Here is a 248,051-nt window from a genome sequence, read left to right as displayed (position 1 = left end):
TAGTTTAGTTGAATTGTACTTTTTTAAAAAGGTGATGACGGCCCGACACTCGTGATTCTAGATTTAAATTTTTAAATCAAGGCCAGTTCTAACGGGCTAAGCAGATAGCTCTTATATAAATTCATTTCCCTGTTAGGGTGGTCCAAAAAAAAAACGATTTTTTTTTTTATTTTTTTAAAGCATGGCATTTTTTTTTAAATCAAAACTTTTCAACCATTGAACCGATTTGAATGATCAAAAATCAAATGAAAAAAAATATATTTTTTATTATGAAAATTGGAGTTTTGTATAGATGAACTTTGATTGTTTTTGTTTTATTTTTTTATGGTTTTCATGGTTTGTAGACAATGGGCGTAACACGTTTTTATATAATTTTTTTTATGAAAATTTAGGCTTTTCTGAACAACATATCAAAAAATCAGCAATGTATTTTTCTTCGTTTTTAAGAAACGATTTTTTGAAATTATCATGTTTAGAAATTTCGCTCATTACTCCAATACGACTAGATTACCCTGCGTCTCCATTGATACATATCGAATGTAACATGGTTACATTACTTACTTATTTCAATTTCTGATCCTAGACTACCATGACATTCATAGAAAGTTGAATCAAATTTATTGATTGCTTTTGCGTTATGTGTAAATAATAATAACTACAGTGATTCATAGCATAGGAATTCAAATAGAATATTTTTATATTAAATTTGGGAAGCATATCTTTCACGAACTGTTTGGAACTGCATATCTAGTCCATATTTGGACTATAATCAATGCTTTGATAAGACAATCTTATGGTTTCCAACTATGCACATGGCTGGTTTAAAAAAAATCATATTTTATTTTTTTATTTTTTTTTTATTTGTAGACATAAAACATACTTAAAGATACCCAAGCAACACACATATTCTATAACAGTTTATATAACCTTTGTATGATTGTATTTGGTTCTATAGTAGTTTAATCAAAATAAAACCCTAATTTTGTGTTACTTGGGTACTTTTAAAGTTTCACAGTATGTTCTTCTTCTGAGAACGAGAATCGTTTCACAATAATATAATTTTCATTTTCTGGCCTAAACGGGTTTTAAGTTTTCTTTCCATCGCTTTATGATCTGCGTCTGAAAAAATGCCATAGTGCATTTTTGAATCGAATTTAGAAATCGCCCATGTATAAAGCTCTTTAGCAGTTGTAATGAGATGCCCGTGCAAACTTGCTTTAGCAGCATTTCGTCTCAAGACTCCTCCCAAAGCATCACATGGACCTTTACCGTGGCATGTGGCGAAAAAGTTCCACTCCGCATCTATACCAAAATCCTTGCCACATGAACAAATTAAAAGCTGTCATCTTATTTTTGTACTGACTGCCTGATCCATATGAGAAAAAGTGAATTTTCGTTAGGCTGGGTATCTTACTCTTGATGAAATTTATACAATTAACTACGAATAATCGAACTGAAACATGGTTGTGCTTGGTAAACTCCGCGATTGCAGTGAAACTAGAAAACATTTAATCTTTGATATGATAATCTCTATAATAAATATCAAATGGATGTATAGTGCACTGTGCGTTTGCCCAATGAAATCCTTGTACAGCGTCGTGTACAACAAATGAAAAGTTTTCAGAAAAATCACATATTATTATACATTCCTTTACTTTCAAGTTACTTTTGACATATTTCAAGTATTTACCTTGTTGTTCAGCTATGAAATTATGTGGTAATAAATCGGATAACTTTTTCAAAAACATGTATATAAACTCTTGAGTTTCCAACGTCACTAAATCCATGATACAACGGTCAGCTTGACGCCATTGTTTAAATTTTAAGTATTCCACATTTCCATCGGTCAGGATAGTAACCATTTCTGAAGTCAAATTGTGTATACCTGGGCAATGTTCACTTATTTTTAACCTACACTGTTCTGTGGGGTTGGTGCAAAGAATTTTAAAAAACAAGCCAATGTATGATTTCACATCAGCTGGAAGTGACTTTCTATCTTGAAGAGTTTTAAAAATTAATTTAATATTTTGGTGGTAAACAAACACACACAAACAGTATGCATGCCACTCGTTCCTGCCAGAATGCAATGCTTAGGGCGGTTACTTGCAAACATTGAAATCCCTATTTTAGTTGCGGGATATTGATCCTTGAAAATGTCATAAACTTCTTGCAAATTACACAATACTAATCTTCGTTGCATATAAACCTTACTATCAACATTTTTTGTAATAAAATAGTCGCGTTTTCCTGGACAGGCTCGGCTTATTTCGTCACTGGTTTAGAAATCACGCACGAGTGATAATGTTTCTTCTGATAAAGACACCCTGCTCAGCTTTCTTCCTGGTGTCGTTATTATCCCCTTGTCCTCGTGTAGCGATCCGCCATACAATGAGAAACACCGAATTCCTTCGTTATTTTATATGATGACCAGCTTCTAAGTAAAGTCGTGAGAATGCGATACTTCTCATTATTATCATGAGTTTCTAGAAACTTTTCCTTGAGTTTCTGAATGATTTCATCATCGTTTGTAGTAGGCACACTGTCAGTACTTCTGATCGATTGTAAACTGGGTGTTTCTAGTGACTCTGAAAATGAAGTTAAAAAGACATATTTGACATTACTGCAAACACTGATACTGACGAGCCTGACGTTACAAAGTTTTCAGAATGCTGTAATGTGACGTCATGCTCGTTTGACTCATGGCTACCAATGTAAATACATTTTGTAAATACAAAATTCACCTTGGCTGTTGACAGCAGGAACTCCGGATACGGGTTTATACAGTTTGAGGTAGCAATTTCTGCATATGAAGGAACTGCCATCTACTTTCACTTTTTTCTTCACCGCATGAACTTGAAGAGCTTGGGTAAGATTCCTCTTTAAAGCATTTGAAGCCCACAAACAACAACAAGAACACTTAAAATTCATCGTTTATAAAACACTGGCTGTACAGAATATCTTTGCATTAACAGAGCTTTTGTTTCCTTACTGATTATTTCATTTCTAAGTTCATCCTTAAATATACCACCATGCATTGTACCTACGAACGAACACCTTACCTACCAAGTTTTCCGTATGATTTTAGCATGTGCTCTGTCTTGGTAGCTATATACTTGGTGAAGTATTCAATTTGAATAAACAACCCTGTTTGGCATCATGTTGAGTATGGATTAAAAAAAAAAATTCGTTCTCTCATAAAACATTATTTTTTTTCCTTGATTTGTTTTCTGTCGATCTTGTTTTCCGTGCTGAGCACCAATGCTACCGTCGCCAGGAAAGCAGCTCCCACACCTGGACCCTACCTATCGACCCATCAACTCATGAACCGGGGACCAACGGCTTTACTTCCAATCCGAAGGATTTGAGGCGTGATCAGAGATGTTATGCCTCAGAACATCCCGGCGGTGCCGACCATCCCAGGCCTGCTGGGATGAGAGGCAATCACGCTTACCACTACACCACCGGTGCTGCTGTCATAAAACATTATTTATTGAGACTCTCAATTTGAGAGGTAAAACGGCGAAGGAAATAAATACTATGCTCCGTCAGATTACTCCGTCAAATATTGGTTTTGAGAGTTTTGTGGTGGCCGCCAGTGCTGTAAATTTTCATATCATTCGATTGAAGATGAACCAATACAACCATGCAATCAATTCTGTGTAAACGAATTCTCACATGACCAATATTTGAAGAGCCCCTTTCTCATTCGAAGCTCATTGTCACTGTCAATTGAGTCACTCAGTATCATTTGATATACGACAGTGGAGTATGGAAGAAATCCAGCAAAATGGTCTCGAAGAGACAAGTTGACCCGATGTCGGATCAATGTAAGGCTAATTTAAGATCGATATCCCCGTAATGTGGGTAGATCACCTTTTCGTGGTACGTTACGGGATGTAAGATCTGCCACCGATTCCGAGTCCTGACTACTTCAAACTAGAGGAACAGGATTTTTCAGTAATCCAAGGAACACATCTTAGTCCTTGTTACTTTTTATGCCTTGTTGATAGTGACAAGACTCGGCTTTGTCTACCGAGGATGATCTTGAAAGAAGGAAAAAAATGAGTTAGTTGTCTTCATCTATGTGATTCCTAATCTTCTATTCGTTGTTCCCTAGTTTGAAGTGGTTAAGACTAGGGTTCTGATGCATGGTCATTATCGGTGTCATACCTTATTTTTTTTTGCTAAGGAATCCAATTTTGATTGACAAAGGGGCGTGCCTTTGGAGGGTATTTCAACACCCCGAAGGGTATAAATAGCGGGACCTTTCAATTAGAGTCGGATCCTTGCGATAAATGCAAGAGTTACAACTGTAAAAAAATCGAATACTTCATCATTTCTCAATAATGATGGAGCAATACGACATGCACTAAACTAAGGACACGGGATATACTACAATAGATCAATTTACTGATCGCAGTAGTGTTAGGTCCCGAACAGAGAAAAAAAAAGGTCGATATCGACCCAATGTCGTGTTGTTGTCGGATCAATTTTGGATTTATGTCGGGTCAATGTCGGGTCAACATCGGGTTGGGGTTTGATAGAAGTCGGGTTGGCTTTGCTTTTTCGCCGGAATGTCGACCAGAGCTCCGTTTGTGTGTAGGTTACACTCAATTGAATGATATATAGCGTTTCTCAAATGAGAATGATCCATGCCTTCGTCAAATGACTAAGCAACTGATATCACCCATTCGGAGGAGGTCCCCTTTGATAGCGAATAGCTGCTTTTCTCATTTTCATCAAAAATGTTTAAATGATTTTGAGAATTTACAGCACTGGTAGCCGCCACTCCACTACCGATCAAGTCCGCAGTGGTTACAGAGGACAATGTCAAAAAAATACATGAAATGGTGTTGGCTGACCGGGAAGTGAAGGTGCGCGAGGTAGCAGATACCGCAAAGATTAATACTGAGCGCACACACCATATTTTGGGCGAGATTCTGCATATGAAAAAGTTATCCTGCCGCTGGGTGCCGCGCAAGCTCACTCCTGACCAAAAACACGAACGCGAGAGCACTTCGAAAGAGTGTTTGGACTCGATGCGGAATTGGGCGGACTTTTGGCGTCGATTGGTAACTGTTGATGATACCTGGATCCACTTTTACACCCGAGAACAGAATGAGTGCCCGGCAATGGACTGAAGGGAGGCTAGATGGGTCGGAAAGGTTATGGCGTCAGTTTTTTGGGATTGTCATGGCATACTCTTCGTGAACTTCCTCGAAAATGGAAAAATCATCAACAGCGAGTATAACGGTGCATTTTTGGAGCGATTGAAGGCCGAAATTGCTGCAAAACGGACTCACATGAAGCGAAAACCACGGCTAAAATCAATTACTTACGGCTCCAATTGCTTCCGCATCCACCATATTGGCACGATTTGGCTTCCTCAGACTACTATATCTTCCCAAATCTCAAAAGATGGCTCATCAATACAAAATTCAGCTCACGTGAGGAAATCATCGACGCCAGATGAGTATTCTGCAGAACTTCTGGAAAATTACTTTTCGAACGGGATCATGAAGTTGGAAAATCGCTGGAATAAGTGTATCGAGATAAAAAGGGATTATATTGAATAAAATAAAATAAACATAAAAAAATTAAAAAAAAATAATACCTAAGAATGTTACTTTTCACCCCACCTAGTTTACCTGAATAACTTTGCCGAAGACACCAAAACTCTATCACTTTAGTGTTAGGAGTATTGAGGTTTTGTCCGATAAGATGCTTCTACAAAAGATAGGACTGTTCTTAATCAAAATTTGGTTATTTTTTTGTAATTACTTTATTTGTACAGGCTTAATCGAATAAACTTTACAGAGCCGAGTTATCTTTTGCGTTATACATTATTACTGTCTTATATTTAAAGTTAAAGGAACTGGACCGAGTACTCGCGGTCGTCTCGAGGTTAGTGGAGATTTACAATTTTTTGGATGGGAAAAGGGAAGAAGGAGGTTTTAAATGTGGTTTACGATAAAACTATTTAATTAATCCTAAAGCATGAAATTATTTCTATTCATCTTGAAAACAAACATTGAAAAAAAAACCCCAGACGTACAAAATACAAACTAAACACAAGGTTAATCAAACTTACAATCTAAGGTTAATATCCTTAAAGTAAACATATATGAGTTTCATAAACTCCAGATCGCGTCTAGCCAAAATATCCCGAACTGGAACATTAGGTTGTCTACCTCGAGCCCGAAGGGAATCATATAAATGTGATCTGACTCCACGATACTCCGCACAAGACCAAAGGATGTGATCAGCGTCCTGGTAACCTTTTCCACATTCACAGAGATTGCTGTTTCCCAACCCCACACGGAACAAGTGAGCGTTTAAACAATAGTGATTGGACATGAGACGAGACATCACGCGTATGAAGTCTCGACCCAAGTCCAACCCTTTGAACCATGCAAACTTCGACACCTTAGGGATAATTGAATGCAGCCATCGTTCAAGAGAAAATACGAGAAGTGCTTTACCGGCCTAATGGAACGGATAGCCTCGACAGAACTGAGACTATCCGTAAAAATAAAGTAGTGGGCTGGAAGAAGTGAAGCAATAGTTTCCAAAGTGTAGTGAATTGCTGCCAGTTCAGCCACATACACAGAACAAGGAGCTTCAAGTTTTCGAGAGGCGCTATGAAATTCATTAAATACACCAAAACCAGCGGACTCCTCTATTAGAGATCCATCTGTGAAAAACGTTCTTGCAGAATCAACATGGCCAAACTTTGCAGCGTATAATGACGGAGCAATCATAGGACGATGATGCTCTGGAATTCCGCGGATTTCCTGCGTCATAGATAAATTAAAATTCACTGAATTGCCAAAATCGGAGAAGGCTACACGATTGGGAATATTTCTTGAAGGGCTGACATCCTGTGTTAAATATAGGTAGTAAAAAGTCATAAAACATGTTTGACGATTTAGCTCCAGAAGCTTCTCAAAGTTTTCGATCACCAGTGGGTTCATTACTTCGCAACGGATGAGGAGCCTCAGAGATAACTCTGAAAAACGGACGGATAGTGGCAACATGCCCGCCAGCACTTCGAGACTCATAGTATGAGTCGAGTGCATGCATCCTAATGCGATACGAAGACAACGATACTGGATCCGTTCCAGCTTGATGATGTGCGTTTTAGCTGCCGACTGGAAACAAAAACTACCATATTCTAGAACCGATAAAATCGTTGTCCGGTACAACGTCAGAAGATCTTGTGGATGGGCTCCCCACCACGTTCCGGTAATTGATCGAAGGAAATTGATCCTTAGTTGGCATTTTCGTCTCAGATACTCAATGTGGGATCTCCAGGTGCATTTGGAATCGAACCAGACCCCGAGATATTTAAAAGACATGGAATGAGTGATCGGTTAACCAAAAGTTGAAGCTTCGGTTGTGCTGGGCTATGCTTCCTAGAAAAAACGACCAACTCAGTTTTCTCCGTGGAGAATTCGATACCTAGCTGAATAGCCCAAGTAGACAAATTGTCCAAGGTATCCTGTAAGGGTCCTTGCAGGTCAACCTCTTTTGGCCCTGTGATAGACACTACGCCATCATCTGCAAGTTGTCTCAACGTGCAATTGTCACTAAGACAATTGTCAATTTATCTGACGTAGAAATTGTACAAAAGGGGGCTTAAACATGAGCCTTGGGGGAGACCCATGTAGCTAAATCGAAAAGCTGTAGAGTTTTCATGAGAAAAGCTCATATGTTTTTCTGACAGCAAATTGTACAAACAATTATTCATTAATGGAGACAATCCACAAGCGTGGAGTTTCTCTGAAAGAACTTCAACGGATACTGAATCAAAAGCCCCCTTGATATCCAAGAACACAGAAGCCATTTGCTCTTTCTTAGCAAAAGCCAACTGAATTTCCGAGGAAAGCAACGCGGAAACCAAATTGAGTATCTGAAAGAAGGTGGTTCGTCTCAACCCATTTGTCGAGGCGAAAAAGGATCATTTTCTCCATCAATTTAAATTAAGGATTAAATTTAGGAAATTATAAAAATTTAGTTATGTACATTAGTGTTTATCATGTCGAAATATAGATCAAATCAATTCGAATAACTTTGTCCAATATTTCCAAGATTACAAGATATCCAAAATTCCAAGATATCCAAGATTCGATATAATACTTATATAATAAAAAAATAACTGATCTAGATCAAAACCAGTGATACAAAATGATGGTGGTTGAAGCTAGAATCTGAAGAAATTAAACAGACAATGCCCCTCCACTATACTGATGCAAAATTTGAAATTTTCGCTCCACAGTGCTCAAACGGCTTCAAATCAGGTCCTGATTAGCCTCCCAAAATTTTAACTCATTTGGAAAGAAACTGACTTGGCACAAATCATTCGAAGTTTATAGAGAAATTACTGTGGGAAAACTAAACTTTTTGTTCATTGTCTTCTACCCATTTTCCATATTGCTTTTTCGAAAATTTCTATAACTATTCTTACGGAAAATTTTCTAAGCTACAACTTTGCCAAATATCGTTTTGCAGCTAAATGTCAAACTAAATAGTTATTAATTGTTTAAGATATTGATAATCTTATGGCATGATCAAGCAGCTGTTCTATTAGCAACACTTTATTCTGCAGTGTAACATAGTAGCCATGACATTTGATTGAAAAGTAGTTTTCAACAAAGTTGTAGCTGAGAAAATTTGCTACAATCACTGTTTTCATTTTTAAAAACACAGTGATGTGGTGAATTGTTAGATAAATATAAACAAAAACATAATTTTTCCCATAGTAATTCCTATATAAACTTGAAATGGTTTGTGCCAAGTCAGTTTCTTACTAAAGTAGTTCAAATTTTGGGAGGCTACGCAGGACCCAATTTGGAACCGTTTGAGCACTGTGGAGCGAAAATTTCAAATTTTGCATCAGTCTTCCCTCCACTGAGGAAATACTGGCCATATGTAGAAAGATTGCTGGGTCAAGAAATCCAATGGTAGACGCTAACGCTGTTGTGGGAAGTTAAAAGGTTACCTTCATGGTCATTCGAACCGAACAAACCGTGAACCACGAATGCGCAATTTTAGTCGTCGTTTGATGGTTTGGAACTTCTCTAGAGATCAAAAAATCTTCATTGAACAATTTTAAGATCCCGTAGTTTTAGTGAAGTTCTCGGAAGTTTCTCGAACTTCATTTAACATCTGAAAAGATCTCCAAGCTGTAGTGAATTCTTTTGAACTTTTCGATACTCTCTAAACTTCCCGGAGATTCTTTGAACTTTCCAAAAAAATATAGGACTTTTCAGAAGTTCCCTGAACTTTCCTGAAGCTCTAAGATTTTTTCTAAAAATTTCTTCAACTCCCTGACGTTAATGGAACTGTCTTGAAGGTTTTAGATTTTTCTGTGTTTAAATGATGGTCTCTTTGGTCCCCCTTTTGCATAACACTAGTTTACAGCATTTTTGAACTCGGTAAGGTGATGATTATTTCCAATGCAAAATCCTACGCTGAATTCAATGCCGTGGTCAGAAAAAATTAAAGTAGAGCCATTTTTGAGATATACAAAAATTTTGATTTTTGGAATTTTGGACAAAAGTACGATTACTAAAATATCTATATCTTTGGAACTAGTGCACCAATTTTAAATCTTTTTTTTATGAAAATGAAGCTAAATAAATTTGCTATCGTTCACTTGAATATTATGTCTTAATTAAAAATTTAGTTTTGAAGTCATTTAAAAATTTACAGCATTTTTTTTTTATTTTTCCTGCGAATTTTCCATAAAAATCTTGTTTTAATCAACATTTTTAATGGGATAAAAAGATTCAAAAAATCATTCCATATTTTATTCTAAAAGTCCATTCAAAACCGGAGAAAATGAGCCTTTAATGGATGAAATCGGTTGGAAATTGTCGAAGTTATGAGCATTTTTGTAAAACACTTAAAAATGTTGCTGAAATACAACAGCTTTAGAGTTCCTTTTCTAGGTGTCGTTGTAAGCATCCAAATCGCATGTAAAGTTTTCATGGGAGATTCTTTTCTCTACATATCAATTTGATTAAGGCATATCAGGATTTAAAACCGAGTTGATACAAAAGAAATTTATTTAGGTTTTATTAAAAATGATTGAGAATCGAATGACTTTGTCTTCGGTGTTTTGAACTTGTTTCTCGAATCAGAAACCAACAATAGTCACCCATCATTGCTTCATCCCAAAACCCTTGGTAACGACGTTCCATCATCTTCATTTGTTGGTGAAAACGTTCGCCGTGCTCATCACTCTCGTCACCAAGATTTTCCGGGAAAAAATCCATGTGAGAATGTAGGAAATGTATCTTCAAAGACATATTCACACCTGTGTTCAGTGAAATAAAAGGATTTGAAATTAATTATATGTAACAAACACAATATTTTTGATTTATACCTATTTTCTCATAATTTTTGAGCAATTCATCGACGGCTTCCTCATAATCTGCATTGTGTTAACAGTTTTGGGTTTCTTTCCAATTCCACCTCGAAATCTTCCTGCATTCCTCCTTGAATTCCTCCTCACTTTTTGTAACGGTCGATTCAACAGAGGGCGCTCGTTTCCGCTTTGGATAAACAGGATACGGGACCGAACTTGAATGTGGAACAGGTTTTGTCATAGAAGCCACTTGTGGATACTCAACTGTTTTGTGACGTTCTTGTTGCTTAACCTTTGTCAAGCAGAAATAACAATCCGTTGCATGACAAAACGGTCGACGCCATATGGTGGGCATGTCAAAGGACAAATAGCGACTGACAGATAACAAATAAGTGAGTTAGTAAGTAAGACATTAACACTTATCAACAATAGATGAAGTAAGATAATGTCGATCAGGAAAGAACAAAGCACTACCATGCTGTACATAAATTGTTTATATGAAAGTTATTCAAAAAATCAATTTACCTTGCGCCTGACATCCACCTAGCCAAGCACGTTTTGCACGAGCTACATAATACTTTTGGAATCCACGGTTCGTCAAAGTCTCCAGGATCAATTTTAAAATAAAGCCTGTATGCAGTTTGCCACGAAGCAGTGAAATTGACCGATTTTGTAAATATATAGTTGCCACACGCGTAACAAAACTTTTGAGGATCATTTTTACACTTGAATTCACGTTTTGTCGTTAAGCAATGTTAAAGAAAAAAAAGCTGTCAAATTGAGTTGGTTGCGTTAGGTTCTCGCCAAGCGGTCTCACAAACACTAGCGTAAATTATATTGTTGAAAATATCCCATTTAATTTTGCGTGACAGCTGGTAGTGTTAGTGAAATGCACCGTATGCGTACACGTCCGCAGAAAGGCTTACTGGAAGTGGTGCATGAACCTAGGAGCGGGACAACGGCCAATCTTGGAACATTCAATTTCCATGATTTTACAAAAAATTTCATAACTTCGACAATTTCCAACCGATTTCATCCATTAAAGGCTCATTTTCTCCAGTTTTTAATGGACTTTAAGAATAAATTATGGAATGATTTTTTGAATCTTTTTATCCCATTAAAAATGTTGATTAAAACAAGATTTTTATGGAAAATTCGCAGGAAAAATAAAAAAAAATGCTGTAAATTTTTAAATGACTTCAAAATTAAATTTTTAATTAAGACATAATATTCAAGTGAACGATAGCAAATTTATTCAGCTTCACTTTCATGAAAAAAGATTTAAAATTGGTGCACTAGTTTCAAAGATATTGACATTTTAGTAATCGTACTTTTGTCCAAAATTCAAAAAATCAAAATTTTTGTATATCTCAAAAATGGCTCTACTTTAATTTCAAAAATTAAATAGCAGTATTTTGATTTTGTCGAGACTGAACAGCCATTCACAACACTTATTTAAGTTGAACATTTTTCATATGTTTTTTTTTTTCATTTGTCATCCTTTTGCATAATTAGAGGTGAAAATTTTCCATAATTAATTAATCCCTTTTGTCCCCCCTTATCATATAATTGTTTCCTTTTGAAGTTTTCTGAAGTTTTCTTAACTTCTTTGGAGCTCTGTGGACTTCTTTGAATTTACCAGGGCTTCTCTAAGATTAGTTTTCTTAGTTTGAAGCCAGTAAAAAGTTTCACTGAATTTATAGGAATTTTATAAGTGGCGCCGGTGGTGTAGTGGTAAGCGTGATTACCTCTCAAACCTAGCAGGCCAGTCGGCGCCGCCGGGATGTTCTGAGGCATAAAATCTCTGATCACGCCTTCCTTCGGAAGAGAAGTAAAGCCGTTGGTCGCCGGTTCATAAGTTGATGGATCGATAGGTAGGGTTCAGGTGTTGGAGCTGCCTCCCTGACGTCGGTAGCATTGGTGCTCAGCACGGAAAAAAATCAAAACGTTATTGAATTTCGTGGTACTGCCCTGAATGTATCGTAACAAATTTTTCAAGAGCTTAAAACTACCCTGAAAGCCAAGTTTTTTTTTTTATTTATTTTCGAGCTTGCCTAAAGCTGTTGTAAGCGCCGTAAAAATCTAAAAAAAAAAAATCTAGGCCTATAGAGCTTGCATCGGAATGGCGAGAACGTCGAGTGCAAGCGGGCCAAGCACACCGATATCAATCAACATTTCGTTCCGTGTTCATTTCCGTAGTTTCATTTTAATATCCTTAAAAAATGATCACAAATTATCAGTCGCAGCTACCTCTTCTCACCTGTTGCGAATCTTGGTTGTTTCCCTGAGATGTCTGCAAGGTGCCTCAACTTCAATTAGCTTTTCTAAACATCCCAAACGCGACTTCACAATCAATTAGCCCTATTCCTCTTCCGCTCAACTTTAACCGAAACTTCCGTTCGGACTTGGGCGGCTACAGCAGCACCAATAGCATTGACCCCAACCTTACCGGTCTGTCAACTTGCACATTCACACAATTGGGCGCTTCTCATGCCCATGCAGCAACCCAGTGCATAGCGAAGTTCAAACGTGGCAGCGCAGTGCAGGCTTGTTAGCAATTGCTCTGTAAAACTACACTTGATTTTGAAAGCCCACTACCCGCTCGAAGTCATTCACATGACCCGCTAACCGTGACCTAAGACCGTACGTAGGTGCAGGCCTCGTGTACCCACCACACTACATCATACTTGCTACACATGCTCACCCAAGCGGGCGAATCAACCCTTCGGGTGTGGTGATTTTTATTATCACTAACTTGACACCATCTCCCACGCTTGCCCTGCCCGGGCTGTTGCGAGCTCAACTTTTGGCCACGTGAGAGTGTCGGCGCTTGGCCAAGTCACGCAACTCGCTTTGGCAAAGACCTCAATTAGGCAGCTTTCACGTGTGTGAGGTGTTTCTAAACGCTGATGAGCATCTGCATTCTTAACGTGGAAGATGCGTGTGACTAATTTGATCTTGATGGTGGGTGACAGATGTGAAATGGTCATGCAATTAGAGACAAGGTTCCGGCAGCACTTTCGGTTTTCGCACCCAATTACGCTCGATTGGGGCTATGCGAACAGGTGTTCTTGACGATTGACACGATCGTGCGTTGTTTGGATTTCGCTGATCTAACCACACCGTAATTATATGCGCGAATGCAACAAATTGAGCTACTCACCAAAGACCGGCATCGAACGAGAGCTGCCCGGGTGATGCATTTAGTAGGCAAACTTATGAACGTATATTTTCAAGTGCGACTGGTGGTGCGTGAAAGCCGTCCAAGTCCAAGTCGCCAGTAAGAGAGCGATCGGTATCTTGCCGCGGGATTGGTAATAATATTTTCGATTCATAAAAAAGCTGCCCATAAGTGTTGTTAACAGCAGAGTAGCGTGGCAATGTCGTTTCACTCGAGAGAACATTTGGAGGACTTTGGTTCAGCAAGTGGTGCCGAACACTGGCCACCGTGCGCCGGTAATTTATTACGCTGGACAGTTTATTGCACCCTCTAAGAGGGTGCAATTGGTCATTGGGAAATGCTGCTTTGAGAATGAGAGGGCTCTTTTAGGATCCACTTGGAGAAGGAATGTGTAGGGTGCAGCGCTACTTAGTCGTAATCGCCTATTTGCGTTTGGAGTAGAAAACATCAACAATATAATTGATTTCACCATGCATAGATCAATAATACGTTTGGTTCGATACTACGAAACAAAGCCTATAGAGCGATTTGTTCTCAAAAACCAATGAAGCACTTCAAGCGAATCATTTTTTTGCTGCCTTCATCCGTATGACGAAGAAAATCCAATGATGCTTCATTGCAATTGGACGGATTTGATACACATCGGACGAATATGGAACTACGCAACAGTGTTCTATTTTCAATAAAATATAAACAAATTCATCCATGGAAAAAGATATTTATTTAGAAGTCGTCTTTAGCAGAAACGTTTCGTGGATTTGTTGAATAGACGCAAATCGTGGGTTGTACATAGTGGGACAAAAATTTGATCCAAAAACCTCATGTCTTATATTTCTCGGTGATTTAGAACTAAGATGATTCGTTAAGTTCACAGTATTTCGTAGCATCTAAGAATGGAATATAAAAAATCGAAATATACTAATGGAACTACTCTGCTGTTGGCCTTAAAGCTGATGCTAAGGACTGATCAGTTTATAAAAAAGCGAAATTGAATCTATGTCAAAAGGTCGAAAGACAAACGTACGATAGGACATAAGGTTGAAAGGATAAATAGTCGAATGGGAAAATAAAGGTCAAGAGGACAAACTCGAAATAACAAAAGGTTTAAGGTTGTATGACCAGACCTGTCATGGTGGTTACTAATGGTTGCTCCATATATTACTAGCTCCAAAAGCCCATTTGTTTTTTTTTTCTTTAATCAAAACTATCGACATCGATCAACATGTGCTTCATTTTTAAAAGCTGTGCAGCGAAATGATTCAGCGATTTTTGGACGCTCTTCTATTAGCGATTTTTGGACGCCCTTCTATTTAGGAACGATGGGTTAGACGACCACCCTAAGCTTGAAGTAAAATTAAACCAAAACTGTATAGCATTTCCGCGATAAATTTAGCCGTTTTCCTCCTTGGATAAGTCGAAGTCCTTGTCAGGAGTCCGAGGCAAGAATTACCACACCGTTTTGCAGTGTCCGTGATCGAACATTTTGGTCCTACACGCGGGGAGTGGAGGTTGTTTAAAACCTAAAATCGATCTACGTAGAATATGCACAGCCCTTAGAGCATCTCCACTGATAGTTCTAATTTCGGTCGTTAAATGACGCCCCGAATGGGTCTCTATTTAGTTGAGAAATCCGAAAAAATAACTCGATTTCCCACCGCTGGGTTGGTTAATTATAGAAACTCAAACTTCCACGGGTTGCCAAATAACATCTGCGTCTTGGTTTTGATTTGTTTACTTTTTCTCTAGATTTTATTCTGTTGCTGTTGCTGCTGTTCGTCAGAGGCAAAATAATAACAGTCGAAAGGAAAGGCTGTTATTGGTGAGTAAATGTGAGTTAATTGTTTTTTAATTACTTGTTTTTTTGACGTAGGACTACGTCTGTGATTTCTATATGGGGGTACACTTTGTGAAAACCGAAAATAGAACATGTAACAAAATTTAAAAGATTTTGAACGTTAATAACTCAGCTGCCCCTGGACCAATTTCAATATTTTTTTTCACAAATCGATCAGAAATATGTCTACGCATCTGTTAAATTTAATACTATTGAAAATTGCAAAAAATTTCAACTGTTGGTATGATAATTAAAATTATCATCGATTGCCTGCGAAAAGCGATTTTCCTAACACAGATTTCAAAGCTGAATTCCATCCGGTCTCACCAAACGGTTTCTATTCAAATCACCACGTGGTGAGTGGTGGTGTTCTCCAGTACACAACGAAAGGCTGCCTGTAAGCTCACGTGAGCATCCATATAAGGAGGAAGAAGCCGCAGCGCTATTGATCGAAATCAGTAGCTCTTCGTGAGTCGCTGTAGGCCATCTACGTCAAGTGTGTCATGCTAAAGAGTATAAACAGAGAGAACCTCGCTCAAATTCCTATTCCTACACAAAACAGGAGCTCCTGCTGCAGTTAACCAATAAGATTTATTGTATAAGACCACGTAGTCCTACGTCACCATTGCGTACAATCCCATAGGGCTGTCCCTTGTAGTTTTTTTTAGTAAAGTGAACGAGTCCGAAGCTGGATCCCGGCAGAGATTCCGAAACAGGATCCTGGCAGGAAGTTTGCACACTTAGAATTTTAACAGAAATCTGTAAAATTTTACCGAAATCAAAACAGCAGAACGTTCGGCAAACAGTTTTGCAGATTTCTTGTAATTTTTCACAAATATCTGTGAATTTTGCGCAGATGTCTGTAAATAATTTCAGGAAAACTGTAATTTTTTTTACCGAACGTTCAACTGTTGAGATTTTGGTAAAATTTTTACAGAAATCTGTAAAATAATCTTAGTGTGTGAAGCCGGATCTCTTTGAAGGTGAGTGAATGCATTTAATAAAAGTTAAGAGGATTGGAAGTGGACCCCAATGGAAATCCGATGACGGATTTCGTAGACGGATCCCGATGACGGGTTCCGTAAACGGATCCCAATGGGGATTCCGTAGACGAATCCCGATGGAAAATTCAAGTACGGATCCCGATGGGGAATCCAAGTACGGATCCCAATGGGGAAACCGAATACGATTCCCCATCAGGATCCGAATTCGGTTTCCCCATCGGGATCCGTACTCGGTTTCCCCATCGAGATTCGCTTTTGGTTTCCCCATTGGGATAAGTCTACGGAATCTCCATTGGGATCCGTATTCGCTTTTCCCATCGGGATCCTATTCGGTTTCCCCATCGGGATCAGTATTCGGTTTCCCCACCAGAATCTGTCTACGGAATCCCCTTCAGGACCCGTATTCGGTTTCCCCATCGGGATCCAAATACGGAATCCCCATCGAGATACGTCTATGAAATCTGTCATCGGGATCCGTCTACGGAACCCGTCTACGAAACCCGTCTACGCAACCCGTCTATGGAACCCGTCTACGGAATCCGCCGACCGGTTTCCCCATCGAGATTCGCTTTTGGTTTCCCCATTGGGATAAGTCTACGGAATCTCCATTGGGATCCGTATTCGCTTTTCCCATCGGGATCCTATTCGGTTTCCCCATCGGGATCAGTATTCGGTTTCCCCACCAGAATCTGTCTACGGAATCCCCTTCAGGACCCGTATTCGGTTTCCCCATCGGGATCCAAATACGGAATCCCCATCGAGATACGTCTATGAAATCTGTCATCGGGATCCGTCTACGGAACCCGTCTACGAAACCCGTCTACGCAACCCGTCTATGGAACCCGTCTACGGAATCCGCCGACCGGTTTCCCCATCGAGATTCGCTTTTGGTTTCCCCATTGGGATAAGTCTACGGAATCTCCATTGGGATCCGTATTCGCTTTTCCCATCGGGATCCTATTCGGTTTCCCCATCGGGATCAGTATTCGGTTTCCCCACCAGAATCTGTCTACGGAATCCCCTTCAGGACCCGTATTCGGTTTCCCCATCGGGATCCAAATACGGAATCCCCATCGAGATACGTCTATGAAATCTGTCATCGGGATCCGTCTACGGAACCCGTCTACGGAACCCGTCTACGGAACCCGTCTACGGAGCCCGTCTACGGAACCCGTCTACGGAACCCGTCTACGGAACCCGTCTACGGAACCCGTCTACGGAACCCGTCTACGGAACCCGTCTACGGAGCCCGTCTACGGAACCCGTCTACGGAACCCGTCTACGGAACCCGTCTACGGAACCCGTCTACGGAACCCGTCTACGGAACCCGTCTACGGAACCCGTCTACGGAACCCGTCTACGGAACCCGTCTACGGAACCCGTCTACGGAACCCGTCTACGGAACCCGTCTACGGAACCCGTCTACGGAACCCGTCTACGGAACCCGTCTACGGAGCCCGTCTACGGAACCCGTCTACGGAACCCGTCTACGGAACCCGTCTACGGAACCCGTCTACGGAACCCGTCTACGGAACCCGTCTACGGAACCCGTCTACGGAACCCGTCTACGGAACCCGTCTACGGAACCCGTCTACGGAACCCGTCTACGGAACCCGTCTACGGAACCCGTCTATGGAACCCGTCTACGGAACCCGTCTACGGAACCCGTCATCGGGATCCGTCATTGGATTTCCATCGGGGTCCACTTCCACATTATTTAAGCTTTTAGTAAACACATTCACTAACCAGCAAAGAGATCCAGCTTCAAACTCCCTGCCGAGATCCGGCTTCGGACTGGTGCACTTTCCTAAAAAACATAATTACATTACATTCCATTAATTCACATTTAATTACCTGTAAAACAGCCTTCCTTTTCCTGGAAGCGAATGTTATTATTTTCCCTCCTCCGACCATTTCACAACAAAAACAAAACAAAACACATCGCGTGTGCAAAACAAAACTGGTGGAACGTGTTCGTTCCTGTCCGTTCCTGGCCGAGATGGGAAATGACAGGTGGGCAGGAACTCACGGTCTCCCAGTATTGGTGAGTTCTTTGCCGTTAATGTTCACGAAAAGTTCACTATTTTGCCATACAGAAATTCAAAACAAAAATTTTTATCTGCGGAGTTAGACAGTTTTTGACAAATGCCGTGCCAAACTGATTTCCTACGCAATTAATCAATCTTTGATATGAATTTCGCTTATAAACACGAGGAGCATTTCTTATAGCAAACTTGCCATAACAAAATGGGCATGATTCATTTAAGTAAACAAACTAACGCTTCTTCCGACTGTGTCACCTCTCTTACTCGCCTAGGTTCCTGCCTACCGTCACATGCTGTGCTTGCTGCCAATTGAACACACACCTGTGAAGAACGAAAAGGAGAAGATGGCTGAAGTGAAGACTCTTGTTCACCTGCGTGGGCAAGCGAAGGCCAAAGTGACAAGGATCCGGAAGGCCATCGAACAAGCATTTGGAGCCGGAGCAAGGCAATTAAGCAAGGCAAACGAACATCATATTTGAAGACCAATACAACGAGGCTTGCATGTTGGTCGAAACATTAATCCAGTCGATGACCGAAACCTCGTCCTCGAAACCTCGTCCGAAGCCATCGTCCCAGCGAGAAGGGATGTTGCTCGACGTCTTGAGAACATCCACCGTTTCCGACGCCATCAAACTTAACCACCTTGATAAAGCGTTGATTGGTAATGCCGCTGGAATCATCGACGTCTGCACCTTGAACGAGAATAATCATGCCGGAGCATGGAAGCTGCTTGAAAATAAAAGGCTAATCGAGAACACACACACATCCTGGGGCGGCTTAGCCTGAAGATTTTGGAATGTTATTCTCTACACCTCAAATTGGCCAAAGAGTATCCAATTTAATTCCAGGAGTTTCTGTCTAGGACCAAGGTAGCAGAGGAGTGCGAATCGGATAGGAAACGAAAGCTGCACGCTACGAAGCTAAACAGACTACGACACGAGTTTCAAAAGAGACGGACGACACATTGAACGGATGGGCAGATCCCATCCACCATCACCACGACGCCGAGGGTTCAAAATCGACCGCGTTACGAAAAGTAGTCAGGTTTTGACCACTTATAACTTTGTCAATAGCGGATGGATTTTAATTCTAAACAGGCCCATCGATCGGAAATTTTCCTACAAAGCTGAGCATTGTATCTATTCTCAATAGGTCACTATTGAAAACTACACAAATATCCAACTATTGCAATGATGATTAAAAATTATCACCGATTGCCTGCGAAAAGTGCTTTCCCTAACACAGATTTCAAAATCGAATTCCATCCAGTCTCAATCCGGTAGTGCTGTCGGGTCATCATCAGCAGCAACAGTGGTTTTGGCGCGTGGCGTTGTACATTTTACTCCAGTACACGGAGGAAGAAGCCGCACCACTACTGCTCGTCTTGAGCCACTGTGGGTCATCTATCAAGCGCGTCATCCTTGTTCCAAACAACATACAACTCGCCTGAACACCCTTCTAGCATACAGGTAACTCTAAGACTAGTAGGTCCCAAAGAAACGTGCTCAACTTTTTGGATCAGCTCTGGTACCATCTTCGGTCCCAAGGTAATTGATGCACCCCTCAAAACAAAGAAAAATCCACAAACCCCTCATTTTATCTGTCAAACTTTCATAGCGATTCAAAACAAACATAGTGTAGTACTGGAATTTCGACTAGAATGGGGTACGCTTATAGATGTACTTGGGACCAATAGGCTAGTAGGGAGCCAATTTAAAACCGTTAGTTTCCACCGGTTGCTAATCGCTCAGCATTACTAAACCATCAGGATAAAACGGTCCTTTTCAGGACCACCATCTGTTATTATTATCATTGAACGTTCGCTCGCCTTGCTACCAGCCACTTATGAATAAACTAAAAATTCCATGCATTCTGTTCACAAAAATGCGTAATTTTATCATCACAAAACTAGGCGTTTCCGTGATGGGAAAAAGTGTTTTCCGTAACACAGTCGACGAATATTGATACCAAGCACGTAATCCTACGTCAAATCTACGGTCGTGTCTTGGATACAACCAACAATCAATACGAAACTAACGATTTTAAATTGGCTCACTGCTTGAATAGTCTATTGGTCCCAAGTAAACGATTAACGTGCCCCATTCTAGTCGAAATTCTACTACTACACAATGTTTGTTTTGATTCGCTATGAAAGTTTGACAGATACAATGAGGGGTTCGTGGATTTTCCTATGATTCGAGTGGTGAATCGAGGTTTCCTATGTCTAATCCTAATCCTATGTTTCGAGGGGTGAAGCTTGGGACCGAAGAGAGTACCAGAGTTGAGCCAAATAGTTGAGCACGTTATTTCGGGACCTTCTAGTCTTAGAGTTACCTCTATGATACAACCTCTTACTTTTTTCACCTTCTAGCAGCCCTTGAACTCCTGATCAACTTTGCCAAAGACATCACCCTTCTAAATAATCATGAGCTGGAAATACAGCAGAAGCTACAGAATATATGCATACTCACTAGCGCCACCTAGTGGCAGAATTTCGAATTGATCTGTCCACGACCAAACAGCCCTTGACCACCTGATCGATTTTGCTGAAGACATCACCCTTCTATATATTCAGGATCTGAAAGAGTAGCAGTAATTTTGCTGATAAGCTTTGCCGAAAACATCACCCGTCTAAATAATCTGGAGATTGAGATACAATAGTACATTATATGTGAATATGGGATGCTCACTAGCGCCACCTACTGGGAGAATTTTCAACAGCCTTTGACCTCCTGACCAACTTTGCCCAAGACATCGTTCTTCCAAATAATCAGGATCTGGAGATAAATCACACCAGAAGATTTGCATGGCGTGGGGTACATACGCACTCCAGGTTTTCAACTAAGTAAAGTCCGACTTTAAGACCCAAAATAACTTAAAGTATGCCATGAATTGAATTCCAATTCAGCTTAAACAGCTTATTTTAATGTTTTTACATTCACTGCGGCTTTCGGATGAAGAACGCGTGTACCTTGTTAGGTGTCAAAAATACAATTGATTTATTTTAAGTCATAATTCCTGCTCGAAGATACTTGGACATATTTTAAGTATATAAAGAACGCCAATCAGCGTGAAGTGATGAATGAGAAAATAGAGAGAGAGAGTGTATGGAGAAGGCATATTGAGCATATCGTTAGCACCCGTATTTCAAGGTTGATTGGGTCGCATCGGATATTGCCCTTTGCGCTGTGTAAGCAATTTGGATGTGGGAATTTATATTTTCCCAGGTGATTGAAAATGCACTCGCAGTGAATGTGCAGTAACTTAATATTTTCTGATTAATTGAAAGTAGCTGATAGGTATAATTTGGTATGCTACATTATCTTTATCCAATTTGATGGTACTGTGACAGTGGAACCGATATGTTATTTCCAATGCTTATGACATTGCTTCAAAGTGGCCTGTGCACTCCAAGTTGCAATGACAGGGTTAAGGGTCGTTCAATGAAGTTCAGAAAAAATGCAGGAACTTAACAAATTTTCCAAGAACAAAGTCCAGAAAACATTCACGAAGTTGAGAGTCCCATGTCACATCGATCAGGATTTTCCATGAAGTTCCGAGACGTTGATCAACCGCTCGTAACATGGAGAACAGACACCGTTTTGAGCCGCACCTCCATGGTGAACAGACGCTCGAAGACTGCACTCTTCGGATAGAGGAGTCCCCCCCCCCCCCTTTCCTGTCAGCATACGACCAAGGTTCCACCGGGGTTGGTTACCCGATCTTCCCTATGGTTGCTCGTACCCCAGCCGGCACCGCGGGGAGGTAGGGATAGGAGTTACTAGACAAGAGGTTAAGGACCACTAGTGGGTTCTATTTTAAACCTGCAGATACGCGAAGTATCAATGGTATGCATTGTCCAGCCGTTTACCAGCCTCTCGGTATAACCTACTTTAACTCGATTTCAACTCGGGAGAAGCCATCAGGAAACTTGTACTTGACTTCAGTTCTTAGTATGCCAAACTCTGCAATTGCAAGAATCACATCACATCGCTCGTTTTCCCACAAGAGTTTCTATGGAGCAACTTACATTGCCTTTTAATTGTGGCGGCCTTAATCTTCATCTTCCCATGCAGTAAAGCAAATCACTTCTGGTGAACAGATTCTGCTGTAGTCTTGAGCACACACCGTTCGCCCGAGATCTATCAGTACACATAGCGAATTCACCAAACATTGCGGCCATACCAGCACTATAAAATATATAGGAAAACTAGTGCCCCATATACCGGGACAGATTATAAGAAACCCGTCATCAGAGGGACTGTACAATTTCTTCCGCGACAAGTTGAAGCGTCCAAAAATTGTTGAAGAAGACCCAAGAATCGCTTGAAGGAAAGTATGGAGTTATATAAACAACAAACATCTCACTTCGGCTGAACGACCAACATTCTTTCTTTTGATAAACCGTTTACTGCACCGCACTAATCGACAAGACAGTTCTGAGTGCGAATTAGAACATAAAGGGTGTCCCACATCAAATTGAATCACGGAACGCTGTAGAAAATTATGTAGTTCTTCTTTCCTTTATTTAACGTCGATCTCTGTTCCGCAATCTAGTGCCAATCACCGACGGACATCGATTGCCATCCATTGACGGCAATCGAATGTGCAGTGAAACAGCTTCCACACCTGCGTAGGATATCGCACCCATTCAACACACACACATGGGCCGGGACCAACGGCTTTACTTCCCTCGCGAAGGAAGACGTGACCAGAGATTTTTATGCCTCAGAAAAATCCCACCGACCTCGGCTGGGATTGAACCCAGACCCATTGGGGTGAGAAATCAGTCACGCTTACCACTACACCACCGGCGCCGGCAAAATTACCTAGTTAACCGATCCTTTTCAAGCTTTCACACAGTAAAATATAACCCATAAGTAAGTTTTTAGCATATTTATTCCAATCAACTTCAATACCATAACCGTACGCTCACACTTTACGCTCAACTTCACGCATTAGCTTCTGTACAACATCTGAGTGCAGCTTCTTCTGTACGGAAACCCACTTTTTCTTCATTTCTTCCTCAGATTTGACCTCCTTGGGATGCTTCCGTAGTGTTTGCTTCATAATAGTCAAGTATTTTTCGATGGGCCTTAGTTCCGGCGCGTTACGGGGGAGGGGGGGGTCATGTCCATGGGTACGCAAGTGACCCCGTTGGCTTCGTACCACTCCAGGACAACATTTGAATAGCGGCACACTAGGGCAGGACTTTTGAAAAACTGACAGCGATAAAAATACAGTGTAAACAATACACTCTAAACTGCAACTACCGAAGTTTTCAAGGGAAAATACTCAATGTGTAATTTTCTACAGTGTTATTTTTTCCGTGGTGCAATGTGGGACACCCTTTACATTTTCTAGATGTGCTCGTGTTCGAAATTTATGGATCTATCTTCGTCTGAAATTGGCGAAAATTTTAGATAAAAGAGTAGGCTTTAGGGACTTTTTGTTTCCTGAATTAATAAATGTCAGAAGAAGTAGTAGAAGAAATTCTATAAAAAAAAAATAAATATAAACGGAAATGTAAGTTGTTAATCATTTTTACCACTATCAAACATATAATTTTTCAATAGAACAGTTGATATCATCTTTTAACCACCGAAATATATGAAAAATTAGAAATCATAACCCAAGGGTTTGAAATATTATAATTTCTAACCAGAGCAAAATAAGGTTTTACGAACGTTTCAGAATATTTATTATCAATTACCTATTTGTCCCAAACACGTTCTTTGTATCGCTGCTGAAAGTTGACATTAATCACAATATTGTTTTTTGCAATAATTTATTTAAAAAAAATTCAGCAAATTCAGTGCCAGCAGGATTTTTAACGTACACGGTAAGTTGTACACATTTTCAAAAAAAATGCATGATTTGACTCATTTTGTATTCTTAGGTGCAAACGAAACGTTCCAAAGTGTTTGCCTTGAAAGGCCGACGACAGGTAGGAGCTGTGACATCGGCGGAAAGAGGGCTACTTTCCACTGCAAGCATTTACATGTCAGCAATGGGACAAATACTGCCACCTATGATGATATTCTCTAAGGCCCGTTTGACTACCAGTCTTATGGAAGGTGCTCCACCAGACACGGTATTTGTCTGCAACTCTTGCGGTTGGATGACTGTGAAAAAATTCAACACCTGGTTCGAGCATTTTCTAAAGCACACGCGTCCAACAGCTGATAACCCGGTTCTTTTGATTTTGAACGGTCATTCTTCGCATACGAAGAACCTTGGCTTTATTGAAAGAGCGCGTGAGTGCCATGTGACAGTCGTGTGCTTGCCCCCCCCCCCCCCCCATTGCAACCACAAACTACAGCCTCTCGACATAAGCTACATGGGGCCGCTCAAGACGGCTTTCTCGAAGGAAGTGGAGAGTTTCCTCAAATGCAATCCTGGTAGGGTTGTTACCCTGAACGAAATCAGCCGGCTTTTCGGTTCGGCTTTCATGAAGACTTCTAACGCGGCTCTTGGTGTCAACGGATTCCGTAAGGCAGGAATTTTTCCGCTGAACCGGTTTATCTTCAACGATAATGATTTTGCGCCGGCTGACGTAACGGACGTTCTTTCAGCAGACCCAGAAACCGATCGTTCAAACAATGAACTTGGTGACGAAGCTCTTGAATCCAATGCAGCCGATACTGAAACAGGACCTTCGCGAATGCACAATGAGGTAGGAGATATCAACGATTCACTGTCAAACGAAAAGGAAAATATCGCTCCAAAAGGGATTGTAAAAGTGGATGCTAACAACATGCTGACTCCGAAAGCTACTTTGGCGCCGTTGGATTCGAATGTTCCAGCCGGATTGTCTGTCCGAAGCATCTTCAAAGTGTCTCCTGCGGAAATCCTACCGCTACCGAAAACAGTTACCAGAAAAGTTGACGGTGGACGAAAGAGGGAGGAAGCTCGAAACATAACGTCAAGCCCCAGCCAAAATGAGTTGAAGTCATCGCAGGCATTGAAGGATATTGATCAGCTAAAAAAGGTGATCAAAGCTGAAACAAGACACATTTCTAACAGTGATGCCGAAACACCCAAACCCAAACGAGGACGTCCGAAAGGAAAGAGCAATCAAACTAAAACGGTGCTTGCTCAAGATACGCTCTGCGAAGTATGTGGCTGTTGTTTCAGTAGTGTGGGACTCTTAACCACTAAAACCTTACTCGCCTCTAGCCACTATCCCCCCGGAACTCCCCTAGAGTATTTCGTCGGGGGGGGCCTGTGCTCAAGCACTTCTCTTTAGCTCAGCTAGCCGGCGTTGCTAACTCGCTGATCATCTCTCCATTTTCGCTGCAGCTCCGACAAAATTTGCGTCACTGCTCTGCTGACGACGCTCCACGTCATCTCATCCCGGCACATTTCACTGACGACATTTCTCGCGCTAAGGGCCGGCATCTCCACTCGCACTGCCTAAAATCTTGGGCAGTAGAAAACCACGTGCTCCGGCGTTTCGACTACGTTGCCACACTCCGGACAGAGGGGTGACGTTGTGTGTCCAAAGCGATGCAGGTACTTCCTGAGGCAGCCATGACCAGACAGGAACTGCGTCAAGTGGAAGTTGACTTCTCCATGCTTCCTGTTCACCCAGGTCGAAAGAATCGGTATTAGCCTGTGTGTCCATCTACCGTTTTCCGCTGCGTCCCACTCCTGTTGCCACTTAACCATCGACTCCGTTCTCACCATTTTTCGTACTCCTCTGGTATCTCTTCGCATATAGCATTCGGTGTCCTCCGCCAAGGTGATGACGATGGGTATCATACCGGCGATAACGCATACTGCTTCCGTTGAAATTGTTCTGTACGCACTCACGACTCGCATGGCCATGAGGCGGAACGTACTGTTCAATTTTCTTTGGTTCTTCTTCATTTTCAGCGCTGCATCCCAGGCTGGACCTCCATACCTCAGTATCGACGACGATACACTAGCCAGAAGACGCCTCTTGCTGCTGCTTGGTCCAGAATTTTTAGGCATGATTCTGGCTATCGCATTGATAGCCTTCGCCGCCTTCTCACATGCGTAGTCGACGTGGCTATTGAAGTTTAGCCGGTCATCGATCATCACTCCAAGATACTTCAGCACGCGCTTTGATGCTATGGCGTTCTCGCCGACGGTAATTTCTGCTCGCTGAACAGCTTTGCAGTTACTGACAAATAGCACTTCCGTTTTGTGGTGGGGAGATCGAAGTGTGCCTTGGCCGCGATTAGACGTGTTTGTTTTCTACTGTCGGGATTTTTTGCGATAATCTTCTGTCAGCGTTTTGGCTGGTGGCGCTACGCCATCCGGAAGAATTTTCGTTTGAATTATTTCCAAATGTATAGTCTAGTTCAGTTTTTACGTATTCAGTAACCGTGTTGTGCCAGTGTTAGTGATTCAGACCGTGAAATCAGTATGAAAAGAAAAGATTCCCATTGGTTAAACCCTGTTAAGCCGTGCCGTTCTTTTCTGGATACTAATTTGGTGAGCTCGTTCCTTAATTTTTGTGGTAATTCTATCGTAAATATTTTTTTTAAATCATTAAATCACGTCAATCAAATTTTGCACTACTGTTTTATAGAAAGTTTTAGTACATTATCAGCATCGATACTGTACCGGAGCGGGGCTTATTGTAAGCAAAATCTTCGGAAGCATGCAATCTTGAAATGGGCTAATGGGTATACGGTAAAGCTATCACCTTCGAACTCCAGAGTTCAAACTTTTTGCAGTCATAAAAAAATGGTTACAGGTAGATTTTATACATAATACCACTGCCAGACAACTGCCAGACAGGAGTGTGATTGTAGATACATACAGTACATACAATAAATGAACGAATGAAAAATTGCATCAGTCAAATGTGTCAAAATAAGTCTGTTTTTTTTTTATGAAATCTTTATTCTGCCTTCCTAACATATAAACATGTCTTACAAGCTAAGCTATTCTAAACTAATTACAGGCATTTATTTCTAAGAAGAATTTGAAGCTAGGCAAGGAGATCATATGTCGTTCTGTTTCCAAAATATATTGACTAAACTGAACAAATTTTCTTAGAATCATAATTTTGTCATCCCTGCTAAACTCTTCTAAGGTTGGAGCTATCAAACTGGAAAAGGTTAAGAAGCGCATTAAACGAGGATCAAGTCTGTTTAGTAAATGTCTAATAAAATAGTTCCATGACTGATTGACCGAAAAACGTTTACAAAATATATGCTCAAGATCTTCGAGGAATCCGCATGATAAGCAATTAGGGTTGTCAGCAATACCTATGCGATACAAATGAGCTCTGTGATCAATTTTCCTATTATAAAGTAAATAAAGAATAGATTTTTCATTTGAGTTCAGGTTCTTTAAGTTAATATTATTCCAGACACGTGGCCAATTGTTTTGTTCTTTAGTTTCAATAGTTGGTCTAGGCAATGATCCAATTTCATCAGAATATAGTTTTGTCATAGAAAAAGGTTGTGTTAGATCATGTTCGTAAAACAAATTCATGAAAGAAGGATACATATGTGGTAATATAGTAACAGGTTTCCTAATGACTACTGACTACTGATATTAGGCAGAATATAATTTTTCAACAAACACGTGTCGGTCGAATTAGGATTTATCCCAGGCTACTATTGTAGAAAAACGTAATTGATAGATATTGGGCGGAACGCGTCGGAATGTTTAGAAAAATAGGGCGCACGCTTGATCCGGTTTAAGATACATTGTTGACTGCTTTCGGGAACGTGATTTCATTTTAATAACTTGTTTACTTGTTTAAGCATTGAACGTCGCGTGAAAGTGGAACTTAATGAAGGCATCAGTGCTTTTTCGTAACTTTTAGTTTTCGGATTAGAAAAATCATCGGTTGCAAGACAGTGTAACCGATTTATATTGGATAATCCAAAGCTATGTTTATCATTATAACATTAAATTTTGAATAACAAATGATAAGACAATCTTATTCAAATGTCGTAATAATACCTCTGACCAAGGAAAAATGATTTATATAGTTTTCATAAAAGTTGACGATACAAATACTAATGAGGAAAGGAATTCCGCATTTCCTTTTCCCAAGTCCTTTTCCTCTCCTTCCCTTCCCTTCTTCTCTTTTCAGAAAGCGAGTAATGGCGCTATAACCATATGCCATATAGGGCTAGGACAAGAGTTAGTGCTCAGGTCCCAACCGCTAGAAAAAATGATAGCGAGCAAGGGCGCTATAACCTAGGCGAATACAGCATTCTCTCCGTATAGGTTACGTCCGCACACCGCTCTCTGTTGTCCTTCGACTGAGGTCGGCTGGATCGATTGAGGGATGGCAGTGGGTTGGCGGTGCCGTCCACGCTTGTACGGAGGGAGGACTGTACGCTCGAACACAAGGGGTAAATACCTGTGTTCCATCCCAGGAGATCGGACAACCAAGGAGTGTACATTAACTTTCTTAGCTCTGTCACTCCCAACGATTTATATAGCCTATTTTCAAATCCTGCCTACGGAGCGGTTGGTACGGTATGTCCCCGCTCTTTGATTACCTGTGGATTAAATGTTAACCACTGTCTATACTTATTAAGTAGACATGGTAAACATTCACTTCCACAAAAATTAACTAAACGCTACACAGTAGGCCTGGCCGCTTTATTGTTTGTTTCACATCCTTGATGTGCAGCAGGCATTAATAATGACAAGAAAAATGATAGATGTATCATTTTCCAGGATTCTTTCAAGAACTGGCTGTGTATGTGTAGACTAGACTAGACTAGAATAGCACTTCCGTTTTGTGGTGGGCTATCTGCAGCTTTGCTCCTTGCATCCAGTTGGAAACCGTGTCGATCGCCTCGGTTGCCAGCATTTCTACCTCTTCCAACGTCTCGCCTACTACCGCCAACACGACGTCGTCCGCAAATCCTACGATCTCAACTCCTTTGGGCAACTTCAGCGTTAGCACGCCGTTGTACATCACGTTCCAGAGCGTTGGGCCGAGGATGAAGCCTTGTGGCACACCCGCCGTGATCCGGATTGATTTATCTCCCATGTCCGTTTCGTAGACTAGAACCCGGTTCTGGAAGTAACTCCTTATAATGCTACACAGGTAATCAGGAACCCTCATTCCATGCAGTGCTTCGGCGATGGCCTCCCAGCTGGCGCTGTTGAATGCGTTCTTCACGTCGATTGTTATCACGGCACAATATCGATCTCCTCTCCGCTTCTGTTTAGACGCTTTCTCGGCACTCACGACCACTGTCTGAATTGCATCCACCGTTGATCTCCCTTTCCGGAATCCGCACTGCCTCACCGACAATCCATGCTCACTCTCCGTGAATTTCGTTAGCCTGTTGAGGATGATCTTCTCCAATAGCTTTCCGACTGTATCCAGCAAGCATATAGGCCTATACGATGCTGGATCCCCCGGCGGTTTTCCGGGTTTCGGCAGCAGCACTAGCTTCTGTATCTTCCATCGGTCCGGGAAGTGACCTTCATCCAGACACTTCTGCAGCACTATCCTGAACATGTCCGTATGTATGTATGTGTGTGTATGTATGTGTGTGTATGTGTGTGTGTGAGGGTTGTATGTATGTGGGAGGGATGGGGACATGTTCGCGTAAGTATGTACATATGTTATAGAGTCAATTTCTGAGTCTAATCCAGTTTTTAGCAAGGTGTCCATTATGCCCCATAAGGGTGTTCATTTCGCCCCGTACCCCATCCACCAACCCGGTTTACAAAGAAGTTTTCAAATTGTTTTTACGATTGGAGTGTATAGTATATGGATATTATTTGATGTTTGACTTTTTATCTCCGACAATTACGGGTATTTTACACTCATAAAATGTATTTTTCCTTAACGTGTTCATTATGCCCCTAATTCCCCTATATGTTATTTAAATTTTGTGACTAAGACCAACAATGTTTTGGACTTCGTTTTATATTTTGAAAATTTTCAAATTTTGAAAAGAAATATGTTAAATGAAATCGGTTATGATCAACGTACATGCTTGAAAATGACTTTCTGATTGAACTTACCAGTGATTTGAATATAAATTAATGTTTTTTGAATAATTCAATTAAATCGAAGCCAGATCAAATTATAAGATATCTTTCAGAAAATAATCCAGGACATCATTGGAACACGTTTTGATAGTTGAAATACGTTAAGTTTGTCCCGCTGGAGAGATTGACGTCAAAGTGCGAGTGGTCGCAAACGTCTTTTTAAACTGCTCCAATGGTATGCTCCATTCTCAGTTGTAAAACACCTTGGGCGTTCATGGGTAGAAAACAGTCAATTTTAATGTGTTGAATGCTATGTATGATACTTATCTACTACTGAAATAAAGCAATCATCTTAGGAAATCATATTTACACCCTAATAAGCAATCGACTGAAGAACACATCAACAAATCACGATAATTGATCGATAAATACCAATAATCGCTGGATTTATTCACTCAATCCTCCTCGACCGATTCGAATAGGTCTGATAGCTCCATTCGAAAGCTCCAGCTACCAAATACAATTCCAAGCAATATTATGAAAAATGAGCCTCAGAAGATACCTGTCACACCGCACCGCACCGACCAATCTCAGCCATAGTTCACCCTTCAGCCGACTAGGTGCAATATGGCTAATTCAAATCCCCACACATCCATCTGTGTAAATGTACACGCAAGCCTACCTCCTAAGCCAGCACCGTCGGCGGCAATAAATCCACCTCAATTAACCTCGTTTCGTGATTTGTGACGACGATGAAGGTGGTATCTTGGAGCCTAGGCGACCACCGGAGGCTGACCTTTCTCTTGATCCCCCTTCGCTTTACTCATCCTAACTAGGAGGATATTTTCAGGTTGTTTTCTCGCGATAATCATCGGGAAGATTAGATGGGACTTGCATAATCTTGCCCCATCCGTCCGTCGGCAGATGTGTTCTCGAGGTGTGACTAAAGTTCGACAGCTGTTATGCAATGGGCTCATAACAATGCAAGCGAAACCACGTGCCCGGTTGGGATTTTCCCCGCCAAGTTGTTGTTGTTCAGATTTGTTTCAGTCATAATTTAATGATCGGCTTCCGGCATATTAAGAGCACCCGGTAATTTACAGGCGTTAACGAGGAGTACTCATCAAACACTCTTCAGAGGTTGTTTGCTCTATTTTCAGCATAAGAAGTTTCACGATGCTAATGTAACTGATGTCCGACTCGCAGCAATGACCGAAGCCGTGTTGTATAAGTACCGACCTTCAGCGCTTAGTTTTTATCCAAAACACGAATATCTGCTGATACACCGTCCGACCATATAAAAGATTACACCATCTTTAAGAGGATGATCTTCTCCGGTGCAAATTGTTCGCATTCACATCGAAACAGCAACACATCATCGTCTGTCAACGGGGAGCAATTAAATCCTACAATTACCGCAGGCCAGTAAAACCCGCCGCCATAAAGTGTGCGAGTAGAGCACTTGGTTGATGATCGTAATATTTTTGTGTTTTATATCAGAAAAATATCATTTGAGACGGTTTTTTTTTTTTTTTTGGTTTCGCTAGTTGTAGGCAAACGGGCGTGTGAGTCACATTCGGTTGTTGCCTTTGATTGAGGTTAGAAACGACGCACACTGCTGCATCGGTGCCAAATGTCAAGGGTTGGTTGGAAGAGGGTGCTCTGGGCAGTTTACGTTGAAGCCCCGGACGGGTTTTTATCTGTTAGGCAGGACGATTGCAGTTGGAATGTCGATGACGGCCTTGACGCTCGACCGACCGGTTTGTAATTAGCATCTAATAACTATGGATCACGAGTTGTAACGGGTTGGAATGATCTTGTAGATATCTATGCAGGAAATCAGAGCCGAGCAAAATATAGAATTCTATTTTTCTGAAGACGATGGCAAACTCGAATTTCGGAAATATTTATTCAAGATATTTCTCATTCCAGCTCAAGTACAAACAAAGTTGTAGTCAATCATAATTTTCCATAATGCTAATTTTGATATTCGACTTTCTGAATTTACTTTAGCAAAACGATATAGTGGTTCTCAGAATTTCATGAAAATTGGTAGTTTTGTTCCTTATCGTATTTTTGACGTAGGACTACGTCTGTGATTTATATATGGGGGCAAACTTTGTGAAAACCAAAAATGGATCACGTAACTAAATTATGAAAGATTTTGAACGTTAATAACTCAGCTACCCCTTGACCAATTTCAATTATTTTATCACCAATCAATCAGAAATATTTCTACGGATCGATTCGCATCCGACTGTTGATTTTCAACAAGAAACTATTGAAAAAATGGTGAATGTCAATCATTATCCAAAAGCGTCGAAATAACTAACAAATCCACCAATTACGTACATGCATATGCTGCTTCCCCAACACTATCATAAGATTATTGTTAATAGACGAAATAAGTCGAATTGGTATTCACCTCCGATCTTTGCGAATAGGGAGGATGTAATTGCGTAACATTTTGCACACTCATCGACATATTGAAAACCACACGCCCCCAACGACCACACAAAATGCTCTCCAGAGTTGTAATCTTGTAACCAAACTAGGAAGTAAGAGTACAAGTGATTTTGATCAATTCTCTTCATCGACTTTCTGTTTCGTTAATAACTCGACGGCAAACACATTCATTGATACGTTTATTGTTCTGGATGATAGAAGAGCATAGCAGAAATAGGTTAGTGAAGCCATGGTCATCAAAAGCGGACATCGATGAAGAGAATTGACTTTCACCCCTCTACTTCTAAGCCTCTTAATTCAGTCGTCGTCATAGTCATAGTCATTGGGTTACAATTGCTGGTTGCAATTCTGCTGTTCGACATTTTCGAAGGACCACCAAAAAAAGTAGAAGGGTCACTAGGGGCACGAACGGAAGCTTGACGTAGGACCGCTAGTGGACGGAATGAATGTGAAGAGCATTTAGTTCTTTTAATTGATCAATTATCTATTATCTCAACTCGTTCCGTTTTTGAATTGTAGGTGTACCAAATTTGTATTAATTTTTTTCAAAGAGAAAGTTGATTAAGAGATTCAATCAAAATCACTTGCACCCCTGCTTCCAATTTTGGTTACAAGATTACAACTCTGGAGAGCATTTTGTGTGGTCGTTGGGGGCTTGTGGTTTTGAATATGGACAAACAAGCACAGATAAATTTTATTCCAACTGTTCGCGACAGTCCTCACCTTGCAAGCACACACCTTGCACCGTCGATCCGTAACGTTAGGCATTGAATACGGATAACGGATAGCTTTGACGTTGATGTAAACCTTCAATCCGGACAAAGAGTACCAGCGGACAATGACTGTTTACAAGTGAACAAAGACACAAAGTAGACGAATTAAAATGTGCGTTGACAAAACTTTATCCTAAATTGTATTATTAAAATTCTAGTTTACGAAGTTAAAATTACTTATATTAATTGAATTGGAGGTAAACTTATATTATATTTGATTAATTAAACTTATAATCTAATGTACAATACGATAAAATTTAGACACCAACAGCAAACACAAACAATCAGCTACGACGTGAATTCTTAAATATTAATGGACTAAAATCTGTAAGTTTCATGCAATTTATTATTATAATCTAGCTAATAAAAATCACAATTTGTAGCTTAAAGCTTACTCTACGGAAAAACCAGAGTTTTATAGCATATATAGAGGTCCGAAAAACCAAGTGGAATTCACACCAGTGGCAACAAATCTTTAAGAGATTTTAACGCATTTGAGGTTATCCGGACGCTATCAATCACAGCTGTGATTATTCACTCGAACTTTGTTCAACTTCGTCACATTATTGTTGTGAACTATGCCGGATGAAACTAGCCGCGCCTGTTGTTCAGTGCGAATCATTGCATCGGAAGACTCGGCATTGCAAACCGAATGTCCCGCTTGCGACCGATCAGGTGTGACGGACCGTTTGATGGTCAAGTGTGACTCGTGTGAAATCTGGTATCACTCTATCTGCGTCGGGGTTGATGAGTCCGTGATGGATCGAAGCTTCTGTTGTACCCAGTGTCTACATCGTCATTCGCCTGTCTCCTCGCAAGTCGGGAAATCATCGACCACTAGTGCCATTCAAGCAAGGGTCGAACTTCAAATGCAACGTATAGAGGAAGAGAAGCGGTCCAGGAGAGGCTAATGTGGGAAATTAAGGAGCAGGAGAAGGCTTTACGAGAAAAATCGATGCAGCAAGAGCTTGAAAGCAAGCGGAAAGCGAATCAGCAACGGTGGGAATTGGAGAGGCAATTCATCGGCAGGAAGTACAACCTTCTGCAGTCCGTGAATGAAGGTGACGACAATGAGAGTGTGAGGAGCCTACGTAGTAATCGTAGCTCTAAAAGCACGGTTCATCGGTGGTTGGAAGACCAGAGAGAAACGATCATGGCAGCTTGTGCTGGGAACGTTGAAGTCCCAGTAGTTACCACATCGTATACTGGAACGATCCCGAAACGGACCACTGCAAGGAGCATAATTACCAGTAGGAACCCAACCACACCAGTCATAACAAGCATTTCATCGAGACAAGCACAGGTCAGGTATACGGATGAAAACTCGCTGTACGACATTGCAGTAGGTGGAGTACCAGCCCCTGTCAGTGGCCAATTTTTCGAGGCGGTCGGCGCATCAGTTCCAGTATCAAACGTCGATACATTTCCGGCTCCCGTTCGTAATCCAATACCTGCATTCAGCGATTTGATCTCTCCACCAACTTCAAAACAAGAGGAACTTGCGAAGACTTTCTCCGAAATCTCGTCGAACGCAGTGATGGCCCAGAGGAAACTGGAGCAACAGATACTCGATTTGCAGCAACAGATGGACGATCTTCAACGGCAGTCAGCGAATCAACTTCGGTCCCAGCAGGATCGAGATATTCTGATGACTCAAATTCCAGCTGTAACTGATTCAAGTTAACACGGTAGGGTACCGGGGGAAGGTAGGTCAAGCCAGCTGTTAGATTCTTTTTCGGCAAATCAAGTGCCCACTCCACGATTCAGGGAACCATTGTTGAATTCGACCCCTGAAACAACTCCCACGTTAGAATAAGTAGTGCTTTGGATACCGTTCTCTCATCAGCACCTTCCAGTGTGCCTCTACCACACCCCATAGTGACGACTATTCCTAGTTACCCTAATCCAATTCCATCTCCATGGGTTCCGCCAAGGATGCCAGTAGTTCCACCAAGGATGCCAGTAGTTCCACCAAACGTTCCGATATGTGGTCCGAATGCCCAGCAACTTGCTGCCCGGCATGTCGTGCCAAAGGAACTTCCTCACTTCGATGGTAATCCATTGGATTGGCCTTTGTTCTTCAGTAGCTACACAAACTCAACCCAAATGTGTGGCTACACTGATGCAGAGAATCTGATGCGATTACAGCGTTGCTTGAAGGGCAATGCTCTTAGTGCGGTGAGCTATCAACTTCTGCATCCATCTTCCGTCCCGCAAGTAATGAAAACTTTGCGAACATTGTACGGTCGGCCGGAGTTGGTCGTGAACAGTCTTCTCACTAAAGTTCGATCCACTCCCGCACCAAGGGCTGACAAATTGGAGAGTATTATCAGCTTCGGTCTCGTAGTGCAGAATCTTTGTGGTCATCTGCGCTCGTTGGGTATGGAGAACCATCTGTCAAACCCGACTCTGTTGCAAGAGCTGGTGAATAAGCTTCCGGCGGGAGTCAAACTTGATTGGGCTCTTCACCAACATCGAATTCCTGTTGTAGATCTGCGTGCTTTCGGGGAGTTCATGTCGACAATTGTCTCTGCTGCCAGCAACGTCACGTTTCAAAGTGACTTCGAAACGATACGCTCATCAGCAGCTTCGAAGTCGGAGAAACCGAAAGGGAAAGAAAAGGGTTTCCTGAACACTCATGCGGATGATGGTGATAGAGTAAAGGTGCAAGGTGAATAGAAGCGCAACGTCAACACTGTGGAAAAAGGTCCAGTTCAGCCGAAACCATGTCCAGTGTGTCAGAAGAATGGCCATAAGCTGAAAGAGTGCTACAAGTTTCAGAAGAGCAACATCGATGAGCGTTGGAAATTGGTCCAGCAGCTACATCTGTGTCGACGCTGTTTGGCATCCCATGGAAAATGGCCCTGCAAGGCACCGTTATGTGGACAGAATGGCTGCGAATTAAAGCACCATAGTCTGTTGCATTCAGAAAAGGCGGAGACTCCAGTAACCAAAGACATCTCTTCTCAATCAACTGCGAAGGTGAATGTGCACCGTCAAGGCTCGCGGTCTACTCTTTTCCGGATTGTGCCAGTGCGGTTGTACGGTAAGGACTCATCAATCGACATATTAGCTTTTTTGGATGACGGGTCGTCGTTTACGTTGATGGAGCAAGAAGTTGCGGATCAGCTCGGAATCGACGGTGTGATTGAACCCCTTTGCCTTCAGTGGACAAACAATGTTACACGCACGGAATCGGAATCCAAGGTAGTACAGTTGGGAATCTCCAGTATTGGCGGTGACAAGCGATATATGTTAGAGCGAGTAAGAACGGTTGAAAGTCTCGGGCTACCTCCACAATCTCTTCGCTTCGAACAAATGGAACAACAATTTCCATATCTTCGGGGGCTACCAGTGAACAGCTACAGCGGAGCAGTTCCACATATCCTGATTGGCTTAGACAATACCGACTTGATGGTGACACTGAAGAAGCGGATCGGCAAACCTCTGGAGCCAGTTGCGACGAAAACGAAGCTAGGATGGACAGTCTATGGGAACGTGGAAGGCCTTGATGATCCACCAGAACATCGCCTTCTGCACGTTTGCTCGGGATCAACCGATCGTGAACTACATGATCTCGTCGAGGAGTTCTTCACCGTTGAAAGTACTGGTGTGAAGGTCGCACCGATAGTCGAAACAGATGATGATCGTTGGGCACGGGAAATCATGGAGAAAACCACGATTCGTACACCATCTGGGAGATTTGAAACGGGTTTGTTATGGCGTTATGACTGTATCGAGTTTCCCGAAAGCCGCCCGATGGCAGAGCGGCGGCTTAAGTGTCTCGAGCGTAAACTGACTGCAGATGCGGAACTTTACAACAAAGTGAAGTTACACATCGCTGACCTGGAGGCCAAAGGATACATCCATAAAGCGACACCGGAGGAACTGGCGAACTTTGATCCGCGGAGTACCTGGTTCCTTCCGTTGGGATTGGTTATCAACCCAAACAAACCAGGAAAGATCCGTATGGTGTGGGATGCGGCAGCGAAGGTGGAAGGCGTGTCATTAAACTCCATGCTTCTGAAAGGAAGATCCCTCAAGTCAGTTCTACACCGTTTCCGACAGCGGCAGGTAGCTGTGGTAGGGGATGTTAGGGAAATGTTTTTCCAACTTCTCATTCGCGCCTGGGATCGTCAATCGCAATGCTTCGTATAGCATGATGATTCATCACTACCAGTCGAAGTCTACGTGATCGATGTTGCCACTTTCGGTTCAACGTGCTCACCATGCTTGGCGCAGTACGTAAAGAACCGGAATGCTGAGGAGAACAGAACAGAATTTCCAGAAGCCGTCGAAGCAATAGTCAACAACCACTACGTCGATGACTACCTCGACAGTAGGGACACCGAAGAAGAGGCAATCCGAATAGCGTCAGAGGTTAAGCAAGTTCATGCAAAGGCTGGGTTCGAGCTCCGTAACTGGTTGTCGAATTCGGAAGAAGTTGTTCGACGGGTCGGGGAAAGCTCTGCAAGCGAATGCAAAAGCTTCGCGACGGACAAGTCTACAGGGATCGAAAGAGTCCTCGGCATGCGATGGCAGCCCATCAACGACGAATTCACATTCAGACTTTGCTTGCGGGAAGACGTCGCGCAGTTGTTGAATGGCGATATGATTCCGACCAAGCGAGAAGTTCTTCGAGTCGTCATGAGCGTCTTTGATCCACTGGGACTAGTAGGAGCATACGTTGTTCACGGGAAGTGTTTGGTGCAAGACATATGGAGAAGCAAGATAGGATGGGATCAGCGAATTCCAGAGGAAATCTGCAGTCGATGGCGTCAGTGGGTGCAAGCACTTAAAGGACTGGATCGAGAAACAGTGCCGCGATGCTACTTCCCAGGATACAGCAGTGCCGGCTTAGACAACATAGAATTACATGTCTTCGTGGATGCAAGTCTGGTGGCATTTTCTTACGTGGCATACCTTCGCATCATCGATGAAGGACAAGTACGCTGCGCATTGGTGGCAACAAAGTCCTAGGTAGCCCCGTTGAAACCACTGTCCATTCCACGGCTGGAACTGCAAGCGGCAGTTCTTGGAAGTCGCCTAATGAAGTCTGTTCAAGAGAGCCACACCTTACCTATACGACATCGAATGATCTGGAGCGATTCAAGCACGGTATTATCTTGGATCCAGTCGGACCAACGTAGATATCGACAGTTCGTTGCAGTGAGAGTCGGTGAAATCCTGAGCAAAACCTGTGTGGGCGAATGGCGGAAAGTTCCTGGAAAGCTGAACGTGGCTGACGAGGCGACAAAATCGGGAGAAGGTCCATGCTTCAAAAACGGTTCTCGGTGGTTTACGGGTCCAGAGTTCCTCTACAAGGCTGAATCGGAATGGCCAGGCAACGAGCTGCCAGAACCGAACATACCAGAGGAATTTTGAACCGTCCACGCACATCATCGTGAAATCACCGAACCATTGATCGACTACAGACGTTTCTCCAAGTGGGAAAGACTCCAGCGAGCAACCGCGTACATGCTCCGCTTCTGTGCTAACTGTTTCGGAAAGGTGCGTGGAGATCCAACAGAAGTCGGTGAATATTTGTCTCAGGAAGAGCTGCAGTCCACGGAGGAAACACTCTTTCGCTGGATACAAATGGAAACGTACCCCGACGAAATGATCGCAGTCGAAGAACAACATCAACGATTTCCGGAACAAGCCCCCAGACTCGAGAGAACCAGTCCACTTTGCAAGTTGTCTCCGATGTTGGACGAGGCAGGAATGCTGCGGATGGATGGGCGTATTGGTGCCGCTCATTATGCACCGTACGCCACTAGATTTCCGGTTATTCTGCCGAAAAACCACTACGTCGCCGGCCTTATCTTGAACTGGTATCATCGACAATACGGTCACGGCAACTCTGAGACTGTGGTGAACGAGGTGAGACAGAGGTTCCATGTCTCCAGTTTGCGGAATGCGGTCCGGAAAGTAGCAAAGACGTACAAATGGTGCGTCGTTCGAAAGGCAACTCCTCAACCTCCTCGTATGGCATCGCTTCCAGAATGCAGGCTAGCAGCGTACATTCGACCGTTCACCTTCGTGGGTGTAGATTATTGTGGACCGTTCCTTATCCGGATTGGCAGAGCAAGTGCCAAGAGATGGGTGGCTCTGTTTGTTTGCCAGACGGTACGAGCCATCCACCTTGAAGTAGCGAACTCATTGTCTACAGAATCCTGCAAAATGGCGGTGAGGCGGTTTATTGCTCGCAGAGGTGCTCCGCAAGAGATCTATAGTGATCAGGGCACGAACTTTCAAGGTTCAAGCAACGATTTGAAGCGGGAGATAGCACAAATCAACATTTCATTGGCCAATACCTTCACCAATCGGAATACGTCGTGGCGGTTCAATCCACCGTCAGCCCCACACATGGGTGGATCGTGGGAACGCTTAGTTCGGTCCGTCAAGGTTGGTCTAGGCACTCTCTCTACCTCCAGGAACCCGGACGAGGAATCCTTTTGCACTATATTGGTCGAAGTAGAAGCGATGGTCAACTCCAGGTCATTGACGTACGTTCCCGTGAGCGCAGAACATGAGGAAGCTCTGACTCCCAACCATTTTCTGATGTTGAGTTCCAGTGGTGTCGTACAACCAGCAAAGCAGCCTGTGGACGTTGCAACTACACTCCGAACCAACTGGGGATACGTTCAGGCTTGTTTGGACAGGTTTTGGACAAGGTGGATTAGGGAATACCTCCCTACCCTCAGTCGCCGCACAAAGTGGTTCATCGAAGTCAAACCAGTGCAAGCGGGAGATTTGGTGATCGTCATGGATGAAGCTATACGGAACAGCTGGATTCGTGGCAGGGTCCTCAAGACACATCCAGGGAAAGATGGAAGGATTTGAAGCGTTGATGTGAAGACAGGCAGTGGCGTGTTCCGGCGACCAGTAACAAAGCTGGCAGTGTTGGACGTGATGGATGGAGGTATAGCTGATGGAAGTCTGCAGCAATACGGGTCGGGGGATGTTCGCGACAGTCCTCACCTTGCAAGCACACACCTTGCACCGTCGATCCGTAACGTTAGGCATTGAATACGGATAACGGATAGCTTTGACTTTGATGTAAACCTTCAATCCGGACAAAGAGTACAAGCGGACAATGACTGTTTACAAGTGAACAAAGACACAAAGTAGACGAATTAAAATGTGCGTTGACAAAACTTTATCCTAAATTGTATTATTAAAATTCTAGTTTACGAAGTTAAAATTACTTATATTAATTGAATTGGAGGTAAACTTATATTATATTTGATTAATTAAACTTATAATCTAATGTACAATACGATAAAATTTAGACACCAACAGCAAACACAAACAATCAGCTACGACGTGAATTCTTAAATATTAATGGACTAAAATCTGTAAGTTTTATGCAATTTATTATTATAATCTAGCTAATAAAAATCACAATTTGTAGCTTAAAGCTTACTCTACGGAAAAACCAGAGTTTGCTATAAAGAGGTCCGAAAAACCAAGTGGAATTCACACCAGTGGCAACACCAACTCTTTACTGATGTAACATCTTTGGAGGACATCTTTGGCCACTTATGCTTGGCGTGTTTAGTGTAGGTGACAGCATCACGGACCTCATTTTCCAGGAACACCTTCAGCACACCTCGTAGATCACACCGGAGATACGAGCCAGACGACCGATGGCGGTTATCTCGAAGAACTTTGCGATGAGGCTTGGCGCCTCCTTTACCAGACCTTTTCCTCCTTTGCCACGACCAGTCAATTGTTGCTTGTTAGGTGTGAAGGAGTGGACTAGCCACCACCTTTCTACTGCTGCCATTGCTGTTCACCACGCCGTCCGAAGCGAAAATGAGCTAACGCCATACAGCAGCGCTCTTTTATATCTTTTCAGGTTAAAGCAGAATGATGTGCTACCAAGTGGTATAAAAGACTCTTCCCATTATGAGTAGTTTGCTATCAAGTAGCGACACTGGCTCTTTTCCTTTTGCGTACAAGGCGAATGAGAACGACTCAAATTTGAGTTTAGTTCACTCATAATCGCCAAAAGTGCAGGAACTCAGCGATGAGTAAATTTGTCTCATGGTTTCCTATGGAAAACTCCCTAGTTATCTCGAAGAATTTGCGTTTGGTTCTGACTATGGCGATGAGTATGCAAAATATTACGCAATTCCATCCTCCCTATTCGCACGCGCCCGGATCGGAGGCGAATGCCACTTTGACTTGTTTCGGCTACTTACTACTCTCTGATGACTGTGCTGGGGAAGTAGCATATGCATGTAATTTGTTAGTTAATTCGACGCTTTTGGACAATGCTGGACATTTACCAGTTTTTCAACATTTGCAAGCATTGTGATCGATGCGTAGCCATATTTCGGATCGATTGGTGATAAAATTATTGAAATTGGACTAGGCGCAGCTGAGTTATTAACGTTAAAAATCTTTCTTAATTTGTTACATGTTCCATTTTCGGTTTTCACAAAGTGTACCCCCATATAGAAATCGAAGACGTAGTTCTTTGTCAAAACATGAAATAACACAATTTTCTAGAGATGCCTAAAAGTTCAATTATTCGATTAACGATTAATTGTAAAGATTTTTCTAGCCGACATCCTTTCTTAATTTACCGCAGTAGAGAAAATAAATCAAATTACAAATTTATCTGAACAGGCATAAAGAAGAACCATGACGTGAAACTGGATCATACATTAGCCGAAAAAAGTGTTAAGCGTCTTTCTGATTTACCAACTTGTTGATAGAAGGAGCTTAACGAGAAAAACTTAAAAGGGAAGGAGCTTTAGCTGGTTGGACACTGATATTCTACGGCCTTCTAACCTGTCGCGGACACCAGTTCAACCACTGTCCAGCAGCAAACGGGCCGAGACTCAATCATTGAACCGAAGAATATGGGATTGTCCGGTCCGATTTGCTGATCCAGCTGCCTACACGTCATCATCAATTTCCAGGCGCTTTAAGCTTGTACTATCATCAGCCCTTTTCAGGTCCACCAAGATTTTCCAAAAGAGTTAAATTTCTGAACATGTTCCAACAAAAATTCATATCAAAAGATTCTTTTCATGGCAATCATAGTCATATTAAAGAGTATAAACAGAGAGAACCCCACTCAAATTCCTATTTCTACACAAAACACAAGCTCCTGCATCAGTTAACAAATAACCTTTATTATATAAGACCACGTAGTCCTACGACACCATTGCGTGCAACCCCATAGGGCTGTACCTGGTAGTTTTTTTTTTATTTTGTCATAAGGGTAACGGTTTCCATGTTAGGGTGATTCAAAAAATATTTACATTCATTTGATCTGTTACTTATTCGTTTTATTTCAAAATTCTATGTTAACAACAGCCATCAACTCGTACAGTGCGAATGTTGTAGATCTCAAATCTAGGTTGCGATGCTGCGTTTGTGATCATGCCAATCTCATAATTATAGTAATGCTATCGACTTGTGGACTGTTTTCTAAATAAATTTTATCGACTTTCAGTCTTTTAGCGAGTAAAACGATGTTTTTCCTCTACTCCCAACGTTTCAATGGTATATTCCATCTTTTTCAAGGGATCTACAAAGAATTTACATAGTTGAAGATGCTAATTTCAAATAACAGACTGTAGTGGTAATTTTTATACGATAGATGGAGTAGATAGTTCCGTTAGAGTACGGCAGTGTGAAGATTGCATATAGATATTAGAATAGCGAGCTAGGACAACTTTTGAGGAAGGTACAAATCGGTTTTTTCATCTCTCTTTACCAAACTCCCCTCACCATCCCTCTCCAAAGGGGTTGCTGGTATTCCTTGAAGCGGGACAGTTTAAGCAGATCGTTGGCGTGTTCGATGAAGTTGCAACAGTTAGTGCTATTGCTTTGGATAAGCAGTTCTCTACGGGAGGTAAGACGACATAGTGGCTGAAGAAAACTATCAACAATCAACTCCGGGTGTATTGGGCAATCGGAAAACCATATGAAAACTGCTGCGTAGAATTTTCGTGATGCCTTTCGATGATGTACATGCTCGACTATGGGTTGTTTCACATAATTTTGCTGAGTTTTAATGAAGGCGGTAGATTTGAGTGGATTCCTGGCCCCTGTGAACCAGTACCGTTGGCGAAGAACGGTGACGAGAACTTGAAGAGCTGCATGCAAGAGCTTTTCGTCGTGCGAGCGCAAGAATGCCGATGAAAAAGTGTAAGAAGCAGGGAGAATGAACTGGTGCTTCCTATCGTATGTCTGTAGCGGAGAGAAGCTGATGAAACCAGCGTAAGCGGGACTTCGATGATACTGGTCGAGATGGTGCAATCTGCTTCCACTTTTCTGCGAACGTTTGCTGTTGGATTGGCTGGTCGATGATTAGTTCCGCTGTATTCTTCTTGTGCGCGACGTACATTGTTGTGACGTTGGTTACTGGTGATAGCTGTATTCGATAGTTGGAGAACCCGTTCATGTATAGATCGACAAATGATGGTTCTGCGGATGCCAGACTGGAGGTTGTCGGTCGCTTTTTTGCTTCTTCGAGTGCTTCACTTCTATCGCACTCCTTCAATGGCAGGCAAATGGTGTGTTGTTCTTCCAAGTTGCTCTTAACTGTGCGTTGATAGTTTTTGTTGCGCATGGCCTTTTAAACGGAGGAGGAAGGAGTATCATCTTCCCCAATGAACTCGATGAACCAATGTCGGTCAGCAACCAAAGCGACGTTGGAAATTACAGGTTCCTAGGAGTCCCGTGTGAAACCTTGCCTGAAATTATCCAACCGAGAACCGAGTTGACCAAGGTCGGAAGGGAATCACCAAGTGGGATACGCCCTGGAGCTTTAAAGAGCTCAAAAAAGATTTCAGCGCCGATGACGATATCGATCTGCCTCGCTTCATGATAAGACGGATCAGCTAAGTGTATGCCAGGAGGAATTTGCCACGAAGAAGCGTCGAAAGAGGCAGTCGGTAGATCGATGGTAACTTTGGGCATGACCAGAAATTCGGCCGAGGTGGAGTAATTGTTGATTCTCGAACGAATGGTGCAGACAATCTTGTGTCGTGCATGCAACGACGACTGTCCGATCCCCGAAATCGGAAGAAAGATGTTCTTGCGCTTTGCCTTGACGAGCTGCGAGAAAGACTCGTTTATGAAGCAGCATTCACTACCGGAGTCGAGAAGTGCCCTTGCGAGGTGTGTAGTTCCGTTGTCGTCGACCAGTTTGACGATTGCTGTGGCCAGAAGTACGTTGTTCTGTGCCTGTCCTGAGCTCGCGTAGCTGACAGGTTCACAGATGTTAGCTGATACGGAAGCCTTTGGTTGTTCACCGGACGTAGAAGGGATTGGTGCCTCAGATTGGGAAGATTCGGTAGTTCTGGAGTTCTCAGCGACTAAATTTTCCCCGGAGCAGAGCTGTGTATGATGTCGGTCTCGACACTTGCGGCAGGAGCTAGATGACGAACAGTCCCGAGCGTGATGACCTTTTCGTAGGCAGTTTCGACAGAGCTGATGCCGGTGAACTTCCCTCTCTTTCTCCTCCAAGTCGAGTTTGGCGAACGACGAGCATAAATAGAGCGGATGTTGGTTGGAACAGAAGATGCATTTCCGACCGAAGTTGAATTGGCTAGCCCCATGGTGACTAGCAACCGGACGTTGAGTGGGCTTCTTGAACTGCTGAGTGGACACTAGAGCTTCTACGGGTTTCCCTTGGATCGTTTGGAGAACAGTTACCCTCCGCTGAAGAAACGACGTAAGGTCTTTGAAGGCCACGGAATCCTTCGCCAACGAATGCTCCTCCCAGTCTCGTCGAGTGGTAGGATCCAAGCGGATACTCAGCATTCGGATGAGAATGATGTCCCAGCCTACTCGGTCTTCTCTCCAAGCTGCTTTAGGACCTTGACATTGGCTTCAAATTTCTCCACTAGCGAATGAAGGTCAGCTGCAGACTCGCGTTTGGATGAAGGGAACTCGAAAAGAGCGTCGAGATAGGACTGCTTTAAGCGAGCAGTATTCTGGAAGTGGTCCACTAGCAAATTCCAAGCGACGGGGTAATTATTGGCGCTAATCGGAATGGTTCGTACCAGTTTTAGAGCGTCGCCTGCCAAAGGTTGGAAAATCTCTGAATGTTGGACAACTCGAGCGAAGAATGAACCAGCGAAACGAAGAGGTCGTGGAAATTGAACCAGTCGTCAAGATTTCCACTGAACACGGGAAGCTTCACATCAGGCAAGCGCACGTGGAACGAAGAAGAAGCAGGGAATTGTGAGTTCCAATTAGAAGTGTTCGTGCGGGGTGACGAAGATATTAGGAAGCCCTTCACCCGATAATATGCTGTCTCGAAGTCAGTCCGCTGCCTTAACTGCTGATCAATGGTGGCTTCGTCGAGCGTTTCGAGTTCCAACTGAACCTGTTTGAAGTCAGTCCACAAGGCGTCGAGATTCTCCAGACGTACTGGGATCTCACATGCACCGGTTTCCTCGTCGTATGCATCGACAAAGGCCTTGATGAGGCCGAACGAGGTAAGGAGGCTCCTTTGCTTCGTCCTGAGGCCTTTGATGCGTCGGTCGGTGGACATGGTGAGTATTGAGCAGGGTCTGTAATACGGAAGACCGCGTAGCTCACAAGGGAAAGTGAAATGAAATGGAAAGGCAATTAAAGCCGTGTATAATAAATTAGAGCAGGAACAGTGATGGTAGAATCCAGTACACCGCCGTGGATCTTATAAAGGCAAATTGTGTGCCTTGTATTCAAATTACTGCAGCAGGTGCGATGGCGGAATTCTACGATCCAACGTGATCTCCTGGATGGCTACGATGTCGGATTCTTTGTATTTCGTGTTCAAAGTGCAATGGCGGTTTGCTTCACCACCGGAGGGTTTTAGAACGGACGGAGAGTCGACGGCCGATCCGGTTCGAAGGACCAAATGTTAACTCAGCTGGTGGTGAAAAGCGTTTCGGTGCTAAATTTTGGTTCCAGGGCACTAGTTCTTTCATAATTTATTATATTCTTTTAAGGCACTTTTCTGACACTTGTAGATCACACTTAACTGGTTCAACAATTTTAAATTAATTTTATTTTTATAATTCCAACTTCACAAATTTATTATTAAACATCTAAACTACAATTATTTAAATTACAAAGAAAAATAAAATCACTTTCACTTTCTTCGTTTGTTTTGTTCTGCTAATTCACTGATGACGATGATGGTCGATGACGTCGTTGAGTTGTCCACACGAAAAGAGAACGAGCACGATGACAAGTTGGCCTTTTATAGAGGGTTCCTCCATTTTGGCAAGGTAGACCGGATAGAGCGAGATCGACAATGCTCTTTTCCGCCGGGTAGACTGGTGCTAACGGTCGATGAAGATCCACACACAAGGGGAGCGTCAATGCACTTTTCGTGCGATGCACGAACATTAACGGATAACGAAAGTTAAAGCATAGAATATTTAAAAATTGAGTCAGATTTTCTCGAAGAGCTGTAGATTAATTAAGCGTTAAATTTAATAAAAGTGGATGAGACAGTATCAAAGTATATTAGAATAGATTGTAATAAGTCGATTTATTACACCAAGCTTAAATATACATTCTGTGTAGATTGATGTGAAGCACAACATATTAATTAAATTGTTCTTTGTAGAATCAGATCCAATGTGACAAAATATATGACAATCCTAATCCATAACTGTAACACATTATTACGAAATTGAAACATGAAAATCGTTAATATTGTCAACGTATTCTTCGTATTGTTTCGTATTGTTCTGTAACAGTTCAATATAAAGGGTGTCCACGATGAAATTTCCACACTATGAAATTGCTCTAACTTTTTAACCGTTGGGTAGAATTTAATGAAAATTTGGGTGGATTTAGTTCATAGTGCATTATTTACATCCTGCAAGTTTTAAAGTCCTATGATCAAAACTCGCGGAAATGGAGTCGAAAGAACAGCTCGTGCGTGATAAAATCTTGCGCATTCATCACGAGAACAAGGATCTCTCGCATCGTTCCATCGCTAAAACGTTGGGAATCGCGAATTCCACGGTGTCGCGAGTGATTAAGCGGTTCGAGGAACGGTTGACCACCGATCGGAAGCCCAGAAGTGAAGGAAAAAGTATTCCGTACAACACCAAAAATCACAACCGCGTAGTTGGGGCCTTCAACCGAAATCCGAACACCTCCGTTAGGGATGTGGCTAAGAAGCTGCACCTAAGCCGAAGTTTTGTCCAGAAGGCCAAAACTAAGGCTGGGCTTCGAACGTTCAAGATACAAAAGGCCCCTAATCACGACGAGAAGCAGTACAAGTCCGCCAAAACCCGTGCCAGGAAGTTGTACCTCAACATGCTGACGAAAGTTGAATGCTGCATCATGGACGACGAAACATATGTGAAGGCCGACTTCAAACAGATCCCCGGCAACCTGTTTTTCACGGCCAAGGATAAGTTCAGCGTTCCGGAGCATGTCCGCACTCAGAAGATGTCCAAATTTGCGAAGAAATTCCTGGTTTGGCAAGCCATCTGCACGTGCGGGAAGCGGAGTGCACCTTTCGTGACCCAGGACACGATGAACGGACAGGTGTACATAAAAGAGTGCCTCCAGAAGCGGCTGCTTCCTCTCCTGAAGGCCCACAACGTCCCAACAATCTTCTGGCCGGATTTGGCCTCATGCCACTACTCCAAGGACGTGCTGAAGTGGTATGCGGACAATAAGGTCAATTTCGTGCCGAAAATGTTCAACCCTCCCAACACTCCGGAGCTCCGCCCCATCGAGAAGTACTGGGCGATTATGAAGCAGCACCTTCTTAAACGACCTAAGGTAGTGAAGACAGTCGAGGAACTGAAGAAAGTATGGGTTTACATGCAAAAAACGGTTGATTCACAGGTTGTGCAGAATCTTATGGCCGGGGTTAAGGCCAAGGTGCGGGCATTTGCGTATGGACTGTAAATAAAATACGAGTAAAATTGTAAAATGAAGTTTAATAGTTATTTCTCAATCCCTGAAAATTTGATGGCAATCGGATGAAAACTCGAATTTTGCGAATCAATTTTGTGTATGGCAATTTCATCGTGGACACCCTTTACCATAAATAGTAACAGCAGAATGTAATGTTTTAATAACGTTTATTACATTTCATGAACTATAATAAAACCATTTTAAATAAGGTTAACGTAGCTAGTAAGGTGCAAGTAAAGTTTGAACTGTTCTGGAAATGGTTTTTATTTATGCGGGTTGTCCTTCTGAACAACTTTGCCGAAGACAGTAACTTTCTATCTGGTCAGGATCTCGAGATTTTCTATGTTGTAACCAATTAAGTCAAATCCCACGTAGTACGGACACCGTTTACGCGGTTTCCATTCACATTTTCTCTATTATCCGCATTTTTTGGGTGTTAATTGTACAAAGTACAACGCGCGAGTACTCGTGTTACAAAAGTTGGTGCGAGTAACGGAGAGTTAAGAATAAAATATTGCGGACATGGAGAAATTTTCATGATTTTGGAATATGATCCAATACTAGCAAAAACATGTGATATTCTGAAATGGGTTTAAGATTGCAATTAATTTTGTGCTTCTGGCATTTTGAAAATTTTGCGTTTATAAATGACCTATCGACCCATCAACTCATGAACCGGGGACTAGACCTGTGCGCCGATCAAAATATTTACTATATGATATGTTGTTTTCTACCAGCGGCGGCGGCGTGGCGGCGTTGCTCGGCGTGAGTTTATTTGTAATGATTTAGAAAAAAAGATACTTTCCAAACCAATCGCACATGGACACAAAATTCTACCCACATTTGAGTTCAGATTACTCAAAATCGCTAAAACGTAGGTCACTTATAGTATGAGTAAATTTTCCGACACTTTCCCGGGAAAACTTCTCGACTATGGGGAAAATTCAAGAAAATTATACACAGTTTAGAAGTGTACTAGTAAACAGACAAAAACCACAATCAGTTTGCCTCGTATTCCAGAAGTATTCCTCTGAATAGCTTCGAAAAAATTACTCATTCTATGAGTGACCTACGTTTTCGCGAATTTGAGTAACCTGAATTCAAATATGATTAAGTCTTACTCAATTTTGAGCATTTTCATTGGCCGTGTATGCGGAATTTGTTTAGAAAAGTATGTCAAGTGCTTGTTAAAATTACAGGGGGTGGAGTCATATGGCAAAGTGTTACATTAAGTATAAGAAAAGTACGTATGTAGGGGTGGATAGTATATAAAAGCAATCTGTTGCATTACGTAATAGCCACTGCTTACTGCAAAACTCAATTTTTGCAGATGCTGCTATTTTCATTAAATGAAGATTGTTTTATCCACATTTTAGGGTGGATACTTCGTGCAGATACGGTCAGTCCAGCTATGTTGAAAACTCATTCACTAGGCGTGCTGGTGGCGGGCACACACAATACCTTGATGCGAACCAAGGGTACCAACCAAGGATACTTACTTACACCACCGGAGGTGCAAAGGGCCAACGTGGAAGACTTCCATCCTGGGCGGCTGCTCGCTTTTGTCTTGACCTGGGCCCAGGTCAGATTCCTATCGACTTGCTTTATTTCCTTGTTGAGGCTCCGCCGCCATGAGCCCTGGGTCTGCCTCTGCTGCGATGTCCTGGTGGATTCCAATCCAGCGCTTGCTTTCAGATTTCGTGTCCGCCCCGTCGAAGTGTGTGGCCGACCCACCTCCAATTTCGGTCTCGAATTTCTGTTGCTATCGGCTTCAGATGACATCGAGGATGGAGCTCGCTACCGTGAAGTTGGAAGGGTTGCCCGTGTTGACATCCAACGATTTAGTCTTGTTGACGTTGATGGTGAGACCTGCCGCAGAGGAGCGTTCGCCTAGGTCATTGAGCTTACTCTGCATATCAAAGCGCTATTGTGATAGTTAAGCAACATCATCAGCCAAATCGAAGTCGTTGAGATGCTCCATGATGATAGGCTGCCAAAGCAGCCCTCGGTTCGATACACGGTCAATTGCACCCACTCGTCGATTACTATGAGGAACAGTAGCGGTGATAGTATAACAAGTAACATTTAACGTTTTATGAAATACTACAAGGCTACTATAAAACAACATTCATAAAACCCTGGTCAAGACAGCTTTGCCTTTATTTCATCCACCAAAACCTCATTAAGCCTATAATTTAGTTGGCCCACCCCGTAAAAGGTTTTGAAGGGCATATTTTCGAGGCACTTCAAGATTGATTTGCTGCAAAAAGGTTATACTGCGGAAGCATTGAAAACCATTTTAAATCCTTATTAAAACTACAATAAAAGCCATTTGGCATCAATATTTGTGTCATTGCCTTTGACGCTTGCTAACCGCACTGAAAATAAAGCATTAATGAAGATAAAAAGGGATGCATAAATATCATCAGATCTTGCCAAATTCATTGTTCAAAAATGAATCTTTCAAAAATCTTCTTGAATACCAAAATAATCAAAGTAGTTCTCATTTTGTGGTCTATTTTTGGGAGATAGATTAAATCTAATGTGAAATATGCTTCGAAAGATCGAAAAAATAGGTCCGCCTTTGGAAATCGTTGATTTTACTTATTATTTTTAATTTAGGACACAACGTTTAGTTAATTTTTATATGAATCATTACGTCCAGCCGAGATATAAAATGATTTCCGGAATCTCTATTACTGATCAATGATGCATTTATGAGATTAAAGTTATTTTCATGGAAAAAAACATCATGAAAAACGAAGATAGTAAAAAGATAATAGCAATATGGCGGTGGTATAAAAATTGTTTTTCCATAGGCTAATTGCGAAAAAGCTATTTTGCTTTCATGAAATCGCTAACAAATACAAAACGTTTTAATTTGGCTTTAATGAAGATAATTTTCAGACTGAATTGTATTTATCTAAGGTCAGTTTGCTTGATCCTATTCCGTTTAGTTTTATGACGGCATCAATGGTGCCTGGAAAAAGTTAAACGTCAAAATTTGTTTATATTTCGATAGTTCTGTTGCGCGACCATTGCACCGAGCTTCTACTCCTGCGTTGGATCAACAAGTTTCGTGGCATCCTCGATAAGGGCGATTATCATCCATTGGAAGCAGTTAATCAGAAAGTGTGTTTGCATAATTTGGAACAGGTGGAAGCTCAATCGTTGCCAAAAAGTTTCTCTTCTCCCGGATGATGCGAGAAAGTTAATGTGCACTTGCTTGGATTTTTTGGAACAGTTGACCCTTTCGCCGAATGAAACCGCTGCTATTGTTCGGAAGGCAGTCAGTTTCCAGCTGACTGACAGCTTCTGAAGTTACCTGTCGGCAGTCCCAGTTTGGCACTGATGCATCTTATTCGAATCATCATCGAAATGCAATTTCTGGAGAAGGTTGGTCTGTGTTTATTCAGATCGCGATGCAAACGCCATTGACAATATTTTGGGTATTTCCATCAATTTTAAGCGTCTAATTTGACGGCTTCCAGTGCTTCGTAAACCACATTCACTCACTCTTCTCAGTCGGCTGTTCTGTCATTGTTGATCGGTTCAGGCCATTTTGCAGAATTGTGCACATGAAAGCCTGATACAATATAGGTAACTCAAAGACCAGAAGGTCCCGAAGAAACGAGCTCAACTTTTTGGCTCATCTCTGGTACTATCTTCGGTCTTAAGCTAATCGATGCACCCCTCGAAACATGAGAAAATCCACGAACCCCTCATTTTATCTGTCAAACTTTCATAGTGAATCAAAACAAACATAGTGTAGTACTAGACTTTCTACTAGAATGGGGTATGTTAATATATTTGCTTGGGACCAATAGGCTAGTCAAGGAGTGAACCAATTTAAAATCGTTAGTTTCGTATTAAGTGTTGCTGATACTGCGCTTCGATGAGGTTGACGATTTTATCCGGGACTCCCTTGCGTCTCAGGGCGCCCCACAGATTCTCGAGATTGAGTCGGTCGAAAGCTTTTCCGTAGTCAATGAATACCAAATAAAGAGACTCTTGGAATTCATTGACCTGCTCCAGGATGATGTGGAGCGTGACAATATGGTCCACACAAGATCTTCCGGCACAGAATCCTGCCTGCTGCCACCAGTGTTGCGTCGATCTTCTCCTGTATCCGATTCAGGATAACTCTCCTGTATCCGATTCAGGATTATCCCCCTTCTTTGGGACCTTCACTAAGACGCCCTGCATCCAGTCGGCCGGAAAAGTCGCGGTGTCCCAGATATTACAGAATAGTTGATGCAACATTTGAGCGGATAGCATGGAGACAGCTTTGAGCATATCTGCTGCTATTTTGGATTTATGGGAATGAGTAGAACTCATCAACAAAAACCTAGCCTTTGTTAAATACTAAAAAGTCAAAATTCGGTGCTGGCTATGTTACTCAATTTAGAGTAGATCTGGTTTCAATTAAATTGAGTGGAATTTCACTCAATTTTTAGTAGCCACGAACGAGCGTCCACAAAAATTCTAATTTTAACGCGTTCAAGATGCATTTTACCGATAAAAATTTCATCGGCGTGACATAGATTTATTCGGCGGCGTGAACCATTTTACTGCGGTGGCGCGCCGGCTCAATTTCATCGGCGGCGGCGGCGTATGGAAATCATCGGCGGTGGCGGCGTGGCGCGGCGGCGCACAGGTCTACCGGGGACCAACGGCTTTACTTCTCTTCCAAAGGAAGGCGTGATCAGAGAGGTTATGCCTCAGAACATCCCGGCGGCGCCATTTTCCAGAATCGGAAATAATTTCAAAAGATTTAGTGTCTATTCAAAAAACATGCTGTTCTACGTAATCTCCAAAGTAATTTTTTTTGGGTTTATGACGGTTCTGTAGACCATGATAGTAGAACGCTTTAAAAACTGAATAAGATATAAACTGCTACTTGCGCTATGCTCGAAACATTCAAGGCCTGTTACCTTCAACAAGCTTACCATACAATCTGGATTCCTCTCTGTTGCTGCTGCATTTATTGCAGTTGATTTTCTCTGCCAAAACCCGCCACATCATCACGACTCAATCAGAGAACTGATCATGTACCTACACAAACTGCTGCAATATTTCCAAAATGGTTGATGATCACGCTGCAACAGTACCGAAAAATTGCCAATCAAGCCAATCACATTACATGATCTGCAAAATTTGCATCGCAAACTTTGAAGCATTCAAGCCAAACCACAAACTGCAGCGTGAAATTCAGCGGAACCGATTGAAGTCTTTCGGATGAATCCAAGCGATGAACGTCTTCTCAGGCCAACGCTGCTGCAACGATTGGAGATGCTCATTGGAAGTGATTTTCTGTGGTTTTACAACCGAATCAAAACGATGACAATCATACAAAAAAAAAATGGCAAACAATAAACGACCGTAAATCGTTGCATTCACCATCCATTTCAGAGGCATAAGACATTAAACATCTGTCAAATCTGTCATGAGCAAAGCAATAGACGAAGTACAATGTTGTCTCGACGTATAACAAGCCACGACCAACTGCAGGCGGGTTGCAATTGTCGCTATTAATGGCCCACATTATCCGCGACACTTGTTCTCACTTGAGATTTGCGTGAAAGTCTAGTCGGCGTCAGCGTGGTAACGCAACGTAATAAGGCCTACATTACGGCATTATTGCTTTCGATCAGATGTAGTCACACACGGTCAGTCATTTCCTGGGATTACCCAACGGATCGAAAGTTTGGAAAACTCTCCACCCGAGCGGGAAGGTTTCCATCTCAAAACAGAGCCATGAGTCAGAGTCCGCTACCAACCTACCCCTGGGTCTGGCAGACAAGAGACGGATTGAGTTGTTGCCAAACTGGTTTCAGCTCAAGCGTGTTCAGAACTTTTACTTTCGATGCAATATGCGCAACCGAAGGCGGGTCTTGGTCAGTGTGGAGCCCTCGCGGTGATCTGGATTGAGGTCTTACACAATTATAATCCCACTTCCACTTGAACTTAATAGCCGGCAGTTACATTGTTGCAGATCCAGCAAAATATGACCCCAGCAGATCAATATTAGCTTTTCATGAAAAACGCAATCAGCTGACCACCACGGTCTACGGGTCGGATCTAAAGAGAACTAATGATCGCTGCTAATCATTATTGTTCCGCACGAGCTCATTAACCTTTTGCGGGCCCTGGGCTATGTATATCTACGCACACAAATTGGTTCATTACCGGCATGCAATAACACGCTGAACAGAAGCGATCGCTCCGACTGACTGACCTACTGGAGCACAGCTGCGTTGGTGGCCCAATTCTTCTGAAAGCACGAGAAAAAAAAAATAATACAAGGTACGAAAGTTGATTGATTCATCAACCAGCAAGAACACAATCGAGAACGGTTATGTAAGATCGGAAACGATCTCGGGAGGGATGATAAGCAAAAACTTCGTAATCACTCAATCAAACTACACGGTTAGTCGTTATCTTGCGTATTTATCGACGACGATCAATGGGGTCTATTCTGTGAAGTGAATGAATGAGCTCGATTATCGTAAATTGCTGACGGTTTCTTATTGTTCGGGTGATTAACTGGCATAGTAGCAAATCATTGATTCGAATCCGTTTTTGTTTTCCTCTGTTCGGGACATAAATCCACTGCGACCAGATGATCTATTGTGGTATATGCCGTGTCCTTAGTTTAGTGCATGTTGTATTACTTCATCACTGTTGTGAAATGAAGAAGTAATCGGTTTTGATACAGTTTGTCATTCTTGCGTTTATCGCAAGGATCCGACTCTAATTGAAAGGTCCCGCTCTTTATACCCTTCGGAGTGTTGAAAAACGCCTTTGCCATTCAAAAGCGGATTTCTTTCACACCAAAATCAAGCGCAATCACCGATAATGATAATGCATAACAATACTAGTCTTAACAACATCAAACTAGAGAACACCGAATAAAAGATTAGGAATCACGTAGATGAAAAATAACTACCTAACTAATTTTGTTTCCTTGTTTCAAGATCATCCTCGGTGGACAAAGCCGAGTCTTGTCACTATCAACAAAGCATAGCAAGTAAAAAGGACTAATATGTGTTCCTTTAATTCCATAAACAATCCTGTTCCCCTAGTTTGAAGTAGTTCGGACTAAGCTTCGGTGATTTCCTTGAAACTAATGGAACAGAAATTCTTGAAAAGATGACCCAGCCTATGGCTGAAAGTCTCGTTTATAATAACCTAACCTAAACTAACCAGAAATTCCAAAATCTAAGGTTGGAGCTGTCTGAACTGCTACGTACTCCCTTAAAGATCTTTTAGCCCAACTTAATATTTGGCAACTACTGTTAAGTTTCTGTAATTTTCCTGAATCTAATGGGACTGTCCTGAAGCTCTTCGATCTCTATTGAATTTCTTGAAATTTTCCCTTAATCTGATGCTATCGGAACTTTTCAGAAAGATCCTAAAACTTGTCCGAAGTTTTAGAAGTTCTTGAGGACGAGAACAGTTTTGCCGGGAAGCTGACCAGACTGATCAGGGCTACGATGGATGGTGTACAGTGCTGCGTGAAGATATCGGGTGCGTTATCGGACTCGTTTGAAACTCGCAAAGGACTTCGACAAGGCTAGAAGGTGTTATGAAACGTGCGGACTTTAACATGCGGGGCACGATCTTCAATAAGTCCATCCAGTTCATCTGCTTCACTAACGACGTGGACATTGTCGGAAAAACGTTTCAGGCCGTGACGGAGCAGTACACCACGGTGAAGTAGAAAAGGTTGGACTAAAGGTGAATACGTCGAAGACAAAGTATCTGTTAGCTGGAGGAACCGAGCGGGATAGGGCTCGCATAGGCAGAAGCGTGATAATCGACGGGGACGAGTTAGAGGTGGTGGATGAATTTGCGCGCCTCTTCTTCTTGTTCCTGTTGGGTCGCATTCTTTAACCATTTTCGCTGGGGCGCCGTGCGGCATTCTTACGACGTGCCCAGCCCACTGTAGTCACCCATTTCTTGCAATGTGGCCGATGGATGGTTCTCCCAGAAGCTGGTGCAATTCGTGGTTCATTCGCCTCCTCCACGTTCCGTCATCCATCTGCACTCCACCGTAGATGGTACGCAACACCTTCCGTTCGATAACACCAAGGGCGCGTTGGTCCTCCACGAGCATAGTCCAGGTCTCGTGACCGTAGAGGACCACCGGTCTAATCATCGTCTTGTAGATAGTCAACTTCGTGCGGTGGCGAATTTTATTCGACCGGAGCGTCCTCCGGAGTCCAAAGTAGGCATGATTCCCTGTCATAATTTCTCTGCTGGTATCATTTTCGGCGGTCACCAGTGAGCCCAAATACACGAACTCATCGAGACCACCTCGATTTCGTCCCCGTCAATCTGAACTCGGGGTGGAAGGCTAACATTGTCTTCCCTAGAACCTCTTCCTTTCATGTATTTTGTCTTTGATGCGTTGATTGCAAGTCAAATCCGCCTAGCTTCAGCCTTCAGTCTGATGTACGTTTCCGCCATCATCTCAAAGTTCCGTGCCATGATGTCAATGTCATCGGCGAAGCCACTCGTGTCTATCCGTGCCACTCGTGTCTATCTCAGCTCTTCTGATCACACCTTCTAACGAGATGGTGAATAGCAGACACGAAAACACACCTTGCTGTAACCCCCTTCGAGATTCAAAGGGACACAACGCACATCACTCGATCCATCGTCGCCTTGACCAATCGCGTCAGTTTATCCGGAAGTCCGTACTCGTGCATAATCTGCCATAGCTGATCTCGATCGATTGTGTCGTATGCGGATTTGAAATCGATGAACAAATGATGTGTGGGCACGTTGTATTCGCGGCATTTCTGCAGAACCTGCCGAATCGTGAAAATTTGGTCCGTGGTAGCGCGGGCACCCATGAATCCCGCCTGGTATTGCCCCACGAACTCTCTTGCATACATATGGAGACAGACGGCGGCATAGAATTTGGGAGAGTACCTTGTAGGCGGCGCTCAGCAGTGTGATCGCGCGGTAGTTGCAGCAATCCAACTTGTCGCCCCTTTTGTAGATTGGGCATACGACACCTTCCATCCACTCCTCCGGTAATATCTCCTCTTCCCAAATCTTGGCAATTACCCAGCCAGTGCTTCACCAGCGTATTTTAATAGCTCACTTGGTAGTTGATCTACACCAGTTGCTTTGTTGTTCTTCAGCCGACTGGTCTCCTCCTCAACTTCTTGAAGATAAGGGGCCTGTAGTCTGTCGTCTTCTGCGCGTGCTCCAAGGCTCCAAGGCACGGCAACAATGCCACCTTCGTTTTCTACTGCTTCATCGTTGAGGTGCTCGTCATAGTACTGCTTCCACCTCTCAATCACCTCACACTCGTTCGTGAGAAGGTTACCGTCCAAGTCCTTGCACATATCTGTAGATACTGAAGAAGATCCAGTTTCGGAATATTTGTTCAAAACCACTCGATTAGATTTTCACACCAACCAATATTTATTCTTCACCTCGTCAATCTCTTCTCACGTCCCTTCGTCCGATAGTTTTCACTCGTCCTCTCTTCGCCAAGACCTTTTCGGCCAAGGTGTTCCTAACTTATAACACTGTCAATATATTTTACTCAAAAGTAATAAACGCAAACCCTACATCCCCCTCTTCCTTTAAACGAATTATTCAGTAGCTTACGTAATCTCTGAAATGTTTAGGTTCTACTCTAGTTCTTCTTAATGTATTTGCCGTCTGTATTTTGTTTGATGTCGATGTAGTATCATTATCCTCCTTTTCACGGTGGCTGCTCTTGCGCACCAAACGAGGCTCCGACGAAGTTGTATCCTCTGGTGGATCAGTCTTGTTAGGCTCTGCACGGGGAAGTGCTTTCAGATGTGCTGAACTTCTTCTGAATTCCTTTCCCGTTTTAGTTGATCGAATGGTGACATCAGCTCCACTTCTATGGATAACGTCAAACGTTTCAGGTGCAAAGTCAGCACACAGCTTATTTTCCTTCCTGTTACGCTTCGCTAGCACGCGATCTCCTGCTTGTAAGTCACTTTCCGTGGCTCCACGTTTCTTGTCAGCATACAATCTCCCTTTCTCTTTCTCAATAGCGTCTCGTTCTCTCACGACCTCGTATTCCTGTGATGCGGTTAAAATGCACGGTAATTTAGTACGTATACGACGTCCAAACATGAGCTCCGATGGAGGATTTCCTGTAGTCGTGTGACTTGCTGCGTGGTACATCAGCATATATTGCCTCAACTCTTTTCGCCAGTCTTTCCCCAATTCCTGCGCTATCCGTAAACGCTTCAAAATGGAGCGGTTCTGGCACTCCACTTCCCCATTCATTTGAGGCCAATAAGGAATCGAGTGTACTAATCGGATACCATACTCCTCACAGAAGGTTCGAAAATCTTCAGAGGTAAATTGTGGACCGTTATCAGCTTTAAGACTCTCCGGTATTCCAAATCGGGAAAAAATAATCATCAACTCAACAATAGGGGCAGACGTTGAAATATCACCCATCTCCACGACCTCTACGAATTTGCTAAAATAGTCTACGCATACTAGAAGATTCTCTCCGTCCGGAAGTGGTTTTTGGAAGTCAATCGTGATCTGCTTCCATGCACGTGTTGGCAATTGCTTCCTTACCATTGGTTCTGGAGGATTTGGGGAAGATACTAATGAACAACCACGGCATGCTTTGACATATCTTTCTACATGCTGGTCCATCTTTGGCCACCAAACATTCGCACGAAGATTCCCTTTCATAATTCGAGCTCCAGGATGTCCCTCGTGTGCTAGTTGAAGAACTTGTTTTTATAATTTTAGGGGCACTATGATACGGTCAATTCTTAATAACACATCATTCAGCCTACATAGCTCAGGAAATATCATTCTGTATTCTAAAGGCACCTCGTCAGCAATTCCAGAATCCAGAGCTTGAAAAATTTGTTGGATTTGAGTGTCTTCACGACTGGCCTTCTCTAAATCGTCCCATTTTAGAGCAATTGCACTTACGGCTGATTCAACTACTTCAGCTTCGTCGAATGGTTTGGGCGAGATTGTAATAAGTCTAGAAAGCACGTCTGCTATATTGAGCGTCCCAGAAATGTTTAAGATTTTATATTGAAAACCTTGTAGACGTAACACCCAGCGCTCAATTCGAGCACACGGTCGCGATGTAGGTGAAAAAAGAAATGTTAGTGCCTTGCAGTCCGTTAGGAGATTAAACTCTCTGCCTATTAAATAATTCTGGAACCGCTCGACACTCCAAACCAACACAAGTGCCTCTTTCTCGGTCTGAAAGTATCGCCGTTCGGTATCTGTCAGAGATTTTGACGCAAAACATACGATTCGTGATTCCTCCATATCATTAGTTTGAATTAAAACTGCCCCCAACGCATGAGGACTCGCGTCTGCCATAACCGATGTTTCATCTTCTGTTTTGAAAAACCCTAAGCAACTTGCATTTGAAATGCTGGCTTTTATTTCATCGAAAACCTCTTCCTCCTTTTCCCCCCAGTGAAACTTTGACCCCTTTCGCATAAGATTTCGTAAAGGCTCGTCTATGGTAACCAAATTTGGTACAAATTTACCCATATAATGTGCAAGCCCAAGAAAACTTCGCACTTCACTACTGTTACTTGGTCGTCGGAATGTGGCCACTGCATTTTGCTTTGTCACTGAGGGAAGGATGCCTTTTGCATTTATACGGTACTCCAAAAACTCGAACTCAGCTATCCGGAACTTACATTTTTCTCGATTCAATACCACACCACTTGCATTTAATCTGTCCAATACCTAAAACCAAACAATGATAAAATAAAAATAAAAAAATAAAACAACATTAGTGTTACAACAGTGTATTTATCATTTATTATTAATCCAACGAAATTAGCTATTATACCTTCATGAGCCGATCGTCATGTTCCTCGAGAGAGCTTCCCTCTACTCCAACGTCATCTAAGTACCAATAAGTACCCTCGCATCCCGCCAAGATTTCGTCCATAGTACGCTGGAATATCTCCGGTGCCGAGACCAATCCGAATGGGCGACGTTTAAACTGATACAGTCCTCGATGCGTGACACTTCTCGATTCTTCGTCCAGCTCTAGCAAAAAAAAACGCGTCCTTGATATCTAGTGTGCTCCATATATTTCCTCTACCTATCTTCGCCAGAACATCCTCGATGATTGGCATTGGATGGCGTTCTCTGATAACGGCCTGATTTACACGCCGTAAGTCCACACACAACCGGATATCACCATTAGATTTCCTCGCCACTACTAAAGGGGAAACCCATGTTGCTGGACCTTTCTTTGCCTCTATGATATCCCTTGCTAGAAGTTCATCAAGCTTCTTGTTAACAGAGCCCTCCAACGGGATCGGAATTCGTCTAAGCGGCTGGAAAACAGGGACGACAGTTGGATCCATCTGAATATGAACCTGTACCCCTTTAATCTTTTCGAAATGTAGGTGTTGGCTCTTTATTCTGTACTTGATTAACATCAGTTCCTATCTTCAACGCGCCGAGTTGTTTGGAAGTTGCATCGCCGATTATGTTACGTTGTCCTTTTTCGATGACGAAAAACTCCGTACGGACAGATCGCTTCATCAATTCAACCACTGCTACAAATGATCCCAATATGACTAACGGTAAATCGCTGCCATACGCTTTTAGAATCTTATCACTGCCTTTGGTGCACTTCTGCACAATAATGCATTTTTCTTTCATCATTTCCCATGTTCCAACAGCTTGCGTCCGATCCCGAGTCAACTAGCATTTCGGTAGGAATTCCTCCAACTTCACATTTAATCAAATTCATCAGATTTCCGGTGTGAAACGTATAATATACTTTCTGCTCAACACCGTCGACAAAAGGCTCTTTTTCAGCGGCAGTGGTTGACGATTCGTCATTTACTGCTCGGACCTTCTTTGTAGTAGAATGTTCCGGAAACTTCGGTGGGCGCTTGCGACATGTCTTCTCGAAATGGCCTATATTCCGACACCTACGGCACCTTTGCCCTTTCGCAGGGCACGCAGCATCTTTGGAAATATGCCCGTTCTGACCACACGAATAGCATACAACTCTCTGATCCCTGTCAGCTCTATCTGAAGTGGTTCTACCTATGAACCGTTTTACAATCCGTTCCTGCTTGCGCCAGTCCCTGCTCACTACGAATTTATCAACTTTTCTAACTTCAAATTCCCCGGCTTCACCACGCGGATGCTTGTTGCTCATCTCCAGCTCCTGTGCCCTGACACTTACCAATGATTCGTCCAATGCTTCAATACAGGAAAGAGATTGATCTTTCTCTAATATCTTACGACGGAGTTCCTGAGAAGAGCAACCTTCTACGATCACATCAATCAGCATCATTTCTTCTACGCTGCATCTGACGTCTTGTGGATACTTCTCGAGTCCACAGTCCTGGAGCTGCTGTCGCAACCGTAGAATGAAATGAGAAAATCGTTCATTTGTACCTTGCTTCATGTTCCGCAGTTTATATCGTTCAAGCACGTCTTGTCTACGTGGCTTGAAATAGGCCTCCAGCCGCTCTACAGCAACGTCAAACCACGGCTTTTCAAGTAACACCATTGAAATTGTTCAGTCCCCTCCAAACTCCTGAAAACCTTCTGAAGCTGTGGACCTCCCAAATGAAGCATCTTGGATCGCTTTAGCTTTTGATCAGTAATCTGGTACGACTCAAAATAACATTCGAGGGCACCCTTCCACTAATGCCATTCTATGGCCAATTTGCCGCTTTCAATCTGTTCGCATCTGAACTTGGGCAACAGACGACTCTGATCCATCTGAAACAAATCAGACCAACACAAAAATGTTTGTTGAATTCAATTCGTAATTATCTCCTTTTTTTCACGTGCAATTTATTGATCAGAAAAATAACATGACCATTCGGATTAACACCTTCTTCTCTTCCAAAATATGAAGCGAAAAAAAAATATATACAACGAATAATTGTTCAACAACAAACTTTGTGTTCTACACTCATCAGTCTACTTTCAATCCTTGATCAATACTTTGATGCAAACCCTTAATTCATTCAATGTCATTCCCAGCCCCCTAGCCGCAGAAAATTTCAAATTATTGTCTCTATTCCATTTAACGTCTAGCCTCCAGCCCCCTAGCTGCAGAAACTTTTAAAAGAATAGCCCCCTAGCCATTCAATTTCAGGTTTCCAGCCCCCTAGCTGCAGAAACTTTTAAACCAATGGCCCCCTAGCCAGTCACTTGTTTCCAGCCACCTAGCTGCAGAAACTTTTAAAACAGTGGCCCCCTAGCCAGTCACTTGTTTCCAGCCCCCTAGCTGCAGAAACGTTCAAAATAATTAGCTATTCAATCCATTACTTCCACTGGTAACAACTTTCATAATTTGATTCTTGCGGTACTATGCCCCTCCTGGACACAGCATCGTCAACTAATTTTTTTTTTCATCACAGTGGCCCCAACCGAGGCTCCAACTAATCGATAGCCTGGATTGAACGGTCTCTCAATCCCGGATCTATTTTCAATTAATATCTCCGACAACACAAATGCATGAATCTTTCCGCATGCCAAAACAACATCAATAAATCGTCTTCATCGCCCCTGGGTATACCTTATAGAGAAAAAATCGGAATTGCAATCATCAGAAGCAGCCATTTTGTTTTTCAGGTTTCCTTCAATCACAGAACAAATTTAATAACACTGCATTTTATTCGTAATTACCTTTGATTCTTTGTAATCCTCGTCGCCAGATGTAGATACTGAAGAAGATCCAGTTTCGGAATATTTGTTCAAAACCACTCGATTAGATTTTCACACCAACCAATATTTATTCTTCACCTCGTCAATCTCTTCTCACGCCCCTTCGTCCGATAGTTTTCACTCGTCCTCTCTTCGCCAAGACCTTTTCGGCCAAGGTGTTCCTAACTGTCAATATATTTTACTCAAAAGTAATAAACCCCAACCCTACAATATCGGCTTTCGGCACGTAACCTTTGCGCGAACTATTTAGCTTCTCATAGAACTTCCGTGTGTCGTTTACGCGGAACAGATTTTCCATCGTCTCGCGATCTCGGACTTCCTGCTGACGCTTCTTCCTTCGGAAAACCGAGTTTTGTCTGTTCCGCGCTTGTCTGTATCACTCCACACTCAATTGCGGTGCACGAGCATTCTCGCCCGTGCTGCTTTCTACTCCTCTACTAACAGTTTGCAATCACCGTCAAATCAGTCATTTATTCGGTCCAGGATCGCAGTACCTAGTGCCGCTGTAGCAGTACTGCCTATGGCTGAACGGATGTCACTCCAGCCATCTTCAAGATCTTCCATGGGTAGTGCAACTTCCAGCTGCTGCGCGTAGTCCTGGGCAACTCCGGCGTCCCGTAGTTGCTCAATGTTGGGTCGCGGCGTTCGACTTCGACGGGTGTTATGAACCGTCGAGAGTTTTGGTAGTGGTCCGAATCTATGTTCGCACTGCGGTACGTGCGGACGTTGATATTTTCGGAATGTGATCGATTTGGTTTTCTGTGTGTTGGTCAGGTGATCTCCTGGTGGCTTGGTGGATATCCTTGCGGGGGAAAAAGGTACTTCGAACTACCATACCTCGAGAGGCTGCAAAGTTCACGCATCGTTGGCCGTTGTCGTTCGATACGGCACGGCCGATTGCCGGTCTATACATTGCCTCCCGTCCTACCTAAGCGTTCATGTCACCGATGACGATTTTGACGTCCCGTTGCGAACAGCCGTCGTAAACCTGCTCCAGCTGCGCATAGAACGCTTCTCTCTCGTCGTCGGGTCTCCCTTCGTGTGGGCAGTGCACGTTGATGATACTGTAGTTGAAGAAACGGCCCTTAATCCTCAACTTGCACATCCTCGCGTTAGCGCATCTTACCCAGCACTACAAAGCCGGTTCCCAGCTCGTTGGTAATGCCACAGCTCTGGTAGAAAGTAGCCGCTCGATGCGCGCTTTTCCATACCGTCCAGCAAAGTTCCTTCAGTGCTACGACTTCGAAACTACGTGGTCTTCGTCACACGCGGGCACTAGGTCGGTGATTAGCCGCTCCTAACATGGTGAACAAAAGCCGTTTTGAGCCGCACCTCCATGGTGAACAGACGCTCGGGTTTGGTGAAGCATTTCCTCTATCACCGTACACCGTTACCGCGCCAGTGTTCGCGTCGCACCTCTTCACTTTGCTATTGCCGGGCTGGCAACATTGCCCAGGCTACGCCACCCAGCTGTGCCCATGTTTCAGCTGGTAGTCTTTTGCTATCATATGACGCGGGGAGGCGTGAAACAGGGACTTGTGAGGACCAGAGCTAGGTATTCCACTCCTTCCAGGTCGCCAGCTCATCATTTTGTAGCCATTTTGTAAGCGATACTGGCACGCTTGAAATCACGCTTCGTATCAACTGTTCTGTGACGACGTAGTTTTTCTCTGGACTGCGTTACGCTCACGCTTCAGCACTCTAAGCTGAGGAGTACTCCAAGCTGGGGAAATTGATCGTCTTTTGAGAGAATCATTTGATACCAACCAATGTTGAATAATGCTACAGAAACGCACAGTCATCTTATCAACATCAACGCATTCAAACACATCGGCCCAGTCTTGATCAAAAAGATGCTGCAGTAATGCTCTACTACTACAATTTTACAGATTCCAGGATTGCTAAACATATTCATCTTGGATTGCCAGCATTACTAAATCGATAAATTTAAAATATTCAATACCTAATTACTATGTTTTTCCATTTAATTCTACTGTTGTATTTAATTTTAATACTGTTGTATCACTTTTCCATTCACTAATTCACTGTTCACTTCCACTATTTACTTTCACTACTGACTTTCACGATCACTTAAAAAAAAATAAAACAGATACGTCTTTCGTTTACTATTTGCAAACTTCTTCAGTGTCTAGTCATAAACTTTTTCTAAGTGATAGTAAATAGTGAATTAGTGAAAGGAAAAGTGATTCAATAGCATTACAATTGAAAAGAACAACAACGTAATAAGCTATTCAATTATTCTACTAACATATGTAACATTAGTCCTGGGAATACTTTCAGGTGTTTGTTTGACGGCATGAACAAACACACATATGTCAACCAATGCACTTGTCACGCTTATCTATACTACTACTGAACTGTCAAACTCAAATTGCGCAGTAGTTTCCATTTAAAATGTCGTACAAGCTGGATTTATGTGTACAAGTCGCCAACCTTTTTGGACGGCTCAGTACAAGTGAAATTCTAAACGTGTTCAAAGACAAGCCAATATCAAAATCAACTATTTATCGTGTTTTGAAGGATTGTCGTGATGGCAAAGAACCGGAAAATAAAAAGAAATGCGGTCGCCCAACAAAATTGAGTGCCAGAACAAGTGCTGAAAACAAATTTGGTCAATCAACACGCAAATTAGCACGAAAATTTCATGTTTCAAACATGACAATCCATCGGAGTAAAAAAAAATACAACGTAATCTATCGGAAACGTCATCGTGCTCTAAAATATACACTGCAACAACTCGAAAAATACCAAAATGTTGCCGTGCACTTCGTCGCGAACCACCCCTCGGTGCCCGAGCCAACCAGTCGAATTAACGAGTGCTTCGGGCACGCAGGGCACCGGCAGTGCGGACGTCATAACCCCACCGGAACTGCCGGATCACCTCTGCGGCCCACGGACGAAGAAACCAAAGAAGAGCCCAGTGATAGCCCCCAGTAGTTGGGGCCCCGTCGGTGCGGACGCCATTTCCACACCGGAACTGACGATAACCCCCCTTCGCCGGGGGATGTCTGGAAGAGGGACGCACAAGGGCGGAAACGCTCATCCCCCTATGGACGAAGAGGGAGTCAAGTCTGCTTCAAGTATCGGGACGGACAAGGGCTCATCGATCCATTCCCCGAAGGACTTCGAGGGACTCGAACACGCTGCTATAACAACGACCGAAGCTGCCAAACCCAGTACGCCACCATGTAATACCTCTTCTCTCTCTGTTGGGTCATCCCTGCGGCCAGGTTTGTGGAACTTCTACACCTGCCCTTGGTGGGGCCCTGTCTCATTCAGCATACAACATCAATCTGTCAGCTGGGTCCGACCATCACGATGGATCGGACACCTACGATATAGATCTACCCGTCGACCAGAGTGGCAGTCACCGTCGCGATGACACTAGCTCCACAATCACAGCGCGCTCGTAGCCCACTCCTGCCTTGCCCAAGCCAGTAAACTTCATCCCGCAGTGGAACATTAACGGGTTCCTGAACCACATTGGTGATCTATTGCTCCTTTGCCGAGAAGATCCCCCCCTGGGTCATCGCGCTCCAGGAAACTAACGAAGCGACAACAGACCAAATGAACCGCTCTCTAGGCGGTAAGTATACGTAGACAGCAAAACGGGGAAACAACTTCCGGCACTCCGAGGCCATCGGGGTTTTGAAGACGATACCATTCCAGGTTGTCGATATGGACTCCGAGCTTCCCATACTTGGTGTCCAGCTGGCGGCACCGGCGAACATCTCCGTCGCATGTGCATACCTGCCATGCGGACGGCTGCCAAACCTGCACGATCAACTCAGCGAAGCCATAGCTAAACTACCGGAACCGCGCATCCTGGTTGGGGATCTGAACGGGCACCACCCAAGCTGGGGCTGCCCCCGCTCCGACCCTCGAGGTGTTACCCTGGTCGATATTTTCGAGAAGGAAGACATGGTGATTCTGAATGACGGTGTGCCCACGTACTTTAACGGGCGGCATACTTCTGCCATCGACGTCTCTGCTGTCAGCCGCTGCTTTGCCGGAAAAACTCAGTGGAGCGCGAACACTGATCTCTATGGTAGTGACCACTACCCCATCAAAGTTCAAATTTCGACGGCCATCTTCCCGATGACAGCATTTCAGTCCTTGTTACTACAGCGTAATCCGAACAGCATTGAAGACTTTTCAGAAGTGCTATACGAAGCAGCAACAGCAACCATCCCAAAGACCAGCAGCGTTCCGGGGCGAAAAGCGCTACGCTGGTGGAATGAAGATACGAGGAAAGCCGTTAAAGCCCGGCGTAAAGCACTTCGCCGTGTAAAGCGCCTTCCTATCGGACATCTCGATCGCGAGGACGCTCTCCGTCACTACCATGAGTCGCACAATCAATGCCGGCAAGAAATCCGTGTCACCAAACGCACCAGCTGGATGGACTTTCTGGAAGGAATGAATTCGTCACAGTCTTCGGCCGACTTATGGAGGCAAGTCAACGCCCTCAGTGGGAAACAGCGCATGACACCGCTTCACGTACAGATTAACGGTGAAGTTGTTTCTGACCCTGCAATTGTAGCGGACGAACTCGGCTTGTACTTTGCCGATCTCGCAGCCATCGAGGAGTACGAAGACGAATTCAAGCGGAAAGCTGGAAACTCGGACATCAACCAGGCATTCTCCTGGCAGGAATTGCAGCAACGGAAAGTCGGCGGGTCCCGACGAAATCGGGTACCCTCTACTCAAGAGGTTACCAACGCCAGGCCAGCTACGGATGCTGGAGCTTTTCAACAAGCTCTGGCTCACCAACTCGTATCCAGCGTCGTGGAAAGATAGCTTAGTCATTCCCATCCCAAAAGCCAATGAAACAACCCGTGAAGCTAGCAAGTTCCGACCGATAGCCTTGACATGCTGTATGGCCAAGTTCCTGGAGCGAATGGTCAACAGGAGGCTAAAGCATTTCCTTGAAGCCGAAAACCTGCTAGACCATCGACAGCACGCTTTCCGTCAAGGGTACGGAACGTCAACTTATTTTGCAACATTAGCGGAGGTCCTCAAGAGTGCCAACGATAGCGGTCTCCACACCGAGATCGTCTCGCTGGATATATCGAAGGCCTTCAACAGGACGTGGACGCCCCTCGTCTTAGAGCAGCTTGTCAACTGGGGGCTGTGTGGACCCATGGTCCACTTCATCAAAAATTTCCTGACCGATCGCTCTTTCAGAGTCGCAGTTGGCAACACGAGGTCCCAGCTTTTCAGAGAAGAGACGGGCGTCCCACAAGGTTCAGTTATCGACGTTACTCTCTTCCTTGTGGCCATGAACTGAGTTTTCGGAGGACTGCCGAAAAATGTTTACATTTTCGTGTATGCAGACGATGTACTTATCGTAACTACCGGCCCAACAGCAGCACGTAACAGGATCAAGGCCCAGACAGCAGTCTCCGCTGTAGCCAGGTGGGCCAGCGCGGTAGGTTTCCAGCTTTCGGCCACCAAAAGCGTCAGGTGCCACGTGTGTCCATCCCGGCACCGTGTCAGCGGGCCACCTATTAAAGTTCAAAGCCAGCCCATACCACTGAAGAAGGCGGTCCGTATTCTGGGGATACTTGTTGACCGGTCCCTCAACTTCGAGCAGCACTTTAAAGCGATCAAGAACGACTGCCGCAGTAGGATCAACATGATCCGCACTATCTCTCGCCCCCACCGGTCTAACAATCGTGACACTCGTTTCCGGGTTGCAAGAGCCGTCATCGATAGTCACCTATTGTACGGTCTTGAGATGACGTGCATCGCCACCAAAAAGCTCGTGCAGATACTAGCGCGATACTGTCTAGATACTGTCTCCGATCTTCTTCCGTCAACGCCCGCCGATGCCGCATGCATCGAAGCGGGTATTCTGCCCTTCCGCCATCGTATAACCGCAGCAATTGCAACGAAAGCCGCTGCCTTTACCGCAATGACCTCCGGAAATGACAGGATCTTTCTCCTCGATGAGGGGAACAGACTCCTCCTCATGACTTCCGAAGCGGAGCTCCCCCCCCAGTGGCCAAGGTCCACTGATACGGAGACAAAAGTTGGCGCATACCTCCACCAAAAATCGAGAATCGGATAAAAAGCAGGTTCAAGGCTGGAGATAACTCTGCAGCGCTGAAGAGAACAATAGCCGAACTGCTAGGCTCGGACTACCCAACCCATGCCCACCCACATATACACAGACGGATCGCTTTCCCGAGCCGGGGTCGGAATTGGAGTAGCCGGAATTTCAGCACCGATGAGTAGCAGTGTTAAGTACGCGACGACATAATTAGCTAGTTAAACAGATATATAGGAATAAAGGAGCAAAGAGCATAAACAGAAAATTTATGACCACCACAGTCCATAGAAAGCGAAAACGATAGTTCATTCACACTAAGAACGATCCCACGCTGTGAGGATCTCAAAAGGACCGAACCTAAAGACAAGAATCAAAACAGAATAGAAATGATCACTGACGGTCCTAGGCTACGCATATGCGTGATAAGGTCAATGCGCTAAGCAAGAATAAAGAAAAGCGACGAAGGCTTGGTAAAAAAGGTTTATGGTCGTAAACTCTAAACGCATTGTCTATGCATACGAAAGGCATACACTGACGGTCGTAAAACAGTTTTCGATTCGAGAACCTAATCGGTAATCAAGAGGAAGCGTATTTGTCAGGGCATACAATCAGTTTCAATGTAACCAAATACTTCGGAAGCAATAGATAATTAGAAAAAGAACAAAGAATGCATTTTTGGTGCACGGAAGACACGACCATTCGTAATCAATGTAAGGGTCCACGAACAGAATAGAAAAGGGTAATAAAATACCAAGTTTAATTAGGATGCATTAAAGATAGGTGGAATGCATAGTTGATTATAATACTTTCGTCTCTTTCATACATTAGAAGTAATCGATAATTGTAAATCAAGAAAACCGTATATAAAGGAAATTTTTGGAAATAAACTTCACTTACTTTTCAAACCAATTCTGAGCAACTTCGTTCTCATTATTGAAGAACCCTTGGTTAGGCCAAGCCGCTAATCTCCCTTCGATTGTAGACTACGCATTTAGGTGTTGTGTCATTTCGACGGATATTAGTGGAATTGGAGAAGTTCGTTTATTCTGACTTCCACCGCTAGGTACTAGGTTTACTAGCCTGTCAGTCTGAAGTCTTGATTAAATTGTTCTGCTCTAAAAGGTCTCCGTAAGCAGTTCTAATTGAATAAGTGTTTCGTTCCCTTCAATTGTAGACTACACACTTAGGTGTCGTGTCATTTTGATGGAACGAGAGCTTATTCTACAAGACACATTCGATTACCCTTCCTTTCCACCGTCAGGTACTAGGTATACTAGCCTGCCAGTCTGAAAGGTTAAGAGTAAGACGACTGAGTCTTAAGAATCGCAACCATCTAGGGAAGAATTCTTTTGGTGAAAAGAGTATGTCCGTAACCGCGAAGTCGCGGACTAATTCAAAACGTATAACCCGCGCGCGGCAAGTACGTAGTTCGCGACCACCGAGTTACATTTATGTTTTTTTTTCAGGTTTAATTCCTGAGCAATGTCTGTTTCTAATAATGACAACGACGAGCCAGGATCTAGAAATGCGTAGGTGTGAATGCATTTATCCTTATTTCTCAAAGTAACTGGCAATATTTGATAATATGTTGTTGACGGTGTTCCTTTAGCATGATGGTTATTGACGACCTGACGTGTTTCCAATTGATTATCCGTAATCTCAGGAGTAGGGTGAAGCATCTTATGATGTTTCTTAATTCATCCATTTATTCCGCAAGGCCTACTTTTTGGACATTTAAACATATTATGCGTGTTAGATACTAAGCAGGTGAAGCATAAACGTTCCTTCTGTGCTATATTTATTCTTTCCATAATGCTTAGCCTTTTGAAATTGAAGCAATCTGTGATTTTGTGTGAATGCTCTTTCTTACAAACAAGACATACCGTTCCGATTCAAATTTCGGACGATTCAAATTTCGGACACTTTCATTTTTAATTAAATATTACATCCAGTTAGAAACAAAGTAATAATGTTAGATGATCGTGGAGGGCACTAGTCAAAAAAAATTAAAATTTACAAGACATGTGGATCATATTCGACCGAGATAATCAACTTTTAAAAGTGTCCGAAATTCGAGTTTAAGTGTCCGAAATTTGAATCGGCACGGTATTCCTTTAGGTTTTTCTTTTATTGGCTTCTGTTCATGATGATTTATAGTAGTTCTTTGAATTGAAGATAAGCCTGCCATCATGGCTTGCGATGTTTTTGCGAATGGTTTCAACCATTCATTTAAGTCGAGCAAATTTTGAACTGCTAATTGATTGGTAGCATTCAAAATATATTCAGTTCTCTTGAGTTGAATATTATAAGGAAGCTTCTTTACTAAATCCTCCACGAGTCTGTAATCTGCCAGGTACTCTGGTCGTCCCATTAGATTTACATTGTTTACTAAATTTTCCAGTGCGTTTGTCATTTCCAGTACGACGATCCTTGATTCTTTTCTGATTTTCAAGAGATCATTAAGTAGTTCTTTGTACACAAGTTCCGGTCTTCCGAAGTTTTCTTGTAAACGTTGAATAATTCCTGGAACGTTTTCCGAGTCCATCATTAATTGCTGAACACTTCTTAATGCTGCTCCGTACAACACCTGTTGCAGTCTATTGAGATTTTCCAAATTATTAAATGCACCTTCTTCCGTTGTATCGTCAAAGGTCTTCTTGAAGTTTGGCCATTCCTTCGCTGTGCTCCCAAATTTCGGCAAACGAATTAATGCCTGCCTTTTTAAGTATACTGTCCAATCTGTTTCAGTTCCTTCTTTCTTGATACTAACCGCTACTAGGGTCTTAACCACTTCTTCTATCTGCTTCTGTTGTCCATTGAGAACCCTTTCCATAAAGGCTTCACTCGGATTGTTTGCAGTTGCCTTTGCTTAATGTTTAAGGCGACTTAGCTCTTTACTTATTCCTTGACATTTGATACAAAGGAATATTTCATCTGGTGTTGGCTTTCGCACCAACTTTGCGCAGGATGGATGGAACCATCTGTCGCATTCCGAGCATGCGACCATGTATTCCTCTTTATCGTCCTTGTCTTGACACAGACGACAACTGCCGTTTTCGTTGTCAACAAATTGGTTAGCCATTTTAATTAGCTAATAACTTCTCTGTCATTAGCTCGTACACTCAGGATTTTGAATGCGATCCTGTTTACTGGTAGGTTCAGTTCTGATATCTTACAAGTATGCCCTCGCAAGGCAGTGCCTGGTGACCTTATTTCTGGTCTTGCTTTAAAATCCTTCCCAAAGAATTTTCTGTGATTCACTTAATCACCTGTTGTTGTCTCTTTTCGACAATCAATTTGTACGTCTTCTCAAAGTATCGTACCTTGTTCTCCTCTTAAGGATTCTTTGTGATCCAACCGATCACTTATTGTTGCCTCTTTTTAGGCTAGCGATTTTACGTTCCCTCTAGGGATTGTACTGTGTCCTTCTCTTAAGGACTGTTTAAAATCCACTTGATCACTGTCTGCTGCCTTTCTTTAGGCTAGCAATTTTCTTTCTTTTTTGAAACAATCAGGTTGATTGACTTACCGACCTTTAGATCGTCAGACTGCAGTGCCACCTTTGATTTCTTCTAACCTGAATTATTACTGAAGTGTTCACGGCTTTCTAATGTCACTTATAGCCTTTTTATTGATTCACATTTCACAGTTCTTCAGTTGAGTGTCTTTTAGATTTAAATTATCTGGCACTATCAAAACTGTCGGGAATAGTCAATCACTTGAATATCTTCAATGTTTCACTTGAAAGTCTGCAACCACTTTAACTTGGTCTGTTAGTTCAGCATTTGAGAATCAGTTGCTCTGGAACCTATTTCTTGACACCACAATGACGCGTAAACTTACTAATGTGTTGTTGAAATACGCGTTCCTTGGCGGTTCCACGCCACAGAGTAATTTCAAACACTTAGGTTTCACAGTATTCTCCTCTCAAGAGTGGCTTTCGTAGCCAGTTTTTGTACTCTGCACTGTTTTTCACTACTTTTAATTGAGCGTCGATCTCTTGAAAGTATGCGACAAGCTCATTAATTTCGCCGATTAAGTCACTCATGACTTTCTTTGTACAAACTACCGAGACTGTTCTTAAAGGCGACAGTATGCCATGTGAATTCTGATCGTTAGAAGCTACAATATCCTCGCGCGAGAGATGTGCAGCTTCCTCTCTGGAGCCACCATAAATGTAACTCGGTGGTCGCGAACTACGTACTTACCGCGCGCGGGTTATACGTTTTGAATTAGTCCGCGACTTCGCGGTTACGGACATACTCTTTTCACCAAAAGAATTCTTCCCTAGATGGTTGCGATTCTTAAGACTCAGTCGTCTTAATCTTAACCTTTCAGACTGGCAGGCTAGTATACCTAGTACCTGACGGTGGAAAGGAAGGGTACGACAATGGCTGGGAAGCTCAAATTGAGCAACAATTGGTTGATCGAATCAAGCAAAATTTAAAGGAAATCCTCAAAGGCACCGTCCAAACCCTGATTCAACAATTTCGCTGCACACTGCGAAAAATCGAATATAATGGTCCATTGAGTGTACTGTAAATGCATTTTTCAACAGTTTATAAATAGAATAAAATACCCTGAAGAAGATTTTAAAATTAAATTGTTTGATTTCAAATGGCATGATTTTTCCCAGGACTTATGTTACATATGTTAAAACGCTCATCAATCAACTTAGATTAAAATATTCTATCGGTGGAAATTTGAAATATTTAATTTTATCATGATTAACATTTTAGGGAACAGCAAATAATTCCCCGCATAAAACAACGTTTTCCCCAGATAGAATACTTTAAAATCAACCAATTTCAGAATGTAAACACCCAATCTTACTTCTGGTAAAGAATGACCCAGATTGGAATAGAGATTGGACTCAACCGTATCAAATTTACTTTCTACATTAATCGAATAGGACCAAGGCGTTTCATCTTTAAAAAACAACAATCGAAAATGGCGGTGAAACCGGTAATTGGTTCCAAAAACCCGACTAACAAAATTTTCCATTCACCTCTGTTTGAACCCTTTCGCATGTGCAATCCGATCAAGGCCTGTGACTGTGCACGCGTTTTAAATTAAATTAAAATTTTACCGAATTTTCTTTCGCAACTTGCTGCGCTTTTAAATTAAAATTTGACGACGAACTTTCACGGATTTCGCTTTGGCAAGGTCGCGGGTTTACTTGCAGCCAGGTGAAACCACGACGCTCAGTTCACGCTTGACACCCGAGGTCATCGCCCCAGCCAGCACGTGGACGACGTCGGATAACGTCGAATTGCAATTCGATCCGAATTTTGTGCATCGTTTTAGGCAAATGAGGTTAGGATTGATCGTACCAATTGAGGCGTGTTGTTTACGGTTGGGCAATTTGGCAATCCAATCCTCAACCACCGTGCGGCGAACGGCAGCGCTCAATGAAAGAAAAATGTTTTCTTTAATTTTTCGTAATTATGACATTTTTCTGTTGTTTGCATTGGTTACTGCTTATTCAGCGAAGCGATTGAGGGGGGGGGGGGGGGGGTGGCAGGAGGGAGTTGATCAAGTGGTGAATATCTTCGGGTGTGAGATCAACCCCCACCCTTGCAGGGTGAAAGACGATTTTCTGTGTGCGAGAGAGAGCGAGAGACCGACTTGTGGGGGTGAGAAATGGAGGAGCTTTCTGCGTGAGGGAAAAGCTCCGATCGTGAAAGCTCCCGACCACCCCTAGCCCAGGTGGAGATAGAACGAAGCCGACCACTGCCCGATCGCAAAACTAGTGGCAATATATAGCATATTGTTGCTTGTTTACAAACGATTATTATTCGCGCCGTCCGTTCGCCGTTTAGTTGCTCTACTAGCTGAGGTTTTAAGATCTAGCAGAGACTGTGTGGTGTTGAGTTCAAATATCGCATTGCCGTCGTCGTTGTCGAAAAGCCGAAGCCCCGTGTGTGCGCCCGGGTGGTGAAGTTTTCAAGTGTGTGGAGCCGAGATCGATCGACGCTGCCGCTGACTGGATTACTCTTGAAGTGTCTCTCTAGCGAGCAAGTTGCCTTTTCCCGAGCCGCCCTCTCGGTTGGAGAAGAAACGGAAATCAATGTAAGTTTGGTTTGGTCACAGGCAGCGGGTCAAAGTTCGCGGGGTTTTCCTCTGGGGGAGGATCCTGGTGTTCCGTGGTGTACGGTTATTCTGAAGTTTTTTTTTTGGAATTTCGTTGAAGAAGACAGTTGAAGGTTCGAAAAGTGACTTGAGTTTGGAATCGATTTGGACGATCTGAGTGATTTTTTTTTTTTTTTTTTGAAAAAAGTCCAAGGAGCAAGCAGCCTTGGAGTCCGTGAGTGAGTGAGAGCGAGAGGGACTAAGTGAGAAGATCAAGTGAGCCGAGGTAGAGCGAGAGAGAGATAGAGAGAGAGCCCGTGCCAATCACCAAGGAGAGAGTGAGATGGAGGAGGACGGCGTGTGCCACCCAACCAACCGCCGTCGTTGATTTCGAAACCCTTGCGAGGGTTGTTCGAGAGGATACCCAACCAACCAACCGACCAACCAACCGCCCGAACAACGCCACAGCGCGCACTCATATGATGTGAATGGATTTGCTAATAGCGATTTCAGAGTATTATACAACTTTCAATTTCGTTACCGCAATTGGGTACAACACGTTTTGGTTCGCTTTGCTGACTTTCTGCTGTCTGTGCGGTCCTTTCGTGCATGTGCTAAACTTCCAGTTCGAAATTAGTCCGCCTTCGTCTTCCTCCCCGGTAGCGTCAACCTGAAGTCCGTAAGTACGTACGTAACACAACCGGGAGGGATGCCCTGATTTCGTCAAGGTCGTACCAGTTACGGACCCATGTGAAACAGTCTCGCAGCCGTGTATGAGAAGACATTTCCGCACGCGTCCACCCTAACAGCACTGGCACCCGAGACTGGCGTAATCGAATGCCAGTTTTCCTATGTGCGGAATGAGGGAGACCAGTTCCTCACAACCTCCACTCTCGTCCGGCGGGTCCACCGAGACTTCCTTCTTTCAGCGCACGCTGCGTTGCCATGCTGAGTGACATTCGTGTGTTCACTTTCGGATTGCATGCATTCGCAGCTGGTGTGGACCGAAAAGTTTTCGCACTCACAAGGTCACCGAGAGTGAGTTGGGAAAGGGGTTGATCCTAGTCGATCAGTGAGTGGAATATTTTGGGAGCGTTCTTCTTTTTCTTGTTTTGGCTTTATTACGTCCCCAGTGGGACGTTTACGCCGGCTTCCACGTAGAGAGCTTTCTACACGCTATTTGACAACTACCCAAATTTGAGTAGAACCTATCTAGGTTGGTCAAAACTGAACCTACCAAAAAATGAGTAAACTAAGTTGAGTGTGACAAGATGACAGTCGGATTTTGGTCGATGTTGTTTATTTGTCAACCTGTCACTCCCAAAACTTAGTTAACCCATGTTTAGGTAGGTTCAGTTTTGACCGCTCTTGGTGAAGTCTACTCAAATTTGGGTTGCCTGCACCATTTTTGCATTAGTAGAATTGTGTGGCAGGTACAATCATACTCAAGTCCTAGGGAAGTCGAGAAAGTTGTCAACCCGAAAAATTCCTAGACCGGATCGGGAATTGAACCCAGCTGCATTCAGCATGGGGCTGTCCATTAGCTACGTAGACCGTTTTTGAGATGGCTCCTTACTGCGCCAATACAATCGCCCATACACATTTAAGCTTGTTATTACCAGTGACATTTGCCAAATACCCCCCCCCCCCCCATCTCGTTACCCCTAAAGTGTCTACGTGGTTTATGAACAGACCCTTAAGGAAGTCTAGTTTTTGATGATTGAATCGGAGAATTACTCGTTCTATGAGAAGTTCAACTTTCAGGATTTTTTTTATAATTACTTTATTTGTACAGGCTCAATCGAATAAACTTTACAGAGCCGCGTTATGATTTCCGTTATTACTGTCTTATATTTAAAGTTAAAAGAACTGGACCGAGTACTCGCGGTTGTCTCGAGGTTAGTGGAGATTTACAATTTTTTGAATGGGAAAAAGGAAGAAAGAGGTTTGAAATGTGGTTAACGATACAAATATTTAAGAAAAACTAGTCACAAATCGAAATTTTTAAATAATGTGAAGCATTTCTCATTGATGATATTTTTTTCTCAGCAGTCAGAAAAATTTCTCATGTAGGGAAAACGTCTTTAATGGCTTTAATTTAAAATATATCGGCTAAATATCCTGCTATTTAATGTTTCGTTGAACAATGCGTAATCTGCACAATAAAAACTGATATTTCAAGAGTAACATTTGAAATGGGCCTATGTCCAAAACGTAAACAAACCAGAAAATGAATGTTAAATTTTTCCGCCACTATTCAATTCATATTTAAGAAAAATTTAAGTATTCAAGGCATTAATATTGTTCACAATAACAATAGTAACTGTACCTCAGTATCTAAAATATGTGAAAAGCTTTCAAAAATATATGAAAATCGATAACAATTTAATTTCATAAATTAATAAGCCTTTTTTTTGAGAATCTTTCAATGGAAAGGCCCTTTTTGTTAAGCCAATCCCAACAAACAATTTGTGCTGATTAAGGGCTGAATAAGCTATTTCTTAGCTGAAGAAGCATATTTTTGCCTGAATAAGCTCTTATTCCGCTTTCAATGTTTGTTGGGATGTGCTTGTCATCAGAAATGGTACGCCCTTTGCTAAGCCTTTTCGCAACGTCAAATAAATTCAAAACAAATCATCGGCCCTGTCTCAAGCAGTAAGGCCTAGCTTTGGTTTGAACATTTTCAACCATCGACCCTTCTACGTCACTACCCAAGTAACATTGCAAGTTTTATCGAGGTTTTAAAGCATGCTACAAGTCTAATTCATGGTCTCCAAAACCCTTATAAAACCCAAAATTGTTGCTTGGATAGGCTTATCAATGAAATGAAATAAATGAATGGTTGGCCGTTTTAGCGTGTAATCAAAATATTTCGTTGATCGACCGTTTCGAAAATCAAGCTATTTTTGATTATTTTTCTCAATTTCTAAAAAACACCTCTTCCACTTCAATTACTATGTCATTTATGGATGTTCCCTTATTTGTTGGAGAAATTTCTCGTTTGTAAAAAAAATGCCTCTGCTTATTGTGGAAAAAAACAACCCAACGAGCCATTTTGTAGCTTAAGAAACATGTTTTTGCCCAAACAAGCTCCTATTCTGCATCCGATGTTTGTTGGGAAACTCTCTCTCTCAGTTTCAGCATTTTTCATGAGTTAGAAAATTCTGGCTTATTTTTTTTATTTTTATAACCATTTAAAAAACTCATTCCTCATTTGTGACTTATCCGGGGATGAGATTTGAACTCGTGACTTTGGCGTGAACGCCGGAACCGTCCACTTTCATGTACATACAAAGGCGATAAATGTGTAAGTGAGGTGATTTTGACTACTTGTTGGTAATGATCAGAGCAATGATGTCATAGTTAACTGGATACAGTGAGATGTAAGATTTACACTCCCGATCATAAGTTTAAGGACACCCCAAAAAAAACATGATAAATTTGTTATGTTCATATTTCAAATTTTCGATCTCTTTAGATCATTTGAAAGGTATTGAATGGAACTTTCCTCGTAGGCAAATCGTTCAATATAATTTTAAAATTTTGTGTTACCATATTTTTCAAAATTTACTCTGAAGAATCGTGACTGATTTTCTCGGAATTGGGTTGGCCAAATTTTGAAATAAAATTAGTAGTAGAACACTTATGCTATACCATTAATACCATTCAAATAACCTTTGGAGATCGAAAATTGAACGTAAAATGAGAGATCATTGAACAAAACATATTTGCACGGTTTTTTGGGGGTGTCCTTATACTTATGATCGGTAGTGTAAGGATGATTGTGACATTACTCCTGTCAAGGCAACTCCATCATTCAGGATCTTGATGATAATTTCATGACTGCAATGGTCATTAATACAAAAGGATCAGCTTACGATGGTGATTTAATTCATGGAATTCATAATATTTCGCATATCTGGCAAGAATTTGTGATCACCGGGCGCCACATTTCCGAAGCTCTAAAATAAACTTGAGTTTTATTCATCTCACACATCGTGTTTAACGCATCATTCCTTTAATGCCTAGCTAGACTATCAGCACGAAACGAAAACGAAAAAGAATGTGAATTTTTTCGTCGTTGCTTTTCTCATCACTTTCAATGAAAGTAACGGTGATTATCGAGTTGAAACGAAAACTCTTTATGGCGTTCAATCCCATGCTCCGACACTCTGTCACTGCTCTTTCAATTTGTTTATGGTTCGTTATGTACCGTTTTAGTAAATTTTTTGACGTGGGATTACGTCTTTCGGCAACATATTGGGGATGCCATTCCAAAAAACCAAAATCGACCACGCCACGAAATGTGGTCAGGTTTTGACCACTTATAACTCTGTCAATAGTGGATGGATTTTAATTTTATACGAGCCAATCGATTGGAAATTTTCCTACGAAACTGCTAAAATGAGCACCAGGGTGTTTCGTTCTGGAAAAAGATTGATTTTTGATGGGCCGCCCCCTAATTCAGTTCATAACACAAAAACAAACAGCTGTGGAAAGAATCAGCTAAATTGGTCAGCGTTCAGAGGTCGCGACAACGATTTCAATTTTGTTCGGGATTTTCATCAAATTAGTATGGGACAAAATGATGACCAACTTAAATCATTCTAACTTTTTTCTTAATTAACCGATTAGCATGAAATTAAAATATGTTATACTTAAAACTATAATAAACAACTTTGTTGAAGGCTGCAAGTCAATTTGATGCTTCAGAAAACAGAAATTGGCTTTCGGAACTCAGATTGCAGATAAACCTTGCTTTGAGCAGGAAAGCAGGTATGCTGATAGGACATATATCATAGTATGCTTTGCCAGATTTTTTTTTACCTCAATGCAGTTGCCATGGAGTTGAGAAGTGATACGGAAAAGTGGTTGATCGGTCAGCCCATTACCAGATTCGCCGGTAATTCCGAGTAACCGAGAAGTACTGCAGCTCTTCTTTTTTCATCACGCACAATATCGCTCCACGATACGACAATGCTGCTGGAAGGTGGTTCAATCGGCAGAAAAAGTTTGGTCAGAGCTCGCATCCCAATGAGAAAACCAGCCACTATCAATTTTCAATAGGTCACCATTGAAAATTGCACAAATGTTCAGCTGTTGGAATTGCGTTCTTAATCACCGATTGCGTGCAAACATGTGATTTCCCTGACACAGTCGCCAAATATTGATACCGAGCACGTAATTCTACGTCAAATCAACGGTCGTTTCTTGGTCGTCTTGGGGATAAATTTGGAAAGGAAGATAAATTCAACCTGTTACGTATAATTTTCAACTGTTTTCACGTGAGAAATGCTTTAAATATATACTTTCATTTTCCGTCATAAACATCATGCAGCTTCGGTTTATGTGTTTCATGAAGGACGAAACTATCACAGTCGAGCGCTCTTTCACTCGTCCGCTTCACCGAAGCTTGATAGAAAGACGAATGAAGCGACGCGACAAAGAGATGCAAATGATTGAAAATGTGTTTGTAGACGCCGACTGAGGAGCTACACTGTACCAAAACATCATCCTCTGTTCGAACGAAACCTTAAATCAATCAAATCAAAACTTCGACGGTTGTTTTGAAATCAGATGATGCTCCTCTCCAATGCAGGATGAACATTGATACGAGGGGGCCCCCTTAGATCAGTCGGTAAGCTACAAAGCAAGACCATGCTGGAGGTGGCTGGGTTCAATTCCCGGCTCGGTCTAGGCATTTTTCGGATTGGAAAATTTCTCGACTTCCCTGGGCATTTTTTTTCCTCTGTTCGGGACCTAACACTACTGCGACCAGTAAATTGATCTATTGTAGTATATCCCGTGTCCTTAGTTTAGTGCATGTCGTATTACTCCATCACTATTGAGAAATGATGAAGTATTCGATTTTTTTACAGTTGTCACTCTTGCATTTATCGCAAGGATCCGACTCTAATTGAAAGGTCCCGCTATTTATACCCTTCGGAGTGTTGAAACACCCTCCAAAGGCGCGCCCCTTTGTCAATCAAAATTGGATTCCTTAGCAACAAAATTAAGGTATGACACCGATAATGACCATGCATCAGAACCCTAGTCTTAACCACTTCAAACTAGGGAACAACGAATAGAAGATTAGGAATCACATAGATGAAGACAACTAACTCATTTTTTTCCTTGTTTAAAGATCATCCTCGGTAGACAAAGCCGAGTCTTGTCACTATCAACAAGGCATAAAAAGTAACAAGGACTAAGATGTGTTCCTTGGATTCCCTGGGCATAGAAGTATGATTGGATTTGTCACACAATTATACCAATGCAAAAATGGTACAGGCATCGAAAGCTCTCAATTAATAGCTGTGGAAGTGCATCTAGAACACTAAGTTGAGAGCACGCAATAAGCTAATATGCGATATGCAATAAGCTTGAAATGCGAAGAAGAAGAAGAAGAAGAAGAAGAAGAAGATTTATACGAGAAGCGAAAGGATTTCAATTGAAATTCTTAATGCTCTGCGTAGAATGATTGTCATCCCATATTGAAATTTATATGGTATCCAGCATTTTACGAGCGTTCATGGCCGCCACAATCTGGTTGAGTTTCTGGTGGGAACATATGATTTGAAGTTTGGCTTGTGTCGTTTGACCTGTAAACGGTTAAATTTGATCGTTTATACGTCAAACGACATAACCCAAACATCAAATCGAATGTTCCCTACCAGAAACTCAGCTAGATTGTGGCGGCCATCACCGCTCGTAAAATGCTGGATTGGGGCCTCATAGCCTAGTTAGTAAAGGCACGGTATTACCATAGAGGTAACTCTAAGACTAGATGGTCCCGAAATAACGTGCTCAACTTTTTGGCTCAGCTCTGGTACTCTCTTCGGTCCCAAGCTAATCGATTCACCCCTCGAAACATAGGAAATTCCACTAACCCATCATTTTATCTGTCAAACTTTCATAGCGAATCAAAACAAACATTGCGTAGTACTAGAATTTCGACTAGAATGGGGTACGTTAATCGTTTGCTTGGGACCAATAGGCTAGTCAAGTAGTGAGCCAATTTAAAATCGTTAGTTTCGTATCGATTGTTGGTATTACCAACCGGTGGAAACTAATGATTTTAAATTGGCTCACTACTTGACTAGCCTATAGGTCCCAAGCAAATCGATTAAAGTACCCCATTCTAGTCGAAATTCAAGTACAACACTATGTTGGTTTTGGTTTGTTATGAAAGTTTGACAGATAAAATGAGTACCGGAGCTGAGTCAAAAAGTTGAGCACGTTTCTTCGGAACCTTCTAGCCTTAGAGTTACCTCTATGGCATTACCAAGCCGGAGGCGGCAAATTCGATTCCCGGTCCGGTCGAGGAAATCTTTCGGGTTGAAATTTTCTCGACTTCCCTTGGCTTAGAGTATCATCAACAAACAATACGAAACTAACGATTTTAAATTGGCTCACTACTTGACTAGCCTTTTGGTCCCAAGCAAACAATTAACGTACAACATTTTAGTCGAAATTCTAGTACTACACAATGTTTGTTTTGATTCGCTATGAAAGTTTAACAGATAAAATGGGGGGTTAGTGGATTTTCCTATGTTTCGATGGGTGAATCGATTAGCTTGGGACCGAAGATAGTACCAGAGCTGAGCCAAAAAGTTGAGCACGTTTCTTCGGGACCTACTAGTCTTAGAGTTACCTCTATGGTATCATTGTGCTTGCCACACAATATACAAATTCATGCATTGGTATTGGCATCGAAAGCTCTCAATTAATAACTGTGGAAGTGCATTTAGAACACTAAGTTGAGACCACGCAATAAGCTAATATGCGCTAAGCAATAAGCTGCGAATAAGAAGAAGAAGATGGTATTGGTTCAGCCGCATAGCGCAAATCATCCAAAACGATGATGTTAATAATTCTGTCGAACGTCATTTGCTGATCTGAGCTGACAAACGAGGTTAAAGCATAGCCATCGCTATTAAAGCTGGTACGAACATGGGTAAAGCGTGAAAAGCGAAGGTTGTCTATTTCGTGATGGTGGAAGTTTCCTCTACCAAAGACAATTTTTTTTAATCCGTTATGGAATGACTGATCATGACTATTCAGCCTAGAAATGTAAACAATCGAATAATGCATGTCGTACTATTCTTAAATTGTTGTCCTCTGAGTGCTGTAAAGGGTGTCCCACATCAAATTGCATCACGGAAAAAACGGTGTAGAAAATTCCCTAGTTGACCGATCCTTTTCAAACTTTCAGACAATACAATATAACCCATTAGTAAGCTTTTGGCATACTTATTTCATTCAACTTCAATACCATAAGCGTACTCTTGCACCTTTAGCTTAACTCCACTCATTAGGTTCCGTACAACATCTGGCTGCAGCTTCTTCTGTACGGAAACCCACTTTTTGTTCATGTCATCCTCAGATTTGACCTCCTTGGGATGCTTCCGTAGTACCCGCTTCATAATAGCCCAGTATTTTTCGATGGGCCTTAGTTCCGGTGCGTTGGGGTGACCCCGTTGGCTTCGTACCGCTCCAGGACAACATTTGAATAGTGGCACCAAGCTAGATCCGGCCAGAAGATCGTAGGGCCCTCGCATTGCTTCAACGGAGGAAGCAGACGCTTCTGTAGACACTCCTTGAGGTAGATCTCCCCGTTTACAGTCCCGGTAGTCACGAACGGCGCACTCCGTTTGCCACATGAGCAGATCGCTTGCCAAATTATGTATTTCTTGGCAAACTTTGAAAGTTTCTGCTTCCTTACTTCCTTAGAAGCATCAAACTTGTGCTGGGCGGTGAAGAACAGTAGCCCCGGAAGCTGCCGGAAGTCCGCCTTGACGTAAGTCTCATCATCCATGGTGAGAAAATGAGGCTTCGTCAGCATCTGGGTGTACAGTTTCCGGGTCCATTGACTTTCCCACCGTATTTTGCCGTTCGTCGCGATTTTGAGCCTTCTGCACTTTGTACGTATGCAGTCCCTTCTAGTCCTTGGCTCTCTGAAGGAAAGACTTGGACAGATTCAACTTGTTGGCCACATCGCTTTCACGACACGCTTGTGATCCTGATCACTAATAAAACATCCATTCTGACCGCATTTCAGCTTCCGTTCGATGCTCAGAGTTTCGTAGTAACGTTTAATCACAGGACTCACCGTTGACTGCACGATTTGGAATTTTTTTTCCGATGTCCCGATGGAGGATTTTCCAGGTGCTTGCGCAAAATCAATTCGCGACGTTGCTTTTCGGCTGACGCCATTATTTTCAACTTTCGAAAAACTGACAGCGATGAAAGTACAGTCCAAGCAACACACTCTAAAATACCTCTACCCAAATTTTCAAGAAAAAATACCCAATGGGTATTTCAAATAAATATCATCCTTTGTTTGGAAGACATTGATATGGATGTTCATCGACTGATGACGAATTCAACCATAAGGCAATCATTTGAAATACGAAAGCATATTGTTAAATGGCTCGAGCAATGTAATATTCATTCGATGCAATGCGGATGTTTTCGTTCAGTGTAGAATGCTGCGAAGCTGCTCGTCTTGAACAGAAAACGAAAGCTTGCAGTCACTTTGTCGCATCGATTTTTTCAAGGGCATACAATCTCGAACAAGCGAGAGCAAATTCTGTTCTTTGAAAACAAACTACTCATGAGTGAGCAAGATTTTTTACTTAAGTTAAAGTTAAAATAATTAAATATGGGAAATGGCTTAAATGTTGGCCAATGGATCTTCTGTTTTTCAATTATTCTTAGCAAAATGCGATATCTGAAAAACCAAATTGGCACGTTGTTTCATTTTGTTTGGCTATATACAGCTGAGCAACGGTCTATGAGATGAACTAGCCGACTGGCTAAGAATTTCAATAACAATGAAAATAATAAAGCGATATGGTCCCAAATCCGTATTTAGAAAGATATAAATGTGTGCGCATAGTTCGTTTATTTTAGGTACGGTATCTTCGGGACAGTTTTAAAATTGTTGGAATTTTCTTTAGGGGATACTCTAAGGAAGCCTTAGCGTGAAACTTTAAAGGCACAAATGTCAGCTTCCACAAAACATACAAATTTGAAATTACTACTCTTTGCTTGCTGTGCTACTACAAACCGAGAGTAGCAATTTCAAATTTGTATGTTTTGTGGAAGCTGACATTTGTGCCTTTAAAGTTTCACGCTAAGGCTTCCTTAGAGTATCACCTTAAGTGACATTAGACTGGCCCCTATGGTTAAGGTCCAAGCGCAATGACAGCAGAAGTGGAACGGCAGGGGCAGTTGGCAAGTTAGAACCAAATAGACTTCAGTGAGGCTTCTTAATGTGGTTTGTGACAACTATCAAACTTTCCGTTTCCATTCCGCTTCTATCCACATTACGTTTGGGTTTTAGCCAGTTCAAAATATTAACTTTTTACTGATTTGAGATGCACCAGCGCAATATTCTACAAAGTTGTAAAACAATTCATTTGAAGCAATTTTGCCCCAGATAAGAAAAAAATCTTTCTCTAATGGTTCTCGCAGTGTGCTATCAATAGTTCTAAAAATGTCTAAAGCAACTCATTTGCGAGTAACTAATGTATAACAAGCTAAAGCTTGCTTCAGATAGAATTGGAATAAAAACAATTGCCTGTATTTCAGTTATTTATCATTGAATTCAAGATCTTTTTTTATACAAATGTAGCGTTTTTTTCATACTTTTAAGAAAAAATACGGATAAAATTATTCGTCACGGTTTCGAAGGAATTCTCGAATTTTTCCTGTAACACGGCTCATTAGGCGGCGCACACCTTCTTCGTCCATCGTTTTAGCTATCTTATTCCACCAGGTCTTCATCTGATTGATGTCTTTGACAACCTTTCCCTTTGCCTTGAGTCTCCTCTTCATTATTGCCCAGTATTTCTCAATAGGGCGGAACTGGGGGCAGTTGGGTGGGTTAAGGTTTTTCGGAACAAACTGGACCCCTTTCTCTGCATACCATTCTTGAACGACTTTGCTGTAATGACAGCTTGCCAAATCTGGCCAAAACATTACGGGATGGTCGTGGGATCGAATGAACGGCAAAATTCGTTTTTGGAGACACTCTTTTTGGTATAGTTCCGACGTCATTGTCTTATTTGTAACGAAAACTTTCGTTTTTTTGCCACAGCTGCAAATGCCCTGCCAAATCATAAATTTTCGTGCAAATTTGTCGGCAAAAACAAATTTAAATTTGGCTGGAACATCCCCCCGAGCCGTTGCCACGTAAAATTTTTGAGCTGGGATTTGCCCGAAGTCAGCCTTGACATAGGTTTCATCGTCCATCAGAAGACACCCGTCGAACTTGGTCAGCACCTGGTCGTATAGCTTCCGCGCACGGATTTTGGCCACACTATTCTGTTTTATGGTCCGATTTGGCTGTTTGCTAGCTCGATACGACTTGATTCCTTCCCGGAGTCGAGTTCTCCTCACGGTACTATGGGCAGCACCGAAATTTCTGGCCAAATCATGGTCCGACAGATTGGGATTCCTCTTAATAGTCTTCAAAATCTTACCACGCAGTTTCCGGTCGACAGTTCCACTCCGACGATTAGCTTGAGGCTTCCGAATCGTCGTCAATGTTTCCTTATACCGTTTGATAACGCGCCATACGGTATTTCTGGGCAATTTCAGCTGTTTAGCTAGCCTAGATGCAGACCACAATGGATTTTCCAAATAACTGGGCACAATTTTTTCCCTTCTTTCGGCTTCCATGTTGATTGTTTACAAAGTACAGTCGATTTGCGGAATGTCAAAAATACATACGTGAAGCTGACAAAATTCCCGACACGTGGGCGCCAAGAATTTCCAAATCCGTCCACAAGGAGCACCACAATATGAGCAAAAGTTTGTTCGAATTCTAAATGAAGCAAGCTTTAATTGATGAAATCAAATTTTTCAGGAGTCACCCTGTGTTACTAATAAAATTCAGTATAAAACGCGGATTGTTAGAGATATAATATTTACAGGGCTGGTAGCGAGTCACTTTTTAAGGTCAAATCACTAAAGTCACGTTTTCTTTTAATCAGTCACTATTTTAAACTATTTTTTAACGTGAATTTATTTCAATATTGATCATTCTTCTTGCAGTGTGTAGGATAGTCCTACATTTTGTCGAAGACATCATATCAAGAAGACTGGCAACTTTGTCAGAATCCAAGTGACAGATACAGTAGCGCTGCACTTGAGCGAAGGTGGAAACAACGCATAGCAAAATGAGCAATTACACAAACCTTTCTTCTGAGGATGTAATCTTTGCTATCAAATTCGTTCGAAGGTAAATGCCTTTGAGCTGCAGATGACGCAATTGTGCCTGCCTCATAGCGGTCGTATGATAAAATGGAACAGTGGATCACATCATTCGAGCAGTTTAAAATGACGTTTCCTACCACTTGAACTTTAACGTGGAACAATATTTTAATATTTTTTCTTCTACAACCTCGAAAAAATAGGGTCTTATTTGTAAAATGCTTGAAAAATCTGAAATTGATTGTTTCATTTCCGTAAAATCGCTGGTAGAAGGTCGTCCCAAAACTGCTCGACAGTATGATTAGTTGCCAGTCTTCTTGATTTGTTTTCTTCGATTTTGTTCTAATTTTTGCACAATTCGAAGTTGACGACCTTGTATAGAGTTTTGACATTTAATCGTCTCTCTCTATCCACAGGGTGTCTACTCAGTTGACTAAATGAAGTTTCCTGAGTTTTCCAAGCTGTTCCATAACCAGGTTTATAATAAAAATAATAGAAAGGCATTTATGAAATGCGTTAAAAATATGAGTTTTGTACTAGCAAAATTGTGGAAACTTTTAAGAAGTTCTATTTATCTCAGAAAAACTCGATCTAGAGAATTCCGGAGACCATAAGCGGAAATCCCCGAAATTTTAGCCCAGACTATTGAATTGGTTTGAAAATCTATAAGCGTAGACAAAACCAAGATAATTCCAAAATGTGCTGAATTAAATCGAGAACCCTAAATATGTTCCTAAAGATTTATTACAGAGACATTCAGAAAATTTATGAAAACTTCAAAAAAATTTCAGGAACTTAACAGAAATTCCAGTGATGGTGTTCACGAGAATTCCATTTATTTTAAAGCAGAACCGAGATCTTCATTATAATTTAGAGTTTTAGCAAAGACAATAAATCAAGAAGACTGGCAACTCTACCATTTTCTCATACGAACGCTATGAGACAGGTACAATCGCGTCATCTGCCGCTCAAAGGTAAATGCTTCGAACGAATTTGATAGCAAAGATTACATCCTCAGAAGAAAGGTTTGTGTATTTACTCATTTTTCTATGCGTTGCTTCCACCTTCACTCAAGCGCAGCGCTATTGTATATTGCTTGGATTCTGGCAAAGTTGCCAGTCTTCTCGGTATGATGTCTTTGGTTTTAGGGAAGCTTCGAGAACATCAAGACAGTTAAAAAAATTTAAGAAAATTTCAGACACCTTAAAGAAGTTTCAAGAAAATTTCCCGGCATTTCCGAAAACTTCGTTTTGCTCAGAGAAAATTTCTAGAACGCAATAAAAATTATTTGAACATCCGGAAAATGTAAAAGTATTTCAAGTGTGCCATATCATGGAAATTAATTAATTTAGCTTTATTTAGGAGGCTTTCAGCCTTAGGCTGGTTCGCCTCCAGAACATATATCATGGAAATACCAAGATCTTAAAAAAATCGAAAATCTAGCTAAGTTGATTAGAGAACATCAACGAAGTTCCATAATTTAAAAAAGAAATGCGAGAACTTTTAGCAAGCACCGATATTTTCAAGAAATTCCAGAAAACTTCTAATAAATTTAGATATTTTCAGATTGTTGCGTTATATTCTTTGAAGTTCCGATTACTTCGAGGATAGATAGATAGCATCACAAAAATCCCATTGACTTAAGGAAATTTGCAGCGACTTACAAGGAGATCGAGAATTTTTTGATTGATCTGAAAACTATCAGAAAATTAACCGGATCATTTGATCAATCTAGAGAAAATAAGGTTAACATAGAAAACTGGACTGGGCTGGACTTTCCAGGGAAAATAAATGATTTAAGGCAAAGTTACGTGAGTGTTCATAAACTTTATAAAACTTAAGGAAAATTGCAACACTTAAAGGCAGTTCAATCAATTCCAGTAAAATTTTGGGTTCTTTTAAAAAAATGCTAAGATATTCAGGGCAGTCTAGAGAATTTTACGGGCATTGAGAAACATTTTGGGAAGTTTTAAACACATCAGTGAACTCTGTATTGAAGAAGCAATTAATTAGTTTCGAAAATCGACAAATCTTGAGAATTGCAGTGAAAATCGTAGAACTTTATTAATTATTTTGTTGCGGGGTACAATTTCAGAAAAACTTCGACTTTTTTTTTAGAGAAAAACAGTGATCTTCAGAAACATTTCGAGAACTTCAAACAAGTCTATGGAAATTAAGGCAAGATTCGAGATCATTTCGGGAGCATTTCAAATAAGTTTAGTAAAGCTCCAAAAACAAGGCGAACTTAAGGAAAGTTCAGTTCCATTAGTTTCACTAAATTAGCGGAAAATTTCAAGAAGCTCCCAGATTTTCAGAGAACTTTAGAGATGTTAAGGAAATTTTGGAAGTTTTCTCATAAAAACAAAAGTTCACGGTAGCAGTTCAATTAAATTCAGGATAGTACAACGAGCTTCATGAGAAATAATTCAAAATGGAATAAGGGCATAACAGCTTTTGTAAACAATGACTTCTCTCGATGGTTTCTAGGAATTCAAGGCAAGAACACGCAAATCAACATTACCGTCAGGTATGGAAAGTCTTACCCTATCTGATGGTGAATTGAATGCCTAGAAATCATCGAGAGAAGTCATTGTTTACAAAAGCTGTTATGCCCTAATTCCAGCTCTATCTTGATATGGGAACTGACATCCGATTGATAACCTTGACAAATGTCAAAACAAAAAAACTCTTGGTGGACCTGAAATGGACTGTTGTATCGTGATGGTTGAGTAATGCTGAGCAATGAGAGTGTCAAACACATATGAAGCTGGTGAGCTGTATGTTGTTTGGAATGAGGGTGACGCGCTTGGCATAGATGGCCCACAGCGACTCACGAAGAGCTACTGATTCCGATCAATAGCGGTACGGCTTCTTCCTCCTTCTATGGATGCTCATGTAGGCTGCAGCTTGCTGCTTGTAGGCAATCTTTCGTTGTGTACTGGAGAACAATGTTCAACACCACGCGCCGAAAGCACTGCTGCTGCTATCGCCGACGATCGGACACCACCACACACGGTGATTGGAACTGAATCCGATCAGCGGTTGAGGGCAGCCTTAGCTGCTAGCTAGCTGCTTGCGGGGAGCCTTTCGTTGTATACTGGAGAACACCACCACTCACCACGCGGGGATTGAATAAACACCGTTTGGTGAGACCGGATGGAATTCAACTTTGAAATCTGTGTTAGGGAAATCGCTTTTCGCAGGCAATTGGTGATCATTTTAATTATCATAGCAACAGTTTCACATTCGTGCAATGCGTAGAAATATTTCCGATCAATTGGTGATAAATTTTTTGAAATTGGTTCCGGGGCAGCTGAGTTATTAACGTTCAAAATCTTTCATAATTTCGTTACATGTTCCATTTTCGGTATTCACAAAGTGTACCCCCATATAGAAATCACAGACGTAGTCCTACGTCAAAAAATTTACTCAGAGGCGTACGAGCATGGATTTTCCAAACCATAACCACCATCTCTTTGAATCTTAAAGAATCCCAATCTGGAAGTCAAGGCATTAATAAATCTTATCATGTTACTTCAAATAGTAAAAAAAATCAATAATTTTACATATTCTTGATCTTAAATATTAATTGATCAGTCAATTCTCTGTGCTTGCTAGGCTCTGAATCACACAAGAAAGACAAGAAGCTCAATTTTCAATTCAAATCAATCAACAACAATCTGAATTTCCAATTCAAATCCGTATTTAAAAGTCATCTGAATGTGCTATTGATTTTGAGTTAATTAACAAAAAACCTTTTAAAACTTAAAACACGAATATTTTATGAATATTTTTCATTATAAATCCTATAGAAAATTCAATCTTCAGAGAAATTTTCAAGCTGGGCACTTCGGATTAACAAAAATCGTAAAACAACAACTTTTGAACAAATTTTGGAACTTTTTGCTCAACAAACTTTTGGGAAATTTTCCACAGAAAACCAAAAATATTGAAGTGGGAATGTTTCTAAAATTAAGTTGTTAGCACTGTTTTTGATTTTTAACTCAAACTTACTAGACATTTTTAACCGATCATATTTTATTTTTTTCTAAAAATTTCTGTCAAACGCCATTTTGATTGAAAGTTGCGTTTCCAAATTAAGATTTGTTGAAAAAAATCGAATACGCCCTTTTTGATTTTTTTTAACAATATTCAAAATGGCCGAATTTTCACTCCAATGAGAAAAATTTACCATAACAAACAATTATGCAAAATGTCATGCAAATGGGAGAAAGTCAAGCCTGCTAATATTTTGTTTTTTGTTTGCTTTTTGGCTTGGAACGACTCTAAAATACGAAAGTTTTTCAAGAAAGTTGATCATTTCCATACAAAAAATGGTTTCATTTTCAACATCAATTGGCTACAAATGTTGATTTGATAATTGCAATTGATAATGAATCCAGCACAGCTATCTATCAAAATGATTAAAACCTTTCAGTTTAAATGATCTCATTTGAAAGCAGTGTTAGCAAAATCATCAATCAAATTATATTTTCTCGTTCCCGTTCCCCATCATTTTCTTACAGCGAATTCGATTATTTTCGAGGTGTCAGTGCGAACCTCAACCTGAGCTAGGTTTTGAAAACCAAACGAGCAAACTGACGTTTGTCAGAAAACAAGCAGATCCAATCTTGATACCCGATCCAGGTTGAAACTGAATAATAAACGAATTCGCTATTAGAAAGAGAAAGTATAGTTTGCTATCTCTCTTTACTTTTTACTGATGGCAGACACGAAGCTACTGCTGCCAGCAGTGACAGTAGCTTCGGTTCGCTTTCGGATGTAAAGCGAAAATAATGAAACTCAAACTCACCACGCTTTGGTTAGAATTGTAGCTGGTGAGTTTTGATAGCTTGATATTCGTAGCTAAGTTGTCATGGCTTGCAATATCTTCCGCTGTTGCTTTCTTGTTGATTTTGACGTAAGACTGCGTCTGTGATTTCTATATGGGGGTACATTTTGTGAAAACCGAAAATGGAACATGTAACAAAATTGTGAAAGATTTTGAACGGTAATAACTCAGCTGCCCCTGGACCAATTTCAATAATTTTATCACCAATCGATCAGATATATTTCTACGCATCTAATAAATTTAAGAATTCATCATTTTTCAAAATTTCACTTTTGAAAATTGCACGAATGTGCAACTGTTCCTTTGATAATTAAAATTATCACCGATTGCCTTCGAAAAGTGATTTCCCTAACACAGATTTCAAAGTTGAATTCCATCCGGTCTCACCTAACGGTGATTATTCAATCCAATATATCTTTATGTCTTCATTTCGTGTACGGAAGCATTAATATCAATAATACCCCAATTTCCGATCCAAGACCATGACGTCAAACAAGATAGACTCACTCTTCTCTGAAGTAGCTGATCTGATTTAAGCACTGGTTTTTTATCTGACCAATCCTACTGTTCAGGATTTTTGGAGAATGTTTGTATGGATGGCCATAAAAACAAGTGCTGTTTATGTTCCATGCAAATCGTTATCAAATCCGAACCTCGATAAATCTCCCACCTTTGAAGTAAAATTCTTCCCCTAATGGTGCAGCTCAGTCAAAATTAGCACCTACCAATTGACGTCAAACAGCAGCAGCAGCGTTGCATCAAGAATGTTTTCCAAAAATTTCACGATCCACGCCCATCGACTTTAAATAAAGCTACATTTGCATGTCTGCCAGCGATCAATTACGTGTGACGTCAATGCGTCGCATGCAAAATTACTTTCAATCCCATGTCGCTGGTCAGTCGCGAGATCGACAGGATTAACACGTTTCAATGTTCTTTGCATGCACCAAGTATGAGGCAATTTTCGCTCATAGGATCGAGAGCAGCAACTCGATAGCCAGTCCAGTTTCAGCCGAAACTGGTTAACCCCGCCGCCACAGCCACGGTGCAATTTGTTGCTCTGATAAAAATAATTCTGCCGAGCCTGATCGATGAAAAACGTTCGGTTGTGCAGTTAATTTTTCGAAAAATCGGACCGCAAAGCTGTTGCTGAACGACCGCAAAAAAAATCAAGGAAATATAGCGACCCTGCAACGATGTGTTTGTGTTGGTAATTCATGGAAGGTACCCACATGACTCGCATGCAGTTCATAGCTGCAGCAGTGCAAATGGAAACCACAAACTTTCGCTTGTCGGTTTACAAAGTTGACGCTGGCTGGTCGCCGATCCACTCGGCTAATGTATTTAATTAAACCGTCTGTCGCCCCGCTCGCTCTCATGTCAGTAGTTCCATAACGATCTGTTGGAAAATGTCAAGTTTCGGTGAGGTGACAGAAAGTAACTCTCGATGGGCTACTGTGGGCATAATGGGGGGCTTAATTATTTGAGCAACTAAGCTGAAGATGATGATGATGTTCACTTGGTATGAATGACAGCTTCAGTGATGACATTTACATTATTGTTTTACGAGGTACACTGAAAAAGCACATCGGTACAAGGTTCTGCTGTTGGGTTTTGATTTGTTCGGCATCTTTTTTTCGGGTGGGCAAAAAATGTACGTGTTTGTCGAGGCAATTAGTACTTGGCACTAGATGTGTGACCACGCGAATGTCCAGTGCGGTAACGATTATTGACTCTGAGCTGGAAGCATGCATACATTGAGTCGAATTTGACAATGAACATATTTGACGACGATGATGACAACAATAGCACATGAAGGCGAAGCAGAGGTGGACTTTAGATGAAGAATGTCAAACCACAAAACCAGCATGGGTGGAAGGTTGTCAAGGCGATTTAAAAGCATTTAAGTCAATTTGTCACCTAATGGCTCTTTTTCAAGCTAAATTTTCTGCCGTCATACCCAGAAGGGAACATCTGCAAAGTTTCTGAAGTGTTTCCGTGAATAGATGATAAATCTGTCCTAATAGCCGATTTTTCATGATCAACAATGTGTTTCGATCATCATGGTTTCTTGACCATTTAACTTGATCAACAATCTTACTTAGATCATGCATTCATCATGATCATCAATTTGCCATGACCAACAATTTGTTTGATCATCAATCTGTCTTGATCAGTAATCAAGCTTGTTTGACGATTTGCCTTGATCAGCTAACTGTCTTAATTTGCAACATCTGGATTGTTCATCAATCTGTATTCATCGTCAATTTGAATTTCAATAATCTTCCGTGATTAACCATGTGAGTTGATGTATATTTACGCTCAATGATCTGAACTGGTTTGAGCAACGAGTTACCTTGACAAGCAATTTGCCTTTATCAACGATAACCCATAGGAAATAAATTGCTTGGAATACTGATTATCGATGATCGTAAATCTTTCTCCATCATCAATTTGTCATAATCAAAGCGTTGTCTGGTAAAAATATCCTCCAGGAGCTATTAACTGCCATGATCATCATTTTGATTTGAAAATTTATCTGCTTTGATGATCAGTCTACATGTATCCAAAAACCTTTCTGAGCAACAATTTCCCTTGATCAACAGTCTTGATCTGTCTTAGAATAACTTGCGATGTCGAACAAGTTACTTTGATCATCAATCTGTTGTGAATAATAATCTAATTTGATCAATAGCTGCCTTGTTCATCAATTTTCCTTGACCAAAATTGTGAACAAATTACTTTGATTAACTAAGATCATAAATTCATCGTTATAATCAATCTGTCATGATAAAAGAGTTGTTTGATCATCAATCTGTCTAGATCAATAATCTAGCATGTTTGAAAATTTGTCTTGATCATCTATCTCTGTTGATCAGCATCTGGCTTGTCTATCATTCGGTTTCGGATAACGAAAAGCCTGATTATCTATCAAAATTTATCAGCAATTTTTTTTTAATTTGGTTTGATCTACTATGAGATTTGATAAATGTATTGACATCAATAAACTTTGATCATGAAGTCACCTTGACTTTCATGATAAATTATCAAAATATGTCTTGATAAACAACTTTCTTTGATTAAAAATATTTGCCTACCATGATCAATAACTTTCCCTTGATCAACAATCCACTTTGATGAATAACTTTCTTTGATCAATCTGTCCTGCTAAACTACATGTTCATCATCAATTTGCCATTATCAACTATCTTCCATGATGAACTTTTTCTTTTGTGCATGATCAGTATGCTTTGAACATTAATTCAGCATAATAATAAACAATTATTTGATCATCAATCTGCAAGGTTGCAAAGACTCATTTCAGCTAAAACAATGTTTTTCTAAATTATGAAATAATTAGATGCCATGATCAAATTTTGAATTGGTAGGATACAAGAAGAGGTTGCAAAGAATGTGTTTGACATATTAAACCTGTTTATTTCACTTCATGAGAGTCACAATCAGCGATTTTTCACAAACTCACTCACTCACTCACTCACTCACTCAGCGATCAGCAAATCGCTGATTGTGACTCATAGAAAGCAAAATTTACAGGTGTTATGTTTCCAACGCATACTTTGTAACCTCTTCTTATAAGTTACAAGTAAAACATGCCATCATACCATCTTTTGGTTTTAATATTCCGAAAAACTTTATTTTAGCTGAAATGAGTCTTTGCAACCTTGTCAATCTGTCTTGATCAACATTTTTCCTTGATTGCCAATTTTCATCGACATACAATCTACTTGTTCCATGCATGCGCCAATGATGCTTGGATAAGCATTTGCTTTGATCATCAATCTAACTTTACATTGATGAACATTTTTCCTTGATCAACAACTTGTCTTGATCGAGATGAAAAACTTGACTTCCTCCACGTGCTAAACACTTTACATCCGTGAAAAAATCAGTGATGAACAGCTTGCCTTGATTAACAATTTGTCATGATGAAACATTCACCATGCTGAATAATGTGCCATGATCAACAATTTATTCTGATCAACATTCAAGTAGCCAGCAAGCCCGTAGGCTGCTCGCTATCATCCCATTTGCAAAAACTTACCGCTTCCAAACAGTTTATATGTTTTTATTATAGTATGATCAATCTGCCTCAATGTTTGAATTCAATTTAGATTGATTAATAACTAGACTTGGTAACCTTGATTAAAAAGTCTACATTGATCATTGACTTTCTTGATAAACAATTTGCCATGACGAATAATTTGTTTTATCAACAATTAGCCATAGGCTGGTTCTTCTTTTTGCTCAGATCACTGCCTTTCTAAAAAAGGCAATAAGTGGGCTTATTTATTACTTACATGCCATTGTTGCTGTATTCATGTTGGTAGGTCTTGATGATAAATCTGTTTTGATCAACAATTTGCTATAATTACCAGCATGACTTGATCAACAACTTGAGGATGTCCATGTTATGTTTTATATCTTGTTGATAGTGACAAAATTCGTGTTGATCCGTTCAGGATGATGACCATATTTGTACCAAAAACAAAACCCTTGATCAACAATTTGCTATGATGATCAACCAAGTTTGATGAATTATTCGCTGTGATGAACTACAAGCTTTTATCAACAAGTCACAATTTGGTTGATCAACAATTTCATCATAATCAACAATCTATCTTGATAACATCTCTTGATCAACAATTTGCTGTGATAATGAATTTGACTAATCATCGTCCAACTATAATCAAAAATCTTTTCAACAATTGATTTAATGATCAGATTATTCGATAACAACTGTATCTTGATAAACAATTAACTGGATTGAGCAATCTGCCTATATGTTCAATTTAGTTTGATTAACAACTAGACTTGGTCACCTCGATGATGATCATTAACTTCCTTGATAAACAATTAGCCATGATGAACAATTTGTTTTATCAACAACTAGCTTAGTTCAACATATCAAAATGATCATCAATTTTCTATGGTGAACAATTTGGTTTGATCAAAAATTCGCCAGGTTAATCAAATTTACATCGATCATCAATTGAAATTGTGCTTTTATTTGGAAGAAATCGACGATTGACGTGCTTGTTTACAATATATTGTACGTCCTCACCACGAATCAGTCCGGTATTTACCTTGATCATAAGTTTGCCGTAATCAACCATCCTCTTTGATTAAAATCTTGTCTTGATCAACATTTCTTCATTGATGAAAAGTTATTGTTGATGATAGTTTGATTTGATTCTCCTGGGTTCATATTGTTTTACCAAAAATTGCATTAAATGACCGAAATTTACTTCGTTAAATTATGAATTACCTCTCACTGCCATAATACCGACCCTGGAAAATAAGTGTAGAAGCTGTGACACAGCTTGACTGTCCCGTTACCAATTAGTGAGCTTTTTCAAAGGGGACAGTTTACATTAAACCATGCAGAAGATCCGCAGTTTTGTAAATTGAAACCTGGTTTCATCAACAATTGGGCGTGCTAGAAAAAAAATCTGAATTCAGCTAGGTAAAGGTATATTTATCATCTAGGAAAGTTAATGATCAAACTGTATTGATCATCAAGGTAGATTGATGATCAAAACAAATTGTTCATCATAGCCAGTTGTTAATCAAATCATGTAGTTTATAAACCCCGATTGATCATCAAAGAATTGTTTTAATCAAAGCAGATTGATGATCATAGCAAATAGTTTATCAAAACCCGAGTTCGAGTTTAATGATCAAGATGAATTGCTGATCATCCTGGTAAAGCTTTGATCAAAACAGGTTGATCATCAAGGTAGATTGTTGATCAAATCAAATTGTTGTTCAAATTTCATGACAGGCAACCGGTTGATCAAGGAACATTGATTATCAAGGCAAATTGTTAGTCAAGGTGGCTTGTTGATCAAAGCTTATTTCTCATCGAAGTAAATGGTCGATCATTAAAGCAATAAGTTGATTTAATAATATGGTTGAGCCAGGAGAATTCCCAATCAAATTTGTTTTTGACGAAACTAGATTAATATTAAATGTAAAATTTCATCAAGAAATATTGTTGATCATTGTTAGTTGTTGATCATTGTTAGTTGTTGATCATGATATGTTGTTCATCATGGCAAAATGTTTGATCTGAAGGTTGTTGATCAACATAGATTTTCAATTAAGGCAGTTTGATCATCTAGGAAAATTGTTGATAAATCCAGATTGATCATGAAGGAAATTTTTTCATCAAGGTAGATTGATGATCGAAGCCAATTGTTCGTCATGATGACTGGTTGATCCTAGCAAAGTGATGGTAAAAAAAAATAGTTAATCAAGACCGATTTTTGATCAAAGCAAGTTGATGATCAAAAAGAATTGCTGATCATCATGTAGGTAGATTGATGATCAAAACAAATTGTTAGTCGGTATGAATGGTTGATCATAGCCAGTTGTTAATCAAATCCAATAGTTTATCAACCCCGATTATTCATCAAGGAATTGTTTTAATCAAGGCAGATTGATGATCATAGCAAATAGTTTATCAAAACCGAATTTTGATCGAGTTTGAGTTTAATGATCAAGATGAATTGCTGATCATCATGGTAAAGCTTTGATCAAAACAGGTTGGTAGATTGTTGATTGTTGATCAAGTCGAATTGTTGTTCAAATGTCTTGACAGGCAACCGGATGGTCAAGGAACATTGATTATCAAGGCAAATTGTTAGTCAAGAAGGCTTGTTGATCAAAACTGATTCCTCATCGAAGTAAATGGTTGATCATTATAGCAATTAGTGGATTAAATAATATGGTTGAGCCAGGACAATTTTCAATCATATTAGTTTTTGACGAAACTAGATTAATATTAAAATGTAAAATTTCATCAAGAATTGGTGTTGATCATTGTTAGTTGTTAATCATGATATGTTGTTCATCATGGCAAAATGTTAGATCTGAAGGTTGTTGATCAACAAAGATGTTCAATCAAGGCAATTTGATCATCAAGGAAAATTGTTGATCAATCCAGATTGATCATGAAGGATTTTTTTTCATCAAGGTAGAATGATGATCGAAGCAAATTGTTCGTCATGATGACTGGTTGATCATAGCAATTTGATGGTCAAACAAATATTTGATCACGGAATATGTTTGATCAAGGTATATTGATGACCAAAGCAAATAGTTAATCAAGACCAATTTTTGATCGAAGCAAGTTGTTGGTCAAGAAGAATTTCTGATCATCATGTAGGTAGATTGATGATCAAAACAATTTTTTAGTCGGTTTGAATGGTGGATCATAGCCAGTTGTTAATCAAATCATGTAGTTTATAAACCCCGATTGATCATCAAGGAATTGTCTTAATCAAGGCAGATTGACGATTATAGCCAAATAGTTTATCAAAACCGAATTTTGATCGAGTTCGAGTTTAATGATCAAGATGAATTGCTGATCATCATGGTAAAGCTTTGATCAAAACAGATTGATCATCAAGGTAGATTTTTGATCAAGTCAAATTGTTGTTCAAATGTCATGACAGGCAACCGGTTCATCAAGGAACATTGACTATCAAGGCAAATTGTTAGTCAGGGTGGCTTGTTGATCAAAACTTATTTCTCCTCGAAGTAAATGGTCGAACATTAAAGCAATTAGTTGATTAAATAATATGGTTGAGCCAGGAGAATTTTCAATCATATTAGTTTTTGACGAAACTAGATTAATATATAAATGTAAAATTTCATCAAGAAATATTGTTGATCATTGTTAGTTGTTGATCATTGTAAGTTGTTGATCATGATATTTTGTTCATCATGGAAAAATGTTTGATCTAGAAAGGTTGTTGATCAAAACTGATGTTCAATCAAGACAATTTGATTATCTAGGAAAATTGTTTATCAATCCAGATTGATCATCAAGGAAAAAATTTCATCAAGGTAGATTGATGATCGAAGCCAATTGTTCGTCATGATGACTGGTTGATCCTAGCAAGGTGATGGTCAAAACAAATAGTTAATCGAACCCGAATGATCATCATGGAATATGTTTCATCAAAGCATATTGATGACCAAAGCAAATATCATCATCATGTAGGTAGATTGATGATCAAAACAATTTTTTAGTCGGTTTGAATGGTGGATAATAGCCAGTTGTTAATCAAATCATGTAGTTTATAAACCCCGATTGATCATCAAGGAATTGTCTTAATCAAGGCAGATTGACGATTATAGCAAATAGTTTATCAAAACCGAATTTTGATCGTTGTACGTTGATGATCAAGATCAATTGCTGATCATCGTGGTAAAGCTTTGATCAAAACAGATTGATCATCAAGGTAGATTTTTGATCAAGTCAAATTGTTGTTCAAATGTCATGACAGGCAACCGGTTGATCAAGGAACATTGATTATCAAGGTGGCTTGGTGATCAAAAATTATTTCTCATCATTAAAGCAATAAGTTGAATAAATAATATGGTTGATCCAGGAGAATTTTCGATCATATCTGTTTTTGACGCAACCATATTAATATTAAAATGTATAGTTTCAACGTAGATGTTCAATTAAGACAATTTGATTATCTAGGAAAATTGTTGATCAATCCAGATTGATCATCAAGGAAAAAAATTCATCAAGGTAGATTGATGATCGAAGCCAATTGTTCGTCATGATGACTGGTTGATCCTAGCAAGGTGATGGTCAAAATAAATAGTAAATCGAACCCAAATGATCATCACGGAATATGTTTCATCAAAGCATATTGATGACCAAAGCAAATAGTTAATCAAGACCGATTTTTGATCGAACTAAGTTGATGATCAAGAAGAAGTAAAGCTTAGGTCAAGACAGGTTGATCATTAAGGTGGATCGTTGATCAATTCTAGTTGTATGCCATGAAAGGCAACCGGTTGATCAAGGCACATCGGTTATCATGGCAAATTGTTAGTCAAGGTGACTTGTTGCTCAAAACAAATTATTCATCGAAGTGAATGGTCGATCATCAAAGTAAATTATCGGCCAAAGAATATGGTTGATACAGGTGATTTTTTGTGCATATATGTTTTCCGATCAAATTGAATTTTTCAACAATTAAGATTGTCTACCATTGTTATTTATTTATCATTACTTGTTGCTCATCATGGATGATAAATAATGGTTTTTGGTAAAATTAAATTTTCAATCAACCCAAACTGATATTCCACGAAAATCATAGATCAAACCGAGTGATTGAGTGATTGACTATCAAAGCAGATTGTTATTGATCAAAGATCAAAGCAAATAATTGATTTCATGATTTCATGATCATCAAGGAATTTTTTAATCATGATGACCTAAGCAAATTGACAATCATGAGAGATTTTTGATAAAATAATTTGATGATCAACATGAACTGTTAATCTGGATGGTAAAGTTTTGATCAAGAGAAGTAGATCATCATGGTTGATTGATGATCAAGCCAAATCGTTTATCAAACCCAGTTGTTAATCATGAAAAGCAACTGGTTGATCAAGGCAAATTGATTATCAAATCAAATTGTTTGTCAATGTATTTGATTAAAGCCAATTTGTCATCGAAGTGAATGGTTCATCATCATAGTAAATTTTTCATCAAATAATATGGTTGATCCAGGTGAATTTTTGATCATACATATTAGTTGATAAAACTAGATTGATCTTCAAAGTGAATTTTTGATCAAAAAAAGTTTTGATCATTGTTAGTTGTTGATCAGTAGAATAGTATGATCAAGAAATTTTGGTGATCAAAGTAGATTATCTTGGAAAATTATTGATCATCAAGGAAAATATTTCATCAAGGCAAATTGATGAATAGAGCAAATTGTTAATCAAGACAGATGAAAATTGATGATCAAGATGAATTGCTGATCATCATGGTAAATCTTTGATCAATACAGGTTAATCATCAAGAAAGATTGTTGATCAAACCAAATTTTTGATCAAACCAAATTTTTGATCAAATCTAGTTGTAAATCATGAAAGGCAACCGACACATCATGGCAAAAGGTGACTTGTTGATCAAAGCAAATTGTTCATCAAAACAAAAGTTGATGAGAGCAGGGCGATCAACACGGTAAATTGATGATCAATTGACAGATTAAAGGATCAAATTTATTTGTTTGCAAATTGTTAATCAATACAGATTACGATGCAGACGTCGGTCATGACAGAAATAAAGCAAATATTTTATCATGGCAGATTATTGATATTCGCGAATGGGTGATCTAAGTTATTAGATGAGCAAAGTATGTAACTCAGTCTCAACAGTCAGAATATCAAGGGTGCGAGTCGATGTTGTGAAAGACTCCGGACTGCTCTCGATTGGAAATTTCTAGAGTTCTTAAACCGGTCGCCCGAGACTTGAAATCCGGGTGAGGTGCAGTTGCATTTGTTATCCGTTCAAAGTTGGAACCGACTTACCAATAAGCTCACCAATACCAACCACCGTGACTGCATCCGAAGACGAGAGTGAAACCCAATCGGTTGTCTGTATGTACATCGCGTACCGTTTTCTCGATTAAGTAATCACATGTACCATTGCGCTTTGCTTTTGCCCGACACCCTTCACCGTCAACTTACGTGGATCTACGACTGAGCCTGTCCGAGGGAACCAGCTATGCAAATTCAAACCTGGCTCCGTCAGATCAAATCGGATCGGATCAGCTGAGTGCGAGAGTTGGTTGGTGTTGCCTAGATAGGGTTTTTCCCTTTCTCCATTAGGACCTCACCCACCTTGTTGGCAGTGCCCTGTAGCTCGCCAACGCGGTGAGGAAAATTTGGTCAGTGTAAACCGGCCTGAACCAACGATCGAACGACCTTGTCCAAAGTGACCAACTGGTCCAGATTTGTTCGAGCCAACCGTGCAGAGTCGGTGGGTTTTTCGGGTCGACCCATTGGTGGCGCTCCGATTCGAGTCGAAAGTCAGGCAGCCAGTGAGAGTGAAAGGTGACTGTGTGCAAAAATTTCATAAAATAGACACCCTGGAGGGACGATAAAACACAAAACCTGTTGACGGACGACGTGTTATATGGGCTTCGTAGATTGCTACGGTGATCGCGTGCGATCAGGCGAAATCCGGGGGGCTCTTGAGCATTGGGTCTTTATGTATAGTTATGGGTTTTCGCTTTATGTTTTGTTTTGAGGTTGCCAGGGTTATGCAATTGTGACCAGCTGCGACGAGCTACGGTGAGGTGGGTTGTTGTTTTTTTCTGGAGGAGGATTTCGTGCTGCCTTTGTGTGCGCAGATGGGTCGATGGTCGTAAAAATCGTTGGATTAAGGAAGTCGCATATTGATGGTACGTGAGTACTTTCAGGAATGATGGCTGTTTGTCCGGATCCACGAAAACGGCTCGTTGACCTTGTTCTAAACGACCGACGTTCAACGAGGCATGCGAATATTGTTTTTATTTTGCGTGCAAAGCCGATAGCAATCCGAGAGTCCGAATGGTAATTAAGAACTAATTTATTATTTTAATCATACACTGTCGATGCCGGTGCTTGGTGCGCTCAAAAGTGGACCCATTCCAATAGAAAACGCTCGTTTGCTGTTTGAAATGTATACACAACGCAGCGTTTACGTGAAGCGGAATGGCCTCCGCGGCCCTGACGACTTCTGACGTACTTGTGCATATGCTTATTGGAATGGCTTCGATAAGCGGCGTTGACAATTCGAGGCAATGGACAATACAAGAACGGGTTCGTCGCTTGTTGTTCGATCAATCGACGAGTCTCTCATTTGAATACAGACTCGATTCTACTCGAATCGAGCTTCTTCAAGATCGTCATAAGCTTCCTTCATACTCAAATAGTTCCGGAAAGTTTCTAGTGCTGAACAATGTGACATAAACAGCCACGAACGATCAGTCAGGCAGTCAGACAATGATCTTTCATCTAGGGACATTTGACCCTTCTCAGTGACACTCGTGGGCTGTTAGATAACCAACGCGTCTCAGACAACAAAGAAACGGTGCCTTCTTTCCATGATGAAAGCGCTGACAGATTAAGCGACACCTCACTTGGCTTATGGTTTTATTTGCACAGCAATGGGTTCTCAGTGCGGCGGCAATGGCAACTCTTCCGTAAACTGTCAATGACCGAAGTTGCGAACGATCCTTTGTTGCAGCGATTTGTGATCCAGTTTTGTGCGTACAAGAAGAGTTGGCAGGTTTTTGTCTTCGGGTTGAGTTGAGACCGGGAAGTATCGAAATAATATCAGGTAGTAAAAACAAAACATCGAATGGGACCGTGTTTTCGAGACGGATCAGATGAAGGCTGCCATTGAAATTGGGCGTTGACTGTTGAGAAAGTGTGGGATATCTACTGCTTTGAAAGAGGAATCGGATGGTGCCACCTAAGGCAATGAGTAATTAATTAGCCATATGGTGATCTTCAAATTAATCGGATGGCAAATGCTTGTATAGTTTGACTACAATCGAAATTTGACTAAAAATTCCCCTCTGTCAAAATATGCCTTGTTGATCAATTTGATTTGATTTATTAGTTGCTTTTAAGGACAACTTGTCTAGATGACCACCAAGCTTTGATAAACAAGTTCATCAAGAACAGGATATGATCTACAATCTATGTTGATCACCAACTTCCTTCAACTAAAATTTTGTATGAGCAACTTGCTTTTATGAACAATCTGCTGCTACCAATATTCTGAGAAAAAAACATGACAAGAAATTTATGATTTAAATAAGTCATGACATCAGTATTTCAGGCAAGCAAATCTCCAACTCCACAGCAGCTTTTTTTCTCTGTTCGGGACATAAAACCACTGCGACTAGTTATTTGATATATTGCAGTAAGCTGTCTTGATCGAAGCTTTACCATGATGATCATCAATTCTTCTTGATCATGATCGTGCTTCGATCATAAATCTGTCTTGCTTGGATCATCAATCTGCCTTTATTAAAAATGTTCCTCGATGATCAATCTGGTTTTATCAACTATTTGCTTTCATCAACAACTTGCTATGATCAACCAGCCATCACGACTAACACTTTGATTTGATCATCAATCTGCCTTGATTGATATGATGTGTTCCTTGATGATCAATTTGGTTTGATCAAAAATTTTCCTAGATGCTCGGTTTGCCTTGTTGGAAAGTCTATTTTACAACCTTTCGAGATAAAACATGCTGCCATAATGAACAACATGTCATGATCAACAACTAACAATGATCAACTGAGATCAAAACTTTACCATGATGATCAACAATTAGTCTTGATCAACAACTGGTTTTGATAAAAAATCAAATTTACAATATACTTTCATCTTGAATCTGCCTTGATTAACCATTTTCCTTGATGATCAATTTGGTTTGATCAACTGTTTGCTTTAACCAACAAGTCACCATGACTTTAAATGTTTTCCAGCGATCTTGTTTCCCATGCTGAGTACCAATGCTTTCGACGACAGGAAGGCAGCTCCCACATCTGAACCATACATCTATCGACTCATCAACCCATAGGCCGGGGACCAACGGCTTTACTCCCCTTCCAATATCAGAGATTTAATCCCGGTGGCACCAACTGAGATTGAATCCAGGACCTTTAGGGTGAGAGGCAATCACGATTACCACTACACCACCGGTGCCGCTGAAAAATTTTACATGATGAAATATTTCCTTTGATGATCAATCTGGTTTGATCAAGAAATCAACAACCTTTCATCGTCAAAAATGTTGGCACGATGAACAGATTGTCATGATCAAAACCCAACTTTGAACAGTAATCTTCCTGAGTGGCGCTGGTGGTGTAGTGGTGAGCTTGATTACCTCTCCCCCTAACAGGCCAGGGTTCAATCCCGGTCGGAGCCGCCAGGCTGTTCTGAGGCATAACATCACTGATTACGGGAAGAACAGCCGTTGGTCCCCGGTTCATGAGTTGATGGGTCGATAGGTAGGGTCCAGGTGTGGGAGCTGCCTCCCTGGCATCGGTAGCATTGGTGTTCAGCACGGAAAACAAGATCAACGGAAATCAAATCCAGGAAAAAAAGCAATCTCCCTTCATTAAATTTTTATTTGATGATAATTCTGGTTTGACCAACAACTAGATTCCAATTTGATCAACATCTCGTCTGGATCATCAAGAATCAAAGGAAAAAATTTACTTAAAAATCTTCCTTGATCAACAATTTCCTTTGAATATCAATGTTATTTGATGAACCATTTGATTTGAAGAACAACGTGTCATGATGAATAATAAGCCACCATGATTAAAACCTCAGTTTTATCAATCAATCCACCTGAATCAGCTATTTGAGTAATATGATCAAATTTGATTGATCAAAAATTTGCCTCGAGGATCAATTTGCTTTGATGAACAATCTACTATGATCAACAACTTTCATGATCAAACATTTTTCCATGATGAACCACTTGCGTTGATCCACAACTAGCTTTGATCAGCAATCTTGCTGGATTTACAATATACTTTGAGGATCATTCTGGTTTGATCAACAACCTTAGTCTACTTTGATCAACATCTTGTCTTGAGTAAAAACAATTAAATGAAAATTTTAACTTGATCATCACAGAACTATGATGAAAAATCTTCCTTGGTCAACAATTTCCTGTGATGAGCAATCTGAATTTATGAATCATTTGATATGCTGGACAACTTGCCATGATCAAAAACTGGCTTTGAACAACAAGTCACCGTGAAAAAAAGATTGTTTCATCAACAGTTTGCCTTGATAAAAAAAATCTATTTTGATCAACAACCTTTCAAACATTTTTCCTTGATGAACAGATTGTCATATTTAACAACTAATTTTGATCTCACATGATTAACAATTTACTATGAGGATCATTCTGGTTTCATCAACAAACGAATTCCCCTTTGATGAGCAGCTTGTCTCATTCATCAAAAATAAAAATAACAATTTGACTTGATCATCACGAAACCATGAACCATTCATCATCAAACATTTCTCCATGATTAATATACTCTCATGATTAAAAGCAAACTTTCAACAGCCAGTGATGATAATTCTGGTTTGCCCAACAACCAGATTATGCTTTGATGAACTGCTTGTCTTAATCATGAAAAATAAAATGAAAAATTTAACTTGATCATCATGAAACTACGATAACAAATGTTCCTTCATCTAAAATTTCCTTTCGTGATCAACCATGTCATGATCAACACTTGTCTTTGAAAAACATATTATCAAGTCTAAAGGGATAATTTGTGGATCAACAATTTTCCCAATATGATCAAATTGGGTTGATCAATAATTTGCCTTGATCACAAATCTACTTTAATCAGTAATCTTTCGTGATCAAATATGTTGCCATGATTAACAACTTGTCATAATCAAAAACTAACTTACGTTGATGATCATTGATTGATCAACAACCATTTATATATTGATCATTATCTTTTCATCTCATCATCTTATGATCAACGAAAACTGAAATGCAAAATTTGACTTTATCATTACCGAACTAGGATACCAAATCTTCTTGATCAACGATTTCCATTAATGATAAATTTGATTTGATGAACCATTTGATTTGATGAACAAATTTTCATGATCAACACCATGCTTTGAACGACAAGTTGCCGTGACTAAAAAAAATATTTGATCATCAATCCGCCTGATTTTACAATTTGAGAAACATGATCAAATTGGTTTGATCAACAATTTGCCTCGATGATACATTTTATTTGATTCAAAATCTTTTTTGATCAATAACCTTTTATGATCAAACATTTTGCCATAATGAACAACTTTTCATGATTAACAACTAAATTTGATCTGCAATTCTTTGATCCATATCAATTGAAAAAATTAAACTTGATCATCATGGAACTATGATAAGGAATCTTCCATGTTCAACAATTTATTTTGATGATCAATCTGATTTCATAAATTATTGGTTTGATGAACAACTTGTCATGTTCAACACCTGGCGTTGAACAACAAATCACCAATACTATAAACATAAATTGATCATCAATTCACCTGGATCAACAATTTGCCCAATATGATCAAATTCTTTTGAACGAAAATTTGTTTTGATGATCAATTCGCCCTGCTCATGATCGAATATTTTCCATGATGAAACACTTGTCATGATGAACAACGAACTTTGATCATAATTCTTTCTTTATTCACGATTTACTTTGATGATGTTTATTAATTAATTTGATAAGACTCAAGCGAATTAACTTTACAGAGCCGAAGATTCTTGGTCACTATACAATACATCTGAAAACTAAAGTCAAAAGATACAACACAATAAACACTTTATCTTCCGCTATCCAAAAAGCCTCCTCCATCAGAACTGGAGCCGCTTCCAGTGGTTTCATTGTATGGCAGTTACGCCAACGGGGGTCAGAGCGCTTCCATTGCAGCAATGGACGCAACAAGTGGTCAGCACACACACACTCATCACGAAACGGTTGCTTTCCAAGGTGCTGATGAAGAGCAATGAGGAGGACCACTCAATGGTTGCTGCCGAGAAAACAGACGATCGCGTGGCACACATCGAGAGTGACCGGCTTCTGTCGACAGCCAAGTGAACGCTGATTTACTTTGATGATTATTCTGGTTTGATCAACAACCAGATTCTACCTTAGTCAACATCTTTTCTTGATCGATAAACATAAAATGAAAAAAATATGACTTGATCACCATGTAACTTGATGCAAAATCTTTGTGATTCAACGATTTCCTTTGATGATCAATTTGATATGATGAACTATTTGAACACCTTGTCATAATCAACACCTAGCTTAACAAATCACCTTGACTAAAAGCTTAATTTGATCATCAATCTACTTGGACAAACGATTTTCCTAATATGATAAATTTACCTTGATAAGACATTTACTTTCATCAACACCTTTTCACTATCACACATTTTGCCAGTCGTATGCCAGGATCAACAACTAACTTTGACCAATCTCAATTCAAGACACATAAAGCTTTTTGTTTAATAGCGATCATAACAGATATTCTACAACAATTTCAACGAAGCCTTCCACTATCTTATCGGCGACCTGACGAGCTGATTTGTTTAGGTTTTGATTTTTCTAAAAATATTGGATCGAGGGTTATTTTGGACTCAGCTGGAGTCATCTGATTTGACTCTTTCGATGAGACGATGAGCTCAAATTTGGAATTTTATGGTGGTTCAAACCAAGACACACAAAGTATTTGTTTTAATAGCCGTCATAACAAATATTCTATTAAAATTTCAACGAAGCCTTCCGCTATTTTTTCGACGACATAACAAGCGGATTTTTTGGGGGATTATTTTTCTCAGAATAAGTTACGAATATGATAAATTTACCTTGGTAAAAAATCTTCTTTTATTAACAACTTTTCACTATCACACATTTTGCCATGGTATACAACTTGTCAGGAACAACTTACGTTGATCAATCTCAATTCAAGACACATTAAGCGTTTGTTTTAATAGCCATCATAACAAAAATTCTACTACAATTTCAACGAAACCTTCCACCATCTTATCGGCAACCTGACGAGCTGATTTGTTTACGTTTTGATTTTTCTAAAAATATTGGATCGAGCGTTATTTTGGACTCGGTTGGAGACATCTGATTTGACTCTTTCGATGAGGCGATGAGCTCAGATTTGGAATGTTATGATGGTTCAATTCAAGACACATAAAGTATTTGTTCTAATAGCCGTCATTACAAATATTCAATTCAAATTTTAACGAAGTCTTCCACTAACTTTTCGATGACCTGACAAGCTGATTTGGGGGGGGGGGTTATTTTTCTCAGAATAAGCTACTATTCAGCTTTAAATTTTTGTTATTGTGTGAGAGTTCAAGTAGATGCAGAACATTGAGCTCAAATGCATCGAACTATGGATGAGAGAAACCAGGGATTTCAGGATGGATTCCGTACACTGAAATTTCATCCAAAATGTACATTAATGTCAAAGCCACATTAAAGTTTCCAAAACTGTTATGCAACATGTGAGCTACTAGTAAGATTTTCTGGAGACATTTCAGGGCAGGTGATTGATTATCCCAAGACCTGTTAATCTTTGAATCCTCCTAAGCAGGTCTCGGAGTTCTAACCTCGTTCTGGATCTACTCTGACTGCAATGGGGCTTTGCTGTAAACGTTCCCAAGCATTTGCTTCAGTCGTCCACTGAACTTGGTTTGGGAATGTACATATGAGGGATTCAAACAGGACTTTCAACCTGAGTTGTTGTCAGGTTTTAAGGGAATCCATGTGGATCCAGTGAATAGCTAGCGGAGCATGCGCTTGAAATTTCGCGCACATTTTCAAACATCTTCGGAAACGGGCGAAGGGAACTCTAATCGACGGGATCACCTGATGTCTCTGAAACCTGATTCCATAGAGACCTCTAAATTTAGATCATCTTCCTGCCAAACTTGCTGATTTCCAAAAATTGTCCATTAGCTTCCCCGGAATGTCCTTTGGACTTACCCGGGACGTGATACTTGCTTTTGGGAATCTTTGTCTGAATACTCTTAGCGTCTTCTTGGTTCTGAGTCTTAGATTCCCTGGAAATGTGTCAATTTTAAAAATCTTCGACCATTGAATTCTACTGGACATGTCCTTGGAGTCCTCTGAAATTGATGATTTAGGCTAGCGTTCATTGGCCGAGATAGTTGCTATATTTGCCGAGGATGTTCACTTATTGAATTCGAGCTTGAAAAAAATGCACCCCAGTCCCAACTACCGAATAAGACGCTTCATAGTATTTGCAAACACTTTATTGCAGAGTCATCAGCTTGAACCTCCGGGCACGTTAAATTATTGAGAAGGTTATGGATGCTTGCGGTTTCAGCGTTCCAATTGTAAGCGACAATCCACGGTGCCCCTTTGAGTCCACCTTGAGCAGTTCCGAAGAAATCGTAAGATTGTCTCATCCGAATTCGCACCCCACTTGATTCCTCCCTCCCCCCCCCCCCCCCCCCCCAGTTGGTCATCGGTTTTCACGCATGAGTAATCCAATTCGCACATCTCAGCTGCAGGCTGTTCGTTCGCCATCATATTATGTCATACACATCACCCAGCTCTACTAGGTTGTAAACAAACAACACAGCACAAGAAATCAACGCCCGACGACCTTCGATGGCGGAAAGCCATCAAAACCAGATCTCTCCCGCTCTTGCTCTCACTTCCATCGGGGCCCGGCAACAGCTCCGAGCAAGTGAAAGGGATGCTCGACGACGATTGCCGAAAAAAAAAACGTGTTTTTTGCCGCATCATCTCGGTCTCGATGATGGATTTCACGTAACGATCGTAAAGTCCGAAAACCGAGCCCAGACAAAGTGTCTTCTTCAACCAGTTCCAAAGAGTCGGAAAACTGGGTCAAGTCTCCTTATCAAGAGGGTTTATTCAGTACTGGCCAAAGCAACCAACTCACACTCTCGTCTAATCTTTTCTTGCAGATTGTTGGCTCCCCGTCTCCAAAGGTTATTTAATTTGTCCAGCAGTCACACCCGTAACAAATACTCAAAACTCGCCTACACACCCCCACCTGAAACCCACACACTCACAAACACACAATGAAGAACCTACGCCTGGTGGTGACAGCCGTGATAGCGTGCAGTGCGCTGGCCGTGCTGGCCGTCCCGGTGCCGGAACCAAATACCGACATCGAACTGATGAAAATTCCGCTGGAGGGAGATCAGGTGAGTTGAAATTATACTTTTGGTGAAAATCTTGGTGAATGAAAGGATGAAACAGAAAAGCGAAATCGTGGATGACCTACCATTTGCCATTTTGACGGAAGGTCGACCACCGTGTGCGTACCACTTCACAGTGCTGCCTGCTGACTCGGTGAGGATCGAGTGATGAAAGAACCTAGGAAGATGAGAATTGCATTTGGTAGCTGTAATTGGAGACGGTTTGCGGAAATTGATTTCCGTGCAGAAACAAATGACTCTGGTGAGCATTGAGAAGTGATTGCTGCCTAAAAGCAACGATTTGTTTGAAATTGGAAGAATGCTTTCTAACATGCCGACTGCATAGTAATTTAACAATGTTTCATCGGGTGGCAGGCGGCTTATTCAGCTTCAAGTCAGCCAAAATGTTTGTTGAGACACTTAGACTGAGGCAAATAGGCTTAAGAATTTCATGAGGCTCGACTTATGAACGACGCATGTGAATTTCATAAATGCGACTTATGATATTTTCTCGTATAACATGAGGTAGCTCTTATACGCCTTTAGTCATTTCATTTTCCCAAGCGTTGACAGACGAGTGGTCCAGCAACTAGACCCGTAATCGAAACGTCCCTTGGTTCGGTTCCAGTCTGCTCAGTTTGATTGCCGACGTTATTTTTCATAAGGCAAATCAATGAAATTCATACCGATTTTGCCTCGGTGTAGTCATAAGTGACGAAAAAGAACCTTAATTATTAACTTAAAGATTGGTGGACAATAACTTCGAATAATCAACTCGAAAAATTCTGTCAGGGACACCGGAGAATTCCGACTGGTATTCGAAGAATTAAGTACAAAATGATGGAAAGCTTGTAGTGGAAGCAACAGAGCAAAACAAACGAAGCCAAAATTTGGGGTTTCAGTCAGGACTGTCCTGGTTCAATTTGATATTTTTTGAAACCAAGGTGAGGCCTTTATCTTTGTTGGAATTGTTCGGGTACCAGTCGAGGTTCTCCACCTATAATTTCCGACTGAGTTTCAGTCAAGATTAAACGGGCCTTATTTGAAATGCTCTAAATCTAAGTCGTGTTTCTCCAACTTCTAGTCGGGATTATCTCAATTCCAGCCAAGATTCTCCGTATTTAGGTAAGGATTCTTCGAATTCCAGTCAAAAGTCGATGGATCCCATTGGCATCCAAAGATTCCCAACAGGGTTTTCAGAAAGTGTTGGCAATTAATGAGAACATCTCAACAGAGATACGAAAAATTCTAATTGCAACCCGTATTTCCGTTAAAAATTCCAAAGGCTGCATAATCATGTAGTACCTATGACACTCGAAAACGAACAAGCTGATAATCCAGATCACGTAAGTTTGACAAATGTAGGATTAGAATTAATACACGGCCATTGAGATCAACCCAAATTTGAGTTTAGTTTACTCATAAATATAGTGAATAGTCTCGCAATATCAAAGGATCTTCTAAAATAAATAGAAAGTACAGCCATGATTCCTTATTGCCGGGCTATCCGCGAATAAGGATACCCACAGCTTATGGGATTTGCACTAATAGGGGCTGTAGTGGATTGTCTCATTTGTTTCAATATATAGAGCCATACTATCTTGCACAAAGTTGTTGTACTAAGATAGACCAACAAGCCTGTTTCATTGGATTCAGGTTTGATTGGGGACTACGCCGCTAGAGGCGCTTCCCTTTTATGTTACTTATGACGGGCGCTATAATATATGGATCTTAAATCCAACATAGAATATTTCGTGATCCTGGCCATATAGAAAGCTACTGTCTTGAGCAAAGTTGTTCAAAAGACCAAGTCCTTTCGGATTGTCGCCATATAAGTTCAGAACACTCTCACTACGCAGCGCTAGTGTGCGCATGAGCGGAGTATAAAAGCTGTATCTCCAAATCCTGGTCATATAGAACGTTACTGTCAACAGCAAAGTTGCTCAGGTGATCATGTCTTTTTATATGGTGTTCATATTAGTTCAGAACTCTCTCACTACGCAGCGCTAGTGTGCACATGAACTTCCTTAATATGTTATGTCTGGAAAGATATATAAGATGTTGCTGTGCAATGTGAGGACACGAAACATAATAGGAATGACGTGTAGAGAGACTGGAAATCGATTTCGGGCGCCATTTTGAAATCCAAGATGGCGACCATCGGTTCAAGAAAAACTGTCAATTACCCTACAATAATGGTATTTCTGGAAAGGGGTCGACGTGTAGAGGCCAGAAATCGATGCTAGGCACGATGTTGGAAATGAAAATGGCGGTCATGAATACAAGAAAAACTCTAAACTACCCTACAATATGGGTATTTCCGGAATGCATGTTATATGCATTCTAGTCACCCTCGTTCATGCACAAATCTTGCATTTTTGCACTCTGTTCGACATTAGGGTTGATGCATATAGTATGTAACACTCTAAGGGAGGAGGGGGGGTCTTAGATTTTGTGACAAGCAATGCATTAGGTATAGAAAAAACGTCACGATAGGGGGGGAGGGGGTAATTTTTTGCTCGATTTAGCTTGACATAATTAATGCATGGGCCCTTACTGTCCATTGCGCAGAAGTTTTGAAAATATAATCCATAATCATTGTAGATGGGTCCAGTTTGCAAACGATTTCATCTACTGTAGCTCATCTCTTATGATTTCGTTGATTTCACTGTGTTTTTTTTAACCCCGGCGCACCAAATTTTACGTGAATTTGTAGAATTTCGGACATGATCTGCAAAGCCTCGTTGTCGTCTTCATGGCATTGGTCACTCGCGAAATTTGACGGAAGAATTTTCTTCCAGTAGTTTACCAACGTGCGTTGCTTTATGTCCTTTAGAACCACATCCAAGCAGTCGAAACAATTCTTGATGCTGAACTACTTTCGTGTATCCGCTAGTGAAAGGCCTTCATTCTCGGCTGTTTCCAGAATAAAACAGAAGCTTCTCTTGACATAGTTCAGCTTGAAATGTTTGATGATGTCTTGATCAAGGGGTTGAATTAAAGACGTGATCTTTGGTGGCATGTATAGAAGCTAATGTTCTTGGCTGCGCAAAACTTAACCAACTGTGGTAAGAAGCAGTCGTTTATCTAGTCCTCAAATAATTCTCGAGTCATCCAACCTTTCTTGTTGCTACGACAATGAACAGGGAGAATCGCTTTCTGAACATTTTTAATGACCCTTGGATTCGCGACATTGTTCATAACCAACGGCTTCATCATCCAGGACCCGTTACAGAAAAATATGTTTGAGAACCCTTTCTGGCCTTTACACGTCGTTCCCTTTCCGGAAATACCCATGTTGTGGTATTTGACTGTTTTTTAACCGTTTGTTGGCATCTTGGATTACAAAATGGTGCCTGGCATCGATTTACAGCCTCTACACGTCGTCCCCTTTCCAAAAATACCCATATTGTAGGGAATTTGACAGTTTTTCTTAAAGCAATGGCCGCCATCTTGGATTCCAAAATGACATCCCCTTTCCAAAAATACCCATATTGTAGGGTATTTGACAGTTTTTCTTGAACCGATGGTGGCCATCTTGGAGTCCGAAATGGCGCCTAGAATCGATTTCCAGCCTCTACACGTCGTCCCCTTTCCGGAAATACCCATATTGTAGCGTATGTTAGATTTTTCTTGAACTCAAGACCGCCATCTTGGTTTCCAAAATGGCGTCTGGCATCGATTTCCGGCCTCTACACGTCATCCCCTTTCCAAAAATACCCATATTGTAGGGTATTTGACAGTTTTTCTTGAAGCAATGGTCGCCATCTTGGATTGCAAAATGGCGTCCGAAATCGATTTCTGGCCTCTACACATCATCCCTTTTCCGGTTCCTGTCCTCACATTGCACAGCAACATCCTTTTGTGGACAAGCTTTTCATACATAACATATTTAGGAAGTTCATGTGCACACTCATTGCTCGATTCCGGGCAATGAGATGACTGACTCACTTCCTAAGGTGGGCGCTATGGAAGGCGATATTTACGATCAACAAATCGCCTACGATGATTTTTTCTTCATTTATCGTCAACAGTCACTCGTCAGCTGGCAGAATAAGTGGAGTGAAGGGAGTTTGGGACGATGGCTATATCCAATCATCCCTAAGGTGTCGAAGAGTCCTTGGTTCAAGGGGTTGGATGTGGGTCGAGACTTCATTCGTATGATGTCTCGCCTCATGTCCAATCACTATTCGTTAAACGCTCACTTGTTCCATGTTGGGCTGGGGGACAGAAATCTCTGTGAATGTGGACAAGGTTACCAAGACGCCGATCATATTATTTGGTCTTGCTCCTTTAACTTTAATCTAAGACATCAATAATGTATAACGAAAATGATAACTCGGCTCTGTCAAGTTTATTCGATTGAGCCTGTACAAATAAAGTAATTAAAAAAAATGTGCACACTAGCGCCGCGTAGTGAGAGAGTTCTGAACTAATGTGGCAACCATCCAAAAAGACTTGGTCACTTGAACAACTTTGCTCAAGACAGTAGCTTTCTATATGGCCAGGATAACGAAATATTCTATGTTGAACCTAAGATCCATATATTATAGCGCCCGTCATAAGTAACATAAAAGGGAAGCGCCTCTAGCGGCGTAGACCCCAATCAATTGATTGGTTGGTCTCGGTAACTGGTCGACTTACAAATTTACTGTGGATGCCTTCTTTGAACGGGAGGAACCGTGAGAGGTAGTGAAAACTGACCCAACGTTTGAAGGAGGTGCAGTTGGCGTGATGCTGGAACCGGTAATTGATTGAGACGAGCCTTTTGATCTCTGACACATTAGAAGCTTATGTGATCCTGATTATTCCTACTGAACACCAGCTCAGAGGCGAGGGATTTGCTATATCTGAGGAATGGATAGGAACGCTTGTTTTGAAGAGCTCCCGGAAGAATGTAGGCCAATGATTATGGCAAGGGTTGTATGGCGGTTATTTCGTTACTGTTTCCAGTTTTATATTAAAACCAAATCTAATATGATTTAAACATCCAATTGTGCATTAAAGTGAGTGGGACGAACTCCATTATTCCATTTTACTCCGGATTGTTAACATCGTGAGTAATAATCTCAAACGGTAAAGGATCTTTCTGATGTAGCAGATTCCCTCTAATAATTATTTTGAGACATAATCATTAAAATATTTGAACTCCTCTGAATTAATCCTGACTGCATCAGTGCTTATTATTGGACTTGTTCGTGAAGATTTCTCTGAAAAGACATACCTTTGAAGCGGCCATTAATTAATAACCGGTAAAAGTTTTCAAATTAACATTGCAAATTCTCTAAAATTTAAAGATGCCCTTTAGAACATGATCAAAGGTGATACCGATACAGGACATTTACGATCTCCATTGCATAAAGATCATGTCCTTCCTACGAGCAACGAATTCCTCGTTCCTTCCGCATTGAAACCAAAAGCAGTCTATCAACTCTTTTTTTTTTACAAAACGCTTCTCATTATGTAGTGGTCCGATTGCCTTAGTATCGAGCAGAGCAGCTTCAAGGATTCTGAAAGTCCAATTCTCGAATCGTTAACCTTTACCGGCTGCAACTCGTCAAGGTTCAATTGATGCAATCGGGTGACCGGGATTGGCTTCCGCTATCTTTAGGGAAATCGCCGTTTTGCTCAGTGGTCGGTAGCTGCGGGGAGGCGTGAAATACCTTGTTACCATTCGGATCACCACCTGTTCGGATCTGATTCATGGTCAGCAAAGTGTAAAGCCGTTTAGATCGATGCGATTTTGAAAATTGATTTTTTTTTTCAAATTCCCATGAAACGACGCAAGCGAATGGCTTCCATTATAATTATCGAGACCCATTTTAGTAGTCTGAAATTGCTTTGCTTGAGAACCTCCGTCGTCGTCGTCGTTGTCGTCCTCACCTTGCATTCAAATTGCCTAATTTGGCGAGTTCATCACACCCGACGTCGCGGTCTACTTCTAAGTTGGTACAAACAAATGTTCGCATGATAGCAACATCGAAAATTGTGCCGGATTCCTGCCTCTACATCGCCACCGCAGAAACCTTGTCCAAACAAACATTAGGTAACCGCGATCGCGAATTGGCAGGTGCCGCCTTTCCGGACTGCGTCGAAAGTGCATGCATTCTTGCACGCGATGTATGATTAATCGTAATCCAGCAGATATAGATAGTTACCTGTCGCTAACCTAGCGTTTCGGTGGGTCCACTTAAAACAAAAAAAAATAAACATTTAGCCATAATTGAACGGTCGTTTGTCAAATGTTTCCTGCGGGGAGCTTGACTACCGCATTCGAAAACAACAAAGACAAGATCGCTAAACGTGAAGTAATGTCGACGGCGGTGGGAATGCCATAAAAACTTTACTCATTTTATAGCAACTCGCACAACTCGGTTAGCTGATGATCAATCGCAACTTCGTAGTTTGAAGCAAATTGAAAAGCATGCGCTAATTACGCTTGGCAGCGCATCTTCCCACTATTGTTGTGTTCGGTGAAGTGATCGCCGGTCGACCCTCCGCCCGGAATTGAAGTGCACGTGTCCAATAGCACCCCCTGCGGTAGTTGTACAGGTAACAGACATAGTCGGCCAAGGGCAATCACGCACTGCTCGCGGTGGCGGTGGAGGGGAATAGTGCTATTTGATCATGCACTGTGCGCGATCACGGTACACTGTATGACGTCAGGTGATCGTAATCGCTTAGACGATTTTTAATGCCATCGATAAGCGATGAGATTGAATAAGCTTTCACAATTACGCCAACTGACGAGACGATTTTATTTTTCCCTCTCCGAATGCCATCAAATTTCGGCTAATAGGCTCTTCTCTCTCAAAATTTTGCTGATTTTAGACTTGATGAAAGATCAGCAAACGTTCCAGCAAAATAATGCAGCTGAATTTTTCAGCAATTTCAACTTCTGTCAAAACGACAACCTTTAACGGCGCTGGTGGTGTAGTGGTAAGCGTGATTACCTCTCACCCCAGCATGCCTGGGTTCAATCCCAGTCGGCGCCGCCGGGATGTTCTGAGGCATAACATCTCTGATCACGCCTTCCTTCGGATGGGAAGTAAAGCCGTTGGTCCCCGGTTCATGAGTTGATGGGTCGATAGGTAGGGTCCAGGTGTGAGAGCTACCTTCCTGGCACGTCGGAAGCATTGGTGCTCAGCACGGAAAACAAGATCGACGGAAAAAACAAACCAAAGGAAAAAAAAACGACAACCTTTTACTGAAAATCAGCAATATTTCTTTGCTGATCTTTTCAGCAATTCAAAATTTGGACATTTGGCAGCATTTTGCTGATTAAACTATTAAATTCAGTATTAAAGCGATTTTTTTTTCACTATATGAGCTTCCAGCTTCTGTAAGAGATCGTTGATACAAATTTACGAATAATAAAGATAAAATCACCAGACTCTTATCCAAGTATCATTTATTAAATATAAGCAGTGTATAATCTTAATTATTTGTAGTTTTTTGCCTCTTCCTCCTCCTTCGGTTTGACCGATGGTGTACGAACGCAAAAATACTTGCGACTGTGATGCTAACAGTGCTAACAGTTTGACAGCTCTTTGACTGGGTGTTTTTGTTAGCTGAATTTTTCGGTAAAAATATCGTTTGCAGCAAAGTATTGGATTGCTGATCATGATCCAGCAATCCGTTTTACTGATATTGAAAACATAAATTTGGTGTGTAGGGACAGTTTTATGTAGAAGCACCAGCTGGATCACTGCAAAATCGATGCAGATAACAAAATGTTCCGCGTGGATGACGATTTATCAGGAATGCGATGCTATGCTGCACGGCGAAAATGTCAGCCCTCATCACTCTTTTGAGGGTTCCCCTATTCACCACCAGAGGCTGAAAATATCGCTTAATTTCTATAGGCCTTTTTAACAGAAACTAAACGATCGATTTAACCTCTGGTGGTGAATAGGAGAACGTCAAAAAGAGTGTTGTGAGCATAAATTTTTGCCTTGAGACATAGAAAGCGGAACATTTCCTGATAAATTGATTCATCTGAGATGCTGCAAAACTTAATCTACAGTTGAAAAATTTAATTCTGTAACGTTTTTTGAAAAGATCCTGCTGGTGTTCAGGAATATTTTTGTTGAATAAAATTGGAAAATTAGAAAAGTGCTTTAGTGGCGAGGGGGACGACTCTATCTACGATGCAGAAAATATTGTGTTTTGCTGTGGCTAGCTGCACGCACGCTAAGTAGATAGAAGGAAGATTTATGTCGATTTTGAAGATTTCCTGCAAAAAGATGAAGCACGATGCGACTAGATGCGAGAAATGAAAGATGATTTTTCGAAGATCGATTCGTTAATGTGAGATTTTTCGAGCATCTAGAATTGAGATTTAGATGTGTCGCCCCCCTCGTTTAGTGGTTATGATCTTCCGGATTTCTTGTGTGTTAATAGTTAAGGTGCAAATCAGTTCAGATTTGTGGAAAATCGTACAATAAGACAATACGCATTTTTAATGCACCATCAACGTAGAGTGCGCCACGCGAGTTCGAGGAGAAACGTCAACCAAACCGTTTGTTTACATCAGAATAACTATTTTTCACAACGCAAACTAAAGCATTTTTCATTCAACATCTTGCCAATTTCTATCGGTAATCGTCTTATTGTACGATTTTCCACATATCTGAACTGATTTGTACCTCAACTATCCACACACATTAAATCCGGAAGATCATAACCACTAAGGTACTTTTCTAATTTTTCATTTTTCGCAACAAAAATATTCCTGTACACCAGCAGGATCTTTGCAAAAACGTTACAGAATTGAATTTTTTAACTGTAGATTAAGTTTTGGAGCATCTCAGATGAATCAATTTATCAGGAAAAGTAAAAATGTGTTCCGCTTCCTATGCCTCAAGGCAAAAATGTCTGCTCACAACACTCTTTTTGACGTTCTCCTATTCACCACCAGAAGTTGAATCGATGGTTTAGTTTCTATAGGCCTATTTATATAGGCCTTTTCAATATTTTGTTTTCTGTATCGATTTTGCAGTGATCCGGCTGGTGCTTCCACATATTGTTGTTAAGAGAATTGAAGATTTATAAAACTATCCCAGCGGTTATGATCTTCCGGATTTTTAATGTGGTGATATTTGTGAAAAATAATAAAATGAGACCCCTCTAGATGGACATATGCAAGATATGCATAAAAATATGCATTCGTTTGAGAAGTAAAAAATGTTTGGTTGACGTTTCCTCCGTAATAGCAAATATATTATATTAACAATATGATCCACTCTTTCGTTTAGCTGGCGAACCAAATTTTTAGCGATGAAAGCACCTCTGTGGTCAAAAAGGCTACCAATGTATTTGTTTATCGCCACAAGGGGTAAACCAAATGAGAATTTGTTTAATATTTCAAATGAATGTATTTCAGCATATTATTTTATTTGATGACAACAGTGACATGTCAGACAAATTTTAAAGTAATATACACAATGTAATTAATGAAAATAATGTGACTCTTACTTTTGTAATAAATGCTATATTCGCACCCCTCGATTGTAATTGAATGATTGTTGCTGACCTTTTTCAACGCTAGATGGTGCGTGAAGCAATATTTTGCAGGTCGCTATTGCAATATTTGGAAAAGGCATGAATGGATCATATTGTTAATATAATATATTTGGTAATAGGCCTTTTTAATGCACCACCAACATAGAGGGCACCACGCTAGTTCGAGAGAAAACGTCAACCAAACCGTTTGTTTACATCAGAAGAAGGATTTTTCACAACGCAAATTAAATCATTTTTCATTGAACATCTTGCCAGTTTCGATCGGTAGTTAGCTTATTTTACGATTTTCCACACATCTGAACTGATTTGCACCTAAACTATTCACACACAAGAAATCAGGAAGATCATAAACACTAAGGCACTATTGGAATTTTGCAATTTTCTCAAGAAAAATATTCCTGAACACTAGCAGAATCCTTGCAAAGATGATACAGAATTAAATTTTCAACTATAGATCAAGTTTTCGAGCATCTCAGATGGATCAATTTATTAGGAAAAGCGAAAAAGAGTTCCGCTTCCAATGTCGCACGGCGAAAATGTCTGCTCACAACACTCTTTTTGACGTTCTTATATTCACCACCAGCTTATTTGTAGCTCAACTATTGAAGAATAGGCATCAATGAAGGTTCTCTAGCGGATTTTGAGAGGAAATGGCATCCAATCCATTAGCTTCCATCATAATGACGATTTTCAAAACTCAAAATAATGTACATTTTAATGCACAACTTGCAAATTTCCATCGGGAGTGGTCTTATTTTTCGATTGTCTACAGATCGGAACTGATTTACAGCTGAAATAACCACACATTGAAAATCCGGAAGATCATAAACACTGGGACAATTTTATAAATCTTAATTTTTCTCATCAAAAATATATGGAAGCACCAGCCGGATTTTGATGATGATTTCAAGCACATGCGGTGGATAAATTAATCAGGAAAGGTGAAAGTATGTTTCTCTTCCTATGCTTCACAGCGAAAAGTTCCACCCTCATCACTCTTTTGATGGTTCCCCTATTCACCGCCAGAGGTTGGAACAATCGCTCAGTTTCTATTGGATTCGCCTATCAAAGTGACGATTGACTCACAGATGGCGAGTGGGTGAACATGATAATGACGTTTTGATATCTGTCAAATTTCATGAAATTTTGCTTTGATTCGCCGATTCACACACAAGAAATCCGGAAGATCATAACTAGAGTCGGTGTATAATGAGTCACGCCAAGAGTGAAGCCAAGTCTACCTATCGAACCGTCAAACCGGCTACCTATCGGGCAAAGTAAACAAACATTACGATGCTATGAAAGGTCCACGAAAGGTATTGCAATAAAATATAAAATATAATCGAAGAAATGAGCATAAACACGCAGTGAGCTTTAAATTGTCATGGGATACGTTCGGTAATGATCAGTAATGAGAATTTCTACTATTTTTTGTTAAGATAATTTGACAAAATCACTGATATAATGATTTACCACAGCCGCATTTTTTTTCTCTCGCTAGAAGTCATTTGAAGTTGTTGTAGAAGTCCTCTGTTGCCAAGTGAAAAGAATGGAAATCTTTCGAAAACCGTGATGCGAGTTCAACTGTTTTTCTCTTGGCGTGACTCATTATACACCGACTCTAATCATAACCACTATGACAATTTTTTTTTTATTATCTCAAAAATTATATTCCTGGACACCAACAGCATTCTTGCAAAAACGATATAAAATTAAATATTTCGGATCACAACAGGATTCCAGTCCGGCTTACTGCCATATACCGAAGGGGCATCGAAACTCGACAGCAAAGCGTGGAAGGGAATCTTTTAGGGATACGCGATAGCGAAAGAAGGTGGTAGTGCAATGGGATGTGATCATTGTCGAATCTGGAACATCAATCTTGACGACGACAAATCTTCAGAGCCACGAGAAGAAGTCACCATAGATTGAAACGGTTCGATTCGAGCGTGAAGCGGAGAACAGTGAAACTGATAGTTACGCTGGGAAAGATGCTGGAAACGAAGCAGGGAGTGATGCCGGAAGTAAATACGGAAGCTTAAGTGCCTACTCAGGTGGTGATGAAAACCTTAGATCTGAAGATGACAATGATTCAGCAGGCTCTGCTGGAGGATCATCGGAGAGATAATAAGGGCACACACATAGATTATGATGTGAACTGTGCCTGTGCATTAGACTGATGCAAAATTTGAAATTTTCGTTCCACAGTGTTCAAGCGGTTCCAAATCGAGTCTAGATTAGCCTACCAAGGTTTGATCTGATTTAGTAAGAAACTGACTTGGCACAAACCATTTGAAATTTATATGGAAATTACAATGGGAAAACCAAATTTTGAATTCATATCTATCTAATAATTAACCCTATTACCAAAGAAGAATACTAAGATGAAACAGTCGAAAGAAAAACTTTTTATTTTAGTGTCCTCTTTCACGGTCCCTTTCATCCAATGAATACCCCGCGCATGAAGGTAATTTTGTGGTTTTGCTGCCCCCTCGATAGAGATGAGATTTTGCGCTCTTTTTTTATCAAAACATCACACCAAAATCAGAGATGTCCCATTTTTTAAATTATTCGATTAACATCTAATCGATTATTTTTTGTTCACTGTGCTGTCATTTTTCCACCAATGAGAGTGCAGCATATGTTTGAAACGATGGGTGTTGATCCACTGGAGAAGTTAATACCCCGTTCTCATTACAGCGTATATCACGTGATATAGGCTGTCTTGCAGTGAGCACTCATCCATCTAGTTTTCACTGGAAATCCTATGTATGAGTGTTCATTGCAAGACAGTCTATATTACGTGATATAGGCTGTAATTTGAACGGGGTATAATGCTTATATCAGCATGATATAACTAGAAATTCTCAGAGGGAGAGATAGGCGGAGAGAATCTTTTGAGCCAACTGAACTGTCACAATCTGAGCCAATCGAACATTCCTATTAGATTTTTTCCGAGGATTTCTTATTCTTACTAGATTAATTTTGAGAGTATTGCAATGCAACAGAAATTCTATCACCTTTATGTTTCGCGTGCTTCTGAAATTCAACTAGATTTTTAAATCAAAAACAATATTTTAACCCTATTGATTAATTGATCTAAGTTGGTTAACTAATAGCACTAAGAAATGTGCAAAATATTGCGATGCACCCAATTATTATTTTGCACGTAAATCAAATCAAAAATAAAAGTCATGTAAAATGCTAGCTTCTAGCAAGGGTTGCAAGATAATTTAGGTACAAATCCCTGTTGCCGAATTGTATTTTGTTTTCTCCGCCTATCTCTCCCTCTAAGTATTTCTAGATATAATCGAGAATCGGCCATCACTAGATGAATGTGAAACGTCATTTCAAATTTAAGGCCGTACATAAATAATGATACAATTTGAAAGGGACCGGAGCTAATCACAAATTACGTCCCCATGGTAACTGAAATAAACACGAGTGCGGACCGATTGCTATTACTCTGCTGTAAAAACTGATAGCTGTAATTGTAGTAAATTTTTACAGCTACAACTTTGTTGAAAACCATTCTTCGATAAAATGTAAGGATCAAATTTTATTAATGATTCAAGTTACTATTGTCTTATGATTATGCTCAATCAGCTGCTCAGCAGGCAACATTGATGTTTCTGGTGCGTAGAATAGAGCTAAAACATCATGACTACTATGTCACACTGCAGAATACAGTGTTGCCCACAAAACAGTTGCTTGATCATGCCATAAGATTATCAATCTCTTAAACAATTAATAACTATTTAATTTGATGTTTGACTGAAAAACAGTATTTCGTAAAATTGTAGCTGAGAATAGCTATAGATATATTTAACGGTGCAATATGGAAGAAGGATAGAAGACTACGAAGAAAAAGTTTGTTTTCTCCATAATAATTTCCATAGAAACTTTAAATGGTTTGTGCCCAGTCAGTTTCTTACCAAATCAGTTCAAAACCTTGGGAAGCTAATCTAGACCCGATTTGGAACCGCTTGAGCACTGTGGAGCGAAAATGTCAAATTATGCATCAGTCTACTGTGCATTGAGTGCGTTAAATTTCGTTGAAGATTTTCCTGATACGTTGACGGAAAGAAGCGGGACGATTGGCGTCGAGAAGGAGATGACCGCTCATCGGAAGATCGTTTTTAAGCTGAAGTGTGATGGCAGCGCGTTGATTTTCGCAACGTTATGGATATGATTACACCGAGACGTATACTCCGGTAGTAAGATTGAACGCAGTACGTACAGTTCTAGCTGTGGCGAATCAGGAACGTTTGGAAATGCATCAAATGGACGTTAGAACGGCATTTTTGAACGGACACCTACAAGAGGAAATTTACTTCTTCATTCCTTCATTTAACGTCGGTCTCTGTTCCACAATCAACTGCTAATCACGGACGGACATCGATTGCGACCCACTGACGGCAATCGAATGTGCAGGAAGGCAGTTTCCACACCTGCTTAGGATATCGCACCCATTCAACACACACATGGGCTGGGACCAACAGCTTTACTTCCCTTCCGAAGGAAGACGTGACCGGAGATTTTTATGCCTCAGAAAAAATCCCACCGACCTCGGCTGGGATTGAACCCAGACCCACGCTTACCACTACACCACCGGTGCCAAATATAACGAGGAAATTTATATGATACTTCCTGAAGCTTTGGAAGGAGGAATAATGAATCGATCATTATACGGTTTGAAGCAATAATTAAGGGCGTGGAACGAACGATTTCACCAGTAAAGGGTGTCCCACATCAAATTGCATCACGGAAAAGACGCTGTAGAAAATTACTCATTTTGGGTATTTTCTCTTGAAAATTTGGGTAGAAGTAGTTTGGAGTGTATTATTTACACTGTATTTTTATCGCTGTCAGTCAAAATTGATTCTGCGCAGATCCTCAACTCTCGGGACATCGGAAAACAACTCGGAATCGTGCAGTCAACGGTGAGTCGTGCTATTGAACATTACTACGAAACTCTGAGCATCGAATGGAAGGAGAAATGCGGTCAGAATGGATCTTCTATTAGTGATCAGGATCACAAGCGTGTCATGAAAGCGATGTGACCAAAAACTTGAATCTATCCAAGTCTTTCGTTCAGAGAGCCAAGGACCGGGACGGACTGCATACGTACAAAGTGCAGAAGGTTCCAAATCGTGACGAACGGTAAAATACGGTGGGAAAGTCACGGGCCCGGAAACAGTACACCCAGATGCTGACGAGGCGTCATTGTCTCATCATGGATGATGAGACTTACGTTAAGGCGGACTTCCGGCAGCTTCCGGGGCTACTGTTCTACACCTTCCAGTCAAGTCTGATGTTCCGGAGGAAGTAGGGAAGCCGAAACTTTCAAAGTTTGCCAAGAAATATATGATTTGGCAAACGATCTGCTCATGTGACAAACGGAGTGCGCCGCTCGTGACTACCGGGACTTCAAACGGGCCTCAAGGAGTATCTACAGAAGCGTCTGCTTCCTCTGTTGAAGCAACACGAGGTCCCTACAATCTTTTGGCCGGATCTAGCTTCGTGCCAATATTCAAATGTTGTCCAGGAGTGGTACGAAGCCAACGGGGTCACTTTCGTACCCAAGGACATGAACACCTCCAACGCACCGGAACTAAATCCCATCGAAAAATACTGGGCTATTATGAAGCGGGCACTAAGGAAGCATCCCAAGGAGATCAAATATGAGGAAGACATGAAGAAAAAGCTGGGTTCCATACAGAAGAAGCTGCAGCCAGATGTTGTACAGAACCTAATGAGTGGAGTTAAGCGAGTAAGGTGCGAGCGTACGGTTATGGTATTGAAGTTGAATGAAATAAATATGCCAAAAGCTTAATAATGGGTTATATTTTATTTTCTGAAAGTTTGAAAAGGATCGGTCAACTAGGAAATTTTCTACAGCGTTTTATCCGTAACGCAATTTGATGTGGGACACCCTTTCCAACATATTATTCCGGTTATTTTTTTCAGTAGTCTATTTGTTAGGCACACATGTCCAATACGACTCCACGGAGCCAATATCCATAAAATAATAGTTTCATTAAAGTATAATTAAAGACATAGTTTATGAATTCTCTTCACTCTTCCTTGTAGGTGACTTGAGTTTAGCTTTCGCTTTCAACCGTGCCCTCAACTTCCTTGCCTCTGCCAATTGTTTTTCCTTCAGCAGTGCCAGACGATTGGCCTTCTCTTCGTCCTTTATCCATCCTTTATCCGCCCCTTCTCGGTATAGTCCACTATCCCTAATTTGTAGTAGTCATACCATATAGGTAACTCTAAGACTAGTAGGTTCCGAAGAATCTTGCTCAACTTTTTGGCTCAGCTCTGGTACTCTCTTCGGTCCCAAGCTAATCGATGCACCCCTCGAAACATAGGAAAAACCACGAACCCCTCATTTTATCTGTCAAACTTTCATAGCGAATCAAAACAAACATTGTGTAGTACTAGAGTTTTGACTAGAATGGGGTACGTTAATCGATTTACTTGGGACCAATAGGCTAGTCAAGTAGTGATCCAATATAAAATCGTCAGTTTGCACCGGTTGGTAATACGCTGGGAGGGAGAAGCAGAAAATACACTTAACTATACATAACTTTGCGCAAGATTTCAATAGCGCCTTGTGAATTCTAATTCAACTATAAGAAAAGCATAATCAAACCATAGAGGTAACTCTAAGACCACTGGGTCCCGAAGACAATCATTATTATTTTTGGCTCACTCAGTACCAGAACAACGGTCCCAAGCAGTCCCAAGCTATTTCACTCACCCCTGCATGTTCTGCACCCCTGATGTTATCTGTCAAACTTTCATAGAGATTGCTAAAGTGTGATTGTGTCAGTGATTTGTTTTCATCTGGAAAATTTTTCACTATGAAGTTTTTTTTTCCCGATGAAAACTTTTGCGTATACGTATACGTGACGTAGTGTGCATACGATAAACGTCAGCAAGCTCTATAGCGAATCAAAACAAACATAGTGTAGTAATAGAATTTCAACTAGAAGAGGGTACGTTAATCGTTTGCTTGGGACCAATAGGCTACTAAAGTGGTGAGCCAATTTAAAATCGTTAGTTTCGTATTGATTGTTGATCAAACTGCTTGACTCCCAGAGACAGTTCGGGACAGCTTAATTCTTTGTTTCTTTCGATGTTCAGATTTTTCGAGTCTGCTCTCCTTCCCAGGTAATACGTATGATTTTTGCACATGAAAACAGGTGGCTGCTGTTTCTCAGCAGCGCTTTCTTCCTCTCCACTGTTCTTATTGGCGTCCGGGGACGTCACATCCATCACTACCTTCCTCGTTTGGCGATGTACCTCCAGTCACTACACCAGCGTACGTACTAGCATAGAGGTAACTCTAAGACCACTGGGTCCCGAAGAAAATCATTATTATTTTTGCCTCACTCAGTACCAGAACAACGGTCCCAAGCAGTCCCAAGCTATTTCACTCACCCCTGCAGGTTCTGCATGAATCCACACACCCCTGATGTTATCTGTCAAACTTTCATAGCGAATCAAAACAAACATAGTGTAGTAATAGAATTTCAACTAGAATAGGGTACGTTAATCGTTTGCTTGGGACCAATAGGCTACTAAAGTGGTGAGCCAATTTAAAATCGTTAGTTTCGTATTGATTGTTGGTACTAGTCTCTTTCTTATCCCATTGTTGGCTTTCTTCTTCCGTTTATTTTTGTACAGGCTGCTTCCGCTCCTTGCGTTTGGAGCAGGAATTCATCCGGTGCACCTCACTTTTACAAAGGAAACACACATTGTTGTTCCCTTGATATACTATGTTCCCCATTCGATTGAGGAAATGCATCTCCTTTTTTACGTCCACACTTGAAAAATTGATGAAAATGTAGGTGTTCTGAGACTGACAAGACAGCGTCAATTTTGACATTAAATTGAGTCATAATATACGCAAAATTCAGCTCAATCAAACGTGCTTTCTGTCGTGACCGGACCGAGGTTTCCAGCCTCGGTCACGGCGACTCGAATCAGCGATGCTCTTGGCTGCTCTCCTTGACTGCTTGCAGCAGTTCCTGCTGCTACTTCTGCTGCTGCTGCTGCTGCTGCTTCTCCACCATAAATTCGTCACAAGAATGTCTTCAACGAGCTGAGGTACCTGCTAACCTATCAAAATTCTCTAACCAATGAGAATCCGTTTACATACGGACTATCACACTTCACGCTCACTCGTTTACTCATTATTTATTCAACACTAACTCTATCTATTACTCCTTCGTACGAAGGAAGAAAGGAAGTGATCTTAAAAGTGGTCCAATGGACAGTAAAATGGCCAGGAAAGTGGTACAACAGTTCAAAACCCGTCCAAACATGTCAATTCGAGATGTCTCTTAAAAGTCTAAGGTGTCTGGGTTCAAGCCCAGTCGGCGCCGCCGGCATGTTCTGAGGCACAACATCTCTGATCACGCCTTCGGAAGGGAAGTAAAGCCGTTGGTCTCCGGTTCATGACTGGCTGGGTTTGAGCCAAACGAACTGTCAAAGCCAGAGCCGATCGAGCAGCGCCTATCTTGATTGCATTTGCAGTGCAGCTAGAAATCACCTTAGCATAGGTTGCCAAGGCAGATTGTTTTGAATCCGCTTCTCTCTTATAAAGGGTGATACGGTCAAAATTTGGTCAATATCAACTTGACGTATTTCTTTCAATTTTGCATTTAAAAAACCTGAACACCCCTCATTTTGAAGGTGTGTGTGTGTAGAATGTTGTTCCTATTTTGATTTTGGAATTCACTCTTCAGTTGTCAAAATGCCGTCCAAGCAAGAAGAGCAGCGTATCAAAATTTTGCTCGCGCATCGCGAAAATCCGAGCTACTCGCACGCAAAGTTGGCAAAATCGCTAAAAGTTGCCAAATCAACCGTTACAAATGTAATTAAAGTGTTTGGGGAACGTTTGTCGACAGCCAGGAAGTCTGGATCGGGGGGAAATCGAAAACCGGAAGCCGCTGAGACGACAAAGAGAGTTGCCGGTAGTTTCAAGCGAAACTCTAACCTCTCTCTCCGAGATGCCGCAAATAAGCTGGGTGTATCGTCTACAACCGTGCATCGAGCCAATAAACGAACCGGACTATCGACTTACAAGAAGGTAGTGACTCCAAATCGCGATGATAAACAAAATACGACGGCCAAAGCGCGATCCCGGAGGCTGTACACGACGATGCTGACGAAGTTTGACTGCGTGGTAGTGGACGACGAAACCTACGTCAAAGCCGACTACAAGCAGCTTCCGGGACAGGAGTTTTATACGGCAAAAGGAAGAGGAAAGGTAGCAGATGTTTTCAAGCACATGAAACTGTCAAAGTTCGCAAAGAAATATCTGGTTTGGCAAGCCATCTGTACCTGTGGCTTGAAAAGCAGCATTTTCATAGCTCCCGGGACTGTCAACCAAGAAATTTACGTGAAAGAGTGTTTGAATAAACGTCTGCTGCCTTTCCTGAAGAAACACGGTTGTTCCGTACTGTTTTGGCCGGATTTGGCATCTTGCCATTACGGTAAAAAGGCCATGTAGTGGTACGCCGCCAACAACGTGCAGGTGGTTCCCAAGGACAAGAACCCTCCCAACACGCCAGAGCTCCGCCCAATTGAGAAATACTGGGCTATTGTCAAGCGGAACCTAAAGAAGACCAAAAAACTGCTAAGGGCGAGCAGCAGTTCAAGGCAAACTGGCTTTCTGCGGCGAAGAAGGTGGACAAGGTGGCTGTACAAAATCTGATGGCAGGGGTCAAGCGTAAGGCCCGGCAATTCGGATTTGGAAAAGCGGAAGCCTAACTGAATATTTTTCCTGAATTTTATACTAATTGAACTTGAAAAAGAAATTTAATTTGATTTTTTAAATAAACGATTTCACCGATTTACACGCGTTTTCCCTTGACCAAATTTTGACCGTATCACCCTTTACTAGACCCTCTCTGGGTAGGTTCCAGGTATAGGAGCTGCCTCCCTGGAGTTGGTAGCATTGGTACTCAGCACTGGGAAAATTGGTTATACCAAATTTTATGGGTGGAGTGAAAAGGAAGGTTCGGGAATTTGGGATGGGAGACGAAATTGAACACAACAAATTATGTAAATCTTAACACGTTTGTCCGATAATTGATTTAAGGAGAGTAAATATGTATGTGCCAATTTTATCGAATACACCCTTTATCTCACCATGTCTTTTTTGCTATCTTTGTCTAAAAATAAGAATCGGGATGTGATAATATCGAAGCTTTTCGCTGGATTATAGAGAAACAGACAGTATATGCCATTAGTTTGAGCGAGTATATGGATATCCAACAGATATCTGTAGACAGGATAACTTGAAACATGACAGAAATTTGCAGCAGCCCAGATAGTCATTGAACAGCCTTGAAGATCCCGGAATTTTCCTAAAGATCTTGGAACTGTTCTGTTCTTTCTAAACTATCGTGAATTTGTCTGGACTGCATTAAAATTCTCTGCACTTCCCAGAAGTTCTTTGAACTTTTCTAATATCCTCAGAAGTTCTGCTCACAATTTTCCTCAAATTGTTGGAACTGCCTTGAAGTTAAAATGTTATCGAAACTACCCTAATGCTCACGGAATTTCCGTACAATCTTTAGACATCTCTGGACTTCCCTAAAGAAGCCGCAATTGTTCTGCAGTTTCAACAATTTTCGAGAAGTTCTTATAACATCTGACCAGTTCCAGCCCAAATAGGATAAACAAAAATTAAAAATTTAAGGCTCGACATTTCCCGGTTTACATGAAACTTTCACACCAAAAAATTCTGAATTTTTCTAGTGATGTAAACATCCATGCATGCAAACATTCATGCATGTAAACTTCCTTTTAACGTAAACTAGCAGCTTGCAAGAAATGTTGCAAACAAAAGTGGACAGTTGCATACAATATATGAAATATAGCATGACATGTCTCATAAATTTACACGTCCTTTAATCTAAACTTGTATGATATATGACGCTCCATTTATGTGCATCATAGTAACGGAAATTTACACTACTTTTTTTAGCTGTGTTGCATAGCTATGTGTTATAGGCAATTATTCACATTATTGCAAAATTTTTGGATCTAGTGATTTATATTAGAATGGCGTCTTTGACATTTTTCAATAAATTGTTGCATTAAAACCTCACTTCTGATCGCAATGCTGGACGACATAAATTCGTTAAGAAAAGTAAAATCATTCTGGGAAAAATATACGCGGTAAGTTTGTTTTAGTAATTTTGAGTAAAAATTAAAAAAGGTGTAAATATCTCAAAAAGTACATCTTCGGTATAAATAATTTATTTTTAAAATAAAACTCATCAAAAATGCAAACCTTAGGAGTAAATAGACCACGGGCACATGCAAATTTCCATAAATCGTAGAATATCAACTAAACAAAAAATAACGTATCAAAAGCCCTACCCCCATTCGCCAACATGAAAAGAAGCGACGAAAACATTTGTTCGATCTTGTTGAAGACTTTGCCTCAAAACACCTGTCTCCCCTGATTTGAAGATCCTTACTAATTTGTGCTAAAACCACCGACAAACCGACATTAATGATCATACAAATTACCAAGAAATTTCTGATCAAAGCACAAAACTGGCAGTGTACGCGGAAAATATTTATCCTAGCCATCAAATTTATGAGTTGGTTCGTGTCTAATCTATTCCGGACAAATTATGTTTATCTAGATAAAACATTTAAATGGTTTTGACAGATGGGATCGCTGCACATTTGATTCTGCCGTTAAATCAACATCTGCATCGGGTAGGGGAAGACTTCTTCTTCCCGTTGGTTATGTTAGTTGGCGTGGGGGTGACTTGAGTTTCGAGAAATCATCGAGAGAAGTCATTGTTTACAAAAGCTGTTACGCCCTATTTCCAGCTCTATCAAAAGTTTAAGTTTCATGCCTAAAACTGCATCTAACGAACACGTAACTTACTCAGAAAGTGGTTTTTCAAGACAATTAAAAAAAAATCACGTTTGTTGATCCCCATTCTGAAACAAAAGCTCTGTACTAAAATTTATCATACAATACTGTAATAGTAATAGCCTGCTGAAACCCCATCTAAAATCGGGCAATTATCCAAAGCCAAAAAAAAAATCAATAAACGCCTATAAATTATCACTTACAATCAACCGATCACTCTCGAATTAAACCGGCCAAATAACCATCGACTCACCCACTTCGATTGCAACCGAAACCGAAAGCATTCAAAATTAACCAATTTTCGCTTTCATCCACCTCTCCGCCGCGGCCGAGCCGCTTGATAATTTTCATAACCGACTGACTGGTATTTCTCGACCATTTAAACAAATTTTCGTCTTGCTTTTGTCTTATTTTTTTCCCCATTTGCCACTCACTTTCTTGGCCAAGCGCCCCAATCCGACTTTAAAGCGTGTGTGAGTAGCAGGCTTGAGCAAACTGGTTTTTTTTTTCCTCTGCTCGCTCGATGTTTGTTATGAAATCGTTAGGCCAGAGCAGGGAGGCTTCTGTTTTGAAGCTGCTGATTTTGGGGGTCACTAGACTGCGGGAATCCCCCCACGTGATGCCACTTGGTTGGACGCTCGGTTGAACCAGAAATGGGGCAAAAGTAAACACGACAGGTGTGCGAGCGCTGCATTTTGGGCAGTTTTGGTGCGCACGGCCAATGAGAATGACCCATATTTGAGTTTAGTTTACTCATAACCGCCAAAAGTTCAGGAACTCATCGATAAATAAATTTGCCTCATGTTTTTTTTTGTATGGCCGTATAGAAGTTTGTGAAAGTTCAAATTTTGTTAAACTCATGCTGTACTAAATAATTGTAATCTCAATTCAAATGTACTAAAAAATGTTCGTTTCTCACCCGTTCCCATCCTCTATTTCCAGGAACTAGACGTCATCACACTGGTCGACTCCGGTGACCAGAAAATCAACGAACGCAACAAGCGAACGATCGGCATCCTCCGGGAGCTGTTCCCAACTATCTCGCAGGTAAGTGATTCGGGATGACCGTCACACATCGTCCGTTCACTTCAACAACCAAATACAGTTCCGAATCGGAAACCCCCTGTCTCAACCATCCACCGCATCATCATCATCTCTATTTTTCCACAAATGGAGAAGACCCCCGCCTAGAACCGTGTCCAAGATCCATTTCCGATTGCTGCGAACCGTCGGAACTTTGTTGTACAAATGTCTCTTCCTCTACCACCTTCCTGTCGTGTGTTCACCCTTCAATCCACAGCACCCCTCACATCCCCGTTGGCCGTGTCTTTTTCGAGTGTTGTTTGTTGTCGTTTGAGTGTGCTTTCAGCTTCTACTGCAATCATCATTTGAAGCTCATCCTTCATTGTTCATCACCGAGCGCACGCACGCGCTCAGATCTTCGCAATCCATCAGTTACAGTGCAAGCGAAAATTGATGAGGCTTTCGGAAGCCCCTATTAGGTCAGTCCTTGCTTGCAATAGTACCATTGCTGTTCGAGTGAAGAAGTCAGGATAAGCGCATCTGGGACTGTGGCATGTGTCTGACGAATTCAAGTCCAATGCCACCGAATGAGGAGAAGTGACCATTGTAGGTACGCAGTCATGGCCGAAAGGCACGTCGAGGGGGGGGGGGGGTCTCTGTATATAGATGATAGTCTGTCAGATTCCATAAGGCACGTCGTTGTGCGTGTGAAGGTTAGTGGAGTTATTTCGCTGAAAGGGTGGTTGAGAATTCAGTCATTGGATTTGCATTGCACGGTTGTTATTTTGTGTGTGGAATTTTGGCAGTATTAGAATATAATCTTTTATAAATCTTAGTTCAAAATTGAACTGTACAGTTAAAAGTGATGTCTCCAAACAGAAATTTTCGGATCTAGCGCTAATGATCGCTAAAATTGGCTTAGTAAACCTCGACAGGAAGTATTTAATAGGCAACCCAACACAACCTCTCCGGCCTGGATACTCCAATCAAATCTTCTTGGAAAGAAGGTAAAGGTTTCCCCTAGAGACCTATTCCAGAAACCAAAGAAAGGCTGGCTTTTAAAGCGCTGGAAGGTCATCTTCTAACGGCTACAAATGGCCCCTTTTAAATAAGAAATGGCTTCCTTAGGATAAAAGGAATTGTACAGATCAGAACCAATCTCTTCTTGAGGTCAGCAATGGTTTTAGATGCTTGAACCAAACTCTCCGGTGAAGAATTTAATGTCATCATCCTGAGAGTCATAGAGACCTCTGTAAATTTCAAAAGCCAATTTTTTTCAGGTTTAAGCTTCATTCTAGATTAATTGAAAGATCTCTTATAAGAGGATTTTCAAAAGTGACCTGTTCTAGTAAATTAGAAGTTGTCACATCCTGAATGACAGTTCTGAAAAACCATCTTCGAGGGGCCAAAAATAAAAGTAATTCAGTACTTTCCCAAGAGAATATTTCTTCAGTGATTCAGCATTTTCAGAAGTGATTCCAAAACATTTCTGAACTGATTCAGTAGTTTCCGAAGTGATTGAAAACATTTCTGAAGTGATTCAGCACTTTCCGAAATGAGTCCAAACTGTTCTGAAGTGATTTCGAACTTGTCATAAGTTATTCAGTACGTTCTGAAATGATTCAGTACTTTCCGAAGTGATTCCGAACTGTAATGAAGCAATGCAGTCTTTTCCAAAGTGATTCTGAACATTTCTAAATTGATACAATACATTTTGAAGTGATTGAGCACTTCTGAAGTGTTTCCAAAATTGTAATGTTCCGAAGTTATTCCGAACTTTCCGAAGTGATCGCGAACTTTTGTGAAGCGATTCAGTCCTTTCCGAAGTGATTCAGTACTTTCTGAAGTAATTTTTAACTTGTCATAAGCTATTTAGTACGTTCTTAAATGATTCAGTACTTTCCGAAGTGATTCCGAACTTTTTTGAAGTGATTCAGTTCTTTTCGAAGTGATTCCGAACATTTATAAAGTGATACAATACATTTCGAAGTAATTCAATACTTTCTGACGAGATTTTGATCTGGCCATAAGTTATTCAGTACGTTCTGAAATGATTCAGTACTTTCCGAAGTGATTCCGAACATCAATGAAACGATTCAGTCCTTTTCTAAATGATCGAAAGCCTTTCTTCAGTAATTTAGCACTTTCCGAAATGAGTCCAAACTGTTCAGAAATGATTCAGTACTTTCCAAAGTGATTCCGAACTTCTATGAAGCGATTCAGTACTTTCCAAAGTGATTGAAAATATTTCTGAAGTGATCCAGCTCTTTTCGAAATGAGTCCAAACTTTTCTGAAGTGATTCAGTACTTTGTGAAGTGGTATCAAACTTGTCATAAGTTATTGAGTACGTTCTGAAATAATTCAGTACTTTCCGAAGTGATTCCGAACTTTAGTGAAGCAATTCATTCCTTTCCGAAGTGATTCTGAACATTTCTAAATTGATACAATACGTTTCGAAGTGATTCAGAACTTTCTGAAGTGATTCCGAACTTGTCACTTTCCGAAGTTATTCTGAACTTTCCGAAGTGATCGATTGTGAAGCGATTCAGTCCTTTTCGAAATGATTCAGTACTTTCTGAAGTAATTTCGAACTTGTCATAAGTCATTCAGTGCATTCTGAAATGATTCAGTACTTTCCGAAGTGATTCCGATTTTTTGTGAAGTGGTTCAGTCCTTTTCTAAGTGATTAAAAACCTATCTGCAGTGATTTAGCACTTTCCGAAATGAGTCCAAACTGTTCTGAATTGATTCAGTACTTTCCGAAGTGATTCCAAACTTCTATGAAGCGATTCAGTACTTTCCAAAGTGATTGAAAATATTTCTGAAGTGATCCAGCTCTTTTCGAAATGAGTCCAAACTTTTCTGAAGTGATTCAGTACTTTGTGAAGTGGTATCGAACTTGTCATAAGTTATTCAGTACGTTCTGGTATGATTCAGTACTTTACGAAGTGATTCCGAACTTTTTTGAAGTGGTTCAGTGATATCCGAAGTGATTGAAACACTTTCCGAAATGAGTCTAAACTGTTCTGAAGTGAGTCAGTACATTCTGAAGGGTTTTGGAAATTGTAATAAGTTATTCAGTGCGTTCTGAAATCATACAGTACTTTCAGAAGTGTTTTCGAACTTTTGTGAAGTGGTTCAGTACATTCCAAAGTGATTGAAACCATTTCAGAAGTGATTCAGCACTTTACGAAATGAACCCAAACTGACTAAACAATTCTGGAGGGGGCCTTGCCCCCTTGACTCCCACATTAGCTTCGCCAATGAGTATATCTTTATGATCTATAGAACCGAAGTCTCCAAGTGTTTTGAGAAATCATTTCAAGCCCTAGGAGTCTTGAAATTATCATTCCTGCACTTCCCGGAAGTAATCTTCAGCGAGTCCCTTTACTGCAGGACTTGATCAATATCCTCCAGATTACAGAGGGGTGGCCACAAACTCTATTTAAAAGAGCATGCAAAATATTTTTTCAGCACCTTCCAATGATCTGTCTCAGACACTTCCATGAACCCCTCAATGTCTGAGGAAGTAATCTACAAATTACTTCTTCCAGAGGCCTAATTTGCGATCAAATCTTATCTCTTTTAGTGACTCACAAAGACATTATGCAAAGTATTAGAAATCCTGTTTCTAGGTGGAACATTTCAACTAGTGTTTCAATTTCCCGGCTTTTTTGAACTACCAGGAAATTGAGAGGAATTCTCAGGAACTGGAAAATATGTTCATCCAGCTACAAATTATTAGTTAAATGCAGTTTATTAAATTTTTAGAATTAGAAACTTCGTCCGATTTTGCAGGAAAAATTCTACCAAAATCTCTGGAATGATTCCTCTGGAATGATTCCTCTGGAATGATTCCTCTGGAATGATTCCTCTGGAATGATTCCTCTGGAATGATTCCTCTGGAATGATTCCTCTGGAATGATTCCTCTGGAATGATTCCTCTGGAATGATTCCTCTGGAATGATTCCTCTGGAATGATTCCTCTGGAATGATTCCTCTGGAATGATTCCTCTGGAATGATTCCTCTGGAATGATTCCTCTGGAATGATTCCTCTGGAATGATTCCTCTGGAATGATTCCTCTGGAATGATTCCTCTGGAATGATTCCTCTGGAATGATTCCTCTGGAATGATTCCTCTGGAATGATTCCTCTGGAATGATTCCTCTGGAATGATTCCTCTGGAATGATTCCTCTGGAATGATTCCTCTGGAATGATTCCTCTGGAATGATTCCTCTGGAATGATTCCTCTGGAATGATTCCTCTGGAATGATTCCTCTGGAATGATTCCTCTGGAATGATTCCTCTGGAATGATTCCTCTGGAATGATTTCTTTCAGAATGATTTCTTTCAGAATGATTCCTCCAGAATATTTCCTCCAGACTGATTCCTCCAGAATGATTCCTCCTGAATGGTTCCTCCAGAATGATTCCTCCAGAATGATTCCTCCAGAATGATTCCTCCAGAATGATTCCTCCAGAATGATTCCTCCAGAATATTTCCTCCAGAATGATTCCTCCAGAATGATTCCTCCAGAATGATTCCTCCAGAATGATTCCTCCAGAATGATTCCTCCAGAATGATTCCTCTATAATGATTCCACTAGAATGATTCCACCAGAACGATTCCACCAGAATGATTCCTCTGGAATGATTTCTCCAGAATGATTCCTCCAGAATGATTCCTCCAGAATGATTCCTCCGGAATGATTCCTCCAGAATGATTCATGTAGAATGAATCCTCCAGAATGATTCCTCCAGAATGATTCTTTCAGAATGATTCCACAAGAATGATTCCTACTGGCTTCGTTGAAGTGGAATTTGTATTCTATCTCCAATGGAAGCTTCTTCTGACTTCCTAAGGAAGACTCTTCGGGAATCTCCTGGTACCTACTTCTAAATTCCGACTTTCACGACTTTTAGAGTTCCCCCGGAAATACCTACTGACGTTTCCTGCATGTGTCTTCCAACTTCCTCCGGAAATTTCTGTTACCTTGCCTGGAAAGTTTCTACCAGCTTCTCCGGAAGTTTCTTCAGAATCCATCTGGTTTCTGGTTTTCTCTGGCAGTATATACTATTTCCACGAGAAGTTTTTTTTTTATATTGCTCGACTTTTTTCCTCCAGAATGATTCTTCTAGAATGATTCCACTAGAATGATTCCACCAGAATGATTCCACCAGAATGATTCCACCAGAATAATTCCACCAGAATGATTCCACCAGAATGATTCCACCAGAATGATTCCACCAGAATGATTCCTCCAGAATGATTCCTCCAGAATGATTTTTCCAGAATGATTCTTCCAGAATGATTTCTCCAGAATGATTTCTCCAGAATGATTTCTCCAGAATGATTCCTCCAGAATGATTTTTTCCAGAATGATTCTTCCAGAATGATTCCTCCAGAATGATTCGTCTAGTATGATTCCTCCAGAATGATTCCTCCAGAATGATTCCTCCAGAATGATTCTTCCAGAATGATTATTGCAGAATGATTCCTTCAGAATGATTCCTCCAGAATGATTCCACAAGAATGATTCCACCAAAATGATTCCACCAGAATGATTCCACCAGAATGATTCCACCAGAACGATTCCACTAGAATGATTCCTCCAGAATGATTCTCCCAGAATGATTCCACCAGAATGATTCCTCCAAAATGATTCTTCAAGAATGATTCTTTCAGAATGATTATTGCAGAATGATTCCTCCTGAATGATTACTCCAGAATGATTTCTCCAGAATGATTCCTCCAGAATGATTCTTCCAGAATGATTCTTCCAGAATGACTCCTCCAGAATGATTATTTCAGAATAATTCCTCCAGAATGATTCCTCGAGAATGATTCCTCGAGAATGATTCCTCGAGAATGATTCCTCGAGAATGATTCCTCGAGAATGATTCCTCGAGAATGATTCCTCGAGAATGATTCCTCGAGAATGATTCCTACAGAATGATTCTTGCAGAATGATTCCTGCAGAATGATTCCTCCAGAAGTTTCTGCCGGCTTCTCTGGTAAGGTTTTTCTGACTCCCCCAAGTAAATCAAATTAGTAAACTTCCCGGATGGTAAGGTCTACTTTTAAATGGAAATGTATGCTTAGTATAGCTTCTGCTCAAAACAGCTGTTTCCCGAGAAATCGAACCACTTTCACTTGTGGATTTTTGCCAATTTCCCGGCAAACTCTTCCCGGGATGTCCCGGGTAGGAAACACTAATTTGAACCGTCTAATTAAAAAGACTGGGCCCGATATGCCATCAAATATATCGCTTCAGGACTGCTAACAAAGTCTCATATTTCTTTTGAGGTTATCAGCACCGACGAACCGACGTGATAGCTCATACAAGCTACTTTCCAATTCGTGCCCAAGACGCCATATTACGTTAAGCTATGAGCTAGGACACGAACCCACGTATAATTTATATTGCCTTTGTTTGCCTCTCATTTCATTTGACATATCTGATCGCCCGTTCGAAAGTCCGAATCGCTCGTCTGACAATTCGAATTGGGGACAAACGAAAAGCTCCTGTGGCATGTCGGTTCGTTGCTGTTAACAGATCGGTCGTCGAAACCAGTTCGAGCCAGATTAACCCTACTGACCAATGAATAAATCAACCGCAATTAAAAATACATCTTCATAACCCACTCAACACCACCAAAAACATGTTGATCGTTGGATGGGACATTTGGGATTGATAAATTGCCGTCAACCCCCCCTGAGCAACAGTAATCTTCTCCACCGAGGCGTTTCAAATGTCATAATAGCTCCTCATAATCCACCATCCAACCGATTCGACGGACGCAACCTCAAAGGGTCACGCGCTCAGTCAATCTGAGACCTATTTAACTTGACTCCATCGTGACCGATCAGCTATCAATCATCCGCCGTCTGGTGCTTATGAGTTCGTCACCTCCGGGTTTGTGGCTTTGGTTCACCCCCCAAAAAAAGATCAACCAGCCAGGCGTTGTGGGTTCTTCCGACTGCGTGCAATTAGAGCAGTGCAGCCTACGAGTACTATAAACAAAAAATAAAAGAAACTGAATAAACCAACCACATCGGTGGCGTTGGCGACCGGTTAGAGGACGAAAATTGAAAATAAATAAAATCAACCCCCCCGAAGGACGACGGCTCTGCATTGCTCTGCTCCGGTCTACGACGACCACGACACGGCGAAGGCAAAATCGTACTCAGGGATAGAATGGAAACAACTTTCATTTTTCCGTCCAATGTTGGTTGCTTTTTTTGCGTTTCTTCGATCAGGGCGTTGTAAGCTTTTTATTTTATCTAAGAGATCAATTACCCCCCTTTGGTTGCATTCACAGCTTGATCTTAACCAAAAACCGCTTCATCACATGTCACTAGCACGACAAGCGTCGCTTCGCTCACGCTCACTCATAGATGTCGCCATCGTCATTTTTTTCCCTCCAGAACTACTCAGAAATTCATCAAATTAATGTTGTAAATATGAGCTTTATTTTCTGAACTCGATTCCACGTATGCTTTCCGATTCCCCCCTTTTACTATGTAGATTCTGGATCAGAAAATCCAGATGATCACGTCCTATTTGTTCCGCACCATTGGACCGATCCTACTCCGCAGCGGTCTGGGTGGCGGCGCTGGCGGCGGTGCCAGCAATCGCGGAACCACCGACGATGATTTCGACGCTGATTTTGATGATGATGATGATGATGATGATAAAGCCGACAGCGAAAAGAACGACTCCAGCGACGGTGGACGCAAAGTGAGCATTTCGCTGCCCACGTTCCCACCGAGCAACGACGGCGACGACGACGATGAGAAGGCCGTTTCCAGTACCGACTCCAGTTCTACCACATCGGATGAAAACGAAATTCGCAAACGGGCAGCCGCTCTGACGGCAACACTGCCAAGTGCTATCAGCTCGGGAACTTCCTCCTCTTCTTCATCGTTGTCGTCGTCGTCGTCGTTATCAAGCAGCGATCCCACGACTACGGCACTTTCCGCCGATACGGCTGCACCTAGCACCATCACTAGCAACGGAAGTGGCAGCAGCAGTGCTGAACTGACGACCACACAGAATGCACAAGACAGCACCGATTTCAACTTGGTATGAGACTTCCGGCTCATCCATTTCCACGCACACAACTACATAGATACAAACAACTCTAATTTAGTCCAGTAGCGATTCACCAGTGTTTGAGTGTGTGTGTGTAGCGCAAGAGCGAAGCTAGAAGACTGTCTGGTGTAAAACAACAGTAGATCTACTTTACCGACGGGGCGCATCGCCATCTAGTTTACAGTAGCGGCAGCGCTCGTCATGGGATTTATTTTTATGATTAATCTTAGTAGCTCTCTTCTTCTCTTTACAAATCTCTCTGTTCTTCTTCGACTTCTTCTCCTTCTTTTAGTTGTAATATCTGTGTGTCATAGATCGAATCATTTGTGCAATAACAACTATCTAGCATGACCGATTCCGTCATTGCTCTTCCATAACAAACCACTGAATGTTTCATAATGCTTTGAACTTTAGGCAAAAGAATGACAGCTGCTTTACCATTCTACCATCCTCTCTTACTCTCTTCCTCTCTCTTTATCTCTCTCTCTTTGTACTGTAGCGTGATCCGGTGGCCAAAAGTTGAACTACCGTACTTTCACGATGACACTTGTATGGGATCGTTCGCTCTGTGTGTGTTCTGTTCTTCCCGCTACCCTTTCTGGCAGTCATTTCCCATTGCCCTACTCTCCCTCTCGTATTCGCATTCCGTAGCTGTGTAGAGCCCAGTTTGTTCTTTCTACATCTGTTTCTCATTCTCCGACGAAAACTTTGTCTCCTGTCTCACTTTCACTCTCTTTTTCCTTCATAACCTTCCCCGCATCTAGATTTAATCGTAATAATTTTCCTTAGAAATCCTACCAAAACAAATGCCTAAACATGATACAGAAATCAAACCAAACTCATTTAATGCTCTCATTTCATCTTTTTCATCCCAAACCTAAAATTCGAATTCGAATTCTTTCAACAAACAACAAAATAATCATCTATCGTGAAAAACAAACCTACCTTACCGACCAACGCAAAAAAACACCACACACCCGTGCATTTCCAAACTCGCGCTCATTTCTCTATGTGTGTGTGTGTGTGAACCTGCATGTGGGTTTGTGTTCTATGTTCCATCCACGGTGCATGGTCCGCCTACCTTCCACCACGATCGCGCTTCCCGTGTGCACAACCATTCGCGGCTCCCCACTCCGTAGATAACCTCCACCCAGGACCTGAACACGCTGGAATCGCTGGATTTGGCCGGACTGAGTGACACCCTGAATGCGATCCGTAAGGCGCGTGCCACCGATCAGGACATCAAATCCGTGGGGGAAAACGACGAAGCCAGTGACGCCTCGGCCAAGAGCTCTGCCCTAGACGAACTCTCGCTGGACTCCGAAGGCAACGACGAGGATCGTAACAAAAGGTAATCCCTGACATTCCAGTCCTAGTGTTCAAGATTGACATTACATTTTGATTTTGCAGATTTCTATTTGGCGGTTCCTCGGGCGGAGCCGGCGGTTCCGGTAACTTCCTCTTCGACATCATCCGTGTAAGTATCCTGCTGGTTTAACAGCTGGCTTTCCTTAAACTATTTCCGACTGTTTTACCACCAACCACATTGAAGCAATTATCCCACCGGAGCAAATGACACTTTGACACTTTGATTTTCTTGACCTTCTTTCTCTTTCCCATTTTTTTTTTATTCTTCTTTTTCACAAATGAACACCTCTTCCCCGCCTCTAACCCAACTCACTCTGCACCCAAAACACACCTCGACAAAACTGCACCGCTTTCCAACTCTCTGTCAAACTTCGTCTCTCGAAAACGAAACAAAACCAAACAATTCTCATACGTCAAACTTTCATTTGTCAAAATATTGAAACGTCACAATTGAACTGGAAAAAAAAAACATAAACAATAAACAATAAACAATCTAAAAGCAAACGGCCGATCGAGCCGCACGTGCTGCCGGAACCGTGTACCGTGTCGTCGCTGGCACCGAGTCACTGACCACCGACAACAAGAACCACAACAACAACAACAACAACAACAAGAACGACGAAGGACGACTTTCCACCATCACCACTAGCCACTCTTCCTTCTCTTCTAGCCATTCTGCGGTAATTTTGACTTCTTTTGTTGATTTGTTCCGTAACTTTTCTGTTCTACTTCTACTTCTACTTTTCCCTCACTCTTTTGAACTTAACCTGTCTCTTTTTTTTCTGTTTCTAACACATTTATTAATCAACTTTTGTTACAATCTCAAGAGTCTGTCCCGGACAATCTGAAAGATTTTTACTTCATTAGCGCATTATTTGAACAATTATGGCCATCGGGATTCTTGTTTCGTGAGAGCTGTGGACTTCTATTGACTTCCGGTGGGAGGTTCAACCAACTTAAATGTTCTTAACTGCCCTAGAAGTTTTTTTTGGATCTCCGGAAGTTGCTGCCGACTTGCTCGATAAGTCTTTTTGGCTTCGCCTGAAAATGCCTTCTGATTTCCTCGGCAGTTTTTTCTAGACTCCCCCAGAGATTTATTCTGGCTTCCCTTAGAAAATTCATCTGACTTCACCTAGAGCATTCTTACGATTTCCGTAGGAAGATCTTTAGACTTTTTCTAGACGTTTTTGCAAATTTTCTCCGTAGGTTATTCTGGGAATGTTCTTGTATTTTTATCCCAAAAGTACGCCTAAAATTGTTTCCCGGGAAATTTAAGAAAATTCCCGGGAATTCGGAAACGTGAATTTTGATTAATTTCCCGGGATGCCCCGAGTTAAAAGCATTGTCCAAGAGTAACTAGCTCCGAAAACCGATTACTATTATTCTTATTCCTTAACTAACTACCCAAGTAACAATTTTGGTTCTATGAGGTTTTTTTTTGACCATGATTTTGACTTGTAGAGTGCTATAAAACCTCTGTAAAACTAGCAATGTTACTTGGAGAACTTATTCCATAATCAATATTAACTGGGCTCAACAATAGCGATCTACTTGCGTTCCTCTCTTATGGCGGTAAGCTCCAACTCGGATTAACTGTTAATACCGTCCCTGTTTGGATGATCTGCAAAATATTTGCTTAAAGTCGCGTTGATTCACTTTGATGTCGACATCAAAGCAGCCGGACATTCTTGATCATGATTTAATCCGAGGATAATACCGGTTGGAGCTTACCACCATTAAAGGTAAAACGTCTAGAGGAATTCGACAGTGAGCACGCATAAGGGCGTAAACGCGATTATCGATTCTCTTCGTCGATTTTCTCTTTTGTTAATAACTCGCTAGATTTACCGTTTCTCGGTGCGTTTGCTGTTGATAGCCAATACAACCTGTTACAACTCTGCGTTGAACAAATGCTAGAAAATGGTTTCGCTTAGCCAGCAATGCAAAGAGAAAATCGATGAAGAGAATCGATCATCGCGTATACGCCCTCATACATGTTCACTGTTGAATTTTTAGACGCACATATGAGATAAATTGCGCTACAAAAATACAACATGAGAAATGTTCTGTCTTCATCCAGATTCAATTAGCACCTTCATTTTTTTTTGTTTTCATTAATTTATTTGATAAGGCTCAATCGAATTAACTTTGCAGAGCCGAGGATTCTTGTTCACCATACAACATCTTGAAGCTATAGTCAAAAGATACAACACAATAAACACTGTCTCTTTCGCTATCCAAAAAGCATCCTCCTTCCGAACGGGATCCGCTTCCAGGGGTTTCATTGAATGACAGTTTTGCCAACGGGGATCAGAGCGCTTCCATTGCAGCAATGGACGCAAGACGTGGTCAGCACTCACACACTCATCACTAAACGGGTGCTTTCCAAAGTTGACGAGGCATCGACCGGAAGAACTGCTGATGAAGAACAATGAGGAGGACCACATCGAGAGTGGCCTGCTTCTGTCGACAGCCGATTCCAAGCTCAAAAACAAACATTTAAAACAATTCTGCTTACAAATGTGCGTTAAAATATGTCAGCGCACCAGGTACAAATAGTTTGGTTTTATTGGTGTCCGATAGCTTCAGGACATTTTCAAAGCTTTCGGAAAAATTCACTTCAGTTAATACCAGAAAAATTTCGGGTTCCTAGAACCTTAGGTAAACTTGGAGAACTTTAGGACAGTTCCATTAGGTGTGGGAAAATAGTGGGAAAATAGTGGGAACCTTCAATAAGAACCTCACAGAGCAGGGTGCCTTCCATTCATTTTGGCTAAAAATGTTTTATTAAATTATAGATTAATAAGACATTATGATGATATTTTGTTTGTGTAAGTAACAAGAAAAGATTGTAATGTTTGTGTTTGCGGCATAAAACCTGCAAATTTAACTTTGGCAGAGTCGCAATGAGCGATTTTCTAATCGCCTCTTTGCGAAGAGTGAAGAGCAAAGAGCGAAGAGCGAAGAGCGAAGAGCGAAGAGTGAAGAGCGAAGAGTGAAGAACGAAGAGTGAAGAGCGAAGAGTGAAGAGCGAAGAGTGGGTGAAATAAATGACAAAATCGCTTATTGTGACACTCGTGTAGCAAAATTGGCAGGTATTATGTGCCAAACACAAACTTCACAGTCTTTTCTTGTTGCTTACACAAATAAAATATTACTATAATATCTTATTGTTCTATAATTTAATAAAACATTTTTTTATCCAAAATGAATGGAAGGCACCCTGCTCTGTGAGGTTCTTATTGAAGGTTCCCACTATTTTCCCACACCTAATGGAACTGTCCTAAAGTTCTCCAAGTTTGCACAGAAGTTAAGTAAACTTAAGAAAAAAATTGAATAGAAGATTCATGAAATTCATGGAAGTCCAGGGAATTTCGGTGAAGTTTTGAGATTTTTTGGACAGTTTCAGGGAAATTTCAGGAACGTGATCAGGAAAATAGCAAGCACTTCAGGGAAGTTCCGTGAATATCAGGAAAGAATAAAGATCTTTAGGGAAAGTCCCATTATCTTTATGAAATTGTAGGATCTTTAAAGAAGTTCCGAGGAATTAAAGGAAATGCCGATAATTTTAGCACAGAGTACATACTTTGAGGCTCTAACAAAATTTCTCTCAAAACTAGTGTAAAGATTCCTATTCGACTTAAGCGCCACTAATGGTGATTTCCGTTAAAAATCGTCTTTGACAACCTGATGGCGCTGGCGTTGGAAAACTTATACTAGACACTAAGTGCTGGTAGCGCCAAGTGGTAATTTTCAACAGAAAATGTATCAATACTAGCACCACAGACAAACAGACATAACACTCGCAAGTTGTTCATCGAACCAGCATTTAACGGTCAATTTAAAAGTATCGTAGTTGGTAGTACCGCCACCTGTGGCACGCATAGTCATTTTCCTTGAGTTTGACGTTTACACACTACCGCCATCTGTTCAGCGTACTACCCAGCACAGTGTACTCAACAGAGGCCGGTAATGTTTTAGCGACGATGTTTTACATTGAGAAATATTCAATGTGTTATGTCTGTTTGTCTGTGCTAGCACCAAATTGGTCGAAAGTGGAAAATTTATAGAAAAAATCAGGAGATGCTAGCACCATGCAACAGGGATGTTCCCACTTGTCTTTACACAAGTTTCTGACCGAAGTTGGACGTCTGTTCTCTGTGATATTAGGGACTTTAATAAACAGCTTGCGGAAGCACAAGGGAAGTTCTGAAACTTTTGGTACATTTTAGAAAGTTCAGAGAAGCTTCATAAGCTTCAGAAAAACTTCAGGCACTTTAAAGAAATTTTAATTATTTCTGGTATATCCAAATAATGTTTGGAAAGTCACGAGAACTTCAGAGAAGTGGAGAGAACTTGAGGAATATTATCGAATGTTCAAAGAAGTTCCAAGTAGTTCAGAAAACTTAGTTCTAGTGATCTTAAAGGATTTTCAGAGATCTTATGGGTGCTTCCAATGCACAGTGAGTCAGGAATTAAATCTAGCAGGTAAAATAATAACGTTTCATGGGATTGCATTCAATTGAGTTGACGTTTTCAGTGCCGGTTTTTGGATTAATTAGGACTACAATTTAGTGAATAAAACTAGTTCTGTTTGTTGCCGCTAAGATGGCGCAGTGATACAAACTTTTGTAATTCCATGCTCGACAAATAAATAACTGTGGAAGTGCATCTAGAACACTAAGTTGGGAGCACGCCTGGGGGCAAGACAGCTTTCGATCATGAGTAAAATCGGAGTTAATTTTGAGTAACTCTGAGTAACTCACGTTGCTCAATATCTTATAGCAACCTGATTGTTATATTGAAAATATTGTTGATACCGATGCTTTCAAGCTAAGTAAGTTGACGTGCTTTCTTGGAATTCTGGGTAGGGACTTTTGGGGCGATTCGATAGGTTCGGATTGGGCTAAAATAATTCAATAAATTCAATTCTTAGAGCAATATAGTTCAAATTTATAATTTTTTTAACTTCCAGAAACTCAATGAAAACGTAATTCACCCAAATATATAAAAATAATAGAGTACATACAGGAAGCTGCACGATTTTCAAAAAGATAAGAATACAATGCCTTCCCATTATTCGTTACATATGATTTTTGCAGGTTATGCTATCTATAAATTCATCGAAAGCTCTATTCGATTTATTATATTACTCGATCATTCTTTAGGGATTAGACGCTTGATATCTCATGAAATGTTGTGTTCTGGACACAACATTGAGGAAATAAACATATGAGGCCGTGTTTCCAAAAACGGTACGGCACTGTTTTTGGTTGTTGGCCATGGCATGATTATTAATGTTAAGGTACCACAAAGGGTAAATAATTTGTTTACTTCTTCTTTTTTTTAAATCCCTCGATATTTATTCACCATTAAATACATCCACTCATCCATGTTGATGAGTCAAGCTTCACAATTGCTTGTTTTAATAAACTTTAATTAATTGCTAGAGGCAATATATCTGGCAACGCTTTTTCAATTATACATTTACGATTGCTGGTAAAGCGCTAAAGTTTAAGTGGTTTTCTTGGTATTGTATTTTGTTCACCAAGAGTTTTGAGAAGCAGTTGTTTTGAGTTTCGTGTATTAGATTGCGTGTAATTGTGATATGCTTCGAAGTAAGTAAATACAGTGAATGTGATTTAGCCGGGAAGTTTTCGTTCTAAAATCATGAAATACATGTGTTAAATTTTTGTATTAATAATGTTGAATGTATGTGTATACTAATGATGACGATTGAAAAATATTTCAAAAATAAGAAGAATACCAATTTAATTGTTGAACCTTAACAAACTCCACGAAGCTGGTCAGAGCTGACCTAATCTGGTCTAGAATCAGCAGCTACATAATATACCACAATCAGCAGTCAAGGACCAATTCCATTAACCACGAAGAAAGTTTAAAGCTCAGGTTGTACCTCAGGAAAGGAGAATTCCCCTTTTGGACCGGGTCACTCCCGTCACTCCTGTATCGTCCTAGGCCGTGTCAATTCTCGCCAACGAGGGAAGGTGCCTGAAAGGCATCTAAGCCACACATGAACGACAAACCCCGTAAAACCGTCGTGCAGTCAAACCACCACAGGAGCATTTCGTTTGTCCATAGTTCGATTTGTTAAACGAGCGATTCGATCTGTCGAATGGGCGAACAGATGCTTCAAACAAAATATGCTGTCAGACGATATTTTCATTGATCCCCGCTTTTATCAGAAAATCGCGACTACTTTGATCATTTTTGAGTAAATGTGAGTAACTCAAATTTATTCGTTGCAAATATATTTACTCTGAGTACAGCTGTCTTGCCCCCAGGAGCACGCAATAAGCTAATATGTGATAAGCAATAATCTTGATATGCGATGAAGAAAAAGAACAAAGTTTTCTAGACTTCCCTGAATTTCTCAAAAATTTTTTAAGTTCCTGCAGTGAGTTTGATTGAACTGCTTTGAAATTCTATAATGTATGCATAGGTTTCCGCCATTTTCCTGATGTTTCCGAAACCAATGCTACCGACATGCCAGGAAGGCAGCTCCCACACCTAGACCCTACCAATCGACCCATCAACTCATGGACCGGGGACCAATGGCTTTACTACCCTTCGGAAGGAAGCCGTGCTCAGAGATTTTATGCCTCCGAAAATCCCGGTGGCGCCGATTGATATTGAACCCTTTGGGGGAAGTTCCCTGACCACCCTGAACTTCTCTGACCACGTCTGTAGTTTCCGATCCTTCATGAAGCTCCCTAATTTTTCAAGAAGTTCTCGGAACTTCTTTTACGTTCCATACATTTTTCTGATATTCATGGGACCTCCCTTATTTTCCATACATTTTTGGAACATTTCTGAAATTCTCTTAATTTTCTTGAAAATTCCAGCAATTAATGGAAAATAATGAGACTGCTTAGAAATCTCTAAACTCCTGAGTCAACCCAACGATTAGATATTGCAATTCATCAGTCGTTTCGGTGACTGCAAAGCCGGAAAACTTCCATTGATAGCATCCAGAGAAAACTCCTCTGAAGTTCTCTGGATTTCCCTAAGGATCTTGGAACTTTGCTGAAGTTTTCAGAAATTCCAGAAAATCTGTTAAAAGTGTTCCATGAAGTTAAACTGCCTTGAAGATCTTTGATCTTCCGGGTTCAAGTTACTGGTCTCAAATAATTTAAATTGTTCCGAAAATCCCGGGACTTCTGTAAAGTTTCCAAAATACATTTTTAACTGATCAAATTTTTTCAAAAGTTTATGGAGATGTCCTGAATGTATCGGAACTAAATTTTGCAGATCTTTAAACTTCTCCGAAGGTGTGGACTTTCCTTAAGTTACTAGAACCATAGAGGTAACTCTAAGACCAGAAGGTCCCGAAGAAATGTGCTCAACTTTTTGGCTCAGCTGTGGTACTCTCTTCGGTCCCAAGCTAATCGATGCACCCCTCGAAACATAGGGAAATCCACGAATCCCTCATTTTATCGGTCAAACTTTCATAGCGAATCAACACAAACATAGTGTAGTACACCGTACCTAAACACCGTCCTCTGTTCGAATGATCGCCTTTTCGAATGATAGCTGCATCCGCATGACGGTTGTTTTGAAATCAGATGATTTTCCTCTCGAATACAGGATGAACATTGTTATGAGAAGGGATAGGGCCTACCGTTGTTATTGCGTAATGCTCTTTGCAGAATGATTGTCATCTTAAATTGAAATGCATTTGGTATTGGTTCAGCCCCATAACGCAAATCATTCAAAGCGATGATGTAAATAATTATATCGAACGTCATTTGCTGCTCTTGGGCAGACAAACGAGGTGGAAGCATAGCCATTGCTATCATAGGTGGTACAAACATTGGTAAAGCGTGGAAACCGTAGTTTGTCTATTGGCGTTGACGGAACCGTCGAAAATTCGTCTCTTCTAGAAAAGATTGACAGTTTCTTATGGGATTTTTCGGTAGAGTGAAAGGAAGGAAGGAAGTCCGCCATGTTTCAAACACAGTCTGACGTTTGCTTATGGATTTTACCATAGAAGTAAAGAGGTACAGAGTCGCCATCAACGCCAGTTACGTGGTGGAGGAAGTTTCCTCTACCAACAGGTAATTGTTGGATGAATGGCTGTTAATAATCTAATCCAAAGCATTTGCAAGTCATTCTATCCTTAAACTGTTGTCCTCTGAGCCCTGTATGTTCAACAGCCTATTTTCAAATAAATACCATTCTTTTTTTTGTTTTTTTTTTCCTTTATTAACGAGACTTTCAGCCTTAGGCTGGTTCATCTCTAACACAAATATCATTCTTTATTTGTAGGACAATCATATGAATGCTCGCTCATCAGTTGGCGATGAATTCAACTATAAGGAAATCATTCGAATTTCGACAGCATATTGTCAAAGGGCTCGAGCAATACAATAATCATTCGAAGTATTGCTGATGTTTTCGTTCAGTGTTCTAGAATTTTGACTAGAATGGGGTACACGTATAGATGCACTTGGGACCAAAAGGCTAGTCAAGTAGCTACCTAGCTACCTGAGGTTCTTGGTACTTCAAGTGCTCTGAACTTCTCTGACGTTTTATTAACTTTCAAAAAGTTCTCTGGATATCCTCGAAGTTCCTATAACTTGTAAGAAGTTTCTGTAGTTTCTCTGTTACCAGAGTTGCAATCGATCACAATCATGATCGTCAAACAGCTGATGGTAATAACGAGAGATAAATTCGTATCAATGTGCTTGTCGAAGCTCTCCTCATGAGCATCCATCAAGTTGAAGAAAGATGCAAAAAGCAACTGGTGAATGTCACCTTCGGCTACATTCATGACACTCATCTGCGCTGGTATTGAAGAAGTTTCTGCTTTACTTGCTTATGCGATTGTGTTGGTGCTGAGCCCAACAGTGACGCCTGCAAAATCAAACTTGGAATGACTAGGCATTGTTTTCATTTTCTTCTGTCGTTTCGCTTTTCCTCATTATCGTACTGCAGAAGTCTTCACTGTTTTTGTTGTGCTTTTCATTAAAGAGCCTGAGTTCATAAAGAGACGACATGTCAACATTGGAACAATCTATTATCTGTCAAAGTCATAGGAAAAGTCATTCCAATCGAGCAGAAGATCTCTCAAATGGATAAGATGCCGTCTCTTTATAAATTCAGGCCCTTTACTTTTCATCATCAGCAGCGAGGGTTACGTTTTGCCTGTGAGGAACGTTCTGTCAGCAATAGTCGGTTAATGCGTTGATTACTGCTTGTTACTGATGAAACTGCCTTGAATTTCTCGAAACAAATCCTGAAGTGCCAGAAACTTATAGAACTTCCATGAAGCTTCTCCAAAATACTCGATATTTCCTTTCATCCTCCCTTTTTTGTGAAACACCTTGAAGTTTCATGTCCTTTCCTGAAGTTCTTGGAACTTCCTTGAACGATTCGCTACTCTTCGCTTCATGACGTTTCAAGCATTTCTCTGCAATTAATTAAACTGAACTTAATGGCCTGAAATTAATTGAGACACCTTCTGCACTTCCGCTAATTACTGGGAACATCTGCAGGGCAATGAGAGTAGCTCAGTAACTGAGTTGAAATTGACTTAAAACTACAAAACGTGGGTGTTGTATCTAACAGATACGATGTTGGTGTTTACTTCAGTGTGTAATGAGATGTCGAAGAAGAGAGTTTGTGTTTGATGACGAGTGCACTTATTGGAGACATAAAATGGTGTAAACTGGTGGTGGCTAATCAGGGTGGCCTGTTATATAGGAAAGAATACACTTGAGTTGAGTTGAGCTCAAAACCAAGTATATCTTGCGCTGAGTTTTGCTCATAGCCAAGACCAGGTGAAAATAAAATAAAAGATCTTGTGCTTAGTTTAGCTCATACCCAAGATAGTGAAGAAAAATATTACTTGTGCAAAGTTTAGCTCATAGCCAAGGTAATGTAAAAAAAGGAATATTTGCGCTGAGTTTAGCTCATAGCCAAGAGAGTAAACCGACAAGAAAAAGCTTGAGCTGGGTGTAGCCTATAGCCAAGATTATAGAAGAAGACAAAAATGACAGATTTCAGTACCATTGCATTGACAACAAAGAAAACAATGAACCTGAGATAAAAATGCGCAGGTGAAATTTGTATGACAGAAGGAAATGCATTGAAACGACTAATTGGGTTCTTTAATTTTGAAAAATATATCGGTTTCTATACATCATCTGAAAGGGCTTCGTTTTCTGAGCACAACGATATTTTTCTCTATCCCATTTACTTCTATCTTGATTTTTAAATCCAGATTTAAAGCAAACTAATCACTTCACTGTTTGACACAAAACTAACAAATTGACAGCTCACTCCCATACAAAGTACCACCTAGGGGCGCTAAGATGGTGGTTTTTGCTTATGTAATCGCACTTATTTAAAACAGTTACAGTGCTCCAAAATTGATGAAATTTTGGATTTCGTTTCCATTTGTGATGCAGATTACGAATATCAAATTACCTTAAACCCCCTAAAGAACCCAATTAAAAGCGAAGACAACACATTTAAGCTTGATTTGTTGTCTCCGGTAAAAGGCAAGGTTGTGGGCCTAGTAAAATTATCATATACTCTAAAAAGAAACTACTCATAGTTAGACTTTTAAGTACCATAAGCGGCAGGAGATGGAACGATTTTTCGGTTTTCTTCAATGTTCTTGCTCTATTTTATCCAAGTATGTCGTTCGCGTAATTTTGTAGTTTTCTTTGCAAGGCAAGGTTTATAACGACTAAGTATGAAAAAAACTTAAGGCACGATACATATATCAAACTGACAGAAACAACGAAGTACAAGAGCTGGGCTTCTGATATAAGAGGCACAAAATAAAGAAAACGATTACAAAATAGAAAAACAAAAACAATAGGAATCGACTTCGATAGTTAGTAGTTATTTTATCAAATATAATGCCGGCGTCAATTGGAATGGTTTTTAATATGACTTTCAAATGAGCGGAATGGGTCAATAATGTCAACGAAACATTTGCCTACAAGCTGTGGGTGGTATTTTTTTTGCTGAAGGGAGAAGCAAGCAATAGCTAATGGAATCAGCTAGTTTGTAATATTTATTGACAAAACCGCAAAACGTACAAAAATGAATTAGATGCATCAGAATTCAAATTGACTTAGTGCAGGAACATACACAAGAAGTCACGCAAAATTAGAGGCTGTATAGAATTTTTAGCTTAAGAACATAAATTGATGCTGTCGATGCACGACAAGAATTGATTTGCGATTTCTATCCTACATTTTGTGCAATGGGAGGATGTGGTATCTAACAGATACGATGTTGGTGTTTACTTCAGTGTGTAATGAGATGTCGAAGAAGAGAGTTTGTGTTTGATGACGAGTGCACTTATTGGAGACATAAAATGGTGTAAACTTTAGGATACCACAGTGTGGCTATTCAACAAAAAGTTGGGTGACCTAGTTTTCCATGCTTTTCAAAAAAAAAAAAAAAAAACGCTCGAATATGAGGAAAATCGACAACACTCAACAATACGGAACAATATTTTGATATTTTTTCTTCAAGATCCTCGAGAAAATAGGCTTTCTTTATTTGATGCCTCATTTTCTCCCAATCAGAGCTGGTAAATATCACGGCTGTCATTAGGTGGTAAGAAAATAGGTCCTCTCACTATCACGAGACCGATCATTAGCTTTCTTGTCATTTTCCAATGATCAAGCACTCATGAGAATAATTCTTATCCTGTTTTGACATCAACATTTCTAACTGATTTGGATGAATTTAAACAAGTAACCGTATATAATCGATAGAGTAAATATATTTTTAAGATTTCCTCGGTACAAGTAACTTCAAAAGCAATATATGAGCTAGTAATCACGATGATCACAACACTGTCACATTCTGTCATAACAAAAAAAAATCGATGAGATTTTGAAGAAAATCTCTGTCATTGTTTTCTCATTCGATGATAGTGACAGAAGTATCTCTGTAAATATCGCATGAGATCATTCATTGAAAATGACATTTGCCAGATTGGGAGCGCTGGTAGAAGGTTGTCCCAAAACTGCTCGAAAATAGGATTAATTATGGCCCTATATGATTCCAATTGTTAAGTTTTAGCGAAGACAACATATCAAGAAGACTGGCGCTCGAGCGTAGGTGGAAGCAACGCATAGAAAAATGAGCAAATACACAAACCTTTCTTCTGAGGATAGAACCAACAATCAGTACGGAACTAACGATTTTAAATTGGCTCACTACTAGCCTAGCCTATTGGTCCCAAGCAAATCGACTAACGTACCCCATTCTAGTATAAATTCCAGTTCTACACTATGTTTGTTTTGATTCGCTATGAAAGTTTGACAGATAAAATGAGGAGCTAGTGGATTTTCCTATGTTTCGAGGGTTGAATCGATTAGCTTGAGACCGAAGATAGTACCAGATCTGAGTAAAAAAGTTGAGCTCGTTTCTTCGGGACCTTCTGGTCTTAGAGTTACCTCTATGATAGAACCTTTGCTAGCCAATTCGTTCGGAGCATTTACCTTTGAGCGTCAGATAACGCTATTGTGCCTGTTTCATACTGGTCAGGCAGAGTTGCCAGTCTTCTTGGTATGTTGTCTTCGGTTTAAGTGTAAACAGACAGAGTTCAGTTTATCGTAATGATAATTTAACATTTAATCGAGAGATTTTCAGAAAATCAGGCCATACATTTGAGGGGGTTCGAAGAAAAGGGGTGTATGTGACTTTGATCGATTCTCTTCATCGACTTTCTCTTTCGATAGCCACAGCTTTATAAACAGATTTTGCGCTATTTCTGCCACATAGTTTGATGAAGGAAGTTCTCATCTAGCATCCAGAATAGCACACGAATCAAGGAATGTGTTTGCAGCTGAATTATTAACGAAAGAGAATCGATCAAAATCAGTTACACCCCTTTTCTTCTAACCCCCTCATTTAAGATTTGCTTGGCCTATCTCTAGAAAATTTCGACAGTGATCATGCACAAGGGCACCTCCAAGAGACGTTTCTCAGTGAGACTGACAGCTAGAAATCTAGAGTGTATGAGTGATCTGGTGTTAATAGTGCTGAATGTAAACATAAACAAAGCAGAAATTCATATGAGAATAAACTGCCAGTTCTACTGTGAACTGTCAAAAGTTCTTGGTAAACAAAAAAGTCAGCTGACCGTAACTGTCTCGTGGACTTATTGAGTAGCCACGAGCAGCCATCATGGATACAAACATCATATATTGGTAGAGGAAACTTCCTCCACCAAGAAATAGACAATCTTCGGTTTCCATGCTTTGCCAATGTTCGTTCCACGTCTGATAGCAATGACTATGTTTCCACTAGAAATACTCAAAGGGAGAGATGAGCGGAGAAAATAAAATACAATTCAGCAGCAGGGATTTGTATCTAAATTGTCTTGAAACCCTTGCTAGAGCTAGCATTTCACATGACTTTTACTTTTGATTCGATTTACGAGCAAAATAATAATTAACCACTTCCTTCGAGCAGTTAACATGACGTTTACTACCACTCGAACTTTGAAATAAAACATTATTTGGAGATTTTTTTCTTCTAGAACCTCGAAAAAAGTAACCAACATTTGTGCGTTTCATAAAAAATAGAAATTAGCTGGTCCAGTTTTGTGAAATCGCTGGTAGAAAGTCACGCCAAAACTGCTTGACAAAGTGGTCCATTGAGTGCATCGCAATATGCCATTAATTAACCAACTAAGATCAATTAATCAATAGAGTTAGAATATTGTTTTTGATTCCAAAAACTAGTTGCATTTGAGAAGCACACGAAACATAAATGTGATTTAATTTCTGTTCGATTGCAATACTCTCAAATGTAATGTAATAAGAATCATAAATTCACGAAAAAAAATCTAATAGGAATGTTTGATTGGCTCAGATTTTGACAGTTCAAGTGTCATATGGGTGTTGAGAAAATTGGAACAATCGATTATCTGTCAAAGTAATGGGAAAAGTCATTCCAATCGAGCAGAAGACCTGTCAAATGGATAAGATGTCGCCTCTTTATAAATTCAGACTCTTTAGATGGAATATGTGAGTGAGTGACTAGTGATAAAAGAGTTCACACGAGCAATGCTGGGGGTGTTCAACTAGTCATAAATAAAAACCTATTTTCGCGAGGTTCTAGAAAAAAATGATTTCATAATATTGCTCCACGAAAGACTTCGAGTGGTAGGAAACGTCCTTTAACCCTTTATAAGGCCGAGCGAACCAAATATGCAATCAACTCGTACTACAATGAAAGATAAAGGTGTGATGATCAAAAACAAATTTAATTTAAATCAAATATAAAATTGTTTGAAAATAATTGGTTAAGAGTGCGGATTTTCTTCAAAAAAGTTCAAAGAGATGTATTTTTTTCTGAGCGTATATCAAAATTCCTCAAATTTAGACTACTGACTGAACAAATTTACAAGGATTATCTGTACAATTTTGGACTTGATTGATTAGGTTGGCAGCTTGAGCAATTTTAGTAAATCTCTTCTTATTTAAGAACCTTTTCTAAAACAGCTATATTTTGAAAAACAATGAAGCAAAAACAAAGAGCTTCTATTTGGCTCAAATTTTATTACAATACATTAAGTATGAAAAAAGCAGTGTTGGAAAAATATCTAAAAATCATATCTCACAAAAGAACAACATCATGCTTGATTTTCGTAAACAAAAATCAACAAGCAAACAACTACGGAATATCAAGCTATTAAAACTCGCCAGCTGCAAATCTCACCAAACTGTGGTGCGATTGAGTATCATGATTTTTGCTTTACACCCGAACGCAAACCGAATCATCCATAACGGCTGGCAGCAGTCGCTTCGTGTCTGCCATCGGTGAAGAGAAAAAATAGATAGCATTACTATAGGCCTTCTCGTTCTAAGAAAATGAGGAGCAACGGAATCATGTTTGCGTCGATTCAACTCTCAGCTTCAACTTTACACGTTGTGAGTAGTCTTGCAAAGGAGTTTTTAAATTTTGCTCCACTATCAGGCGTGATTTCAAGAGCGTATGAGTGTGGGAAAATATCAATTTGCTAAAGATTATGCCATCACTGGAAGAAGTAACAACAGTTTAGTCTTGTTTGTATTTGCTGTGGCTCAAGAAAAACAAAACGGAACATTGCCAAATGGTAGAAGTTTCTACCCGTTGAAAAAGAAGTTGAAAAGATATTACGAGTGAACAGACAAAATATTGATTCTTGGTGGCAAGATAGTTGTCACTACAGGCTTGAACTGCTCGAATGATGTAATCCATTTTAGTCAAATGGTGCCCAAATTTCAGTGCTCGTTTGATTTTTAATCCTAAGGCATTCCATCGCTCAATGCATTATTTGCTCGCATATGTTGCTGGAAATATTTAAAATCTCAAGAATTTTGATGGCTCAAAAATGTGCACAGGATGGTACATCAAAACACCTATTTTAGGTTATAAAAATCACATCGAAAAATTCTTATCGAACATCGACATGATTTCGTTACTGGATGACTCTAATGATCCGAGGAAGCGGGTCGATTTCAGATTGCATTGGGATACTTCGATAACAACTGTGTTACCTGACTTATAACGAATATACGTTCTATACGAGTACTCCAAATACAATGTATAGTTCGTCTAATTTTACATTGCAAATGCTATGCAAAATTAGACGAGTCAAACGTTGTATTCGGGGTATTTGAATAGAACGTATATTCGTTATAAGTCAGGTAACACAGTAGTAAAGAAGAGTTTTGAATTTTACCAGACTAAGCATACAAGTTTGGGCACCAGTGCTCCAGTTTTTGGCCCGAGGGCCTAAATCAAATTTGATGCATAAATATACAGGGTGATTCGGAACAACTGTCACTTTTACAAATGGTCATAACGATTGAACACTTGAATGATGTTTCGATATCAGCATATTCTAGATATACTTAAATTCAAATCTATTTCCGTTTACCTTTAATTCCCAGTCACATTTGTCGCGACAATGGACCACAGCTGGAACGCACTTTTAGTACCAGCATTTTTGGAGTCCTGGCGATTCGTCTAAACTTTGATATTGAACGAATTTTTCACATGATATGCTCCATTTTCACGTCCATGGCTGCTTGAAATCTGAAACGAATCATATTTCCAATCCTGAGAATTGTATATTTCAAGACCAACAATTGAAATGGCCTTAACTCCATTTTGTAAAGAAACCTTGTAAGGCCATTTTCTCGCGAACCGAAGTCCGCAAAGGCAAACCAACATAATGAACAGGTAGGCGAAATTCTTCTCTACCCGATTGTGGTTTAGGTTTGCGAATGAAGGTTTCGGTTCGCGAGGAAATGGCCTTACAAGGTTTGTTTACAAAATGGAGTTAAGGCCATTTCAATTGTTGGTCTTGATTTGTGAAATTGGTGACAGTTATTCTGTATCACCCTGTATAAATTTTCAAAATTTTATTTGCGTGGATTAATGGGAAAATATATGTTCAGCCAAAAACTGGCTAGGGTAAGGTCATAATTTTATGTTTTACTTTTCGTCAATAACGAACGTTAGGACTAACTTTAAAAAATTCAAGATTGTAACACATCTTTAAACAAAATTGTATTAACAAACCTAATGTAACACTAGTTTCTCAACATCTTCTCTCTCCTTTTCTTCTATTTTTCTCCTTTATTTTTCTTTTGTTCTATTTTGTACTTACACTTATATAAACAAACCCAGGTTGAAAAGTGCTTGATTTTGCTCCATCACGTTATTTTTGCTCTTGATTTTGTTTTTCAATGAATAATGCGGCTTTTGAATTAAAATCACACCGCAAGCTTTCCTAACATTCATCGCACCAATAATCCTCTGTCAGAGTGTCAATACCTTCGTTTTTCTTTTGTTGTTGTTAGACTTTGATCCCACTTCCTTTGGTTTTTTTTTGTTTTTGCCGTAGAGCCCAAGCACTTTTCAATTTGCGCTATTTTTTTCTCCTTTTAAGTTCATTTCTCAATTTGCTTCTTCCATTCTCTCTCACTCTCCTTTTCCTAACATCCCTCTCTTTGATCACTCAAAGTCGTGTGACCAACGCACCACGATGACAAAATGACAGACGATTGTTCGACGATGATTGCTCCCGGTCGGATCCCAACCTGCGGAACGAACAAACAAACGAAACAAAATCGTGACTCGCGAATGAATCAACCGAAAAGAGCGTGAAAAACTGACGTGAGAAGCGAGCGCCCCCCTAAAATCAACAACACACTAACACCTCACTACTGAATATGTTTTGTTGCCTAACAATGTATCCTCTCTCTCTCTCTTTGTTGTTGTCACTACGTTCTATGTGTTCTTTGATCATTCTTTTCTCCGCCCATGGTACACACTAAATCATGATTGACTATCTTCCTGCAGCTCGTCTCGGGTAGCTCCGGTACCGAGCAGGGTGACGAAAAGGCCAACTCCCCCGAAGACCACGACCACGAGCTGGGCAAGGGCGATGGTTACACCGAGGGCATTCCCGGACCAGTGACCCGTCTGTTCGTACTCGCCAACCGTGGCCTGTCCAACCTGATTCAAGATTTGATTCTGGTAAGTTCCACCATCGCCAATTTCGGCCACTGCACAACCCCCGTAGCGATCCTAGTAGATGAACACATTCAACAAATATTGAACCCCCTTTCTCTTGCAGCGAATCGCACAAACCAGCGAACGAGTGGTTAACTTCAAAGCACGTCTGATTACGTCACTCATCTAAGGTTGCAGATCCTCCTCATCAACCCATCCCCTGAGTGCCCATCTTCATGCGAGCTCCCCCACATATCTAGGTTTCCTTATTATCACGTAGTTCTTAACAGAAAACGAAAATCTACACCTCAAACTCAATTTAGAAAAAAAAACCTCTCAGTAGACCCATTTCTATCTCATAAACTATTCTTCCTAATCTAAGGCAGTCGGAGTCTTGGGAGAGGCCTACGCCCCTCGTTCATTAACCATCCTCCACATTGCCCCAAATCAAAAGAAAAGCAAAACACGAAAGCACTCGCAATGTTGTAAATACAAGACTTGAGTCCCAGTAGTTAGAGCCCCCCAGAAGGGACGTCGACCCAAACAAAAAAAAAATCACATTCCAACTCGGAGGGAGTGGCAGACTTCGCAACCGAATCCCAAGACTCCGCGACCGCCAAGCAAAAGACGAGGGTGTGTGTACTAGCTCAAAACTGTTGTTGTGTAACTGTATATTCAAAATAACACTGAAACGAGACAAATTTTATAAGGCTGGAAAAGGATACTTGTGTTTTGATCTTATGTTAGCTTGTAGGTGTATTATTCTATGCATGGAAACTGGTTTCCGTCACTCATTTCCTCTCTCAAAACAAAAAACCTTTTTTTTTTCTAAAAAAAACCTACTTTACCGACCTCGACGAAACTAACCTCAACGTCACGCGTCAGGTCTATCTTCCTAACGAACTCGATTGCTCAATTTTATCTTTATCTCTGTTGTTTTCTAGTGCCTCTTCATTAGGTTAGGCTTCGACCCATTGTCATTCTTTTTCTAAAACGCAGCTGTCACATCTGCTCCTTTTCTCTCAAATAATTCATTTTAACTGTAAATACAATATCCCGATAACAAAACTTTTTCCCCTTTGTGCATGATTGAGAGAGAGAATGTAAAAAATCTAAACTTCACTTCTTCTACATTAAAATAAAAAAACACTCTATGTTAAGGTAAGGGAGCTAGGTTGAACAAGAGGAACAAGAGCGCTCCAATTTCCATTTCCTACCAAACTCTGTCTGGAAATCTTTTGTAAATAGATTTAAACGAAAATTTCCCCGCTTTAAGCTTCTTTTACATTTTTATTTTTTGTTAAACAAATCATAAGCATTCGGTGTAACTTTGCTCAAAAAAACAAACGCTAGGTTTTTAGTCGGAACGAAACAAAAAAAGTGTCTATCTAATAGGAAGAAGGAATTCAATTGTTAGTAAGCTAGGTATTTTTTTTTGTCTTGCGAAGGAGAGCAAACAAGTGATCATTATTACTGTACTATTACGGAAAAGAAGAAGGTTGGAAAAACTGTACTTTATTTTCATCGTTTGGACACATGGAAATTTCTGTAACATTAAAATTCGAAACGGAAACAAACCCAAGACAGCTACCAAGTGCTGTTGGAAGGTGATGAATTTAGATGCAAAGACGAATAAATTTAATAAATAAATGAATATTGTATTTAATAGAAAAAAGGGTTCATTGAAGTTGTGTTTCAAGAACGGAAAGAAATTCCAAGTAGAAAATACCGTATGCGTGATAATATTTGCACCATCGTACAAATAAGGTTCCCGTTTCACCTGTGCATACAATGCCTTGGTATTCTTTGCATGCACGTAACCATTAGCTCATACCATAGTAGGCTGTGTATAAAAGAAAATAATTTACTTAGTTTGACAGTTGCACCATGACGAAGTGGCAGCGTATTCGTGATTTGTCCCACGGGCAAATGTCGCAAAAGACATTTCAATCGCCGTGAGAGTGTCCCGGTGGACCGTCAAAAGGGTTTTAGACCGAGAAACGAAAGGACAACTATCCGCTAAGGTGGCCACAGGTCGTCCGAGGTCAGCTCGGGTTCCGAGGGTTATCGCTGCTATCAAAAGGAAGATTCGGGTGAATCCAGTGCGTTCAATAAGGAAAATGGCAAAGGAACACGGGATCAGTGACTTTACGGCACGGAAGATCGTAAAGGAAGATTGTGGGGCGAAGTCGAGGGCACGGAAAAAAACTCACATGATCCCGTATTAAATTCCAGAACCAACCGGTATATTAGTCCTCTTCCGGTAAAAGACGTGGCCGACGAGCACAAGATCGTGTATCTGACCAAGCATCCTGCTAGCGTTATGGTGTTTGGATTGGTGGCTTCCGATGGCAAAAAATGGCCCCGGTGTTCATTCCAGAAGGCGACAAGGTCAACACGGAGGTCTACATCGGGATTTTAAGTAAGTATGTTCTTCCGTGGATCAAAGAACAGTACGGTCCGAAGCCAAATGTTGTATTTCACCTGTCACACCTCGAACCGCACTCAGAAGTGGTTGCAGGAACATCTTCCGTTCTGGGCGAAGGATATGTGGCCGCCATCCAGCCCGATCTTATTCGGCTGGATTACTCAATATGGTGCGTCATGAAGGCCAAGGCCTGTTCTAAACGCTGCCCGAGTACAGCAAGCCTCAGACAAACATTGACCCGTACCTGAAGAGAAATTGATCCAGACTACATTATTAGAACCTGCCGTGCATTCCGGAAGCGTGTGGAGGCCGTTATTGCAGCAAGTGGAAACTCGATCGATGATTAACATAGTTTAAGACTCTGAGAAACATCCCCCCTTTGAATAAATTAAAAAAACTCAAAAACAAAATTTTTGAGATTTTTTTAAATTTTGACATTGCTCAATGGTGCAAATATTATCACGCATAGTTCGAGGACCACTTTGGTTCTTTGGTCGACACCCTACTGCGATTCCGGTTTCCCTCAATGGTACTCGCCGATGCTGCTCTCGACGAAGATCGAAACTACATCCGAATCTTGTGGCGCTGGTCAGAGGACGAAGCAATCCAGGAATATTGCCTGAAAGCAAAGAGTGTGGTTCTGCGGAGCGGGAATTTAGAATTTTGATAGGAAGATAAATATCACTAAATTGTCCATTTTACGATGGGTTAACTAAACATTTAATTGTATTTAACGTGCTATAATAAAAAAGTAATGAAAAAGTCCCAAAAGAGCGATCCATCCTTGGTTTTGAGGCTGAGGTCCTGACTGCAGTGCTTCTTTGCCTTGGTGGCTGTGGATGGTTAGATGACTTCTTAGGATCTGCAGTCTTGGATTCCAAAATGCGAACTCATAGTTGGAGAAATTCGAGGGTGCCCTGTTCCTGGGTCGAAGAAAACTTTTCCCAACCCCGGCGAGCGGAAAAATCTAGACGAAGGCGTCAACAGATTAACCAGTTGTACAATCTGGCTCAACGCACAATCTTTTCGAACTCTTCAAGTAGACTATGGAACTCCTTATCGGGTTCCTTGAATAGGATGGGTAACTTGAGGAGGGTTTGGATTTGTCGTTTCTTCAGTTGCTTGCAGTTGTTGTACCGTTTCAACAGCATAGCCCATGCAACTTGAAACTTTTTCGCCTCTTGTAGATCGATCTTCCAGTGAATCCAGAAGTGAATAAGTCCCGGAAACTCAACCACTCATCTATAGCCTCGTTGAAAGATTGCAGCACGGATGGATTGGTTTAGCGATGAAGGTTCCTGACTCTAGCCTGATCCATCAATATGGATTTGACTAGATAAAGGGTGTCCCGAATCAAATTGCATCACGGAAAAACGCTGTAGAAAATTACCCATTGGGTATTTTCTCTTGCAAATTTGGGTAGAAGTAGTTTAGAGTGTATTGATTTTGCGCAAGCACCTGGAAAATCCTCAACTTTCTCATAGGGACATCGGAAAACAACTCGGAATCCTGCAGTCAACGGTGAGTCGTGTGATTAAACGTTACTACGAAACTCTATGCATCGAACAGAAGGAGAAATGCGGTCAGAATGGATGTTCTATTAGTGATCAAGATCAAAAGCGTGTCGTGAAAGCGTTTATGCGGAATCCCAATGCTTCGGTCAGGGATATGTCCAAAAAGTTGAATCTGTCCAAGTCTTTCGTACAAAGAGTCAAGATCCGGGAGGGACTGCATACGTACAAAGTGCAGAAGGCTCCAAATCGTGACGAACGGCAAAATACGGTGGGAAAGTCACGGGCCCGGAAACTGTACACCCAGATGCTGACGAAGCCTCATTGCCTCATCATGGATGATGAGACTTACGTCAAAGCGGACTTCCGGCAGCTTCCGGGGCTACTGTTCTTCTCTGCCCAGCACAAGTTTGATGTTTCGGAGGAAGTAAAGAAGCAGCGATCTGCTCATGTGGCAAACGGAGTGCGCCGTTTGTGACTACCGGGATTGTAAACGGTAAGATCTACCTCAAGGAGTGTCTACAGAAGCGTCTGCTTCATCTGTTGAAGCAACACGAGGGCCCTACGATCTTCTGGCCGGATCTAGCTTCGTGCCACTATTCAAATGTTGTCCTGGAGTGGTACGAAGCCAAGGATGCCCCCAACGCACCGGAACTAAGGCCCATCGAAAAAAATACTGGGCTATTATGAAGCAGGCACTACGGAAGCATCCCAAAAAGGTCAAATCTGAGGAAGACATGAAGAAAAAGTGGGTTTCCGTACAGAAGACGCTGCAGCCAGATGTTGTACAGAACCTAATGAGTGGAGTTAAGCGTAAGGTGCGAGCGTACGTTTATGGTATTGAAATTAAATGAAATAAATATGCCAAAAGTTTACTAAATGATCGATCTACTAGGTAATTTTCCACAACGTTTTTTCCGTGATGCAATTTGATGTGGGACGCGCTTTAGTAACGGTCGCTAAACTCCTGAATTTGCATACCAAATTCGTCGTTTTCACCGATGAAATCATTTTGCGATTTAAACTCGACGAGAGTAGTGTAGGAGCTCAGTCGTAAAGGGTGTCCACGATGAATTTGCCACACACAAAATTCATTCGCAAAATTCGAGTTTTCATCCGATTGCCATCAAATTTTCAGGGATTGAGAAATAACTATTAAACTTCATTTTACCATTTTACTCGTATTTTATTTACAGTTCATACGCAAATGCCCGCACCTTGGCCTTAACCCCGGCCATAAGATTCTGCACAACCTGTGAATCAACCGTTTTTTGCATGTAAACCCATACTTTCTTCAGTTCCTCGACTGTCGTTTAAGAAGGTGCTGTTTCATAATCACCCAGTACTTCTCGATGGGGCGGAGCTCCGGAGTGTTGGGAGGGTTGAACATTTTCGGCACGAAATTGACCTTATTGTCCGCATACCACTTCAGCACGTCCTTGGAGTAGTGGCATGAGGCCAAATCCGGCCAGAAGATTGTTGGGACGTTGTGGGCCTTCAGGAGAGGAAGCAGCCGCTTCTGGAGGCACTCTTTTATGTACACCTGTCCGTTCATCGTGTCCTGGGTCACGAAAGGTGCACTCCGCTTCCCGCACGTGCAGATGGCTTGCCAAACCAGGAATTTCTTCGCAAATTTGGACATCTTCTGAGTGCGGACATGCTCCGGAACGCTGAACTTATCCTTGGCCGTGAAAAACAGGTTGCCGGGGATCTGTTTGAAGTCAGCCTTCACATATGTTTCGTCGTCCATGATGCAGCATGTTGAGGTACAACTTCCTGGCACGGGTTTTGGCGGACTTGTTCTGCTTCTCGTCGCGATTAGGGGCCTTTTGTACCTTGAACGTTCGAAGCCCAGCCTTAGTTTTGGCCTTCTGGACAAAACTTCGGCTTAGGTGCAGCTTCTTAGCCACATCCCTAACGGAGGCGTTCGGATTTCGGTTGAAGGCCCCAACTACGCGGTTGTGATTTTTGGTGTTGTACGGAATACTTTTTCCTTCACTTCTGGGCTTCCGATCGGTGGTCAACCGTTCCTCGAACCGCTTAATCACTCGCGACACCGTGGAATTCGCGATTCCCAACGTTTTAACGATGGAATGATGCGAGAGATCCTTGTTCTCGTGATGAATGCGCAAGATTTTATCACGCACGAGCTGTTCTTTCGACTCCATTTCCGCGAGTTTTGATCACAGGACTTTAAAACTTGCAGGATGTAAATAATGCACTATGAACTAAATCTACCCAAATTTTCATTAAATTCTACCCAACGGTTAAAAAGTTAGAGCAATATCATAGTGTGGCAATTTCATCGTGGACACCCTTTAGTCGACCAAAGAGTCCGAACCTACTGACGAAATGAGTGGACGGAATGAATGGAATAAACACGATGCGTGTGGTTGGCTGTGTAATTGAAATGACAAACTGTTAGAATGTTTAGGCCTATCAATAAACAGCTGTGCAAGTTTACTTTTGAAACCTGAACTGTCTGATAAATGTTTCATTTACTCCACTGAAGAAAGACTCCTCTTGTTAAAAGTAGCACCATATCTCTTCCACAGTTCGTCGATTTTCCCAACCGTAAAGTGTGTGAGGTACAGTTCGGAAAGAAACACGAGTTTTAATTCCAATTTTAATAAAACCACTTTATTACACCTTTTCTCAGCCAAAGTTCTACGTTCCGTCCGACTAACTAACTAGGTCTTACCCTCCGTCTCTTTCTTCTACATCCTCTCTTCTACCTCTCTCTCTTCCTTTTCCTAGTCGAGGAATAGGACACCCATTGTGCAAAAGATAGGACAAACGAAGCTTCGAAGTAACAATCTAAAGCGCCTTTCCAGATCCTCCATCCATTGTACAAGCGATGTGTTTCAATATCATCACATCGAAACTTTTGAACCGGTCGGCTATCATCTTCCTATAAAAAATTAGTTTGCATAAAATTGCAATAAGTAACTTATTATAAACGATATTATGGAGACAAATTCTTCCAACAGTAAAAATAATCACTTTGCTAATCATTCAACGAGGAATTCATCAGTCTTTGCATATTGCTTTATTTATCACTGTACTAATCATTCCAGGACCAATAAATGTACCGAGTATCTCATGCCCGGCATCAAATATTAGGCACATCAATATCGAACCCGTGATCAACACATCTGATCACATCCTATAGCAACTACTACAGGCACTTAGCTTCGAGAGACCCATGATCAACATATCTAAACAACTCATATAGCAACCACTATAGACTCATTGCTTACCCAAGCAACACACTTCCATAGAAATAAGTTCCTGCAACTTGATTGTAACTGAAATAAGTTGCACACAAGCAAACACAATTCTTCAGTGACAAGTGTGCTGCTAGGGTATCCACACCCGTGGTCAAAACGTTACCACGTAGCAACTACTACAGGCACTTAAATTTAGCAGACTCCTGATCAGCACATCTGACCCGCTCCTATAGCAACTACTATAGGCACATACCCAATTCGAAATGTTCAGACACCAGCAACATTACCTCACATGCAGCAGCTATTGTCGATGCACTTCTGTATATAACCATCATTATTTAATATGTTGTGTTGAGCAGGATCACTCTACATTTTTACGGAGGTGCTCAGCACAACAGCTGCCGATTCACAAATGTAGAAAAAAACTTTCCCTTCATTTTTCGTTTTATGTCGCCGTAAACACAACGTCGATGCATATCTTCCTGAACAGCGAATGAAGCATTTCATGCGTTAGGCTCTCACATTTTTACATCTTGTCCGGTATATTTGCAGCTATTATAAACAATGGCTACATTGCAGGAACTCCGTCAAGCTATCCGCCATTTTTATCCGAAACCCTAGTGTTAAGATATTTCCGGATATTTTCGACACACAATTCGATGGAAGAAGCAAAAAATCTAGGATCTAATACGACAAAGGCGACAGGAACCGTTTTTTGACGTTGGACTACGTCTTTCATTTCTATACTGAGGGTACACTTTGTGAAAACCGAAAATGGAACATGAAACAAAAATATGAAAGATTTTGAACATTAATAACTCCGCTGCTCCTGGACCAATTTCAATAATTTTATCACAAATCGATCAGAAATATTTCTACGCGTCTATAGCAATGCTTTCGACTCATGATTTTAAACGTGAAGCTATTGAAAAAGTGTTATTGTCAAGCATTGTCCAATGTACAAATAAAAAGTAATAATTTTATCACTGTTAAACGTTCTTCCCAAACCCAGACCTCATAATCGAGTACCACTTGGTTGCACATCATTCTGCTTCAACCTGAAAAGATATAAAGCAGCGCTGCTGTATGGCAACAGCTCATTTTCGCTTCGGACGGCGAACAGCAACAAGCAACAAGTGACTGGTCGTGGCAAAGGAGGAAAAGGTGCCAAGCGCCATCGCAAAGTTCTCCGGTCTGATCTACGAGGTGTGCTGAAGGTGTTCCTGGAAATGAGATCCATGATGCTGTCACCTACACTAAATACGCCAAGCGTAAGCGGCCATGGATGTCATCTACACTTTAAAGCGACAGAGATGTACTCTGTACGGTTTGGAAACAAAACGGCCCTTTTCAGAGCCACCATGCTTATTAAAGTAAAGAGAAGGAATAGAATGCATCTGCCTGCTGGTCCATATTCAGAACCACACGCCCCCAACGACCACACAAAATGCTCATGTAACCTTACTTGGACAAATGACTTTGATCGATTCTCTTCATAAACTTTTCCTTTGAATCGCCACGGCTGAATATTTTCGATGGAAGAAGCAACAATCTAGCATCTAATTCGACGAAGACGGCCATTTTTGAAGCCGAGTTATTTACGAAAGAGAGTCGATGAAGAGAATCGAATCAATGTAGATAGAACGTATTGAAAAGTAACGCGAGATTTGTTTTCCGAGCTGAGCACCAATGATACAGACGCCAGGGAGGCAGCTTCCACACCTGGACCCTACCACCTCTCGACCCATCAACTCAACCGGGGACCAACGGCTTTACTTCCCGAAGGAGGAAGGCGTAATCAGAGATGTTATGCCTTAGAACATGCCGGTGGTGCCGTCTGAGATTTAACCCAGGCCTGCTGGGATGAGAAGTAATCACGCTTACCACTACACCACCGGCGCCGCTAACTTTCAAGGTGTTGCCATTGTTGGCAAACTACTCAAAAGGAAAGGAGCCAGTGTCGCTACTTGATAGCAAACTACTCATAATGGGAGGAGTCTTTGTAGCTTTTATACCACTTGGTTGCACACAGAGATACCAGATCTACGGAAATTTCCGTAGATCTACGGATTTTACAATTTTTTGCGGAAATACGGATCCGTAGGCAAAATCTCCGGAATTCGGTACAGTTTCTACGGATTTTTTCTCAGTGTACGTTTCCCTTCAGAATCGAGTTTTACAATCTGATTCTGAAGGGAAAGAAGCATAAAGTAAAATACACCTCTGCAACTTGTCAGCCGTTTTCTTGCTCATTTATCCGTTTTTTGAGTAAGCAAACGTCAGACTGTGCGTGAAACATGGTGGCCTTCGTACTACCCAAGTAACAATTTCCAGTTGAAGAAACGCTTTCGTTTTGATTTTGTTCAGCTGCATGTTGAATAATAATTGCACAATGTGTTCACCACAACTTTTATAAAACCCTTGTTTACACTGGTTTGGAGAACCAATACAACTGCAACACAAAGGTGTTGTCTAACGTATTCAGTAAAACGTTTATCCAAAATCAATTTCTTGTTGAAGAAACGCTTCCATTGTGATTTTATTCAACTGCATGCTGAATAATAACTGTACAATTTGTTTATTACAACTTCTGTAAAACTCTTGTTTACACTGGTTTGGAGAACCTGTTCAACTACAGCATTATATGTATACGCGGTATAGGAGTAGAAGCAACTTTTATACAACGTTTATAGATACATATTTAAACTCAAGCTTTATTATTTTGGTGAAAGCTTTTATACAACGTTTGTAGACACTTCTTGACAGCTGCTTTGAAATTTAGTAGAGAGTAAACCTGAGAGGCGTTTGTTACACTCTTTTATGACTCCTAAATAATCATTGTACAGCAAGCGGTGAAAAGCGTTTATAGCACTTTTCAATGACTCCTTAACAACCGGATAGAAGCAACTTTTATACAACGTTTATAGATACATATTTAAACTCAAGCTTTATTGTTTTGGTGAAAGCTCTTATACAACGTTTGTAGACACTTCCTGACAGCTACTTTGAAATTTAGTAGAGAGGAAACCTGAGAGGCGTTTGTTGCACTCTTTTATGACTCCTAAATAATCACTATACAGCAAGCGGTGAAAAGCGTTTATAGCACTTTTTAATGACTCCTTAATTACCGTTGTGTAAGTACTCACAATATTCACAGATTAAAATTAGTTTAACAATTGTCGTGGTGCGCCAAAATAATTGCTTGTACAGTTTTTATTAATTTAAATTATTTGTGCACATTGAAAAAATATGTAATTATGCCATTCTGTGATCATGGAGGAAGTAGTAACAAGTATCTGTTTAATCTTTGATTGATATTCTTTCAATTAATCTCTCTAATCATTAATTGAGAGAATTTATCTAGAAATGTTATCGTTGATTATATGATATATGTCTTAAATTAATGTTTGCATTTATTAATAACACCTATATATAATTTACCTCTACTCCACCAAAGGTTTCTCGAAGCAAGATTCGAACTCATGATCCCGGATTGCCAGCCGCTTCTGTTTCCATCTGCTCTATTCTTGAATACATATTTTGATCATATGAGAGAAGTATATCAAGCTCATCTTGAGTGACTTCTCTTGCAGTCGAATAATCATTGCCTTATGGTTATATAAACATGCCTATCACTTGTGCTATTTTTAGCAACAAAATTGTGGTTGGTTGAACGTAAACAATCATTTAAGAGTGCTCCAAGCAGCTTTTGAAGCTTTTAACCAAATGGCAATACAACTACATTCTTGTTCAACTCTGGAAGCTATTATTCAACGTTTGATCAACTCAGGTGTTGTAAAAGAGCTCCCAACTGTTTGTTTTGATGCGTTTATTCCACGTTCTGTATAGCTCTTGTGAATCAGTTTAACTAAGGTGCTATAAAAGTTATCGTAGGTCTTATAAAGCATATAGTTAAACCGAACGTAAACAATCATTTAAGAGTGCCCCAACAGCTTTTAAAACTTTTAATCAAATGGCAATACAACTACATTCTTGTTCAACTCTGGAAGCTATTATTCAACGTTTGATCAACTCAGGTGTTTTATAAGAGCTCTCAATTGTTTGATGGGTATCTCTTCACTCCGTCGAAAGTTCCCATAATATACAGTCACTCCTTGTTTGAAGAGAAACATTTTCGACGGTGCCGTATGAAGGCGAATAAAAGTCATGTCGAGACCAGTCTTGTAAGCGGTCACCGTAATCGACACATTTTCTGTGATAGCTACAGAGATAGAGATAGCTTTTCCTGCCATTTGTTTCGGCCATCTACGGAAATCCAAGCTAGGGGTTCGGGTGATATATTTCATAATGGCATCCAGTGAAACTCGTCGTCAAGACAGGCGTGTGGCCAAACCACATTTGTTGCATATGACAATGAAAGTTCTTCGACTGAGAGTTTCCGAAGGCTTGTAATGTACTTTTAAGTGCACGGGGACCGCAAACATTACACGTGGACCTTTTGGACCGCCTTATTCATGGAGCAGTGCATTGAGCGAAATCTATCCTTCTATAAATCAATACCGAATTCAATACAGTATTGGCAACAAAGGAAGAGAAATTTGTTCACCATGATGCGACAATTGGGAAAGCCTTCGAAGTTCCTCACACTCAGATCAAATGAGATGAAGTGGCCCCATTTGCTGAATCTCCTACATCGATTGTCAGAAGGACACAATGGCAATGACTTAACGGATCCTATCCAGGAATTGACTGCACTACACAGAGCAACACTGATCAATGATGATCCAGTCACGTGCTGCGTGCAGTGATGCCAAATATCTTGACACTCACGTGACACTCGTCTACGCATCAACCGACTATCGCTGACAGAACGTTTTGTCACGCAGTGAGAGTTAGAGCCATGGCAAACAACAATCACCAGTAATGGTCGCTGCTCACAAGCAAAACGTTAAACTCGCTACTGATGATGAAAAGCACGACAAAAACAGTGAAGACTTCGGTAGTACAATCATAAGAAAAAGCGAAACGACAGAAGAAAATGAAAACAATGCCTACGCATTCCAAGTTCATCTCGGCAGGCGCGACTGTGTGAGTTACAAACAAAGCAGGCAACATTAAACGGAAGCTGTTGGGCTCACTCACCAACACACTCACATAAGCAAGCAAAGTAGCAACTGCTTCAAATCGAGCGCAAATGAGTGTCGTGATTGTCGGGAATGACCAGATCGGTGATGGATCACAACCGAACACGACATTCACCAGTTGCTTTTTACTTCTTTCGTCAACTTGATGGATGGTCATGGAGAGAGCTTCGACGAGCACAAAGGAATGTACAAAGCGTTACTACCATCAGCTGTTTGACGATCGTGATTGTGATAGGTCGCAACTCTGGCTGCGTGTACTTCAACAAGCTGGTTGACACGATTGAATTTCAGCACCGTGGAAGTCCTCACGCGCACATCTTGCTTTGGCTGAGCAATCAGTGAAAGTATGCCAAAAATTACAGGTGCACCAGTATCATGGTATTCATGCCTGTACTACTATCGGCCCTTTTCAGGGCCACCAAGCTTTTCCAAAAGAGTTAAATTTCTGAACAAGTCCCAACTAAAATTCATATCAAATGCTTCTTTTCAGGGCAATCATAGTCATACTAAAGAGTATAAACAGAGAGAACCCCGCTCAAATTCCAATTCCTACACAAAAACACAAGTTCTGCTGCAGTTAACAAATAACATTAATTATATAAGACCACGTAGTCTGACGTCACCATTGCGTAAAACCACAGATGGCTGTCCCTAGTATTTTTTCAAAAGTTCTTTCATCGATTTATCATTTAACTTAAAATATCATCTTAGAACTAAAAAAAAAATATCACCTTCGACTAAAAAAAAAATCCGTAGAAATCCGTACATTTGAATAAGTCTGCGGAATCGCATGGAAAAAAAAATCTGGCATCTCTGCTTGTACATCATTCTGCTTTGACCTGAAAAGATATAAAACAGCGCTGCTGTCTAGCATCAACTCATGTTCGCTTCGGACGGCGTTGTGGTCAGCAATAGCAGCAGTAGGAAGGTGTCAAACGTATCTCCGGTCTGATCTACGAGAAAACACAAGGTGTGCTGAAGGTGTTCCTGGAAAATGTGATCCGTGATGCTATCACTTACTCTGAACACGTCAAGTGTAAGCGGCCATGGATGTCGTATACAATAAAACTGCCCTTTTCAGGGCCAACAAGCTTATAACGACTACACAAAATGCTAGCGGTCCTACGTCAAGCTTCCCGTTCATGCCCCTAGGCACAGACCCTTCTACTTTTTAGCCAAGTTATTTACGAAAGAGAGATTTGATGAAGAGAATCGATCAATGTAGATTGGTCTATTTGAAAAATGACGCGAGAATTGTCCGTTGATTGTATTTTTTTGGATTTCTCTAACAAAATACTTTACAGTAAAATATGTTATTGGACAAATAGAATGTGAATAACGTAAGTAATATTTGCACTTATGGGCAGTTTTTGAAATATTCTTACAAAACATCACCATTGACACGATTCGTCAATCAAGTTACTAAAAACACTGCACTCACAAACATGTGAGGCTCGTAATCGCTCCACCAAGTGACAAACGTGTAAGGCTTCACAATCGCTGACGTTACTTGTTACTGGGTGACAAAAAAGTAAAGGAAAAGTGATGCTCATTTATTTATTTATTTATTGTATGTTATTAACAGACTAGTTTGGTGTCCAAATCATAAAAAGTTATCTTAAAGCTAACAAAAATTGTCTTCTAAGAGAGTCGCGTGACATGTCAAAACCAAAAATTGAAGAGACTCAGTTGAACGTCCGTTGGAAAGCGATTAGCCCGGATTTCACCACATAGTTCGTTCTCCTGAGTGGGATCCTGAGAAGAGAGCTACCTCGAAGCACACGGGAGCGAGCTTGAACATTAGTGTTGCCGAGCAGGGCAAAACAATCCATACACGCAGGCAAAAGAACGTAAGAATTCCACTATGAAATCAGTATGAATTTCATTGATTTGCCTTATGAAAAAAAAATGTTGACAAAAAATAATAAATCGGAGCAGACTGGAACCGAACCACAAACGCCGAGCTTACGGGGCCGTGCCAGCAGGCTTACTTAAACTCCTCGAACTCACATTATGCAGTATAGATGCTAGTTCATCGTGAGCTGGTTCATCACTCACATATAAACAGCAATGATGTCAAATTCAACGAGCGCAAAAGAGCTCGAGCTCCGATTGATGCTCAAGCTGGACTTCCACAAATGCGGGGTTCGTTCTTGGGTGAGACGTGATTTACATCGGCTCTGCTCACCAAACAACATTTTGAACTTCGGGATGGACTCGGTGAAACCGTAAATATAGAGCATCGTTATACATTCGGAGAGAGCACGCACAGCCTTTGATTGACGCACAGCTCTTGCATTCAATTTTATGATACACGACATCACATTCAATGGACTATTGAACCATTCCCAGAGAACAAAACATTTTGAGAGATTGATGTTTTGACGTTGAACTACGTCTTTGTCGACTATACTGGGGTAAAAATCAAAAAATATGTGTGGTGAAATAGTGTTAGGTTTTTAACGCTTGTAACTTTGTCATTTATAAATGCAAATAAAATCTTAATACGCCAATCGATAGGATATTACTTAACGAATCTGCTGAAATAAATAACTTTCCAATTTGTAATCAAAAAACTTTTGAAACATGCACAAATGATAATTTTATCACTGTTTTCATGAACTAAACGATTTCCCCAAACACATTCATCACAAACAAATACCACTAGGTTGCACATCACATCACATCTGCTTATGGAAGATTTGTATCAATGCAACTAAAAAACAAACCATTCTGTTTCAACACTCGAATTCACCTCGGCTTGTTCCGCCTGCTTACGTCAAGGTCCATGTTGATAGCACTCCTATTGAATGGTCGAGTGAAGTAGTCTACCTTTGTCTCACCCTCGATAGCAAATTGCTAATCCGATCCCATGTTGACAAGACATCCACCAAGTGTAACATCTTGATCAGGTCGCTCTACCCTCTGATAAACAGGAAGTCCACCCTGTCCCTCAAAAACAAGCTTGCTGTCCACAAGCAAATCATTCTGCCGGCTATTGAGTATGGTATGCCAATCTGGGAGAGTTGTGCTAAGTGCCACCACTTAAAGCTTCAGAGGATCCAAAACAAGATCCTCAGAATGATCCTTAACAATCCACCGCGAACTCGTAATTCTGAGATTCACCACCTGTCCGGTCTTCGAACACTCGAAGAGCGAAAAACTTCCACGCTGGCAAGGTTCAGAGTCGCCTGTCTGCGATCAAACCCCCAGATCATTCGTGATTTGGCAACCTAGTTTAAGTAGTTAGACAGGTTCCTGTCTAAAACAGCAAAAAAGGTTATCTTCCATTTAATTCCACTTAATTAATTTTGGTATCCATGACAGATACGTATTTCGATTACAATGTGCAGTCTTCATCAGTGTCATTCCCACTAAGGAACTTATCAAAATCTTACCCCCTTTTTTACCTAGGGATGAGTACTTAAGAGGGTAAGATTTTGATAAGTTCCTTAGTGGGAATGACACTGATGAAGACTGCACATTATAGTCGAAATACGTATCTGTCATGGATCCCAAAATTAATTAAGTGGAATTAAATGGAAGATAACCTTTTTTTGCTGTTTTATTTAAGCATTCCGCTAACAACCCAATTTCATTACTTCATTAGGTTCCTGTGCTCAAGGAGGTAGGTTATCAAATTTTTTAATTCAAACCAAAACGATCCCATAAAGGGTATTCTGTAAATTAGCGCTAAACCGACGACAACAAATCAAGAAGACTGGTAACGCTTCCATTTTCTAATACAAACGCTATGAGACAGGTACAATCGCGTCATCTGCCGCTCAAAGGTAAATCCTTCGAACGAATTTGATAGCAAAGATTACATCCTCAGAAGAAGGGTTTGTGCTTTTGCTCATTTTTATATGCGTTGCTTCCACCTTCCCTCAAGTGCAGCGCTACTGTATCTGTCGCTTGGATTCTGGCAAAGTTGCCAGTCTTCTTGATTAGTTGTCTTAGGCTAAACGTAATCATCACATTAGAATAACCAATTAACTAGAACAAAGATGAAGAGCCAAAGGCTAATCAATTGAAATGTTAAACGAAATGTTGAAACATAACAGAAAATAAACGTAAACTTTACTACTACCGCCTCTGCTCATTACCGCTTCGGACGGCGTTGCAGTAGGTCCTGCAGAAAGCAGGACCAAGTCAGCGGCTAAAGGTGGATCGCCACGTGACCATGACCACCACCATGAGGAATGAGACTTGGAAAATTATGTATGTAAAATCCCCTCCTTAACAAAAACCTCTCTCCCCCCCCCCTCCCTTAACACACCGAATACGATGCCTCTGAAAAACGTGTAACGGTAAGTTTGCAATGGAATAGCTTAGCCATTTCTTGATGAATTTCAAAAATTGTGATATCTCTAGAATTCCTTGGGCCTGTAGATTATTTTGATTGTAAAAAACATTAAATACAGTCGTGTTCTTTTTTAAAATGCGAAAAAAGTCGTTACACGTTTTATTTTTAAAGTGTGTTTATAGGTTTTGCAAATGGCTTAAGATTTATAATCTATATTAATGGGCACAAAATGTTCATAATTAGTTAGGAACGGTCCTTCGGCAGATTCGGAACATCCGTCAAAGTGGTCAATCCATGAAACTGAGCCTAGAGCTTCGCGTTTTTGTTTTAAACATTAGGAACTGTACTGTACGACAGAATTTGTGGTCGTGACATAAACATGAATCTGGATGGCCATGGGACCGTCCTCCGGAAGATACGGCAAATCCGTAAAAGTGGTTTCTTGTATCACAGTTCCAAGTGTTTAGAAAAGAATTGCAGAGCTCTAGGATCAGTTTCACAGATTGACAAATTTTTCCGCTCTTCCGGATCTTTTGGAGGACAGTTCCATGGCCATACTGATCCATGTTTATGTTACAACCATAAATTCTATCTTATATCGTTCCAAGAGTTTTCGAAAATAATACACGTTTTTCACAGTTTCATGGATGATCCACTTTTACAGATGTTCCGGTTCTTCTGGAGGACGGTCCAATAGCCATCCAGGTTCATGTTGATGTCTCGATCCAAAATTCTTTCATATGTCACAGTTCGAAGTGTTTTTGACAAAACTACGGAGCTCTAGAATCAGTATCATGGATGGACCATTTTTTTGGATTTTCCGGAGGACGGTCCCATAGTCATTCGGGTCCATCTTTATTTTAAGACCCCAAATTCTAATATCACAGTTCCACGTGCTTTCGAAAAAACCTTGGAACTCTTGGATCAATTTTATGGAGTGACCATTTAACGGATGCTATTGATCTTCCGCACGACGGTCCCATGGCTATCCAGGTACATGTTTATGTCACGACCCCAAATTCATTCTATCAGCACAGTTCTTAGCGTTTTTCAAAAACTGCGGAGCTCTAGGATCAGTTTCGTGGATGGTCCACTTTTACGGATGTTCCGGATCTTCTGGAGGACGGTCCCATGGCCATCTGGGATCATGTCCCAAATTCAGTCTTATATCACAGTTCCACAGCTCTAGGATCAGGTTCATGGATTGACCACTTTTAAGGATGATCCGGATTTTTCGAGGACCGTTCCGTTGTCTCCAGGATCCATATATAGGAACGCCGTGTTAATACGTATCGACATAACCCCCCAATAAGTACTGGGACTTGTATGGAAATCCTTTTAAAGACCTGTGGATTTCCTATCGAAGTCCATACCAATTGAAACCTACTGGCACCTAAGAAAAAACGTAAGAGAATGCAGTTCGCCGATCGCATTCCGCACGGTACCGTCGTATTGGACGATCTGGCATTCGACCAATCGTTGCTGGAGGGAACCCATTTTGGCCATCTTGACTGTCGTATTAACCCTCTCGACTGACCATGACGTGGAGGAACTCTGTTGACGTGAAGCTATTCTGGACGAAACCTCAAGCCGCTGGGATTTTCGCTACGAATCGAATGAGATAAATTTAGTTTTATGGTGCAGACAGGTGCAAACAATACTCACAGCATTTTTCCTTGGAATCTAAACCCAATGTGAAGCCCAATGAAGTAAACAAAGAAATCAACCTTAGCAACGATTGTCAAAACGTCAATTCTCGACAGTGATGCCGTTTTATATTATGTCGTTTGTATCCTACTTGTCAACGTTTGTCCTAAAGAGCCGAATAGTGTGCCATGCTGTGTTTCGGCACAGTGTGCAGAGTTGTTTACCCCATTGATGGAAACTGATTGATTGACCACAGTGTTTACCGGCTGTGATGCTTGCGGAAATCAAATCCATGGAATTCATCTTCACTCTCACTGGGACCACCGTATTGTTTTAAATATTCCAAGCCAGACATTTCCAGTTCTGGTTATTCTGATAGCTTCTGATGGCACTAAAAATCAGCAATATCAGCAATCAAACGTAACAACAACCGCAACCGAGAAATTGTTCACAGTGGGACAAATATGCGTACATTTTTCGATTCGTGAAAGTTCACGGCATAAGTGTCCCAGAAGATTTTTTAATGTAATAATAGTTATATTTCGACAGTTTTTACATCGAAATTGCACGGCAACGGCAAAAAGTATTTTCATGCGATTAAAAAGTTTTCTCAGTATTGTGCTTTGTAACATGGCACAGTTATGCGTCCACCGGCAGTATACAGAGTAAAATTCCGGGGAATGGCTTCACACATTTCTTCTCAGTCGATCGAAGCTTTCGAAACCTAACCCATCGATCGGCTCACAACTCTACGCCACTACCATTGTTGCATTCAAAGGTCTGCCACTGCGCAGTTTGAATGTTTATATTTTGCTGTAATTGGAATGCTCATACACATTCACTTTCAGAAGACGCGCTTTGTGATAGTAAGTCGCACACCACCGAGAGCCGCCTTCAAATAATACCCAGCAAATCCATTCCTGTGAAGCGAGCTTGCCTTTATCTGCGCGCAAAGCAGTCAGGGCAATCTATCTCTTTATCAGTTTCGAAGACGTCTTGAGTGAGTGTGCGAATTCTGATTAAACACCTTCTGATGTGCGTTGACTTTTGTCCATCGGTCACGTCGCATTCAGTCACTTCCAGACTGCAGCATACACAGATAGACAGAGATGTTCTCCAGTAGGTATCACTTGGGACTTGTTTGAAATTGGCATTTACTAACCATTTGATTTTGATTGGCACAGAATTGATTGAGGAATTAAGTGGGTCGAGTCCGTCCAAACAGGCCCTGCTGGTGGCAGCCGGAGTCGGAACGGTTGCCGTTGGTGCCGCCGGTGCCTACTACATCAAGAAACGGATTAACAATACTCCACCGAAGCAATGGCGCCGGGTCGGAGAGATCAACGAGATCTACGTGTACCCGATCAAGTCCTGCGCTCCGATTCGGATGAGTCGGGTAAGCTGCGTGGACCTAGGACCGAAGCGGAATCTGCTACGCGATAGGATCTTCATGGTGGTGAACGCCGATGGGAAGTTGGTAATGGCGAGGCAGAAGCCAAAGATGGTACTGATCCAGCCGCAGTTCGACGACGGCTACCAGAAGATGACCCTTTCGGCACCGGGCATGGATGGCATTACGATTTTGGTGGGGGAATTGTTCAAACAGGAGTCGGTGAAGGCCGTGGTTTGGGGTGAAACGGTACCGACTGTCGATTGTGGGGATGAAGTTGCCAAGTGGTTATCGACCTACCTACTGGACAAGGCCGATGGTTACCGATTGAGATTCTACCCGTTGGATAAGACTTCCCGCAAGAAGAGTGATGAAGACACGGGTTCCCTCCATGATGAAACCAGCTACATGTTGTTCAACACGGCCACGGTGGAGGATTTGAACACCCGTCTGGACCAGAAGGTCACCGCGCTGCAGTTTAGACCGAACTTTGTGGTCAAAGGGCCATCGGCCTATGCCGAGGACGACTGGCGGTGGGTGAAAATCGGAAGTACGGTGTTCAAGTACGTAAATCCCTGCTTGAGATGCGTGTTCACCAACATCGATCCGGAGAAGGGAACCAGCAGTGCGGATGGACAGCCGCTGAAGACGCTGAAGAGGTGAGTCGAGGTGACGCTCTTGGAGTGCCGAGCTTTAATGGGAAACTTTACTTCACAGCTATCGCAGAATACCGGAACTTGGGGAGTCACCTGCTTTCGGAATTTACCTTGGTGTGAGGCTTCCGGGAGAGGTCAGTCTGGGTGATCCAGTGTACTACGGGTAGATTATTTGTTTTGTTCGGATTCGGATACCAATAAACCCTGTTGAGTTTGCATTTGCTTAGTGTTTACAATAACATCTGCGTTTATTTGTATGGAAAAAGTAAAATACTGTCAGGAGAAAGCCGTGGCGAGCGAATGGATTCCGACTCCAAACAGATTATATCGTATATTACAACCTACGAATAGAAAAAAAGAGAACCTTCTGCGATCAGGAATGGCAACTGTAAGTCTAGGGGGTCTGGGGGTCATCTCGATGGTGTTAGCATCCAACGTAGACCGTTTCTCCGAGGCGAACCGTTCCTTCCAAGCGGACGCCCATCTGCATGCCGACAATGGGGGAATCGCCGAGGTTTGGCTTCTTGCGGTATCTGAAAGTGTTTACGGCAGAATGTTAGGTTGTTTTTTTTTATTTTTAGTGGAAGGTAGCAGAGCGTGATTTACGTTTTCAGAGTCTTAAGGGGTTCGCCCTCCGGACTGGGAACGCCCGTTTCCGGATCAACGTTGGTGAAGATGCATCTGTTGGAAAGAAGAGGAAGGTTAGTTTGTTGAAAATTTTACGCACAGAATGAAAATATTACCGATTTAGAAAAAAAATTATCCGTTTGAAAGCATGGAATGAATAAGTATGATTTAAGAAAATTGTGAACGCTTATACGAATGGAATATTTCAAAAAGATGATCTAAATGTAAAATTGAAAATTATCATCAAAACGCATGAATCAAGCAGTTACCAACAGTGTTGGCAAAATCATCAATCAAATTATATTTTTCCGCTCTCATACGCTTTCAATATCACACGTGTCATGTCATGCTTGATATTGATTTTACAAGCTCACAACGTGCAAAAATCAAGCTGAGAGCTGACTCGACACAAAAATGATTCCGTTGCACCTCGTTTTCTTAGAAAGAGAAAGTATAGTTTGCTATCTCTTTTTACTCTTCACCGATGGCAGACACGTCTCTTCGCCAGCCAGCTGGAAGCTTCGGTTGCGTTCGGGTGTAAAGCAAACATCATTTAACTCAATCTCACCACAATTTGGTGAGATTTGCAGCTGGTGAGTTTTGTTAGCTTGATATTTCGAGCAGCGATATCACAGCTTGCAAAATCAACCGTAGTTGTTTGCTTGTTGATTTTTGTCTACGAAAATCAAGCGTGATCTTGGACATTGGTGAGATTTGATTTTTTGATATTTTTCCAACACTGAGTGAGTTTAATCAAAAGTTTAAGAGAGTAAAAAGATGTGCATTGTTAAGAGTCCCTTTAAATTATCCTATCTAGGTATTGCAATTTTACAGCCTTGAAAATTACGAATCACAATAATTCCTCTGGTCTCAAAACTGAACTGATCTCAAAACAAACTTTCAATTTGTGATATGGTTACATGTGATTTGACACGACTGTAGCAGACAGGATTTGCAATTGCGATAGAGATTTGAAATGTTGTACAAACTTGTGAGTCCATCAATTATCTATCGTATCCACCGCTGGGTGTCACTACACTGACGAAAACAACCACAATACTTCAAATCATTATTACATTGCTCGATCCCTTTAACAATATGCTTTAGAATTTCGGATGATTGCCTTATGGTTGAATTCTTCATCAGCTGATAAGCATCCATATGACTGTCAACCAAATAAAGATGATATTTAGATGAAAATTGGCAGAAGAACATAGAGCGCTCAGAGGAAAAACAATTAGGATGACTTCCAAATGCTTTAAATTAGACTGTTTACATTTGAAATGGAAATGGATACAAAAATCGTTTGTTGGTAGAGGAAACTTCCTCCACCACGAAATAGACAATCTTCGGTATCCACGTTTTACCAATGTTCGTACCACCGCTTATGGCGATGACTATGTTTCCACCTCGTTTGTCAGCTTAGATCAGCAAACGACGTCCTATACAATTGTTTCCATCATTGTTTTGAATGATTTGAGCTATGGGCTGAACCAATACCATGTGCATTTCAATTAAAGAGGACAATCATTATGCAGAGAGCATTACGTATTTCAACTGAGGTCCGTTCTTCCTGCATTCGAGAGGAGCATCATCTGATAACAAAACATCCGTTATCCGGTTGCAGCTATCAATCCATAAAATCGATTTCGATGTTTCGATTCTAATGGTCTGATGTTTCATTCGAACAGAGGATGATGTTTTGGTACAGTGTAGTGACTTCGTCGATAAGTGAAGGACGGAACTCAAAAATGATTTATAACTTTTAAGGATCGATGTATAGTGCTTTGGAATGATCTACAATGTTGTCAGATTATCAATTATCTACCCAATGATAACATTATTCAAGCTTCTGGTTTCTAAATTCCAAGATTACGACTTCCGGTTTGTCAAAAACTGTTAAATACCCTATAATATGGGTATTTATGGAACGAAATCGATATTTGATGCCATTTTCTGAATCCAATATGGACTTTCGGTTCTGCAACTAAAAATTGCGACTTTCCGTTTGTGTAAAACTGTCAAATATCGATTAATTTTAATGGGAATGTATGACGCCATTTTAGAATTCCAGATGGCGACTTCTGGCCTGTGAAAAACTGTCAAATACCCAAAAATATGTTTATTTTCGTAACGAGGTCGGCATGTTGAGGCTGGCATTCAACGTTTAATGCCATTGTGGAATCCATAATGGCGACTTCCGTTTGTGGAAAACTGTTGAATACCCTATAATATGGGTATTTCTGGAACGGGGACGACGAGTAAAGGACGGCCATCAATCTGTGATACCAATTTGAAGTTCAATATCGTAATGAACCGAATACCGGACAGTCTTTTCATACATTTTTAATTGAATATGAGACCCACTTGGCAACATAATAATTATGTTAGATTAACATAGACGACACTACAGGATCCGAATAAAATCTTCGTGACATTTGAATCCTATTTGGCAATAAGCCCAATCATCTTTTTAAAGTGTCCGGATTCTTAGACTAAGTGTCTGGATTTCGGTGCATTTTTGAAACGGGAACGGCGTGCCGAAATCGATGATTGATGCCATTGTGAAATCCAAGAACCCAGCTACTTCCGGTGTGTGTAAAACTTTCAAATATTCTCCAATATGGATAGTTTTAGTTTGGAGACGACGAGTAAAAACTGGAAATCGATTATTAACGCCATTTCGAAGTCCAAAATGGCGACATCCACTGTGGGTATTTTTGGAACGAGGACGACGTAGATACCAGAAATCGATGTTCGACGCCATCCAAGATGTTGACTTCCAGTTATAAGAAACTGACAAATGCCCATCAAGATGGGTATTTTTGGAACAGGGGCGACGTGTAGAGGCCGATATCTATGTAAGATGCTTCATCTAGTTTTTTTTAACTGACGCCATGGATATTTTTTAAAACCCAACAATATGGATATTTTTGGAATGAAGACGACGTTATGTTCCGGGAAATTGATGTTTAACGCCATTTTGGAACTGCCAAACTGTTAACTACCCTACAACATGGATATTTTTGGAACGTGTAGAGGTCGGAAACCGTTGTATGTTTCCATTTTTAAATAAAAAAATTTAGGAAAGCTCCACGAACTTCAGGAAAGCGAGAACTTCAATGGAGTTCCGAGATGTCTAGAAATTTTCATAGTAGTTCCGAGAACTTTAGGGACGTTGCAAAAATTTCCAAGACATGCCGAATACTTCATTGACATTTAAAGTACTTCAGGGTCAAAGAATTTCAGGGAGCTTGAGACGAGAGGAGTTTCGAGAACTTCAGCAAAATTTTGAAACTGCTGATTAGCATTTTACCAAATACAATTTCCTTCTAAGAATTGCCTTACAGTTCTCGGAACTGCCCTAAGTTCCTGAATGTTTGCTGAAGTATTCGAAACTCTCCTGAAAACTCATTTAAAGTTCTTACAGGACTTCCCTGAAGCTCACGGAAATTTTTTCATGTTTTCGACACTAGTCATAAAAAGGAATTATTGAAACATTACTGAAAATCTAAGAATAGCTTCTCGGAACTTCCCAGCAAATCTAGGAAAAATTAAAGAATTTTCGAATCATCTCAGATGGACTCGGACTTCATGAAACATTTTAGAAAATCCGATTTTTTTTCCTGAAGATCTGAGAATTTCCCACAAAGTCCGCGAACTACCTAGAAACTCTAAAAACGTCCCGAACATTCCGAAAAATTTCAAGATTTTTTTTTTTTTTATATCTTTATTAAGGAGACTTTCAGCCCTGGGCTGGTTCGTCTCCGTTTCCAGAATTCCTGAAAGCTTCACAGAGTTAGTGGGAGCTCCCACAACTTTCGAGAACTTATCTAAAAGTTCTAGAATTTCCCGGAAAATCCGAGAACTTCTCAAAAGTTCCAAAAATATTAGAGCACTTTCCAGAAGTCCCGAGGAAGCGGCCCCGGTGGTGTAGTGGTAAGCGTTATTACCTTTCACCCCAGTAGGCCTGGGTTTCATCCCAGTTGGCGCCACCGAGATGTTCTGAGGCATAACATCTCTGATCACGCCTTCCTTCGGAAGGGAAGTAAAGCCGTTGGTCCTCGGATAATGAGTTTATGGGTCGATAAGTAGGGTCCAGGTGTGGGAACTGCCTCCCTGGCGTTGGTAGCATTCCAAAGAACATCGAAAATGTACCAAAATTCCAAAATTTTCGGGAGCTCCCACAAATTCCGAGAGCTTCTCTAAAAATCCTAAAACTTCCCAGAAAATCCGAGAACTTCGCAAAAATTTCAAATAGATTAGAGCACTTCCCAGAAGTCCCGGGAACTGAACAGAAGTTCCGGGAGCTTTCCATAAATTCCAAGAACTTCACAAAAGATTCAACGACTTGTCAGAAGTTCTGTGCACTTAACACAAATTCCAAGCACTACGAGATATTCTAGATTTCAGAACGTCCCAGAAAATCCGAAAATTTCCCAGAAGAATTCCGAACTTCCTGCTGATCCGAGAACTTCCCAAAAATTTCTATGAGCTTCTTTCCACAAATTCCGAGAGCTTCTCCTAAAATTCTAGAACTTCCAAGAAAATCCTACAGCTTCGCAAAAATTCCACAAATATTACAGCACTTTCCAGAAGACCCGGGAACTGCACCGAAGTTCAGGGAACTTCCCATTAATTTCGAGGACTTCACAAAAGATCCAACGACTTGCCAGAAACACTGTGCACTTCTCACAAATTTCAAGTACTACGAGGTCTTCTAGATCTCGGACCACCCGGAAATTCCAAGAGTTTCCCTGAAGACCTTTAAACTTCCTAGCCGAGAACTTCCCAGAAATCCCTACAAGATTGGATTTTTTGGCCAAGATGGGCACCACCGAGCAGCTCCCCGTTTTATTTTGCTGGATCTCAGTGAAAAAATTGCCAAACTTCAGCTAACAAACGGGAATTTTGCCGAGATCTTTCCGAAAAACCCGAGAATTTTCCAGAAGATCTCAGAACTTCTCAGAAATTCTGGAAACTTCCTAGAAAAAAACAAGTATTTCCCAGAAATTCTGAGAGCTTTTCATAATTCTAATGAGCTTCTCTAAAAGTCCTTAAACTTCCCAGAAAAGCCGAGAATTTCCGCAAATATTCCAAAAATATTAGAACACTTTACATAAGTCCTGAGAACTGCACAGAAGCTCCCGGAACTTCCCACAAATTTCGAGAACTTTACAAAAGATCCAACGACTTGCCAGAAATTCTATGTACTTCTCACAAATTCCGAACACAACGAGATTTTCTAGATCTTGGAACGTCCCAGAAATTCCGAAAATTTCCCGGAAGAACTACGAACTTCCTAGCTGATCCGAGAACTTCCCAGAAATTTCTACAAGCTTAGACCTTTTGACCGAGATGGGCACCACCGAGCAGCTTGGCATTTTATTTGATTGGATCTCGGTGAAAAACTTGCCGAGATTCAGCTAAAAAACGGAAATTTTGCCAAGATCTTTCCAAAAAAACCCGAGAATTTCCCAGAAGATCTCAGAACTTCTCATAAATTCAGAAACTTCATAGAAAAACCAAGTACTTCCGGAAATTCTGAGAGCTTTGCATAATTTTTGAGAGCTTCTCTAAAAATCCTAAAACTTACCAGAAAATTCGAGAGCTTCGCCAAAAATCCAAAATATTAGAGCACTTTCCAGAAGTCCCGGGAACTGCACAGAAGTTCAGGGAACTTCCCATAAATTTTGAGAACTTCACAAAAGATCCAACGACTTGCCAGAAGTTCTGTGCACTTCTTACAAATTCCGAACACAAAGAGATTTTCTAGATCTCGGAACGTCCCAGAAATTCCGAAAATTTCCCAGAAGAACTGCGAGCATTCGAGAACTTCTCAGAAATTCCTACAAGCTTTTTTCCACAAATTCCGAGAGCTGTGAATTCTTATAGATCTCGGAACGTCCCGGAAATTCCAAAAGTTTCCCAGAAGACCTTCGAACTTCCTAGCTGATCCGAGAACTTCCCAGAAATTCCTAGAAGCTTTGAGTTTTTTGCCAAAATGGGCACCACCAAGCAGCTCGGCATTTTATTTTGCCGTATCTCAGTGAAAAACTTGCCCAACTTCAGCTATCAAACGGGAATTTTGCTGAGATCTTTCCGAAAAACCTGAGAATTTCCCAGAAGATCTCAGAACTTCTCAGAAATTCTGGAAACTTCCTAGAAAATCCAAGTACTTCCCAGAAATTCTGATAGCTTTCCATAATTTTTGTGAGCTTCTCTAAAAATCCTAAAACTTCCCAGAAAAGCCGACAATTTTGCAAAAATTCCAAAAATATTAGAGCACTTTACATAAGTCCCGGGAACTGCACAGAAGTTCCGGGAACTTCCCACAAATTTCGAGAACTTAACAAAAGATCCAACGACTTGCCAGAAACTCGGTGCACTTCTCACAAATTCCACGTAGTACGAAGTCTTATAGATCTCGTAACGTCCTGGAAATTCCAAGAGTTTTCCAGAAGACCTTCGAATTTTCTAGCTGATCCGAGAACTTCCCAGAAATCCCTAAAAGATTGGATTTTTTGGCTGAGATGGGCACCACCGAGCAGCTCGGCGTTTTATTTCACTGGATCTGAGTGAAAAACTTGCCGAACTTCAGCTAACAAACGGGAATTTTGCCGAGATCTTTTCGAAAAACCCGAGAATTTCCCAGAAGATATCAGAACTTCTCAGAAGTTCTGGAAATTTCCTAGAAAAACCTAGTATTTCCCAGAAATTCTGAGAGCTTTTCATAATTCTTATGAGCTTCTCTAAATGGCCTTAAACTTCCCAGAAAAGCCGATAATTTCAAAATCCTAAAATATTAGAGCACTTTCCAGAAGTTCCGGGAGCTGCACAGAAGTTCAGGGAACTTCCCATAAATTTTGAGTACTTCACAAAAGATCAAACGACTTGCCAAAAGTTCTGTGCACTTCTTACAAATTTCGAACACAACGAGATTGTCTAGATCTCAGAACGTCCCAGAAATCCCGAAAAAATTTCCCAGAAGAACTGCGAACTTCTTAGTTGATCCGAGAACTTCCCAGAACTTCCTGAAAGCTTCTTTCCACAAATTCCAAGAGCTTCTTCTAAAATCCTTAAACTTCCCAGAAAAATCCGAGCACTTCGCAAAAATTCCAAAAATATTAGAGCACTTTCCAAAAGACCCAGGAGCTGCACCGAAGTTCACGGAACTTCCTATAAATTTCAAGAACTTCACAAAAGATCCAGTGACTTTCCCGAAACTCTATGCACTTCTCACAAATTCCGAATACTACGAGATGTTCTAGATCTCAGAGCGTCCCAGAAATTCTGAAAATTTCCCAGAAGAGCTTCCACCGAGGCAGCTTGGCATTTTATTTGATTGGATCTCAGTGAAAAACTTGCCAAGATTCAGCTAAAAACAGAAGTATTGCCGAGATCTTTCAAAAAAAAAAAACCCGAGACTTTCCCAGAAAATCTCAGACTTCTTAGAAATTCTAGAAACTTTCTAGAAAATCCAGGAATTTCCCAGATATTCTGAGAGCTTTCCACAAATTCCGAGAGCTTCTCTTGAAATCCTAGAACTTCCCAGAAAATCCGAGAGCTTCTCAAAAATTCCAAAAATATTAGTGCACTTTTCAGAAGTCCCGGGAACTGGACTGAAGTACAGGGAACTTCCCACAAATTTCGAGGACTTCACAAAAGATCCAACGGCTTGCCAGAAATTCGGTGTACTTCTCACAAATTTCAAGTACTACGAGGGCTTTAAGATCTCGGAACGTCCCAGAAATTCCAAGAGTTTCCCAGATGACGTTCAAACTTCCTAGCTGATCGTAGAACTTCCCAGAAATTCCTACAAGCATTGATTCTTTTGCCGAGATGGGCACCAACAAGAAGTTCAGGATTTTATTTTACTGGATCTCAGAGAAAAAATTGCCTAGATTCAGCTAACAGACGGGAATTTTGCTGAGATCATTCCAAAAAAAACCTGTGAGTTTCCCAGAAATTCTAGAAAATTCCTAGAAAATCCTAATCCAGAAGTTCTGAGAGTTTTCCACAAATTTAAAGAGCTTCTCTAATAATTTTAGAACTTCCCAGAAAATCCGAGAACTTTTCAAAAATTCAAAACATATAAGAGCACTTTCCAGATGTCCCGGCAACTAAACAGAAGTTCCGGGAATTTCCCACAAATTTTGAGAACTTCACAAAAGATCCAACGACTTGCCAGAAGTTATGTGTACTTCTTTCAAATTCCGAGTACGAAGTCTTATAGATCTCGGAACGTCCCAGAAATTTCAAGAGTTTCCCAGAAGACCTTCGAACTGCCTAGCTGATCCGAAAACTTCCCAAAAATTCCTACAAGCTTCGATTTTTTTTTGTCAAGATGGGCATCACCACGCAGCTCGGCATTTTATTTTGCTGGATCTCAGTGAAAAACTTGCCGAGATTCAGCTAACAAACGGGAATTTTGCCGAGATCTTTCCGAAAAACCCGAGAATTTCCCAGAAGATCTCAGAACTTCTCAGAAATTCTAGAAGCTTCCTAGAAAATCCAAGTATTTCCCAGAAATTCTGAGAGTTTTCCTTAACTTTCGTGAGCTTTTCTAAACATCCTAGAAATTCCCATAAAATCCGACAGCGTTTCAAAATATCGAACGACTTGCCTAAAGTTTTGTGCACTTCTCACAAATTCCGAGATCTGGGAACGTCCCAGAAATTCCAAGAGTTTTCCAGAAGATCTTCAAACGTCCTAGCTGATCCGAGAACTTCCCAGAACTTCCTAAAGCTTAGATTTTTTGCCGAGATGGGTACCATCGAGAAGCATGGCATTTGATTTGACTGGAACTCAGTGAAAAACTTGCCGAGATTCAGCTAAAAACGGGAATTTCGGCGAGATCTTTCCAAAAGAAAAAAAAAAACCGACAATTTCCCAGATGATCTCAGAACTTCTTAGAAATTTTAGAAACTTCCTAGAAAATCCAAGAATTTATCAGAAATCCTGCGAGCTTTCCATAATTTTCGAGAGCTTCTCTAAAAATCCTAGAACTTCCCAGAAAATACGAGAACTTATCAAAAATTCAGAAAATATTAGAGCTCTTTCCAGAAGTCCCGGGAGCTGCACAAAAATTCCTAAAAGCTTTGATTTTTTTTCTGAGATGGGCACCACCGAGCAGCTCGGCATTCTATTTTAGAGGATCTCAGTGAAACACTTGCTGAGATTCAGCTTACAAACAAATTCCTAGAAAATCCTGAGTGCCAGAAATTCTGAGTTCTTTCCATAATTTGCAAGAGCTTCCCATAAGTTCCAAGACTTTCTCCGAAGGTCTGAGAACTTTCCAAAAAATCCGTGTATTTACAACAAATTTCCAAAACTTCCTAAAAATTTTGAGAGCTTTTTATAAGACTCATAAACTTTCCACAAGATTCAAGAACGGCGCAGAAATTCCGAGAACTTTCCAGAGTTTCCGATAACTTCTACAGAAGATGCGAGAACTTCCTGAAAATTTCAAATTCTTCCCATCAGTTCTAAGAGCTTGCCACAAATTCTGCAAACCTCTTAGAAGATTTGCGAATTTCTCAGAAGATCCGAGATCTTACTAGAAATTCTGAGGACTTCCCCAGAACTCCCCAGAATTTCCGATAGATCCTGACAAGATTCGTGTACTACTTAGAACATCCGAACTACCCACGATATCGATTTTCCCCACACAAACTTCAAGCCGTTTGAGCTAGGGGTTCCCGTGAACCAAATGACTTCTAATTTCAGCAGGGTGTTTCTGACCTTCCAAACTACTATTCCAGGGGGTAGCGTTTGAAATTCCAGACTTTGACTTTTTTTTTCATATGGCGCTGAAACACTCTAGTGAGTAGTTCGTTCCAAGAACGGTTCAGAAGAATCTTGAGGTTCCTAGGAATTCCGAGAATCTTCCAAAAATTCCGATATCTTCCCAAAAGATCGGCAAGTTCATAGAAGATTCCAGAAATTCTGATAGCTGTGCAGAAGTCCTGCAATTTTTCTAGTAATCCCAAGCACTTCTCAGAAATTCAAAGTATTTTACAGTAACTAAACAAACGTCCCAGAAATTTCGAAATCTTCTAAATCATTCGTAGATTTTTTCAAGGAAAAGTGAATATTTAGGGAACCACAGTGATGAAAAGGAAACTTCAAGGATGCCCAGAGAAGATCAGATTTGAGTGAAAGTTCCGTGAGCGTTTAGGAAGTTTTCAAAACTTCAGGAAAATTATAGTAAATTAAAGGCAACTCAGTAAAATTGCGGACACTTATAACACAAACTGAGCAATTCAAGGCAGTCTAAAGAACTGTACGGAAACTCATAAATCTTTTGGACAGTTTTAATAACAACTAGACGATTGAATTTAAGGGCAGTTCCAAGAATAAGCGAGACAGTAGGAAGTCTTACGATGGCCAAGTCTCAGACCACACTCCAGAAGCCGAGTGGAAATTTGTGATCGATATGAGAACTTTGTCTTAATCCAAAAAAAAAAAAAATGAGAGAACGTTTCCGAAAATTCTGGGAAGTAGAGACATTCCAGAAAAAGGGGTTGGTAGGAAATGCCAACATGAAGCTTTAGTGTGATAATTTATTAGCAAGAGAATGATCTTAAGAAGAGGGTTGGTGGATAGTTCCGTTAGAGTACGTCAGTATAAAAATTGAATAGAAGTTGAAAATGAGCGAAGGGCCATTAATGCGACAGTTTTTAAAGTCAGACGCACATCTTTTGCCTAACCCGTACGATGTATGCGGGGACTTGAAGTATGTCTTCAAGTCTACAGGCAAAAGATGTGCGTCGTTCTTCTGCTCATAACTGACTGCGGGTGTGGAATAGTTCTAGCGACGTTTCATCACTACCTAAAGCCCCACGTTTGCGAGAGCATTTCCAGTCGATGGTGTGTTAAACTTCAAAAGCTTCACAGAAGTCCAGATATCTTCAGAAAAACTTTTAGAACTTCATAGAAGTCTATGGAATTTTAGGGAAGATCCGAGAAGTCAATGAATGTTTCATGAACATTTGGAAAATGTGGGAATATGTCAAAGAAGTTTCTTAAGCTCAAAATTGCGAAAAATTTCAAAAAGTTCCCAAATTTCCTTGGAAATTCTCCAATTTTCAAAGAACTTCAGAGATGAAATGTTTTTTTTTGTGTTCTCAACATAAGTTTAGTGAACTTCACGGAAGCTTATAATTTTTTTCGACAGTTTAATTCAATTCATGGCAGTACAATCAGCTTCACGAGAATTGCAAAAACGTTTAAGGACTTTCTAGAATTTCAGAAAATTCATTAACTTTAGGCAAATAACAAAGATTTAAAATAAAAGTTTTGAGAACTTCAGTGAAATGTTAAAACATCAGTAGTAGTAGTAGTAGAATTCTCGAAAAATTGCGGAAATTACATTGCCGTGATATGAGAAAGTGACGTAAGTGCCACCAAGTTCGATTTTCACTTTTCACCATATTCGAGTTCTTCATTCTTCATGACATCCAAAAACACTTAAGACTTGCACAAAATTTGATTTTGAAGCAAAATGATAGTGTGACGCTAGCTATACTTGTTCGAAAAAGCAATGAAAATGTTTCACTGTTTCTACTCATAAATGACGTCGCTGCAGGAAACAATTTAATGGAAATTCAATATAAATTGTTTGACATTATCTACATCAACGAATGATCGTTCAGAAACATCGAGAAGATGTTTTTCATAAACCACCCAGACAGCACAATAACTGATAGAGCCAATCTCGCAAGATAATCACAACCAATTGCCAACTTATCTCCACTCAAAAAAAAAAAACACTGACTCACCTGGTGCAGGGTTTGACATTCTTGTACACCGTCTCCCCAACCTTAATCCACTTCCAATCGTCTTCCTCGAACGCCCCGGGTCCCTTGACGACAAAGTTCGGCCGGTACTGCAGTGCCGTCACCGGTTTCTCCAGTTTCGCGTTCACATCCGTCACCGATGCTTCGGACAGCAGCATATAGCTGGTGGCATCATGCAGCGCTCCCGAGTCCCTCGGTGTCAGCTTCAAATGGATCTTGTTCTTCGGGCGCACATCCCGCGTCGGGAAGTCCAACGGATAGAACACCAACCGGAGGCCAAAGTCTTCGCTCAGGATGAATCGGGAAAGCCACCGGGCTACTTCCTCGCCACAGTCCACGGCCGTCACGGTCTGTCCCCATACGGACGCCTTGACCGGTTCGACCGTGAGCAGTCGCTTCACGTCGACGCTGATGTCCATCATGCCCGGGGCGGAAAGGGTCATCGTCTCGAACTGGTCGTCGAACCGGGGCTGCACCAGCACCAGCGTCGGATGACTTCGCCCGGTAATGAAGGTTCCATCCGTTTGGACTACCATGAAGATTCGGTCCCTTAGTAGTCCCACCTGGGGACCCAGGTTTGAGCAGTGAATTTCACTCACGCGCACCGAGCCACATGATTTGATGGGGTACACGTGAAGATCCGTTATCTCACCAACGCGGCGCCATCTGTCAGATTTGAGCAAAATTGAAATTATATAATAACTCAAGACAAATTCAAACGTCCTACTTACTGACTCGGCGGTACGTTTTCCAGGTACTTCTGAACCAGCTTGTAGATGCCGTACCCGGCCAGGGTAGCTGCACCGACTCCTGCTGCTAGGAGCAGTGCATTGCGCGTTGCACTGCCACCGGAGCTAGTCTCGTCGAATATTTCTATTTTCACAAGGAAGACTTCTTCGATAGTTCAAATGGATGGAGAAAAGAGGATGAATTCAAATTCAAATGCCGTGTGTGAATTTTACCCATGCGATTTGCGAGTCCAATAGGATAAGCAGATGAAGGAATATACGAAAATGTGTGTTTGAACTAGCTAAATACTATCTACTGGATTTGTATGGTCAATGATAAGAAAACAAACTACGAATGAAGATTCGAGACGAACAACTTACTGGACATCATCTCCGGTGTGGTTCCCGTGGTAATGTGACGCTTGAAAGTGAATGGAATCGAACAGAAATCGATCATTATTGGCGACGTATTTTTCGAATGGAGTTAGAACCGAAGAATGGAAAAATGATAAGACTTCACCCGTGCCGAGAAGGTGATAATTGAATGAGCAAACATCGCCCCAGTTTTGCAAATCGTGCGACTTTGAGCGTGATGCGATGATAGTACGCATCTTCGAATGAGCCGAAAACACCAACTCTACTCACTTGTTTTCAATTGGCCAAAAACGCTGCTGTGATGAAACTGATGCGAAGAATAGACGGTAGGATGGGATAGAGCCAACTCCGAATGGAATTAGATAAGATACCACCGGAGAGGAAGCGAACCCTGTCTTATCTCTGTGATAACTTATCGACTTAACACAATTGGCTCGTCCTCGTTCGTTGCTTCAACCGGTGTTTTCGGTCGGTTGTTTGTGTGGTTTATCGATTGTTATTTTGCAAACAAACCAGCTGCAGTCACCCGATGACAGAAGCTGCAGTTTGTTGTGAATGTGTTGGTTTGGGGCAGTGTTGCTGATGCTTTTTGCAAGAATTACTTTACCTTTGTAAGGCTTTCAATGGGAAATTCATGCATTGGTAAAATTATTGTATTTCAACGTTTTAAAACTTACTTGCTCAAATTTTTTGATGAAATTGAAAACTTGAATTACAAGCTTTATAATCATAAAAGTAGAGAGTCGGCTTGAAAAGCGTCAACAGAACTTTATTTATTTATCTTATAAGAATCCGTGTTTTTTTCTATCCATATATGAATTTTGACGTAGGACTACGTCTGTGATTACTATATGGGGATACACTTTGTGAAAACAGAAAATGGAACATGTAACGAAATTAAGAAAGACTTTGAACGTTAATAACTCAGTTGATCCTGGACCAATTTCAATAATTTTATCACCAATCGATCAGATATATTTCTACGCATCTGTGAAATTTAAGACTTTACCATTTTTCAAAATGTCGCTTTTGAAAATTGCACGGATGTGCAACTGTTGCTTTGATAATTAAAATTATCACCAATTGCCTGTGAAAAGCGTTTTCCCTAAAACAGATGTCAAAGTTGAATTCCATCAATTGAATTCAGTCATCGCGTGGCGAGTGGTGGTGTTCTCCAGTATACGACGAAAAGCAGGCTGTAAGCAGTGTGCTACAGCCCACATGAGCATCTATAGAAGGAGGAAGAAACCGCACCGCTATTGATCGGGATCAGTAGCTCTTCGTGAATTGCTGTGGGCCATCTATGTCAAGCGTGTCATACTAAAGAGTATAAACAGAGATAACCCCGCTCAAAATCCTATTCCTACACAAAACACAATCTTCTGCTGCAGTTAACAAATAAGATTTATTGTATAAAACCACGTAGTCCTACGTCACCATTGCGTACAACCCCATAGGGCTGTTTCTTGTAGTTTTGTTATCTAAAATTCTACGAAGGATTTTGTACTTTCGCAATGTTTCTTAAACACAAACTCTTTTCCATCAAATCAAACGAAGCTTCTGAACGTCTTTCCAATCTATTCCGCATATCCGAAGTTCCCTTAGCCTATATGAAGTTCCATGAACGTGTGAACTCCTGAGAAGTTCTGTCAACTACTTCGGAGTTTCCCTGTATTTTCTAGATTTTTCCATGCGTCATAAGAACTACAACTGATTTTTTAAACTTGTACGAATTTCCTATTCAGCATTTTACGAGCGCTTATGGCCGCCACAATCTGGCTGAGTTTTTGGTAGGGAACATATGATTTGACGTTTGAGTTGTGTCGTTTGACGTGTAAACGTTGAAATTTGATCGTTTACACGTCAAACGACACAACCCAAGCTTCAAATCTTATGTTCCCTACCACAAACTCAGCCACATTGAGGCGGCCATAAACGATCGTAAAATACTGGATAACTTACCTAATATTCCGGGAAAGTCTACACATTTCCCTTAACTAACAACAAATTATGAGCTTCTGCGAAGCTCCCTCTCTCAAGCACCATATAATGTTTTTAATTCGACCAATATTTCAGAGTAGCCATGAAACCTTAACCTTTTCTAAGAACTTTCCTGAACAACTGGGCTAACGGAAGTTCCCAAAACTTCCAGTTGATTGAGATTTTTCTCTGATAAACTGCTACGAAGATCCTTGAAGTTGCAAGAAGTTTAATGAACGGTTTTTCCTGAGCTTCTACAAAATTTCCTAAATTTCTGCGAAGATCGCTGAATTCCTACAAAGTTTGCCAAACTTCCACAAAATTCCTTGGACTTTAATACATTTCCCTGAAATTCTATGAATTTTTAAAGAATTTTCTCGAATCTCTACGTAATTTTACAAAGTTTACTGAGCTCATATGAAATTCGCTGCACGTCCACAAAGTTTTCTGAACTTTTAAGAATTTTGTTGATTTTTTGCGGAATTACGTTAAGCTCTACAAACATCTACGGCATTCACTAAACTATTACAAGCCTTGTATTATTACTACGTTCAGTTCGAGGTCGAATATTATAAATCACGAAGTGGTCACATTTTATCAACTAGTTGACTTTCTCGCAGGAATACCAATATTTTTTCTTCAGCGTTGGTATGATTGCATAGGATTTCTCGTATGGATCCAGGTAAGCCGACGGTTTTCCGACAGTTTTCGTAGACTGGACAGAAAACGAGCAGATGTTCCACAGTTAGGCGACACTGACATACTTCGCATTGAGGGGGGCTGCAGGTATTTCCTATGTAATGAGCGTGAGTGAGTTTGGTAAGTCTGACTCTCAATCGGGATAAGATCCTTTGTTCTTTCCGCTTTTTTCTGTCGTTCCATTTCTCTACGTTTCCTTTCATTTTTTAAAAAAATAGTTAGGTTGCGTTTGACCACAATATGTTCCAGGCATATTTTATAGATGACACTATGTGTTTTCAAATATCGCCGCCGAGAACTGCAAGTCTATCGGCTTCTTCATTCCCGGTGATTCCCTTGTGCCCAGGAATCCAGCAGAATATTACGTTGGGGTTATTACGCATATCTATAGATTGTAACCAAGGGTGCCGCGATTTTCTACTTTCAATAGATTTCAGAGCACTAGCGGAATCGGTGAAAATCACTGTATTCAACGAGGATATTGATGCGGCTGTTTCTGCAGAGAAAACAGGGTAGTCGGAGTGATATACTTATATCTGTGCCAATTAGGCCAAAAACCACTCTGTTTCCGGCTTTTGAGCCATCCGTATATATTTTAATGTGGGATCCGTAGTTTCTCGCAACAAGTGAATTAAATTCTGCTTGTATTTTCGATGGGGGATCACTCGTTGAAAGTATGAGCTTAAGTCGCCAATCAATTCGGGGGATGGGGTCATTCCATCTGCTATCACTTACTCGCATCAATGGTAAGGCTGTTGCGAGTTGATTTCCAGTAAGAGTGTGGTACAGATTTTTAGCTACCGTAATTAAGAGGTTTTTAGAAGGTTTGGAATTTCGTTCATTGTAGAATATTGAGCGTTTACTAATGACGAGAGCAACCAGATAATCGAGTTGCAGGACTCCTGCCTCAGCGCACGCGTATTTTGATGGTGATGATGGAAGAAGACCACCCAAGTAACAATTTTGGTTTTATGAGGGTTCTGTAGACCATGATTTAGACTTGTAGAATGCTATAAAACCGCGATAAAACCTGCAATATTACTTGGGCAGAGGCTTCACGAACCATTTTGTTGTAAAATAGTGCAAGCGACTTAATCAATTGGGTGAAATTTCGGCATGTGACCATAGAAGATTTTTGCCAAAATTAAGCTGCTTCCCACGTTCATGATTGTGCTTCGATTACTGGTGGACTGGCATCTACCAATAGTCTGCAGTAAGCAAGTTTGCTTTTTTAAATCGGCTCTTAGCTGTTCAAAGTGGTGATTACGCGAAAGATGTCGATCTAGATACTCGCCAAGTATTTTAACGACTTTTCGGTACGGGATGCGCACGTTTTCCACCGTGACTTCACGTGACCAAGGGATATGTCTATGGTTACATACATTGGAGATTGCGCATTTCTCTGCTGCCATTTCGAATCCGCTAGAGTTAGCCCATCTAGCAACTGCTCTAATAGCTGCTTGCAGTTTAATACGGACTCGGGTAGCATTTGTCCCAAAAACGACTAAGACTATATCGTCTGCATACACGAATATCTGATCATCTTTGGGAAGACATTTGAAGAGGGGCTCCATGGCGATCAAGAACAGTGATACGGTCAAAACCGATCCTTGAGGGACTCCATTTTCCTCTATGTAAGAGCACGACGACTGATTTCCGACAGCAACTTGGAAAGTACGATCGGACAAAAATGATTGGATGAACTTTGGTAAGCTACCATGGAATCCCCATTCCTTAAGCTGATGGAGAACGCCTTCACGCCACACCCGATTGCAAGCTTTTGAAAGATCGAGAGTCGCTATGTCGATGTGCACTAGGGTGTTTCATTTTGAAAAAAGTGATGAATTTTTGATAGGCCACCCTCCAGTTCGATTCATAGCCCCAAAATATGAACCTGTGCAAAAAATGGTAAAGATTGATGAAGGTTTAGAGGTCGCGCCAATGATTTGGATTTTGTATGGAGATTTTGGTGAATTAGTATGGGAAATTATTGATTTTCGTTTACATTGCTCTAACTTTGGTTGTAGTTGTCCAAACGTTGAAAAAAAAAATATGTGGTTGTCATGACAATGATCAACAAGCCTGTTGTTGTTGCGATGAAATTGGCGTTGTTGTCTTGTACATATTCATCTGTCAATTTACCCTATTTTGCCATTTTTTCACATTTTTATAATTCTTGATACGCTGCAAAACTGAGCGTAGCAACTGTAGGCTTTTTGTTTATTGCCATAGCAATAACATACTAAATTTTTTCGACATTTGGACAAGTAGAAGCAAAGTTATAGCGATATAAGCGATTTTTTAAATTCTTCCATAGTAATTCCCATACAAATTTCAAATCATTGGCGCGACCTCTAAACCTTCATCAATCTTTACCAATTTTTGCACAGGTTCATATTTTGGGGCTATGAATCGAACTGGAGGGTGGCCCATCAGAAATTCATCACTTTTTTCAGAATGAAGCACCCTAATGTGCACGTTTTCTAGCATGTTTTGTAGCTTGGTCGAGTGCACTTCCTAGGTCCGCCAAGTATGTTGATGGTCCACGACCTCGGCGAAAAGCATGCTGACAGATTTCATACCTTGAGGCATAAGATACTTTCGAAGCGAGTCATCATCAACGTCTGTAGAATCTGGTTCGTAAACCACTCCTTGCACGACGTTAAGCGTAGGGTGGGGGATTACTTCACCCATGGTACCATCGGTAAGTTGGGTGATCTGGTACAATTTGTTGAACGCTGCCTTCGAGCTAGTGCGGAGTAAATAACGAGTTCCACGACCTTCCTTACTCATCGTTACTTTCGTTGTCTCATTCAAGTCTATCGCTAAATCTGTTGATGCACTGATGATGAACGGATTGGGCAGCGGTATCTGCTTTTTGTTTATGCCGCTTGCGGTATCCGAAGCAGTATCATCCAATTTGCGACACATCAGTAACACCATTGTCTGGCCTATCTCATATGCACTTAGCATCCAGTCTGGTAGTCTTGTTGCTCCTAATGTCCCCCCGGGGTCACCTGGTTGACCCCCAAAGGAGCCAGATTGATTCCCGGCCATCAGACCAGGATGCTAAGATAACCTAGCAAACTGTTGATTTTTCTTCTCCGTCACTTCACTATTCCGATAGGTACCGTTTTCTGTATTGACTTCGACTCAGGCTATCAACAGTATACGATATACACTGTTCACATGGTAGGCCGCAGTAACCACATCTTATACACAAGTCCCAGAACTGTTTCGAAGTTTTTTAAAGTTTTTCGGAATATCCTGAAATTTTACGAAGTTCCCTAAGCTTCTATGAAGCTCTCTCATATTAAACGATGTTCTCTTAATTTTAACAAACTGCTCTTGACTTTCAAAGGTTCCCTGAACTTCTGTAAAGACTCTTTGTGAAGTTTTATAAATCACAAACATGAAATACTTTCCTCCGTCCGCATGTTTTTAAAGTAGCTGTAAACAGTGATGTGCTTAAACGCGTTCATACTTTGTTCAGCAACTATAAACCGAACCGAAAAATGACAGTTGCAAACCCTCTGTTTGTTTCTCATGTTGCGAACGTGACCGAACTATAGTTGAACGAGCGTAAACGAACCGGGCGAATGGGCGAAACGAACGCTTCGTGTGTACACGCAAACTAAAAATTTATAACAATGAATGTTAGTTCCGTTTCCAATCATCCTCTGTTCATGAACATCGCAGCGAATGTTGGAAGTAGACCTTGCAGACGATGCAATGATTTCTAATATTTTTCTATTCCGTGCTCTGTCTATGCTTTCACTTACACAAACAAGCATTTGCCTTGATTTTTATGTATAACATGGCAGAACGACGCACACACTTGCCTCGATTCTCTCCAACAGAAAAAGCAAACGAAGTCCAGTATGCGAGGGAATGAGCGCTTCTTGTTTGCTTTTAGGCTATCCACAGTTAGAAGCATGGAGTGAGCAGTGGAGAAAGCACAGGTCTGCTGATCGTCACGTTTGTGGTTCGAGTCTCCCAGTCGGCAATCTTTTTTTTTCGACATTCGTGTAGGTTTTTTCGCAGCCAAAACTTACAAACGGTTCATGCAACTTTTCGAACGGGGTAGATGTTAAATGTTTACGCAATCATTCTCATCTCCAGAGCTGTGCTGTGTCCTCTTCCATTTCTAACATTGCCTGCCCGTATAAACAATAACCATAAGAACCTATCGACCGATCCGGCAGATCATCCCAACTTTATTTGCTTTGGTCATACCATCTATGATATCGTTAGTGTATGGTACCCGTTTATTAGGGTGTGCCTTCTTCATGAGGGATACTGCCTTCACGTAATTCGCCTCGTTATCTGTTGTGACTGAGTACAGTTTCTCGATTTCCAGACCAATTCGTGACAAAAGTTTGAGTACTTTGTCACGAATGTTTTCTGCGGTTTTAGCTACCTTCATATCAATTAAACCGAGAATCCTTTGACCAGGTATGCTTCATCCCTTTCTTGATGCTAAATATAGCTTCAAGCACACAAACTTTTCTTTCAAATCCTTCGTGGTTTGGTCTTGGAACCTTTTAGCTACCTCGTCTATTCTTCCGCAAATATTCTTCCGGGTAACGGAATTTGCCTTGAGAGCTCCTTCGATTTTTACCATAAAATCGGAAATCCCTGGTTTTTCGAAGACTGATTATGGAGATTGTAGTCCATGTGCATACCAACTGTCGGCGTCTTTTTTTTCCAGGCATGAACCCTCCGCTTCATCGTTGGGGTCAAGATCAAATTCTGAGTACTTTTCCGGGTGCAGACGTCTTTTTAGATTGCTTTTGTATTTCATTTTCAACGTCCTGCTGCATAACTTACAGTTCGCTGGTGGCGAAGAGGCATGGATGGCGGGGAAATGTTTGAATTAATAACGTATTTCTTTTTCAGAACAGTTTGAGATACATTTATTCCTTCAACATACTTATATATATGGTATATTCACATCATGCTAATATTGTTTTAATTTTAAACAGTTCTATAAGTTTAAATTTGTCTGCCCGGTACATCAACACCGTTCGAAATGTTGCACCTTTAGTACACTCAAAAATATTACTAAACTTTGAAAGATTAAAATTTATTCATTTTATGTTTATCCCATTTTTATACATTGATTCGAATAAAATTTATTTCAAAATTATACTAAATCCGAATAATGGTGCGAAATTCTGTCAGTGTATACCACTGATTAAGATAATCGAGACGGGGTGATAAACTGGCAAAGCTAGTCATCCATGTATGTTGATCACATTAAAATCCACAATGATGTCAAGGAGCTGGTGAACAAGAGCAACGAGAAACCGGTGCAAAGCGTTTTCTTGGACAGGATTGAGGTCAAGTATCTGTGTGACGTGGAACCGCAGGGAGTCGAATAGCCCTTCTGATAGAAAATCTGATTGCGCAGGTTCTAACCAGTGTTTTTTGTGTTGTTTTTAAAAGCAATAGCAGTTACAACGAGGTTAAAACCTTAACATTTATCTTTCAAACATTGAGATCCATTCACTGAAAAGCCAAAATTTCAAGCTGAAGTTGGCGGAGATGAAAAATTTAGACTAATTCCGAAATCCACTGCTCAGCCACGATGTGATTCTCAATTGTCGTTACGTGGAATTCGGAGCGTATCAGCAATCAGTATCCAATCTAAGTGGTTGGATCAGTATCGCTTTCATCAAATCAAAGATGTATCGAATGAGAGGTTTGTTTATGCCTGACGTTATTTTGTAAATATCCATCTAGTGACTATCGCACTCTTTCTTCCAGATTGATACTGATGCTTCTGGTCCCACTTATCACCAACCAGGCAATACCAACGATTGTTGACATGCCGCTTTTTCAGAGCATGTTCATCGTTATGTACGTACAAATTAAACTGCGTCTGCGTTCCGAACATCTGATGAAATTGGCAATCCTCTGGACGACAACCTAGATTGCTACGAAAAGAGTGACGAAGTGATCACCAGTCTTGAGATTGCGCGCGTCCAAATCTAGTAACGCTAATTGGTATCAGACGAGAAAATCCATAGCATTGAGGTGTGGACTACGGTAATCGGGAACGGATCAAACATAACTTGGAAGTCCCCCCAGCATACCAGATCGTATGAGATGAAGCTGAGAGTATTAGATTACAGTAATGACATCTAGAGCGTTGATTTCCGGGTCCAGTGAGTACAGCGTTATGTAGGTGCTGAAGGGCAAACAGCTCACGAAGAACTTGGATCACGAAGGGATTGTAAAATAGGAAGACGGCGGTAATTCACAATGCGGAAAATGTCTCATTGGGTGGTCAGATGATTTAAATCGGCTGGATCTAAATTGCTCTTCACTCGGCGTATTTAATTATATTAAAGTATGTATGGAGTATATTTATATTAAAAATAAATGTTATTGATTATTTTAAATTTGTTTAAAAATTCATGAAAAAAAGCAACGAATGGCACAGAACTAATGCATCTACCAAATAGAGTCACACTATACATCATTCGCATATTTGCAGTTTATACTATTGGATGTATAATCCATTTTTATACTAAGTTCATATTCTCTCTCTTGATACCAAGCTATGCGTCGGTCAGGAGAGTTGCGATTCAGCGTAGCTTTTATACTATTTAGATTTGAATATTTTTTGAGTGTAAGTTTTTACAACGGAAAAACCTACACAAAGCGCTTTCTACGTAGACACGAAGCGTTCGTTTCACCCATTCGCTCGGTCCGTTTGCACTCGTTCAACGCATAGCTCGTTTATGGGGTGTTTACTTCTGTGCGGATTTGCTAGCGCTAGTGTACTAGCCAACTAGTAGACGCTGATGCCCTGTTTACATTAGGCTAGTGAGCTTTTTTGCTAGCAGCTAGCTCTTTAGCGCTAGTGAATTAGTAAAAGTGTAAACACCCCATTACGTTCGCAACACGAGAACCAAACGGAGGGTGTGCAACCAACAAATGCACCTGGTTGAGATAATTTCCTTATCATTTTATTACACTGCGTTCTTTTTACGAAGCTTGGTCCATCGGTTCTGAATTTTCAAAGTACGCAATGTCCGGGAAAATCCGAAAACATCTACTAAAATTTTTCGGAAAATTTAGTTACCCCGAACCTTATGATTTTTTTTTCGTTCGTACATCCATTAACTCTACCTGGGGGCAAAATATCGTAACATTTTGAGACGGTTCTGCCCCAAAAATCCCCTTCTATAAGAATATCTAGGAATTTTGGGGATGTCCGGACATCTACCGAGTTTTTTTTTGTTTATGACATATTTTGGGAACTTCACAGATGTCCAGAGTTTTTCAGGGAAGTTTAAGACAGTTCCAATAATTTCAGGGCAACAGCATGACCTTCCGAAAAATTGTGAGATTGTCAGGGTACCTTTAAGAACATCCGGGAAGATCAGAGAAGCTCAGATCAGTTCATTTGGCTTTAAAAGAAATACAGGAACTTTACAGAAATTCGAAGAAATTCAGATAATTGCTGGAACTTCAGCAAAGCTCTGAGACTTTCAGTGAATTACACATATCTTCAATTTTTCGATTATTTTGAGGTAGATCAGATAACTTCAGAGCATCTATTAATTAATTACCGGAACTTTTAAGAGGTCCCAATAATTATGAAACATTCCAAGAATTTCAGGAATATTCCAAAAATATCCAGGGATGTTCCATGAATATCAGGAAAAAATTTGGAACGTAAGAGAAGTTCCGAGAAATTCTTGAAAATTTAAAGAACTTCTGGTAAGTTTAGAGATTGGACTAACCTATCAACCCATCAACTCATGGACTGGGGACCAATGGCTTTACTAGATTTTATGCATCGAAAAATCCCGGCCAGGCTAACTTAAATGGAAACTGACTAATAGATAAAAAGTAGAAGGGTCTGTGCCTAGGGGCACGAACGGAAGCTTGACGTAGGACCGCTAGTTGACGGAATAAATGTGAGATAACTAAACTCAAATTTGGGTCGTTCTCATTCGCCGTGATATCACCTTGATAGACCCCAGCAGGCCTGAGTCCAATCTCAGTCGGCGTCACCGGCATGTTCTAAGGCATAACATCTCTGATCACGCCTTCCTTCGGGAAGTAAAGCCGTTGGTCCCCGGTTGAGTTGATGGGTCTATTGGTAGGGTCCAGGTGTGGGAGCTGCCTCCCTGCCGTCGGTAGCATTGGAGCTCAGTACGAAAAACAAATCTCGCGTCACTTTTCAATAGGTCCTATCTACATTGATCGATTCTCTTCATCGACACTCTCTTTCGTAAATTGCTCAACTTCACAAATGTTTCCTGGCGTCTTCGTTAAATTAGATGCTAGATTGTTGCTTCTTCCATCGAAAATATTCGGCCGTGGCGATCCAAAGTTGATCAAAATAATTTGTACCCCTGCTTCCAGTTTGATTACATGAGCATTTTGTGTGATCGTTGGTTCTGAATATGGAAAAACAGGCAGATGAATTCTATTCCTACTCTTTACTGTAATAAGCTTGGTGGCCCTGAAAAGAGCCGTTATGTTGCCAAAGTTGGTGATGATTTAACCTCCGAAACCAAACAGAGTGCGTCTCTGTCAATTCAAAACGTAGATGGCATCCATGGCCTCTTACGCTTGGCGTGTTTAGTGTAGGTGACAGCATCACGGATCTCATTTTTCAGGAACACCTTCAGCACACCTCGTAAATCAGACCGGAGATACGTCAGACACCGCCACGGCTAGCCAGACGACGGATGGTGGTTATCTCGAAGAATTTGCGTTTGGTTCTGAATATGGCGATGAGTGTGCAAAATATTACGCAACTCCATCCTCCCTATTCGCACGCGCCCGAGGATCGGCGGCGAATGCCACTTCAACTGGTTTCGTCTATTTACTACTCTCTGACGACTGTGCTGGGGAAGCAGCATATGCATGTAGGTAATTGGTGGATTTGTTAGTTAATTCGACGCTTTTGGACAATGCTGGACATTTCCAGTTTTTCAATAGTTTCTTGTTGAAAATCATCATTCGGAAGCATTGTTATCAATGCGTAGTCATATTTCTGATCGATTGGTGATAAAATTATTGCAATTCGACCAGGGGCAGCTGAGTTATTGACGTTCAAAATCTTTCTTAATTTGTTACATGTTCCATTTTCGAATTTCATAAAGTGTACCTTCATATAGAAATCAAAGACGTAGTCCTACGTCAAAAAAAAACAAGCCTTCAACATGAACATCTGTAAGTGTCAGCCACCTCAGTCAGGATCACTTCCGAGACTCCCTGACTCCAATGGCCTCAGGGTCGGCACGTTTACCGATTGCAATTACGCGGGGCAGGGAATGATCGCACGTGACACACAGAAAAAAAACTCCACAAGCATTTCACTACTCAAGATTAAAGATTTATTTCACTTTCCTGAACTTTTATTCTCCCTATTTACTACCTTATTCTCCCACTTTCTTACAATCTATCTGACCTGTTTTCTTCGTCGGGGCCCCTCGCAACACCTCCACCACGTGTCTTCGGTCAACGTCCGCTTCCTCTCCACTTCCTCGTCGTGTACCTCCTTCGCACGCTTGATGTACGGGGTGGCGATGACGAGCACCAGGCTACACTTCCTGGGCCTATGAGTTGGTGACGAACTCGGGCCGGCAGGCAATGACGGTGTAACCTTCCGGTACGTCTACCGGAACTTCACTGCGTTTAGGTGATCTGTACTAAATACAGCGGGGTCCTAATGGTCAAATACATTTGGCATTAGGACCATTTTAACCAAAATGGTAATTATTGCGGTTTACCTTCTGTCCTTGACTCTCTCCTCACACTTTTCCACTGTTTCCACTATTACTTGCGTAAATTTAGCTAGCTTGATTGCTTGATGAACCGTTTTCGCTGGTGGTCTTACGATCAGTGCTTATTAATTTCAAAGTTGAGTGAGTCATTGGGTTACTGCTCCAGGCTGTCGGCCAGTGACCCGGGCCATTCGTCGTTCATCGCCAGTTTGTCATGCTCCATTCAAAATGGCCATCACTATCGCCACCCCCCATGGCCACCCAACAGGCAGTTGTTTGTCCATCTGGAGGCGGGTTTTTGCAATTTTCGGTGGGGTGGATTGTTGCGTTCTACAGTAAGCTGTCCTGCCTCTACCTACTAGGGAGTTTGACAACGGAGAAAACTGCACAACACTCACGAACATTACCTGCCATTATTTTTTTACAATTTAACGGAACTAAACAAAAACCACGATAATCTAAAAAATACTCGAAACAAAGACACTAGCCGGGCTATCCGCGAATTAGGACAGCTTATGTGATTTTCACTAATAGGGGCTGTGATAGATCATTTGTTTCAATATATAAAGCTAGAATATTTTCGAAAAAGTTGTTGTACTGGAGTTAGGCCAACAAGTCTGTGCTATTCGATTCGGGTTTGATTGGGAAATACGCCACTAGAGGCACTTCATTTTCATATTACTTATTTTTTTTTTTTTTTTTTTTTTTTATTAATTGCTTTATTTGTACAGGCTCAATCGAATAAACTTTACAGAGCCGAGTTATCATTTTTGTTATACATTATTGATGTCTTATATTTAAAATTAAAGGAGCTGGACCGGATACTCGCGGTTGTCTCGAGGTTAGTGGAGATTTACAATTTTTTTTTGGATGGGAAAAGGGACAGAGAGGTTTGAAATGTGGTTTACGATACAAATATTTAATTAATCCTAAAACATGAACTAATTTCTATTCATTTTGAAAACAAACATTAAAAAAACCCACACGTACAAAATACAAACTAAACACAAGGTTAATAAAACTTACAATCTAATGTTAATATTCTTAAAGTAAACATATATGAGTTTGATAAACTCCAGATCGCGTCTAGCCAAAATATTACTTATGACGGGCGCTATATTATATGAAATTTGCGAAAAAACATAGAATATCTCTTGATCCCAGCCATGTAGAAAGTTGCTGCCTTGAGCAAAGTTGTTCAGGTTACCAAGTCAATTCGGATGGTTGCCATATTAGGTCAGAACTCTCATACTACGTGGCACTAGTGTGCACATGAACTTACTGTATAAGCTGTATCTCGAAATCCTGGCCATATAGAAGGCTACTGTCGTGAGCAAAGTTGTTCAAATGATCAAGTTCTTTTGGGATTGTGGTCATATTAATTCAGAATTCTCTCATTATGCGGCGCTATTTTACACATTAACTTTCTGCATAACCTGTATTTCGAGATCGTATAAGGTCTTCAGCAAAGTTGTTCAGATGACCACAGTCTTCCGGATGGTGTTCATATTACTTCATAATTCTCTCACTGCGTGGCACTAATGTGCATGATAACTTCCGGGGCCTCCCTTAGCTCAATCGGTAAAGGCGCAGCTATAAAGCAAGACCATGGTGGAGGTGGCTGGGTTCAATTCCCGGTCTGGTCTAGGAATTTTTCGGGTTGGAAAAATTCTCGACATCCCTGGGCATAGAAGTATGATTGAACTTGCCACACAATTGTGTATACCAATGCAAAGATGGTACAGGTACCGAAAGCTCCCAATTAATAATTGTGGAAGTGCATCTAGATCACTATGTTGAGAGCACGCAATAAGCTAATATGCGATGTGCAATAAGCTTGAAATGCCAATAAAAAGAAGAACAACTTCCTGAATATGATATGTCTCGCATGCCTGCCCATATGGGCCGGATAACGAAGTAAGACGCCATTTTAGAATCCATCTGTTTTAGAAATACTGTCAACATATCGACTTTATTGAAATCACATAATGCGTAATCGAAGGGCATAATTTAATAAAATCACAATCTCTGATCATGCCTGCTTTCGGAAGTAAAGTCGTTAGTCCCCGGTCCATGAGTTGATGGGTAGGGTTCAGTTGTAGGAGCTGCTTCCTTGGCATTGGTAGCATTGGTACTCAGTACGGAAAACAAGATCGGCGGAAAACAAATCAAGTAAAAGAAAAGATGAAATTGAAACTGCCTTTAAGAGCTCTTAATCTCAATAATTTCCGAGGCTTTCCTAAAGCTTTCAATACTCCCTTGAAGCTCATGGAACTTCCTTTGAAAGCTCTTAACTTATCTGAAGTTCCATACATTTTCAAGAAGTTCTTGGAACTTCTCTTACGTTCCAAAAATTTTCCTGATCTGTTTGGTATATCCCTGGTCCTGTGGAAGATCCGGAACATTCTTAAAAGTGGTCAACTCATGAAACTGATCCTAGAGCTCCACGATTTTTTAGAAACCACTCATAAATTATTATGAATAATATTTCAATAAGACGATATTAGTAAATGGCTTATTGATTAAATTTTTATGTGATGAATTAAAACTATAAACATTAAAGATAGTGCCCCGTTAACGTGTAACTCCAATGAAAGATCTCCAAGAAGCCATGAGAAAGAAGTCCAAGAAGTCCAAGGAATAATGTTCAAAAAATTTGTTAAAATACTACCTTGAAACCATCCATGATAATAAATAGAAAAATTATTCTACGAGCAGTTCTTAGAATACACAGAATGCTGAGATGCAGTTTTCTTGAACTATCCACTTTAACATCCAATGAACCCTGGGGTCCATTTTCCAGTCACAACTCCGAATTCATAATTATAAGACTCCTATGAGAGTTTTCTAAAAAAAATATGGAGCTCTTGGATCAGTTCCACTAATTGACCACTTTTACGGATGTTTCGGATCTTTCGGAGGATCATCCACTGCACAACGGTCCCAAAACCGTATTTAGGTAGACACAAATCTTTGTGCCCAAACCGTCAGTTTTAGGTATATAGTGCCTTCGGGAAAGTTTCTTCATATTTTTGGCCGATCTTTTCATGTTAAATAAATTAGGGTGGTCCACAAAATGGGTGAATTGAAAATACAAACTTTTCTATTCTTTGAGATAGACCAATGCCGATTATCAAGAGGCCAATGCCGATTATCTAGGGGCCACCCTAACCTGCTTGTTTAATATCATCATAACTCATGAACCATAAGAGATATAAATTTGGCGTCTTGCGCAAAGTTGCTTCAAATTGATTGTTCTACAACTTTTTAAAATACTGCATTGGTCAATGCCAATAATAAAAAGTTTGTTTTTTTAATTCAACAATGTTATGGACCACCCAAATTCCACTAACATAAAAATAATGGCCAAAAAATATGAGGAAACTTTTCCCCAGACATCATATACCTAAAAGTGATGGTTTGGGCGCAAAGATTTTTGTCTTCATTAATACGGCTATGGGACCATTTTGCACTGGTCCCCAGGGTTCATTTTCCGGTCAAAACTCCAAATTAATACTGATAAGATGTCTATGAGTGGTTAAGAAAAAAAAAAGTCACGGTGCTCCAGGATCATGAATTGACCAGTTTTACGGATGTTCCGGGTCTTCCGGAGGACCAGACTTCTGACTTTCCGGATGTAAAATGGTCCCATCTATCTCGTTAATAACTTTTCAGAAGACATCAGGAAGTTATCTCTTCAAATTACCCTTCAATAAGTGTTTGTCCCTAATTAGCTCTAATTAACCGTACTATAGGAATCTTGACTGTACTAAGTATGTGATTTTGCTTTGGAAAATCCGGAAAACTTCAACTAAAATTTTCCGGAAAAATTAACCACTCCGAATATTTTGATTTTTGTTTTTCGTTCATAAATCATAAACTCTATATATGAAACATATGAAATCGCAATTAATTACAAAAAATGCTTATCAGATGCTTATGGTAGTTAAATTCTGCAAGCAATTGTGTGTTTTTCTTACTTATTAAAGGATAAAGGCAGATAAATGCACGTTGATAATTGTGCTGCATATTGCAAAAAATAAATTCTCTTCAGAATGAAGCAGAGCTTATCTTTACAACTCACATGTATTTCTCCTCACAATTCTCGTGGAGCTCTTTTCAGAACTTTCTTGAAATTATCCTAATCTATCTCCTTATCATATTAGAAAGAAAGGTTAACTCGGTCAAGAACATGGTGCACATTTCACACAACTAAAAAAAATTTCGTGGGCCGAAGACCACGCATAAAAAAAAAAACAAAGAATTATGAATCATTCAGACACCCCGCCCCTAAACCCTGGCTATGTCTATGCTTGCGATGTTCACAAGCCTAATGGAATTTAATTTGCACAAGTACGAAGTTGCAATCAAGCGTGTACGCATTTTACGGGAGATTCCATTCACAAAGTGTTAAGAAAATCCAATAAGAACATCTTATCAGCATCCAATTACCTACATAACAGCATTTGTCATCATCATTCGCAAGCTTAACGACTACCGTGGTGCCCCTTTTGCATTCTCTTCCTCGTCAACATTACCCACGTGAAATCAAAGATGGCAGCACCCTCTTCACGGCAGCTGTCAAAATTTGCCAGTGGCGACGAGGCAACACAAACAACAACAACAATAACACAGAGCGAAAGTGTCAGTCCTGTCTGTCGGGGCTCAGTGATATCGAAATCTACGTCGCGAGTGCATCAAAATAAAATTACATTCAATAATATTTTGCAGCGTGATTCGTGAGTCTGTGTGTGTGTTTGTTCTGTGCATTGTGCGAAACGGGGAAAAACTTATAGCTGGCTTAGTAGCATATTTGGAATTCTGTGGATTTGTTTTTCCTAAGGTGGAATTCGTGTCCAGTGATACAGTGCAAAATTACATGTTTTCCCGACGAAGATAATAAGTTGTGATTTCCTGAGCTTGTGAGGAAGGTGATCAAATGTCGCACTGGGCTGGTTGTTCTTTGACCCCGTTCTGGTGCTAGTTCGAGTGAAATCTTTGTGTGAATCGTGTACGATTTGTTGGAGTTGCTATTTTGTGTTCGGTAGGTATCAAGGACAGGAACTACGGACAATGGCAGCTCTGCGCTTTCGCTTCCATCAATCTATGATTCATCCTTGAACGAGTACGCCCAAGAGAATTCCATTTTGTTTACATTAGCTAGTTTTCTAGAATAATTCAAAATCCGTCTCCGTTGTTGGCTTCTTCGCAAGATCCCTGCGTCAAGCCGAGCGTCAAGCTCAAGAGCGCTCGAGAGCTGATAACGACATGAAATACGATCTGTTTCACTTGATTGGGTGACTGTGTCTAGGGTTGTCAACTTGCTGCTCTTCTTCGCGGCAGTGGCACAACAAGCCGAGCACTTTTGGTCGTCCCTAACGTGAGGGTAGTTGCCTGACTCATTTGTATGGCTTTGTGTCTGACATGTATGGTTTTCGCTTTCACAGAATGCCAGCATAACTCCCGGACCGGGGGCTTGCGAACGGAGCGATTTGTAATTAAATTATTAATCGCTCTGAGCGGTTCGGACCGATAAGACCGTCGCCGTTGAACTTGAACTCTTGGGCGTCCGTTACGAAACGGTACAAGCGTACTGACCTGATATTGTTCTTGATTTTAGGATCACAACAATGCCGATCCTGTACAGCGTCATCACCCGTGGCCTGACGGTCCTGGCCAAGTATGCCGAGTGCGTTGGCAACTTTGCCGAAGTGACCGAGCAGATCATACCGAAGATAAAGCTGGACGACCACAAGCTGACGTACTCGCACGGGAACTATCTGATACACTACATCTGCGAGGATAGGATCATCTACATGTGCATTACGGACGATGTGAGTAGCGATTTGAATAGAGCTATCAATGGAGGAAATGCTTTTTTTTCCGCCGTTGCGTTTTAACTGAGTCATGCTAGAGCTCGTGGCAATGTTTGTGATCGTGGTCCATTGTTGTAACGTGTGCTACCAGCGCGCAGCGATGCAGTGAGCGTGAGCTAAGAGCGCAAAGTTTGAGACATTTAATGGGGGTTGACCTTTTTTCGGAGGAGTTATCTGTGTTTGGTGCATTCTTGGCAGTGGCTTAGAATGAGATGATGATTTTTTTATGTTTAGACGTTGCATCTTATGTTCGGCATTGCGTAATCAAAATCCTTTTAAATCAATAGAAAAAATCCCCTGAAAATAGTAACTTTTTCACTACTAAAATAGAGTGAAATTTAAAAATATCAACAACATGTCTAAATTGAGTACTTGACACTAAAAAAGTCTACAGTAGTTTTAACAAAATATACATATCTGTTAAACAATTTAAAATTTCAACCAGGGTGACCAGTGAGCCGCAACAATTTAGAACACCAGGAAAACTCTTGGGAAACGCCTTCAATTTCGATTAAAAATCGGGGAAAATATACCTCCTTTCCCAGAAAATAAATTGTGAACATTGGAAACATTGTGATTGATTTTCAAAAGTCTTTCAAGGATAATTAAGAACGTTAAAAAATCCAAAGTAAATTTTAAGATAATTTCAAAGGATTCTAGGGATAACACCAAGATGTATCAGAGAAGAATATCAAAGTACAGACAACGAAAGTCTCGTGTAAAATTAAGTGCCCTGAGGACCGATTTCTTCATCTCCGCTTAAATCGTAAGCCAGGTTTACCTATATAGTTAGACTTGCCTTAATACATACGAGCGTCGCATTTGACAATTGTCTTAATTATTAGAGACGCAAAATTCAGCTCCGAAACAATTTTGGAAATAATGCCAATTTAATTGTGAGTGCATTTTAACGAGAGTTCTGAGAAAAATTCTATGGTGATTGGATGAGGATTCTAGGTCAAATTCTAATAACAATTCAAAATTAGTTCTGAAATTTTGCTCTGATGAAAATTCCATGAACTCCAAAGATGGTCTCTGCGGATAGTTCTAAAAGAATTCTGGGGTGATTTCTGAAGATACTTCTAAGAGGATCCTAAAGAGTTCTAAATAAATGCCGTGAAGAATTCCAATGGAAACGAATTTTGAGGGTTCAATCTCCAAGTAGTTTTGAGCAGAGTTTCAAAGCTATTCTGTGATGGATTTTTGTTTTGAGAATTCTGAGGAAATACTTTGGGAATTCCACGGAGAATACGAATTGAATTTCCAATTGAATGCAGGGGAGAAGTCCAAGATTATTCTAAGCAGAAATTTATGAAATTTCTGAGTTAATTGCATGGAAATTTCAAGGAGCATTCAAATAAATGTAAGATGGATTTATGGAAGGAGCTTTCAGGGAGTTCTTAGAAGAATCAACATAAATTCTAAATTAATCTACTTTAACTAATCATGTGTTATTACTTCATGCGTGAATAAAACGATTTACATAATCGAAGATGCTTAACGTCAAATATCAGACTTCAAGTGGAGATTTTATACGATCGATGAGGAGATTAAACTAAAGAGTTGATAGTTCCGTTATAGAACGGCAGTGTGAACATTGTATATAGAAAGTAGAAAGTGAGCAAAGGACAATTTTGAGCAAGGTACGAAACGGGTAGTTGTTTACGTCAGATGGCGACTTGAGTGTGAAACAATCGATAGAACTGTTTCTGCATATTGGCGGTACACGAGCAAATCGGCGATCATCCCTTCTGCCACTGGTGGCAGGGGGAAACACCCCTCACCATCCCCCATTAACGGATGAGCTTGGCAAAGGAGACGCTCTACCCGATTCGTACCTTCCTCAAAAGTGTCCTTTGTTCGCTTTCTACTTTCTATACACAAATTTCACACTGCCATACTATAACGGAACTATCAACTCTTTTCTTCCATCTCCTAATCTATCGTATAAAAGATCCACTTAAATCCTGATATTTGATGTTAAGGATTTGTAGCTACGAAATAATCTATTTCCAAGAATTTTTTTGATCGTTCTGCAAAGAATTTCAAGAATGCATTATTATTTTTGTAAAAGCTTATTTGCCTCTAAGTTTAAGAGAAGGGAAATTATTCTTAAAAAGTTTTTCAGATCATTCTGAAAAAATTCTGTGAAAAATCTTAGTGAATTATCAAAGTTATCTCAGTGTTCACTCGGCTGTCGACAAAAGCAGGCCACTATCGATGTGTGCCACGCGATCGTCTGTTTTCTCGGCAGCAACTATTGTGTGGTCCTCCTCATTGTTCTTCATCAGCAGTTCTTTCGGTCGATGCGTCGTTGACTTTGGAAAGCAACCGTTTCGTGAAGAGTGTGTGAGTTCTGACCACGTTTTGCGTCCATTGCTACAATGGAAGCGCTCTGACCTTTGTTGGCAATACTGCCATAAAATGAAACCACTTGAAACAGCTCCCGTTCTGAAGGAGGCGGCTTTTTGGATAGCAGAAGATAAAGTGTTTATTGTGTTGTACCTTTTGACTATAGTTTTAATATGTATTGTATAGTGACCAAGAATTCTCGGCTCTGTAAAGTTAATTCGGTTGAGCCTTATCAAATAAATTAATAACAATAAATAAACAAAAAAAAAAAAAAAAAATCAAAGTTATCAGCCTAATTATATCTATATTTTATAGATTTCAAACGCAGAATCAAATTCAACATCGTAAAAAAAGGAATTTCTATTTGCTTGTCATCATTTATAACGTAAGCAGAAGTAAATTACTCAAATCACTTCAAATGCTCTTCACGGTAGATCCCGTTGTGAGATTCGATTAAATTAGAGGAATTTATGAAATTTGATTTTAAGTTCCATGACATAAAAAGTTTATTTCATTATCAAACCGTGTTTGAATTTCTAAGTTACCATATAAAAGGTTAATTATTTAGTATTTACAAGGCAGTATTTGGTAATTATTCCCGTAATTTTAGTCACTAAAGTCACTTCTATCATATCGCATCAGCACTACCAGCCCTGCTTATCGAACTGATTCCAATCACATTATCCCTTTTGAGCCAAAGTACTCAAATGGCATACTTTAAAAACTACTAGGGACAGCCCCATGGGGTTGTATGTAATGGTGACGTAGAACTACGTGGTCTTATAGGGGGAATGGATGTAATGTCGGCCTAAAAGCCCCTAATTTGGGCCCATACATAAATTCAGCAATCGATTAAAAATTTTAAAATACCATCCCAATGACGCGTTCATCTAGATAAAATTCATAAAAGGCAGATTTTTAACGATGGGCCCAATCTTAGATCCATTTGGCCAACATTAGAGCCATTTCCCCTATAGTAAATGTTATTTGTTAACTGCAGCAGGAGGTTATGTTTTGTATAGGAAAATGAATTTGAGTAGGGTTCTCTCTTTTTATACTCTAAAAATGATTACCCTTTTGATATGAATTTTAGTTAGGACATGTTCAGAAATTTAAATCTTTTGGAAAATCTTCTTCTTCTTCTTCTTCTTCTTCTTCTTCTTCTTATTCGTATTTCAAGCTTATTGCATATCGCATATTAGCTTATTGCGTGCTCTCAACTTAGTGTTCTAAATGCACTTCCACAGTTACTAATTGAGAGCTTTCGAAGCCAATACCAATGCATGAATTTGTATATTGTGTGGCAAGTAAAATCATAATCTATGCCCAAGGAAATCGAGAAATTTTCCAACCCGAAAAATTCCTGGACCGGACCGGGAATTGAACCCAGCCCCCTTCAGCATGGTCTAGCTTTGTAGCTGCACCTTTACCGGCTGAGCTAAGGGAGGCCCTGATGAAAATCTTGCTGGCCCTGAAAAGGGCCGATGGTAATACAGACTTAAAGCCTTTGAAAGCCAATGATGGCGTGTAGGCAGCTGGATCAGCAAATCGGACCAGACAATCCAATATTCTTCGGTTAAATGATTGGGCACCCGCAAGAGTCTCGGCCCGTCTGCTGCTGGACAGGGATTGAACTGGTGTCTGTGACAGGTTGGAAGGCCGCAAAATATCAGTGTCAACCCAGCTAAAGCTCCTCCCCTTTTTAGTTTTTCTCGTTAAACTCCTTCTCTCAACAAGTTGGTAAATCTTAGCAGAAAGACACTCAACACTTTTTTCGGCGAATTTATGATCCTGCTTCACGTCTTGGTTCTTCTCTAAGCCTGTTCAGATAAATGAGTACTCTTATTTATTTTCTCTACTGTGCTAAATCGAACGAGTAGAAATATGAATAAGTGTCGGTTACGCTCTCGAATAATTGAAAATTCGATAAATATTCAATCGAATAGCTGGAAAAAACCTTTACGATTAATCGTAATCGAATGATTGTACTTTAAGGCAGTCCTATGGAATAGTGTAATTTCATGTTTTTTTGGTGGTCGAAAAGCAGAATTGCAACCAACAAGTGTAACTCAACAGCCAAAACCGGTGCGATGCTAGTTTTCATTGCTATGACGCCGACTGAATTAAGGGGCTCAGAAGCAGAGGGGTGAAAGTCAATTCTTCTTGATGACCATGGCTTCACTAACCTATTTCGCACTATTTCTGCTATGCTCTTCTATCATCCAGAACGACAAATGTATCAATGAATGTGTTTGCCGTCGAGTTATAAACGAAACAGAAAGTCGATGAAGAGAATCGATCAAAATCACTTGCATCCCTGCTTCCAAGTATGGTTACAAGATTACAACTCTGTAGCGCATTTTTTTTTGTTTATTATAGAGGTTTTAAACCAACGGGTTCATTCGCCTCTTTGGAGAAAATTCTATTATATCTTATAATATAGCATACATTTTTTCAGAAATTTTATAGCCTTCAATTCTTCGTTCCAATCGATTCCTAATGTAATGCTTAGGTCATTATTGATTCCTACTCTTCACGAAGTTTTCTAACCCAGTTGAGGATATCGGATGCAGGAATAACATTTTCAGTTCGACGGGCGAGCTTTCCCCGATCTGCAGCACGATCAGCATCTTCATTTCCAGTAATTCCGGAATGTCCAGGGATCCAGCAAAAGGTGATATCTTTGCAAGCTGCCTCTTTTTCGATCGTTTGAATGAATGGGTGTTTTGATTTCCCTCTATCTAGGGCTGAAATGCAGCTTACAGAGTCAGAGAGTATGATGGTATGGTTGTGTATTGCGATGTTAGCAGCAGAGGCTAAGGCAACTGTCTCAGCGGAGAATACGCTACACTGAGGTGGGAGACTGCCTTCCAATATTATATTCGGCCCAATTACTCCCAAGCCTACCTTACCGTTATTTTTAGAACCATCAGTATACAACTTCACGTGTTTACTGTATTTGGTATTGAGATGATCGCGAACGATAATCTGTGCGTTTTTGATGATTTGTCCTTTTTTAAATGCTTGCTTAATCGACCAATTCGCTTTGATTTCTCCGTTGTGCCACGGTCGATTAGCGACACGATGAAGCATCGCAATGTCAGGAATATGCATGTTGGTTTCGTCGAGAAGTGCTGAATTTGCCGCCTCGCGAAGGTTTCGATGGTCTAACTTTGATTTCTCTGCTATTCGGCAATATCTGCGTATGAGTGTTTCAGTCATACGCAGATTGAGTGGTAGTTCCCCTGCTTCAACAACCAGGCTGGTAACTGGTGACGACTGTATTGCTCCCGAGGTTATCCTAACGATTTGATTGAAGGTGGTTTGAAAAGAGTCGCACAGCTTGAGACCGAACAGTTCAATTCCATATAGTAGTTTGGACATGCATGTGGAGTCTGCGATCTTCCACAACGATGATCTAGTGACTTTTGGTGCTATGACTTTTATGTATTGTATCAAATTTTGTAGAGCCATCTTTGTTTTCGCTGCGTGGGCTGAAAAATCTCCCTCACGATTGATCCAGACGCCAAGGAATCGTGCAAGGTTGACTTCCGGAATGCTTTCATCGCCGATTTTGATATCCTTGCGAGAGTTGCGCCATCGATGCCTTTTTCTCGTACATATGTGTATAATGCAAGATTTTGGAGCAGACAATGAGAAGCGGACACTTATAGCCCAAGCATTGATAGAGTCAACTGCATTTTTAAGAGCATTTCGGACCCTGGGGAGGTGCTTTGACGTAGCCACTAAAACGATATCGTCGGCGTAGACGACGACGCAGACGTTGTTGGGAACAGCGTCAAACATTGGATTAATGGTCATAAGTAACAGTGTTACAGCGAGGACAGATCCTTGGGGAACTCCATTTTCTTGGATTCGTTCAATTGATGAAGATCCTCCGTAACTAACGCTAAAGCGACGATTATCGAGGAAGTTAGTGATGCAGTTTCGCATTCGGTGTCCAATGTTGAGCTCACCAATTTGTTTAAGAATATTTGGCCTCCAGGTTTGGTCGTATGCTTTTTGGATGTCAAGTATAGCAAACTCGGCGTGAGAACCGGTAGTTTTGATGTCCTCGATGATTTCTTTAAGATCACAGAAGTAGGAAGAAGTGCCTTTACCAGCCCGAAATGCATGCTGGTTTGGGTTCAGAATGTTGAGCTCCTCTAGAAAGTTCATGAGCCTGTGGTTAATCATACGCTCGTAGATTTTTCCGATACAGCTTAGGAGGGTTATAGGGCGGTATCCTTCTGCTTTTTGGTGATTTGCACCGGGTTTCGGAATAGGCACAACCATTCCTTCTTTCCAACACTCAGGAAATCTTCCTTCAGACCAAACAGCGTTGTAACTTTTGAGCATTGTTAGTTTAGCAGCAAATGGGAGACGACGAATCATCGGGTATCCAACATCATCATTTCCGGTTAAGTGCCCTATAGCTATGTCAATAGCACGGAAAAGCTCATGAATAGAGAAGTCACGATTCAAAACTGAATTTTCTTCTGCTGTCAAGGTCATCTCGGCTTCCGGCCCGTCCGTTGAGGTGTTTGGAAGTTGACTGTCTTTCGAGGCCGATGATGCCTGAAAAAATCGGCGAAGTGTTCGGAAATTTCAGATGTGTTTATAACGTATTTTCCATCGATTGAGAGCCCGCTTTGAATAGTTTTACTTTGACCATTAAGACGACGAGAATTATTCCATAGCGTTTCCGAAGGTGTATTAGGTGTTCGAATGGGAAAATGGTCACTTCCGTGAGTATCTTCTTCAGTGGACCAAAACAATTTGCTTGCAAGACTCTGCGACACTACGGTAAAATCTATAGCTGAGGTGCTACCGTGTACGGAACTGATGAATGTTGGTTCACCGTTGTTGAGGACTACTAGTTGATGATTTTACACTACCCCAGACTTCATGGGCTGCATTAAAGTCACCTCCAATTATAAATGGTGGTTGGTGTTCAGCGAAGAGATTTTCGAGTGTGTCAATGGTATCTTGTTCATTACTATTGGATGGAATATATATTGAGGCGATGGTGACGTTGTAGGGATCGTTCAAACGAGCGACACAAAGAGGGATGGGTGAATTCATTGAGTATATCTGGTGTGGAATTTCATTCAGAATTCCAAGCCCCACAGCACCTGTCCCCTGACAGTAGTGACGGTGGGAAAGAGCCCAATCATATCGGTTTGTAAGAGTTTTGCTGAGAGTTTTCGTCATCATCTCTTGTAGTCCAATAGCTACTGGCTGCTCATGATGAATTAGATGTACTAGTTCGGTGTGATTGCACCATAATCCACGGATGTTCCACTGCAAAAGTAGTGTTTTCGTTGTTTGATCTTCGTTGGTTGTGCTCCCGTTGGTAGAACTAGGGGATGCTTCACGTTGGTTATCTCTTGCTCGGTCTCCTGAAAGGTGTGGTAATGGAGCAGGATTGACTGAACTAACGACTGAACATGAAATGGTACTTGCCCGAGGATAGGGGCAATCCACGTCAACTGCCGCCAGAGGCTCATCGGATAAATCCGGAACATCCCTGGTCAGGGTCGACGTGGATGGCCTCGCACTTGGCGAATCAATAGTGATAGATTTCTTCTTCGTGCTGGTTGATGCATCGATACTGGTTGATACGAAGTTTGATACATTTCGGTTTGCTGCGGCCGAGCTGAAAGTTTGGTGATCGACGGGTTGAAGAAAGACGTCCCGGATCACTTCCCTAACCAGACTCGCTTCTCCTTCTGGAAGTGGAGGGGGTACTACATATTCCCCACCTCCAAACCGTGCTTCTTCAACAAATGTTGCGTTTGGCGATTTGTTTAATCGAAATCCTGAATCATTGTCCATGTGGGCGCGGATGTTATCGTATTGGGCATTGGGTGAGATTTCTCGAGTTTCCTTTATAATAGTCAAAATCGTTGCGGGGTCGGTAGTTGAGAGAGTCAAAAAGGATTTGTCTACAGATTTATCCATCATTCATCAACATCGATAGCAGCACAGCTGCCTCCAGTTTGAGTTGAGAGACGGTTACCCCCATTTTTGTCGTCGGTGGGTGATATTTCCATGCGTCGCTTATCGCTTCTGCTTCGAGCTCGGAGGTCGTATCGTGAATTGTAATTGTTCGCTTTCTTGCTTGGTGGTTATGTGAAGGATTTATCTTTGCGGGATAACCGTGCGCTGCTATTATGCGGTGGTTTAATAGCAGTAGAAGAAGAAGAGGTAGAATTAGATGAGTTCTGCGATGATGGATGTGCCTGAGGAGATGGTGTCAGTTGTTTTGGAGCTGGAGATTGGCTAGGAGCTCTAGATTTCAGTGCTTTTTTCAGGTCTGAAAGTTCTTTTGCCAGTGAAGCTACCTGTTTTTGCAGAGTGGCATTGAATTGATCCTTAGCGGCTAGCTCTTGATTTTGGCGCTCCTGAATGACGTTAGCAAAAGTTTTCTTTTTTGTTTCCTCATAAATTTTTCTTGCTTCCGTAAACGAGATGCTTTGGTCCACTTTAATGCGTATTATTGTTTCCTCCGATTTGTGCTTTGGGTATTCGCGAGATGTAATAGCGTGACCTGTTTTGCAATGGATGCAATGGGGAGAGTTGCTGCATTTCCCTCCTTCGGTCAAGCTGTGGGGTTGGGAACATTGTAGACAGATTGCAACAGCTTGGCAAGACTTTCGAGAGTGACCGCAAACGCCGCAGTTGAAACACATAAATGGGGATGGATAGTATGTGTTCACCGGAATACGGAGAACCCCAAAGTAAACATACTTTGGAAGAGTAGTTCCTTGGAATGATAATACCAGCAGCGGTGTGTTTTGGAGATCACCATTTACGCGCTTTTTTATTCTTCCTACTGTGTGTACCCCTTGCGTGCTTAAGGATTGTTCAATGCGTTTTTCCTCGACATCGATAGAGTCCGGATCATAGACGGTTCCTTGTACAGTATTTAATGTTGGATGTGGAACGACTTCGACTTGAGTTCCGTCGGTAAGTATTGTAAGTTTGACCAGCTTTTCGAAGATGATTCTAGAGCTAGTACGAAGAATGTAACGTGTTCCTCGGCCTTCGCGGGAAGCTGCTATTGTTTTTGCTTCTTTTTCTCCAATAGCCAGCTCAATCGAAGTTCCAACGACAAATGTGTCCGGAAGAGGTAAATCAGGATTGCGGGTCGAATTCGATGCTACACCATCACTATTACAAGGTCTGCGAAGTACTAACACCATCTTCCCGATATCATTCGCACTTTTCAACCATTCAGGAAGCCTGTTGTCGCCTGGGGGACCTTTCCCGGGGTCCCCATGGGGACCAGAAGAAGAGTCGGTCATTCGACCGACGCCAGAGTCACTTCGCAGAAACCACTACAAAAGTCCACTGTTCAAGTTCGCTCACTGTTCGGTACACCTTATAACTCGGGAAATGCTGTTCTATTCATTCACCCACTGTATCTAATGCGAAGGGTAGGTATTGTTTTGTCCACAGCACTGTCGCGTGTTTTCGCCACTAAGTTTTATTCACTTTTGAGTGCTATAACGAAAACTTCAACGTGTCCTTCACTATCCTCAGAATAACTTTGACTAGAACTTTACAGTTAACAGCGTTTATGCTATTTTGGAACGTTGTTTTTATGCAAAAAAAACGATTAATAGGTAAAGCCGATCACGCGTGTTGTATGACAACAGTATCCCGATGTATATGAGCATTTTGTGTGGTCATTGGGGGCGTTTGGTTTTCAATATGTCGACGAGTGTGCAAAATGTTACGCAATCGCATCCTCCCTATTCGCAAAGATCGGAGGCGAATGCCACTTCGACTTGTTTCGTTTACTAACGACTCTCTAATGACAGTGTAGCAGCAATGCTACACCAACATTTTTCGTCTACTAACGATTCTCGGATGACTGTGTTGGGGAAGCAGCATATGCATGTACGTAATTGGTGGATGTGTTAGTTATTTCGACGCTTTTGGGCAATGCTTGACATTAACCACTTTTTCAAAAGTTTCTTGTTGAAAATCAACAATCGATGCGTAGAAATAATTCTAGACGATTGGTGATAAAATTATTGGAATTAGTCCAGGGGCACATGAGTTATTAACGTTCAAAATCTTTCATAATTTCGTTACGTGTTGCATTTTCGGTTTTCACAAAGTGTACTCCCAAAAAAAAGTCACAACGGATAACTATGCGGTGATTAAATAAACACCGTTTGGTGAGACTGGATGAAATTCAACTTAGAAATTTGTGTATGGGAAATCGCTTTTCACAGGCAACCGGTGATAGTTTTAATTATCATAGCAACAGTTGCACATTCGTTCAATTTTCAATAGTGACAAAAAGATGCGTAGAAATATTTCTGATCGATTGGTGATAAAATTATTGAAATTGGTCCAGGGACAGATGAGTTATTAGTGTTCAAAATCTTTCATAATTTTGTTACATGTTCCATTTTGGTTTTTACAAATAGAAATCACAGAGGTAATCCTGCATAAAAAAAAGCAAGGAATAAAAAAAATTTAGGTTTAATTTTCCCACGAAAATTACCGTTGGAAGGTATTTGGAGCGCCCAAAGTTTAATTTGCAACAGCATTTCAACGTGAGTTATTGAATAAATTACCTTCATTTATACCATCATTATCATACCTACCTGTACCTAGCTCCAGTCCTCACAAGTTCCGACCTCACACCTCCACGAGTTATATGATCACAAAAGACTGCCAGCTGAAACATGAATACGGCTGGTTGGCGTAGCCTGGGCAATGTTGTCAATCCGACCATAGCAGAGTGAGGTGATGCGACGCGGCGATAGAGGAAATGCTTCGCCAACGCGAGCATCTGTTCACCATGGAAATGCAGCTCAAACAGAGTCTGACTGGCATCCAGCTCTTCCCCGGAAGCTACACCTAAGATTGCAGTCCCATCATGACGGATAGGAGACCTTAGGCTAACCACCTACTGTCTCTGAAACCTTTATAATTGTTCAAGAAACCAACAGCGAAAGACATCGAACTGATTTAACGGCATCGACTTTTAGCGCAAAACAACGGACATGAATTGGGTCATGGAACATATTGTTATAACTCACCAACGACGTATGAAGCTAGAAATCCTGGGACTGAGTAAAGTTCGTTGGCCAAACTTTGGAGATCACAAACTTCCGTCGGGACAGGTACTACTATACTCTGGTACGCGAGGTGGACCCCGCTATCGTGGAGTTGGTCTCCTACTTAGCGTCCAGGCAAGTGCTACGCTCATCAAGTGGGAGCCTATTAATGAGAGGATAATCGTCGCCAGATTTAGAACACGGGTTCGTAACCTTATCATAATCCAATGTTATGCGCCAACCGATGCTACCGAGCTACAGGATAAGGAGAATTTTTACAGTCAACTGAATTCCGTCGTGGATAAAGTTCCTAAGGGTGACATCAAGTTCTATACTGGCGACTTCAATGCAAAGATCGGCTCCGACAGAACGGACTGTGAGCGTGTCATGGGACGCCATGGTCTCAGCGAAATGAGTGAAAACGGAAGTGCACAAAGTCACGTGGGTTTCCCGTGATGGACATACCGAAAATCAGATCGACCACATCTGCATTAGCCTTAAATGGAGACGGAGCCTTCTTGATGTCCGGAATAAACAGAGCGCCGTCTGTCCATCACCTTCTAATCGGCGAGAGGAGGGACTCGGGTGGCGGTTTAACACACGCCGACTTGAAGATCCAGCGGTAAAAAGAACTTGAGACTCGAGCTGTGGACGTTCCAGAAGGTGGCAGCGAACAATAGACGGCCATCAAGAATGCCTTTATAGAAACAAGTGAGAACTAAAAACACTTTATACAAAGACTTGCGAAGATTTGTTTTATGCAGCCAAACGAGCTGTCAAAAAGTGCAGCCAAACGAACATGTAAGATTCGATGGTTCGGTAAGGGGGAAGCATTGTTATCCAGATTTAACATTTTCGAATAGGTAACTTAAAATGGAAAATAAAGAAAAATGCTGCAAACATGTTTTTGTTGTTCCATGCCGATTTTAATTCAATCTTTCTTTCATTAAGCGTTAAAATCTAGTGAAACTTCAATCAATTGTGTATATTTTAAATATTGTCATTCATATGGCCATAGATTTGCTGTCATGTGTTTGTCTCGAGGAAAAATTTGCCGGCTTACTCGTAAGCGGAATTGAATATATCGTCTGATGATTTTTTCTTTCATCTTGTGACATTCTGGCAAGTGTGGTGCTGATACTACTTTCATCATCAGGTTATAATATTTCAACTCTAGATTCTCATTCAGCAATCGGAATACTGAAATATTACGTTTAAATGTATCTTCCAGCTCCAAAAACAAGTTATACGTTTCAACGTTGACGTAATTTAAAGCGTTGCCTGTATAATCCTTGAACTGGGTAAACACAGCAAACTGATCGGAAACCGTATTTTTGTTCATACAACTCTCGATGCATGCACTGCATACACTCGCTCTCTCAGACAGCTGACGCATAACCATCCCAGCCAAATAGTACACCACGTTTTCTTCAGATACACGAGTTACCAGATTTTCACACTCATCTATCGTCGATGGAACATCGTAAATAGACTCTGGCTGCTGATCTTTTGTGACGCTATCGAGCTTTACATTTTGTAATAATGGGTCTACTTCCGATTCCAATTTTCGTTTCTTTGCTAAGTCCTCCAAACGCTCTGGAAAGCGAGTCAGCCATTCACATTAGTCCCAGTCGTAAGATGAATTTTTCACATTCGTCATGTATATGTACAGTAAGGAGCTTCAAATTATCCTTAATTTGAAGAGCAGTAGGTCGTAATTGCCGACGCCGTAACTGTGAGAAAATGTTCTCCAAACAGTCTTGTGTCAGTCGTCCGGGAAGAAAGTAATCGAAACCCACCTCTCTTAGGACAAAATCTTGAAGACGAAGAATGGTATCCGTTGCCAAGACAACCGCGGACTTCCATGGCTTCCACAGTCTTTTAACTCCTACTTTGCAATCGTAAATCAGCGTTTTGAATGTGTGCAAAGAATTAATCGCCCGATTATACGCCTCCACATTACCTAGATTCAATGCTGTAATAACGTTTCTGGATGTCATATACGTAAACCAGGTGCTTGCAGTCTCGATTAGATACGCTGTGGTTAGGATATCCTTCCTACCACTCTGTACGCTATATGTTTCAAAGTAGCTGCCACCGTGTGGTTAACGTATTTTGTCGAATTCAGAACCTTCATCTTATCGAAGCTCGATGCTCTTTTCGTGAAATTGACATCTTCCAACTTCAGGCCAGATGCCATTTTCAAATCACACCCTTGTTCATACAAAACAAGGTCTCGAAGATGTTTAATGTCTGCTGTGGGTGTCACGAGCTCTTGTGCTTCCACTGCCCAATTAGGTAGCTCAATGGTTTCATTAGAAATCCAACCTTGAACCATGCTCTTGCAAACGTGAACGGGGTCAGGAATTACTTCAAACTTCCGCTGGGAACACGCCGGATGCTTTATAGGACCGTTCTTAAGAACTGTTGCTTGAGTATGCTGAACACCAAGGTCGTTCCACAATCTTTTATTGTTGCCTGAAATCAGCAGATAATTAGCGCTATAATATTTAATCCACAATGACATAATTTTACTTACTGCCACAGTCACTAATGAGGGCATGCACACGAAGGCCGATATTTTCAGCTTTTTGAATTAGATCAACTACGATTGACTTTAGGCAGCCATGGTCGACTGTGTCACCAGTGAAATGGTATGCGATCACCTGTTTCCAGCGAGCTCTAATGCCTACCAGCATGAATACCATGACATGAGTAGCTATTCCGCAGTGATTAGGAAGAGTAATATTTCCCACAAACTGCTTCAAATTTGAACAATAGTTCACTCCTTTTTGGATTGCCATTTCATCGAATACAATTGCGCAATCCATATCCAGATTATTCATGTCTTTAACCTTGTACTCCATAAATTCGAATACTTCATGAAGGCATCCTGCTCCAAATTTTAGCCCTTGTAATCTCTCACTCAATGTACGGCTACTCGGCAAACGGCGTTTCTTCCTTTCTTCTTCGTATGCAGTTCTTCCGCATGAGAATCTCGTACGAAGGCCTTCGAGTATACTTTCATTTGACTATTTACCAATCCTCTGTACTTTAGCGGTCATTAAAGCGAACTGATCTTGCCCGACGATCTTCTGAACGGTGTCTACATCAATGGAACCATCTCTTGAATTTTTCAGCTCATGTATTTTTCTTTTTAGTTTCTCGTTCTGAGACAAACATCGGCGCATTTTACTGAAATGAAACATAAATAAGTAAAAAAAATACGCACATCTAAGACAAACCTACCTTCGACACTTTTCACAGTTGGAGCAGCGAGATGTTCCTTCATCCACATAATCTTGACATGCCTTATCCAAGAGCATCCGTTGATGATTATCAGCCATTGACACAAGGCTGGTCTGATGTACGCTAGAATCCACGGTCAGCTCTTCTGAAGGTTCATAAAGGAGTTCTATATCCAGATTTTCTAGACGCTCCTTGCTCGATCGCATCTTGTCCGCTTCATCCGATACATCTTCAATGATTCCTGTTTGAGAATAATGTGTAAGAAAACATTTCTTGTAGCAATCAACAATCAAATGATTCATACCATAAAAATTTCCAGCATCATTTTCACCCTCGTATTCGTCCGATTTTTTGGGTTTTTTCTCTGTGGACAGCAACATCGTCACGGATTCATCACCGCCATCGCTGAAATCGTTCTTTTTACGTTTTCGCTGACTCAGTTGGGCTAGCGTCTTGTAAACAGGAACAGCACTTTTGATTTTTCGCACCTTACCGCTGGAATCCATGTACAGCTCACATTCGGCAAAGTGCAACTAAAATTGTATAATTTAATGAGATAATAACTCTTTTCACTATTTTGTCTAAATACTAACACTGCACAAACGATGGCTTCCCAAAAATTTTAAATCCTCCGGAAGCTCACAAAACGATAGCCACTTTTTGCGCTCTGATTCGCTGCGAGGAAAACGAAAAAACGCCACGAAACGCATTCCACTTCGGGAGTTATTTCCACAATATTTATAAAAACAGTTCATTTCCACTTATTTACAACACGTTGGATGATTTTTCCGATTAAAAAAAAAAACGCTTGCATGATGACGTTGAAGCGCACATTTTTTTCTACGATATCAAAACAAACATTATCAAGCGTTCATGTGAAGTTTGCATGATTTGCAGTGAGGCCAGTTTTTAAGTAGCTTTTGTTGTTATTTTCGCTGATTGCTAGTTCTACCTGTACTGTTTTTACATCCGCAAGTCTTTGTATAAAGTGTTTTTAGTGAGAACAACCTAGGTGAGCGGCGCACCCAGAGGAAAGAGTGGATCACTGATGAAACCTGACGAAAGATTGAGGAGTGTATAGAAGCAAAAGCCGCGATAGAGTGGGTGAGAACCAGAGGAGCCAAGAACGAAGCCCGTCAACGGTACTCGGCTCTAGAAAAGGACAGACGGGGCAAGCGAGCGTGGGTGAACTCCCTGGCTGACGAAGGGGAGAAAGCCGCAAACACTGGCGATATACGCCTCCTCTACGATATCTCACGACGCCTGAGTGGAGTAAGGATGAACCCAAGGATGCCAGTGAAAGACACGACTGGACAGTTGTTTACCGACCCCACTGACCTGCTGAAACGCTGGTTTGAGCACTATTCTGTGATATCTGGGACACTTCGACTAATTCCAATCGACTGAATGCAGTCTTAGTAAAGGTCCCAAAAAAGGGGGATCTGACTGTGAGCGACAATTGGCAAGGCATCATGTTACTGTGTATTGTTCTCAAAGTTCTGAGCAAAGTTATCCTGAATAGGATAGAGGAGAAGATCGAAGCAACTCTCCGGCGGCAGCAGGCAGGATTTCGTGCCGGAAGATCTTGTGAGGACCATATTGTCACGCTCCGCATCATCCTGGAGCAGGTCAATGAATACCAAGAGTCCCTTTATTTGATATTGATTGACTACGAAAAAGCTTTCGACCGACTCAATCACGAGAATCTGTGGGGCGCCCTGAGACGCAAGGGAGTCCCGGATAAAATCGTCAACCTCATCGAAGCGTAGTATCAGGCTTTTACGTGCAGAGATCTGCATAACGGAGCTTTGTCTGACCCTATCTGGGTTGTCGCTGGTGTGAGACAAGGATGCATATTATCACCGCTACTGTTCCTCATCGTAATCCACGAGATCATGGTGGGTGCAATTGACCGTGTACCGAACCGTGGGCTGCTTTGGCAGCCTATCACCATGGAGCATCTCAACGACTTCGATTTGGCTGATGATGTTGCTCTACTAGCACAACGGCGCTCTGATATGCAGAGTAAGCTCAATGACCTAGCCGAACGCTCCTCTGCGGCGGGTCTCACCATCAACGTCAACAAGACCAAATCGTTGGATGTCAACACGGGCAACCCTCCCAACTTTACGGTAGCGGGGCAAGTAGTGGAGAAGGTCGAAAGGTTCCAATATCTTGGCAGCCAAATAGCGTCGGACGGCGGGACCAAGAGCGACATAGACTGCCTTTGCGAGTTTACGAAACGTATGGAGATCAAACCAGATAAGTCAACGTACCAAAATCCGAATTTTCAACTCGAACATGACATCTGTGTTATTATACGCCAGCGAGACGTGGTGTGTATCAACGGAGAACACTCAGAAGCTGCAAGTCTTCATCAACCGATGCCTGCGGTATATAATTCGTGCTTGGTGGCCTCACAACTGGATCTCGAATGCCAAGCTCCATCGTCGATGTCATCAGATGCCGATAGCAACAGAAATCTGCAAGCAAGCGCTGGATTGGAATCCGGCAGGACATCGCAGCAGAGGCAGACCCAGGGGCTCATGGCGGCGGAGCCTCAACAAGGAAATAAAGCAAGTCGATAGGAATCTAACCTGGGCCCAGTTCAAGGCAAAAGCGAGCAGCCGCCCAGGATGGAAGTCTTTCACGTTGGCCCTTTGTACCTCCGGTGTTGTACAGGACCCTACAGTAATTAAGTAAAATGTAATAGTGGCTGGTGGTGTGGTGGTAAGCGTGATTACTTCTCACCTCAGCACCCCAAGTAAAAATACTTGGAGTTCTCCTTAGCATGATACACTGGAACCTCCATTTACGATCCCGAAAGAGGTACGTACCATCGGGATGACATATAGGAACCAGAAATCTATGTCTGACGCCATTTTGGAATCTAAGATGGTGGCATCCGGTTACAGAAAAACTGAGAAATACTTTGACTCTATGTTTTGCATTACTTCGGCGTGAAGTCAACGATTTACATAGTTGAAGATGCTAATTTCAAATAACAGACTAAAGTGGTAATTTTTATACGATACATGAGGAGATGAAAGTATTGAGTTGATAGTTCCGTTAGAGTACGGCAGTGCGAAAATTGTATATAGAGAGTAGGAAGCGAGCAAGGGCAACTTTGAGGAAGGTACAAATCGGGTTGATCATCTCTCTTTACCAAACTCCCAACTATCAGGTAAAAATCGATAGAACTGTTTCAAACACATCATCGGTACATGAGCGAGTCGGCGATCATCTCTTTTTGCCAGTGGTGACGGAGAGGAATACCCCTCACCAGCCCTCTCCAACGGGGGAGTTTGATAAAGAGACATGATAAAACCGATTTGTACCATCCTAAAAAGTTGTCCTTGCTCGCTTTCTACTCTCTATATACAATTTTCACACTGCCGTATTCTAACGGAACTATCAACTCTATACTTTCATCTCCTCATCTATCGTATAAAAATTACCACTATAGTCTGTTATTTGAAATAAGCATCTTCAACTATGAGAAATACTGTCAAATATGCCACGATATGGGAATTTTTAGAATCGGTGTGACGTATAAGGACTGTACACTCATGTATCACGCCATTTCAAAAATTTTATGGCCTGCCTTCACCTCCTCCCATGTCTCGCAGGAACGCAAACAATTTCCGATTGGTAAATGATGATTTCCCCAACCCCACAGAGCTTCGAACGAGCGCGCGCCTTCCACTTCCTGGCAGAGATCAAGAAGAAGTTCATCCAAACCTATGGCCTCACGGTGGCGACGGCGATCGCATTCGCCATGAACAGCGAGTTCTCCCGGACGCTGGACCAGGAAATGCAACACTACAGCGAACTGCGGGACGTGGACAAAATCAGCCAGGTGCGCGGCGAGATCGACGAGGTGAAGGACATCATGGTGAAGAACATCGAAAACATCACCAACCGGGGCGAGCGGTTGGAGCTGCTCGTCAACCAGACGGAGAATTTGCGAAACAATGTAAGTTACTATAAAAGCTGCCTTTACTCCAGTCGAGCACAATCAAAGTTGGATTTCCATTTTCTTTCCAGTCGGTAACATTCCGCCAGACGTCCCGCAATCTGGCCCGGACGATGTTCTGGCGCTCGGTTCGGATGTACTGCCTGATTGCGGCGATCCTGCTGTTTGTGATCTACATCGTGATCAGCATGTCCTGTGGAGGTCTTCTGTGGTCCAGCTGCATACACAGCGGCAGTAATACGGCCCCCGTTACGCCACCTCCAGCACCGTCACCGCCGGGATTAGAAGACGTTTAGGTCCCGGAGGGACTGTAATTCTACTTCGTTGATGCAATTGGAAAAGACTTGAATAAATTGTGGATGGTGGAAGGTGGACCCCTTTTTTAAGTAGGAAACTTTTGTCACCTAATTTGTCGTAATCAAATCAAAGGAGCAGACCTTCCTACTGCTACTTTTACACTTGGAACAGAAAGTATCTTAATCCCTCAACAGAACTCGATGCAGTTCCCGATCTTCTTTGTAGCCTTGTTTCATACGGTTATATTTAATCGCTAGCATAGAATGATACCCAATACTACGAATCGTTATCACTTATGGAATGCTTCAAACGTGTGTTTTTTAATTTAAGTAGAAAGAAATCCTCAGTTTACTAAACTAAAAACAAGCGGTAGTTAGCGCGATTATCATTTCGAGTGTTCTGCCAACCAATGGAAGATGCTGTTTTCTGAGAGAGGACATATGGCATGCTTAAAGTGAAAAGCGGATGAGGATGAAGCGAGCAGTTGCTGTGAAGAGGCCACTCGAGACGGGCCGTCAGTGTTTTCATTCTTTTGCTTTGGATGATGGGCAGTGGATCACAAATCTGATGATGAGCTGCTGACTGTCTGCAAGTGGGATAGTGGGGAGGATTCAAAATGTGATAACACTTGCGTGAGACAGAACCATCAGGACGAGTTTCATGCATTTGATTATGGTTGTGAAAATGCATATAAGAAGTGCGATGGCTGATTTTGCTTGGGAATTTTTCTTTAAGCTGCTGGAGGTGGTTACAGTTTTATTATGATTTACATTTGTACATTTGTTGGATATTTTTGTTCTAAAGTCTCAACATTCGAAATTCTATGTACCAGGCAGGTAAACTTCTAAATCATCTTCAAAACTTTGTTCTGAATCCTTTGAAGTGCTTTTTCCCTGGTCGTGCAACAACTAGACCATATTGGCACAGCGTAAAGCATGGCCGGTCTAAAAACTAGTTTAAATATTAGCAGTTTATTCGTCAGGCAAAGTTTGGATTCCATGTTTATAAGAGGATACAAAAATTTTATATATTTATAACATTTGGCTTGAATGCACTCAATGTGATCTTTAAAAGTTAATTTTTGGTCAAGTACTAACCCAAGATATTTCACTTGGTTTGGCCAGGAAGTTGGAACTCCGTTCATAGTGACTATGTGACTACTACTAGAACGTTAAGAATTTTAAGGAGGAAACCCCCGCCAATCAAATTGAATTGAGCGGTTACATATTCTGTGGGAACAAATTAGCGAAACAACCTGGGAAATTCAAGCGCATGGGAATTATGAGGAATAAGATGGTTTCCAAAAAGAGCAGTTGGAGATAGAAAACCTTAACTAAGATGCGAACTCGTTTCTGGTTCAGCAGGTTAAGGATTGCAGGAAGGGTCTTCGTCAAACCAAACAATGCGCACTGCAGACGCTACTCTACATGGCGTAATGGATCATGTTCGTCTGCCTCAAATCCAGCTGCAATGTTTCGTCTCTGATTCACGAAAAGCCAGATCTACCCGATGTAGAGAAACTTCATTACCTCAAAGGGTGCTTAGCAGGCGAAGCAAAGGCACTGATTGATCCGCTAGAGATTACGAAGAACAATTATCAAGTTGCTTGGGACACGTTGCTAAGACGTTACGACAACGATAAACTTTCGATTAAGAAGCAAGTGCAAGCGCTCATTAAACTGCCTTCACTTAGCAAGGAATCTATGACGGATCTCCATAAATTAGTAGATGGTTTCGACCGTGTGATCCAAACGTTAGATCAAATCATTGAACCAGTCGAATATAAGGATTTGTTGCTGGTAAAGCTGCTCAGTTCTCGTCTCTATCCTACCACACGGCGACGGTGTGAAGAACATTCCGGAATGCAGATTCTAGGGGCTTTACCAACGAAAGTAGAAGCGAATGCTGAACCAAAACGGAAGCCGTTTTCTGCAAAGGTCAACCACAATGCGGTACAAGCGAACAACGCTAAGTGCCCTTCTTGCGCGGAAATTCATGGACTGCATATGTTTCCAGCCTTTTCGAAGATGTCGCTGACCAGTAAGGTATCCCTCATACGTTCCAACGGTCTAGGGTTCATGTCCCTATTCGGGCGCCAGGAAGAAAAGGAAAATTTTGAGACTTGAAACAGAAGTTTCTACTACTGGTGCTATTTTCCGAGCCACTGTGTTTCTCCAACCCACGAACACGGAGTGGTCAACATTTTGGTGCCGTGACCAGGATTCGTGGTTGGAGAAGGCCATTGCGTTCCGCGGTGTATTGTTTGGAGGAAGAATAGGCCGGATAGAGGACATCTTTGTGGCAACGGATCTGCTGTTGTCAGGTTCATCAACGGCTGGAGAACTCACTCTCTCTCTCCAACGCCAACGACGGACGAATACAGCCATCGTACACGTACAGTGTCACGCGACAACCAGAGGGACTGCTGCAGTTGGAAATTTAATACAAGGCCCGCATCCCTCAGGCCACATGTGAGTGGCTTTCCAACTATCTCTCGCAATCTCGCTGGTGCTTTTGAGGTTTGTTTTGCTTCCATGTTCTCTGGATACAACTGCTGCTGGTGACGTCGCACGGCTCGGTATCAACACATTGTGCAAGTCGTACGCCTGGAAGGGTTCCTGAGGCACACCAATTGCATTGTAAGCTGTGTTCGTTCATCAACTGTAGCGGCTGTGGAAATCCAATTCGACAGTAGAAGAGCCGATTTGGAGTTTGGATTTAAAAATTCAAGGCCTATTGTTGACAGGCCTCAGGTGAGTGCCTGTCCAATTAATTTAAATCTTTTTGGTGGTGCTATATGGTACTATTTTGACCCTTTCTCGATACGCGTGATCGTTGGCTACGATTGGAGGATCTGCACACCTGAGACGAAAGGTTACCACGACGAGACGATTTGGTTTGGGCTTGGACGTACTTGGAGCAGAAGTGGATCGAGTTCAACTGCTGGACGGCGTGACGTCATAGTGGCGTACGGTTACGGAAGTATACTGGTACATCTGGGTGGTAAGAGGAAGAGACGCTTGAATCTACGGACAACCGAGGTTAGTGGTATCGAACCAAAACTATTTGCTGGGGAGCTGATTGCATTGGAGGCGATTTTTGAAAAATTACAAGGCCTGTTGTTGACAGGTACAAGGTTAGTACCTGTCCAACCAATCTATATCCTAAAGCCAGTGCTATTTTGGATTTTCTTTCCCTTTTTTGGATTTTTGCTGAGCCGTTGGAGTTTTCCACATTGGAAGATAATCTGCTGCAACGCAGTCTGCATTGCTGGTTGCACATTTCGGCCTTCTTGGATAAGCCTCAATTCGAAGTACGACGACGATTATTTCACGGTCTGCTACTGCACGAGTGTTAGCGTAAACTGAAATTATTCGAATACAAGGCCTAGTTGAGACAGGCCTCAGTTGGTAGTGGGAATGACTGAGAAGAAAATTAAGGAAAAGGTCAAAAGGCGTGAGCGGATCGTCGCTTCAGTAAAACGCCATGCTTCATTTCTGGGAAGTTTCAATCCAGATAGTCAAACGGGGGAAGTTCAGTCGAGGCTGCACAAAATTGAGGCAAAATTCGAGGAATTCGAGGAAGTTCAGGAGGAGATTGCTGAGATGGATGCGGAAGGAGCGTATGAAGAGGACTGCAACAAAGCCTTTGATGATTTTGAGAAGCTGTACTATCGTCTACGAGCAGCGTTGCTAGCGAAACTGCCACGAGAAGATCCAGCTGATTTAAACAACTCAACTGCAAGGAATGGCAAAGCTGTAGGGGCGCACACTGGGGTGCGTCTACCACAAATCTCGCTACCGGAGTTCGATGGCGACTTTAAAGGATGGCTGTCGTTTAAATCTACATACGTTTCGCTGATCCACGAGTCCGGAGAACTTAGCGACATCCAGAAGTTTCACTACCTCAAGTCGGCGCTCAAAGGGGAAGCGGCTAAGCTCATCGAGTCGCTTACACTCACCAACGAAAACTATCCCATTGCTTGGGATACGATCACGAAGCGGTACTCCAATGAGTATCTTCTTAAGAAGAGGCATATGCAGGCGCTTATGGAGTACCCAAGGGTAGAAAAGGAGTCGTCATCTGCTATTCATGCTCTGGTTGATGAATTTGATCAGCGTTTGAAGATCCTGAAACAGTTAGGAGAGAAGACTGAACATTGGGGTGCAATGATCGTGCACTGGACGTGTTCGAAACTGGATACGAAGACGCTTCAGCTATGGGAGGACCACGCAGCATCAACAAACGATCCGACTTATACAATGTTGGTGAACTTTCTGGAGAAGCGGACAAGGGTGTTGGAGGCCGTATCATCAAACGTCGAGATGAAGGGCAGTTCGCAGAAGGTGGAAGTTAGGCGTCAAAAGGTGGTCGTTCATTCCGCAACCGATAGTGATAGGAGTAGTTCAGCATGCTGCTGTTGCGGTGATTCACATTTTTTGGGCCGGTGTGGGAAGTTTACGAAGATGACCTTGAAGGAGAAATTTCAGTTCGTCAACGGCAAAAGGTTGTGCAGCAATTGCCTAAAGTCAGGGCATTGGGTACTTGACTGCAATTCAAAATTCAGCTGTCGAGACTGCGGGAAAAAGCATAATTCGCTGATCCATCCAGGATTTCCTCTGAGCAGTAGCGGTGCCGGACACAGCGATCAAGCGGGATGCAAATCGGAGCTCAAGCGGAACGATAAGGCGGTAGCAACGAACCTAGCGAACAACGAGGATGAATCTGAAGAAGAAGGAGACAGCGACGATCAAGAAGCGGTTGGAACATACAGCGTAGGGACTAAGGGCGGTAGAGTCTCGAGCGTAATGCTGTCTACAGTTGTACTTGTCATACGGGACCAGCACGGAGGAAAACAGTTGGCACGAGCATTGCTCGACAACGGATCGCAAGCGAACATCATGAGCGAGCGGCTATGTCAGATGCTCAGCCTAAACCGGCGCAAAATAAACTTACCGATTAGCGGGATCGGTCATTCGGAAACGCGAGCGAGATTCCAGGTGAAAACCACAGTTAGCTCCAGAGTTCAAGACTTCTCCGTGGGGATGGAATTTCTAGTTCTGCAGAAGGTTACGTCGGAATTGCCATCGGCACGCATACCTGTGGCGTACTGGAAGTTTCCTAATGATATTCAGCTGGCTGATCCGAACTTCAATATAAGCAATCGGATCGATCTCTTGATAGGAGCAGAGCACTTCTATCGTTTCCTGTTCGAGAGAGATATGAAACAGATCAAGTTGGGACCAGGGCTGCCAATGCTGGTCAACTCAGTATTCGGTTGGATCGTCACGGGGAAGGTTTCGGAAGCTCCGAGTAAGGCAGTAAGCTGTTGCTTAGCGGCAGCTCCGGATAACTTGGAAGTACAGTTGCAGAAGTTTTGGGAGATCGAGAGTAATGAAGAACGAGCGGCTTGGTCAAAGGAGGAACAGGACAGCGAAGATCATTTCTTGAGAACATTCAGCCGTACGGAGGAAGGTCGGTACGTCGTACGTCTACCTAAGCACGTGAATTTCGAGCAGATGTTGGGCGACTCTCGCGCAATGGCGCTAACGCGATTCAAGAGATTGGAAAAGCAACTGGAGAGGAATCCGGAGATGCGGTTGCAGTACAATGCATTCATGCAAGAATATTTGGATCTTGGGCATATGAGAGAAGTCAGTGGAGATGAAATTCAGAAGGAGGCAGCGGCAACAAGTGCGAAGAAGGTGTACTACTTGCCACACCATGCAGTGCTTAAGGAATCAAGCACCACTACAAAAGTACGCGTCGTCTTCGATGGTACGGCCAGCACGGACAGTGGTTATTCCTTGAATGATGCGCTACTGAAAGGCCCTATAATTCAAGACGAACTCCTCAGCCTTCTTCTACGTTTCCGGAAGTATGAAGTAGCACTTGTTGGCGACGTAGAGAAGATGTACCGACAAGTATGGCTACACGTTGAAGATACCTTGTTGCAACGCATATTCTACCGATTTTCTCCAGATGAATCTATTAAAGTTTTTGAGTTATCAACGATAACTTATGAATTGACACCTTCGTCATTCTTAGCGATTCGTGCTCTACATCAACTTGCGGCAGATGAAGGAGAGGAATACCCGGAAGCTGCCAATGCTGTAGTGAAGGATTTTTATGTGGACGATTACATCGGTGGAGCATCCAGCGTAGACGAGGCCATCCAGCTTCAAAAGGACCTTGATACGCTAATGAAGAAGGGTGGATTTCCTTTACGCAAATGGTGTTCCAATCGGCCGGAAGTTCTGACTGGCATCCCGGCCGATCAACTTGGGACAAATTTATCTTTTCATTCGAAATAAGTCCAGAGGAACAGGTGAAAATCTTGGTAATCACCTGGGAGCCTGGAACGGACCAATTACGATTCTACTATGGCATCACAGCAAGCAAGCAAGCGTGGACGAGAAGACGCATCCTGTCGTCTATAACCAAACTATTTGATCCGCTGGGACTGATATCACCGGTGATTGTTGTGGCAAAAATGCTGATGTAAGAGCTCGCTCTGCTCAACTCAGGATGGGATACGCCTGTTCCGGTCGACATCGAAAGAAAATGGAAAGCATTCCACTCATAGTTGGGCAAAATATCGGAACTACGAATCAGTCGATTTGCTTTCGTTTCCAATTGGGTGGATATTCAGTTTCACTGCTTCGCTGACGCTTCTACTCGTGCCTACGGTGTGTGTTTATACGTACGGACGACGGATGAAGCAGGAAACGTTCGAATCGAGCTGCTTTCTTCAAAATCACGCGTCGCTCCACTCAAAAGATTGACCTTACCAAGACTTGAACTTTGTGCCGCCAAGGAAGCTGCACTACTACACTCGAAGGTGGTCTCCTTGGAAAATGTACGTTCGGTTTTCTGGTCGGACAGTACGATTGTGTTACATTGGCTACGAACTCCTCCTAACACATTACATACGTTCGTGGCTAACAGAGTGTCGACGATTCAAACCTCCACTTACACACATTCTTGGCGGTATATAGCGGGAAAGGAGAACCCTGCTGACTTGGTTTCTCGCGGAATGGCTATTGATGATTTTCTACATAGCCAGCTATGGAAACAAGGACCCCCATGGTTGAGTAGTAACGAAGATGCGTGGCCCAATTCTTTAGAAGACTACAGCATCCCCGAAGAACTGTTGGAAACTCGCAAGGCTGTTCACAAGGTCACAGTCACGGAACCACCCAACGAGCTATTCAGCTTGCGTTCTTCATTGCCTCCTCTACTTCGAATCGTCGCTTACTGTCGTCGTTTTGCCTACAACTGTCGCAACTCAACTGATAGAAAAAGCTAGACCACTCTCGCACCTGATGAAATACAATCAGCGAAGATGACGCTGACCCGTTTCGCACAGGCTGAACAATTCCCAGACGAACTCAAAGCTCTACAACAACAGAAACGTGTCGACTGCAAGTCTAGCCTCAAGAAACTATTCCCCTTTCTCGACAATAGCGGAGTCATCAGAGTTGGGGGACGGCTACGTTTCTCAAATGAAGGTTATACGGTCAAGCATCCTGCTATTTTGCCAAGTTATCACCCATTAACGAAGCTCGTTATAAACTTCTTCCACTACCAGAATTTCCATAGCGGTCAACAATTTACATTGTCCGAAATACGTCAAGAGTTTTGGCCCATACATGGTAAGCGTATTGTCAACACCGTGCTTCGGCAATGCGTTCGCTGTTTCCGCACCAATCCAACGCCTATCCAACAGCCCATGGGACAGCTACCTGCCGGTCGCGTACGCCCGGGACGACCGTTTCAGATAACTGGCGTTGATTATTGTGGGCCGTTCTATCTTAAGCCGACCCGCCGAAATGCAGCTCCCCTGAAAGTGTATATTGCAGTCTTTGTTTGCTTTTCGACAAAAGCAATGCACCTCGAGCTGGCTAGCGACTTATCTACCGCTAGTTTTCTCTCAGTATTGCGAAGGTTCATCGGCTACCGTGGAAGACCTGTTGAAATACATTCGGACAATGCCAAAAACTTCTCAGGGGCCTGTAACGAACTAAAAGCGCTGTACGAACTGCTGAATAACCAGATTAGCTCTACCGTCATCAGTAAGGAACTTTCTCAGCATGGAATTGAATGGAAGTTTATTCCACCACGCGCTCCTAACTTTGGAGGATTATGGGAGGCCGCGGTACGCTCCGTGAAAACTGCGCTGAAGAAGGAGATCGGCCTCCAACAGTTAAGCTACGACAACTTCGCCACGCTTCTAGTTCAAATCACCGCCGCACTGAATTCACGACCTTTATCTCCTCTATCTGACGACCCCACTGAATTTGAAGCGCTAACCCCAGCGATTGCCTCAAACGTGGTCACCTTGCCAGAGAATGTTCATCGAAGTTATCCTGTCGGTATTGTGAAGTTCGGCACTATTCGTTGATGAGCTATAAAGGAGAAGAAAGCACAGGTAACCAAGGATCATCTGGAAGGAACAAACCGGACCAAAGCACTAAGCAGGACGACACTGTCCAAGTAACATTTTAATTTTTATGAAATACTACAAAGCAACTATAAAACAACATTCATAAAACCCTGGTCAAGACTATGCTGTCATTAATGCATCCACCAATAGCTCATTAAGACTAGAATATGTCTAATTGACCCACCCTGGAGAAGGTTCTGAAGAGTGTATTCTCGAAGCTCTTCAAGATTGATTTACTGCAAAAGGTTGTATGACGAACGCATTCCAAATTTATTACAATAGATCTCATTGAGTGGCTTAGTTTCAAGTGACTTATTGAATGTTATGTGAAATGTACATGAAAACATCGAAAAAAAATAAGTTCACCCTCGTAAAATGTCGATTTGACTAATTATTTTACATTGAAAAAAAAATTTCTTCAGATCGAGCTAGGCTGAGATTTTTTTAATGTTTTTCGCATTTCAATGTTTGCTCACTGCTAAATTTACAAAAATATAGTTATATCCAAAGAAATATAGATTAAAATCGAAGCATATCAGTAATTATGTCAATAAATGATTTCTGTAAAAATTCCATTTTAGAAGCAGCAATGCTTCCTTAGCCAAAATTATCAAAATTTCCGTTAGAATTACGTTGGCCAGTATTTGATTTCTACCCGTTGCAATAGCAGCATAGTTAGCAGTGAAGGGGGCAGGTACAGATGAAGAATTTGAAGCAGGGGTGATATTTGTACCTACGGGTACAAATGTATAATTTGTTCCTCGCTGAACGTTGTTAACAGCAGAGGAATTTGTACCTTTAGCTTAGAACGAGATGGCAGGATCGCTTTGGGAGTCTTACAATCCCAAAAATTGGATTTGTGGGTTTCACCACAATTTGAAAATTTAAATTTCTTTAGATCTTCCTTCAGAGGACAGTCGTCCTTTGCGTGAAAGGAATCACCACAATTCATGCATTTAGCTGGCATGTAGCAATGTTTTGTTCCATGACCCCATCCCTGGCACTTACGGCACTAGGTGAGGTTTTGGAAATATCCTCCAGTCATCCTGAAGTGTTCCCACTTCACTCGGACATGGAGCATAAGGCTAGCTGTTGATGATGATGATGATGGTGATGGTCCCACCTCTTACCCCTACAAAGGTTTGAGCTGGACGGGTTATCTTTAAGATAATTAAATATAAACATTTTAACCAGGTTTGCAAACAAAATTGAGGTGGTTACAATTACAGATATAAATGTCCTGTTAAATATGCTATAGGCATCAACCAAAATCATTCAAAGGTGTAACTAGTTATCAAAAGTCCAAGTATAGTCCTCGACAATACTTCCATTCAAGGTTGCAAAGACTCATTTCAGCTAAAATAATGTTTTTCGGAATAATAAAACCAAAAGATGGTATGATGGCATGTTTTACTTGTAACTTACAAGAAGAGGTTACAAAGTATGCGTTGGAAACATAAAACTTGTAAATTTTGCTTTCTATGAGTCATAATCAGCGATTTGCTGATCGCTGAGTGAGTGAGTGAGTGAGTGAGTGAGTTTGTGAAAAATCGCTGATTGTGACTCTCATGAAGTGAAATAAACAGGTTTAATATGTCAAACACATTCTTTGCAACCTCTTCTTGTATCCTACCAATTCAAAATTTGATCATGGCATCTAATTATTTCATAATTTAGAAAAACATTGTTTTAGCTGAAATGAGTCTTTGCAACCTTGCTTCCATTTACACGTGACCTGGGATTTACACGTTTAAGCTTCCGCAGTGCCAGGATTATATCCAAGGAAACGACTTCCAGCCAATCCTTTACTAATTCAAGGCTTTTGCCACAATTTCCACGTATTAGTCATTTATACCTGTATTCCGCGCGCGAGGCTCAAACCATTGTAGACTACTCAAAGCTATTTTTACTATTACTACTACAAAATCAAAAAACTAAAAATCCATCATCACCATCGAGGCAAACAATGTAGTTTTTTGTATATGCTACACAAATTACTAAAATGTCTTGTTGACAGTCTCCATACAAAATAATCCGTTAGTGATAACTTTGTCAAGATACATGATTTATCCATTCATAAAAATTTAACTGCTCAATAAACAGCTTTTACATGTGAAATGCAGCGTCTCTTGAATTCTGTAAGTGTAGTTGCACGGTTGATGTGTCTAGGCATCGAATTGAAAACATTTATACCTTTGAAAAATAATGAATTTTGTGAAGCATTATTCAAAAGATGTGGTGTTCTTACTTCATCCGCGTTTCTAGTATTATATCTATGAAAATCACTTCCTCTTTCCATCCGATCACACAAATATCGAGGCAGCAAACCATTAACTACTTTAAAAATGAACACCATAATCAAAAACACAATTCTTTGCTTCACTGACAGCCATTGCGAAGCGTCCAGCATAAAAGTTGAGGAAGTGAATCTATTACATCTTAAAATCAAACGCATTACTTTATTCTGAAAACGCTGTAATCTCGATATTTGTGTTTCATTGGCCAAACATAAAATGGAAGGGCAAAAGTCTAGATGAGGGGAGATGATTGATTTGTATAACTGTATTTTACTACCAATAGTTAAATCGTTTTTCAAGCGACATAGGATTCCATACTTCTTGGCAATTTTCTTGATGGCATTGTCAATATGAGAATTGAACTTGAGTTTGTCATCAATAATCACGCCAAGATACTTAATTTCCTGAACGCGATCAAGTGTCTCATCATAAATAACAACAGAGACATCATCATCTACACGATTCCGCGAAATTACCATGAATTTAGTTTTACTTATATTCAATTTCAATTGTTTATACTTCAACCATCTACTTAGAGAACGTAAATCTTCATTCAAGCGTGAAACGGCTTCTTCTAAATCTTTAGCTGCAATGAATAACACAGTATCGTCAGCAAAAAGATTAATATCACAAAACCGTTAAACTCGTCGCATGTCATTAATATACATAATAAATAAAAGGGGCCCTAATATAATATATAAACTTCCCTGAGGCACTCCAAGGTCATTGTCAACGGGACAAGATACAAAATCATTAAAAACAGTCCTTTGTGTTCTGTCAGATAAATAGCTTTCAAACCATTTGTATGCAGAACCCAAAATTCCAAAGCGCTTGATTGTTCTTAACAATAAGGGCCTAGAAATTGTCTCAAAAGCGCGTTTTAGATCCAAAAACTCAGCAACAATCGTATCTTTATGCTCCAAATTTTCTTTTCATTTAGCTAACACTAAGTTTAACGCAGTTTCACAAGAATGGCCTTCCCGGTATCCCGATTGTTCCGGTATCAACAAACAGTTACTATTTAAATATTCTAACAGCTGGCCTTTTACAACAAGTTCTAAAATTTTCTCTAATGTGTGCAACATGTTGATGGGACGAAACTCTTCGGCTTTAATCGTCCCAGCAACTTTTTGTATAGGAACAACTAAAGATTCTTTCCAAATATGCGGCACGTGCCCAGATTGCAATGATTGATTAATAAGGTCCCGCAGAGTGTGTCGAATGGCATGAAAGCAATCTTGAATAACTCTAGCATTAACATTATCTACTCCAGCCGTTTTTCCTAATGAAAAGCAAATATTTTTAAGTTCATCTAATGTAATTGGGTGAAAACCATTAAATCTACAATTACTATTAATCGGCTGTTTTATTTCGTCCGGTTCATTGATCAGTTCAATAGATTGATTGATCAGTGAAACGCTCTCGACGAAATAGTCATTAAACTTAGAAGCAATTACTGGTTCTGACTGTTCTAATATGCCATCAAAAGTTATGGTCCGCGATTTACAATTACTAGGCTTCATCAAAGATTTCAAAATTTTCCATAACTCTTTGCTGTTGTCTTGATGCTGATCAATTTTCCTCTGAATATATTCACATCGAGTTTTCTTAATTGATTGTGAATATTTATTACGCGCGACCGTGTACCTATTCCAATGATTATCACTATTAGATCTACAAAACTTTTGGTACCATTTGTCCCTCTTACGTTTAAGACGCAAAAGATCCAAATTATACCAGTTGTTCGAGTTTTTCAAAGAAACAAACTTTTGTTCAACTAATTTATTGGGACAAGTTTTCAAAACGTTAGTAAGAACAGCTGCACCTTCATCTAAAGTTCCGGTAACTAATGGAAAATCCACGCTTCTCTCAACAAGATTCGAAACAGCTTGCTTCGAATATTTCCTCCAGCACTTCAATTTTACAAAATTATCGTTATCGTTAACACTGTCTAAAACATTAATTACTAAAGTTTCATGATCGGTTATTTTCAAATCAGCTTGAGTAACTGAACTGACAGAATCAAAATTATAGTAAACATTTGTTGGTCAGCCATTTTTTATTCCCAAACATTCCCAGGTAATTTTATGCTCCATGATCGAGTTTTATGTGTATTTTATTGAGTTCAAAAAAAAAAAAATCTTGCGCAAATTTGCGCCATTTGGAAATAGAGCGTTTTCAAAAAATTGATTAGATTAGCTGATTTTCGAGTAATAACATTATTTTCGCGTTACATATTGTCGTCAGTCTAAGCAGCGTGCATGCTTCTTTTTATATTGTCTCGTTCTCATGCACACAACTGAAGACCTTGTTTGTTTACATTCTTTTGCTGCCTGCTGATTTATGTATTCAAATCGACCTAATTGTCCAAAATTGTCTATAATCGTTTTTACAACGTTCGAAACTTTCCAGGTGAGCGTGACAATTATTGGCAGCTTCTTTTTCTTCAGCAGCCTTTCCATTTGATTCACGTGTTAACCTGTTGTCCTATTATCGGCACCTCTAAGTTAGCTGCATTATGTAAAAATCTGGCATGACAAATTTGTTCAGACATCAAAATCAGTTTGTAGCTGATTAACCAAGGAATCGTTTGAATACATCCAACAAGATGTTCTGCTGTGCAATTACCGCTTGAAAATTGGTTGCCGAGAATAGTCGTAGATGCCGAAGCCAACATTTACCATATTTTAAATTTTCACGATGAAACTGTTTTGTTATATTGAAATATGTTGTTAAACAACATACTTAATTTAATTTTTGATATAAAAAGCAAAACAACATGACGTATTAAGAATGTATTGTGATGGTGCTTATATGATCATTTTTATTTATACCTGTTATTTGTGGGCTGTATTATATATCAAAGGTAGAATAAAGCATCTGCTACCCACTATTCCTACCTATCGTTCAAGATTTGTTGAAGCTACCTATATTTCTCATTGCGTTCAGAATCGTATATAAATTGTTATGGGCCGTTTTTAGTTTCATTGAAGACGGTTAAACACAAGTGTGCTCATGGATAATAAAACTATTATTTCACTTTTTGACGTAAAGCTAATGCAAAGCGAAAACGTTCAAAAAGCCTTCAAGTATATTTGTGAAAAATATCATATCCACGTGGAAAAGCAAACACGACTGCAGGATAAAATTTACAAACTTGTCAGTAAATACAAGGAGAAGTGGAGTCAATCTCAACGAAAAAAAGAGAGATCATCGGAGTTGGCTCGAATCTAGTTTTGCCATCAAGGAATTCATCGAAGAGGAGCAGAACGTTCCTTCAACATCAAAACGAGGAAGACATTCAAAGCAGTTTGATGAGCTGAGTGAAAGAAGCAAGCGTCGTCTCGTCGACAACGAGGAAGTAAATCCAAAGGTAGACAGCATAGAGAAGGCTTTATTTATTGCACGACAGACTGCCTATAATCGACGGGACTTTAATCTGGTTAAGGTCATTGGACACCTTATTAAAAACCAAGAACATTTTAAGAAAATATACGCGCAGTTAACAGATGAACGTGGAATGATGTAACCTGAAGAAGCATTTAGTATGTTCATTGAAGCTGGCAAGCAAAAGTCAATACGAAGTATATAAGTTATGAAAAGGATCTCAGGAATCATTCTATCACAATAAACATCGAACCACCAGGAAACATCCAGTAAGGGGAGCTGAGGTCTGGGACACAAGACAGACGAAGACGACACAACGCAACAAGGATACAATAACAATCGGGACGCAGGCTGGAACCATATGGACCACAACGGAGCAGCGCAGCATCATCGGAGCCGGAGTGAAACTAGCTAGATAAACAGAACAGGGAAATAGGAAATAGGATAAGCAGTCTGAGTAACCTTTAAATATGAGTGGAATAGGAAATAAAGATTATTCTGTGTAGTGTTACGCTAGAGGTAACTTCATGTGTATCTCTTTCCAATATTCGAAACCCCATACTTAACTCTTAACTTATAATACATCGAGAGGCACCATCAAGATTTCCACCATACAACGTTATCGGGACATTTAAAAAAGTATGTGCCCCTCCAACTCAATCCATTGAGGAAACCGCGTCCAAAATAAAGGTGAAACTACAGGCTCTGTTGGAGCATACAGTCCAACGAATCATCAAAGTTATTGAGAGGGAGCTCGACGAGTTTATGACATCAAATAACCTGGAATATGCAGAATTGATTCTATTGAGTAGTTGGGACATGGATGGTTCAACCGGTTATTCCCAGTATCATAAAACACTGCCAGACGAATATCAAGATGATTCTGATGTATTCTCATCAACACTCTCTCCAATACGGTTATATGTGGCGAATAATTCGAACAAAATTTTGTGGTTTAACCACATGTCTCAAAGCATTCGGTTTTGCAGACCGTTCATCCTGCAATTCGTGAAAGAGAGTAGAGAGATAATTCTTGCTACAAAACAAGACGTGGAGAAAGAAATGCAAGAACTAATACCAGTGAAATTTGATCTATTAAACGGAAACACAATCTAAGTTGATTTTAAATTTGAACTAAGTATGATTGACGGTAAGGTGTTAACATATATTTGTGGTAGTTCATCAATGCAAAACTGTCCAATTTGTGGGGCAACTCCAAACGTAATGAACAACAAAGACAAATTAGAAGAAGGATTTCTATCCAACGTAGATACCCTAGGAAAGTTTGAAAAACAAACTCGACACCAGAATGTACGGACATAAATCACATTATAACACTTTAGATG

General features: G+C 41.0%; 7 protein-coding genes across 9 annotated transcripts; 6 read left to right on the top strand and 1 right to left on the bottom strand.

Annotated features, from left to right (window-relative positions):
- The first annotated feature begins 35,565 nt into the window (after positions 1–35,565).
- LOC135712246 (uncharacterized) lies at positions 35,566–38,610 on the top strand. Its single transcript, XM_065235204.1, has 3 exons — positions 35,566–36,301; positions 36,344–37,713; positions 37,789–38,610. The coding sequence occupies exons 1-3, from the start codon at positions 35,566–35,568 to the stop codon at positions 38,608–38,610; spliced, it is 2,928 nt and encodes a 975-aa protein (XP_065091276.1).
- A 498-nt stretch (positions 38,611–39,108) lies between these two features.
- Positions 39,109–40,476, top strand: LOC135712245 (uncharacterized). Its single transcript, XM_065235203.1, has one exon. The coding sequence runs from the start codon at positions 39,109–39,111 to the stop codon at positions 40,474–40,476; it is 1,368 nt and encodes a 455-aa protein (XP_065091275.1).
- A 461-nt stretch (positions 40,477–40,937) lies between these two features.
- On the top strand, positions 40,938–181,973 carry LOC135712290 (mitochondrial amidoxime reducing component 2-like). 2 transcript variants are annotated; one of them, XM_065235257.1, is made up of 4 exons: positions 40,938–40,943; positions 180,836–180,850; positions 180,916–181,780; positions 181,839–181,973. In XM_065235257.1, the coding sequence occupies exons 2-4, from the start codon at positions 180,841–180,843 to the stop codon at positions 181,942–181,944; spliced, it is 981 nt and encodes a 326-aa protein (XP_065091329.1). In that variant the 5' UTR covers positions 40,938–40,943; positions 180,836–180,840; the 3' UTR covers positions 181,945–181,973. The 2 variants fall into 2 exon arrangements, with proteins under 2 accessions (XP_065091329.1, XP_065091328.1); XM_065235256.1 differs by lacking the exon at positions 40,938–40,943 and having other exon boundaries at positions 180,739–180,850.
- Positions 75,125–162,803, top strand: LOC135712298 (uncharacterized protein DDB_G0271670). Its single transcript, XM_065235266.1, has 9 exons — positions 75,125–75,391; positions 111,829–112,071; positions 134,450–134,554; positions 142,062–142,619; positions 143,768–143,979; positions 144,039–144,105; positions 144,497–144,676; positions 161,352–161,528; positions 161,629–162,803. Exons 2-9 carry the CDS (start codon positions 111,946–111,948, stop codon positions 161,692–161,694), a joined length of 1,491 nt encoding a protein of 496 aa, XP_065091338.1. The 5' UTR covers positions 75,125–75,391; positions 111,829–111,945; the 3' UTR covers positions 161,695–162,803.
- A 9-nt stretch (positions 181,974–181,982) lies between the features above and the next one.
- On the bottom strand, positions 181,983–195,668 carry LOC135712283 (mitochondrial amidoxime-reducing component 1-like). Of its 2 annotated transcripts, XM_065235248.1 has the most exons (6): positions 195,579–195,668; positions 195,315–195,354; positions 194,937–195,078; positions 194,188–194,871; positions 182,384–182,458; positions 181,983–182,310 (listed from the first exon to the last, which is right to left on the bottom strand). In XM_065235248.1, exons 2-6 carry the CDS (start codon positions 195,322–195,324, stop codon positions 182,202–182,204), a joined length of 1,020 nt encoding a protein of 339 aa, XP_065091320.1. In that variant the 5' UTR covers positions 195,325–195,354; positions 195,579–195,668; the 3' UTR covers positions 181,983–182,201. The 2 variants fall into 2 exon arrangements, with proteins under 2 accessions (XP_065091320.1, XP_065091319.1); XM_065235247.1 differs by lacking the exon at positions 195,579–195,668 and having other exon boundaries at positions 195,315–195,405.
- Positions 195,669–212,409: 16,741 nt separating this feature from the next.
- On the top strand, positions 212,410–232,885 carry Vamp7 (Vesicle-associated membrane protein 7). The gene is made up of 4 exons (XM_065235259.1): positions 212,410–212,786; positions 213,363–213,576; positions 231,982–232,278; positions 232,350–232,885. The coding sequence occupies exons 2-4, from the start codon at positions 213,373–213,375 to the stop codon at positions 232,572–232,574; spliced, it is 726 nt and encodes a 241-aa protein (XP_065091331.1). The 5' UTR covers positions 212,410–212,786; positions 213,363–213,372; the 3' UTR covers positions 232,575–232,885.
- Positions 232,886–235,994: 3,109 nt separating this feature from the next.
- Positions 235,995–238,692, top strand: LOC135712244 (uncharacterized). The gene is made up of 2 exons (XM_065235202.1): positions 235,995–238,499; positions 238,624–238,692. Exons 1-2 carry the CDS (start codon positions 235,995–235,997, stop codon positions 238,690–238,692), a joined length of 2,574 nt encoding a protein of 857 aa, XP_065091274.1.
- The last annotated feature ends 9,359 nt before the right edge of the window (positions 238,693–248,051 follow it).

This window comes from Ochlerotatus camptorhynchus, unplaced genomic scaffold, assembly GCF_037179485.1.
Source record: "Ochlerotatus camptorhynchus isolate MF236.1 unplaced genomic scaffold, CSIRO-AGI_Acam_v1.1 ptg000467l, whole genome shotgun sequence".
Lineage (NCBI taxonomy): Eukaryota > Metazoa > Arthropoda > Insecta > Diptera > Culicidae > Ochlerotatus > Ochlerotatus camptorhynchus.
The sequence above is the reverse complement of the archived record's forward strand: the minus strand, read 5'-3'. Positions and strand labels throughout refer to the sequence as shown.

What these genes read in the sequence shown, in the direction of transcription:
- LOC135712298 (XM_065235266.1), top strand. Translation starts at nt 111,946, where the DNA reads ATGAAGAACCTACGCCTGGTGGTGACAGCCGTGATAGCGTGCAGTGCG. An exon ending in ACAGCACCGATTTCAACTTG is followed by an intron (nt 142,620 to 143,767) that starts GTATGAGACTTC and finishes CCCACTCCGTAG; the next exon opens with ATAACCTCCACCCAGGACCT. An exon ending in TCTCTTCTAGCCATTCTGCG is followed by an intron (nt 144,677 to 161,351) that starts GTAATTTTGACT and finishes ATCTTCCTGCAG; the next exon opens with CTCGTCTCGGGTAGCTCCGG.
- LOC135712245 (XM_065235203.1), top strand. Translation starts at nt 39,109, where the DNA reads ATGCTCCGCTTCTGTGCTAACTGTTTCGGAAAGGTGCGTGGAGATCCA.
- Vamp7 (XM_065235259.1), top strand. Translation starts at nt 213,373, where the DNA reads ATGCCGATCCTGTACAGCGTCATCACCCGTGGCCTGACGGTCCTGGCC. An exon ending in ACATGTGCATTACGGACGAT is followed by an intron (nt 213,577 to 231,981) that starts GTGAGTAGCGAT and finishes CCAACCCCACAG; the next exon opens with AGCTTCGAACGAGCGCGCGC. An exon ending in CGGAGAATTTGCGAAACAAT is followed by an intron (nt 232,279 to 232,349) that starts GTAAGTTACTAT and finishes TTTTCTTTCCAG; the next exon opens with TCGGTAACATTCCGCCAGAC.
- LOC135712283 (XM_065235247.1), bottom strand. Translation starts at nt 195,390, where the DNA reads ATGATCGATTTCTGTTCGATTCCATTCACTTTCAAGCGTCACATTACC. An exon ending in CACACCGGAGATGATGTCCA is followed by an intron (nt 195,079 to 195,314) that starts GTAAGTTGTTCG and finishes TTGTGAAAATAG; the next exon opens with AAATATTCGACGAGACTAGC. An exon ending in CCCCTTAAGACTCTGAAAAC is followed by an intron (nt 182,311 to 182,383) that starts GTAAATCACGCT and finishes AAACACTTTCAG; the next exon opens with ATACCGCAAGAAGCCAAACC.
- LOC135712244 (XM_065235202.1), top strand. Translation starts at nt 235,995, where the DNA reads ATGACTGAGAAGAAAATTAAGGAAAAGGTCAAAAGGCGTGAGCGGATC. An exon ending in TAGAGAAGATGTACCGACAA is followed by an intron (nt 238,500 to 238,623) that starts GTATGGCTACAC and finishes CGTCATTCTTAG; the next exon opens with CGATTCGTGCTCTACATCAA.
- LOC135712290 (XM_065235257.1), top strand. An exon ending in CCGCTGAAGACGCTGAAGAG is followed by an intron (nt 181,781 to 181,838) that starts GTGAGTCGAGGT and finishes TTTACTTCACAG; the next exon opens with CTATCGCAGAATACCGGAAC.
- LOC135712246 (XM_065235204.1), top strand. Translation starts at nt 35,566, where the DNA reads ATGCCAGTAGTTCCACCAAGGATGCCAGTAGTTCCACCAAACGTTCCG. An exon ending in TGATAGAGTAAAGGTGCAAG is followed by an intron (nt 36,302 to 36,343) that starts GTGAATAGAAGC and finishes AAAAAGGTCCAG; the next exon opens with TTCAGCCGAAACCATGTCCA. An exon ending in GACAGCGGCAGGTAGCTGTG is followed by an intron (nt 37,714 to 37,788) that starts GTAGGGGATGTT and finishes TGCTTCGTATAG; the next exon opens with CATGATGATTCATCACTACC.